The sequence below is a fragment of the Kogia breviceps genome, chromosome 12, assembly GCF_026419965.1.
Source record: "Kogia breviceps isolate mKogBre1 chromosome 12, mKogBre1 haplotype 1, whole genome shotgun sequence".
In the NCBI taxonomy this organism is placed as follows: Eukaryota; Metazoa; Chordata; class Mammalia; order Artiodactyla; family Physeteridae; genus Kogia; species Kogia breviceps.
In genome coordinates, this window is record NC_081321.1 from 92,711,155 (window position 1) to 92,954,947 (window position 243,793).

The 243,793-nt window shown below is 55.5% G+C and overlaps 4 protein-coding genes, 1 long non-coding RNA gene and 1 pseudogene across 24 annotated transcripts; 3 read left to right on the forward strand and 3 right to left on the reverse strand.

Moving 5' to 3' along the window:
- Positions 1–25,017: 25,017 nt before the first annotated feature.
- On the forward strand, positions 25,018–55,524 carry CYTH4 (cytohesin 4). 3 transcript variants are annotated; one of them, XM_059082303.2, is made up of 13 exons: positions 25,018–25,219; positions 33,921–34,003; positions 35,959–36,023; positions 37,228–37,294; positions 38,780–38,898; positions 40,602–40,682; positions 42,253–42,365; positions 44,157–44,305; positions 50,079–50,190; positions 51,604–51,680; positions 52,057–52,128; positions 52,623–52,777; positions 53,571–55,524. In XM_059082303.2, exons 1-13 carry the CDS (start codon positions 25,114–25,116, stop codon positions 53,641–53,643), a joined length of 1,272 nt encoding a protein of 423 aa, XP_058938286.2. In that variant the 5' UTR covers positions 25,018–25,113; the 3' UTR covers positions 53,644–55,524. The 3 variants fall into 3 exon arrangements, with proteins under 3 accessions (XP_058938286.2, XP_066866260.1, XP_066866261.1); XM_067010159.1 differs by having other exon boundaries at positions 25,094–25,219; positions 52,057–52,132; positions 53,571–55,523; XM_067010160.1 differs by lacking the exon at positions 33,921–34,003 and having other exon boundaries at positions 25,133–25,219.
- Positions 55,525–106,427: 50,903 nt separating this feature from the next.
- Positions 106,428–160,003, reverse strand: ELFN2 (extracellular leucine rich repeat and fibronectin type III domain containing 2). Of its 13 annotated transcripts, none has more exons than XM_067010137.1 (5): positions 159,893–160,003; positions 151,049–151,188; positions 118,082–122,845; positions 110,089–110,328; positions 106,428–109,583 (listed from the first exon to the last, which is right to left on the reverse strand). In XM_067010137.1, exon 5 carries the CDS (start codon positions 109,120–109,122, stop codon positions 106,666–106,668), a length of 2,457 nt encoding a protein of 818 aa, XP_066866238.1. In that variant the 5' UTR covers positions 109,123–109,583; positions 110,089–110,328; positions 118,082–122,845; positions 151,049–151,188; positions 159,893–160,003; the 3' UTR covers positions 106,428–106,665. The 13 variants fall into 13 exon arrangements, with proteins under 13 accessions (XP_066866238.1, XP_066866239.1, XP_066866233.1 ...); XM_067010138.1 differs by lacking the exon at positions 110,089–110,328 and adding an exon at positions 114,808–114,975; XM_067010132.1 differs by lacking the exon at positions 110,089–110,328.
- LOC136792299 (uncharacterized) lies at positions 114,652–116,183 on the forward strand. The gene is made up of 3 exons (XR_010835933.1): positions 114,652–115,020; positions 115,292–115,376; positions 116,065–116,183. It is a non-coding gene; the product is annotated as an uncharacterized lncRNA (long non-coding RNA).
- A 3,393-nt stretch (positions 160,004–163,396) lies between the features above and the next one.
- On the reverse strand, positions 163,397–211,871 carry MFNG (MFNG O-fucosylpeptide 3-beta-N-acetylglucosaminyltransferase). Of its 3 annotated transcripts, XR_010835934.1 has the most exons (9): positions 211,391–211,871; positions 207,228–207,276; positions 206,715–206,817; positions 206,138–206,291; positions 203,272–203,357; positions 201,235–201,400; positions 199,411–199,496; positions 172,084–172,230; positions 163,397–166,326 (listed from the first exon to the last, which is right to left on the reverse strand). XR_010835934.1 is itself a non-coding variant. In XM_059082304.2 (8 exons), the coding sequence occupies exons 1-8, from the start codon at positions 211,643–211,645 to the stop codon at positions 197,893–197,895; spliced, it is 966 nt and encodes a 321-aa protein (XP_058938287.1). In that variant the 5' UTR covers positions 211,646–211,871; the 3' UTR covers positions 197,003–197,892. The 3 variants fall into 3 exon arrangements, 2 of the variants coding, with proteins under 2 accessions (XP_058938287.1, XP_066866250.1); XM_059082304.2 differs by lacking the exons at positions 163,397–166,326; positions 172,084–172,230 and adding an exon at positions 197,003–197,959; XM_067010149.1 differs by lacking the exons at positions 163,397–166,326; positions 172,084–172,230 and adding an exon at positions 197,003–197,959 and having other exon boundaries at positions 207,218–207,276; positions 211,391–211,868.
- LOC131767536 (small nucleolar RNA SNORA11) lies at positions 193,069–193,161 on the forward strand (annotated as a pseudogene).
- A 2,576-nt stretch (positions 211,872–214,447) lies between the features above and the next one.
- Positions 214,448–240,400, reverse strand: CARD10 (caspase recruitment domain family member 10). 4 transcript variants are annotated; one of them, XM_059082278.2, is made up of 21 exons: positions 240,247–240,400; positions 239,355–239,606; positions 238,352–238,489; positions 236,575–236,900; positions 232,631–232,822; positions 231,526–231,681; positions 230,645–230,770; positions 229,331–229,522; positions 228,033–228,167; positions 227,572–227,687; positions 226,746–226,774; positions 226,171–226,294; positions 220,669–220,828; positions 220,122–220,230; positions 219,284–219,527; positions 219,052–219,121; positions 217,918–218,020; positions 216,557–216,715; positions 216,348–216,463; positions 215,756–215,868; positions 214,448–215,493 (listed from the first exon to the last, which is right to left on the reverse strand). In XM_059082278.2, the coding sequence occupies exons 2-21, from the start codon at positions 239,587–239,589 to the stop codon at positions 215,259–215,261; spliced, it is 3,078 nt and encodes a 1,025-aa protein (XP_058938261.1). In that variant the 5' UTR covers positions 239,590–239,606; positions 240,247–240,400; the 3' UTR covers positions 214,448–215,258. The 4 variants fall into 4 exon arrangements, with proteins under 4 accessions (XP_058938261.1, XP_066866248.1, XP_066866246.1 ...); XM_067010147.1 differs by having other exon boundaries at positions 215,756–215,871; positions 240,247–240,287; XM_067010145.1 differs by lacking the exon at positions 240,247–240,400 and adding an exon at positions 239,786–239,869 and having other exon boundaries at positions 215,756–215,871.
- Between the last annotated feature and the right edge of the window lie 3,393 nt (positions 240,401–243,793).

Below are 243,793 nucleotides of genomic sequence, written 5' to 3' on the forward strand. Positions count from 1 at the left end.
TCACAGCAGGGAGGTGTCAGAAGAGGGGTGGCCAGGGACTTCCCTGGCGGTCCAGTGGCTAGGACTGCGCTTCCACTGCAGGGGGCACAAGTTCAGTCCCTGGTCGGGGAACTAAGATCCTGCATGCCGCAGGGCGTGGCCAAAAACTAAATTTAAAAAATAAAAAGAAGTAGAAGAGGAGTGGCCAGCCCCGGGCAGTCCCCAGTGACTGGAGTCTGGTCCCCAGCCTGGCACGGTCCTCACAGAATTTCAGGGGTCAAATTCCTCAGGGGCTGCTTCAAACAGATGCTTTTCCCGCCCCTGGGCCCCAAACCAGCTCTCTCTGCCAACCGCCTCAAGCTACACTTCAGTTTATCAGCTCCCTCCTTCCTGCTGGATGAGTCAAGTTCAGGCCCAGAAGGCTCCATGAGGGCAAGGCCAAGGCACAGGGAGGGGATTTTCTCCCAGGAGATTCTCCACGAAGTCCTGGATCAGGAGTGCGGACCCCTTTCTCCATGAGGGGCTCTCCTTCTGCCCCTGGGTCAGGTTCTGTGTCCCAGACACACCCAGAGACCAAGCACAGCCAGGCTGCTATTGCTTCCCAGCCCTCAGACCCCGGGAGCCCTCCCTGCATTCCCCCCAGGCCACCCTCCGACTGATGGATTAGGGAGAACCGCTTCTCCTGGGGCCCATGGGGGGCAGCCTCCTCCCCCTCCTCACACACCTGCTCCTCAGGGTGCTGTCTTGGCCTTTCTCTGACACCCCCTGGGGCCCCACGCCATGGGCTCCATCGCCGGCCCCAAAGTATGGCTCCTTGGTCTTGCTCCACTGCCTGCCGGAGATACCCCACCCCCACCCCAGATGCCCCGCTGGTCCCTCCAACTCAACAGTCTCCCCCATCTCCCATCCCAGTGCAAGACAACCATCCCAGTCCCCTGAACGGGGGCCTAGACAACATTGTTTTTAAGCTCTTAAAGTTTTTCATTATTTTCATATTTTCATATTACCTTTGAATGAGTAATACATTCACATGTTCCAAAAGGCACACAAGAACTGACCATGACAAATCATGAATCAGCCTATCGTCCAGCCCGGCCACCCAGTCCCCTCCTAGGAGGCCACCTCTGTGGCCATTTTCTTATGTGTCCTTCCAGAGATATCCCAGCAGAAAAAAAAAGCATTCTTTATTTCCTTTATCTCACCCCAAAAGGAGGCACACGATGCCCGGTGTCCCGTACATTGCTGGTTTCCCTTTACTATTTGTTTTGTTTTGTTTTGTGGTATGCGGGCCTCTCACTGCTGTGGCCTCTCCCGTTGCGGAGCACAGGCTCCGGACGCGCAGGCCTAGCGGCCATGGCTCACGGGCTTAGTTGCTCCGCGGCATGTGGGATCTTCCCGGACCGGGGCACGAACCCGTGACCCCTGCATCGGCAGGCGGATTCTCAACCACTGCGCCACCAGGGAAGCCCTCCCTTTACTATTTACCTTCAAGTTTGTTCCGTGTTTGCTTATAAAGAGCTTCCTCATTCATTTTTGCAGCTGAACAGAATTCCATTGTTCCGGCATGCGGGAAGCGGTCTGATTAGTTCCTAGTGAAGGATGGCTGGGGTTTCCCCCGACCTGTTGCTCCGTGTATAACAGCGTGCGTACACCGTTTCGCCAGCTGCGAGTGTCTGGAGGCCGCTGGCGGATGGAGTGTGTCATTTGTGTCAAATCCCCTCCTCGGGGGCTGGGCCCATCCATCCTCCCACCAGCAATGAATGAAAGCTTGTTTCTCCACGTTCTCATCAACAGTCTTTTAGGTGACTTTCTTATGTTTGATATTCCAAGAAGCCAAAAAGGATATAGCAATGGCGTCTTAATTTGCGTTTCTTTTAATCCGAGTGAGCATTTTTGCAGAGCGTTGAAAGCCATTTGCATTTCCCTTTTCTGTGAACTGTGTTTTCATACCCTTTGCCCATTTTCTCATTCCGGGTGGGTCTTTTTCATTGATTTGCATTTTAGGGGAATTCGCTCTCTGTCACATGAGTTACAACCATGTTTCCCCAGATTGTCACTATGTTACTAATAGTGGCTTGAACCACGCAGACTTCTTCATATTCTTGTCATTCAGTCCATCCAGTCTTTCTTTTCTTGTCTGGCTTCTAGGTTCTTTGTAATTCTTAGAAAGGCCTTTGCTACCCTAAAATTGCATTCCTAGAACCTTCTTCTATGATTTCTTCTTACTGCCATTGTCTAGCTTTTTTTTTTTTTTTTTTTTTTGGCTGCATCGGGTCTTCGTTGCTGTGTGCAGTTTTTCTCTAGTTGCGGTGAGCAGGGGTTACTCTTCATTGTGGTGCACAGGCTTCTCATTGCAGTGGCTTCTCTTTGTTGCAGAGCACGGGCTCTAGGCGTGCAGGCTTCAGTAGTTGTGGCATGTGGGCTCAGTAGTTGTGGCGCAAGGGCTTAGTTGCTCCGCGGCACGTGGGATCTTCCCGGACCAGGGCTCAAACCCATGTCCCCTGCATTGGCAAGGCGGATTCTTAACCACTGTGCCACCCGGGAAGCCCTTGTCTAGCTTTTTATGCTTGATTGTCCTGCTGCACCATGTGAGGTACGGATCCTACCTTATGTTTTTCCAGACGGCTACCCCTTGACTGACATCATCTACCCCAAGAGTGTATTTTCTCCCCACTGACTGAAAGCGGCCTTCATCTCATGCTATGTTCGCCCGTGTGTTTAGTTAGCCTTGGACCGGGCAGCAGCCCTGGGCTTTCCCTCCTCTCAGTCCCAGCATCCAGGGCCTGGGGTCCTCCCTCCTGAACAGTTCCTGAATCCACCTCCCTCTCTCACTGTCCACCTCGCAGCTTGGCTCAGAACTCCGCATTTCTCCCCAGGAGTGTTCAGATATGTCAGGGTCAGTGCTGGGGGGAGTCTTCCGACATCTCAGTGGGACCCTGTTTTCCCCGGAAAAGGCCCACTCCCAATCTGTTTAGGGCGGGAGAGTCTCCAGGCTGGTCCTCACGCATCTTCCTCCTCCATCACTGCCAGGCCAGATCCCCTGAGGTCTTTCGCTACCCATTCAGTGTGGTCTTACACCCGCCATTCTTTCTGCCAAAACTCTGTGCTCCTCTTCCTGCCTGGCCGGATTCTACTTCTCCCCAAGACTCCACCATGAGTGTCCCCCCTGGACCCCAAGCTCCCACCACTCACCTCCCCCTCCTCAGCACAGCCCCTACACTTACATGGACAGACAGGAGCAGAGACAGCCAGCCAACCTGCTTGTCAGCCTTCAGGCACCCACACGAACTGCACAGCACAAGCCAAAGTACAGACAGGCCTTTGCCCCAGAGGACAGAGGCCAGGAGTCTTGGGGCAGCTTCTCCACTCCATCCAATGCGTGCCCCCGTCTCCTTTTGACTCTCAAAATCCCTTCCCTCCCCCATGGACCCCCGGGCCATTTAACCCCTCTGCCCTTGCCTATCTCCTTGTCCTCCAGCTCTGCCCCTTCCCATGGGTGTCCTGGGTGGGCCAGAGGCTCTGACACTAAACAGGAAAGGGGAGGGGAAGACACCTTCAACAGGGCCTGGCCTGGGGGGTGGGGAGGTTGCTCCCTGCCCACAGGTCTCCAGTGCCATGCCAGGCTGACATGCACTACTCAACACATATTTAATAACTCATCCTGGGTGCTGGGCCCCGGGGACATGCAGTGGACAAAGACAAGTCCCTGCCCGGGAGAGCTCACAGCCGGCAGGGACACAGACTAGAAACAAGATAATAAATATAAAGATAATACCAGTGATGAAAGTGCCATGAAAAAATAATAAAAGAGGCCGGGGAGAAGAGAAAGACACAGGAAGGAAGAGGCAGACTTGATTAGAAACCTGGCTGAGCTCTCAAAGATCCCGGGAAGAGCACATCAGGAGGGACCTGCCAAGGGCAAAGGTAAGGAAGAGCTCGGAGTGTTCTCAGGGACAGCAAGAAGGCCTGTGGGGCTTGAATGAAGCGCACCGGGCAGAGTGGCCCGCAGGCCTGGAGGCGCCAGGAACTGCTGTGCATTCAATCTGTGAGCAGGGAAACCGGGGGATCCGCATCTAGATGGCGCCCTCTGGTGGCCATGTGAGGAATAGACCGTAGTGGGACTAGGGCAGAAGCTGGAGACCCGGTCGTCACTGAGGTGTCCAAGCAAGAGGGGATGGAGGCTTGGACCACCGAGGTGGTGGTGGAGAATGTGCAAACTGGCTGCACCCAGGGTATATCCTGTGGAGTCTACAAGATTTTTTGATGGAGTCAAGGAGGGTGCCAGTTTCATTCTTGGCAACTCGGCAGGTGGAAGTGCCATTTAACCAGGAGGGGGTGACTGTGGGAGGAGAGGGTTTGCAGGAGCAGGAATTGAGGCTTCCATTCTGCAAATTCCGGTTGGGAAGCCTGTTGGACATTGGGATGCCAAGTGTGGGGCTGGATGATGTGTCTGGAGCAAGGAAAGAATCCAGACTAGAGACAGAAGCGTGGAGTTCTTCAGATGCAGATGGTATGTAAAAGCAGGAGGTCCGCCAGGGAAGGGGCACCGCTCAAACAGGCAGGACCGAGCCGGAGCCCTGCAGCCTCCACGGGCTGCCTCCTTCTCTGCCTTGAGCTGCATGACCCAAGGAACTGGGAGGGGGGCAGAAGGCAAGGAAACCCTTTCCTACCGCACACTTGCCACTGAGTATGAAACATCTAGGGGGGCATATCCGTCCCCCTTCTGGGCTTTCCCAGCCCTGCCCTCACCCAGCTTCGGGCCACTCACTTTGGCCTCCTGCCCACGCCCGCCTTCCCCTGCCTCCCTCCGCACCCCAGCCAGCAGCCCATTCTCAGATCACTCTTCCTGCCCAAGTTACCCAAAGCACCCTTAATTTCTTCCTTCTTTGCCTTTCCAACCACACACTGGCTGGGCCCCATCCGGGGACCTAGACCTCCAGACCCACCCAGCCCACGCATGGGCTGCACACTGCGGATGGAGACAGTCCATTGGGGCAGACTCCACCTTCAGCCTCAGCAAGTCCCTGAGCTCTCAGCCATCCCCTTGCTGAGCCCTAGAAGGTGCTCTTTCACACACGCCCCTGGCCCTCTGACCACCACTTATTCAGGAACCACAAACCCTCTCCTTCAGGTGACCTCAGCTTCCATCCCACTCAAACCCAGCCAGAGATGTGTCCTCCTCCAGCTTCCCCCTCACCCTCTCACAGGCCTGGAACCAGCCGTGTGATCACACCCACCTCCTCCACTTGCTGGAGAGCCGTCAGAGGGAGGCTGGTGCGGTGCAAGCCACAAACACTCATCAATATCAGGGACGCTGTGGCCACGGGGCCCACTTCCCCTTTTCATAGTCTATCCCTCTCATCTCCTCCAGGACGCTGCTCTGCTCTTTCTCCAGCTACTCCAACTGCTTTCCCACATTCACTCATTCCCACATCCTACATCTTACAAGGAAACAGCCCTGAGGCTTTGTTTCCATGCCCCCCACACACACACACACACAGCTGCCACCCACCCATCCAAGCCAACTCCTCGCCTTACCTCTTAGGAAACCCCTCACCCACTGCAATCTGGTTTCCCCTGTGGCATAGCTGGAGCAAGACCAGACCCAGACGTTAATACACAAGGATGAGGGGTCCAGGGACTGGGCCAAGGAGGCTGGGGGACCAGAGACCCCAGTGAGCTAAATCGACATACTCGGGTTCTTCCACAGTCCTGTCCTTCTGGAGATTGGCCTACTTCTATGGATTAGGCCATGCTCTCCAAAGGTACCAACAGGGCTCCAAAACTGATCGCCCCCCACCACCCCTCTGTTGAAACCACTCTCTCAAAGGTCACCTGGGACTTCCAGATTCCTAAACGCAAAGGCCACTTCTTGATCCTGGATCAGTCATGTTTTGGTGCAGGAACTAAAAAACACTCTAGGTATCTTCAACAGAAAGGGATTTAAGGTGGGGAATTGGGTGCTTAAAAATCACAGGAGGTACTCTCTGAGTGGGTGGGTCTCCAGGAACGACTCCCAGAACACTGCAGAACTGACCAAGGGGAACTGCTGCCAAGGCCACGAGCAGGAAACTTTCCAGGCTGCGTGTCACAGGGAAGCACAGTGCAGGGAGGGTCAAACAGAAGGCAAGCAAGCCCTCCAATGGCTCAATCACAGGCCCCATTCTCCCAGCCTCTCTGCATCGTGGGGCTGTGGGCCACTCCCTCCCCTTTTAAGTACTTTTTTTTTTTTTTTTTTTTGGCCTCGCGGCGCAGCTTGTGGGATCTTAGTTCCCCAACCAGGGATCAAACCGGGCCCTCGGCAGTGAAAGCACAGAGTCCTAACCAATGGAACGCCAGGGAATTCCCTTAAGTACTTTTTAAACACTTGCCTTGCATTGGCTTGCCCTCCTTTGCCCCGGCTCCATGTGTCAACAGACTCCACTCCAGCGCCGGTAACAGAAACCCAGCAACAGGGGTTAGAACAGGCAGGGCCTTATTGCCTCATTCAGCAAAACGTCAGGAGGAGGCAGCCCAGGCCTGGAGCAGCAGCCCCGCGATGCTGTCAGGAGCCTGGGCTCATCCTGTGTTTCGATCCCATCATCCTTAGCACTTGTCCTACATCTTGTGCTTGTTGCTGTGTAGCTGCAAGATGGTGGCCGCACCTCCCAGCCTCACAATCACATTCCGAGTGGCAAGACAAGGAAAGGGTGTGGGGGCCCAAACTCACTCTCCTAATGAGAATTTCCTTTTATTAAGGAAGGAGTACCCTCCCCAGAGGCTTCCTCATTGGTCAGAAAGGGTCACATGGCCACCCTTGGCAGTAAGGGAAGCTGGAAAATAATGATAGCTTTTCAGACTCTGTAGTAGAGGAAGGAGAAGAGGAGATGGATCGGGAATTTTTACTGTTTTTAATGATTTTAATGAATTTTTAATGGTTGCCAATTTTTAATGTTTGCCATAGCCATAAAGGGAATTAGTTGTCCGGGCTTCAAGCATTGATGGATCCAGAAGCTCAAATGATGTCATCCAGACTCACTCTCTCTTGCTCTCCATCTCTCCACTCACTGTCTTCCGCTTTGGCTTAATTCTCAGGCTCCTTCTGGTAGCACAGGCAGCTCCAGATTTACGTCATCTTCACAGCTAGAAATCACACCTGAAAGTTTTGTTTTCCTCATTGTTCCAGCAAAATTCCCAGGATTGAATCTCATTGGCCCTGCTTTGGTCACGGGACCACTGTTGAACCAATCACCACAGTCAGGGGATGGAATATTATTAGCTGGACCTAGGTCATGCCTTCTCCACCCCCTTCCTAGAGCTAGGGATGAGGTCAGCCTTATAAATCACCTGGACTGAAAGTGGAGGTGTGCTAGTCCCAAAAGAAAGCAAAGACCCTCTCTGGATAAGGTAGAGCAGATGCCAGGTAAGCACAAACTGCAGATGTCTCTAGATCCTGACCTCACCTTCCCTGACCTCTCTCCTCCAGTTCTTCTACCTGTCTAACCTCATCCTCATCTCTGGGCCCTTCTTCCAGCTTGGACCTCGTCACACTGTGCTCCGCAGGGATCTGAGCTCAACCCTTTTCTCAGTCCAAAGCCACCATGAACTCACGCAGTCCCGTAACCTTGTGGACATCTACATGGTGATGACACCAGATGCATGTCTCCAAAGCAGATCTTGCTATGGAGCTCCAAATGTATCAATCGACTACACTATGTCATGTATAAATACTTATAACATACACATACATTTGTAATATGTAAATACATACCACAAATACACATAACACAAAATTCACTCTTAGCCATTTTGAAGTGTACAGTTCCGTGGTATTAAGTACATTCATAATGTGTAGCCAGCACCACCACTCATAGCTCTTTTCATCTTGTAAAACGGAAACTCTGTCCCCATTAAACAATGACTCCCCATCCCCCTCCCCCCAACCCCTAGCAACCACAGTTCTACTTTTTGTCTCTGATTTTGACTACTCAAAGTACCTCATATAAGTAGAATCATATAGTATTTTTTTGGCGGGGGGGACTTTTTTCACTTAGCATCATGTCCTCAAGATTCATCCACGGTGTAGCATGTTGCAGAATTTCCTTCTTTTTTTTTAAGGCTGAATCATATTCCCCTGCATGTATAGACTACATTGTATTTATCCATTCAGCCATTGATGGATACTTGGGTTGCTTCCATATTTTAGCTATTGTGAATAATGCTGCTGTAAACATGGGTATACAAATGCCTCTTTGAGACTCTATTTTCAATTCTTTGGGGTCTATACCCAGAAGTGGAATCTCTGTGTCATACAGTAATTCTGTTTTTAATTTTCTGAGGAACTGCCATATGGTTTTCCACAGCAGTTGTACCATTTTACTTTCCCACCAACAGTGCACAAGGGTTCCCATTTCTTCACATCCTTGCCAACACTTGTAATTTTCTGTTTGTATGCTTTTTAAAATAATAGTCATTCTAATGGATGTGAAATGGTATCTCATTGTACATTTCTCTAATGATCAGTGATTTGAGTTGAGCATCTTTTCATGTGCTTATTGGCCATTTGTATGTCTTCTTTGGGAAAATGTTTATTCAAGTCATTTGCCCATTTTTGAGTCGGGTTGTATGTTTTTCTGTTGTTAAGTTTTAGGAGTTATCTGTATATTCTGGATATTAATCCCTTATCAGATATATGATTTGCAAGTATTTTCTCCCATTCTGTGGGTTGCCTTTTTACTCTGTTGATAGTGTTTTTTCTTTAATGCCCCAAACTTGTTAATTTTCATGAACTCCAATCTGTGTATTTTTTTCTTTCGTTACCTGTGCCTTTGGTGGCTTATCCAAGAAATCATTGTTAAATCCAGTGCCATGAAGATTTTGTCCTATGTTTTCATCAAAGAATTTTCTTGTTTTAGGCCTTACATTTAGGTCCTTGATCCATTCTGGGTTAATTTTCGTATGTGGTGTTAAGTAAGGGACCCACTTCATTCTTTTGCGTGTGGCTCTCCAGTTTTCCCAGCCCCTTTTGTTGAAAATATTCGTTTCCCCATTTTTTTTTTTTTTTTGCGGTATGCGGGCCTCTCACTGTTGTGGCCTCTCCCGTTGCGGAGCACAGGCTCCGGACGCACAGGCTCAGCGGCCATGGCTCACGGGCTTAGTTGCTCCGCGGCATGTGGGATCTTCCCGGACCAGGGCACGAACCCGTGTCTCCTGCATCAGCAGGCGGATTCTCAACCACTGCACCACCAGGGAAGCCCTCGTTTCCCCATTGAATGGTCTTAGCCCCTTTGCCTGCTTTTAATCTGTCTTATCGAGTCCTTTTTTCACATAATCATCAGAGCAGCCTTTCTAAACTGCAAATCAGTGGTAGGATTGGCTCCCAGCTCCCCACATCTGGCTGTGTGCCTCGGGGGTGGGGTTACAGAAACTCTCTGAGTCTCAGCCTCACTCATCTACAAAACAGGATCACAATGACCATCTCAAAGGGATGTGGTGAGGAGGGCTTGAGACAAAAGACTTGAACACCCTCTGTGGTGTCTGGCACGAGAGAGATTTCCTACCAAGGGTGGTTCCTTTCTTAACTTCCTTATTACCAGTCAGGTAAGATAAGAAATGTACACTGTGTTCTGGCATGCGAAGCCTCTCACAGTCTGGCCCCCATTTTTTTTTTTTGAGGCTCATCTCCCCGCTCCCCACTGAAGCCACATGCACAGATTCACTCACTTAACAGCATAAGCTCTGGCCCATGGAGGCACGGAGAGGTCACCCGCTCAGCCTCACCTCCTCAGCCCGCACACGCCTTTCCCACCACTTGATGCTCTTCCTTCTTTTGCCTTCTCTCCTCCAAGCCAGTTCACATAACCTCCTCCTCTGTGGTCCCCACCGGGCATCCATCATTACCTACATACCTGTTCTGAGAACTCATCACGTGCCTGTAGAATCATCCGAGGATGATCTGCCCCAATGGACTGGCTCCCCGGGGCTTGGTTGGATCTCACTGTGTCCTGAGGAGAGGCGGTGATGTGAAACGACGGACGTGGCCTTGTGACTCAGACTCGTGGGAGCTCACATCCCTACCATTCACAGACCTTGGGACCGTGGACAAGACACTTCATCCTCTGGGCCTCAGTTTTTCATCTGTAAAATGGGGATAATCATATCTATTTCACTGAATGTTTGTGAAGATCAGAGGCCAACGGATTTTTTAACAATGTATTCAAGTATTATATGAATAATTTTAAATGTAAAACTGTATCACATGGGAAGTGTGGGTGTTGACTGGACCTTATAGCTCTCCCAGGATAGGGAGCCAGGATGCAAACTCAGGTCATCTAAATGCAGAATGCAAGTTCTTAACCACTATGGAAGATGGATAGATGGACAGGTGGTAGCAGGATGGAGGGAAGAACAGATAGTGGATGATGGAAGGAGGCTGGGGGGGGCGGGGCAGGGTGGACCAGTCACTGGATAAAATCAGGAGGCTTCCATGTGAGGCTTTCCCAGCTGAAGCCCAGCCACTCCACACCTAGCCCTCAAAGACAGCTGGGATAGGGTGAGGCAAGTGAAGCACTCACTTCGGGTGCAGAATCTAAAGGGAAGCTAAAGTCACTAATCAAGATAAATAATCCTTTAGGTGATATCTTCAGAAATCAAAATCAATGCCAAAAAAACCCATAATGAACAAAATATCACAAATAATGTTAATATTTTTAAATTTAAATAAAGATCAAATCTGCCCCAGCGTATATACGACCTCCCCCTGGTCCAGGCCTTACCTACCATCCCAGCACCTCCTCCCCCCCCACCCCACCCATCACCCCCAGCCCATCACTTCATCACCACCCCCATCGCCACCCTGAGGCCGGCAATGGAGGGTCGGGGAAGGAAATGATGGAGAATGAAAGAGAAGGCAGAGAGAGGGGGCTGCCACGCTCTTCCCAGCGCCCAGCCCTGCCGCCCCCGCCACCCGCCCCCACCTACAGTCACCGCCCATAGACCCAAACACAGGCCGTGACGCCTCCTCTGAGTGGCGTTCCCCCGACCACCACAGGGTGGAGCCCGTGGGCTGATTTTGGTCTCCGAGGAACCAGCGGAAGGGGACAAGGGAAGGATGTCAGAGCCTCCTGGATCTCCCAAGGCCGCGCTGGGTGCTGGCTGTTTGATGTGGATTCTTTCATGAAATCCCTCACACCTTCCCTCGTGGGAGGTGCTGTCATTATCCCCGTTTTTACAGAGAAGGAAAGAGAGGCCCAGAAAGGGAAAGTGGGCGGCACTTGGTGGGGACCTGGCCGTGTCTGCAGATATCCTTCCTCGACCTGCGCCAACCACTCACCGGGAGCCCAGAGGCCCCATGCCTCACAGAGGGCACTCTGGGCGGTCTTGGGAATAAATGGGCAAACAGGCCCGTTTTGCAGAGTTGGAGACCGAGGCACGCGTGGCTGAGTGCGTCCCTTAGCTCCCGTCGCACAGCCGGAAGGGACGGAGGAAGCAGGGGAAGCCTGGGACTGCCCAGCACCACCCCACGCCCTGACCCCACCAGCGTGACCCCCCACTTGTGAGGCCCTGTGTCCTGGCCTGCAGACTCAGCCGGGCCCAGAGAGAAGGTTCTAGCAGGTGGGAGTTGGGAGCCTTTGTCCCTCCCTGCTCCGTGCTGACTTTGGCCGGGTCGTGCGCTCCATCAGTCCCAGGGTCATCTCGGGACCCTGTGGGCCTGGGGTCACAGAAACCAGATGGGGCCTCCTCCCAGCACATCGCCAGCCTGGTGTGGGCAGAAGGGAAGAGGATGAGAGGCAGCCGAGGGGGTAGGACGGACAGGAGGAAAAGAATTAAAACCAGGACTCAGGGCGCTTGGGAGCACCTCCCTACCTCCGCGGTTCTCTCTTCCATAACCACAAGGAGAGAGATCTCAGACACACTAAGGGGCCTTCCAGCAGAACACTCTGGGATTCCAGGACTGCAAGCTCATTGCCGTCACAAGCTGGTCTGTGTCAGCATTCCTGGACATGACTTGCACAGCCCAGCCTGGCCCAGGGACCTGGCTTCCTGATAACTGAAGGTTCTGGTTAACAGAGTTGCTATGCTCGTATGGCGATGACCAACCTCAGAGTGACATTAGAAGTGGCTCTCACTTCATCCCAGGGCCCTGTTGGGAGTGTTACCACCTCCAAAACCGTCGTTTGCAGGTGGAGAAGAGGCGCCGGCTGGCCACCTGCCTTCTGGTTAGGTGGAACTTTACAGTTGAAGGACATAGAAGGTCAGGGATCAAAAGGCCCTGAGAGCTGATTTGGTCAAACCTTGACACTCACCCCAGCCATTTATTCATACAACAGATACTTACTTAGCATCACCATGTGCCACGGGCTAACCAGATAGAACCAGCCCCATCCCCCCTGGAGTTTATAATCCAGCGATGAAAACAAATACTGAGCAAGTAATTATAGTGATGGGTCCTAGGATTCTGGTGGGGTGCGCTGAGAGCCGTGAGCATGTGGGTCAGGGAAAACTGCCCAGAGCAAACAGATTAAGCCAAAACCTGAAGCTTGAGTAGGAATTGACCAGAGAAGGCAAGGAGAAAGAGCACATCTGGTGGCAGGAGTGGCATGTGCAAAGGCCCTGGGGCATGAGAGTACACGGTCTGATCAAGGTAAAAAAAGATGGCCTACAGAGCTGTAGCATAGAGTGGAGGGGAGAAGAGAGCAGAGCAGCAGGCAGCAGCCAGACTCCAGAGGGTCTTGTGGGTCATGCTATGGAGTCTCAGTGCCATCCTGAAGGCAATAGGGAGCTGCTGAAGGTTTTTAGGCAGAAGAGCGACGAGACCAGACATGTCTTAGAAAAATCAGTCTGGGTACTATGAGGGCAAAGATTCGGGGTGCGGTTGGCCAAAAGACCTACTCAAGCTGTCGCAAGAGGAAAGATGACGTGATGGTGGCCTGAATAGGGAGGTGGCAGTGAGGGTGCCTGAGGAGTCCATGGCTCTGAGAGTCATTTGGGACACCAGACTCTAAGGAGCATTGATTATGCAGGCAGGGAGGAGGGAAGAGAGGGGTCTAAATCGATGCCTGGGGTCCCTCCTGGGTGACTGGAGCGGGGCGGGGCGGGGGAGCAGTGCTGCCGTTTGCCGAGCTGGAAAACATACAAGGGGCCAGTTTGGGACCCACTGAGCAGAGGAAACACCCAGATGGAGTTGTCATGTGGGAAACTGGAAATGTAGGGGACGAGTCAGTACAGAGCACTGGGCGGGAGTGTCAGTGCGTACTCTCGGACCTTGAATGATAAGGAAAGAGGTGCTGGGACAGGCCCCGAAGGAACCCCAGCATCCTACACACCACTGGGTCCATGTCCCCAGGGACCGGCGCATTGCTTGACGTGAGGAAGAGTGGCAAGTGGTATTTTCCAAAGATGGCGGCACCAACATCTCCCGTCCGCATAACCTTATAATGTGACCCCGTGACTGTGGTGGAAGTGACACTGAGAGACTACCAAGGCCAGGTCATAAAAGGCGACTCTTTCCACCTGGCTCTCTCACGGCTCCCAAGGCTACTGGCTACCTGGAACCGCCATGCTGGAGGGGCCACGTGGAGAGCCCACAGAGAGCAAGAGAGAGACGCCAAGCAGTTCTAGATGTTCAAGCCCACAGACCCACCGCCAACTATGCAAGACAGTGAGCCTTCAGGTATCCCGGGCCCATTCTTGGGCTGCCCCAGTTGACACGAAGTAGAGCCGAGACCAGCTGTCCGCACTGAGCCCTGCCTACATTGCAAGTTCAAGAGCAGAATAAATGTCATTTAGATCCACCAGGAAGTTTGGGAGTGGCTTGTTACGTAGCAGAACAATCGGCACTTCATAAATGTGTTGGACAGACATTTCAGGACACAGAGAGAAAGGGGAGCCGGCAGAGGGGTCTGGGAAGTGGTTAGGAGGTGAGAAGGAATCAGCGAGTGAGTGAGCGGCCCAAGGGCACACAGCAGACTGGTGGCCAAAACTTTAAGTCTGGTCTCCTCTGACCACCATACTTGGGTTTTGCCCGAGATTTTTATGCTATTTTCCTTCCTTCTTTCCTTTCTTCTATGATGAGAATTTGTATCTCCCAGACTATCACCCATATATACAAAAAACCAGGAATATGGAAGTATACAATCAGGTCCAGGAGAAAAGAAGGCAAACGAGCCAAATGATGCTGCAGTTGAGCTTCAGATCTGCTTGTGTTGGAAGCCAACCTGGAGCCTCTGTGCCACGACAGGGTCATGGCACAACATCCAAGACAGCGCGGCCGGGCAGTGCTGCGACCAGGAAGCTGATTACGTCTCTTCTGAGCTGTTTTGTAATTTTGTGCTTCTGCCTTGAAAAAGTACATGGGGGGTTTGCCCCCCCGTCCCAAGCTTAACCGTGTCAAACATCCCCTTCCCCCTCCCAAACCAAAACCAACGAATTGGGACTTTTTAACAACAGCCCCTGGCTGGTGGGAGAAAAAACAACCAACCTGGAAATGTAGGGTTGTTTCTAAGGAAAACACCAATAATAAAAAAACAATGGCCCTACATGGGAGTAATAAATGATTATGGGTATTGTTGGTTCTGGTATAAGGATAAATTAATCATACAGAGTCGACTACCAACACTGGAATTGTTGACTCGTCCATTCAGACAAGGCTTCTTGCCCAGAAAAACACAGTGATAGATTACATTGTGAAAAATATTGTAGATGATTTAGGGGATACATTGTTAAAACCTGTCCATGCGGACCTCTAGGACACATAGGAAAGGTCAGGAAACTTCCTCCTCCATAGTTTCTTTTAATGGCTTGTTACATATTAGCTTGGCTTTGTTATTAGTAGGGATTGAACCTACTCTAAGAAAAAACAATGATGTTTTGAGAACTTTTAGAATTATTTAAAAGTACATCTAGAAATGTTAGGTACAATCTATTGTGAATATCTTCTGAGGTTTTAGTTAAACAGCTGATGATGTAATCACTTAGGGTATATAAATCTGACTGTGAGAAAATAAAGAGAGAGGACCATGCTTGTACATACACAGTGTTATTGATTTATTTAACTTCCCCTCGCCGACACTGTCCACCCCTCGGGTATCCCTGGACCTGCAGGAGCTGGACTCTCGCGCTTGAGTTTCTGGGCAGCTGGAGTAAAAAGAGAACAGGGCAAGTTGCTCAGTTCTCCTTACTGGAAAAGGGGAAATAGGCCAGCGCCCCGGTGAGTTGCATTTTCGTAACACCCCGCTAGAAGAAAGCTCTGCGTGCTCTTGATGTAAGGGGCGCTGAGTGACATCATACCTTCAACAGCAAATACAGAAGTAGTCTCCTTATTTCCTGTAACAACTTCTTTGCTAAAGGCGGACCCCAGAGCTCTGAAGCCCGGAATGTATCCTGACATCATTACAGAGAGAAGGACAACATCTCCCTTGCCGGGGTTGCAAGCATCTGAACATATATTTAAAATAATGATTTCAGGCCCCTCCATCAGAGGATGGACCCAGGAGTCAGTGGCCTGGCAGTTTGTACATTAACAGGCTCCCAGGGGGACATATCCAGGGGTCCCCTGCCCAAGAGAACCTTTCCAAAATCTCAGGAAAACAGACAGTAAAACAGGGCCTACTGTCCACTGGGGCCCTGGAGCACTCTGGAAATTAGACGAGCCATGGGGAGACGGACAAGGGCCAGTGGCTGCCTCCACTGGGGCCCGTTCCACTGTACAACCACGCCCTCCAATCTTTACAAGCCAGCGTGACTCTCTGCAGTATCCCCATTTTACAGATGAGAATGCTGAGTCCCAGAGGCTACTGCCACAGCTTATAGGTGGAGGCACTGAGGTTCAAAGCCAGGACCCACTGAGCTACGGGCTGACGCCAGGAAGAGGCCAGTTTCCCAGCTGCAACACACATCAACCCTTCATAAACAGCCTGGGCCTCACCAGTGACAGTGTCACATTCATTCCTTCAAGAAGCATGCACCGCACACCTACTGTGTGCCCAGTCTGTTCTAAGTCCCTCGGAAGCAGCAGGGAACCAAACCAACCCAGTGTGTTAACTTATATACTAACCATATTTCCTTATTTTCTGCATTCTTGAGGCTCTGGCATCTGGGGCCTTACTGCTGGGAAGCGACCTCCACTGCACCAGGGTTAGCTAATTTCTTGAGCTAGTAAATGAAGGGGCCTGCCAGCATGAATTTCAGATGCAAACCAACCAATCTTGGGCTTCCCTGGTGGCGCAGTGGTTGAGAATCCGCCTGCCGATGCAGGGGTCACGGGTTCGTGCCCTGGTCCGGGAAGATCCCACATGCCGCGGAGCGACTAAGCCCGTGAGCCATGGCCGCTAGGCCTGCGCGTCCAGAGCCTGTGCTCAGCAACGGGAGAGGCCACAGCAGTGAGAGGCCCGCATACCACAAAAAAAAAAAAAAAAAAAAAAAAAAACCAACCAATCTTGGGTCCGTATCCCCATCTGCTTCCTCTGTCTGGCTTTACATTCCAGGACATAATAGTCTTTCCTAGACAACTAGGAACCACCCCGATTGCCCAGAGCCTGCCAAAATCATTCCAACTAGCCAATCCTAACCCTGCTCCGTGCTTAACCTTGCCTCACCCATTTCTTCCCTAGAAAACCACAATCAAGCCTTTTGTCCATGCTTTCCTCTCACTCTTCTGCCCCCTTGACTGGCCCTGCTACTTCTCTGTGTGGCCCTGCGTGGCCTGCCATGCCCCCTTCTCTTGGGATCCTGTGCGTATAACAAACCATCTTTTCAGACAGTCATCTCCTGTTCTGTTGGCCTCACCATACCTGAATAAAACCTAATCCCAGGTAACACTTTAAAACACCTAGCCAGGGACTTCCCTGGCGGTCCAGTGGTTAAGAATCTGCACTTCCCAACCTAAGTGTCCATTGACAGATGAATGGATAAAGATGTGGCACAGATATACAATGGAATATTACTCAGCCATGAAAAGAAACAAAATTGAGTTATTTGTAGTGAGGTGGATGGACCTAGAGTCCGTCATACAGAGTGAAATAAGTCAGAAAGAGAAAAGCAAATACCGTATGCTAACACATATATATGGAATCTTAAAAAAAAAATGGTTCTTAAGAACCTAGGGGCAGGACAGGCATAAAGACCTAGATGTAGAGAATGGACTTGAGGACACGGGGAGGGAGAAGGGTAAGCTGGGATGAAGTGAGAGAGTGGCATGGACATATGTACACTACCAAATGTAAAATAGACAGCTAGTGGGAAGCAGCCGCATAGCACAGGGAGATCAGCTCGGTGCTTTGTGACCCCCTAGAGGGGTGGGATAGGGAGGGTGGGAGGGAGTTGCAAGACAGAGGCGATATGGGGATATATGTATACGTATAGCTGATTCACTTTGTTATAAAGCAGAAACTAACACACCACTGTAAAGCAATTATACTCCAAGATGTTTAAAAAAAAAAAAAAAGAATCTGCGCTTCCACTGCAGGGGGTGCAGTTTCGATCCCTGGTCAGGAAACTAAGATCCTGCATGCTGCATGGTGCGGCCAATAAAATAAAATAAAACAAACAAACAAAAAACACCCAGCCCTGCACTCTGAGCTCACAGAAACGGTTCTGACCAGTTGGTTTTCAAAGCAGGAGGTCCCGGGAAACCCCAGCTCTACCCGGGGGGTGGGGGTGATTCTAGATGGTGTGGCAACCCCACAGGCCAGGACTCAAACCCAGAAGGTGCAGCTGGGTAGCCCTGGCCTCCCCCCATGCCACGCGGCCTACGAACATGGACACGACAGCCAAAGAGATGAGACCAAAATGGCAGAAAAGGGGACTGGGGGGGACCCATGAGGACATGTGTAAACAGAACGCTTTGTTAAAGCTCTGTAATTATACTTTTGAGCAAAAAATGAGACTCCACGATAGACGGAACCTGTCCCAAGTTTACATACGAAGTATCAGATTTCCATCTTTTGAAGGGCTGACAAAAACTAAAGAGGAGTGGCTCCAAAATAAGTAGAACTGATGTCCCAGGAAGATGACTGGATGTCAACCACAGTAACCCCAAAGTCAGAACCAAACTCCAAGCCAAATCCCAGCCTGCTGGCGGCGACAGGGACACCGGCAGCAGCACCCTCTGAGCCCATTTCCTGGTCTGTAGAGCGGAAAGCCGAGGTGCCCTCGGGCGGGGGGGACTCCTCTGGCCCTCCCCCCTCAGGCTGCCCCTCCACTCCTCCTGCCCAGGACCCTCTCCAGTCACAAAAGCCTGGCTATAACGCAGTGAACATTCAGGGACCTTCACCTCCCCCCGCCCCCTGACCCTGCCCGGGACACTGATGACCAACACTTAAAAGGCCATCATCTCTCGGGCTTCCCTGGTGGCGCAGTGGTTAAGGATCCGCCTGCCAATGCAGGGGACACGAGTTCGATTCCTGGTGCCGGAAGATCCCACATGCCGCGGAGCAACTAAGCCCGTGCGCCACAACTACTGAGCCCGCGCGCCAAGAGCCCGTGCTCCGCAACAAGAGAAGCCACCACGATGAGAAGACCGCGCACCGCAACGAAGAGTAGCCCCCGCTTGCTGCAACTAGAGAAAAGCCCACGCAGCAATGAAGACCCAACCCAACACAGCCAAAAATAAAATAAATAAAAATAAATAAATTTATTTTTTTTTAAAGCCCTCATCTTGGGGTCTCTGACCACTCCTGGGTTTCCTCCTGTCTCTCCGACTGCTCCCCCTCCTTCCCTGTGGTGGCATCTCTCTCCGGGGCCCCACGGGTTAACACCTTGGTTCTCACCAGCAGCCACCTCCCTGGCCGGGGGCGTCCACCACCCACCTAGATGCTGCAAATACCAGCTGCTCTGTTTCCTGGGATCCATTGCATCGAGGTGTGAGCATGGGTCCACCTTGGCCAAATGGGATGAGCCGAGCCCCGAGGGGCAGGGTCAAATAGATACAAGATGCCTGGAGCTGCTGCAGCCATCTGGTGACAACGAGGGAGGCAGGACACAGGAAGACGTGGCCTCTGGCCACTCGGGCCTACTGGAGACCTTCTGCTTCCTCCAGGCCCCCACTTCTGTGAGCTTGGGAGGAGGGTAGAGCCTGGGCCACCTCCTGTGTGTATGTGATATGCACACAAGCACTGATGTGCAAGTGTGTGCTCCTGTGCCCAGCAGAAACTACTGTACCCAAACTACTGCCACCCCAAATTCAGAAATCAGAGAAAATTATGAAGGGTTGGAAAGGGGAAGTGGGAGTCAGGGAGCCCCTGAGTGGAGGGCACAGGCCTAGGAGGAGGAGGAGGTGCAGGGAAGGGACAGACCCCAGGCAAAACCAGATCCAGGCCTGGATTCATCCCAAGTCCCACCCTCCATTCCAACTCAAGCCTCTGAGCCTTTGCTCATGCTGTTCCTCCAGCCTGGAACACCCTTCCCTCACCTTCTCTGAAGCACAGACTCCTGCTTGATCTTCCAGAGGATTCTTTCCTTCCTTGTACAAATAGCCAAGACTCCAGACAATCATCCCTGCTCTGTGAAGCCCTTGCTGAGTGATGTGGCAGTGACTGGTCCAGAGATGGGCCCATGATCGAGGCCTAGCCAGTCAATCTTTCAGGGTAGGCCCTCTTTCTGAAGTCAGAGGTACTTTGATGTGAGCCTGGAGCTTTCTGTGGCCAGGCTGACTGCCCCATGGAGAAAACCCATCTGTAACCAGAGACGGAAACAGCTAAGGCAGACAGAGAATGAGAGAGAGAGAGAGAGAGAGAAGAGAGAGAGGGGGAGAGAACAAGGACATTTTGAGTCTCTGGTATCCATATCACCAAGGCCAACCCCATCCCTGACTCTCCAGGAACTGAACCAGTAAATTCCAGTTTAAGCCAGACTGAGTTATGTTTCCTTAAAAACAAAAGATGCTTGAATTCTGGAATATCACCATTCTCTTTCATGACTTACACTGGCCCATCATCTGGACCCCTAATAATTTATTAACCATTTAGTCCCTTATGTACACTTTGACTCTCCCCAAATTCCCCAGTTATCAGTGATGCTGCGCGCTTGCTTACCCCTTCCCACATAGGTGCAATTATATCATTAGGGGCAATTTCTAGATGTGAACTTGTACGTGAAAGTGTACTTCACTGCCCTGAACCCCCACCCCTGTCTTTGGCCGAGTCGTGGGCCCTCCCACAGAGAGGATAGCTTCCCTCTATCCTTCTGTCCTACAGGTTCGCAGTAAGTCTTGTGGCCAAACCCTGATGAGGAGTGACAGGTATGATGGAAATCAGGAACCTGTAGGTTTGGAGAGCCCGTGGGCTTCTGGAGACCAGCTCGCCTCTTGGGCCTTATAGGTAAGACCCTCAGCAGCCCCAGATGTAGGGATGCCCCACCTACCAGACAGAGGCTATCTACAGTTCTGAGTCATGAGATAAAATGAGAAATCAGAGAAAATTATGAAGTGGGGGGACTTCAGAGATGATTCATCACAGGCACTCACCCTGCCCACCACCTACCATGTCCCACCCAGTCTAGCTGGCTTAACCATGTGTCCCATGAAGGCTGGGATTTTTGTCTGTCATGTGCCAGCGCCAAAAACAGCACATGGCACATAGTAGGTTTTCAGTAAACACCAACTGAGTGAATGGACAAATGGATGGATGGATGAGTGGATGGATGGATGGATGGGTGGGTGGATGGATGAAGTACTCTCTGCAGCCGAAAAGGGTTCAAGGGTTCAGCCCTTACCCACTCTAAGTCTCCTACTTCTCCAGGTCTAAGTTACCTTACGTGTAAAATGAGGTCATTGTATTAGACCACCTCTAAGCTCCTTCTAGATCTCTTTCCTTAGAGCCATCAGTGTCAAGGTGAAGAATTCTGAGCTTTGGGGCAAACAGAGAGTGTCAATCATGTAGTTTTGCTACGATTCAATTCAAGTGCTGGACCTTTTTATCTCTCCCCTGAGGGGGGGGGGGCAGGCCGCTGAGTTTCCTTCTAAATGTTTAAAATGATGCTTGAACAAATTCAGAGTGAGAGTGAAGTGAGCACAGGGCTTGAATCTGAGCTTTGCCTCTTCCTGGCTGTGTGACCTTGGGCAAGTGACTTAGTTTCCCATCTATAAAATAGGGATTGTAATACACTTCATTGGGTTGTGGAAAGGATTAAGTGAGATGTGCACTTAGCACAACACCTGGCAGGTAGTGCACACTCCATAAATGCTTGTGGTGATTGTTTGGGGACTTCCCAGACCCCACGGTTGGGGACTGTTGTGTCTTGTCCCATAACCAATTATGGACCTCCACCTCGTGTACATGAAGGAAGCAGAGACTCTGACCTCAGCCCAGAAAGAACTAGAGGAAGAGCCCTTTAAGGGGAGCCCTTCCCATCTTCATCCTTTTTCCTACCTCAAATTCAGGTATAACGGCTGGAGATCAGGCAGCCACTTTGGACCATGAGGAGACCTTAAGGACAGAAGTGGTAAGTTAGAAGGAGCCTGGATCCCTGATTACCTAGCTTCCATGAGGGCAGTCCTATATTACCTACCTCAGGCTTCTTTCTCGTAGGAGATAAATATACCTCTAATTTCTTTAAGCCATTGTTATTCGGGTTTTCTTTTCCATGTAAGCAAACTTAATCTTTTTTTTTCTTAGCAAGTTTTTTTTTTTCATTTTATTTATTTATTTATTTATTTTTGGCTGTGTTGGGTCTGTTGCAGCGCGCAGACTTTCTCTAGTTGCGTTGAGCGGGGGCTACTCTTCGTTGTGGTGCGTGGGTTTCTCGTTGTGGTGGCTTCTCTTGTTGAGGAGCACGGGCTCTAGGCGTGTGGGCTTCAGTAGTTGTGGCACGTGGGCTCAGTAGTTGTGGCTCACAGGCTTAGTCGCTCCACAGCGTGTGGGATCTTCCCGGACTAGGGCTCGACCCCGTGTCCCCTGCATTGGCAGGCGGATCCTTAACCACTGCGCCACCAAGGAAGCCCAAGCAAACTTAATCTTATCTGTCCCCATTTTGCAGATGACAAAAAACAAGGCTCAGCGGGTAGAAGTTCACACAACTGGCAGATAGATGCTGAGTCAGGATTTGAATCCAGGTCTCCGTAGCTCCCCTACCGCTGACTCTACCAAACCCTTTGCCACCCACAGTGAGAGTACCCTCCCTCCCAGGCTACCTGCATACAAGCTGTTAGACATGATCGGGGCTGTAGGGGAAGAGCGAAGGAAGGTATAATCACCGAAGGCTTCACAGAGGAGGTGGTATTTGAGTTGAGCCTTAGAGAAAGAGATAGTAATAATACTGAACCATTCAACCAGTCCTTCAGACAAAAAGGGAAGTCCCAGATGCCAAACTGTGGCCCTGGGCAAGGGATACCTACTGGGCCTGGCTGTAGCATTAGAACATGGGTCAGCGGTCCCCAAAGCCATGCCCAGTTTCAGTGATTCACCAGGAAGATTCACAGAACTCGGCATATAGTCTTACCTGCAGCTGTGCTCTATTACAGCAAAAGGATACAAAGCAAAATCAGTGAAAGCACATGGAGTGACGTCCAGAGGAAACCAGGCACGAGCTTTCAAGCATCCTCTCCCAGTGGAGTCACACAGGACGCGCTTCATTCCTCCAGCAAAAACCTGTGAAAACACATGAGAGGTGTTGTTAACCAGGGAAGCTCAGTAGAGATTCCGCTCCCCAGGTTTTTACTGGGAGCTGCTCGCGTAGGCACCCTCTGCCTAGCACATACCCAAATCCCAGAGCCCCGGGAGGAAACGGGTGTTCAGCACAAACCACACCGTTTGCACAAACAGTTTGGGTCACTCTTACCAGGGAACAGCAGGAACCCTCCTGAAATCCAAGTTCCCAGATGCCAGCTGGGGGCCAAAATGCAAGTTGGCCTTTTATATATATGTATACATGGGGGTTTTTTAAATCGAAGTATTGTTGTTTCACAGTGTGTGTTAGCTTCTGGTGTACAGCAAAGTGATTCGGATATAGATATAGATATATACTTTTTCAGATTTCAGATTCTTTTCCATTATAGGCTATTACAAGATATTGAACATAGTTCCTGGGCTGTACTGTAGGACCTTGTTGTTTGTCTCTTTTATATACAGTAGTGTGTATCTGCTAATCCCAAACTCCTAATTTATCCCTCTCCCTCCACCCTTTCCCCTTTGGTAAGCGTAAATTTGTTTTCTATGTTGGTGAGTCTGCTTCTGTTTTGTAAATGAGTTCATTTGCATCATTTTTTTTTTTGGTTCCACCTATAAGAGATATCATATGATTCTTTCTTTGTCTGACTCCACTTAGTATGATAATGTCTAGGTCTATCCGTGTTATTTCATTTCTTTTTTTATGGCTGAGTACTATTCTATTGTGTGTGCGTGTGCATGTGCGTGTGTATCACATCTTCTTTATCCATTCATCTGTCGATGGACACTTAGGTTGCTTCCCTGTCTTGACTATTGTATATAGTGCAAGCAGTCCTTTTAAAGAACAACGGTCTCAGACCCACTGTTAACACTTTTCTGCACAGGGAATGACAACTTTCTCTCCATTTCTCTTTTTGAAGTGACCCAGGAAATGGGTTTTTTTGTGCTTGAGGCCCTGATGTGTTGAGAAAATTCTAGTTCACCATGAAGAGAATTTCAACAAGTTTCCTAGGAAATAACCTTGAGCTAGGCAAGAACTGGCCGGCAGGGGGTGCTGGCGTGGGGGCAGGTTTGACGAGCCTGAGAGCTCTAGACCAGCAGTGAGTAGGCCCAGCTGCTGTCCTCAGCTGGCTACTCACTCAAGTTCCAACTTGGTCAAGCGTGTCCCCGACAGGAGCCTCAGTTTTCTCTTCTCCATGTGTCTCCATCCTCAGCAGGCCATCCGGGGCAGCCGGGCCACAAGGTTTCTTAAGGCCTCACCTCGAAAGTCATGTAACATTACTTCTGTCACATTCTAGTGGTCGAAGAAAGACACAGCCCAGTCCAGATTCAGGGGGAAGAGAAATAGACGCCACCCCTTGATGGAAGAGTGGCAGCGTCGCAGTGCAAAGGGGTGTGGAGACCGGAGGTGGTGGAGATCGTAGCCAACTTTTGCATCAACTGCACCGTCTCCCCTGTGTGCCCTTCATTCATTCATTCATTCATCCATTCATTCATTGCATGCCTGAACACCCCCTAGGTTCTCAGCATTTACCAGACATGGGACACAGAGGTGACCTTGTCCTCATGGGGCCACGAGACTGGTGGGGAAACAGATGAATAAACCGATATGTGCCACAAAGTTACAAGGAATGAGCATTTACTTTATAGATCTTCCTTTACACCACACCTTTCTCCATAAAGTATGGAATCAGCCTGCCAAAAAAAGGCACAAGCAATAAAACTATGAATTTTAACCCCCAAAGAAAATTTAAACCAAAAGGGTAAAGAAGATAGTGTTTATTGAATAGCCAAGCATCTTACACCCATTATCTCCCTCCATCTTTTCTATAACCCTGAGGTTGAGGATTATTATTCCCCTTTTGTAGTTAAGAAAACTGAGGCTCATGGCAGATAAGTGACTCACCCAAGTTCACACAGGTCCTGAGTGGCAGAGCTGAATCACACTGCTGAGTCTGGCCTTACAGTCTATATGCTACAGCAGAACAGCTGTAAAAGAGCTTCAGATTTGACTGAGCTTCCTAGCAGCCTGGGGGAAAAGGGAAACTGAACATAATGCCCAACTGATCACTAGACAGGAAAAAGCCAGGCATTTCATAGAGGGGAAGCAAAGCCCTTCCTAGCACTCAGTTAATTTTTCTTTGCTCAAGGGAGAGTTGATGAAAGAGAGCTTGTGGGGTGGAATTGATGGGGCTCAGCTTGGACAGTCCAAGTTGAATGATCCTTAAGCTTATATGCAGGGAGGTTCTGTCCTCCAGTAATCATCTTCCTCTGGGGTGTGTGTGTGTGTGTGTGTGTGTGTGTGTGTGTATCTGTGTGTGTGTGTTTTTCTCTGGGTCACCATCTTTCTCTTTTTATCCCTCTCTGGCTCTTTTGCCTCTGTCCCTCCCTTGCCCACACCCAAAATGCAAAGAGTCCCTGCTACTTAAAACTCTGCTGGTTTTTAGGAAGTGCTGCTACATCAAGAGACTATGCACCAGACCCCAGCAGGACAGGACTTCCTCCCCACGCTGTGCTGGGCGGGGCAAACGGGAAGGGGCCTGTTGTAGCTGAGATGACGCATCCCTGCCTGAGCAGCCCGAGCTGCAGCTGGGTCAGTGGGCCACAGGAGCACAGGCCACCTTTCCCCGGGGGCTTCAGAATGGACTTGTGCCACCCAGGTAAGCACCTGGGCCGACCTGTCAGTTTCCTGTTCTGTAGAATGGGGATAATAGTGCCTGCCTCACAGGAATTGGTGTGTAAATAGATGTAACACAGATGGGACACGCAGGAGCAGGCAACGGATATTTATGAGCTTAGGCTAGGTGCCAAGCTGTGTCGCATATGCTGGGAGTCCCGTGAACAAAGCAGCCATGGCCCCTGCCCTCATGAGCTTACGCTCTAGAGGGTGAGACAGACAGTAAATATATGAATGTACGATGTCAGGTGGTGACAAGCAGGACGAAGACCAGTAGAGTGAGATAAGGAAGACGGGTGGCTGGCAGTCCTCAGGAGGAGACACCGTGTGAGCAGAGACTTGTAGGAGGGAAGGGAGTGATCCATGTGGGTTTCTGGGGAAAGAATATTCCAGGCAAAGGAACAGCCAGTGCAAAGGCCCTGAGGTGGGACTGAGAAAGGTTGTTTGTGTTGAAGATGATGATGTCTGTCAGCATGATAACTGTCTGGGTGGCACAAGGGCCCTGCAGCCCGTTTGGCCTCTGGTGGGTGACAGTGGCCTTTGGGGAGACTGAGGGCACCACTTTTGCCAGTGGAGCACAGCAGGGGAGGAGCAGAAGAGGACCATGGCTGAGACCTTACCTGGTAAGCAGGAGAGGAGGCTGTCAGTTGGTACAAGAAGAGGACAGGACTGTGTTGTGTTGTGTTTCTGTGAGGCCGAGAGGAGAGCGGCCAAGTCTCTGCGCCCTGCATCTCAGAATGTTCCAGCATGGCCTGGAACTCCAGAAGACAAGGGTTGCCAGGAGCTGTCCAGTTCCCCAGGTCCAGATGACGTGAAGCCTGTTAGCAACAGACCCTTTTCTTCAAACAAAGCCTAAAACAAAGCAGCCTGAGCCCTCTCACTTGAGGCGAGGGCCTCCCCTCGCCCCAAGTGTTCTGGGGAGCACAGAGAACCACTGATCCATTTCAACAGCCCCCATTTACAGCTGGAACAAAGGAGGCCAGGAGAGGGACAGTCTTGCTGAGGCAGGACGACTCCCCACCTCCAAGCTCCCTGTCCAGTGCTCTCTCCCCGAACCCCATGCTTCTCCTGGGGGCTTTTGGGGGCAGGTGGCTCACGGACTGTACGGCTCAATGAACACATCTTAGGGGCAATTAGGGACGCAAGAGGAGACACAAGAGGAGACCCAGGAGGAGCAGTGCCTGGCTCAAGGTCACTCAGCAGATGCGAGGGTGACAAGAAACAGTGAAGTAATCCTCCCCCACGCTGCCTGTCTTTCCACCATTACTCTTGGGGTTTTCATGGACAGAAGTCCTTAGGATGGGTGTCCCCATAATGCAAAGAGGAAACTGAGGCTCACAGAGGTGAACTGGAGGAGAGGACGGAATTGCCCAAAGTCGGGCAGCCAATAAGTGGCAGAATAAGGACAAGATCTGAGAGGAGCGAGAGCCCCAGTTTAGCCTGGGCTGTCAGGGGGGGGAGGGGCGAGGCCTCCCAGGGAGGCAAAGAGGTGAGTCACTGCTTTGCTTCAGGCTGGTCCTGGGACGACAGGGATTGAATGGAGTCACTGCAGGCAGTCTCTCGGGAGATGTGAGGACTCCACTGATCAGCTCATCTACTCATTCATTCATTCATTCAATAAGCAGTCCTCTGGTGTGCAGGTCCTGGGCTGTGCACTGCTACAGACAGCAATGACCCAGCCACAAGCCCAGCGCTGAGGGAGCTGCTGGCTCGGGAATGGGGGAGGAGGAGAAAACCCTATAGGACAGTGACCCAGGGCAGATGTGCAAATGGGCACAGACCTGCAGCCTGGGAGGGAGCAACTCTCTCTATCCGGGGCAAGGGAGACCTGGGAAGACTTCCTGGAGGAAGTGGAGGGAGGGAAGGTCATTTCTCTGCTACCCAGACTGGGTCTTACTCGGAGCTCCTTCACAGCCTGGTGACTTTCCCTCTCCGAGCTCCGATTTGTCATCTCTAAGTGGGCACCATCATCCTGGCCTCACCCCGGGGAAGTGGGGAAAGAACAAGGATTTGGAGTCGGCCCAACCTGGCTCAGATCTCAGCTGTGCACCAACCTGCCAGTGGTCATGAAGGGCCTCTTCCTTCTGTGGGTTTCAGTTTCCCTGCTCATACAATGGGCAGGATGGTGGCAAAGGGGCTGCCTGCCCTCCTCCAGCTGTGGGTGTCTGACACCCAGAAGCAGGTCCCCTCCCCCTAGGTCTGCTGGAAAGCTGAGAGGTCCAGGCAACAGAGCCCCAATGTGACCAAAGACAGCCGTGGGGCTGGTGCAGCAAGACTGCAGATTAAAAATAGAGGCAGATGGGTTGGGGGAGGAAGCCACACGATTTGATGCACCTGCAGGCCTTCTGGGGCTGGGGCGGGGTGCAGCTCTGTTAGCCGCCGCCCATCTCAGACCCCCTCGCACCCAGACTCTGAGGGGCCTCCGCCTTCAGGACCCCAGGATCGCACCCTCCTCCTGCCCTGGAAAGGGGAAGCGGGGCCAGCTGTCCTGAAAGCCGGGCTGTGAGCAGATTTCTAAAAATATGATGGGAAAGAGGAAGGACAAAGGGGAAGTAGAGAGGAGCTGGGGAGATGGCCAGGGCGGCACCTGGGCACACTCAGCTGGCCTGGGCACGGGGTGAGGAGGGCAGCCCAGCCGCGGGGTGTATGGGTCGGTGTCCAAGGGCGGCCTTCACGAGGTGTGGGAAGCACAGCCCAGTGAGGAGTAAACAGAGCTCATGGTGGTGGTGGCTGTTACCATCATCTTAATACCTTTGTGGTTTTTATCATTACTGTCACTATTACTATCATTAACATGCATCTCCCGTGAGCTGCACCAGTGCCTGAAACTCCATCATCACTAGGCTTGGAATCAGTAGTGACCCCCCTCAGGCTGTGTCCTTGTCACCCTCCCTGAACCTCAGTGTCGTCAGCTCTGAAATGGAGAGAAATCCGCACTTTTAAACAAATAGGTGAAGGTTTGGAACGCCCCCACACACACACCACGGGACGAGTGCCACGGGCTCAGGGCTGTCAGCACTGTTTCAGGGTTCAGATGCACTAGGCCAGCTGCCACCTGTTGGGGTCAGGACCTGACAGAAGGGGACAGTGGACTCAGAGGGTTCAGGAATGTGCCTGTCAAACCACGAAAAGAGCTGCATGAAGAAAAGGCAAATAATCCCTCTCTACCCTCACGCCAACCTACTGTCCCAGGAAAAAGAAAAAAGCACTTTCCCCAGCTCTACCATGGTGGCCTTGTTGGTTTTTTGTTTCGTTTTGCTTTGTTTTGTTTTTTTGGCTGTGTTGGGTCTTCGTTTCTGTGCGAGAGCTTTTTCTAGTTGCGGCGAGCGGGGGCCACTCTTCATCGCGGTACGCGGGCCTCTCACTATCACGGCCTCTCTTGTTGCGGAGCACAGGCTCCAGACGCACAGGCTCAGTAGTTGCGGCTCACGGGCCCAGTTGCTCCGCGGCATGTGGGATCCTCCCGGACCAGGGCTCGAACTCGTGTCCCCTGTATTGGCAGGCAGATTCCCAACCACTGCGCCACCTGGGAAGCCCTTGGCCTTGTTTTATTTCTTACCCAAACAGAGAAAGGGGCTCAGACTGTAGACATCATCCAGCATCTCATCTTCATTCTCCTTGATGGTCAGCCATGGTCAACATTTCTGTGTCAGAATATCCAAGCTTAGCGTCTTGATGAGGTTTTGATGATTTGCGCAGAGATACCTGGCTTCTGAAGATCGATGTGAGGGTTGTGGCCTTGGAGCCCCCAGATGAGTGTAAATCACAACTCTGCCACCTTCCAGCTGTGTCCCCTTGGGCAGGTCACTTAACCTCTCTGAGCTTTGGGTGCCTCATCTATAGAATGAGATTTAGAAATACCTTCCTCCAGAGCTGTGGTCAGGATCAAACAAGATCATGGATGGCAAGAGCCTGGAGCCCCCAGGGCCTGAAACACAGTAGGTGCTCAACCAGCATGCCTTTCCTTAGCCAACAGCTTGGCTTGTTTAGGGAGCAAGATCCCAGAACTGCTGCGGGGATGGGAAGGAGGTGAGGGAGGGGGTGTTGCCCGGACAGAGCACAGGAGGGCCCCTGAGAGGAGATGGAGACAATGAGTAGGAGCCACTAGGCAGAGTGGAGAAGGAAGGGCATTCCAGACACGGGGGAACAGCATGTGCAAAGGCCCGTGGAGGGAGAGAGCGCACTGGAACACATGAAGGGCAGCCAAGAGGCCTCAAGCCTGGGGCAGGGGCGGGCCCAATGTGAGATGAGGGTGGGGCACCAGCAGGATTTGGGAGCTTTATCCCCAGGACAATGGGAGGCCATGGGAGGGGCGGAGTGGAGGCAGAGAGACTTCGGGAGGCCCTCAGTCATCCAGACAGCGGAGTCCAGGGCTGGGGGGAGGGGGGAGGCCATGGAAACAGAAAGAAGATGGACACAAGGATGAGAGAGGGGGTGCATGTCAGGTGCCTCCTGGGGTTCTGGCTGGGGTCTCTGGGGGACCATTCCCAGAGCTTGAGAACTCAGGAAGAAGGCCAGGTTGATGGGAAATTCTAGGAGTTCCGTTTCAGTCACAGTGACAAATGAGCTTGTTGGTCAGGACACAGGGGGATGGAAGGGTCTGAAGCTCGGGGAAGGGGTTGGAGCTGAGGGTATGTGTGTGATTCCTTGGCCCAGAAGGGGAGAGGGGGATTAATGAGACCCCACGGGGAGAGAGGAGAAGTCGGCCTGGGACCCAGCCATGGGATCCACATTGGGGATTATCAATAGAAACATGGAATTCCCACCCAGCTTCTCTCCAACAAGCAGCCTGTCTGGAATCCATGCGGCCTCCAGCAGCAGGTGTGCCCTGGGCCAGAAACAGGCCTTCAGGACACAAGCCCGTGCCAACAGGAAAACAACGAAAAGCAAACAAACAAAACACAGAAGTCTGATCTTTCACCCCAAAGTCAACTAGAGGTGATTGGGTTTTTCCACCGTGGAACTCAGCCTCCCCTCACTCCTGACAGAGGAGTTCCGGGTCTCGGCCTCTAACGCTGCCTCCCTTGCTACGGCCCTGCTCCTGCCTCCGTGAGGATGGCCCCTCACTCCTTCTGTCCCTGCATGTCCCCAAAGGCACGCAGAAGCCACCTCTCCTGGGATGGAGGCTTAGGTGTTGGCAAACTAATGTTTTGATCCCAGCACCACCACTTCTTGGCTATGTGACCCAGGGCAAGTCACCTCACCTCTCTGACCCTCAGTGTCTTAAACTGAGAAAGATCCACTTGAAAGAGTTGTGAGGATTAAGTGACATAATTTACATGGAGCTGCTGGCATGGAGTAGGCATGTTTGAATTTAGAGGTTGATGAGACTCTTGCTTTGTCCCCTGGTGTAAGTGCCACCTCCCCTCACCCCCCAGGAAACCAGGATCTCGAGGCCTCATAGTTGCAGGGACAGACAGGAAAACTCCCAAGTGGGTCACTAGAAGGATGGCACCACTCCTATGCCTTCCTTGTTCCTGAATCCCAGATTACCTCTTGGAGAAAGAGCACCATCTAATGGTCATTGATTTAGCGTGTACAGTACGTCCTGGAGGATGATTCTCCATCCAAGCAGTATATCGTCTCCAAGCTGACACCTCAGCAGCACCTTCCATAGGCTTCTCCATCGTTCCATCAGGCCAGCATCCTCTGGTGGTGAAATGTGTAAGAGCACCATTGGATCCCATGGCCACATGCTCCTCCCACACCCCCTTTACTGTAAAGAGGGTTGTCCTTTAGACTAATGTGATGTGTTGCAGTGTTCTGGGTCAGCAGATCAAGCCCTTGGAGAGTGGTGCTGGCCAAGACTCTGTGGGCAGGAAAGGCCACCATATCCAGAACAAGGGATCCATGTAATCGGTTTGCCACCAAGTTGCTGTTTGGTCTTCTCAAGAAACAATGGGTCTCTGTTGCTGGCAGGTCTGATGTTCAGCAGTGGTGGTAGCGCGGAGAGCCTGGGTGAGTGGGTCCACCCAGAGCCTCCACAGAGGCCACATTCGTTCGTGTACCGTTGTACCAGCACTGGGCTAGCCAGTCAGAGGCTGGCTGATGTCAGCTGGCGGAGTCATTCTATCTGCCTGGTGATGTAGCGCCTCTCCTGTGGTGGCTGCTTCCTGGGGAACATTAGTGTGCTTGACAAAAATCTTCATACTCTGTGCCCACTCCCATAGGGCCACCCACTTGACTCTTCCCCGGACCTCTCTGTTCCCAAACTTCCTTCTTTCCTTCCTTCTGACCGAGAAGTCAAGGCATCTTCTGCTGCCCATGAATGCACGTATATTCTCATTTCATGCCGCTTCTCTTTCCACATGAAATAGATGACCAGGTGCCCCACCCAAAGCTCTGCTCAGCTGGGAGGACTTCTCACCACTCTCTTTGTGGAGCACCTCGAGCAGGTCTGTAGTTCAATAGCTGTCCAGTTTTACTTGTACACAGACACTGAGCCACCCATCCTGGAGCCAAGTTCAGGCATTTTTCTCCTTTGTCATGAGGTCACAAGGGACCCGTCCATAAAGACATAGTATGAGCTGAGGGACTTGGTACAACAGAATGACAAGTGGATGACATGGGGGTCTGGGTCACCTGTCCCTGGGGCTTCCTGGAGCCTTCCGTCTCTGCTCACACCTGTTCCTGGGTGAACCACTTACAAAGGATTGCTGTTGGGCTCACTTGACTTTATGACTTGGTGGGTCAGACCCATCTTGGCTGCTTCACAGGGGAATCATTACCATTTACACTTGCCACAGTGTTGCAGGAGCCTTCCTTCCGGGGACCTGGCCTCTCCTTCAGTCAGTAGGGCCTGGAATCTAAAACCTGCTCAGGTCCACAAACCAGGCAAGGGCTCTTGGCTTTTCATGTAGTGACTGCCCTTTGGGAAGGGCATATCCTTGGGCAAGGCAGCTCCATTTGGGCTGAGGTAAGTTCCTGAGGAGGGACTCAGCTGTGAGTCATCAGGAGGCTACACACACACACACACACACACACACACACACACACACACACACACACACACACACACAGCAGCTGAGGGAGTGGGTGCCTTGGTCCTGAGGGGGAGACCTGGGTGACACAACATGGCTCCCATTATACATGTGTTGTACCCTTACCGTATGTCAGATCTTCACTGAGTGTTTGACAAAATTCAGATTTTTTTAATCCTGACCACCACCGTCTAGGTTATGGTTCACGCTTCAGAGACAAGGACACTGTATAAGTTGAGTTTCAGGTGTGGCGGATGTAACAAAAAGACTCAGAATAACAGTGACTGAGACAGTCTCAAAACTTATTTCTCTCTCATTGAAAAGTCCAAGTGGGTAGCTGGGGGAGGTGAACGTGATGACTCTTCTCCACATGGTTGCCCAGGGCCCAGCCTCTTTCTAGCTTGCTGCTCTGCCACCTCAATACCCAGCTAACATCTCAAAGTCCAAGATGACTGCTCAGTCAACAAGAGGGGAAGTAGGGAAAGGGACGTCTTGATAGTCTCTGCTTTTATTTGGAAGAGATCATATCTGTCCTTGCAAAACCTTTAAGAAATGTGGCCAGGTGCTCCCAAAGCTAGGACCTGAGAGTCGAGAGGATTTGGACGGGCAGACAGGAAAAGGCATCACAGGGTGGAGGAGTTGTGGAGGCAAAGGTGGAGAAGTAAGACTGAGAGTTAGACCATTTGGGGGCAGTGACGAGCAGGCAGGCTCTTGTTGAGAATGGTGGGGAATACGGCTGGCTGGATGAGGACTTTTCCCCCTATGGAATAAGGATTCCATGGAGATTTTGACCAGGAGAGTGTTATGGATGGGACAGGAAGGTGGGGGGGGCGGGTAGAGGTAGCTGACCCAGGTGGGGAAATGGTCATAGCATGTTGCCAGAACATTGGCACATCTGTGTCTCCTTTAATTCATTTCCAGGTGACGAGGAAAGAACTCAGACTTTGTTGTCATCCCAACCCAAGTCCTATCCTGGCTCAGCAACTTGTCCCTTTGGGACCCTGGCCAGGTCACCTCACTTCTCTGAGCCTGAGTGTCTGGGGCAGGCACTGTGAAATGTCCCCCCAAATTCAGTTTCCCCATCGTACATAGTAATGATATCAGGACCACCCTATTAAAGGCTCATTACCCAGCCTCCCTTGAAGGTAGCTGTAACCGTGTGACTACATCTGGCCAATGGGATGTGAGGCAAAATAATCACCACTTCCTGGTCATACAAACAAATGAATCAATGACAGATGCGTGATCCAGTGAAGAAGTAAAGTTGCATCAAAGGATGAATGCCTTTAGCAAGTGTTGCACTGAGCACTGGCTATGTGTCAGGCTCTTTCTAGGTGCTGAGGATACAGCAGTAAGCAAAATTGTTGAAGTGCCTATTCTCATGGGGCTCAGTAGAATGAGTAGAACACAAAAGATGCAAGTAAACAAGATGGCTTAGGGAGTCTGTACCCAGAGGGGCAGAAGAAACATAAAGCTGGTAGGAGGCGAGTGTGGGGAGGGACTGCTTTAGACAGGGCAGTCAGGGAAGGCCTCTTGGAGGAGGTGACATCTGAGCCAAGGTCTGGATGAAGAGGGCAAGCAAGTCATGGGTTTCTAGAAGGAAGAGGGCCATGGGGAAGCGAGAGCTAGCTGGGGTGGCTGGAGCCGAGTGACGGAGGGGAGGGCGGGGAACGAGCCAGGGACCACCAGTTCTTCTCTCTCCAGAGCCAGAGGAGCTGAGCAGCAGGGAGGCGGAGGAGCTGCAGCGGATCAAGTGGCACCGGAAGCAGCTTCTGGAGGACATCCAGGTGTGCTCACACTCACGCTCACAAATAAATACCCATGCTCTTGTCCAGCCACATGTTCGTGCTGACACGCCCTCAAACCACACATACCCACAAGCAAGCAGTCACACACGTTCGCACACCTCCTGACCCAGCCTGGGCCAAGAGCGGGGCCAGATTCCAGCCCACATGCAGCCTCATCCCCGGCCCCCAGGAGTGGGGAGAACAGAATTCCCAGGGGAGTCCCCACTCCTGGATTCAGCTGCCAGGGCTCAGAGAGAGCCAGGAGAGCAGGGGAGAGAAAGGGAACAATCAGTTCAGCACCTACTATGTGCAGAGCCCCACCTGCATGGCCTCAGTCTGGTCTCATCTCCAACCCCGACCTCAGATGCATCCCCCAAAAAATGTAGACCATTTGGTCAATATAACACCATTATCTTCCCAGCACTTGTCAGTTCACCAGTTTCTCAGACATTAGCTCATCTGATTCTCAGCAACCTTCTGAAACAGGCCCTGCTTCTGCTCCTGGAATGTGCCACCATGCTCGGTCCTGCCCCCGGGCCTTTGCACTCACAGTCCCCTCTGCCTGAGACTCTCCTAATCCCTCCTCATGGCTCCTTCTTCTCCTAGTTCATTCTCAGCCCAAATGCCTCTCCTTCTGGGAGAGCCCCCTCACCTCATCTCACCACCCTGTCCACTCTGGCTGTAGTTGGTGGGACCCCACTTTCCATCCCAACACGTGTACACACCTAAGATTCCAGAGAAAGACGAAGGCACAAGAGAACTCCCTCAGCAAGTATTTACCATGTGCCAGGCTCTTTCTAGACCATTACTCTGACCATTTTCTGCATGGTCATTTCATTTGCCCTATGATCCAAAGTCCAGTGGGGTGAGCTCCATGTAAGGAGAGCCTGGGTCTGCTTCCCACCACCATATCCTGAGTCCAATAGTCAGAGCATAGTAGGTACTCAGTTAATACTTACAAGTGAACCTTCATTTTATTTGTGGGGAAGCCACTCAGTGACTTGGCCAAGTTCACATGGACAGGAGCTGACTGGGCTCAGAAAGAGGCTCCAGGCCCCATGCTGCTCCTGGGTGCCAGGACAAACCCCTATTAGGACTACGCCCATCCCAAAGATCTTGAGGGAGGTGAGGGAAGGCTGGGTTGCCTTTGGGGGCCCTTGCTGCTGCCACTGAGTTCGGGGGTCTCCTCTGTCACTGGGCACCTCCCGCCGGGTCAAGATGGAAAACGCTTGGGGGGTGTCAGGGAAAGCACAGGCTTGGAGTCAGATGTTGGACATGTCCCTTCACCTCTCTGGGCCTCAGTGTCCTCTTCTGTAAATTTCACTGGAATTGCAAGGTCCCTGAGAAGAGGTCCTGTGCCATCTTGTACCCTGTTGACCCATAGTACCTGGCTCGTAGTGGCCACAGTCTAGGGAGCGGGACAGGGTAAATGGATGGATGGAGGGAAACCAGAGAGGAGCTGGGGCCTGATCATTGGGTGAGAGTTTGTACCTCCTGCCTGGGGAGGCAGTAGGGAGCCATGGCTGGAGTTTGAGCGGATGAAGGGCCGGCACCAAGCAGTGCTTCAGAAAGATGGCAGCTGGGTGGAGGAGGACTTGTCGGGAAGTTTTGGCTCAAGGGTAGGACACGTTTCAGCTGCAGAGCTGAGAGATGGGAAGACCAGAAATAGAGTGGGGGAAAGGCTAGGGACTGGGGACTCCCTCACCCCAAAAGAGGAGCCCCGGGAGAAGAACTAGGTATAAACAGAGGCAAGAAGTTTGGCTTGGCATTTTGAGGATACGAGGTATTTGGGAAAGGGATCCTCCAGGGGGAGGGTCCCTTAGTGGCAGCTCAATACAGAGGTGTGGGAATCAGGCCTGGAAGTGGGAATGGTTGTGGTTGGGGGGGGGGGGGTGGCTCGTGAAGCCCTTTCTGTCCCAGGCTCCGCCCCCTGACTCTACCTCCGCACCCCACAGAAGCTGAAGGACGAGATCGCAGATGTGTTTGCTCAAATCGACTGCTTCGAGACGGCAGAGGAGAGGTGAGGGGCCCGGCAGGGGACCCTGGGAAGCTGCCACAGTGGCTTCCTGAGGATGTCACGTGCCATGAGTGAGAGTGAATGAGCCCAGGCCCTGGTGAAAGCAGGGGTCGGACCCCCAGAGGGGAGGCATAGGGGGGTGAAATAGGAACAGGGCGGCCCTGACACTCCATCCCGTGGTCTGGTCTGGTCCTTGCCTCCAGCAACCCCTCTCTTCAGCAGCAGCCCCGTTCTCCCACCTCCTCCACCCAAAGTCTCTCCCAACTCACCCTGACCCAGCCCCTGACCAATCGCTGGCCAGGAGCATGCTGGGTTGGGCCAGGGAGAGGGGAATTTCAGCCCCAAGGATGAGGACAAGGCAGCCAGGGGCCTTGCGGGGACAGGAGCCTGGCCTGTGGCAAGGCCGAGGCTGGTCTACCTCACTCCACCCATAAGGTGTCATTACCCCATCCCTTCTATAGGAAGACTGCCCCTGGCTCTGTGACCTGTGGTTGGTCCTCCCCTCACTGGGCCTCAGTTTCCCCACTTGTACAGTGAGAAGGTTGGTACCTGCATAATCCCCTAGGGCCCCAGGGCACTGACCCCTCCATACGGTGTCCCAGGAGATCCCCAGCCCGCCCCTGCCAGCCTGCAGTTCTCTGATGCCTCTGATCTCCACCTGCCCGGCCCGGACACGTGCACGCACTCACGCCCGCATACACACGTGCACTGCCCCCGCGTCTCCAGCCCCAACAATGACAACAGCATAACATTTACACGGCACCTAACACTAGCTATTTTCAATGCTTTAACCTCTCAACAATGCTTGGGGGGCAGGTGGTAGAGTCACCGCATTCTACAGATGAGGAAACTGAGTCCCAGAGAGACGAGTGGGATTTGCACCAGAAGCCTGGCTCCAAAGCCTGTGCTCTCACCCCTAACCTCCCTGTTATCTCGCTCCCCCTCTAAGCACGCAGCCCCTCTAAATCCCCCCCAGGAGCATCTCTGGCTCCTGAGGCCACAGCTGCAGAGCTGGGCCCATTGGAAATATGGTCTTGCAGCTCAGGAAGGGGCCCAGACCCTGCATTTCTCACGTTCTCCCCGGGGATTCCAGCCCCACTTGGAGGCCCTTAGGGAATACTGGCTCTAGCTGAGGGAAGCGTCCTCGGGGATTGGAGGGGTGTCCTGGGGTCCGGGGGTGCCCAGGCTGATGTCTTCCTGTCTACAGCCGCATGGCCCAGAAGGAGAAGGAGCTGAGCATCGGACGCAAGAAATTCAACATGGATCCCGTGAAGGTAGGCAGTGCAGAGGCCGAGTCAGGGGGCCTGGAGAGCTGCATGCTGGGTCCCCCCACGATGTCCTCTTCTTCCCCTCAGCTGACACAATTACCCACTTTACAAATGAGGAAACTGAAGCCCTGCCCGGCTCAGCATCTCATCCTGTGCCCCACGCCTGTTACGGCTGGGGGCTCCGCCACCCAACAGCATAGTAGCCCCGGGGCACGGGGTCGGAGCCAGGAGGATGGGGTGGGGTCTGTGATGTCTCTCCCCACTCTCTGTGAGTTGGACTTTGGGCAGTGGGGCCCTTAAACTCTGGGGCTCAGTCTCCAGAAGTGTCTTCCAGCCCCTCAGCTGGGGGAGCCAGTCCTGGAACGCTGGCACGGAGCCCTGAGCGCTCAGGGCTCAGCTACACTCTAACCCCACCCCCACCAGCCTCAGAGCACCCCCAGTCCCCACCCCTCGCCCAGCCAGGTGGCCCTGGGCTCCTTTCCTGTAGGAGCCGGGACAGGAGGAAGCCACAAGTTGACACACAGAGGTGGGATCAGGGAAGCCAAGGGGTCCCTGGAAATTTCCTGCTCTCGCTTAGAAGGCTGCCGCTTCCCCATCACAGGCCTCCCGTGTCCCAGTGGCACAGCAATCAACCCCTGCCCCCATCCACACGGACCACACAGACCACACACGCACACACACGCGCACACGCGCGCTAACTCACTTCCTACCTGATCCTGCCTGAGCGCCCCGCAGGGAGGGGCCACTGAGGGGTCCCCTGGGCCATCTGCCTGTCACTCAGAGCCCTCCACAACCTGTCCCCCCTCTCCCAGTAGCCTCTTCTCCAAAAGGAATAGGGACTCGAAGGTATCATCACGGAAAACCAGACACAACCCCTCAAACTCCTAAAATTAGATGACAGACTTCGAGTGCCTGGGGTGTGGGGAGAGACGTCTGAGATATTGTCAAATCAGAAAATCGGGTGAGGCACACTCCCGTTTTCACACAGAAAAGGGAGGAGAGGACCACCAGGGATACTGTCTACCTCCGAGTGGTAGCACTGAGCAATTTCCTCTCCTTTTGACTGAGCAGTTTTTTTCTAATTTTTACACAATGGACAAAGATTACTTGTAAGAAAAAATGAAACACTATGTTTAAATAATATGAATTTTAAGGGGGACACAAGGAAGGCCTGAATCATTCAATCTTAAAATTATAAATTCATAGAATCATCGAAGCATATCATCAAAGAGTATCAGACTGAAGAGCACCCTGCGGCATGAACCTGGTTCATGGCAGGAACCCCATCTCTCTTTGCACATCTCTGCTGATGGGGAACTCACCACCTTACAAAGGCAACTTCTATCAAGGAGGGGACATAACTTCCCAGAACAAGCTGTGCCAATGCCAGATTGCCAGGCCCAGGGCTCTGGCCACGGGGGCTGCCTCCCTCCCTCCTCCCAGGCCAGCTGCTGGGTGGGGCTACTCACGGGCTCTGTGTACCACCTCCAGGGCGTCCAGTATCTCATTGAGCACAAGCTGCTGACCCCCGATGTCCAGGATATCGCCCAGTTCTTGTACAAGGGCGAGGGCCTCAACAAGACGGCCATCGGCACCTACCTGGGGGAGAGGTAAGGAGGGCGGGGCCTTAGGGAGGCAGAGAATGAGGCTGTGCAGGTGTGCACAGGTGTGGGTGAGGGGATTGTGTGTGCAGGTAAGTAAGGGAATGAGTCATGTTAGGAAAGTCATAACTCCTGGGGTTCAGCGGCCTAACTGATCACACCCCTCCAGACCCTGAACCAAGGCCTGCCTGCCTGCCTTCATTCCTTCCTTCACTCATTTAGAAAACAAGTAGACATTTTTAGTACCTACCGTGTACCAGGCAGCGTTCCAAGCCCTGGATTTACACCAGTGAACAAGACAGACAAAATTCCTGGTCGGGGGGGCAGGCAGGGGGGTTAAACTGGGAGTATGGGATTAACAGATGCACACAGCCATATATAATAGATAAACAACAAGGATTTACTGTGTAGCACAGGGAACTATGTTCAATATCCTGTGATAAACTATAATGGAAAAGAATTGAAAAAAAGAATACAGATATATACATATATATGTATAACCGAATCACTTTGCTGTGCACCTGAAACTAACACTGTTGTAAATCAACTATACTTCAGTTTAAAAAAAAAAAAAAAAACTACTGGGAATTCCCTGGATGTCCAGTGGTTAGGACTCGGCACTTTCACTTCCACGGGCCTGGGTTCAACCCTGATCGGGGAACTAAGAGCCCGCAAGTCACACAGCATGGCCAAAAACAAAACCAAAACAAAATCCAAAAACTCCTGCCCTCAAGGAGGTACGTTCGAACGGGGAAGACAGATCCCAAAATATGTAAAATAAGTTAGAAAATTATAAGTTCTTTGGAATACAAACAAAGCAGGGAAGGGAGATGAGAAAGTTCTGGGAACCATGCGTCAGAGGCTGTGACTTTAAATAGTGTGGACACAAAGCGTCTCACAGAGAAGGTGAAATTTGACTGAAATTTAAAGGAGGTGAGCAGTGTAGCTCTGGGGGAAGAGCATTTCAGGCAGAGGGAACAGTGCGTGCAAAGGCCCTGGGGCAGAAGCCTGCTTAAAGAACAGCAGGCCAGTGAGACTGGAAGAGAGAGGAAGGGAGAAAGTAGTAGGTGACAAGGCGGGGGTCCCTGAGAGGGTTCTGGGCAGAGGAGTGGTCTGAAGGGACCCTTCTGGCTGCTGGGTGGCAGATAGACTACAGGGGACAGGCGTGGAGCTGGGCCAGCAAGCCAGGAACCCTTCCCCCAGGCTCCCCAGAGGACACTCTCCTTCTCCTAAGCAAGCAGGGAACCCAGGTGGCAAGAAGGGCAGCGCTTTCTGATTTCAGATCTGGGAAGGGGAAGGAAATGGGGGTGGGCATTTTCTCTTGATTTTACAGATGTGGACACTGGGGCTCGGGGAGGTCAAGTGGCTTGTGTGGGGTCACCCAGGAAGGAAGTGGCAGAGGAAGGATTTGACTCAGGGCAGGTGGCTCTGAAACCAGAGCTCCCCTCCAGGGTGAGGACAGTGCTGGTGAGCCGTCAGGGGCGGGGGGGTGGGGGGGGCGTCTGCCGTGTGTGGGAGGACATGGACGTGCACACGGGGGCGGGGGGGACAGTGATGTGGGCTCAGACAGATGTGAACAGACCAGATGGTGGCTGGATTCAGAAGGAGGACATCTCTCCCCTCCTTGGCCTCCCGCACCTCAACAGCCCCCAGGAGGTGGGTGCCAGCAAATGCCCGAGTGTGTCCCGCCCTCCCTCCTGCCTCCTCTCCAGGGACCCCATCAACCTGCAGGTCCTCCAGGCCTTCGTAGATTGCCACGAGTTCGCCAACCTCAACCTTGTCCAGGCCCTCAGGTGAGTGGCCCAGGGGTCGGGGGCCTGACCCTCGAGGGTGGCACGGCAGGAAGGGTTGGGGCATCACCATCCACATGGATAACAGCACAAACAAAGCAGAAGGAGAAAGAATGAATAAATGAGGGAACTCCCTGGCGGTCCAGTGGTTAGGACTCAGCGCCTTCATTGCTGAGGGCCCGGAAACTAAAATCCTGCAAGCTGCGTGGTGCGGCCAAACAAAAATTTTTTAATTAATAAGTAAATAAACCTAATTAATGACATTATCCCCCACATAGAGCTGAGGTTAGATGAGATAATAGGTGTGGACTGCCTGGATCAGCACTTGGCTCGTTACTTACTACTACTACTATTATTATTTTGCATCATTATTATAATAATATTTAATCATAACCATTATTACTATTATGATGCCATTCCCATACCACTGCTTTTTGGATTAGGGCTTGTTTTACTTATTTCATTAATGCAGCTTAGTGTGTACTGCATTTATTATTACTTATTATTTTCTAATTAGGATATTATTATTGCTACTCATTTTTACAACAATGGGAGGCATTACAGTATATGCGTTAGGAGCACAAGCTCTGGAGCCAGACTGCTCAGTTCATATAATATCTCTGCTACTCACCCCTTGGGAAAGTCACACACACACACACCAAAAAAAAAAAAAAAAAAACTCTCCGTGCCTCAGTTTCTTCATCTGTAAAATGTGGATACTAACAGTACCAACCTCATAGGGTGGTGAGGAATAAATGAGAAAATGCTTAGAATTGGTCCACTGTAAGTGCTTAGTAAGTCTTGCTGCTGCAGATGATGCCTGGCAAATCAGCTCCTGAGTGGGGCCATTTGTTCTGGGCTTTGATGGATGATTAGGAGTTTGCTAGGCAGAGAAGGAAGAAGCCACCACCATCTAAGCAATGTGGCCTTCCCTCTAACTCCCATGCTTTTTAAAGGAGAGGGGTAGGTTGGGAGTCTCCAACATTCATTTGTTCATTTATTCACCTGTTCACTCTTTCACTCATTCAGCTAGCCTTTACTGAGCAGTTGCTGGCTGTCCCAGCTCACCAGGAGATGTGAGAGGAGTAGGCACTGCCCTTGCCCTTGGGGAACTTAGTTGGAAGCTGTGGAAATCATTCAGTTCTAAGAAAGGGATGCCCAGCCAAGGGAAGACACTCCCCCAGGGTCCCACAGTCAAATCCCAGGGCCCAGTGGCCAGGCGGGGAGGGGCCTCAGAACCCAGGAATCCACAGGGCTAAGGTGGACTGGGCCGCAAATGGTGCTGGGTCTCAGATGGGCAGGGGGGTGTGCCCGCTCAGCTCCTGTATTCTAGAAGAAAAAGCATTTCTGGGATCCCTCCTGCAGTCTGGGTGCTCAGAGGAACAAATTCCACTGAGGCCCCGCCCACCACCATGAGCCTAGATGACAGGTGCAGAGTCTCTCATTTACAGGATAAAGAGACTAAGCCTGGGAGACACAGAGCAGCTTATGGGGTGGGGGGATGGGGACCCCCCTGAGCCCCCTCTGAGAGCCTCCCCCACCTCCACGGCCCATGGTTTTGTTCTTCCCCCAGACAATTCCTGTGGAGCTTCCGACTGCCAGGCGAGGCCCAGAAGATCGACCGCATGATGGAGACCTTTGCCACCCGATACTGCCTCTGCAACCCAGGTGTCTTCCAATCCACAGGTGCCAGTGTGGGAGGGGACCCTGCCAGACACAAATCTGCCTTCCGAGTCACCTCGGCCTCTCTACCCCCTCAGGTCTCTCCCAAGCACCCAGACCCTGGGAGCCCAGATCCCCTCATGAACCCCTCACTGAGTGCCAACTCCGTGCCAGGCCCTCTGCTGGGTGCTTGTCAGGCAGAGCTGCCTCAGGGCATGATCCTTGGGAGAGAAGGCAGGAAATAATGACACAGGGTGCTAAGTGCCTCATCTGAGGGCAGGGATGGGAGACTCAGCGTGTCCAGGCTGGCTTCCCAGAGGTCCTGAGGCCTGAACGGGGTTTTGAAGGATGAATAGGAGTTCTCCAGGAGGTCAAGGGGAGAAATGGCCTTCTGGGCAGGAGTTCTAGCCTGAGCAAAGGCACAGAAGCATGAAACAGCCTGAGCAGGACGCAGGACGCAAAGAGGTATAGGAAGATATCAGCAAAGCTCAGTCCTCTACATCCCCCAACATGGTGGGCGAAAAGTCATCATGGCAGGCTTGTCCTGGCCTCTTCTCTGGGTCTGAAGATACCATAGCAATAACCAAGTCCACACATTGAGCACTCCCCACGTGCTAAGTGCTTTCCGCATGCAAAGTCATGTAATCCTTACATCCACTCTACAAGGTCATCCGTGTTCTCAGCACTGCAGAACGCAGACTCCGAGAAGCGAAGGGAGCTTTTCAGTAGTATATCCATGGGCAAGTCCTACAGAGCATTTGCCCGCCTTGTAGTTATAGAGAAATTAGGGATTTGCTTGTTTGTTATCTGTCAGCCCCACAAGTCTAAAGGTCTCACAAGGATGGAGACCACACAGATTTTTTCACTAGTGAATCCCCATTCTGTAGCACTTAGGAGGTACACAATAAATATTTGTAGGAAGGAAGGAATTTTAAAGCACCAGATTTGAATCACAGTCTCACTACTTAATTTTGTGACCTTGGACATGTAACTCACTCTCCCTGTGTCTCAGTTTCCTAATCTGTAAAATGGGGGTGGTAACAGTGCCTACCTCATAGTGTTGTGAAGGGCTGTAAAGAGCTTAGCACAGGGCAAGCACCAACATTAGTGCCACGGCGACCAGAGGTAGAATCACCGATGTTCTAGAACATGAAGCTACTTCAAAGTTAAACCTGCTAATATTGCAGGTGGGGAAGCTGAGGCTCCGGAAACTCGGGTACTTTCCAAGGTCAACCAGAGAGTTGGGGACACAGCTGGACTTCCCTGGCTCTGGACCCAGGGCATTAAAACATCATAGAGTAGTGATCGCCTCCTTTCCAAACGCTCAGCTCAGCCCAGCCTCACTCCAGAGCACATGAAAGTCTGAATAATGGAACGGGAGCGCGGCTCCGGGAGCCCCACAATGCTAATAAGATTACCAAGTGGCTCGTGACGAAGCCCTGAACAGTGCTGCCAACAATAAGCATCCTCTGAGTTCCAAGAAGGCAGAGAACAGAGTGGGCCGGGGAGCTGGAAGGGCTCGGTGGGGAGGAGGGCTGGAGCTGGAGCCGGAAGAGCGGGCGGGTTTAAGTGGGTAGAAAGGGAAGAGGAGGGGGTGCCTGGCAGGGGGCCCAGCAAGAGCAGAAGTACCAGGGTGGGAACTGACAACTGAAGCTTGTTTGGAGCCCCATGAGAGTGGGAGGCGTGGCCAGGTCTCAAATGCCAAGCCGGGAGGACATTGAAACGGCCCATTCTTGGCCCCTAGAAGGGATTGGGCCAGGGGAGGGGGCAGGGGCCAGGGCCAAGACTGTGACCGCTGTCCTGTCCGTCCCGCAGACACCTGCTACGTCCTGTCCTTCTCCATCATCATGCTCAACACCAGCCTCCACAACCCCAACGTCCGGGACAGGCCACCCTTCGAGCGCTTTGTGTCCATGAACCGTGGCATCAATGATGGCAGTGACCTGCCTGAGAGTCAGCTGCGGGTAAGAGGGGTGTGGCCCCACCCAGTCCCGTCCCCAGGCCTCCGGGAGGAGCCTCTCCTTAGGTCCACGGCCCAAGAGGGGCTCCTCTAAGATAGGCCGCTCCAGGAGAGGGCGCTGCTGAGATGGCCCTCCCAGGTTGGTAACTGTCTGGAGAGGGACCATCACAAAAGATGTTGATCCCGAGAAGGGCTTTCCCAAGTGGGCCCATCTTAAGAAGGAGGTCCAAGACTGAACACCCAGGAGGTCCTCCCAGACCTCAGCCTTTGGGGAACTCTGGGCACCCATCATTCACACCTTCCAGAAAGGGTGCCTCACGCAGCCTAGGTCTATTTTTTGGAATCCCAGATTCTTAGACTCGCAGTGGGTCAGGGCTGAAAATCCCCAGACCCTGCTCAAACCCCTCCCTCTTTCAGAGAGGAAGGAACAGGTAGGTCTTCCACAGGCTACACATCAGTTCGAGAGTCGAGCAGAACCCAGGCCTCCCATCCCCTCCTCAAACAGCCCCACCCCTGCTACACTGCACCGAGACCTGTGCCTGGCACGGGGCACCCAGCGATGAGTAAACCCACGTTCAGGGTCTGGTGGGAGGATGATACACATGTGAATTATAACCCTGCGTGATTCATGCTGCACTGACCGTAGGAGACACAGCTATGGAGACACAGAGGACACTATTATCACTCTCCCGGGAGCAGGGGAAGGGTGCCATCCTGGAAGACTCCACAGAGGAGGTGACTTTTGAACTGGGCCTTGAACGTTGAGTGGGAGTTTGCCCAGAGGAGAAGCAGGGAAAGGACATTCCAGGAAGAGGAACTGGCCAGCACCTGACCTGGTTGGGAAAGGGAGGGGCATCCAGAGTGGCCAGCTGGACACATACAGACAGCGATGGGCACCGAGGTTGGGCCAGAGAGACCATAGCTTCGCACGACAGCCTCAGGAGTTTGCCTGCTTCCTATGGGCAAAGCGGAGCCAGGAGCTGTTTTAGAAACATAGGAGTGAGATTCAAAGCCTGCCTCTGCAAAAATGAATTGACGATTCATTTCTAGGACCAGAGACGCCCCAGAGCTCAATAGAGCTTCAGTTCCCTCCAGGTCAGGGCACGGCAGGAGGGGAGGAGACGGTGTGAACCCCACCCTGGCAGCTGAGCACCCTGTGTACCTCGGACAGCAGAAGTCTGGTCAGTGGGGGGAGAGCCTGAGTCTGGAGCGATTCTGGTGCCCCTCGGTGTTTGAGAACAGCCTCGCCCTTAGCCCACCCCCCTCCTTGGTCCCCAGAGACAGTTTATCCTGGTGGTTGGGGGGCACGACATAAAATGAGGGCTTGAGAGTAGGTTAGAGCTCAGGTCAAGTCCCATCTCCCCGTTGGCCTGCTGGGTGACCTTAAATAATGACTCACCCTCTTGGAGTCACCATTTCCTCAACCAGGAGAACAGGGATAATGATACCTGCGTCACAGAGCTGCCCTGAGTAGTAATTTTTTAAAATGTAAAGGGCACAGCCCATGCCAGGTACATAGCACAAGCTCTAAGTGGTAGCTTAGGTCGCCATTAAGAGTAATTAATAATAATTTAAAATCCCCAGCCCTTAGTAAAATGCCTAAAACGTGAAACGCATTTGAAAACTGGTAACGCATCTCATTGGGGTACTTGGGGCAGGATGTTGGGCGCACCTTGTCCAGCAGGTAATGGGTTAATGACATGCCAGCACCAGTCCTGTTGGATCTCCCAGGTGCCACTTTATTGCTTCAGCCCCCAAAGAGCCTCCTTCAGCAGCTCCCTCCTTAGGTATTTTTCCCAATTCAAGCCTTTTGTTAATAACAATGCACTGCATTTGTATAGAGCTTGTAACTTTCTTCTCCTAGGGCTTTCCGGTCTATTATCTCAATTTAGCTTCAAGCTCTTCCTGGGAGGTCTAGGAAGGGTTTATTATCCTCCTTGGCAGCCGAGAGGGGCAGGCACTGAGCAGGGAAAAGAACAGAGCGTTGGAGTCACAGCCACATCCAAGTCCTGGCTCCCCCATTTTCAAGTTGTGTGACTTTAGGTAAGTGGCTTGACCTCTCTGAGCTCCCGGTTTATAGGATTAGTGTAGGTAAGCTTATAGGATTAGTAAGGTATTTAGCACAGCACCTATGTCGTTGGACTGGCTAGTTAATCCAGAAGCTTCCCAGGACACAAAGTGAACCACACTGGCCTGGTCCTTGCTCTTCAAGGCTTTCACAGGAAGCTGCTCAGGACCGGGGGTCCTCTTGCTTTCTCCTTGGGTCTCATCTTCCCCATGCGTAAAGCAAGGACTCGGCTTTAAGCACCTTCAGGTATTCAGTTTGCAGCTTTGCAGAAGGATCCTCCAGGACACGTAACATTTTTAAGTGACCCGATTTATGAAATTAAATTGACACAGATACACCACCTAAAGAGAGGTCACCCCGTGACCATGAGGGTGCGCAGCTGGGAAAGGCTTCAAAGAGGTGCATGATGGGAGCTGGGGCTCAGGCATGTTGAGCGGGTCTCGCCCTGGCCACCCTGATGGGGACGGGGTGAGTGCCCAAGAAACTCAGCCCAAAGGTACAGGGTGTAGACTCGGAAGATGGGAGATCAAATCCCAGCTCTGCCCTTATGGTTGTGTGCCCTTGAGTGTTGGCCTCAGTTTCTCCATCTGCAAAGTGGGCTGGTGACACTGACCTCACATTGTTCTCCTGAGAAGCAGACAAAGCACTTAAAGCACCTGGCACCACTCACCTTGACAGGGTTGCCCAGAGAGGGAGCCAGGGTGGAGGAGGGGAAGAAGCAGAGAGGATAGAAGGAGGGCTTGTCCACTCTCCAGTGTCACAGGTGGAGAAACCGAGGTCCGGGCAAGGGAACAGTCTCCCAGTTCAGGGCATCTTCTGCTGCAGGCAAGGCCAGACCTCCTGGGTTCCTGTCCAGGTGTCTCCATCAGAACTGACCATATACTGGGCCCGTTAAGTCATCTCGACAACCTTAGGCCCCACGTTCCATCCCCAGTTTACAGCGAAGGAAACTGAGCTCCAACAGAGGTAGCTGGCCAAGGGTCGCAGTCTGTGAGGAGTCCACATTCAAACCCATGTCTGTCTGACTCCAAAGCCCTTCCCTCTGCAGAGACCAGAAAGCAAGATTAGGGGATGGAGATCTTGGCCCGTGTTTCCCAGCTTCCAGTTCCTTCCTGGCTGGAGGAATCTCAGCTCATATCATGGAAAAGATGGGGGATTGATGGTTGGCTTCAGGCTCGGCTAGATCAAGTTGCTCAGTGAGGTCAGAAGAGCGCAGTCTGGTCTCTCCATCTCTGAGCAACCTCCTCTTCCAAGTCGGCTTCCCTCTTAATTAGGCTTTCCCCAAGTTGCAGCAAAGATGGCCTGGGCGGCTCCAGGCTTCCATCTTGCTTCATACTTTAAACTAGAGTCCCAGAATTAAGGCTTATTGAATTAAGGCTTATTGACTGACATGGGTCACAGGTCCCTCTCTGAACCCGTCGCTGTGACCAGTAAGGATGAAATGCTCTGATTAGCCAGATGGGAGTCATTCACAGTCTCCTGGAGCCTGGGGGCGTGGCAGGTGGGCAGTGAGTGTCAACCCCCCGGAGCAACCTGGACAGAAAGTCCAAGTGCAAGGATGTTTTATTACAGGGGGCGGGGACGGGGGAGCCTGGGCTTTACAAGGTACAGGAAATGTGGGTGAACTGAGCTGTTTCCCTTGTGGGGGCGGAATGTGTAGGCTGTATGGTGCCTGCCACAGCTGCCATGGGGCTCCCTGTGGGTGTCATGAAGGATGAGGCCCTCTCTGTCCCCCGCTCACCTCCTTGGGCCTTCAGAATATTTGTCTGTGCTGCCAGCTTCGCTGACAAGACCTTGCTACCACAGACCTTGTTCAGCCGGCCACCGCCACTTGGGGAATCCCAGGGCCAGGCTGGGCCAGGGCAGGAGGGGTAAAGCGGGGCTTCCCGGCTGCTTTAGGGATGCAGGGGCTCCAAACAGAGAAAGTGGTCCCCGCCCTTCCCCACCCACCCCCACCACAGCCAGCGGGGCCCACTCCATCAAACCCAGGAAAACCTGCTGCCAGCCGGCACTCTCCTCCCCGCATCTCTTACCCCTCCACCACCCCTAAGCTCCTGGATCAGAAAAGACCTTTAAAGACCAAAAAACACCATTTCTAAAACTTTGGGGAATCGAACAGTACTTGGGAAAATTTTCATTTAAAATTTCGAGGGAAAAAATAAATAAAATTTCGAGGAAACCATCTGAACAGCAGCACAGACAACTGCAACAGAAGGAAATGATTTCATTATCTCAACGATAGAGACCCAGCATCCTGTCTGGTTTTAGTCCGCAGAATTAGACAATTGAGATTGTTTTTTCCAAACACTCGGAAATCTGGGCAGGTTGTCTATGGAACGCAGCGCCCCACGGCAGGGGGTTCAAAACACACAGGGGTGATCTGTTGCCAACATCCGCATCTCCCGCAGGGAGGTCTTAGCCCTGGCTTGCATACTTCCAGTGACAAGGAACTCATTACCCTACAAGGTTGCTCCTTCCATATTTCAGCAGCTCCAACTTCTAGAAAGTCCTCCATAGAGAACTAAAATCTGCTTTCTGAGAAATTCCTACCTCCCAGAACAGGTCTCTGGCCTCTGCCTAGGAGAGGGGGCTTTAAGAGCCTAGGTCAGCATCCCACCTTGAGTCACAACATGGGCAGCCAATCTCCAACTCCCTAGCAGGTCCTCTGTGTCCCCCAACCCACGGTACACCTGGAAGTCTAGCTACTGCACCTAAAAGGAGACCCCTTCCCCCTTAGATGTTGTCCAAAGAGGCCCTGAATCTGGCTGCTGTGCCCCAGAATGTATGTGTGTGTGTGTGTGTGTGTGTGCGCGCGCGCGCGCGCACACTGGTGAACATGTGTGTGCATTTACACATCCCAGCCAAGCATCCTGTCTCCAGCACTCTCAGACGTGGGGGTGATGGACCCTGACTCACTCATCTGACCCTTAAGAGCAGTGCTGGGTGGTCAGGGTGCAGGTGGGGGCTTCTCCTCATCATCATCTTCCCCTCGACTTGGGGGCAGGGAGGGGCTCTGGCCCCAGTGTAGCCCATTTACTGTCCCTAGAACACTGGGGGTCAGCATTGTCCAGCTTTCAGCTGAAGACAGAGCAGCTCAGAGAGCTTGAGGGATGTGCCCAGGGCCACAGAGTCATCCAGTGACCGAGCTGGGATTTCAACCCAGGTGGCCTGACGCTGAGCAGGCGCTCTTGTTCCGCCCCCTGTTCTCCTGCCACTGGCTGGGATTCCGGCGGGAAGGTGGGGGATGGGAACCATCAGCCGCTGGGTCAGCAGACAGTTGCTAACCTGCTTTAGGCCAGGCCCTGGGGGAGGCTCTGGGGTTATGACACCCAGGCCTTTCCTGGAGGAGCTCCCCACCTACTTGGGGAAGTCAACCTCAGCAAGCAAACTGACAGCAAAATACTGGCAGCGAGGGGACCATGGGTGAGGCAGCCAGCACGGTCTCTCTGCCGGGCTCAGCCCACCCGCTCCATTCTACAATAGCACAGGGGGAGGCGTGACGTGGGGTTGGGGACAGGGGTGCACCACTGGGCCTGGGGGGACCGGGGAGGGTTTCCCCAAGAAAGCCAGGGACCAAGGAGGAGCTAACAGGAGGGGAAAGGGTTTGCCCAGAGGGCCAGTGAGCTGCCCGAGGCCACACAGGCTGGACCCAGGCCCTGGACTGGGCTGAATGTCACAGCGGGTCTTTCCCTCCCTTCTCTCGGGGCAGAACCTCTTCGACAGCATCAAGAGTGAGCCCTTCTCCATCCCCGAGGACGATGGCAATGACCTCACTCACACCTTCTTCAACCCCGACCGCGAGGGCTGGCTGCTCAAGCTGGGTGAGAACGCGCTCATGCGCGCTGCGGGACATGCACCCACGTGCCTCCACACTCACGCACTTGACATGCAGCCTCGGGGGGTGCAGTCAGGTCAGCCCCAGGTCTCCTGACTCCTGGAGCAGCAGCCTGCCCATCCCATCCGTCCATCTGTCCGTCCTGGGGATGAGGGGACAGTGTGGGAGGGGAACGATAAGCAAGAAGTGGGGACGGGAAGCTGACTGATTCATAGATAAACGTTTCAACCGCAGGTCACTCTTCCTGAAGCGATTCTGAGGAAGCCCAGACCCAGTGAGGTTAGGGCATCTGCCCAGGGCCACACAGCCAGCCAGTGGCGGGTTTTAGTGGGCAGAGGGCTGGGTGTCCTTGAAAGACAGAGGGAGGGAGTGTGACAGGATGTGGCTCGGGGAGCCTCCCCTCAATGGGACCAGGGGACACGGAGGGCCCCGGGCCTGCACAGGGGAGCTGTGGCGGCTGCCACAGCCGCAGCGGCTGGAGGATCTGGCAGGGGAGCTGCAGGGCCCGGCAGTATGCTCCCGCCACCCCCACACACTCACGGGCGCCGCCCCAGCAGGGGCAGCCCAGCCAGGCACAGTGGTCTTCCAGGGCAGGGGAGGACGGACGCCTCGTGTTGGAGCAGGGGCCCTGGCCTGGGGTGCCCATCCAAGCCCTCCATCTTTCCAGACCCACCTCCCAGTTGCCCCCCCCTGCAGACTGCAGCCTCCTTTCTTGCCCAACTGACTGTCCTCAGTCCCGGGGAAGCTCTAAGTCACAGATCGCAGCTCCTCCACCCATCCTCAGCCTGAGCTTCCACAGCGGCAAAATGGGGAGAATCATCCCTGGGACAGTTAAATGTGTGGGAAGCCGAGCATTTGGGCTCTGGGGCTGGGACACTGGGGTTCGAATCCCAGCTCTGCGGCCAGACCTCGAGCAGATGACTTAGCCTCTCTGCACCTCGGTCTCCTCGTCTGTATAATGGGGTTAATAATGGTCCCCTCCTCATAGGTGGTTATAGGGATTAGTAAGTGGAAGTTTTTTGAAATCTCTAGAACATTGCCTGGCAAATGAAAGATGAAAGGCTTAGCATAGTGCCAAGCAGGGAGCGGGCCAAGGCATGAACGGAGGGGTGAGGGCAGCAGGAAGGTGCAGGGAATGACCAGCCTGCCCCAGGGCCTGACCATGGACGAGCCTGGATCAGGAAGCTCAGGGGCAGCGCGGGGGTGATAGAGAGCCACGCGGGTTTTAAGTCAGGAAGGGCTAGATAAGGGGGAAGGTGCAGGCAGGCAAGGGGTTGGGGGCTTGCTGCTCAGGTGGAGGCCCAGAGGACAGCGTCTGAGGCCCTGCTCTTCCGTGGAGGGAAGTGCTGGTGGCCCAGGGCAGAGGAAGGCTGACTGACTCCGCCATTGGCTTTCGCAGGCGGCCGCGTGAAGACGTGGAAACGACGCTGGTTCATCCTGACAGACAGCTGCCTCTACTACTTTGAGTTCACCACTGTGAGCCTTACCCTGCCCTGCCCCTCCCCACAAACCCTTTCCAGACTCCCACTAAGCGGTCCATTGACAGAGCTTGGGGCCCCTTGAGATCTTTCAGACCTCCTCCATACCCATTTTACAGATGGGGAAAACTGAGCTACAAAGAAGGGAAGGGGCTGGGCCAAGGTGCAAGGCAGAGCCAGGGCTTTAAGTCAGGCCTCCTGACTCCCAGCTGGGGCTCTTCCCGTGCTGCTCCCCTGCCCTCCCCAGGGCTGCACAGAGTCGGGGGAGATGGGCACACTCCTCTCTGGGTCTAGGGAGCCCCCAAGGTCACTCCCTGCCCTTGGCTTTGAAGCTCCATTTGCAGGTCCTGACCTTGTCTCCCGTTCCCCTGCAGGACAAGGAGCCCCGGGGAATCATACCCCTTGAGAACCTCTCAGTGCAGAAGGTGGATGACCCCAAGAAGCCAGTAGGTATTGGTGTGGAGGCCCGAGGCCAGAGTGGCTGCGGGAACTTCCAAAACAGGGTGGGAGGAGAGGGCGCGCGGCTCAGCGTTGCCTCAGTCTCCCTCCTGGGGCCGTGGAGCCTGGGGGCAGGTCAATGGCATCAAGAGGGCCTGGCCTCGCTGACTCTCAGAGCCTGCTCCTGACACTGGCTCAGGGATGTTCAGTGAGTCTCTGCTCATTTCTGAGCCTCAGTTTCCCCATCTGTCATCTGGGGATTTTAAGAAGAATCATGGATTTAGGTCGAGCCAGGCACGTACTAAGTTCTCAACGTGAGGAGCTGCAGCTTCTGCCCCTTTGCCTCTCACAGGAAGGCCCGGAGGCCGGGTATGTCCTGTCGCTCATCCAAGCGCCGGCCTTGCCCAAGTGTCTAGGCTTCTCTGCGCCTCCCGGAGAGCCCAGTATAGCAGCCCTTTCCTCCCACCCCTGCCCTGTCTTCACCTGGCCACTTCCCCCACAGTTCTGCCTGGAGCTCTACAACCCCAGCTGCCGGGGCCAGAAGATAAAGGCCTGCAAGACAGACGGCGACGGCAAAGTGGTAGAGGGCAAGCACGAGTCCTACCGGATCTCAGCCTCCAGCGCTGAGGAGCGAGACCAGTGGATCGAGGCCATTCGGTACTGGGTGGCCAGACTGGTGGGGAGGTGTTTCCCATCACCTTCCAGAAGCGCCTGCTTCTCTTGCAGCCCTGTTTCCTGTCTGTAAAGAGGGCTAACTCTAGAATCTCCCTCCTATTTCTGGCATGCAAATCCCTTCCACACGTATTCTGTGAGCAGCCCCTCTGGGCCGGCACAGTGCCAGGTCCAGGACACAGGGGAGAGAGGCACCGCCTTCATAGTGATGGTGGAGGATCACGGGAGGTGTTGCATGTAAAGCTCTTTGCCCAGCGCCTGTTAGCATCAGGACCCAAAGTGGCCCTGGAAAGACCTGATGGAGGTGGAGAGGAGGCCTTTCTAGGTGGAACAAGCAGTGCAGGCAAAAACCAGAGGGCACGTCCGGCCAAAGCCACGCTCACCTCCATTTTACAGATGAGGACTGAGGCCCAGAGAGGGGAGGAACTTGCCCAGGGCCACACAGCCAGTGGGGCAGAGCCGGTCGGCAAGCAGTTCTGCTGGTTCCACCGGGGCTCTTGTCACCTCCTTCTGAGAGTCTGATGGGAGTCTGGGGAGGGGTCCAAAGACATTTGGGGGCAGAATTCCCAAGGCTCTCAGGCCTCAGCCTCACCCCCTCCGGCCCCGCCCGTGGGACTCTGGGTTAGGCCAGTCGAAGCTGGACACACCCTGGCTTGGTCCTTGCTGGGGTCATCTGGCTTTTCCCCTGAGGCAGGGCAGACCGACCCCTCCCTGGGATATGAGACTCTTTAAGTCAGCCTGCCCAGCCCTGAAATCTTTTCACCTACTCTCACTCCAGAGCCAGCATCACCCGTGTCCCCTTCTACGACCTGGTCTCTGCTCGGAAGAAGAAGATTGCCAGCAAGCAGTGAGCTTCCTGGGAGGTGGTGCCGGCTTCCTGGGAACCCCGTGACGTGTGGTACCTGGAGACCTACCTCCCACCCCAGAACACCCTTTCCTGGCCCGCAGACATCCTCCCTCAACCCCCTTCACTTCAAGCTGACAGCAGAGGGGAGGAAGGGCTCAAGAAAGAGGGTGGGTGGGAACCACCGAGGGCTCAAAGCCCGACCATGAGGCCTCTGGCCCTGGACACCCAGGAAAGGCCCCGCCCCAGCCCCAAGTCCACCGCAGTAAGGGGCGAGGAAAGGAGCCCAGAACCCGGCACCCCGCCCTCTCTCTGGGGCTCAGTCTCCTCTCCTGTCAGATGTCTCCTTGCCCTCTGAAATGCTGTCAGCCCTCGGAGCAGGAGGGGCCTGCATGTTGCCACCCTCCGCCATGGTGAGGCCTCCCCTTCTGCTCAGGGGGTTTCTCGGCCAGCCCCTCCCCCATCCTCAGCTGGGGCTTGGCCTTCCCTGCCCAAGGGACACGCGTACACATCTCACACCCACCGACAAGACCTCTGGGAGACCCGAGAGCACTGGACTAGAAGGCCTGATGCCACAGTCTCAGTCCCAGCTCTGTCTCCAACTTGTTGTGTGCCCTCGTCCAAGTCACCCTCCTTCTCTGGTTCCTGGAAAACTGCGGTGTTTGGAGAGAAATGTCTTGGCCCTTCTGGCTCTGTGCACCACCCCCACTGCAACCTCCAACCTGCCAGCAATGGCCCTAGGTAGGTCCCAGCAGGGTGTGAGCTGGCCACCTCCCTCCTCTGAGACTGCTTCCTCTCGGTGGAAGGACAGGATTGGACTGGGTCTCCCAAGGAGCTTCCGGCTGGAGATGTCTGCACCAGAGCTGGAGGGGGCTCTGGACTGAAGGCTGTGGGAGGCAGAGAGCAGAGTGGGCTCCATCTTCAAGGATGTGCATCTTAGAGAAGGGGCGGGTGGGACCCCTTAAAACAATGGCAGACAGCATCCCAGACAGAGGTACTCAGGGGGAACGGGCGGTACGATCAAGAAGTCAAGAAGAGAGCTTTGTGAGCTGTGGTTACCAAGAGGGCTGCCTGGAGGCAGCGGCCATGCCAGTGAGTGACACAGAAGCTTGTAGCAGAGTCTCAGCTACAGCTTCCCTGCTGGACCACCGCCCCGGCTCCCGTGGTGCTGAGCACGGTCCCAGCATCCTGAGATCCTCTGGAGTAGCACCATCACGAGTGGAACTGACTTCCCAGCCCACAGGCAGGCAGCTCTCCAGGGAGATTCCTGCCTCTTCTCAGTAGCACTTCTCACCCCATAGCACAGGCCCTGGGGGTGTCCCTGGAGGGAAGTTCCCCGGCAGGAAAGCAGGAGATGGGGTTACCTCTGCGCCACTCCCAGCCTGCGTGGGCAAGCCGGAGCAAGGTGGATTCCCCCGGGGAAGGGAGGCAACCTCTCCTCCCCTCCGCCTCCCACACACATGCACACTCTCCAGGACGTCAGGATAGAGTAGCTGCCTTGCAGTGGTGAAACCCCTGTCTCCGGAGGTGTGCAAGAACCTGGTAATGATACTGCACTGAGGAGGATCTGGTTGGGCATCTGCAAGATAGAAGCCTTACAGGACGTTTGAGGTCTTCCACAGACTCCATGTCAGCCTGGGAGCTGAGCACCACCTCTGCTGCCTCATTTGGCCCCTGAAGGGGCAGCCAGGAGTCATGGGCTCTGAGGTTCTCTCCTGCCACTGGTTATACACTGGCTGTGTGATCTTAGTCCACTTCCTTCCCCTCTCTGGTCCTCAGCTTCCCCCGCCCCCATCATTGAGAGGGTGGAATGGGGGATTTTCTGGGCATGAGTGACTGTTCTGGGAATCTCTCAGAATAGAGAATAAAGCTCATGATTCAACTCGTGAGTGGCGCTCTGTCCTGCCTGTGACTACATCTCCCATCCTTGAGCCCATCCTGCCCCTTCACCATCCCTTTCCCAGCCGGAGTGCAGGAGGACCAGACAGGGAAGAGTGGACACTCGAAGGACCCTGGACCCTCATCCTCTGGGCACTAGGGCTGCCACCTGGGCAGATCTCCAGGGGCTGGATTTGTGTCAGGGGTCCCTCAGAGCATGGGCAGGAGTGCACTGGTTCTGCCAAGGCGGGGGGAAAGCAAAAGAACTTTCCAATAGTCTGCGCTGTCTAAAGAGAGAAAGGGGGCTTCCCTGGTGGCACAGTGGTTGGGAGTCCGCCTGCTGATGCAGGGGACACGGGTTCGTGCCCCGGTCCGGGAAGATCCCACATGCTGCGGAGCGGCTACACCCGTGAGCCATGGCCGCTGAGCCTGCGCTCCGCAACGGGAGAGGCCACAACAGTGAGAGGCCCGCATACAGCAAATAAATAAAAAAATAAATAAAATTTAAAAAGAGAAAGAATGCTGCTCAGGAGATAGGTAATAGGCTCCCTGTCTGCAGAAGGATGCAAGTACAGATTGGCTCCAACGATCACTTTGGGGTGTCTTAGAGGGACTTGAATTTGGTCATCTTCATTTATTTGTACTTTCCACAATGTTTATTAAGGACCAACAGTGTTTCAGGCACTGGTGGAACAAGACAGAATCCCTGTCCGCACGGAGCTCACATTTTGGTGGTCCTGAATTCTAGGAGTCTAGGCAGCACCGCAGCACCCTGGGATGTGTAAGGTACTGAGGTGGCCCCTACACCGTAACCCAGCCCCCTGTTGAGTCCCTCCTTGAAGACCTTAAGGTGTCAGACTGATCAACATGCTTCCATTTGGCTCAGGCTTATGGAGCACCTACTATGTACCCGGTTCCACACACAGAACCAGAGATCCAAAGATGATCAAGGTAAAGCCCTTGCCCTCAAACGGGGAAGACACGTGCAAACGAGCAGCGACAGCCCAAGCCAACACTTGCCTGTTATGCAGAGTGGAGCACAGTAGCTGGTGGACGGCTGGGCTGGGCTGGCCGGAGAGGCAATCCAAGGGGCTTCACAAAGGAGCTTGTGCTTGAGGGTCGGCTATGAGGTGGAAGGAAAGACACACACTTGATACTGCAGTGAGCTCACCTCATGTCTGCTCCTCCCCACCACGCACACACTGACTGCAAATTCCTCACATGCCAGACTGTCCCTGCTCGGTGCCTGGCACACAGGAGGTTGCACGATAATTCCTGGTTAGACTGAAGTCAACTGAAAAGGCCCTCTGGGGCTCCACATCAGGAGATGCAAATATCTGGAGGCGCGGGGAACTGTGGGAACGGTGGTGCGGGGCGGGGGGCGGGGGGGAGGACGTGGGGGGCGTGGCTAGAGAGGCGGGCAGGGCCGCATCGCAATCTGGTCCGGCTCTGTCTTGCTGGCCCAGGACTGCCCTGCTCCCGTGGCCTCTGCCCACCTTCCCACCCTTCTGCCACTCTTCACTCTGGGCAGCAGGGGGCTCCCACCACCCGTGGATGAGAGGTTCCACGACTCAGCCAGACCGGAGATGGGATCGGCTGCCCCTTTCAGGGATGAGGCCTCAGCCCAGAGTAGAGCCTTGAACTGGGCCTTCTGGAGAGGGATGCACCTGGTCGACTAGGACCTGCGAGCTTGAGCAGGCCCAGATACCCATGGGCACAGATAAGCATGGGCCTCCCCTCTCCCCTCATGCCAGGCACAGTCAGCCCTGCTCAGCCTAGGAGTCGGGATACCCGGGGCTCTGGCCTTCTGGCTGTGGGACCCTGAACTAGTAGCTTACCCCCTCTAGATGTGATCTTCCTCCTTGAAGGGTTCTGACTAGTGAGTTCTAGGGCACAAACCTTTAGTGGGGACTTCTCTGTGCAAGGGAGTCTCAGACATGGGTACCAGGCAGCCCCTGCCCTGGGATGGATTGAGACCGTTGTGTGTGGCAGGGTGGGTGGCAAGTGAGAAGGTACCACAAAAGCCGCGTACTGTAATAGGCCACAGGGGGGCAGTAGTGAGGCCATACGGAGGCCCTGGGTTCAAGGCCCAACTCTACCCTGGGTCTTAAGCAAGTTTCCTAAGCATTCTGAGCCTCAGATTTCCCATCTATAAAATGATAATGATAGAATATGTGCAAAATACTTAGAACAGTGTTGAGTACCTACTCAGGGTTAAATGCTACTATTATTATCCATCACAAGGCAAACTAGGTACATGCTTTTATGGAGATACAAAAGAGGCTGGACCACTGAAAGAGGAAAGATTCGGCGGGGGTTGGGGGGGTCGTAGATCTGGGTAGGCTTCTTGGCAGAGGTGCCCATGAAAGGTAAGATAAATGGAGGCCTGGCTCTTCCAGCCAGGAGGAGCCAAAACAAGGATGCTTGATAAGGCAATGTATTTCTGGAACTCCCTTGAGCCCCCAAAACAAGCCCCCAAAGCAAGAGGAAGAAAGGTTGAGGGGGGCTGGGCCCTGCCAGGGGCTGAGCTATGTGCAGGATGCCGTAGTCCCTTGTGTCTCCAAGGCCATCGCGCCCCTTGTCATGAAGCTCTGGCTGGGGATCCAGTAACATGGCTGCTGAACTAGGCCATCACAGAAGCTTGGCACTGGATGGCCTGGGGTGGAGCAGGAGGGGGCAAGGGGGACCGCTGCCCAGGGCCTGGGAAGTCGGGGCGCTTCCGGCCTGGAAGCACAGAGCTGGCCCTGGGACCCTGTGCCCAGATGCCCAGGGCCAGGAAATGGGGGGCAGGCAGCCAGGAGTCGAGCGGCAGGTGTGAGACCTGGAGAAATTGATTTATTAGAGACGGTGAAAGGAGCTAAATATGTTTGCCAGCTCAGCGATGACTCAGGCGCTCCCCAGGGGTCCACAAAGTGTGAGCATCAAAGAATCAAAAACAGGCCTCCTCCCACCCGGGCTCTGCCAGCCTGGAGCCGTCCTCCGGCAATGGAAGGACCACTCCAACTGTCCTGAGAGCCTGGTCCTCAAGGGGCAGCAGAGACCTAGCCACTCCAGCCATCATCCCCTGCCTGCCCCCCACCCCACCAAACCTCCCCAGAATGGCTGAAGAGCGAAACTTCAGAGTGAGACAGATCTGGGTCGAAGTCCTGGCCTGGCCCCAAATTGCTGCGTGACCTTAGACAAGTGGCTGACCCTCTCTGGTCCCACATTCACCAGGGAGGACAGATGCCCACCAAGCCAGGGCCCTTCCTCCCTCTCCCTGTCTGGCAGTGTCATTCCTACCTCATTTGGCTTCTTCCAGACAGCTGTGAGCACAGGCTCCTCGGCCTGAAATCTACCAACTTCCCTCCAGGAGACAAGCCAGATTCCACAGGGCCTCATTTCCAGAGAACATGCTCTTCTGGTACCAGGTTCCAGGCTGGTACTGGGCTCCAGGAGAAACAAGAATGAATCAGAGTCAGAGGCCGGAGGCAAGACAGACAGAGGAGGGAGGAATGATCTCCTTGCGGGGCAAAGGGCTGGGGGTTGCAGTAGGGGTGTGGGAAGGGGGCCTGTGGCGCCTGGGAGGACCAGTGGAAGAGGGGCTGTCGGGGGTGAGGAGGGACGTCTGCCAGGCAGCTGGGGCGACATGGCAAGGACTGTGCAGGGAAATGCCTGGGGCCCTCACACAGCAGCGTGGCACGGCTGGGGAGCGGTGAACTGTTCACTGGGCACAGAGGGGACCTGTGCCTAGAACAGCAGCAGTTGGAGTTGAATAGAAGCTGGGACCAGGCTGGCCAGCGAGCAGTTAGACTCTATCTGGATTGGGAAGGGGAAGAGGTCACAGCAGGAGACGGGCGGGGCTGGAGGCTGTTTGCAGATAGTCCTTCTGGCTCCCTAGCCTGAGGCTGCCAGGCTCAAGGGAGTGTGAGATTTGATTCTGCTGCTGGACTCCAAGGCCCACAAGCCCGCTCCTTCTCCCCATCTCTCTGCTTTCTTCATGAGGAAACTGAGGCTCACAGAGGTCAAAGGACATGTGCTAAGGGGTCACCCACCACAGAGGCTCCACGAGGAAGACAGAGGCAGAAGGTACCAACATTTATTGAGCATCCTTCATCTCATCTATCCTCCCAGTAGCCCATGAGGGAGACAGGATTATTCCCATTTAACAGATGAGGATGTGGAGGCTCAGTGAGTTTGTGACTTGCCCAGAGTTACATGGCCAGGAAGCAGTATGTGATCAACTCGTTTTTGTTGAGCTGTTGAGGCCAGGAGGAGCCAAGAACCTGCAGGGAGTTTCCAGCAGAAGTGGAGGATTAATCCATGACCTTTACAATCCCCTTGATCTCTTGAAACTAAAGCTTAACTCTCTTCTCTTCCTGTTTCCTCCAAACGATTTTCATTTAATAAAATGAAAGAGCCCAGAAAGGACCCAGCTTTGACCCAAAGAAATTATTTTTTGAATAAAATATCCTCTATTAAAAAATAATAAAACAGGGCTTCCCTGGTGGCGCAGTGGTTGGGAGTCCGCCTGCCGATGCAGGGGACACGGGTTCGTGCCCCCATCCAGGAGGATCCTGCATGCCGCGGAGCGGCTGGACCCGTGAGCCGTGGCTGCTGAGCCTGCGCGTCCAGAGCCTGTGCTCCGCAGTGGGAGGGGCCACAACAGTGAGAGGCCCACGTACTGCAAAAAAAAAAAAAACTTAGATCAAGAGTTCTTCTACCTGAGGATATGGGGAGGGGGAAGGGTGGGCTGTGATGAAGTGGGAGAGTGGCAGGGACATATATACACTACCAAATGTAAATTAGATAGCTAGTGGGAAGCTACAGCATAGCACAGGGAGATCACCTCTGTGCTTTGTGACCACCTAGAGGGGTGGGATAGGGAGGGTGGGAGAGAGGGTGATGCAAGAGGGAAGAGATATGGGAACATATGTATATGTATAACTGATTCACTTTGTTGTAAAGGAAAAACTAACACACTATTGTAAAACAGTTATACTCCAATAAAGATGTTTAAAAAAAAAAAAAAAAAAGAGTTCTTCTACCTGATATCGTAAACATTTCAGATTATTTCCAGCACACCTATACACTCTATCTGTTACATCTCTGCAACGCTTCTACTGCACAGACAAGTTTGTAACAAGTCCTTAACACCATGGAATCGATATTTCCCCATGTGTACCAGTCTGCACAGGCTAGTTTATGCTGTGGTAACAAATAACCCCCAGATCTCAGCAGCTTCACACATAAGAGTTTACGCCTTGCTCACACTGTATGTTCAGTGGGGTGTTGGACAGGGGCCTCTGTTTATCACAGTCACTCAGGAACCCGGGCTGGGGAGGTGCCATCCTGACACAGGCCACTGGGTGTACTGTCCGGACACGTTATCACTTCTGCTCACATTTCATTGGCCAAAGCAAGTCACATGGCCACCTAACTTCAAGGAGCCAGAGAGTTACCCTTCTACCACCTGCTTATCAAGTAGGGAGAATAGAAATACTTGGACTGCAGCACTAATGCCCATTGTAATTAGGATGACCGATTGTCCTCACTTGTCAGGACCAAGGGCTTTCCTGGAATGCACTCTCAGAGACATAACTGAGAAAGTCCAGGGCAAACCAGAATGAGCTGTTCACCCTCCCTGTACCATGTTATATATTCTTCACAGACTCATTTCTCAATGACTGCACAACAGTCCATCTAGCAGATGAGTCATGGTTTTCCTCCCTAATCCCCTATTGTTGGAGACTTAGACTGTTTCCAGTTTTACACGTTTATAAATCCACTGTCTTAATAGCTTCATGAATAAAACCTTGTCCATATAGCTTCTCAGAAGTGCAGCTACTGGCCATTTTTCAGTCTCAGAATACCCGCCGTCCCTTCGTATTTCAAAAGAGTTTGGAACAACACAACTTGCCTTCTACAGCAGAAGCGAGATCCACTCCTGAACGCTCACCCCGAGCCCTGAGCAATCATTCTCCAATCTTAGCAGCAGAATCCCCTGGAGGGCTTGTTGAAACAGACTGCTGGGCCCCACCCCCAGAGTTTCTGATTCGGTAGTACTGAGGTGGGCCCAAGAATTTGTGTTTCTAACAAGTTCCCAGGTGTTGGATGATGCTGGTCTGGGACCACACTTTTGAGAACCACTGGCCTAGTGGTTTAATGCCCCTGCTTTATAATTTGACAGGTGATTCTGCTCAACTACTCACCAGCTGTGTAACCTTGGGCAAACTGCGTAACTGATCTCTCTCAGCCTCAGTGGCCTCATCTGTGAATTGGAGCCATTGTGAGGATGAGTGCAGCTAACATTTGGAGAGCTCTTAAACGCGTGTCACAAGAGCTCAGTTAAAGATAGTTACAGTTTTTCAGCGGGAGATTAAATAACTTCATGTTTTAAAATATTTGTTAATTTGAATAGAATTGCATTTATTAAAGTTTTCGTGCCTTTTATGTCTCTGGGTGGGAATGATTTTTTTTTTCTATGCGGTTATGAAGCATTTGTATTTCCTTTTCAATATGAATCATCGGCTCCTGTCCTTTGCCCACAGGTTTCCCTGTCTTTCCTCGTGGTCTGCCCAAGCTCGTTAGAGAGCAAAGATAACAGATAGACCCCATGGCTGGTCTTGTTTGCTACAAAAATTTTCCAGGGTTGCTGCCTGCCTTTCTACTGAGGTCATTTTTCTGGTCATTTTACAGAGTGGTCAAATCCATCTGACTTTTCCACTTTTATTCCCTCTATCACTTTTAAGCTGAGATTGTCTCCCTTCCCCAGAATGTGAAAAAATATATAAAGGAATTGGATTTCAAATGATGGGATTTGGTGTGCCCTGACAGGTGGGGGTGGGGGTGGGGAGTGGGGAGAGGGTGCCCTCCTGGCTCATCTCACACCCTCTCTCAGAGTACTGGGTACATGCAGAAACCCAGGGCCTCTCAGCACTGCCCACCACGCCGCACCCTCAGCTCTGCCCCAGACACAGCCACGCTGTCTGTCTCCCCATCTGCAGAGACCCCCTCCAGAGAGGCACTGGGCAGTTCAGGGTTGGATGGGGCCACTGGAAATGCAAGGGGACAGGATGACCAAGGGTGTAAGAACTGGCCATAGACCTTAGACAACCTCAGGCCTCTCAAGTGTTTGCCCTATGAATCCGCCTGAGACTCTATTTTCTCATCTACAAAATGGGAGTGGCTATGCCCGCATGAATGGAAAATGTTAAACAGATCACCAGCCACAGCGCGCTCAGCACACCGCTGGGTGCAGAGTGAGCACTCAATAAATGGGCCTTGTCGTTATGCCCAATTCTGTTCCCAGGGCGGGGGCATGAGCCCCACAGCCTTTTCCTCTTTTTGGACTGAAAATACCCAACACCGCGGGTCCCAATTCCCCAGACCTCCGCAGAAACGAATCTCGACATCTCAAAGAGCCCTTGCGCGTTCAGGCTTCCGAGCGCGACCCCAGACCCTCCAGGGACAGCTCAGCCCATCAGCCGCGCCCGGGAACTGCATCGCCCGGGCGCCGGGGCTCGGAGAGGCCAGAGTAGTGCCGGGAGGGCGGAGGGGGCTGCGCCCCTCCCCACCTCCCCCGGGCAGCTGAGTCCGCGCCGAGCGGCCTGCAGACGAGCCACGCGCGCCTCCCCGCTCCCGCGTCACCGCCGCCAGGCGCGCCGCTGGGGCCTGATTTCCATAATAATCAGCCGCAGATCTTCCGAAAAGACCGGGAGCGGCGGCCGCCGCCCGCCAAAGATGCTCCGGCGGGCGGGCGCCCTTCTCCCGACCAACCCCGCCACCCCGGAGGGAGCCTCATTCTTAACAGCTTTCGAGATACCGTGGGCTCGGGAGGCAGCTGCGAGACACCCGGGACGTCGCTCTCGCCATTAAGGGGGTTGGCGGGGGGAGCGGGGAGGCCGGGAGAGGCCGAGGCTCGATTATAGACCAGCCTCAGAGACAGGAGCAGAGGAGGGAAACTGAGGCAGATAAGGGCAGAGGCACGTCTCCAGGCAGTTTCTCACAGCGCCCCTGAGAGTGGGTTCTCTGCTAAGCCCCACTTAACAGAGGGGGAAACTGAGGCCCGGAGAGGTTTCGGGTCTTCCCAGCTGATGAAGGCTGAGCAGGGACCCCCTTCCCGGCTGGCAGATCCAGAGCCCGCGGCCTCCTCCCAAGAGCACGGCTGCGCGTGTGCATCCCAAGATGAGCTGACCTCGGAGACAGACTGAGCAGAGCCCGCAGGAGGGACGCCGAGGCTGTGCACGGCACCTGGAGCTGATCTGGTCTGGAAGTCCACCGGGCTTGCAGACCCGAGTTCGAGCCCCAGCTCTACCACCTGCCAAGCAGGGGTAAGCGAACTGCAGCCCACCGGCCAAATCCTGTCCACCAAGCTGCCAGGAGCTAAGCATGGTTTTTACATTTTTTAATATTTAAAAAAACCAAAAGAAGAATCAGATTTCCTGACATGTGAAAATTATACGAAATCCAAATTTCAATGTTCATACGTATAGTTTTATTAGAACACAGCTATACCCTTTTAATATTGGTTACTGAAATCGCTGCTTTCCACTACAACAGCTCAGTTGAAACATCTTGACGGAGAGACATGGACCTCAAAGCCAAAGACATTTCCAACCTAAATCCTTTCCAGAAAAAGTTTGCCCACCCTTGCACTAACGGGACAAGTGATGCAGTCTCTGAGCCTGTTTCCTCATCTGAACAAACGGGACTACCATTAAATGAGGATTAAATGAAAAGACCAGCAAAGCACCAGGAAGTTAGCTCCTTTCTCCCGCCCCCGCCTTGGAAATACCTTTCGTTTTCTCCTAGCTCCTGCTGCCTGTCCGGAAACACAGCCAGCTGGATGAATGCGCCTTGAACCCAAAGTGTCCACCGCCCACTGCCTAATCCTGCTTGTCCTCATTCCGTCCTTATCAACTGAGCCCCGAGCCTTCTACCCCATCAGTGACCAAGGCTGGCTGGCTCCCCATCAGCACCCAGCACAGTCCCTGGCACACAGTAGGTGCTCAGCAAACACGGTCTAGATAAATGGATGAGTGGATACTTGGCAGTCTTTCTCTTTTCTCCATTCTCTCTGCTCTGGCCTCCGTCATTTCCTGCCAAGTCTCCCTGGCCCCGTGGAGCTCTCTCCATTCCATCTCTGACCCTACAGACAGGGTGACCGGCCTGCGTCACACCTCCCCCCCCTCCACCGGCTCCTCACTGCTGTCTCTGTTCAGGCCATGCTCCCCGGTGCAGCACACAAAGAGCTGACCTACCGCCCTTATTCAGTCCTACCAAATATCCAACCCGCTAGCACATCCCAGAACACAGAAGGTTGGATCTGTAGCCTCCAGGTGGTTGCTTCTGCTTTTCCCTCCGGCCTGGAACCTTCTTCCTTACCTCCAATCCAATGTGCCCGGCATCTTCTACTCGACCCCTCCCCAAGACTCAGTTCAGGCCCCGACTCCTCCTGAAAACCTTCCAGATCTCTCACCCACCTCCACTGCCCCCAGTACACAAAGCTATCCTGGCACCAGTGGGATTTCAGTGCCGTTATGAATATGCATGATTATGAATGCATGAACATTGCATGCCCCTCGTGAGCCCTTGAGCCTCTTGAGGAGCAAGATTGTGACTGGTATTTCTGTATCATCAATCCCAGCAAAGGCATGGCCCAGAGAAGACTCTTAGTAAAAGTTTTAATAAATGCATCAGTGAAGGAAGGAAGGGATTAATACCTATGGGATCTCGTCCCTCCCTTGCTCAACAACTTTCAGTGGCTCCCCAGTTCTCCCGTATAAAGGCCAGGCACTCAGCCTGGTCTTCAAGCCTTATATGAAGTGGCTCTGCTCACATACACCCCCGGTGGGGGGTGGGCAGGAACAGAACTGGGTCCTCCAGGCCTCTCTCTCCTAAACAGCCCTAACCTCCAAGCATTTGCCCATGCATTTCCCCCTCCCTGTACGTCTTCTTCACTCACCCCCATTTGCGCCTATGGGAGCCCAGGCCAACCTTGGAGACCTCACAGGGCTTTAGGGACCCAGGGGCACCTGATGTAGGGAAGCCAACTACTGTCACACTCCCCAGATCCCACAGCAAAAGACAGTGAGCAGGGGCTCTGACCACAAGGACCTGGGTCCAGGGTGAATCCTGCCATCTACTATGGGGACATCACTTCACCTCTTGGAGTAAAACGGAGAATAACACTTGCCTCATAGGGCTGCTGGGAGGTTAGAGATGCTGTGGTCTAAAGATTCTGGCACACAGTAGGTGTTCAATAAACAGCAGCTCTTCCAGTCCTGGTCAGAGCCTTTTTGTCCAGAGAAAGGGCTCAGGGAGCAGACCTAGAGCTCCCCGCAGCCTGCAGCCCCAACCTCTCTCTTCCCCTCTCTCCCTCACCCCCGACAGCGCCTGCAGCCAGCAACGGATGCTGCTGTGGACAGAATGACAATGAGGCCAAGACCTAAGCAAGCCTATCTGGGAACCCAAGGCTGGACAAGGGGCTCAGAATGAAGGCGAGGCAGAGAGAGGCAGGACCGACGCAGGGGTAGGAGAGGGGCAGCGGGTGGGGTAGGAGTTCTGGATGAAGATGGGGCAGAGGCTGCATAGGAGAGGGCCGAGCAGGGCAGGCAGGGCAGGGGCTGGCAGAAGCACAGGATGGGGCTGGGATACGGCAGAGCTGGGGCAGGAGCCATAAGGGCTGGAGCAGGGTTTGGGTTCACTGGGGATTTGAGGCTGGTACAGGGATCAGGACAAAATCATGCCACCCCCAGGGGGGCAGAAACAGAGACTGTGAGAGAGTTAGGGGTTCTCCCAGGTCAGGGGAGAGAAGGAAGCAGTTTGAGAAAGAGGTGCAGAGGAAAGGAATCTAAGAGGGGAGTGAGAGCAGGGAAAGGAGAGGAGGAAGCCCCTGACACTTGAGTCCTGGGGACAGTCCCACCTGTGCCAATCTCCTCCCTTTGCAGGTGGGACCAGTGCAGCCAGAGAGGGCCAAGGACTCACCGGGGCCCTGGCAAAGGGGAAGCACAGTGGAGACCAGCTTATCTCCGGACCCAGAGAGGAGGCTGGAAGGAGGGGAGTGGGAGGGGCTAAGATAAGCAGCAGGGTGGGACCAGCACAGACTTCTGGGGCTAACAATCCAGAGAGACCACTGCCATCCCTCTCAGCTCAGCGTACGCAAGTCGGCATCACAGATGGCTGGACCGATTCCTGCCACGTGCCCTGCTCATCCCACCTCCCTGCCTTTGCTTAAGTCAGTGCCCCCACCCCCCACAAGGGACGCCTTTATTTCCCCGACTCCAAGCACTTCAACTCATCCCCAGTCCTTGTGCCCTGACTCTTCCGGCCCTCAGACACTCCAGCCCCAACCTCCCTCAGCAATGACTGTCTCCCCCTCACCCTTACAGCTTGATGCCACTGGGATTACATTCTGATGGACCAAAGGTGCATGCTGGGCCCTCATAAATGTGCTTAGTCCTCACAAACAGCCTGAGAGTCTGCTGGGCCAGGTTCAAGTCCCAACAACTTCATTTTCTATTTTGAATTTTTTATTTTATATTGGAGCATAGTTGATTTACAATGTTGTGTTAGTTTCAGGTGTAGAGCAAAGTGATTCAGTTATGCATATACATATATCCATTCTTTTTCAGACTCTTTTCCCATATAGGTTATTACAGAATACTGAGTAGAGTTCCCTGTGCTATATAGTAGGTCCTTGTTGATTATCTGTTTTATATACAGTAGTGTGTATATGTTAACTCCTAACTCCTGATTTATCCCTTCCCCCACCACGTTTCCCCTTTGGTACCCATAAGTTTGTTTTCGAAGTCTGTTTCTGTTTTGTAAATAAGTTCATTTGTATCATTTTTTTTTAGATTCCACATATAAGTGATATCATATGATATTTGTCCAGCAGCTTCATTTTTACATAGTAGGTGCTTCATAAATGCTGTCCCTACCCCCTCCTTCCATCACACTGGTAGCTCAGGATACACACACACACACACACACACACACACACACACACACACCACACACACACACCACACACACACACACACACACACAGCATGTGCCCAATAGTGGCTCCTGGGCTGAGCTGAGGTGCCCTTCTGTTCCCAGTGGATCCCTCGTTCCTGAGAGGAGTCGTGGGTGTCTCCCCTGCCTTGGCCTCTGGGCCCAAGCCTGAGCTATCCAGCTTGGGAGAAAGGCCCATTGCTCATTCCCCTTGAGTCTCTGCAGCTCGGGCAATCAATCGGTCGCCATAGCAACCAGCCCTCCAATCAGAAGCAGGCACTTCACGGCTGAGCCAGAGCCACCCACCCACCCACTCAGGCCAGGCTGTGCAGGTCCCTCACCTAGGACTACTCTGGGGGAGATAAGGGGGCCCTGGCATCATCTGCGGGCACCTGCCTGCATCCTCAAGACCCAGGGATCCCCAAAGAAAGAGCATTTTCTGGGGGCGGGGGGAAGTGGGAGGACAGAGCGACCACTCCATCTGACCTGATTTCCACAAGCTCCATTCCCATATGTTACTGCCCTCAGTGTTCAGAACAGGCCTGAGGGGTGGGGATCATTAGCCCCCCGGGCAGAAGGGGAAGCCGAGGCCCAGCTGGAGAGTCGGTGGCGAAACTGGGCATATATTCCCTCCCTGAGACCCTACCTTCAACCCTCCCCTTCCTGGCCAGAAGAGTGAGAGCAGGAAAGGGGGGAGCAGAGAAGCTCTTGACCCCACTACAGCCAGCACCTACGTCTCCACTAAATCTGTGCATGACACTTCCAGTACCCATTAGCACCAGGCCCATCAGGGACCATTAGCCAAGATCTACAGGCTGCCCGCCCACAGCCGGCTACAGCCTCCAGCCCCGATCTCCCATCTTCCACACAGTGCCAGCCAGGTTGGACAGAGCCCAAACTCTGAGTCAGAGTGAGCCCCACACTTGACAACTGGCTCCTTGCTGGTGAGCCTGAGCAAGCCAGGTAACCTCTCTGAGCCTCAGTTTCTCTGTTGGGAAAGTGGGAATAATTATCCCTGTCTAACAGGGGCGTGGTGGAGTCAAACAAAGGGTGTATAGAGCTTAGGACAGAGCCTGGTATGTGGCTTGTACTCAGGAAGTGCAGAGAGGGCCCCTTGGAGCTGAGCTAAGGCTCCTCTAGGGTGCCTCCTCTAGGAGGAGACAGGAGGCAAAGGCTACCGTTATTAATAACCAGCCCAGAAAAAAGTAAGTTACAGATGAGATTTAGAAAAGGGAAGCAACTTGCCCCACGCCCGACGCAACGAGGAGGAGGCAAGATTCGAACCCAGGTCTGTCCGATTGAGACCTGAGCCCTCTCTGCTGCAGCCCAGCCTCTCCTGGCCAGTCCAGCTGCAGCCAGAGCCCATCACCCTGTGCCACTGCTGCCCAGCTCTCCCCAGTGTTCAACACTGATTGAGGACCTGCTGTGTGCCTGTCTCACTAGGCGCCCACCACAACTCACAGGGCTACAGAAGGGAAGTCAAGGGGATGCTGAGATGCGCTGGGGGACCAAACCTGGCTTCGGGTGATGGGGAGACTTCTGGGAGGAAGGAAGAGGTTATTTTCACTCCTCAGGCTGGAAGTAGCATCACACAAGCTGCTCCTGCTACCCACTGTTTGGAGTTTTTGCCCTCTGACTAGAAGTCCCCCATTACGGTGCTCTGTCTGCTGGGACCCAAAATGTGCTGCAGAGAGAGTCATCTGGCCCGGCACTGCAGGCCCAGCACTGCAGGCCCAGTAGCAGGCAGGCACCAGTTGTCTCAGCCCCACCCAACCTGATTCCAGCTTCCTTCTCCTTCCTGCCAGCTGGACTCCAAACCCAGTGATCTCCCTCTTGTCACCTTTCCTGAGCACCTACTATGTTCCAGAGACTGCAAGAGGCACATTTACAAATGTTAGCCCAGCCACCCTGCTGAGCTGTCCATCTCTTGGAGATGAGGAAATGGAGGCACACAGAGGTGAAGTGGATTTCTCAAGGTCACACAGGTGACACAGGCCAGAACCAAGATTTGAAATCAGGTCTGTGAGACTTCAAAGGCCCACACATAAGTGCAAAAGCCTAGGAGGACCCCAGGGCCCCGACGACTTTTGGATTGTCCTCTTTTCCCTCCCCCCCATCCTAATGACTCCTGTAGGACAGGATGGAGCAACTTGATTGGAGTTATTATCATATTTCTGCTTCCCTCTTCCAGAAAACAAATTGATTCATCAAATTACACCTTTAATCTGTCCTGGGGAAGGGGAGGGATGAGCCTCAGCCCCCCCAGGAGGAAGCATGGCTGATAATCAGCCCCCCCATCCACGCGCTGGGAACGTTCCCCTATGCTGTACCGTCCCATGATTAAACGCTAATTGCCACCATGCTCTCAAATTGAGGACTTTAATTTCCCGAAACGAAAAGTACATTTCAATCAGTTCCTCTCCCAAACCATCCCTCCTAAGAGGAGCCAGGACCAGAACACAAGCTCCTCAAGGCCACAGACAGATGAACTTACTTCCTACGTGCCTGTCTTCCCCCTCCCCCATCAGCACCACATCTGTCCTTTCCAGGTACCACCCAGGAGATGCCTACAATTGGGGCTCCCGAAAAGTGAGGCAGGGCTCCCAGCACTGAGGAAATAACCAGATGACAGGGGCACAAGGAGGGTCAGCCACAGGCAGGGTCGCAGATGCTCCCTCCACTCCCACCAGGTCAGTCTGGTCCTGAGATGCTTCAGCTCAGCCCAAGAGAATGAACAAAAGGCTGGACAGGGGGCCCAGTGAGAGAAGAGACTGGGAGGAGGGCAGCCAACCTCCCCTCTCTGGGTCTCAGGGTCCTCATCTGTCCCAAGAAGAGAGACTGGGGAGGGGCAGAATCAAAAGCTAGAAGGCTCTTCAGTCTGTGCCTCCCAGGAACAGATCAGGGACCAGGACTCAGCTGGCTGCAAATTCACTAGCTCAAATCCTGGAGGTGCTGGCTCACCAGGTCTTAAAAGAGGTCCAGGAGCTGACTTTTTTTTTTTTTTTTTTTTTTTTTAAGTTCTCCAAAAGACTCTAATATGCTGCTGGGGCATTTGGAAACTGCCAGGATAGTCCAGCCCCCTCAGTTGACAGGTGTGAATGTGGGCCCAGAGAGGGTGAGTGTCTAGCTCAGGGTCACACAGCAAACCAGAGGGTTAGGCCAGATGACCTAACAGCCCTTCCAGTTTAAACACTTCAAAGAAGGTGGCAAGGACAGAGTGAAGGGGGCTCAGGTGTGGCACCCACTACCAGGGAGAGGAAGTGTTGCCAAGGGGTCCAGAGCTGAGAACACTCAGATTTCCACTTGGAACCACTTTCCCTCCCCAGTGTTGGTTGTGATCCTGAGCAAGTCACTCCTCCATCGCTGAATGTAGAGGGGGCTGGGGATTCGCATGATGTCTCTCCAAAGTCCATTCTGGCTCCAGGGTCCTGCAGTCAGGCCAGCTGGAATCCTCCTCCTCCTCCTCCTCCTCCTCCTCGCCCCCCCCCCCCCGCCCCGCAGACATTTATTGAGCATATACTAAGTCCAGGCACTGAACTAAGCGATCAGCGTGGATTTGTCTATCCTTTCAACCATCTAAGAGGTGTTCCCTTTCTCTCCACCCTCCCCCTGCCCCCGCCAGCCCTTAGAGAGAAGCAAAGTGAGGCTCAGGGAGGGATCTTTCACAGCAGATCAAGCAGGGAGAATCGGCTCTGGTCGAATTCGAACCCAGTGTCAGTCAGTGGCGGCAGCGCTCTAGGACCCGGCGGTGCACGGAAGACGGGGCGGGGCGGCGCGTACCCCGGGCCGCGCCCCGGGGGCCATCATTAAAGCTCAGAGACGCGGAAGCTGCCGACGGCGGCCCCGCCCAGGCGCTCCGGGCCCTGACCTGCTGCGTCGGCGGGAGAACAGCTGGGGAGGGGGCGCGGGCTGGGAGGCGGGGCGGCAGAGTCCCCTCCACTCGGGGACCGCCTCTCCTCCAAGCCAGGTGTTGGTGGCGGGGGGAAGGGCGCGAGTGCACTGGGGGGAGGAGGATGGGGGGGGACACCAAATTGGGGTGCGGTGCCAACACAGAGACTAGCCCCAGAACGTCCACTTTCCGTCATCCCATTACTGCGTCCCCCCCACTCACGCCACACACCCATTATACAGGTGGTTTGTCCTAGGTCGGGAGCAAGACTAGAACCAAGTTGCTCTCCACCCAGTTGCCAGACCTCATCGAGAGACTAGGGATGAGGGGAGGAAGCAAGGACCCGACCGGCACTTAGAAGAGGGTTTGGAAGCGGGTGTAGGAGGACATCTAGGAAGGCGCCCCCCGCACCCGCCAGAGCGGAGGCGGCGGGAGACTGAGCCTCGCCTGCCCCAGCGCCGCCGCTCCTTCCCCAGCTAGCGCCTCCGCGCTCGGCTGTCCACCCCTCCCCCTTCGCGCGCCTCTGCCAGCCTCCCCACTACCGGAGAGCTCCCCTCCTCCTCCCCAGTCTCTTGCCGGAAGCTGGTCCTCTCCCCCGCCCCCAACTCCACCCGGCCGGTTTACCGCACTCTCGACCCACTTCTGTGTCTCTGCTGTGTGACCTTAGATGAGTGTCTTAACGTCTCTGAGCTTTAGTAGTGGCCTCCGGTATAGATTTAAGTGGGAAAAAAATTAGAAGACTCCGGTGATGGAATGCCACCATTCAATGGGTTAAGAAAAGGGGAAATGTATGTGTATATATTTGCTTTCCTCTGCATGTTTGCTTGTCTCGGCGCAGACACCCTGGAAGGGAAGCAAAGTCTCAGGCATATCCGGCTGCTTCCAGGAAGAGAAGCCTGGTCCTCCGAGGGAAGGGACGGAAAGACAGAGACCCGGCGTAACACACACTTACCTTTTAAATACTGAGATATAAATGCATTAGCAATTCCAATGACTAGATTAAATAAAACGCAAACATTTACAGAATTGAACTTTAGAAATAATACTGGTACCTGGATGTGTTGTGAGATGTGTGTGTGTGTGAAGCAGACAGACAGGGAAGTTTCAGTGAACCGTCCCTATTTTGATTGTCACTGCCGGCTCGCTAGAGCTCTTGCCTGTTCTCAATTTCTTTTCTCCTTTTCTCCCCCACCTCCTCCCTGTCTCTTCTCTCTCTCTCGTCTCCCTCCCCTCCTCCTATTCTTCTCCGAAGAAGCACCTTGCCGCCCACCCCACCCACCCCCGTGGTAGCCTATCTCCTTGGAGGGTGGAGGGCAGCGGGGATGTGTGACAGTGGAGCCAGGGGAAGGGATGGGGACAGATGCGCGTCCCACCAGCCTCTCACAGCATCATGGGGACCACATCATGCTGCACACTGCAGAGCCCCTGGCCCACTCACTGTCCCTCTTCTCATGGACAGGCTCCTCCTTCCCTCCCCTCCCCAGCCTCCTCCACCTCTCCTCTTCCCATGTGGGCAAGATTGTACCCAGAAATGGCACCAAGTAATCAGTACCTGGGCCCAGTCTGAGGTGTGGCAGTGTGGCCTCAACCCACAGCAGGGTGGGGCTGGTCCAGGAACTGGGAACCTTTCCAGAATCCAGGCAGCCGCATCTGTCAGGGCTCCAGGGCAGGGGAGAAGGGATCACCTAGCAGCCCCAGGAAGGCAGTGTGGGGCGGGCTGGGGACCCCCTGGAAAGAACCCCCTCACTAGTCTCTCTGTCTCCAGCCTCACTCCCTCCAGGCCGACCCCACAATGCAGGTGTTAAGGGGCCCCTTCCACAGACAAAGAAACTGAGGCTCAGACAGATTAAGAGAGGGAGTTCCCTGGTGGCCTAGTGGTTAGGATTCCGGGTTTTTCACTGCCGTGGCCAGGGTTCAATCCCTGGTTGAGGAACGGAGACCCCACAAGCCATGCGGCAAGGCCAAAACAGAGATTGAATGACTCGCTCAAGGCCACACAGGCCGTGTTTCCTGGGCTCCCATATCAGTTGGCTTCCAGTTGGATTTGGTCAATGGCTGGGAGCCTGGAGGATGGGAAGAAGGGAGAAGTCTGGGTGTTTCTCCCTCTCTGTCTGCCTTGGGCATGACTGTGTCTCCTCCGAGGCTCCAGCTCCTGCTGGAAATGCTCGGCCTGGTTCCAAGGCCCTTCAACTCCAGTAATTCTACCCCTCCTTTGTCCCCCTAGCCTAGGGGAGTCTCTTCTCCTTGTCCCCTTCTAACTCTTGTAGTCACCCTGTGAAAGCAGCCCCCTGTGGTGCGTCCTGTGTGTCCGGACCGCAGCCCCGTTGCCGCCCCCTCACTCTCTATGGCTGCTGCTCCTTCACCTCGTGTAGGTTCTCCAATCTCTCACCAGGTGCCTCTGGGCCCTTCCAGATGCTGTTCCCTTTGCCTAGGACACTCTTCCTGAAGCTCTTTACCTGGCTGGTCTGTCCATCCGTCTGCTCAGCAACTGCTTTAAGAAGGCCCCCCTCCATCTCCCAATCTTAATCCAGCTTGCTTCTTAGTCCCTCACGAGGCCCTGCCTTCTGCCTCAAAGCCCTGGACGCTGCCTGTGGTTACACATCATCTGATTGTCTGCTAAATGTCGGGTTTTGCCACTGGACCACATGCTCAGGAACTCCAGGCGAGAAGGGCATGTTTGTCTTCTGCACAGCTGCGGCCGTGGCCCCAGTGTCTGATACTGCACCTGGACAGAGCCATCCTCAGTCAATGCTTGCTGAATGAATGAATGAATGAATGAATGAATCTATGAAAGGGTCAGTGCATAGCAGGATTTGCAGATGGACACGTGGGCTGGGCCAGATCACAAAAGGCCTTAAGTGTTAGACTAAGAAGGTGAGTGGGACATGGGGAACATCTTTCCATCTTCTCTTTCCTCATCAGATGCCTGACTTGCTTATGTCCCCAAGCTCACGCTGAGAGCACAGTAAATGTGTTTCCCAATTCTTAAAAGCTTCCCAGCCACCATGGCCCTTTCCGAGCACACACGTACTGAGCTTGGGTGGCTGGAGAAGGAGGCACAGGGGACTGTGTCAGGCAATGTTGGTCACCGGGAGGCCAAAGCCCTGGATCAGGCTCTTCTCTGTCTAGGGCGGCCCCTCAGGCCATGTTGCTCTGCTAGCCTGTCCCCTCCCTTACCCTGAGAGCCTCAGGGAGGGGTGATGTTAGCACAGCCCAAGGCAACCCGCAGGGTCTGGTTACGGGGTCAATCTGGGTGGGGGGGCGGGGGGGAAAGACGCTGGGACCTGCAAAGAGACATGGCAGTCACTGGCATGTTCCCCTTCAAACACTGGCACTGGACTTCCCTGGTGGCGCAGTGGTTAAGAATCCACCTGCTAATGCAGCGGACACTGGTTCAATTCCTGGTCCGGGAAGATCCCACAAGCTGCGGACCAACTAAGCCTGTAAGCCACAAGTACTGAGTCGGGGCTCTAGAGCCCGCGAGCCACAACTACTGAAGCCTGCGAGCCTAGAGCCTGTGCTCCACAACAAGAGAAGCCACCGCAATGAGAAACCCACGCACAGCAACAGAGTAGCACCTGTTCACCGCAACTAGAGAAAGCCTGAGCCCATCAACGAAGAACCAACACAGTGAAAAATAAACAAATAACATAAAATTATATATTAAAAAAAACAACACCGGGACTGAACCAGCCCCTGGCCCCTCCTGGGCAGAGCTGGGTGGCCCCCCTGACTGTCTGAGCACTGTACTTTGAATGCAGGAGTTCTTAGCCCCTTGGGGCCTCGGAGCTCATAGTTTCTCTTTCTCTGTGAAACGGGGGCACGCCAGGCGAACTGGGACAGTGAAAGGACTATGGGGGAACAGAGGAGAAACGGCGGAAAGGATATGGGACAGGGCACAGCTCGGGAAGCCCCATGGCCTCCCTGTGCCTCAGTTTACTCATCCGTTAAAAGAGACCATCCGATTTCGCTAAGTGAAATAAGCCAGACCCCAAAGGATAAATATTGTCTAATTCCAGTTATGCAGGGTGCCTCAAATAAGTGAATTCATACAGACAGAAAGGAGAGGGTGGTTACCAGGGGCTGGGGGAGGGAGGGACAAGGGGGAGGTATTGTCTAATGGGTAGAGTTTCTATTTGGAAAGTGAGAAAGTTCTGGGGATGGAAGACGGTGATTGCTGTGTAGCATCGTGATGCACTTAGTGCCACAGAACTTGCCACAGAACTGTACACTGTAACATGGTTGAGATGGTAAGTTTTTTGTTACACATATTTTACGACATTTTTTTAAAAATGCGAAACAAAGAAAGTGGTCAGCCCTTACCAGGCAGGGCTGGATGGGCCCCCGCCAGGGAAGGGTGTGGAAACACGAGCTCTGAGGGGCTGTGCTCAGCCGGGCGCAGCAGAAGGGCTGCCCGGGGCTCTGCCTTCCTCCTCGGGCCTGGGGCGGGCCCTGAGCTCGGGGGGCGGGTGGAGAGCAGGAGCCCAAGGACCCAGGGATAAGCCAGGGAGATCCTCGGTGCTCTGCCAGCCAACCCTGTCGCCGCAGCACGTCGTCTACACCTCTGTCTGCAACTCCCAAAACTCTGTCCTCTCCCTGGGGGCAGGGGTCATCAGGCCCATTTTCCAGGAGAGGAGACTGAGGCCCCAACAGACTCAGAGACCCCTCCACAGTCCAACAACCTGGGCTAAGGTCAATGGAACCTTCGACCCAACTCCAGAGCCTCTTCTGCTACATTTAAACCCAGCCCAGCATCTGGGAGTTATTCTGGAAATAGGCACTGCCTGGTCCACGTCCTGCCCAGACCAGACCCCCTCCCATCCCTAAGTGCCCCTCTTAGTCGGTAAATGCCTCGAGTCTCCCCTCCTTCCCTTCCACCGCAGGCACCCTGGGAATATCTTCACAGCAAAGAAAGAGGCAGAGGAGACTCCAAAAAAAGCCAAACATCCCAGTGAGAAGCTGCTTTTAACCTCCTGGGAGGCTCCAGAGGAGAAATAGCAGGAGTGGGGAGCTTGCCCACCCTCCCCCGCTGTGGTGGAGAGGTGGAAGGCGGGTGTCAGGTGGTGGGTAGGCGGTGAGGCGCTCGGAGTCCAGTGAATTTTATCACAAATCCCCATCACCATCTGGCGGCTACCTCGGAGCAAGCACCTGCTGAATGCTCAGGGGCCTCTGTAGACATGGTGAGCCTGGAGAGGCTGGTGCTATGGGTATTAACCCCATTGTACAGATGAGAAAAGTGAGGCCCGGGCAAGGCAGTGGACAGATGGGCATGGCTCCACGAAGGTCACACAGCTGAAAAATGCTCAGGCTGGGACTTGGAATCCACATCTGTCTGAAGCTGAAGTCTGAGAGACGAGGGCAGATGGAGAGGGAGAGGGAGAGAGATAAAGAGAAATGGAGAGAGGGAGGGAGGAAGGGACGGATAGAGAGAAATGGAGAGAGAAAGATCAAGCAAGAAGGATCTTGAGGAGAAAAATCCACTGTCCTCACCGACAGCCATGGGGGTGGCCATATAAATGGAAAATTAGGTGCTGAGTGGAGGTGGAGGACTTGAGTTGGCCACGCCTGCCTCTGAGGGCTCTAGCTTGGGGGGCCCAGGAGCTGAAGGGGGCTCAGCGCCTCCTCCCACACTGCTGTCCTGTTTGTAACCTGCTGTCCATCACTGTGGCTGGTTGCCATGGCACCTGCCCTTCCTCCCTGCCCATCCAGGGCCCTCCTGCCCAGCTTCAGAGCCAGGGAGCAGTCATCACAGCTGGGCAGCCTTTCCTGCCCAGCTCAAGGCTGAGTCAAGGGTGCTCACCACCTGGGCCCAGAGTCGGGGGGAAAGTCTGAAGACCTGGATCTTGGTCCCTGCTCTGCTACTGTACAGCCTCAGGCTGTCACTTTCCCTCTCTGGGCCATGTTTCCGAGATGGTTGAACATTTCTCAGATGGTTCTATTTGTGGGGCTTTCGTGCTGACAACAGCGCCAGCTCAGAGAAAGCTCATTGGTGCTATCAGGAGAGCAGTGATTCTGGAGTCCAGAGAGGGGGTTCAGATCCTGACTCTTGTCTTTTCATTAAGCACCTACTGTGTGCCAAGCACTGGTCCAGAAAGACTGGAAATACAGGTTTCTTTGGTGACCTCTAACACTTAACAATTCTGAACCCTGGTCTCCTCATCTGTAAAATAGGCCAGTGAGGGCAGAGCCTCTCTCTCAGAACGAGGAAGAGGCACAAATGAGACCATTTACGGGAATCTCCCCCCAAGACAGAGCACTATGGGGGCGGGCTCCTCTTCCTGCTGGGGCCCTATTTTCAGATAGACTTCGGCTTAGTCAGACTCAGCCACTTAGCACTTGCGTCACCCTGTGGGGATCCCTGAGATAACCCGGTCCCCTCCGTGTTAGGCGGGTGCCTGCCCCCAGCCTCCCTCCCCCTGACCCACTGCTCCCCGTACTCCCCCTCCTCCTCCCCAGGAAGCAGGCTTAGGTCCTTGGAGGCTGAGTCTTCCCAGGAAGGCCCCCTCCTGAAAGGGTGCAGAGGAGACAGGCGAAACAGAGATTCCTTTACACACCTGTTTCTCTCCTCCGAAGCTTTCTGTGTCTCCTCACTGTCCTCTAAAGGAGTCCATCTTCTGTGGGTTTTCAGGGCCTTCAGAACAGGACGCCACCTCCCTTCTGTCTTTCTCCCCCACCATCACTCCCCTGGCTCTATCCTCCCGTCCAGCCAGTCCTGCCCACCCCCATCCTCGGAGCGCGCCCACCATACCACCCTGGTCTATTCGGGCCATTCCCCATGGAAGGGACCAGCCTGTGCAAAGGCTCCCGGTGGTGATAAGAAGGGTTGGGGTGTGGGAGTGGGGACCTGGGCACACTGTTGAGTGTGGCTGCCCCTCCCTGCCCCCCCCACTCCCAAATCCCAGCGCCACCCCTGGGTTTCTTCCACCCTGCTCCTCTGGAAATCCATTCATATTTCTCCAGGGGTCTGGGAGCCGCTGGGCTTCACTGTTGATTTTTCACAAGTGATTATTGGCGGCCGAATTTGTCACCTGCTCAATGAAAGGAAAATGAACCTTTCATCCGAACCAGCCCCTGCAGAGGCTTTAGGAGAGGGAGAGGGGAGGCGAAGGGAGCCACATTCATCCCATTACTCTGTGCCTAGCTGGGCAGACAGATCCCTTTCAAGCCCCGCATTGAAGCAAGGGGAAATTGAGGCACAGAAAGCTTGAGAGAGCTGCCCAAGGTCCCACAGCAGCTAAGGGACAGTCCTGGCTAGGGAGCCTAGCTGGGCCCACTCAGCACCCCATTAATGCTGGCAAGGTGAGTCTCGTGGGGTTCAAGTCACAAAAGCTGAAAGGAACATGGCAGACGGTCTGATCCAAAGCCTCCTCCATTTCGCAGACAGGGAAACTGAGCTCCACTGCAGCCTCCTTCCTCCACCCAGGAATCCCCAGTGGGGAGGCCCTGGCATCTGGAGCCCAGAGGTCTAGACCACACACAGCCCCACCCTCTCCCTTCACTCTACCTCCTCCCATGAGGAAGGAGCCCTGTGGGCCCTGGGATCCCTGCTCTGACTGGAGGGTTGCCGGACTGGCTGCCTTCCCTGAGCCTCAGTTTCCCCAGGGAAACTGGGCACCACCCCAGCCGAATTCTTGGCCTGCGACGAGGACCTGGCACAGAGAGGTGCCCGCCTCTCCCCTCCCACCCCCAGGCCGCCTCCAGTCTGAGGTTTCTGTCTGTCTCTCCGTCAGCCCCCATGGCTCCACTGTGTGTGTTTCCTGCCTTCTCCACCTCCACCTTGGCAGGCTTCCCTCCGGCTGCTAACCCGCCTTGCCCCCTCTCAATGCTCCCTCCGTGCTCAGTGCTGTGAAGATGATCAAAAGCCCAGCTGCCAACGGGGGAGGAGGGGAAGGGGGGAGGGAGCGCGGCAGAAAGCAGTCTCGCTGGCACTTTTCACTGTGGCTCAGAAATCTCTGTGGTCCCCACCTACTCACACTCCCACCTCCACCTCCAGCGCCCCACCCTCTTCCGCCCCGCACCAGCCCCTTCCAAGCCCCCAGATCCCTGCAGGCCCCCAACTCCGTCCAGTCTCCAGTCTCCTCCAGCCCCTAGCCCCCTTCCAAACCCCCAGCCCGCCCCCCCCGGCTCCCCAGCCCCCCACCCTTTCTAGTCCCCCATCCCCAGACCCTTCCAACGCCTCAGCCCCGTCCAGACCCCTCCTGATGTCCCCAACCCTCCTGCCCCCTAACCATTCCCAGTCTCCTCTAGTCCCCCTGCCTCAGGCCTCTGGATCCCTTAGGCTCCCCAAACAGGGGGGGCAGGGCAGAGCAGTGGGGAGTGGGGAGAAAGGGTGGAGGGGTTGAGCACTGCTCGCCCACCTGCCCACCTGTCTACCAGACCAAGGGGACCAGCAGCTCGGAGAGCCAGCCCGCCCACTGCCTGGTCCCCAGGGCTCAGCACCCTCTGCAGACTCTGCGTGACAGATACCCTCCCGCCCTGGGCTGGCTGTGTCGCATCCACACCTACCACCAGCACACACACACATTCACTCACACACACAGGCACACAGGCATAAAAGTCCACAGACACACACATGCAGCCCTGTCCACACGCACGCGCGCGCACACACACACACACACACACACACACACACACACACACACACACACTACCCCACAGACACCTCAGACTCACACACACCTACACACACACAGAGGTGCTGTCACCTCTGCTGGTGACAGGGGAGGGAATAATGTGACGGTGGCCCTGCTCACATTCTCGCCCCCCACCCCCTCCCGGAAGGCCCCCACCCCCCCAGCCTCCAGGGGGAGCCTGAACTCCTTAGCATGGCCTTCGAGGCTCCTCACATGCCAGCCTCCTCCACCCTCTTTCTCCTCCCCTGCCCACAGCCCTCCCCTCCGCCAGCCGGCACCCTGCCCTCCCGCCTCCACAGCCCCGCTCTTACCCGGCAGCCGGCAGTGACGGGCGGGCCTGTGGGCCTGTGTGCCATGATTCCCAGCTTAGCCACTTCTCAGCTCTGGCTTAACTTCACTGAACCTCAGCTTCCTCCCCTGTAAAGTGGGACAGTCATGGTACCCGCCTCATCAGGTTATCAGATTAGTTAACACGAGACCCTTAGAATGGCACCTGGCACCTAGCACGCACTCAGTGAGCCATCCTCACCACATCCCCCCCCCTGTGAGCTCCGCCAGGCGCCCTCCCCTTCCTCTTCTCTGCCTGTTGAGTAGCACTCTCCCATCAGGAGCTGGCCCAGCGGCATCACCCCGGGGCTCTGGGCCTCCCTCTGCCTCAGCACTCCCTTCCCCTCCCATCACAGGGGTTGAATGGGTCTGTTCCCTGCCTGTGCCCCCTCCGGACTGTGAGCCTCCTCCTTGCCATCCCCACTTTTCCCACCCTCTGCTGCCTGTCTCTGTGAAGTTTCCTCTGCCAGGACACCCTCTCTGCTAGTCCCTCCCCACCATCCTCACAAGCAGGGGTCCCACCACCCGCCCCGCCCCGGCCGGGACTGGTACCCGTCCTTGGCCTGTTAGGAGCCTGGCCGCACAGCAGGAGGTGAGTGGTGGGCAAGTGAGTGAAGATTCATCTGCCATTGCTTGCGTTATCACCTGGACCATCCCCACCCCGACTCGTCCGTGGAAAAATTATCTTCCACGAAACCAGTGCCTGGTGCCAAAAAGGTTGGGATCGCTGCTCAGAAGCCACCTCCTCCAGGAAGCCCTCCCCATCTGTTCTCTGTGGTGATCCTGGGTGGTGTACAGGCTTTGGGCCAGGATGACCTGGGCTCTCTCCCTGTCTATGAGACTTCGGGCAAGTTGCTCCTCCTCTCCGAGGCTGAGTTCCTTACGTGTAAAATGGATTCATAAATGCCAATGGCACACAGTAGGTGCACAACAAATCCTGAGGCATACACCTCTTCCCACCACGAAGGGCCATCCCTGGACTTGGCTGTAACTCTCCATGGTGCAGGGGTCCCCCCAAGTCTGTGGACCCCCATACTGATCCTAGGTACAGTGCTAAGCACTTCTCATCTGTTCTCACCTGAATCCACTACCCCCTCAAAAAAAACTCCCCAGCCTATCTGGGCTACAGTTTCTTTGTCATTAAAATGGAATGATAATACAGAACGGGAACTGTTATAAGGATCAAATGAAAACATGGTGGCTACAGTCATTCCTGGGTTTCTTTTTGTCTTTTTTCTCTTTTTTGGCTGTGTGGCATGCAGAACTTCCCCAACCAGGGATTGAACTTGTGCCCCCTGCATGGGAAGCATGGAGTCTTAACCACTGGACCACCAGGGAAGTCCTCCTGGGTTTCTTGTTAAGACCCATTTCCACCCCAGAAGACCTCAGGCCTGTGCATGGGAGAGACACTTCCTGAAGCCTTCCACACCAGGCCACTTGTGAAGGGTCAGAACTGAGGGGCTGGGGGGGCTAAGATTGTCCCAGGAGAGGCTGGGGAGAAATGATCAATCCAGCAAGGGGTCCAGAAGTCCCAGCCCCTCCTCAACACTCCCCTGCACTTGGAGGCCCCGGCAGCTGCTCTGACCCCACCCTGTGCCCACCTCCACCTTCCTTCTCTTATGTCTATTTGGAATTGCTTCTCCAAAAGTTCATTTTGAAAGAAATCGATTTCCAAGCTGCTTGGAGATGCAATTGGGTTTTTCATTTTGAACAAATTATGGTTAAGGAGAAGTTCAAGACTTAATCACCGTGGAAGGCCATGGAAATAAAGAATTCCTCTGCTCTTGGCCGGAGACTGCAGGGTCTGTGTGCATCTCTCTCTTTGACAGCAGAAAACATGTGTGCACAGGAGGGCACGGAGACCTGACATGCACACACGCACATCAGCACACACTCACACACACAACACACGAGCACGCGTGCATATGCACACATAGACGCAGCCCACACTCGGGGAACAGCCTGTACCCACCCCTCAGGGAACCCAAGCCCCCTCCCTGCAACCCCCTCAGCAGGGCAGGGAGGGGACATGGTTGGACGACCTCCACCCCTCAATGCCCCAGTGCATCCTGCTCTGGGACGAACCTCACCTTCATGATTTCTTACCTGTTCCAGAGGTCCATTCCAAATCTGAAGCTGCAGGTATGCATAATCAGACATCACCACCTCACTCATTAACATTCATGGGCTCCCTATTAGCTGGCTGGACGAAGATCACAACCAAATCCATGGGTGTAATAACCCTTACCTCCTGCCACTGGAGCACATCTGCTCTCGATATCACATCTCTCCCAGCAGCCCCTGCCAGACAGGGCAGTTCCTGTGCTTGGGACTGTGGCCTCCATGCTGTAGACAAACACATTGAGCTCAGAGAGGTTGAATAATTCACCCAAGGTTGCACAGCTGATAGGTGACAATACACACACGCATGCGCGTGCTGCTCACTGGGCTTCCGACCTACCATTATCATCCGATTCTTTTGCACCTGGAAGATTTCGAGGGTTTCTCTCTAAAGATGCATTATGCCTGGGAAAGTCATAATGTCTGATACTCTAAGGCCAGGAACCCCCAAATTCCTTAAATCTGGGGCCAGAAGAAACTAAATGCCATCTAGTCCAGCCCCTCTGATATTCAGCTCCCTTTACAATATCCTTGCCTAGGGCAGTTGGTCCTGTACTTGTGCACCTCCAGGACTGGGGAGCTCACTTCTACCTGCTCTCTACCATCTCCTGTGAAGGTTGAGGCCCTCCCCCCTTATGCTGAGCTGAACTCTAGCCCTCAGGGCTTCTCACACCTTGGATCTCGGGTTTTTTCCCTGGGACTCCAAACTGTCTCCTCTTCTGGCTGCTGTCAGCCTCAGAGGACCTGCAGAAGTGGCCCTCCCCTGCCAGGCCTATGGACAGAAAAGTTCCCCAGGCCACACATGCATGCACGAGCGCACACACACACACGTAGGAAGCAGGGGCTATCCTCTTGGGGTGGGCAGCCCCTAGGGGCACTGTGCAGAGAGGGTGAGTGTGTGTGTGTGTGTGGGGGGGTGATGGACATGGGGCCCCGTTTTGAGCGGGAAAGGGATGAAGGGCTTCATGAAAAAAGAGGCAGCGCTGGGACGAGCACACGGCCCTGACTGAGGAGTGGGCAGCCTTCCTGGGGAGTCCACGGCCTGGGCCTCTCTCCTTAAGGACAGGCTGCCCCAAAGAGGACGCTCATGGGCCTCCCCCAGGCCCACCCATCTGCCTGCTGTCTGAGGAATGTACAGCCCTCCCCCACCAAGGGGCCCTGGGCGGGACAGTGGGAGAGGATGCAAAGTCAGACTCTGCAGGACTGGGGCTTGGGGAAGATCCCAGTTGCTTGGTGGGATATGAAGGGAGCCGAGATGGGCAGGGCTGATCTACCCAATAGGGGCCTCCTGGGAGCCATCGTGTCTACACCTCTTACAGACTTACCCACTAGCTTACTTCCCATTTGTTGAGCATTTACTACATGCTGAGTGCTTTACACCACCAGGCAGTCCCCAGATGTCTGTGGAGCACCTGCTAAGTGCCAGGCACTGGCCGGGGCCGGGCTGGTGACTCCGACAGGCAGTCTTGGGTCTCTGGCTCCCCGACAGCAACGTGGGGGCCTTGGAAAAGGCCAAGCCCTAACATCAAGGAGGCCTGCCTACAGACCCCCAGCCCCACCACTCAGCTCTTGTGGGGTCGGAGATGGGCTACTTTGCCTCTTTGGGCCTCAGGACTGAGCCAGGGGTCACAAAGAGCTGTGAGCTTGTGCAGGGCAGGGACTGACCAGTGGGTGGGCAGGCGTCCCTGCCGTGTACCCCCCGAGCCGGGGCGGGCAGTGGAGAGGCGCCAGCGCACAAGGTATAGCCAGCCCTAGGGACCAGCCAGGCCGCCGGCCCAGATTCCCTGCACCTGTCCCAGTTTGATGGACCAGCCTACATCTGCTCAAGGATGCTTGGAGGTTCCTGAGAAGCCCCCCAGGGGCCTCAGACATCCTCACCTCCAGCCGCAACTCCCTCCTAGACCCACACCCCTGACTCCCAGTTTGGCATAGCGTAAGCCCTGGCACGAAGAAACCCCTTCGTGGACCTTCCCCCCTCTGCGGGAAGAAGCCCCTGTGGGTTCTGGGATCCGAGGGGCTGGGAGGGAGCCCCCAGCTCTGCCCACAGGGGGCAGCGCCCTGCAGCCTCTGTGCTCCTAGTTCGGGCATTGCCCAGGCCATGGGGCAGGGAGGGCTGCCTCATCCGACAGGGCCTGGCAGTGCCAACCCCATCACACCCTGACCCTCCAGGGGGATACCTGTCAGCTCACTTGATGAAATCCCCATTTGGGCTGAGATTGTCTATAAGGGGCTAAGCAGCCGAAACATAAAAAGCAGGAGGTCGGGATGGGGGACAGAAAAAGATGAAGGTTAGTTCCAGTAAACTCCACCTGAATTTGTGGCCTGAGGAATGTCCCTCCCACCATGCAGCGTGCTGCTCAGTGAGCGGACAGGGGCGCCAGGCAGCTGCAGGGGACACAGTGGCCTCACCTGGGGGGGGAGGGGAGGGGGCGTGGGCACTCTGGGCCCAGCGGCTGAGGAAACACCGTGACCAACCCTACGGTGCTGGGGAGCGCTCTGAAGCAGGCCCAGGTCCCCCTGGGGGACTGTGACGCCCCTCCCCTCCCCGCTCCCCACCTCAGGCCTCTCCCAAGGCCCATCTGCCACCTACCTCTCACCTTTCCCTCAGATGGCGCCCCAGAGGGCCCGCGTGCGTGCGTGCGTGCGTGCGGGAACAGAGCGTGCGTGCGTGCGTGCGTGCGTGCGTACGTGTGGGGTGGGGCGGGGAACAGAACCCCAAGTCCTGTCATTAGCGCTAATTACTCCAATCAGCGCCGTGGGGGAGGGCGGCGGCTCTGGCGCCCACCCCAGCCATCTACCCAGGGTCAGAAACGCCAGTTATTCCTGGTCTGCACCACTCCTGCCATCAGCGCCCAGGGCCTGTGGGGACGCAGAGGGCAGGCGGCCGGTACTCAAGCACTTTCCCATGAGTCGGGGCCACGCGACCCCCCAGACAGTCTCCGTTCACCTCCAGTCGCCCCAGAAGCCCCCTCCCCTCCCCTCTCAGGATCCTCTCTCCTCCTGCGGCCAGGGAGGCAGGAAACCGGGGCGCTTCTTATCCTGCCTCGGCCTCCCATCGTTGGCTGTGTGACCCCAGGTAAATAGCTTCTCCTCTCTGGGCCTGTTTCCTCCTCTCTTCAACCAGCGGGTGGCATTTCTCGACTCCCTTCCAGCTGCATCATCATGCAAACCCTCCTCCCTGGCAGCCACCAGGGTCAGTGTCCACCTGCCTCCCGCCCCCCAGCTCCTGCCCTCATTGTCTCCATCCCCCCGCTTCTCTCCCGGCTCCCCTCCCTCTCCCCTCACTCTGTCCCTCTCCTCTCCCTGTCCTCTCCTCCTCCCCCACCCCCACCCCTCAGCAGCCTCCTGTCTCCCTGTCAATTAGCCTGGCTCTGGCAGGATGCTCTGAGAGCAGACCAGGGCACCCAGCTGGAAAATTGGGTGTCGGGAGCTGTCTGGAATCCTAATGACCCCAGCCCTGCCCTCCTCCTCCCCCCTTACCTCTCCCTGGCACGGCTTGGCCTGGGGATGAGCCCACTCCCCCAGCTGCTCCCCCTTGTCCCAGGCCTGCAGGCTCCTCTCATTTCCCCACATGGGAGCAAGCCACCCACTCCTCTTGCTCGACCTTTCCCTCCCCTGAGCGCTGGCTGTCAGCAGAATTCACAGCTGGGAGGAAAGAGCACTCGGTGGATAGTCCAGAGACCGCGTCCTGGCCAGCCTCCCTCTCTGGGCCTCGGTTTGCCCATCTGTAAAACGAGGTTCCACCTCGGAGCCCTTCTGGCTCAGGCTGTATGGCCTACAGAACTTTCAGTTTTTTCTCTGAGGCAACACGCTCCGTACCTGCTCTGACGGCTGGCCTCATCTTTTTGTTTTTATTATGAAACGTTTGGGGTCGGGCGCAGAGTTCCAGGTGCCCACAGACGCCCTCACTCTCTCTGTCGCTGGGGCTGCCTCACTCTTCTTTGCTCCTGCTCGGCCCCTGAACAGACGGTGTCCCTTCTCCTCCTGGGGCCCCTGGGCTTCCCCGACTCCAAGCTGGCGGTCACCCAGGGCCCGGTGGGCACTTAGGTAACCCAAGCCCCACCTCCGCCTCCTCCCAGGCAAACCCAAGAGGGTGCCTCTCCCTGGCCCCCCACCTGCTCCCATCCAAAACCAACCCCAGTCTCAAGGGTCCAGCTCAGTTTCAGTTCCTCAGACCTTGTAGGTGTCAGAAGTTGGCAAGGGTTGAGGACGCTGATGGTTCACCCTGATCAATAGTTTTCTTTTGTAATTCATATTACTTTTGTAACGAGTTTTTAATTACCCAGGTAATAAGAAACCCCAACAAGTAGCCTCTTTGCCTCCTCCCTCAGCTGGTAGAGGATACACAGGACCCCAGGGGCCCTCCCATCAGTCCAGACGCCGGCAACCTTCAGGGAAGAATCGTTATCAAGAACCTACTGTGTGCCAGGTACCTGCTGGGACCCTGGGGACACAGCAAGGAAGCTGACAGACAGACAAGTCCTCTTGTCTCACAGTCTACAGACAAGTAAATACAAAGGTAGATCATTTCAGAGTGACCTGCGTTAGGAAAAACACAGCACATCCGGAGGGAATAATGATTCAGGGCGGGGCCAGATTCTGAGGGCTCTGGGAAGACACCTCCGGGGAAGTGACACTGAGATGGGGCCGGAATGACAAGAAGCCAATAGGACAGGGGTGGGGGGCGTATCATTCTGGAAGGAGGGACCTCAAGTACAGATGCCCTGAGTCTGGAACGTGTGGTTATCTGAGGATGGCAGCCAGCATGGCTGGAGCAGAAGGGGTCGGAGACAGTGGCCCAGCTGGGTCGCATCTTGCCTGGCGGATCCTGGAAGTTGCTGGCGATGCACTCTGAAGCACAACAAACACCCAGCGGCGCTTTTAAGCGCAAGGAAAATGTGCTCTATTGTTCACTTTAAGCCATCTCCATGCTCTGGCTGCTGGCACGGAATGGGTTGTGGAGGGTGGGCTGGCATGAATAGAAGCCGGGAGGCCAGTTAAAGGGATGTTGCAGGGATGCAGGCGAGAGAAGCTGATGGCACAGGCATGGTGGCAGCGTGGAGAGAAGTGGTTCTGGCGAACAGAGGCTGGTCCACGGGGTGAGATCCATTGAACTTGTTCCGTCCTTGAGAGCAGGAAGTGCTTTCCTAGGACCCTCTCCCCCGCTTCACATTCCTTTGCCCTTCACTCCATACCTTGGTTCTTTCTAATTCTCCACCAAAGTCCCATCTCCAGCACGTGCTGTCCTGTCCTTCTCAGTTTTTTCCAGCTCCTGGGACTGCTCTGGTGGGGAACGGGGGCTGGGCACTAAAGGTCCTCAAGGGGAGGGGAGGAGCAGAGCCCTCACGGGGTCTAGTCCAAGAGAGACACTTACGAAAAACAACCAGACCTTTCACACTGCAGAGATTAACCTTCGGCTAAGGGTGTTCTTTATCCCGTACCTTATTATAGAATATAATGCTGAGAATGGTTGTTACCTTCTCAGCCTTGAGCCCCTTTTAAAAAGTCTCCCTTCTATGCCCTGAGCCTGGATGATATCCAGGAAAGGATGCAGCGCCGTGAATGAAGGAAAAGCCACACAGTGGGAAAATATATTTGCAAGTCAGACTTCGTTACAAATCAGTGAGAGAAAAGGAGATAACCCAATAGAAAAATGGACAAATGACTTGAATAGGCATTTCACAACAGAGGATATCCAAAGGGTCAATAAAGATATAAAAACGTGCTCAACTTTATTTACTCGGGGAAATGCAAATTAAACTCGCAGTGATTACCAACTCATACACCCACCAGAGGGGCTGAAATGAAATCACTAGACCGCATCAAGGCTTGGTAAGGACGTTCACATAGAGTTGGGGGACTTGTAAATTGGTGCAAGTACTTCGGCAGCTCTTTGGTCATATCTAGTAAAACTGAGCGTACACACACACACCCTACGGCAGAATGATGTGGCCCCAGGTACACACCCACCAGGAGGGAGTACAGATGCCACCGAAAGATACGTGAAAGAATGTTCATAAAAGCTTCATTCATCACAGTGCCAGACTGGAAACCACCCAAATGTCCGTCAACAGGAGAATGAGTAAAGAAATTACAGTATTTTGCACAGCAAGGAGAACAAACCATTGTGACACTCAACAACATGAATGAATCTCACAGACACACCGCTGAGGGAAAGAAGGCAGACGCGGGGTTTCCCTGGTGGCGCAGTGGTTGAGAGTCCACCTGCCGATGCAGGGGACACGAGTTCGTGCCCCGGTCTGGGAAGATCCCACATGCCGCGGAGCAGCTGGGCCCGTGAGCCATGGCTGCTGAGCCTGCGCGTCCGGAGCCTGTGCTCCGCAACGGGAGAGGCCATAACAGTGGGAGGCGCACATACCACAAAAAAAAAAAAAAAAAAAAAAGAAGGCAGACGAGAATGAATGAATGCATATATACATACATACATACATACATACTGTGTGATTCCGTTTATATGAAGTTCAAAACAGCTTAGCATCCAGGAGAGGCGTTATCCTTGCAGGGCAGCGAGAGACTGCAAGGGGACATGAGGGGCCTCGTGGAAGGCTGGTCATTTTCTTTGTCTTCATCTGGGGTGTCTGTGTCATGGGTGTGTTCACGTGGTGAAAAATCCATCGTTTTCGTCTACGTACTTTGCGTGTGTGTACATATGTATGTTAACTTTAATTATGGTTAACTTCGAATATATTAACTTGAAGTAACTCTGCAGAAGGATTTAGAGTGAGGAGTATATTCACTCCCTACCCCACATGACTTTGGAGTGTGACCTGCATACATTGTTTAGTTGGAATTTCAACGCATATGGGATTCCACTGTATCTTACTGGGTGGTTGTTTTTCATTTTATCACGGGGGTCCTCAGTCTTGGCACTATTGACACCTTAGGCTGGATCCTTCTTTGTTGGGAGGGCTGTCCTGTGCCCTGTGGGGCGTCTGGCAGCATCCTTGGCCTCTACCCACTAGTGCCCTCCGGCCAGTCGTGATAACCAGAAAAGTCTCCAGACACTGCCAAAGTCCCAAGGGTAGGGTTGCCAGATAAAATACAGTAAGTACATCCAGTTAATATGCACTATCTGGGACTTTTTTTTTAACTTAAAAAAATTATCCAGGGCTTCCCTGGTGGCGCAGTGGTTGGGAGTCCGCCTGCCGATGCAGGGGACGCGGGTTCGTGCCCCGGTCCGGGAGGATCCCACATGCGGCGGAGCGGCTGGGCCCGTGAGCCATGGCCGCCGGGCCTGCGTGTCCGGAGCCTGTGCTCCGCAGCGGGAGAGGCCGCAGCCGTGAGAGGCCCGCGTAACACACACACACACAAAAAAAAGTATCCACTGTTTACCTGAGATTCCTATTTAACTGGGCACCCTGCATTTTTACTTACTTAATCTGGCGACCTACCTGGGGACAAAATCACCCCTGGTTGAGAACCAGAAGTATCTCCTGTGGCTGGTTCCCTTTCTGGACGTGAGGATCCCCTTCTTGTTTACAATGGCTCTACTGTGTTCCATAGCACGGAAGTGCCCTGATTTGTTACGCCTTCCCTTCTGATATACATTTGGCTTGTCCATCTGAGGTTTCTTGCTGCAAGCAACAGAAACCCCTGCTCGATCTTGCTGTGACCACAAGTACATCCCTATTTCTGCGCAGCAGGAAGCCTGGAGTGAGCTTTGGGTTCCTGGATGCAGGAAGCAGCCTCTTCCCTCATTTGGCTCACCCCCATCTCATTGGCGTTGCAGAGGTCACCCCCAAGCTGGCTGTGTCCATGGACTCCGCAGCAGAGTCCAAGCCACTTTCCCTGATGTTTCATTGGGTAGGGTTGGTCACATGCCCACTCCTGACCTATCACCGGCAGAGGGGGTGGTCCCCCTTAGACCAATCAAGAGCGGTGGTGGTGGTGGTGGCGGTGGCGGTGTTTCCTGAACCACCTGTTGGAGGTGGGAGGAGCCAGAATGGGCACGGCTACCGTTAGGAAAAAGGGGCGTGGTTGCTGGTGGGCAGCAGACGCCACTCTGCTGATTCTGAGTTTGCCTTGCTGCCACTGATACTCCCATCTGCTCCCGGAGGGACATGCAGAGGGCTCTTTCAAAGCAGATCATGGCGCTCCCTGCTTGAAGTCCCTCAGTCCATCCGTCTGCTCTTAGAAGCTAGAAAACCTTCACCAGGGCCTGCTCCCGTCCCCCTGCCAGCCGGCTCTTGTGCCTTCTACCCCTGTGGCTCCTCCTCAAACAGGTCAAACGGCACGCGGCCTTTGAATCTGCTCTTCCCCCATATGCCTGGACCATGCGTCCCGGGTTCCTTCTCCTTGTCAGCTCTCTGCTCAGACGTCTGTAGAGATGGGCCTCCCCGGAGCACCCCATCGTATGTAACCACCCTGGGATCTCCTTCCCCAGTGCTCCCAGAGGTCAAATAACCTTGTTTACCGACCTGTAGTTATCAACTATTTCCTCCCGCTTGGATGTCAGCTCCTTGAAGGCAGGCCCTCAACGTGCTGCTCGCTGCTGTGTCCTTGGGGCCTTCTGAGAGCAGTGCATGGTCCCTGAACATTCTCCACTCACACTGACTGAACCGAGCGTGAGAGGGTGCACCTTTGTGTACCAGGCAAGCACAGGCCCGTCCCTTGTCCGCAGCCATAACATCCCAGGGCTCAGAAAACCTTCTATTTACCTATACGGCAGCAAACCTGAACCAAATTGATGTGAGGCTATTTAGAGTCTTTGTTTATCCCACTTACTATGAATATGTATGCAGCCTGCTGAAGAAATAATTGTGTTTCATTAGGGGGTTATCCTGGGCTGGGCTCCCCAAAAGCAGAGCCAGAGACAGGACTTGGGTGCTGGTGGTTTATTTGGAAGGTGATGCCAGGAAGCAGGTGGTGAGGACTGGGGAGAGTGAGCTAGGGACAGGGAGAAACCAAAACAAGGGTCATTGTCGAGGTCACTGCAGAGGGGAGGTCATGTCCTCTGGGACCTCATGAGCAGCCTGGACCTCATGCTCGCCTGAAGGATGGAGGCTGCTGGGCACTTACCCACCTGCCCCTGGGCCCTAGCGGAGGGTTGCCCCAAGGAGCATTCACTCCCCAGAACTTCCCAGCTGCACCTGAGGTGGGACCTTGTCTGCATGAGGCTGAAATCAAAAGTGGGCTGAAGACCCCAGCACGGGACACCCCCAGACCCTGTGGGAGAGTGACAAAGAATGTGGCATATGCACTAAATTACCTTCCTAAAATCTGGAACAAATCTGGCCCCAAGGATTTCAGGTTCCTAAAAGTAGAATTATACTCCATTAGAGGGGACGCTTAGAAGGAGTCTTGAATGTACTTTTAAAGTTTTAATAGATACAACCAAGAGCCCTTTGGAATGGCTGTCTACGTTTTACACTTCCTCCACCCAAGTCAACAGCAAATGTGATAGCTAAGTATCAATACTAAGGGCAGACACATTAGTGCGTGCTCTGTATCAGGCACTTTTCTAAGAATTTCTTTCTCACAATGACTCTACAGACTAGTACTGTTTTTTGACAATCATTTTTTTCAGGTAAGGAAACACCTGAAAAAGTCATGAGGCACAGAGGTTACATACTTCATCCAGGTTTCCATAGCTGGTAAGTCCAAGGCAGGAACCCAACCCAGGTGGGATATTAACCACAAGGCTACACTGTCTCCAGTGACATAATAATCGTCTAATTCTTACCCATCTCATAAGTGAAAAGTGACAGTTCATTGCTTATTTTGCATTTCTCTATTGTCATTTTATCAGTTAGGATTAGGCATGGGTGCAAATAACAGAGACCTAAGCCAGAAATGTATTGCTCAAGTAAAATTTTGAAGTTGGTATTCTAGAGCTGGCATGGCAGCTCTACTCCACGGTATCAATCACTCAGGCTCCTTCTCTTGTTACTTTGCTGTGTGTGATCTCTGTTCCCAAGATCTCTTCACAGTCCAATATGGCTGCTGGAGACCCAACCATCATGTCCTGTCTTCCAGCCACAGGAAGAAAGAAGGGATAAAGAAAAAAGAGACAAAAAGCACCTACCAGCTGTCTTTTCAGGAAGGTTCCCAGAATCTTCTACTTCTCATTGGCCAAAACTTGGGCACATGGCCTCACCTAGATGGGAGACAGGGGAATGTCTTTTTTTTTTTTTTTAATTTATTTATTTATTTTTGGCTGTGCAAGGGCTTTCTCTAGTTGCGGCAAGTGGGGGCCACTCTTCATCGCGGTGCGCGGGCCTCTCACTATCGCGGCCTCTCTTGTTGCGGAGCACAGGCTCCAGACGTGCAGGCTCAGTAGTTGTGGCTCACGGGCCTAGTTGCTCCGCGGCATGTGGGATCTTCCCACACCAGGGCTTGGATCCGTGTTGGCAGGCAGATTCTCAACCACTGGGCCACCAGGGAAGCCCAGGGGGGAATGTCTTTATTCTAGATGATCACATGCCCAGCCAAAAACCAAAAGTCCTGCTCCTATGGAAGAAGGGAAGGTAGACTGGAGAACAGCCTGTGATCTCTGCCACACTGGAGGCGTATTTTTTGCATGGGTTTCTTGGCCATTTTTATTTCTTCACCTGAGAATTATCTTTTCATACTCTTCTTTTTCTATTGCATTGGTTGTTATTTTTAGTGATGCTTCTTGTGGGGAACTCACTACTGTAACAACAATGCTTGGTTCTAAGGATTTGTGTCAAAATCAAATGGGAGACACAGTGATGGGCCTAGCTCAGCACCTGACTCATCGTAGGCACCCCACAAATGGCTTCCTTCCCCTAAGTCAGGGGTCGCCCATGTTGGCATGTATCACAAGCCCCTGGAGTGCTAAGAACGCAGAGGACGGGACTCATTGAAAGAAGACAGGGAACTGGGCCTTGTGGTTTTACCGAGTTCCCCAGATGAGAATGATACCCACCAAAGCTTGAGTTTGCCCTAAATTGTTAGCAAACCTCTTTCTGCTGTCATTCACTTCCTCTTCATTGTCTGGAGCAGAACAAACACGGCTGGTCTCTCCTCCATTCAGCAGCCCCGCACACATCTTGAACAGAGTAATGAGGCCTCCCCTGGGCCTTCTCTTTGCCAGGCTAAAACCCCAATTCTCTCACGTGTCCCTTGTCTGACAGGATTTCCAAACGCTTCCAAATTGTATTGTTCTCAGGAGATGGACCCCAGTGGGTCCTGGAATCGACCACAGCCTCTCCACATGGGTTCTGGGCAGTACAGAAGAGCAGAGAGCCCTCACTTCCCCCAGCCTGAACCCTATGTTTCTACTAATGTGGCCCATGGCTGCATCAGCCCTAGAAGCAGCTCTGTCACTCTGTGAACTGACACTGAGCCCAAATCTACCACAGCCTCCAGGAGTAGGAGCTACATGTTGACGGTGTATATCTGCATACGGCGGCAAGTAACACAAAATCCCTACTCAAGCAAGACCAAGCTAAAGAGACATCATCTCACGTGAGAAGGCAGAGGCGGGCAGGTCCAGGCCCAGTGCGATCCTCAAGCTCCACCGTTTCTTCAAATATGGGCTTTGTTCTCTTTCCATTTGGCCTTCCTAGTGTGTCAACTTCGCTCCCAGAGAAGGCCCTCGTGGCCACAAGGCTGCAGTGCTTCCCGTATCCGCATCCTGAGGAACGCAGGAGACCCTTCCCCTCAAAGCCCCCTTATACGTTTCCTTCCCACGGTAGGAAGTGGGTCACATGGCCATTCCTAAACCAATCACTGGCAAGGGGGGTAGGGCCGCCATGATGGGCTCAGCCCAATCCAGATTGGCCTGGAGCTGGGGGCAGGGCCATGTCCAGTGGTGTGTGTATGTGGGGAAAGCTCTCCTAAACCTAATGAGGGTTCTTTTAGGGAAGGTGAAGGGGAGACATGGGGGTTCGGAGGGAAACCCCCAGCAGAGAGAACAGCAGGTGCAAAGGCCCAGAGGTGTGACTGGGTGAAGGGCTTTCTCAGCCTGGCTGAAGGAGGCGATGAGATTATGTAAACAGATGCGTGGCACAGCCACACATGCATGCCCACCAAGGTCCCTTCGGCTGCTTCAGAGAGAGGGACAGGGGCTCACAAGAGCAGCAGGGAGGCCAGTTAGGAGGCTACCGCAGTCGCCCAGGTGAAGGGTGACGTGGCTTAGACCACAGCGGGTGTGGCATATGTGGTGTCAGGTTTGAGATGGGTTTTCAAGGCCAGTAGGACGCGCTGCAGCATCAGACCTGGGGGACGAGGGGGAGAGCTCAGTAAAGGTGACCTACTGCGTTGGCTTGAGCGGCTGAGTGGTGCCATTGACATAGGAAGCAGGAGGTTTGGAGGGGCTGATGGGGGTGTCTAGGCCGGATATGTAGCTGAGAGTCCTCAACATACGGGTGGTATTTGAAGCCCCGGGACTTCAGAGAGCGCACTCAGTAGGAATGAACGAGTAGATGTCTTTGTGAACCCATGCTTTCTCTAGCCAGCGTAGGAATCCGAGAGAGAGACAGAGGCCGAGATTAAGGCCACACTGGAGAGGGTCAACTTCAGAAGCCTTGAAGATACCATTTGTAGGACCACTCGACCTAAGCAGATGCAGGTGGGGAAGGAGAGGAAGAAATCGAGGTGATTCCCAGGTTTGGGCCTCGGAGAGGACTGCGGGGTGTGAGGTCCAACAGTAACCGTCAGCCCCGCAGGTTCTGCCTTGCCTGGGGCCTGGGCCTTCCTGGGAGCCTGGGGCCTTCCTGGGAGCCTCCCTGGCCAGGCAGCCTCAAGCTCCCCACTCCCCACGCCCTGCCCCTCCACCTTTCCTTTCATCCCATTATGAGAGTCTCTGCCTCTCCTTCTTCTGGTTTATAGCAGCCCCCAAGCACCCTCTCTGGGGTCTGTTTCTCTTGGACAAAGCACGTGCGTCCGCGGCTGTGTCGGCCGCTCTGTCACACCCTCCTTCATTCTGCTAACATTCTTGCCAGCCTCCCTGGGCCAGGCCTTGGTAGGAGTGCTTCTCGGCTCTCAGGTCTTCAACACCTCCCTACAGCTTGGTGAGGTCGGTATAGCTAGCTCCATTTCACAGAGGTGGAAACTGAGGCTCTGGATTTCGGGGAAGCACTCCAAGGCTCACCACCCGGCCACCATACTCCTTCTCCTATCAGGGTCACCCCTGGTGGTGGTCAGTCCAGCCCTCGGCTCTACCCTGGCCCGGGACATATCACTTATTGACGGGTGTTGGGGGGTATTGGGGCGGGGCCGTGATCTGTGGGAGTCTGACCTTGCCTGTGTTCATCAACATTTGCTGAGCCTCGGTCCCCTGGTCTGTACACTGGGGATAAGAAGAACCACGTTTATCTCACCGTCATACTGCAAAGATTTAATGACCTCATGCCTACCTCATGGTGCTGTTGTGAGGTTTCAATGGCTAGCACGGTGTGCAGGTACAATGCCGACACACAGTGGGGGCTTTGTCCCTAAGTGGGGTCCTCCAGGGCAGGAACCATGGGCCACTCTCCTCCCCACCCCCTAAAGCAGCCCACGGCAGTCCTAGCCCAGCGACAGCTCAGGGACTGAATATGAGAAGTCAATTGGCAACCGTCAGGGGGACATTGGTGGGGAGACTTTTACCCTCAGGGCTTAAAGCCAGAGCAGGCCTTCCTTAGGCCAGAGGGGCTGGGCAAGGGGGACCCATGGACCAAAAATGGGGGTGCTGGGAGCAGAGCTGACAGCAGCACCACCAGAGAAGTGGAGGGATGGGGGAGCTGGAACAGCTTCTGCGCATGAGACAAATGCGCGGAATAAAGAAGGATCGCTGTGAATCTGAAATGCAATCTAGATGCTCTTCAAGAGAGCAAAGAGTGGCATTCCTCCTTCATTGCTATTTGATGGTGGGGTTGTGCTGTTTGCAATGCTACTGACTTCAGAGACTGAGCCACATGAGGCCTCATTATCTACTAGGGTTACATTCCCAGCATTCCTTCCTCACCTGAAGAATGTGAAAGGAACTTTATAAATAGTTACGGGATAATCGGCAGCTCCCATGCCTGGCCCTGGCTAGTGTACTCCTCCCGGGAGCCAGAGGCCACGTCTCCTTTAGGTTTCTCCACTGCAGATGGCAGCCAGGGCCAGGGCCCCAGACGGCACATAGAGCAAGGCTTGTGGGTCGACCCTCAGAGTGAGAAACTAGGAAAGCCACCTGGGCTGGGGATCCTGCGCAGCAGCAGAAGAGGGAAGAAAAAACAGGTGTTTTGCTGATAAAGGCAAAGGGAGGACACACCCCAAATGCAAATGGCCTTTCTGACCTCCCCTTCTCCCTGCCATGGCTCCTCCCCCAGAAGCCAGTTCCTTCGCCCCCTCTCTCCTCCAGGAGGCCAAAGTCCAGCACCCCCCCAACTCTGCTCTCATCTCCTCCCCTCTTTGCAGTGTCATCTCCTCCTCTGTGCCTGGCCTTCAAGCCCACCCTGCTCTGGCCCAGACCCAAAAAAGCAAAACCATTTCCTCATCCAAAACCATTTATTTATTTTTTTTTTAAAAAATTTATTTATCTATTTATTTTTGGCTGTCTTGGGTCTTCAATGCTGCACGCGGGCTTTCTTTTTAGTGGTAGAGAGCGGAGGAGGCTACTCTTTGTTGCGGTGCACAGGCCTCTCCTTAAGGTGGCTTCTCTTCTTGCGGAGCATGGGCTGTAGGCGCGCAGGCTTCAGTAGTTGTGGCTCACGGGCTCAGTTGCTCCGCGGCATGTGGGATCTTCCCGGACCAGGGCTTGAACCCGTGTCCCCTGCATTGGCAGGTGGATTCTTAACCACTGCACCACCAGGGAAGCCCCCAAACCATTTATTGAGCCTTTTCCTCCAAACTGTGGGTCCCTCCCCCAACCCTTCCCTGAGGGCTCCCTTAATCCTGAAGCCCAGCCCCCCGCCCCCACCCAGTGCTTGCAAGACCTGGGCAAGAGTACAAAGGGAAGTTCAAATACCGTAGGTCTAAATATTTAAGGGATAAATCAAGCTACGAAATCATTAGCACATCCTCTTGCTTTGACAAATATGCCTTCATAATGACCTACGACAGATTTGAATTCAAATTCTTGGACTCCTGGAAGGCGGCAGCCCGGGGAAAGCAAGCCCCTGTTTTCTGGCCCACCGCACACCCCTTCTCTTCTCACTCCAGCGCTGTCCCACAACTTAAGGGGTCTCACGTGCATGCACGTAGCCCCCCAGCCCACACATCTAGGCTCTGCCTGCACTTCCCACCCACGGCTACCCCTTGGCCGTCTCTTGTGCCCACATGGGTGGCCCTGTCTGCCCTTGGAAAGACAGATCCTGGAAGCAGACCTAAGGCCCCTGGGCAGACAGTCCCAGGATCCCAGGTATTTTGAGCAGGGTCTAGAAGTGAGGAGGCCCTGGGCATGCACGTGTCGGCCTTGCAGACTCATTGCCCTGCAGGGAGAAACGGGGGGCGGGGGCAGAAGCAGGTCAAAGTAGCCCCTCTGATGTGCACGGCCCAGGGCAGGGCCCCTCTTGACCCAGGTCCAGACCTCTGCCTCCTTTCCTTCCCATGTCTGGGGCCTAATCGAAATATTGTAAGGCCCGACCTCCGTCCCCCCAGGTCATGCCACGCTCCCTGTGACCGGAAAGGCTCTCCCCATCCCCTGTTTTCTGGACTTCATTTGTCTCATCTCGAAATGAGGAATTTGTAACAGAGAGCTTAGAGGTAGCCAGGATTTTAACAGCAAGAATCGGAACGCAGGGTCTGACAGAGCTTGGGACATCTTTACATAAGTCTGAGGGCTCAGGACGGTCACAGGCCCTGGGCCTCTTTCAAAGCTGGCCTTCTCTCTGCTCCCTGCTGGACTACAGGTTGGGACATCCTGCCATGTCCTAACTGGGCCTCGGGCCTTTGGACGGGAGTCAAATGGGGTGGGATTCCCTCCCAGGCTGCCCCTGATGAGCAATGCCACTTGAGGGAAATTCCTGTTGCTGACCCTGTTCCTCAAATGTAAAGCAGAGCTAAATAAAGCACCTACTTCACAGGGTTGCTGTAGGAATTCGATGCAACTTGGTCTGTGCGATGGAGAGGTGGGATTGGCCCGTCACCCTGCAGAGGTCCTCCTGGCACTGTGGATGCCAGAAAGCTAAAAATAGACCACCAAGCAAGACCCTCCTGAAGCTGAGTGTCACAGGCGGTTTCGGGTCTGCAGATCGCTTACTCTTTGGAGAGATGTGGAAGGAGGCAATGAGGCCGAGGGTATGCTTCTGTGACCATCCCCTGCCTTAGCAGAGGGACCCTCAGCCCATCACCAGCTTCCACGGGCATCCACTGGGCTCCTGTGGTCCTGGCGCCAACAGCCCGGGTCCTGCTAACGGACCAAGGGGCGGCAGCCTGCTAGGTGGCCCAGGTCTGCGCTGGTACTTAGGAAGTTAGTCCACAAAGCACAAGCTCAAGTCTGGGTCTTCAGCCCTCCCAATAATTCTGTACGACTCTTGGTCCCCTCTCTTTAATCCTTCCCCCGCTCCGTTAGCTATAGAAAATTCTGTTGTCTGCAACAGAGCCCGGGGCAAAGTTGATCAGTTCACAGCTCTTGTGCCTCGCCAGTAGAGGGGGGCCAGAAATATTGTTTGCAAGAGCGACTGGAGGAAGGGGAGGGTGGGCGGGTTCCTTACACGTTCTGGTAGCTCTCCAAACGACAGGGAGGGGCGGTGGTCAGAGGAGGTCAGGAAAAGCGAAGGCAAGAATCTTGAGGACAAGGACTTTCAGAGGCTACAACTTCCCACGTCTCCACCCCTGTCGCTGTGACTCCCTCACACGTGATCTTGCTAAGTTTGGCAAGAACCATGAGGACCCAAGACAAGCCGTCGGGGACTTGGGGGAGGGCTGTTTCAGGCCGAGAAAGGAGATTTGGGGCGGGGCTTCCGGTTCCGAGGGGAGCTAGGCAGGAATGGGTGTGGCAGACTTGACACTGAGGAGAGAGGACAGACCAGCTGGGGTTCCAGGCCTAGCGGAAGAGAAAGGGGACCCAGGCCAGGCAGAGAGGCAGCCCTGGACCTCACGTGGAGGATGGACCGTGGAGATCCAGTCACAAACCCCTCCAGGCACCAGTGCGAGGGGACGCAGGTGAGCCCTGAGTTAACCAGGGACCCTGCCATCCAGGCTCACACATCAGGACGTCTTGGGACCAAAGACAAGGGTGAAAGGGAGGACACTCCGAGAGCCCAGGGCCCGAGGAAGGAGACAGTCGCTGAGTGGCCCTGAGAGCAGGGCTAGGAATGGGCACCGGGTGAGCCACAGGAGGGTGATGGGAGAACAATGAATGTGCCCAGAACCTTCGCCTCTGACTTGCATCAGGCACAAGGTCTCATTTCTCGCAGGTAAAGAGCCCTGAGAAGGTGGCTCCCGGGGGCTAAGTCCTTACCCCTGCAGGAGGCTGCACATGCAGAGGCTGAGGAGCTGCAAATTGGGACCTGTAACCCAGGGAAGTGGGGTGAGTTGGGGCCAAGAGAGAGTCCGGACTCAGAACTGGATTCTCCAACCCCACAGTGTGGAAAACATCGAGGACAAGACCTCAGCTGCTGTGAAATCACCTTAAGTACACTACTGTCAGGGAGCAGAATTTGAGGGCTCTCCTGGAAGAAGGGGTGGCACACCCCCATCCTCACAACAAGGGCATGGGGAGGCCTCATGGATGGCAAGGGGGAGGCAGCTGGGCTGGGGGACCCTGAGCCTGAGCCAGGCTGGGGGACCCTAGGCCAGTCCCAACTGCAGGCCTGAGATGACAGAACTTGTGAGATTCCAATACCTGCTCCTCTGAACCCTCCCCCGCAAACCTGCCCCCTCTCCTCCTTCTCCCACGGTGCAAGTTCACAGTGAACCTTCCCTCAGGAAGCAGGACACGAGCTGCTTGGGAAGAGCCATTGAGCTGAGGGGGACCGCGGCCCAGGCTGCAGCCACCTTGGGACAGCAGCACTGAGGGGGCTTGAGGGCAGCTTGGAGGGGACAGGAGGCCAGCTGAGGCTCCAGCCTGGGCCTTCCCAAGGGGCCCCTCCCCCCCACCGCCCACCCCCGTCCACACCAACCCCCAGGGAGGCAAAAGGTATCAGGAAAGGTCCACGGGCCAAGAGCCACCAGGGCCACAGGGACTGCTGACCCCAGGGCGGGGCTTGCTGGAATGCCTCCCTGTGGCATCACTCCCGGGGGAAGAGCTCGGTGCCTGGGAGGCCACTCCAAGTTCCCCTGCAGCAACCGGGGCTGAACCCAGGGGCTGTGCAGAGGAGGGTTTGCAGCAGCAGTTGGAGAGCAGGGGTCTGGGAAGAGAGGGGGAGGGGCTCTGCCTCCTGGGAAGACACGGAGGCTGGGGCTTGGAGGTGGGCTTCCAGGCTACCCCCGCCAGCCTGAGGTCACTAGATGAGGGCCCGAACTCCGTGCCTGCCCAGAGAGACAAGTTGCATCTCTTGATCCCCGAGAAGGAGCAGGGGTGGTCGATAGCTGCGGAGAAAAGGGCAGCAGACTGGTGGCGGGGGGAGGGCGGGCGACAAGGCAGGTAAGGGGGCCCACCCAGGTCAGGGGCCCAGTGAGAAAAGGACAGCAGACGGGTTGCAAGAGGCAGGCAGTCTGGAAGTTGTCCTCGGCAAGGCCAGGGGACCTGCTTAGGGTCCTCCGGCATCACCCCAGCCCTCTGAGGACGGAAAGCAGTTAGAGGCAGGCGTATGAGAAACTGGGGCCCTTGGACACTGACTAGGGGGCGTGATCCCGGGAATCAGCTGAGACTTAAGTGATGCCCCAATGCCCCTCCACCCATAAGGCCTGGATCCAGTGATGGAGGCCAGGACACCAGGAAGGGGAGCGGGGGCACGTGGCATAGGGGCTTCCAGGTTTCCAGGGGGAGAGGCCGCGAGGCCCCCCAGCCGGCTAGCTTGGTGGTGAGAGGCACACAGACCGTTCAGTTCCCTGCTGGCCCACCCTGTCTGGTGGACACACATCTTTGTTCCTTGACCAGGGGCGGGCATCGCCCATTTGATGGGCCCCATCCCTTAACCCTGAGTGTGAGGCTCTGGTGAGAAAGGGAGAGGGAAACCAGGCACCAGAAACTGGAGGCGCTGGGACTCCAACTTGCAGAGGGAGGGGTCGACATTCAACAAAGACCTTGGCCCTGTTGTTTTAAATAAGAAATTTATTGCAAATATAGAAATTGATTCTCTCCATACAGGAATCTCCGAGTTGAGGAAAACAATTTCGTGCCATTCAGTTTAAAACAGGAAATCGGGAGGAAGGGGAGGCAGATATAGGGAAGAGAAAATAAATGAGGTTCCCCCCGGACCCCGAAAAGAAGAAAAGGAGAGTTCAGGCCCCACCGAGGGAGGAAAGGTCCACACACAGCTAGGGTTCACAGGTTCGTAGCCCGGGGCCAGGAGCCCAACTCTGCAGACCCAAACCAGGTGCCAGGCGGCAGGGCAGGGCCAGGGGGCTGGCGGCTCCTTGGGGAGGCACGGAGCAAGAGTGGACCCCTCGGCCCTGCCCTGCCCTGTGCTTGTTCAGCGAGAGGCAGGGGAAGGAGAGGCCGCCCAGACCCTCTCCCCCCACCCCCATTCGACGCCCCTTCCCCTTCCTACTGCGGGGCAGCAGAGATGGACCTTTAACGGGGGGACTCTGGAGCAGACGTGAGAACAAGGAGTCTAAATACTGGTTCTGTCTTAAAGATGGGGGGATGGACGAGGAGCGGGGCAGCTCCTGGGGCTGAGGTGGCCGTGGAGTAGAAGTCTTGGCAGAGGGGAGATAAGCATTGCGGTCAGGCGAGCCCCAAACTTCACGCTAGCCTGGCGGGCAGGCTTCAGCTCTGCCCCTTAGGCCCCGTGGGGGCCAGACTCCCCAGGGGTTCCCCATGCCCTGACCACCCAACCACCCCAGAAAGAGAGCCCCGCTCCCTCAGGAACGGGGTGGGATGCTGCTAAACCGTGGGGTCCTCGCAGGGCAGGGCCAGGGTAGCGGGGGGCACCCGAGGAGGTACTTGGGGACATCCAGCTCCTCCTAACCCTACTCCCTCCCGCTCCCGTCTCATCCTCCGGTGGCCAGTGGCCAGCAGTCTGACTCCGTCTTTCAGAGCTTGGCTGCCGGTCACCCCTGCCCTGAGGGCTCCCCGAGGCCCTCGCCCTCCGTCACCCTGTTTTAATTCTCTGTGCAGTACCCATCACTGGGGAACAGTTTGAGGTTGACCCTTCACTGCATGTAAGCCCCTTAGAAGCCAGGACCTGTCACTCTTGTCTCCCAGGCCCGGGCCCCTTTCCTGGCCTTAGTGTGTCTTTAACTGGCTTCGAGACCTTAGCAGCTTCCTTTCCTTCCCCGTCCTGTGCCTCTGTTTCCCCCTCTGTTAAATGCCCAGGACGTGGAGGGGGGCAGGTGAGCGACTTCCTGCTGGGAAGCAGCAGAGCCCCTCGGCCAGGCCCAGCCTCTTCACCCTGCGTGTCTAGGGCTCTCCAGAGCGACTCTCCCCAAGCGGGTCTTTCCACCCCCACTGCCCACCCCCCACAGTCCTTTCCTGGCCTGGACACAGGCCACCACCGTCTTCCTGCTCTGTCCCCTAGGAGGGGTCAGAGGCGAGGGGCCTTCAGGCGGCCAATACAGGCCCCTCCTGCAGAGTAGAGAAACAAGCCTGGGACCCCCCAAGGAGGCGGCCGCCCCAGACTAAGCTTTCTTCCTGCCAGACCTCCGCTTTTTCACTTCTGGAAGGCCATTAGCTCCAACAGAGGGTTCGCGGCCCCTTCCTGTGCTCTCCAGGAGAGCGTGGACCCACGGGTGCCCCTTCCCAGGAACAGGCACCCAGGAGGCTCGAGAGATTCTGAGATAAGGGATGGCAAGCCTGGGCCCGACCCAAGGCAGGTCCCAGGGTGCGGCACCCACATCTCCTCCAGCTGGCTCGCCCCCTCCACTCCACCAGGTCCCTCGTCCCTCCTCCCCGGTACCTTCCCTTCTCTCCTGGTTGCCTGCCCTCCTGGCCCGCCCATGGCCATGGCGCAGGTCCACCGTGCTCACCTCCATTACAAACACAGGACCCAGGCCAGCCAGCCTCCTTGACATAAATGTTCATTTGACTTTCGTGACTATTTCGCCCTGCCCCCGCCCGAGGAAAAATTATCCCGAACAGGACACAGGACATAGATGCAGGAAGGCCTCCAGGGTGAGCTACAGCGCAGTGGTCCCCTCCCCAGAGCTACGGCCTGGCCTGGGCAGCTGGGGGACCCTCTTCTGCCTCAAAGGTCTGTACGACCTGGGCTGTGAATGTCGGTTCACCTCCTGGGAGTGGAAGACCCTTGCGGGTTAAGACGGACATCTATCCTTTAGAGCGCCCTGAAGCCGGCCTGTCTGAGGTTTTTATAGGTCATCTTCAACCAGGAATGATGGCGGAATGAAGGCGGCTCCGGTTCCTGCTGACAGTATTCCTCTCTGAGGGCAGCTCTGTCTCCAGTGAGGCCGGGCCAACGTCAAGGGGGGACCCCTCCGCCTATAGGTTCCTCCCTCAGGGCCCCAAACCTCCCCGTAGGGCCACCCATGAAGCCCCAAGCTCTTGGCTTCCTGTACTCAGCAGCGGTGCCTGACCCTCCCCACCCCGCAACCAAATCACCAGAACCCCTCCCTCTTCGGGGGCTCCGACTTCTTCATCTGCAAAATGGGAGCAAGTGGGACAGAGGAGAGGTCCCCACCCCCCATGCTCCCTTCCCCGGGGCTGTCCTTCCCGAGCAAGGAAGAGGGCAAGGGGTGAGGCCACATGGGAGGAGAGGAGGGGCACTTGTGGGCCCAACGTCCAGAAAGACAGGAGGCGGGTGTTGGGGCGGGGGTGGGGGGGTGGGGGGTGGGGCTGTGTTTTAGTGGCACCTGTTTTGGGTCTTGTGCAGAGCTGGCCCCTCCCCACGTTTCAAGAGCTGCTTCTCAGATCACAACAGAGGGACTGTGGGAAGGGCGGGGGGCGGCGGGGAGGGGGGCAAGGGAGTCTGGACAAACTGGCACATACACGACAGATGTTTGCTCAGAAAAATACAGTAAAATCGTCATGCAAATATAACAGGGAATCTGCTTCCTCACATCACCGGCTTCCCGGCCTGCTTGCTTTTCTGTTTTGCCCATCCGGTCTGAGGAGGGGCTGGCGGGCAGATTTGGGGGAGCCGGGGGAGGTCTGCTCTGCACATCCATGCTGGCCCCCTCCCCTCCACTCCCCAGAAAAACAGTCCTTTCCTTGCAAACGTCACCCCCAAAGTGAGCCCCGGGCTTGGTCCGTGCCCCAAGTAGGTGTGAGAGAGGGGCTGGGCTGAGCCCTAAGGTCCCCTCGCCCTCCGGTCCTCCCCCAGATCCTACGGGAACAGCACTGGCTCCCCTGTCAGAATCCCCCCCACCCGCAGTGCAGCTCTCGGTCCCCTCCCAGCGACCACCCTCACCCCGCGGTCACACGCCCCAAGTCGCAAGAAACCCAACTGGGTGACAGGCCAAAGGCAGGAGGGTGGGGAGAGCCAAGTGGGCTCCATCCCCGCCTGTGGTGGGTGAGGCACCAAGGGGCACACTGGCGGGTGGGCAAAGCTCCAGTCTCTCGGCCGCCCACTGGCAAACCCCCCAACCGCAGGCGAAGGGACGGCCGACCCCAGCCCCTCAGCATCCTGACAGTGTTCAAGAGCCCACGGTCTCAGGAACCCAGACCCACCCCTTTACAGCGCCCCAGGAAGCCCCTAGCTCTTGAGAAAGGCAGCCACCCCCTCTGGCCTTGCCCTCTCTCACCGCCCTCTACCACCCACACTGAGAGCGAGAACCCCCGAGAGCCCAACGGTCCCAACCGCCAGGCTCCGGGTTGCCATGGCGACAGCGGCTGGCCAGGGACGGGGAGGGGCCCGGGGAATCCAGCCTGCTCCTTCCCAGCAGGGGTGCGGTGGGGGTGCTCACCGTTTGTGCTTTGTTCGATGTTGGATGGGGGTCAGCAAGGGAGGAGTGGCCATTTCCACGGAAACATGGGAGCCCCTCAGGCCAGCGGGGTGGGGCAGGGGTGGGCAGCCAAGAGGGGGTGAGTGGAAAAGCTCCGGAAAGCCCTCCTTCCTCTGGGCAGGCTCGGATGCTGCCCCGAGGGCCCGTGGCGGCCAGGATGCGGGGTGGGGTGGGGGCAGAGGCAGGAAGGCCCCTGTTAGATCCCACCTCCCCACTGCTCCCAGGATCACAGTTTACTGCTGCCCTTCGGAGATGAGCAGGGCTCCTGGAGGCCCAGAGAGGCTGGGGGGGCCAGGGCGTGGGGCCTGCACCTGAGACGCGGTGGCCGCTGGCTCAGCCGCTCTCCTCAGACCCCGCTCTCCTCAGACCCCATCGGCAGCTCTCAGGCTACTTGGAAGACACTTGGAGGGGGCTGGTGGACCGCCCCGTATCTGCCCCTCCCCTGTCCACAGGACCTCCCACCTCTCCTGGGTGCTGGCGGCGGGGGTGGGGGGAGAGTGTGTATGGCGCAGAGGCCCCTGTACGAGATGAATCACAGCTCCACGCTCGGGGGGAGGGGCGGGGGGGGCGGGACACGGCCATGGGGCTTTCTAGAAAGGAAAAGTACCCGCCTGATTCTCACATCCCACAGCCCCAGGAGACCACAGCTCTAGAACAGGTAGTGGGTGAACAGAGGGTGGGGGCCCCGGGGGAGTTCCTGGGGCTGGGGGATTGCACTGGGCCGGCAAGTTGGGAGACTGACTCTCACCTGCCGTGTGACCCTGGGGTTAGCAATTCCTTTCTCTGAGCCTCGGTTTCCCCATCCATAAAGGAAGGAAACGATGCCCAATGTCCATCTTCTACTGAATCTCCAAGTGACCTGCCCCCCAGCTGGGGGGACCCGCTCCCTGCCCCAGGGGTGCTCTGGGCCATCCCCGCCCCGGGCTCCTTTGCCCCCAAACCTGTCCCTAGTCCCAGAGCCCCAGACCCCACACCCTCCTTTGGCTTCCTCGCCTGCCCGCCGGCCCCACCCAGCACGCACACCCCGGCAGAGTCCCTGGGCAGCACAGTAGAGACGACTGGTTTCAGTATCAGTGTGTAAACTTTAAGGAGAACATGTCTTTGTTTTCCTGTCCGGTATTGTCGGGTGGTGGTGGTTCACAGTCAGGTGGTGGTCAGGTGTGTGCGTGGGTGCGTGCGTGCGGGTGTGCGTGTACGTCCACTCCTTGGCCTCGGCCGCCAGCGCGCCCCGCCCGGCCGCCCGGGCCCTTCCCCGCGTGCCCCTGGCCCTCCCCCTCCAACCTCACCGGGGAGGAGAGGGTCACAGCTTCTGCTGGGCCGAGACCCCCTTCCAGTAATCGAGGATGTCGTGCAGGTCCTCGTCCTTGGCAAACTGGACCTTCTTGCGCAGGGCGTGGCCGGCGGCCATGTACACCTCCTCCCGGTGGTGCTTCTTGTAGGGCCGGAAGCGCTCCCAGATCTTGTGCGTGCTCTCGGATGAGTACTCAGGGCTGGAGGAGTAACCTGAGTAGTAGTGTCTGGGGGAGAGCTGCGAGTAGGTGGAGTCCCGCTTGGTGCGGGTCAGCGGCTTGAGGAAGGACACGCGCTGGCTCAGGCTGTCGGCGCCCTCCTCGTAGTACAGGGCCGGGAAGCTGTGCCGGTGCTCGCTGCAGTGGTAGGCGGGCTTCACCTCCAGGTGGTGGACGCCGCCACCGCCGCCGCCACCGCCGCTTGCCGGCACCAGCGGGAGCCGGTCCAGCGGGCTGTTTAGGGGGCTGCCCTTCTCCATGTACTTGGAGTCGCCCTTGGCCAGCCCCGTGGCGGCCGGATGATCCGGCACGTCCAGGCTGAAGACCTTGGCGCTCTTGATGGAGCCGCTGGAGGAGACGCTGCAGGTCTTGCGGGCCACGGCGGCATCAGCGCTCAGCTGGCGCTGCAGCGGGTGGTGGGAACTCTCCTTGTAGGGAGGTGAGAGGAAGCTGGGCCGCTCCAGCCCCCCGGCGGTGGCAGTCGAGGAGGTGGTGGAGGCCGCGGGGAGGGACTGGCATTCGAAGGCCATCTCGGGGTCCCCGCCACCGCCGCCACCCCCCAGGAAGGAGGCCGAGTCCAACTTGAGGGCATCGATGCAATTGTTAATGATCTGGTTGACCTTGTCCACCTCTTTGGCGATGGTGGAGATCTCAGCGGCCGAGCCCTGGCCGTTCTCCAGCTCCGGGAGGTCATCCTCGGGCCGGGCCAGGCCATCGCCGCCCGTGCCCGTGCGCACCTCGATGTAGTTGCCCTTGGTGGCCACCTTGGGCGTGTCCAGCCCACCTTCCAGCCCCTTGGAGGTGGTGGGCTTCTCCCCGATCATGGAGGGGATGGAGGACATTCGGGACACGGGCAGCACAGGGGGCTCGCCCAGCTTCTGGGTGGCGTGGACGACGGAGCCGGCATCCACGTCGGCCCCGTAGCGCATCTCCAGGATGGTTTTCTTGACCTTGACCGACTTCTGCTTCTCCTCCTGCATGCGCCGCTTGCGCAGGCAGTAGTAGACGGCTCCCAGCACGATGACCATGCCGAAGAGGCAGCCCAGGATGGTCATGATGTAATGGGTGGTGGTGGAGGTGCTGGGCGCCAGGTCGCCCGGGACCGGGTCCCTGGTGGTGAAGGTCAGGCAGGTGTGGTTGAAGCGGCGGCTGTTGCGCAGCGAGGTCACGCAGAAGGTGTACTCGGTGTGGGCCCGCAGCTTGTCCAGCGTCACGATCTCCTTCTTGTTCTTGAGCGTCATGACGTCGGAGAAGTAGCTGTTGTTGTACTGGACCAGGACGTACATCTTGCTGTAGGGGTGCGGGATGATGACCACCAGGGTGGCTGAGGTGAAGGTGACGTGGTGCAGCTTGATGGCCGGCCCCGCCGAGGCATCCGTGGTGGACGAGGCCGGGGGCTCCACCGAAAGGATCTCGTCGGGGTTGAAGCCCGAGTTCTCGTCGGGCTCCCTCTGGGCGTCGGTGGAGTAGGGCGTGGGGTGGCTGGCGGGCCGGGCGGGCAGCGAGCCGTTGCGGCACTTGGCCTGCAGCACGGTGATGGCGTTGAGGCTGTGGTAGGGCCGGGGCACCAGCAGCGGGTAGCCGGCGAACTCGCGCGGCGACTCGCACTGCAGGCGGTCGTAATTCTTGGTGACGTTGTTGAAGACCACGAGCCAGGCCAGGAAGCCGAAGAGGTCGCACTCGCAGTTGAAGGGGTTGCCAGCCAGCTCGCACACCATGAGGCTGGCCAGGCTGGCGAAGGTGGCGCCGTCGAGGCGGCTGAGGCGGTTGGAGGACAGGTCGATGCTGATGAGGCTCGGGCACTCGGAGAAGGCGGCAGGCGTCACCACCTCGATGAGGTTGTGCTGCACGAAGAGGAACTGCAGGCGGCCCATGCCACGCAGCATGCCCTCGGTCAGGTTGCTAAGCTTGTTGTAGCCCAGCTGCAGCACCTGCAGGCTCGACTGGCCCAGGAAGGCACCGTCCTCGATGTAGGAGATCTCGTTCTTGGTGAGGTTGAGGTCGGTGAGGTTCCCGAAGCGGTTGAGCGAGGAGTAGAGCACGGCCTTGAGCTTGTTCTCGTTGAGCCGCAGGTCGTGCACGGTGCTGTTGATGTGCTGCGGGATGGTCTCGTAGGGCGGCTGGTTCTGGCTGCAGATGGCCAGCCACACGTAGCCCTTGTCGCCCTCGATGAGCCAGCAGTCGGCGCGCACGGCGCCCGGCCGGCACACGCACAGCAGCGCGGCCGCGCACAGCCCCAGGCGCAGCATGGCTCCGGCCGCGGCCTCCTCACGGGCCGGGCTCGGGGTCGGGGGCCGGGGCGCAGGTGGCCTAGCGGCCAGAGGCTGGGGCCGCCAGCACAGTCCTCCCTGGGGCCGCCACCATCTTGGGGGCGACCCCCAGCTTGGGGGCCCCGAGCGAGGCAGGCAGAGCCAGTGCCAACTGTCGGGGGCCTGCCGGGATGCTACCTGCAGGAGCCGGGTGCCACGGCCAGGCCAGGGCCACGGGGGCTACAGGCCCCCCAGTCTGCTTCCCCCGAGGTGCTCGTCTCCTGCCGGGAGGGTGCCCGGGCTCTCAAGGCGTGACTTCCTCTCCCTCCTCCTCCTCTTCCCCCTGGGGTTCTGGGCTCAGAACTTCAGACGATTCCCACGGGAGGCTGGAGACTGGAGCTCTGAGGGGGGAGCGCAAGAGACGGGGACAGGAAGGAAGAGACCCATCTGTCACCTGGTTCCTGAAAGGCAGCACCGAGAGGGGGTGACAGATCAGTGTGAAGGCTCAGAGCAACCCCACTAAGCTCCGGTGCAGGCCCCCAGTCCCTTTCCCACCCCCTCCCCGGGGGGGTCCTGTGCCGGCAGCACTCTGGGTCCCTGTTAACATAAAAGAAGGGGGGTAGTGGGTGGCAAGAGGCGGAGGAGGGGGCAGCAGGACACGGAAGGAGGGAGACCAAAGAAACAAGGGAGGGGGAGGGAGGAGGGGATAGAGTCTGGAGCCAGTGGGCAAAGAAGGGAGACTGGAGACTTAACAGGCCAGGTGCATACACACACGCGCGCGCGCGCACACACACAAACACGCCCCGGCACACTAGTGTCCGCACTTGTCCACCTGCCTGCACAAAGACCCACAGGCCCCCACATGGGCCAGAACTCCATGGCATGCTCACATGGACAGGCGTATACACACACGCACACCTACAGTCTTGTGTACGACAACAGGCCCATACACACACGGCCACGTACCCAAGCAGCCACCTCCAATCCAGAAAAGAATTAAGAAGCCCAGCAAAATGCCTCCTCTCCTCCATGCCCAAAGATAAATAATTCATTTGTTGTGTAACTGCTCCTGTTCCAAAAATAAGTCCCTTGTCTCGGCTTCCAAGGGGGAGGGGAAGCAGAGCAGCACGAATGTGGGCCCCCCAGGCAGGGGGATGCAGAGAGGCTGGGGTCTCCCGCGGTGGGAGGGCACAAGATGAGCTCATCCTGCAGGCAAGAGCAGAGCCAAGGGAAAGAGAGGGTGAGAGTCTGGGAATCCAGACACACCCTCCATAGCACCTCCTCGAAGTGCTTTCCCGTACGGGGGCCCGGATCCTGCAGGGGATGCCTCAGGCAGAAGAAGCCAGAGGCCTCCGGAATTCTGTGACCGAAGCCGGGCATCCCCTCAGCGGCTGGGAGAGTCAGAGGCCCACAGAGGAGCAGTGACTTGCCCAGAGACACACACCACAGCCTGGGCCGGGATGAAGGCTCCCAAGCCAGCAGGAATCAGGAGGCCTGGAGCCCCACCCACCCTGCCTGATTAGCCAGATGGAGCGCACCACCTCTGAGTCTGTTTCCACAACTATAAAGCAGGGGACCAAGCCCCTGCCTGGCCGCCTGAAGGCGGGGGAGAAGTGAGGTGAGTCATGCTGCGTGCGTTCAAGATGGAGAGGGTCAGGGGAGGTAGTGCAGGGCCCCCAGCCCACAGACCCTCATTTTCCAAGTGGGGAAACTGAACCTCAGTCTGGGGTGGACTTGCCCCGGTCACCCAGCAAGCCAGACACAGCCCCTCATCCAGATCAGTTTCCAACTCACACCCAGTGCTCTCCTGACCGTGAGAACTCGGTCCTCCCTCCCTCCCTCCGCCCTGGGCACTGGCCAGGGATGTGAAGATTAGGCCAGAGCAATCCATGTTTGGCTAAAGAAAGCAGAAGACTGTTCACAAGGGCCACCTCTGCCTCCTGCTCCTCCTCCTGGGAAACTCCAGGAAAAAGCGCTTCAAGAAAAAATGTGAAACCTTTGCTGTTAAAGCAAAACCAATCTACAGCCCTGAGTCCCAGAGGGCTGGAACAGAGGAAAGGGACGTGGAGAGGGAGAAAAGTCCCCAAAGAAGCCCAGGCAGGCAGTTTTTGTTGAGGTGGCAAGTGAACAGGGCGTCTAGGTGACCCCTCGGGTGAAAGGCTGATGCAGCGTCAGAGGCTGTGATGATCAGGATCTCCAGGGGAGTCCGCCTCACACCTCCCCGTCCCCTGCAGGGCCAGCTTGGGCTGAGAGGCCGGATGGGGGCAGGGGAGGGGGTAACCAGAGGCTGTCGGCCAAGAAGGGGACAGGAACAGGCAGCAGAGAGCATTTCTGTCCTGGGCTGTGCCATGAAAATTCTCAGGGCTGGAGTCGGGAGACCAGGGCTGGGCTCCCATCCGACGTGGCCGCTGGCTCCTAGGGGGCCTCAGGCCAGACCTACCCCTCTGGTGGCTTCAGTTCCCCTCCCCCTCAGGCAGCGAGGCTGTAATGGAAGAGGCTGAGTTGCCAAGTTTGCCCTATCAGAGAAGCCTCTGTCTGCACCTCCTCTGGCTGGGGATGTCTGGGGACCGCATTGCATTCGTATGCAGGTGACGCGCAGGTGTGCGCTGGCTCAGAGCACTGGAGCAGGGGTGTGCTGCAAGTAGACGGGTGTGCAGGCCGGCGGGTGTGCACACATATGCCCGTGTGCACAGGATGTGTGCCTGTCTGGCCAGCTACAGGAATGATCATAGGAGGGAATGAGGCTGTGCCTGTGTGTGGAGGGGTGGGAAGGGATGCATGTGGAGCGTCTCCGGGGAACACAGGCCCGCACCTGCCTTTAGGTCAACATGTTAAGCACACGTGTGGCCCACATGAGCGCCTATGTATGTATACGCACATGAGGAACTTTAGCTGCATTGAGCCCCCCCACCCCTCAGATCTGAGTTGCTCAAACCATCACCCGCTCGGCCAGACCCAGCAGCTGTCAGGCAGAGCTGAGCTGGCCAGACTTGGAAATCCCAGGCCATGCAGAGGGTGTAAGAAGAGGCGAAGGGAAAGGGAGGGGAGTAGGAGAAGGCTCCCAGACTTGGAGAGGCTGCACTAGTCCGGTCCTGCCTCTTCCCTTCCCAAACAGTTCAGGGGGTACAGTGGCCCCCACGCCCCTAACCCAGCCCCTCTGAGCGCTGCCCAACTGGGCCCTCAAGGTGACCCCGCCCTCTCTCCGGCTCCCCCCACTCCCCGCCCCCCACCCTCCCCCATGACTCAGAGTGGGGAGGACGCTCCCCCTCACCCCGTCCCGTGTGCGTCAGCCGCCTGTCCCTGTCCCTGGGCTGCCTGCCCACCACCTGTCGAGGCCTGACGCATCCAGGGACGGGGGACAGCAAGGCCGCGAAGACGCTGACAGAAGCACTTGGCCCCCGGCCCAGCTGCACACCCACTCCAGGTGTGGGGAGGGGCGTGCCGGCCGCCGAGCTATCAGACCTGGGGCTGCGGGTCCTGGGGGTCAGGCCTTCCCCTGCTCCCACGGGAGTGATGCCCCAGCCCAGACACCCGTGGGAGGAACAGGGCCCTACCCACCCCAGCACACCTGGGGGCTGGTGAGAGAGAGAAAGGAAGTGAGGAAGCTGCAGACAGGAGGTGAGGGCTGAGGAGGAGGGAAAAGCCAAAATCTGGAGACAGCTGAGCAGGGAGAGGCAGAGGAATAGAGGTAAACGGAGAGGGTGCGTCGGAGACAAAGGAATCCATTGGCAGAAAAGCACAGCGAGATGACAAAAATGGGGGGGGTTGCGAGGGAGGGGACACAGTGCCTGCCGCCCACCCCACCCACCCATCCAGGGGCCAGATGTGCACTGGGCCTGGCTGAGCCACCGAAGTGCAGCCTGTGACCGGCCCAGGAAGGGGGCGGGGAGCAGCAGGAAGCAGGTGTTGGAAGCAGAGGCCTTTTCTGCCTAGGACCCCAACGGTGCTAAACCTGGGAGGGTGTGGCCACGCCGGAAGCAGGCTGTGGGCCAGTGGCCAGGGCACCAGGGGGTGAGGGGGCAAAGAGCAGCGCTCCCAGGGGACCTGGACTCAACGGACCCCTCCCCCAATGCCCCACCCCGCTCCCACTCCCCCAGGTGTCAGGTAATGAGTGAACTCTGGCCGGGGGGGGGGGGGGCAGGCCCAAAGTGCCCAACCAGCACCTTTCCAAGGGTCCCTCTCTCCTGCCACCACAGAGAGAAGGAATGTGGTGAAGTTGGGGGGCAGCGTGCCGTCGAGGGATCTTGGGGCGGAGGGATCCCCGTCTGGCAGGCTACCCGCTGCATGGTGCCCGCTCTCGTGGGGCCACCCTCGGACAGAAAGGAGGGAGAAGAGTGAGCAAGACCATACGGGTATGAGGGGCAGAGCTGGGGTGGGGGTCTCTGCTCAGAGCTGGGTACAGCCAGGGAAAGTCTGAGTCACTCTGGGCAAAGGCCGCCCCTCTCTGGGTTTCACAACCCGCCCCCTGACATCACCGGTTGATCCCGTTGGATTCTGCACCCTCCTCCAGGGGCCACGAGGTGCAGGGCCCCTCGGTGGACTCAGAATCCCAGGGCCTCAGAGCAGCAGGGACGAGGAGCCCTGGCTCTGCCCAATCGCAGCCACTGTCAGAGGGGCAACCGAGGCCAGCACTGGGCAAGGGACACGTCCGGTTGGTGGGAGGTCAGCTCAGGGGCCAGGGTGGCCGCGACAGAGCCTGATCTGCCAAACTTGAGTCCCCTCTGGGAGATGACTGCCCCTGGACACGGCCCACTCAGCTACCCCCGGACACTGGGCACGAGCCTGCTTCTTTACCCAGGAAGCGGGCCGAACGATCCCTACCCACAAGGCTGCACTGAGCTGACGCGGCGGGTGCGAGCGCGAGGCCTGGCACGTAGCAGGCGGCGGCAGAAAACGGCAGCTGCCGGTGTTCATGAGGTTCTTCTCATTATTTCCTCACAACCCTCATCACCTAAGAATAGGGTTCCCCGGGACTCAAGCTCCCTGACCCCCTGGGCCACAGACCCCTCCACTGCAGGCTGACCCCCAAGCTCCCCAGTCAGAGGGGAGCCGTGACCTTTCCGCCCCAGGCTGTGGGGCTGTGAGAGCCAGGGGGTCATGGGGCTGCTCCCCCTGCCTGGGCTGGGCGAGAGGATGGACAGGGTGAGGTCTGCCTGTGTGTCCCCCTGGCTGAGGGCAGATGGGGTGGGGAGTGGGGAGGCAGAGGCCAGCAGGGAAGATGCGGGGCCGGCCGGCTCTGAGACCTTGGGTGAGTTGCAGGCCCCCTCCAAACCTCAGTTTCTCCACCTGCGTGGCAAGGTGAGTGCCTCCCATCGCCCGGGGCTCCCACAAAATCCCAGAACATAGTGGAGACAAAGACACTCTGTATAGGGCAGGAGGCCCGGCAGATGCACGGCTCCCGCTCATAAGGTCATACTCCCGCAGGATGCTGGTGGGGTCCAGGGAGTGGATGGGGGAGGTGAGGCCCATGTTCCGACCTCCCAGGAGTGGGACATGAGGCTCAGCCGGGGAAATCTCATTTGCAGCGGCTGATCAGCCCTGGTATGGGCTCCTCCCTGGGCCAGACTGGCCAAGGCTCTCTAAGGTGCCATTGACACTCTCCGTGTCAATGCCATTACCCAGGATCACGAGGACCGAGGACTCCTGGGGCCCAGCCAGAACTCGACAGGCAGGCAGCCACCTCACCTCTGCTGGAAGCACAGCACCAGGCCAGGGGTTCCAGAGATGGGCTGTCACCACTCCACCCACGGAGACAAAGCCTGCCACCCCCTGGGAACTGGATGCCGGGTCTTATAGCTGCCTCCACCTCACCAGGGCTCCTCGGGCAGACTGCTCTGGGCCTCGGTTCCTCATCTGTAAAATGGGATAATTATACCTTCGCCACTGGACTACTGTATGGTAAGTGAACCATTTGGATTTCAGGTGCAAAGAGCCCCAGCTGCAGGACAGAGAGAAAAAAGCATGGATGGTGGAGGCAAAGGGTCCTGGTATTGAATGCTGAGCTGTGTGACACAGAGCACATTAATTAACCTCTCGGGACTTCAGTCTCCTTGTCCATAAGATAGTCGCAGCTACCCTTTACTCAATGGCTCATTTGCGTCGGACATTTTACATTCCTTGAATCTTATATCAGCCCTGCATGGTTAGTGCTGTTGGCTTCATTTTACAGATGAGAAAACTGAGGCCCCCTCCTTCCCCAGCTTCCTCCAAAGAGCTGCGTCCGTTGCAGGGACTGGACATGCACAGGCCATCTTGTGAGTTTCCTGCCCCTTGGGTAGGCACCTCCCTCCCTATCAGGAAAGTGTACAAGAGTGGACCATCCATAAACCGAGAGAGAATTCAATTCTTCCATCAGTCAGGAAGTACTTAGTCCAGGTCAGCTATGTTCCTCAAATATCCCCAGGCACACTCCTACCTCAGGGCCTTTGCACATGCTATTGTCTCCTCTTGGAATGCTCTTCCCCCAATATCTGCACAACCCACTACCTCACTTCATTCAGATCTCTGCTCAACTGCTCCCCACAACCCCACCTTCCCTGACACCAAATCTGAGATGACTCACTGGTCACTCAACCCTGGCTTTGGTCCCTTCTGAGCCCTCAACAATACTAGACAACATTTAGTTCCTTATAAGCCCCTCCCTGCCCCCATAATAAAGTCAAAGTAGGCTTTATCTTGTGCTAAACTGCAACCTCCATACCTGGAACAGGGTCAGACATTTAGCAGGCGCCCAGAACATGATGTGTGGAATGAGAGCTCAGGGTTAGGGATGGGGATGGGGGACAGAGGGAGATCCTGGGGTCTGTGACTCCACCGAATCAGGACTTTATATAACTATCAGAGGGAGGGCCCCCACTACTGATGAGGTGCTCACGGTGTGCAAGAAATGTGCTGAGCCTACTTTTTAGCCTCATGACCCCACTTACACTTCCCATTTTTCAGATGAGGAAACTGAGGTTCAGAGAGGGGCTGTGATCTGCCCAAGACCACACAGCCAGGAACTTGAACTGGCCCGAGCTCTTAGAACTACCAGACCTTCCAGGATCCCTGCAGATGTGACTTCCCCAAACTTGCATACCTCCAGTGACAAGGGATCTCAGCACCCATCTGAGGCTTATTCCCTTCTTGAACAGCTCTGATTATTAGAGATTTCTTTATATTACAAAGCCAAACCTAGCTCCTGTACCTATGTTCATTCACTGGTCCCAACCTGCCATTGGCCAGACACGGCCTGCCTGGAGCCACTGCAGCCAAGAGTTCTCCTCAAAGGTCCTTCTGATATTTGTTCATCAGTTATCTCATGGCCCTGCAATCCGCGTATCCAGGATGAACAGCCTCACATCCTCTATTGCTCTTCCAAAGGCACGGTGTCAAGTCCCACACCCTTAGGTCCAGCTGCCCCGGGTCATGCTTGCTGTCAAGGTCCCTCCTAAAACGTGTCACCTGGAGCTGAGCCTCAGCACCAACACGGTCCGAGCAGTGACCGGCACCAGGGGCCCTCTGCTTCCCTCGTTCGGGCGCCACACTTCCGTTACAGCAGCGTGGATACACAGAGCAGTGTGTCCTCACCTTGACCTAGATGTCAACCAAAGCCCCGGGCCCCTTCACATCCTGCCAGGCAGCCCCGATGCCCTCAGAACGTCCTCAGGCAGCTCTGGGAAGTATCTGTTTGGGTTTCACCCGAGGTGCTAGGTTTCCATCCACTCCCATTCCATCACGTCTTGTTAGTCTCAGCCCTCCGTGCCAGCTGCTCCACATCTCAGGGGAGCTGGCTCCTGCCCCTTGATACTATGGCACCCGCCCCCAGCTCTGTGCCATCCTGCGCTGAGTGAGCGGGCCACGGCTGCATCCGTGTCACGGGGAAAAGGGGAGCGGGCCTGCAGCTCACCGCTGGGGCAGGTCGGGCACGCTGTCCAACCGGCCACAAGCTTACCCGCGCTCCTTACACATCCGCAGGTATTTACTGCACACCTACCGTGTGCCTATGACATGCAGTACTGCAGACAGATGCACCCTGTCTTCACCGAGTTTCTGACTTACCCAAAAGAGCTTACTAAGAACATGGCCACGTCGACAGCAGCAACAGCTGACAGTTATTGGGGGTTAATGGGTTGGCATCCGTCTCCAAGCCAAGTAACCTTGGCCAGAGAAGGGGGCTGGGCTAATCTGCTGTGCCACGAGCTGTTATGACACACAGAGGACTGGCTCACTGTGTGACCTTGGGCAGGTCAGCACCTTGCCCCCTCTGGGCCTCAGTTTCCTCATCTACTTAGGGAGAGAACAGCGGAGCACCTGTGTCTCTCTGGTTTGCTGGGGCCAGCCCCCAAGCCCTCTGTAACTGCTCACTGGGTCATCTCCCAGGAACTCAACTGATTGATGCCTGGGCCTCCCCTGCTCCCAGGGGCGTCAGATCTGTCATTAGCACCTGCGCTGTGTCCAGGCCTCAGTGGAAGGAGGTAGGGAGGAGGACGGAAGGGTTTTTAACAGGTCTTGGCCTTGGGAAACCACCCAGCAGCCTGGCAGGAGAAGCCCCGACACTGGCTCTGTGGGCAGCCCTTCACAGACGGCCCCTCGCACAGTCCACACTCCCTGGTACCCACTCCCCAGCCCTAAGCAGCCCAGCACCCACCCCACCCACCACCGGCGCTGTGTAGAGCACGGGACCCTCCTGCTCATGGCCAAGAATGATCTGTATTAAAAGTCCATCTCCTAGTCCCACTCCAGGAGTTATCTCTGGCTTTCCCAGAATCCTCCAGGCTATTGAAGGGACTGCCTCCTCCATCTGACCCCTGACTTCTCCCACCTGACCCCTGCATCCCCACCTTGCCCCTCTCCCCCCACACGACCCCTGCCCTCCCCCACCTGGCTCTGCCTCCCCCACCTGACCCCTGCTGGTCCCTTGGCCCTGGCTCCGGCAAACCCCAGGCCCCACTCAGCTGCAGCCCCGGGCACTACTCACCAGTCTCCACTGGACCCGCTCTTTCACCAGTGCCTGCGCACACGCGGCTGCCTCTGCCTGCATGGCCTCCATTCATTCATTCAATAAACATTTATGGAGCACCTACTATGTACCAGGCGCCGGCTAGGCCCTCCCTCCCAGCTCTGCTCCCTCTCCAGGGCCCCAAGGGGTGAACATTTCCCTGCCTTCCAACACCCTCGGGGCTGTCCCAAGGCAGAGTGGTGTGTCTGGAGCCCACGGGGAGACGCGGGGGCTCCCGGTGGCAAAGCACGCAGCCCACTCGGAGGCAGCCTGGCAGGGGAGGGATGGGCGGCGTGGGGCATGAAAACAGAGTCACGGGCTGACACGGGCTGGGCCTGAGCACTTCTCACGTTAACTCACTGAATCCTCTGCACAACCCCATGAGTCGATGCTGCTGTTATTCCCACTTTACAGAGGAGGAAACTGAGGTTTCACAACTACTACATAGTGGTTTTAACCCTCCATGGCACCAAGCTCTGGGTCAAGAGATGCTGTGGGATCCTGTGTCATCTGGACAATGTTTTTTTTAAAAAAAATTTTAAATTAGTTGCCAATGTTGAAAACTCCAGATATTTTATTTTTAAAATCCACTGAAAAACCTGGAAGAACTGGCTGCCCAGGTTCTGCCTCCCTGCAGAGACAGAGCAGGTGGCACAGGCCTAGGTGGACCCATCCTCCTCCCCGCCTCTCTGGATGAGGTTCCCACTGACCCCTGGGCAACAGAGGGAACCCCGGAGTGGGGACAATTAGAATCCGGACCTGTGGGGGGAATCCATGAGCCTCCCGGGTGGGACCCGAGGGTGCTCCAGTACCTGCCTCCCTGGTTCTGTGGCTCTGGGACACTCTAATGGCATGGGTCATTTTCTTTTGGCGAGGGGAGGTCTCTAATTACGCATCTGGGATGCAAGGGCTCTACAGTATATCTACAATCCCTTGATCCTAAAAGCCTACTGAGTCTTGGCCTCTGTGTCACCAGTTCTACAGGACTTTTAGCTGCCCTGGCCCATCCACAACCCCTGCTTGCCTCCAGCAGGCCCACTGGAGTGGGGACCCCCAAACCAGGAGAGCACCTGTACAGCCCCCGAGACCTGCCTGTCAACCTGCGGGGTCCCTGGCTCTCCAACCATGCTGCTTGGGTTGCCGGGTCAAGTTTGGGGCTCCTGTTGGGGTTTGAGGGTTACTTGCTCCCAAACAGGATTCCCACTCCGTAAAATGCTGCCAGCCAGGCTGCGCTGAGGTTCCAGCCAAGGCCGCTGTGAACACCAGGAGGCCTAAGGCCTTGGCTGCTGAAGCCACACCCCGGAGGAGGGCCTGCTGCAAAGAGCTCCCTGGCCTTCTGGAATGGCCCCTTGCTCTTGCCCTGACCCACAGACCTCAGGATCCCCTCACTCTGCACACCTGGGACTCCTGCCCACCCTCCCCACTGCCTCCCCCAGGCCCCAGCACCCGGGGCCCCATAGCCAGCCAGGGCCAGGCTGAGACCCCTCCCAGGGCCACAGCCCATCACAGCCCCAAAACAGGGAGTCGTATGGGGTCCCTCTTCTGGCCCTGAGACTAGCTTCTCTGGTGTGGATGGCGGTGGCGGGGGGAGCTTGCAGGGGCCTGCAGCTGTGGCATCAGAGAACAAGGAAGCTCTGTTCGTGCAGAAGGAGCCCCGGAAATGCCCGGGGGTGGGGGGGCTACCCCATGGACTGCCGGCTGCGCTGAGACCACAGCCCAGGACATGTGGCCACCAAGCCCGCACGGCCAACCCACGGGGACCGGCCCTCCCTAGCATCCTCCTAGAAGGTATATAGGCCACATTCAACTCAAATCCTGGCTCTGCCACTGAACGAAGAGCATGGCCCTGGCAGGCCATTTCTTTCCTCTGAGTCTCAGTCTCTGCTTCTGTAAAATGGGACTAGAAGGGCACTACCTCCGGGGGTGGGCGAATGAAAGCCTCAGCGCAGGGTATGGCTCACAGCAAGTGCTCAATAGTTAGCTGCCTCTAGAATGATTACGGTGGCCCGGCTCACAGGCGTGGCACAGTGCCCAGCACACAGCGGGTCCCCGTCACCCACTGGTGCAACAGTGGTGGCAAGGAAGGGATGAGGCCTGGCCCCTGACAGTGTCTGCCTGTTCCTGCCCCCCCCAAAGGCCTGCTCCCACCCCTGCCTTCAGCCTGTTCCCCAGCCTCGGTTTCTCTCCCATTGCCAAAGCACAATGGCTGTTATAATTAACAGATTATCTCAGTGCGACAGCTGTGGTCCTTCGAAAATTGGGTTGAATGACAAGATCCCGGCATATGGTAATTTCTTTTCATCCCCTGCTCCCTCTTTTCTCTCGCCCTCGCTTCAGCCTTGTTACAGATGCAAATGTTTTCTCCCCTTTCCCTCCTTCCCAAACACCTTCTTCCTCAGAGCCTCCTCCTCCTCGGGATGGCAGGGGACAGACTACGGTTCTGCTTTCCAGTGAAAGCCAGGTGGGAACTGACCCTCCCGGGCCCCTCTGTGAGCCTGGCACTGGGCAAAGTGCCCAATCCAGGTGACTTCTGTCATCTCCCGGCAGACCTAAGTCCCTATACCTCGGGATTCCTCCTACCTGCCAGGCTGCTCCCCCCTTGGGCTACTTTGCAGTGACCTTCTCTGAGGTCCTGGTTCCGGTCCTCTGCTCTGCCCAAACCTGCTTCTCCGCTCCCACCACCCCCCCCAGCAGCTCCATCCCTCTCAGGGTTTCTGTTAGCAGCTTGGTACTGACGGCCAGCCGCCTTCTGGACCCCTCCCTGGCACCTGAACCCCACACCTGGCCTCGCCTGCCACTGCCCACATGCTCCCCAGCCCTGCTTCTCTGCCCGGTCCCTGAGCCAGCTAGAAGCAGCCCCAGCTGCCCACATCTGGAAGGTCTTTGCGCCCTCCCACTGCTCCTGCCCTGCTTCAGCCTCCTTCCTCACCCCAAATGAGTTTCTCGATCAGCCTTCTCACTGGTCTCCCGGCCTCCAGTATTCCTGTGCTCAAAAGCCTCCACTGGCTCCCTACTGATCTGGGAAATTTCCAACAGCAGACATCTGAAGCCCAGCCCCTGGGGTCCTTGGGAGCTGGTTCCTGCTTTCCTCTCCTGCCCTCCTGCCTGCCCCCACCAATTAAAATGGTCTGCTTGGGGTCCCTCCTGTGGGTTCCCACAGCCCCCTGGGCTTCTTCCATCACAACCGAACCAAAACTGCTTTTACTCCTGAACTGAGTTCTCCAAGGAAGGGTCTGAGTCTCCATTAAAGCCCAGCACCAGGCACCCAGCAGGGGCTGAATAAACATCTGTTAATGACTGAATGAAAGAGGCCTGCTCTCTCCCTTTATAGACAAGGAAACCGAGGCTCAGAGTAATTAATGACTTGCTCAAGATCACACTGTTTGTGCGAGACAAAAGCAGGATTTGAACCCAGGTCTGTGATTCCATGCCAGTCTTTCCAACTGCCTGGGGAGGGCTGTGTGCGTCAGCTTTGGCACAGATCTCCGAGGATTTGAACCTCCCTCCAGCCTCAGCTGGATGATAAGAAAATGGTGCTCCCTGCCCAGGCTGTCATTGCCTCGACCTTGGACCCCCAGGGCCTCAGTCTGCTCATCTGTAAAGTGGGAAGGAGCCCTGCCTCATCCCCATCTCAGAGGGTGGCCGCGGGGGCAGAAGCTCAGGCCTTGGAAAAAGCCGGTCCTGCTAACAACATCTGAGGGTTTGCCCACCCTCACCTCCAAACCCAACTGCGTTCCCCTTGGCAGGTACTCCTCAGAGCTTGGGGGTTCCTAGCATGGCAGGTGTAACACAGGACAGGGACCCCCCGCAACAGCGACAGCTAGTGGAAGAAGCATGGGGGAGCTGGGAGTCAGATCATAACAGGCAGAAGCTTCCCTCTCAGCCTCGGTGTCCTCATCTGTGGACTGGGCCCAGTAATGCCCACTTTACAGGGTTGCCATGGGGACTAATGTGTAACATGTCTAGGAAGGTACAGGCACCACCATGGCCACATGTTCTACGGGAACGTGATGGTCAAGTGTACCCAGGAGAGAGGGGAGGTGAAGGGGGTGGCACAAAGCAGGACCACTGTTCCTCACTCTCCATCCTCAACAGCTCACAGAATAGAGCTCACACCCCAACATGCAGCCCTTGGGCCCCTGCCTCCCTCTCTAAACTCATACCCCACGACACCCCTTCCCAACCTATGGAGTTGCAGAGACACCCATCTGCATGTCCCCTGGGCCTTCGCTCATGCTCTTCCTGAGCCTGGGGTACCATTTCCACCTTCCCCACCCCCTGCAGCCCAGACCTCATGCCTCCTCCTCCAAGAAGCCTTCAGAGATTTCCTTTCCACAGGGAGAGTGCGGGCCTCTCTACTCTGCCCCCATGCCCTGATTCCATCCCCATGGACTCCTGGAAGGATCCTAGAGATTGTCTCACCCCACCTCCCTTCCCCCCATTTTACAGATGGGGAAACTGAGGCACAGGCGAGGGACAGCAGCTCTCCAGGGATGTACTTGAACCTAGGTACCTCTGCTGCTTCCAGCCCTACAGGCAGCTTCTCCCCTGGAGCTGAGCTGTCGTTGTTCAGCCCTTGCCTGTCTTCTCCACGCCCCCCAGCCCGGAGCTACCTGAGGACGGGACTCCATCTTCCTCTCTGCGCCCCCACCCCAGTGCCTAGCCTAAGGCCTGGCACATAGTAGGCACTCAGTAAATGTCTGTTGAATTGAATTGCGCTCAGGGCGGCCAGTCGTCTCTGCTCTGTAAGAGAAGCATAGAGTTAGTGGAGCCGTTCCCGTGGCGACAGGGGTGGGAACCAAGCTGGTGGGGTGAGGAGGCGGCTTGCCCCAAGGACCCTGAGGGGCTCTGGAAAGGATAAGGGGTCTGGGAAGCTGGAACATTCGGACTTAGATGAGTCCGAAATCCTGCCCCAACAGGCGGTGTGGCCCTGGCAAGTCACACCACCCCTAGGGCCTCGGTGGCCTCATCTGTCCAATGGAGATGACACTCCAGTCCCTAGGAGCTCTGAGGACAGCTTGTGATGAGGACCAGAAGAGATGTGAGGAGGGTAAACAGTGACTCCAGCTCACAAGCATTGAGGGCTCAGTGCCTGAAACACCAAGTTGGGTGGGAATTATGGCCCATTCTACAGATGAGGAGACTGAGGCTCGGGGAGCAGGGCGGCTTCCCCGAGGTCACATAGCCCAAGTGCTTGAGCCCATGCTGTACTCACAGTCTCCCTGCAGAGGAGGGAAGCGAGGAGTAACAAACCCCGAAGACACTGAACCCACCAAAGGGTGGCCAGAGCCCAGGCCCAGGCTGGTGAAAAAACTCCAGGCCCAGCGTGAGGCCCGGGGCTCTGCTGGTTCAAAGCCATCCTCAGATCCAGAGGCTGCAAAGGCCTGGGCAGGCCCTGGTGTTAATATAGATCAGCAGAGACTATAAATACACAGCCAGGCTGGGCACTGCAGGGCCAAGCCCGAGGAGCAGCCCGGCAGGGGCTCTAACCCCAGCCCTGCCCCACAGGCCCCTCCCCCTTGGGCCTCGGTTTCCCCGTCTGTCAACAGCAGGCTACGCCACAACCATGATGGCTCAGGTTCTTTACCCAACAACCTTCAGTTCTGTGACCCAGCCAGGCCAGCATGGGGCCCTTGGAGCCCAGGCTAGAGACCCAGGAAGGAACAAAAAAAGGATGTAAGAGAGGCTGCCCTGATCCACCTGGGACAAGCAAGGGAGGGCTTGGCTGGGCCTCTGCTCCCTGGCCCGGAGCCCAGGAGAGGCAGGGAGAGGGGCCTAGATACCAGCCCTTCCCTCATTCACTCCCTCATTCATTCCAACAGCCATTCTCTGACCATCTCCTGCTGGGAGCAGAGGACTCACAGCCCAAAGACACAGCCTCAGGATGAAGCTCCAGCAGGGAAGACAGCAAGATAAACAAGCACCTCTCCCCGCAATCCATGTCTGGGTCCAGAGCTCGCACGTCCTCTGGCCCGCACGCCCCATCCGAGCTTGCCTCACAAGACACTCGCTTCACACTCGCCTTGTGCCTGGACCAGGACCTTGTCAAGGACAGGGATGGGGAAGGCGATCTCACTCACGCTGTAAACCCAGAGACCAACACAGCACCCAGGAAGCGCTACACAAATGTTCACAAAAGGATGAAAGAATGAATAAAATGCCTCGGAGATTCAAAGAAAGGACGCCCATACACAAGGCCACGAGAGAGACGTGGGCGCAGGGGGAGGTGGGGGAGCAGGAGGGAGCCCGCGCACTTAATATACAACGTGCCCACTTGAAGGACGGGGAGACTGAGGCTGAGAGAGGCTAGGGGATGTGCCCAAGGACCCAAAGCTACGAGAATGGCCGAGGACCCACGGCTCCCCGCACACAAGACAGGGCTGGTGCACACCAACTCCCGGTACAGCTGCTCCAAGCATCAGAGTGATAATATTCGCAGAGTCTGGGCCTCCCCAAAGGCTGAGCACAGGTGAGGGTGCAGTGTCCCATTTTATCCCCAAAGCCTTAAAACAGCTCTGAGCGGCAGACAGACCCTCACACTACAGAGAAACGGAGGCTCTGAGAGGGCATGTGGGATCTCCCAACCCCGGGCCCAACCAGTAGCCTGAAGGCACTTCCTGGTCACTGCATCGGCGGGACCCTCCTGCCAGCTGGCAGTTCCACCTCCATCCCCTCTGAAATTCACTGGCAAGGGGTGTAGACCTGGGCCCAGGCCTGACTCTGCCTCTGCCGAATGGGTGACTTGAGCAGGGACCAGCCCTCTCTGAGCCTCAGCTTCCCCAAGACCCACCTCCTCTGCCCCACGCAGCTGCTTCGAGGAGCAGATGAGAGACCAACCCCCCTAAAACTGTAAAGCGCTAGCCATATTCAAGGGAATTTAATTATTACTGTTATACTTTCCTTGTCCTTCCTCAACCACTCCTCTGCCATCCTTTCTAACAAGGCTATGACAGTTTTTATCAGATGCCCGCACTATGCCTGCCTCTGGTGCTAAGGAGCTGTCATGAATTTCATCCTCAGGATACTAGGAATCAGGTACTATTTTCATGCCCATTCTGCAGATGAGGACATGGAAGCTCAGAGAAGTTAAGTGACTCGCTCAAGACCACACAGCAAGAAATGAGAGCACTTAGCCATGACCCTGTATGTCTGCCCCCAAGTATCTGTATATTCGGCCCTTTGTAGCCACTAGAGTCCTCTGGTTCATTAATGCCCACCTGCTCCCTGGTTTAACCAACTTGCCAGATGTATGCAATATTCATATTTCCATCAGCAGCAGCTCACACACCCCTCTCCAAGGCCTTCAGGAGCCCCATTAATCATTCAGACACACCTGCATATTCATTAACTTCTGAATTAATACAGGCCCCCTTATTACCTCGGGCCTGCTGCCTGCATTAAAGATACTTCGACTTCATTCATTATTAAACTCCCCTGATAAATGATCACATCCTTCCTTCACAGAGTGGGGCAACGCCCAGGCCCCCAAGCTGGTAGGTCTGCACCAGCTGCTGTGTGACCTTGAGCCAGGCTCTCACCCTCTCTGGGCCTCCTGCATAAAATCAGGCAAAGGACAGTCTCTAAGCACCGCCTGGGCTCGTCAAAGTCGGCCCCCGTCCCATCCTCTGCAGACTCCTTCGACCCTTCCCTGCGCTTATGCGTCTTTCTTGGTCTCACGTGACCCTCTGTTCTCCACAAAACAGGAACCAGTACTCTCTGTAGTTTTCCTTATCCTCCCCCACCAGCAGCCTCTCTCACACCTGGTCCTGGGCCTGGGCTTTGTAGCCAGCATCATCTGTCCCTGAGCTAAGCTGGCTTGGCAGACCACATGTCCCAAATCAGAGAGGCTAACTGACCCTTGGGGCAAGCAAGGGTGGACTCCAGCTACCACACAACAATAATCATAATAGCACCCAGCATTTCCGGAGCTCATACCATGCCCCAGGTCTTGGGCGAAGTCCTGTACTGCCTCATCCTTCTTAGAACCCCCTCTGCTTTACAGATGGGAAAACCAAGGCCAGTGAGGTCAAGGCCATCTCCCCATCTCACCAGGGGTCCCCAGCTCCTCGTCATCACTCAGGTCAGCTGGAGGTGGGCCACTCGGCCACCACCTTGCCCTGGCTCCATCCTTCCCTGACTGGTTCCTCTGTACGCCAATCCCTGCCTAATGGGCTGCAGGTAACACAGAATGGACCCCCATTCCCTGGCAGATGCCCTGATCGATCTCCATCATGCCTGGCACAGAGCAGAGGCCGTGCGTGAAGCGTGAGGATGCCGCTCCACTGCCCTTCCCCTCCGCTCCACGGGCGTCTCTGTGGGGGGCTGCTTGCAGGGCTGCTCACGGGGCTGCTGCCTCGTACAAATGCAGGGCCTGAGGCTTCACTTCCTGGCTGTGAGACTGTGGGCCCATTACCAAAGCTCTCTGTGCCTCAGTCTCATTATCTGAATCACACCAGACTCCACCCTCTCCCTCATCCCTCATCTCCAATCCACCTTGACACCTGCCCGGGCCACACATCTGTGTGCCCAAGCCACTGACGGCCCTCGTCTGGATGGCGACACTGCCTTCCAGCATCTCCAAGTATCCTCTGGGTTCCTCTCCTACCCTCTGCTTAGCTGCCAGAGAGCCTCTCAAAATAGCCTGTTCATTGTGGACCCACTGAGGGCCCTCCCTTAGAGCCCTTCCAGAAACTTCTGTGGCTCCAGGCTGAAGCCAAAAGTCCTCCTAAAGGTCAAGGCCCTATGAGGCCTGGCCCAGCCTCCCACTCCAGACCCTCCCTCCTGCGTTCCTCCCAAGGCAGCTCTCCACTCTGCTGCAGTGACTCTCCCGTCTCTTGTCTGACGCCGTGATGGTGTCCGCCCCTCCCACATCGCCCGGCCGGTGAGCACAGGGTGTCCTCCCTCCGCTGCAGCTCCAGCCCCCAGCACAGAGAGCCCAGCAGTGCTGTGGGCTGAACGAACACCTCTGTCAAGTCAAGACGGCAAACCCACGGGGCTGCATCAGCGTCAACAGGGAACCCGGCAGACCCGGTGAAGGCCTCACCACTCTTTTTTTGTCTGCATGCAGACACAGCCCCCACTCAACAGGATGACGAGGCAAATGTCATCAGACCCATTTCTCAAGTGAGAAAACGAGGTTCAGAAAGACTACGTGGGCTCCTGGGTCACCGCTAGTTAAGTGGCGGGGCCAGGATCAAGCCCTGCTGCCTGGGCCTGAGCGCCAGACACTAACTACATGCCAGACCTTACTGAGGTTTTACATTAACTCGTTCAACCCTCTCCACAGCCCTGGGAGACGGGCATGATTACATATCCATTTGAGAGATGAAGAAACTGAGGCCCAGAGCAGTGAAGCCACTCACCCAGGGGCACACAGCTAGGAAGTGAAAGAGCCTGGGACACACCAAGTTGTGGCCGTGGAGCCAGTCTGTTCCTCCAGCTCTGCTCAAATCTCCGCAGGCCTCCGCTGCCAGAGCTGCCCTGGGTGAGAAGACCATTGTGGTTCCCTCACCAGCCCCGGCTCCATGGCAGCAAGGACTTGAGCTACGTACGCCCTTCCCTTTCGAGCCCCGGACCCCTCATCTGGAAGAGGGTGGCAGGACAACCCAGGTGTCCCTTCGCCAGCGGCACATGATCCACACGCCTAAGGGCCTACAACGCACCAGGCCCTGAGCTGGCAAAACCAGTCTCTGGCCTGCGGGGCATCACCGGGGCGTGGGGGACCCCGGGTGGGAAGGCGCAGGGGCCTCATTCAGGGTTCAGGGGCAACAGACAGGGTGCAAGTGCCTGCCTGCTGTCACCAAGAGCACCACAAAGCCAACAGGAGGCCAGAAGACAAGCTGATGGTTAACCGGGAGGGCCCAGGGGGGTCAGGGATCCCCAAAGCGGCTGCACCCTGCCAACCAGACATTCCACGTCTAGCGAGCACCTGCTGTGTGCCTGGACTAGGATGGCACACAGTGGAAGAAACAGAGATGGGCAAGGAAGTCACGGGCCAGTAGGGGACCCACTGGCAAAGGGAGACCCAGCACCCATGCCCTGGGGATTTCTGCTATTTAAGGAAACCCTCCTGCAAATTAGTTTGTAAAACAGAGAACCAGCCTCTAATTTCTCTCATGAAGAATCTGAGTTTTCACAGATGAGGGCTGCTCAAAGTGGGGTAACACGCGTGGATTTCCAGGTGCTTCCTCACTGCACTCTCAGTGTGAGCGCTGAGGGTTTGGGGACCACGGCCAGGGTCTGCTCTCCGCCCCAGGCCCCAACTTAGGGGCCTGCACGCAGAAGGTGCTCAGTAATTCTGGCCAAGCAAACTGTTAGTGCATAATTTCCGGATCCCGGTATCAAAGCTACTGCATGGGGGGACCCCCCCCCCAGGTCACCTCCCTCATCTACTTTCAGACCCGCTGGGGTGCTTGAGAGAAGGTCAGAGCTGGCAGCCCCCTCGGCATGTCTGGGCCTCTGACATGTAACAGGTGAGGAACCTGAGTCCAGAGAGGTAAGAGTCTTGCGCAAGACTCACAACCATATCCTTTCTCCTTCCACGCCACCGCTTCCTGCTCCGGCCCCCCAAAATGCCGCTGCCCCTCCGGGCTCTGTCCTCAACCCACCTGAGTGTGCCCCCTCTTCCAGGGTGGCCTCAGGCATGCCCTTGGTCTCCCAGATCCTGGGCCTTTGCTTGCCGGATGCCTCCACAGGGGCCCTCAGAGGCCCCAGGCTCAGCCGGCCCTCGCCATCTTCTCACCCAAGCCCACTCCTGCCCACAACTCCTCTTGGTCAAGGTCACCACCACCCTGTCTGCTTGCCCAGACCACAGATCCCACCTTCATCCGCTCCTGCAGGAAGAGGATGATGAGACCTGCCGCCAAGTCCGCCACTTCGTCCTCAAAACATCTCCCGTTTGTCCTCTGCTCCCCGCCTCGCCAGGATCGGCCACCGTCACCACTCGCCCGGTTGCCCGTCATGGCCTCCGTCTCCTCCAGCCCCTCCACAGAGCGGCCAGAGGGAGTCTTGCATAGGGCAGCCCTGATGCCTCCTCTCCTGCTCAAAATCTTTCTGGGGGCTCCCTGCAGCCCAAGGACAGAAGCTAAGCTCCTTCCTGGCATGCAAAGCTTCTGTGAAGTGGGTCCATACCTTCTCCACCTTCTACCCCAGCCACGTGGCCCTCCTCAGGTTCCCTGCCCACCCACCCCAACTGACATACGTCCTTCCTTCTCCCTGCCACTTGCCACCAGCACTGTGAACCCCTACCAGCTTCAGCTCAGGAATCACCTCCTCCAGGAAGCCTGCCCTGAACCCCAGGCCTGGCTTCATCATTCCACAGCACCCCCCCAGGCTCACCAGCTCCAAGTGGTGTCCCCCTGAACAGTCACCATTTTCCCTCCTGAGGGCCAAGATGGCACCACGTGTGCCTCTGTGGCCCCAGTACCAACAAGAGGCCTGGCACAGAGGAGGTGCCTGGGGCGTAGGGAATTGAAAAAGCACAAGAACCACACAGCCCCCAGGAATGTCATCCCCAGCTGGCCTCTGCCCCCACCCACCTGCCCACCTCCCCACTCGCTGAGTGGGCCCCGTTACTACTACTGATGACAACGGGGCCTCCCAGCTCCTTGTCATTAATAATACGACCACTAGGGCCTTGACCAGTGCTGAGGTTCCCATGTCCACCCTGACCTCAGCCCGCTCAGGGCAATGTGGTCAGGCAGGGGCGGAGGAACACGGGAAGGGAGGGAATGTGAATGGAGCCCCTACTGGGAGCCTCACCTGGGCCAGGGGGCTGACGTAGCTGAACTTGAAGGAGGCCCAGAAGCTCTTATCTGGGCACATGGGGCCTCTGTTTGCAGATGAGGAGACTGAGGCTCCGAGGGCAAGCAACTGATCTGGGGCCTCACAGCCAGTGGCGGCCGAGTTGGGGGTCAGAACCTGACTCCTGCCTACTCTCCTTTCACCTGATCCAGGAGCTTTCGAAGCCAAAGGAGGGGAGCGGTTTTTCACCCAGGGCTGTTACAGGCATTCCAGGAGGCCACAGGCACTGAGGACAGAGCATCAAGACCGGGGTCCCAAACAACCTGGATTCAGACCCTTGCTCTGTACCCCTCCCAGCTGTGTGGCCTCAGGTAGGCTGAAGAGCTTCTCTGAGCCCATTCCTCATCTGTCCCCAGGGATGGGAGGCTGCCCTGCGGGCCTGCTGTGAATGTTAAATGAGACTGAACTGACCACAGCCAATAACTACAGAGCATCTCCCAGGCTGGGCAGCAGGTGGATTAACTCCCCTAAGCCTCTCAATGACCCCACAAGAGTCGGGTTCTAACAATATCCCCATTTTACAGACAACGAAATGAAGGCACAAAGGACCTACCCGAAGCCTTGCAGCTGCACGTGTGGAGCTGGGCGTGCAGCCCTGGGCAGAGAATGATCGCCCCGGGGGCGGGGCGGGGGGTCCTCAATAATGATATTCCTTTCTTTCGGGCTCAGACCTTCCTGTTATTCCTTCAAAGGCATCCTGAATAGACTGGCCTCTCCCACCTCCACTGCAGCCACCTGCTGTGTCCTCCCTCCCACCCACACAGAGCCGAACCCTCTCACCATCTCCAGCCCGGATCAAATGCCACCTCTTCCACTGAGCCTTCCCTGAGCTCCGCCATGCTCCCTCCACTCCACGCCAGCCGGTAAGCGGTAAAGCTCCCCGGACCAGACAGGTGCAGCAGTCTCCAAAGGAGACAGCTGCCGGGGAGGAAACTTCCCGAAGCAGGCTCATGGGGCGTGGCTCTGCTTGGAAGCCTCCGGTGCCTACCTAGTCCTTATCTCGCATTCAGGATCGAGCTTGGCCCTGTCTCTGCAAATCTGCCCTCCAACACGCCTCCTGTAATGAGGGTACAGTCAGAACAAACGGCGCCCCACTCTGCACACACATGCCCCTCCCACCACGCTGCTCTGGGCCACCCTGTCCTGTGACTCCTCCCTTACTTGTGTCTCTCCCTCGACCCCTCCTCTACCACCACCAGCCTCCCACCCCTCAACCCGACCCCAGCACACAGAACCTCCGAGAATTCCCCTCCCCAGTTCCTCAGCTCTTCCCACTCCCTCGGTCCTGGATGGCATCATGAGCAACCCTATTTCTAAAGCCCCAGCGTGAGCCCTGCTGCTGGAAGACGCACAGCCTGGACTCCTTGCCCTGGCCTGCAGGGAGCTCACAGGCCTTGCCCTCGTCCCCAGACTCCTGCGTCCTCCTTCCCCAGGCTCAGGCCCTAGCAGGGGAGCATCTCACCCTTCTCTCCCAATACCTCTGGCCTTTCCCCTTGAAATTCCCACAACCTGGTATGCCCTACCCCCACCTCCTGAATGCTACTCCTCAGACTCAAAGCTGCCTCCTACAGGAAGCCCTCCAGCCCACCCAGGCATCAGTCAGCCTACTCTGCCTTCCCCTTGGCTGTGGGATCCCTGAAGGCAGGGACTGTTCTCATTCACCCCCAATCCCCCAGGACCCTGCACGATGCTTGGCCCACACCAGAGGCCCACACCAGATGCTTGAGAACTGTCTGCCGAAAAAAACACGCTGCTTCCCTCCTGAGCCTTCCCAGAGCTCCTGGCGGCAGAGGGAACAACTTCATTAGCCAAGCGCGACAAGTGTGAATCCACCCGCTTCTCCCCACCTCCACTGGCCTCCAGCTGCACATCTGAACTACTGCGGTGGCCATCACCTTCCTCCCTGCTGCTGACACGCTCACCTGCCTGCTGACTCCCGTCATATCTGAATAAAATCCACAGCCCTCCCTGACTTCAAGTCTTCACCTCTCTCCTCACTCATGTGCTCCAGCCCCACAAAAGGCCACCTTGCTCCTCTTGGGTGAATGAAAGAATGAGGATTTGCAGCTTCCCGATCCTTGACCCTCACCGTGTCTGCCTTTTGAATGCAGCCTCTAAGCCCCTGGAGGGCAGGACCCTGTCTTACTCCTTTTAAGAATCTCCACACCCAGCACAGAGAAGGAGTTCAAAAGTTTCCATGAAAAAAACAAACGAATGAGTGCTGGGTTCAAATCCTGAGCTCCTGCCTGGGCCTCTTTCCCCATCTGTAATCACAGACCAGGGTCCTTGCCTTACCTTCTTCACAGGGCGGGGGAGCGGGAGGGGGAACGTTGGGATCAAAAGGTAGAGATCAAATGACGGCAACAGCCTGAAAGTGTTTTAAAACCACAAATCACTACACACCTGAAAGGCACTTTGCATTCCAAAGCAGTGAAAACAAGGCTGAGGTTAAGTATTTCACCCACTCATTCATTTAGTACCATTTCTCAAGCCCTGGGGCAGGAGCAGGGCCTCGAAGTGACCAAGACACAGGTGGCTCAGCCCCGAGGAAGTTCACAGCTCAAAGGTAGTAGTGCAGGAGACCAGTTATTTGCGGGAGAAAGTGGGGGTGCCTTGGGGCTTCAAGAAAAGGTGGCCAGGGCCCGCTAGGGGTGTCCGGGAAGGCCTCCTAGAGAAAGGATCAGCCAGCTCTCAGTTCATCCAGCTCCACCGGAAACAAAGGGACCCAAAGAGCCATGTCAACTAGCAAAGGGGGCAGACCACCCCCACAAGCCAATGTCATCTCAGACGAGCATGTACTACTACTGTCCCCATTTCACAGATGAGGAAACCGAGGCCCAGAGAGCTAAAAGTTGAGTCCCCCAGCTCTTGGGCAGCAAAGCTGGCGGTGTCTGGGCCTCCTGAACCTTCTGCAGCCCCTGGAGAGGCTGGAAACCGTATCTAGAACATTCAGCCTCTGAATGAAGGGCCAAGCCGCTCTGATGGCATCCAGGTCAGCTGCTCCCAAACACAGCACGGACAGCCACAGCTGCAGAAGGCTAGTGCCAGGCACACAGTAGGCCATCAGGAAACAGTTGGATCTGAAGAAATCACAGAAAGTAGACAAAACAAATGCTCCTTATGCGGGAGCAGCTTTCTGTGGGCTGAGGGTCAGCTGCCCTGGGAGGCTGGTGAGGTTCCAGGTACAACACTGGGTCCAGGGAACCCTCCCTTTAATGCATGCAAATGAGCGGCATAAATTTCTGCTTACTTAACTTCACAAATGTTAACAAGCTCACGAAAAATAAGTTATTCTTCCTCAGCTCCACGACACCTTTCATTTGTTTAATTCGGTTTTCCTCCCTCTCCCAGCCTCCTGTGAGAGAAACAAAAAGCTACAGATTTGGGTGCTTCTGTGCCAAGTGGGTCTGCCCCGCCCCCACCACTCTGCCCCCATGAGGCCGGAGGGGAAACCCCCCAATAAGGAATCCAAAGTCCCAGGACAGGGCCCTGCTCCCTCCCCCACAGCTGTGTGACCTTGGGCTCTGACTTAACCTCTGGTTTAACTGGCTCATCCACAAAGTAGGAATTGCACTTGCGACCTGCTTGGTGTGAGGATCAAACGTGGTAATCCGAGTGAAGTGTTGAGTTTGCTCCGGGCACAGAGCAAGCCCTCAATAAATGTTAGCCCTTGTTCTTATGTAAAGAAGAGTTAAATATCCCCCTCCCAGTTAATCCATTTGTAGAGCTTGCCTTCTGGGGCAAGCTGGCAGCTCCAAATGCAGCCCACAGATCACTTCTGTTGGCAGTCTCAGTATTGACACGAATCCGAGTTTGATGCCATTAGGCAGAACCTGAGCGCTGGCGGTTACCACGGCCCCACCTCATCCTATTGCCTTCCTCTGCCCGGATGCACACTTTTCGTGACCCGGCCCCTGTGGGCATCTGAGTTTGCCATCCCTAGTTTTTGCCTCTCACAAGCTTTTAGGGACTTCCCTGGTGGTACAGTGGTTAAGAATCTACCTGCCAGAACACTCTATGACATAAACCACAGCAAGATCCTTTTTGACCCACCTCCTAGAGTAATGGAAATAAAAACAAAACTAAACAAATGGGACCTAATGAAACTTAAAGGCTTTTGCACAGCAAAGGAAACCATAAACAAGATGAAAAGACAGCCCTCAGAATGGGAGAAAATATTTGCAAACGAAGCAACTGACAAAGGATTAATCTCCAAAATATACAAGCAGCTCATGCAGCTCAGTATCAAAAAAACAAACAACCCAATCCAAAAATGGGCAGAAGACCTAAATAGACATTTCTCCAAAGAAGACTTATAGATGGGCAACAAAACATGAAAAGATGCTCAACATCACTAATCATTAGAGAAATGCAAATCAAAACCACAATGAGGTATCACCTCACAAAGGTCAGAACGGCCATCATCAAAAAATCTAGAAACAACAAATGCTGGAAAAGGTGTGGAGAAAAGCGAACCCTCTTGCACTGTTGGTGGGAATGTAAATTGATACAGCCACTATGGAGAACAGTATGGAGGTTCCTTAAAAAACTAAAAATAGAACTATCATATGACCCAGCAATCCCACTACTGGGCATATACCCTGAGAAAACCATGATTCAAAAAGATACATCCACCACATTGCATTGCAGCAATGTTCATTGCAGCACTATTTGCAATAGCCAGGACATGGAAGCAACCTAAATGTCCATCAACAGATGAAAGGATAAAGAAGATGTGGCACATATATACAATGGAACATTACTCAGCCATAAAAAGGAACGAAATTGAGTTATTTGTAGTGATGTGGATAGAACTAGAGTCTGTCATACAGAGTGAAGCAAGTCAGAAAGAGAAAAACAAATACCATATGCTAACGCATATATATGGAATCTAGAAAAACGGTATTGATGAACCTAGTGGTAGGGCAGGAATAAAGATGCAGACTTTGAAAAGAGACTTGAGGACACAGTGGGGAAGGGGAGGCTGAGACAAAACAAAAGAGTAGCCCTGACATACATACACTACCAAAGGTAAAATGGATAGCTGGTGGGAAGCTGCTGCACAGCACAGGGAGATCAGCTTGGTGCTTTGTGACCACCTAGAGGGGTGGGATAGGGAGGGTGGGAGGAGGCTCAAGAGAGAGGGGATATGGGGATATGTGTGTGCTTACAGCTGATTCACTTTGCTGTACCGCAGAAACTAACACAACATTGCGAAGCAGTTATACTCCAATAAAGATGTATGAAAAAAAATAAAATAAAGAAGCTGCCTGCCAATGCAGGGGACATGGGTTCGATCCCTGGTCCGGGAAGATCCCACATGCTGCGGAGCAACTAATCCCATGCCACAACTACTGAACCCCGCGCACCTAGAGCCCATGCTCCGCAACAAGAGAAGCCACTGCAGTGAGAAGCACGTGCACAGCAACGAAGAGTAGCCCCCGCTCGCCGCAACTAAAGCCTGCGCACAGCAGCGAAGACCCAACGCAGCCCAAATAAATAAATAAATAAATAGATAGATAGATAAATTTTTTTTTTAAAGAATTTTTTAAAAACAAGCTTTTACAACGGGTGTTATCATTGATTGCATCATTAGGCTCGGCTCACAGATGAGGAAACTGAGGCTCAGGAGGGGCAGCAACTTACCCACAGTGCCTGAGGAAGGGGCTGTGGAGCCAAGGAGAGTTCCATCACCAGTCCTGGCCACTTTCTCTCCAGAGCCCCTGCCCCACCATGCCAGCTTGAGAGATACCTCCCTGGCACACAGAGAAGCAAATGGCCTATTAGACAGATGATGGGAGACCCAGCACTCAGCCTCCACAGGCTTAGGACCAGGTGGGAGGCTGAGCGGGAGCCAGGGCCTGCCCTGGGCCTCATCCCAGCTCACTGCTGAGCTTGCCAAGCTCGGCAGAGTCCAGCACAGGGGACTCCAAAAGATGGGGGTTGGGGGTGAGAGCTGGCATTTTCCTCTCAGGTTCCCGCTATATCCTCCACCTTGACTGCACCGCCAGGAATGGCCCTGGCCAGACACTGCACCTTGTTTGCCCACAATGGCCCCCTTCTGCTAGCACAGAGCCTAAAAAGCCATGACCCCGCTTCAGTCAGAGTTACCACCAGCTACACCCCCATGATCTCCCATTTCACAGAAGAGAAAACTGAGGCCCAGGCAAGAGAAGCACATTCCCTACGGTTACAACAGAGGGAGACTCAAGCTCCGGCTTTCAAAGACCTGGCTTGTGCTACCCTCCAGCCAGCACCAGCCAGCAAGATCCAGAAAACAGGGCCACGCCAGAAAGGTCAGCCCCTGAAGCACCAGCTACAACTGCCGCCACCGCCCCACCCCACGCCGGCCTTGATTTCCCCATCTGCAATGCCATACGGCTGAGCCTGACACGGTGAGCTGGTCCTAGAGAGAAAAGCGGTAGGGCTGGGAGCCTCAACGACCCAACGATGTGGCCATGGTCACGAGCCTCGACTTCCCCGAGAGGAAGGTGGGACTACCGTCCCCTGTGCTCCCCACAGCCCCTCGCACAGGGCACCCCCTGGCCTGCGGCCAGCGGTGGCACAGAAGCAACTGGGTGGTTAGCACGGACTAAACACCATGCAGGGGGGGCTTTCCATGGCTCCCTGGGTGGGGGATCTTATGCCCATTTTTCAGACAAGGAATTGGAAGCACAGAGATGCTAAGTAACTTGCTCAGGGTCACCCAGGAAGAGACAGAGTGGGGTGGACTGGTGGACAGACCAACAGACAAGGATGGAGAACACGACCCTGGTTGCTGGTGTCCAGTCAGAGGGGTGCAGGCTCAGAGGATGAGAGGAAGGTCGAGATGGAGGAGGAGGAACTGAGTCAGAACCTGGGGCCAGGGGAGGCGGCCCCATAACTGCCGTCAACTGCAGCTGTACCGGTTCCCGTCACTGGACACCTGCTTCTGCAGCCCTGCACACCCACTGCTGGTCTCAATGGTATCGCCAGTTCAGGCCACTTTCATTCTTCCTCTCACACATCTCTCAAATCCCCCCGTGGTGCCCCTCCCCAGGTAAGTCGAGTCATAGCGTGGTTCCCAGTGGTTCAGGGCCTTGCCCGCGTTCCCACCGAGCCAAGAGTGGCTGAGTGGGTTACTGAACCCAGTACTTAGATATCCCTACCCTCTCCGTCTTCGACTTTGGAAGGGTCTCCAAGGACACCAGGGCACCTCCAGCTGCCGGTGGGAGAGAGGGTGGGGCCAAAGCCTTGAGGGGTGGGGCCAAGAGGGGCGGGGCCTGGCAGGCAGGGGCGGGGCCTGGCAGGCGTGGGGGCGGGCTGGACAGAGAAGACTGGATTCCAGTTGCCCGGGCAACAGGATTAATTAATTCCAACTCTGGCTCCATCTGTGCCTTGGCTGGATGGGTGCTTAGGGCTCGCGGGTATTTGTTTTGAAGGAAGGGGAGAGAAGCTGGAGCAGCCGGGGAGGCTGTGATCTCGAGGGCTAGCGAGAGACTGACACCCCCCAACGTTCACATGTAGCATCTCCACCCCCTACAGGAAGAGACAGGCTCCGGCCTCCAGAGACAATCTCGGACCTCCTCTCCCAAGGAGGCAGCAGCTCATAGCAGCCCAAACACCGCCTGGCTCAGACAGCAGACAACAGAGCCTGCAGTGTGCGCACACGTGCACACACACGCGCGTACAGACGGGGGAGAACACGGGCTCCACGGCGAGCGACTTGGGTTCAGATGGCAGCTTAGCTTTTTGAGTCTCAGCTCCCCCATCTGCAAAATGAGCAACACTGCTCCCCTCAAAGGGTTCTTAGGAGAATTAGAAGGCTGTCCCCAGTGCAGGGGCACCTGAGGGGTCTCATCTATCCTGGGGTCAAGGAAAGTTTTGCGGAGGGTGATCCTGGTGATCAAACTGCCTATGCAGTCAGTACCCAGAAGACAGCACTTCTGAGAACCTGGAACGAGGCCAGGAGACAGGATAATGGCATGTGAGAGGGACAGGGAGAGAGAGCCCAGAGGCAGGAGCCCCATGGCTGGGCCAAGTCCAGCAGGTCCCAGAAGCCAGGCTGCTTCTGATTGGTATCATAACTATACAATGCTGCAATTCTATGGCCTCCTCCCTTAAAAAGCCAGAATCACATGTATCATAAATAACCCAAGCTCCTGGATTTCAGCCCCAGGACAACGGGGAGCAGTGACACGCTAGGGAGCCCAGGACAACAGAAGGGTGCAGAATGAATTGGAGGGGGTGAGAGCTGGCCTCTGAGGAGGCTGCTGCAGCGGTCCAGGCTCTCGATGGTGCCTCAGTGCACGTGAGGGCAGCGGGGTGGACAGGTGATGGGACACGAACAGGACTTGGTGACCTACAGGATGAAGATGGGAGACCAGGGGTGGAGTTCAGGGATGACTTCCAGGTCCAGATGGGTGGCCGAATGACGGTAGTGCCCAGCCTGGAACGGGGAGCCTCAGAGAAGGAGCAAATGGGCTGATGTGCAGGAGGAGAGAGGAAGAGTCCTGCGTCGGACAAGTTGAGATCTCAGGGCCAGAGGGACATCCCAAAAGACATGTCCAGTCATCAGGTGGCCACACCCAATGCCCAACAGCCAGAGGCAGGCCACAGTGCAGGATGGAGACTTAGGCATCCCCTGCACACGGCTGATAAGAGGAGCCAGGGAAGTGGAGGATGAGGCCAGGAGGATCACCCCTGAGGGACGGACACAGCCGGGAGCAGATGCATATGCTCAGGAGCCTGCCGCACGGCTGCACCTGGACCCAGACCACCTGGGTTCAAATCCCGGCCCCTTCACCTCACCAGCTGTGAGATCCTGGGTAAGTCATTTCACCTCTCTGAGCCTCAACCTCCCCACCTGTAAAATGGAAATAAAAGTAATACCTACCCCACAGGATATTATGAGGAGGGCTGTCTCCCTGGACCCCTCGGCTAAGCCCCAGAGACACAGGATCTCCAGGAACCGGCCCTTGCAGGAAGGGCGCAGGCCGCTAACCTTTGTTGAGCACCTGCCATGTGCCAGGCACCTCACGAGGGTTATACACCACGTGGAGTGGTAGTCAAGGAGGAAGGGCCTGGGGTCAGATGGCTCCCGGCTAAATCCCGGGTCCCCGACTTACGAACCGCGACTGGGGCAGGCTCCTTACCTCCCACATCCTTGGCTTCTGTGAATGTGAAATGGGGTAATAAGGGTGTCTGCCCACAGCTCCCGGGATTGCTGTGAGCATGAAATATGAAAACAGGTAGAGCATTTGTCACCCGCCTGGCACACAGCAAGCACTAAACAAATCATCACTGTTGCCATTATTACAGCTGTTGCTATTCCTCCTCCCAACAACCTGAGAAGGTGGATGGACTGATCCCCATGTAACCGACGAGAAGGACAAGGCCTCAACAACCCTAGTGTCCAGGACCTGGCCTGGCCACCATCTGGTCACAGGTTCCCCTTTCTCCCAGCCCAAATGGCTCCCTCAGCCCAGGGCAGGGCCTCGGGAGACCGCCGGGGTCTAAACCCTGCCCTGGCCACTCCAGCCTCAGATTAGTCACCTAGCCTCTCTGAGCCTTAGATTCCTCCCCTAAGAAATGAGGGTCCCATACGTGCACCATCGTCTGAGGACTGAGCAAGGCAATATGCCAACGGCATCCAGCCCAGGGAATGCGCACAGCAGGTGCTCAATAAATGACAGCAGTTATTAGTGACTGGATGTGAAGACATGAAGGAATGAACGAATGCAGACGAGCACTCACAGTGACATCCCAGGTGGGATGCCCTCCCAGAGCCATGCAACCACATCCCCGGAGGGCTGCAGCCTGGGGACCTGCCCGCGGGCGCGCGCCGGCCCTGGCATTCCGCCACCAGGCCGCCCCCCACCTGCGTGCCCCCCACCCTGACATCCCCTGCAACGAGCACACAGCCACGCGTGCCCCCACCCAGCCCTGGGACCAACCCAGCAGCCCCTCCCCCTCCCCCACTCTACATCTGCTCAATTAGAGAAACTGGGGAGTGAGGAAAACAAAGACTTAACTTCTGAGCTAATCAGCCTGCCTCAATACTAATTACCATCCTCCCTGTGCATTAGAGCAGACTTCCTGGGGGAGGCGGAGGGGGAGCCTGGTCCCCAGGAATGATACCCCTTCCCCCAAAGCCTGAGACAGCCCAGTGATGGGGACAGGAGTCAGGCTTGGGCAGGTGGGCTGTCAAGGTGGGACTGGGTGGACGTGGCCAGAAGAAGGGGACACAGAGAATCCATTGGGCATAGAGCAGGTAATGCACCAGGGGCGGGGCGGAGGGGGGGGGATTCACTTGGGCAGGTTGCACCCTCCCAGGTCCCCCTTCCAGGACCCCTGCCCCTTCCTGGGGCAGCCTCAGGCTGTGGGGGAGGCCCCAGAGCAGGTACCTCAGTAGGTGTCCAGCCCACGGCCTTGGCAGAGAGATGGACAAATGGACACTTTTAAGCTAGAAAATTGAGCGATGATCAGCGTGAAGCTTCTGAATCATGGCGTAGAGTGTGTGCATTTGTGTGTGTGTGCACAGCTGTCTGTGTGTGTTGCATATGTTCACAAATGCACAGAGGGCTCAGGGCTGGGACCCAGGAGGCCTGGCTTCAGCGCCCAGCTCAGCCAGTTCAGGCTGAGGGCTCTCCACCCCTCTGAAATTCAGACTTCCCCATGACAGAGTCGGAGGGGATGTTTCCTAAGGTCGCTTATTCCTCAACCAATGCTTATTGAGCACCTACTGTGTACGCACCAGGCTCTGCGCTGGGGACACAGGTTCAGCTGTGAACGGACAGACAAGGTCCCAGTCCTCACGGCTTCCACTGTGGTGGACGAGCCAGGAAACGAGCCAGGAAGTCGCACGTAAGCTGGTCAACAGACCAGCAAAAATGCCCTGCAGGGCATGGACCCTGCAGGATGTGGGCCAGTGCGGCTGGGACAGGGCCACTGTAGGCAGGGTTGTTGCTGCATTTCTTGGAAAAGGTCCCCGCCCACTAATGAAATTTCAGATAATCTGAACTCACTGTGGGTCCCAGTACAAATCCCTTCCCCACTCCGGGCCTCAGTTTCCCACTTGTAACAACGAGGGAGCAGGGTGAGGCCGTATCCAGGGTTCATCCCAGCCCTCACACGCAAGGCTGCTCAGCTGCTTCTCCACTGTGCGTGTGTCTGTGTGTGTCCCAGCCCCGAGCCCGGCTGCACAGCGGACGCACCAGCTGGACAGGTGTCCCCAGTGATGAGGGGGCCTGGCAGTACATCCCTTCAGAGTCACCCTCTCCTAATCACAGGCTCCCAGGGGCACACACTGCCCTCTACTGGCATGGGGCACCCCTTAAGCTGCCTCCCTCTCAGCCTGCCATTGGGCCATCACAGCTGCCCACGACATGCTGAGGGCCCCGCACACCACATGGCACCGAATTCTCACAACAGTCCTGCCGGGCAGGTACTGTTACCCTGTTTTACACACGGGAAGACTGAGGCTCAGCTAGGTCAAGTGACTTAGTAAGTGACAAGCTAGGGACTCAAATCTGGCCTGATCCCAAGCTGCCACACCTACTGTGCGCCAAGACCACCTTCCAGGACCACCGTCAAGGCTCAGACCAAGGGACCAGGCTGGCCCCGGCCCGGCCCAAGCACCACCCGCCACAGACTACCACAGGCATGTAGCACAGCAAGGTGGCTGGGACAGCCCAGGGAGCCCGATGGCCCAGGTTCAAACCCTGATCACACCACTGACTCGCTGTGTGGCTGTGGGCAGGATCCTTAACCTCTCAGCGCCTCCGTTTCCCCATCTGTAAAATGGGGATAATGATATTTTGTTGGATTGTTGTGAGGATTTAATTTCTGTAAAGTTCTTAGAACAGTGCCTGGCACTTGGTAAGTGTTATACAGATGTTGTTCAATAGAAGGAATAAATGACTCCCTTCGATTCTACGGGCCACCTGAGAACTGGGTCCCACAGAGGGTTAAGGGTAGAGCTGACACTCAAACCCTGAGCCCAGGTCTCTCCCGACAGCACCGAGGTGCCTCCACCTAAAGCGAGAGAACGAAGAAGTCCCGGGGCTGACAAGACTCAGGCCCCAGGGGGTGAGAGTGCAGGCTGGGGGCCAGGCCTCCGGACCCCGCCCCGGCCTCCTGTACCTTCTCCTTCTGTGGTTGTCACTCACCCCCCCCTCCCCCACCCCCAGCTCCAGAAGGCATCGGGCACTCCTGTGCCACTCAGGGGCCCTGGGCAGCCAGGTTGGTGAAGCAGCTCCCCTTGGCACCAATGGCCCAAGGCCCACTGATCCTGGGACCCAGAAAGTGGGGATGGCACGGGGCAGCGGGGCCCCCCAGCGCTGCTACAGCCATCCCGGTCCCCGGCACCCTGCTCCAGGGACAGCCGGGGGCTTCCCCGCCCAGGCCCCCCACACCCCACCTCTCCCCAGGCCCCAGGGAGCCCCACAGGCAGGAATCCCATCCAGAATGGGGGTCCCACCTAAAACCCTCAGCCCAGAGCTGCAATGGGAGCCCAGACGTCCACACTCAGATCCGGCAGCAGACGCCCACAAACAAGCCCACCCCTGTCACAGGGCGGCCCATCTGGGTCAGAGGGGTGAGGACGTGAAGTCGTGCGCTACTGGTGAAAGTGGAAAAACTGCGACCAACCCAGCCATCCGCAACACAGACACAGCCACGCGAGGAGACCCCAGGCCGAGGTGGACGAGGCTGGGCCCCGTTGTGCCCTGAGGGGAGGTGCCTGGAGAGCGGAGGCAGGGCCTCCTGGGTGGAGGCCGTGAAGCAAATCCCACGGGGAAGAAAACAGGGCGTACAGGTGTCTGCCGGTGCCCAGAAACATGGGGAAGGGCCCTCAGCGACAGGGAAGGGGCAGCAGCCTATCCCTCTCTATTTTACACACAGAGAGCATGTGTCGGGCCCCTAGTTAGAAAGGGGGTGCACACCCTCCCACACACAACAAACACACAAAACCACCCGGGCACAGGTGCTCACACCCACGCACGCCCGGCTTTAGTCCATCCACCTCCCTCGGGTGGTTGGGGGAGGGACACGAAGGCTGCCACAAACAGACGGGGCCAGGCTGTCTGCGGGGGTGGCACAGGCCAGAGTGTGGGCAGAGGGGACAGAGAGGGAGACGGAGGCAGAGCTAAGAAAGCTCAGCCCAGGCCTGGGTGACCCTGTCCAGACAGAGCCGCTTCAGCCTGGCCCAGGGGCAGCGGAAAGTGAGAGTGCCTAAGCTAGAAGCTACCAGAACACATTCTACTTTCCGCCCAGCCAGTCAGGGCAGGGTAACCCTGGGCCAGGACCTCTCTGGGCATCAGCCTGCCAGTGAGCACAGACCCTGCTGGCTGGGACTCTCCAGTGCTCTGGGGTCCTGATTTCCCGTCAAAGCTCGGGTCCCGGACTTCCCTGGTGGTGGCACAGTGGTTAAGAATCTGCCTGCCAACACAGGGGACATGGGTTCGATCCCTGGTCTGGGACGATCCCACATGCCGCAGAGCAACTAAGCCCGTGCGCCACAACTACTGAGCCTGTGCTCTAGAGCCCACGACCACTGAGCCTGTGCTCTACAGCCCGCGAGCCACAACTACTGAGCCCACGTGCCACAACGACTGAGCCCACATGCCACAACTACTGAGCCCGCACGCCTAGAGCCCGTGCTCCGCAACAAGAGAAGCCACCGCAATGAGAAGCCCGTGCACCGCAACTAAGAGTGGCCCCTGCTCACTGCAACTAGAGAAAGCCCGCGTGCAGCAACAAAGACCCCACGCAGCCAAAAATAAAATTTTTTTTTAAAAAAAGCCCAGCTCCCAACCCTCCCCGTGTCCCTCAGCATCTGCAGCTGCCCTGGAGGCCCAGATGGTCCCCGAAGACAGTCCCCACCCCAAGCTCCCTCCTGAATCCAGGACAGAGCTTCTGGGTCAGTTGCCATCTCAACCAAGCTGGGAACTCCGTCTCCAAAGCCCCTTCCCTGCCAGCAACCTCAGCACCAAATCAGAGAGGGGAAGAGCAGGGCAGTTACAGGAGACAGTAGTTACCAACACGCATCTGTACAGAAGAAGCAGATGGACGCTGCCTTCCTGTAGCCTCTCACTTAATCCTCATGAAGGCCCTTGATCCCATTTTATAGATGAAGACGCTGAGGTTCAGAAAATGATTTGCTCAGAGCCAGGCAGCAAGGGGATGAATGAGCTGGGACAGGACCCACGCTGCCTACTCCGAAATTCATTGGCTCTTTCCACAGCATCTTGTTCAGCAGGCACTGGGGAGAGTAGGAAGAGCCACAGTGGCAGACACCCCCACATTTCCTGGCCCAGCACCCCAGGCTTTGGGATTCCGTAAGCCACAGCCTGTCTTCAACAGCCTAAAAGGTGGTGGCTGGAATGCCCGTGAAGCCCTGCCTGCCTGCTCCCACCACCAGAAGCAGAGTCAGCATTTATTGAGCACTCACTGTATGCCAGGTGCAATGCCAAGCACTTTACAGTTTCCACCTTATGAGGTGGGTATTATTTTTATTCCCATTCTACAGATGAGGACACTGAGGCACTTGCTATGGGCATAATCAGGAGTTGACCCCAGGCCTGGGCCCACATGCTTGACCACTGTTACAGCCCCAGGAGTTTCTCTGCTCTGACCTGCTGTCCCCAAGCCAGCACCCCAGAGTGTCTGGCAGAGGCAGGAAACGCCTTGCTCTCCCAGGCTCTGCCTAGCTCCAGGCCCCCTGAGCCACCATCGTCTGGGGTACCCCTGTTCTGCTTTGCTGACCCCTCTCTGTGGTCTGTCTCCTGCTAGGATGCTCGGGGTCCTTGGCTGGCCCCAACCCCACCCTTGAGGGCCAGAGAGAGTGAGGGACTTGGCAGGGTCACACAGCAAGTTGGAGGCAAGAAGGAGCCCTTGTCTCCACCTCACAGCTCAGCCCAGAGTCTGCCCTCCCTCCTATGCCGGTAAAGATTGAAGCTGGGTTAGTTGAGCTGTGACCCCAGATGGAGGCAGGGGGTGGGGGAGTGGGCTTTCGTCAGCTTCTGGAACTCCTCAGGGCTTACTAACCATGCAGCCCCCAACAGCCCTGTGGGCCTACTGTCTACAGGTACTCCTCCCTCCAAGCCTATCGCATCCCATCCCCTCCAGGTGTCCAGCAGTGACCCCATTTCACAGATGAGCAAACTGAGATTCAGGTGCACACGACCACTCAGAATCAGGATCTAACCCACCAGGCCTTGCTTCCAAACACAGAACAGGCCCTCCTGTAGGCGCTGCCTTGAATCTAACCCCTTCCCAGTCCTCAGGGACTGCCTCTTCCAGGAAGGCTTCCCAGAACTCAGGGAGACTCCGCTCAGTGGGACCATCCTCTCCTCCTGCACTCAGAAAGCAGATGGAGCCCAGAACACCCACAGTGCCTCCGCCCTCAGACTGGGGCTCCTGGGAGTCGAGGCTCTATCTCCCCTCAGACTGGGCACTCCCTGGAGTCAGGGCTGTGTCTCCCTCAAACAAGGATCCTGATGGCACGGTCTCTCCCCACCTCCCCTAACACCCGGGGATCCCTCAGGACAGAGCGACATGCTCTCCTTCCTTCGGACCAGGAGTCATGAGAGTGGGACTCCCACCCCCCCTCCTCCTGCACCTCCATCCACACAGCCCCCGGCCCAAGACTCTGCCCCAGGCAGGACCCCAGGCCACGCCCCAGCCCCCTCCTCTCACTCCCTCCTGGCCCTCCTCCAGGCCTGGCCCGTACCAGGCAGGCTACCCCTGCCCCAGCCCTGTCCATGAATCCCACCTCTGTTGGGCACCACAGACCCCCCTTTCTCCTCCCCAAACAAATGGGGTCTTGAGTGAGACACTGGGATAACCGCACACAAGGCCAGATCTATTCCCGGGGCTAGTGAGGCTGCCAGCAGTTGGGGTGGGGGGAGCCAGGCTGGTGGGAGCGGTCTGCCCATCCGCAACCCCTCAAGGTCCAGCCGCTGAAATCGGGGCCACTCTAAGCTCCATCCTGGCGGGGTTGAGACCAATAGCTCACTCCCTGGGTAACCCCAGAGCAGACCCATCCTGGGCACCTCCATCACTCTCTCCCCTCTTCTGAGACAGAGCGGACAGGAGCCTCCGAGCCTAGGTCCAAATCCCTGCTCTGTGCCCCATGGAGAATTTCCCCAAGCCTGAGTCTGGTCATTTGTAAAATGGGCATAACGACTACAGTCGGCAGGGGCTGCTGTGACTGTGAAATGCGATACAAATAGGAATGGCTCTGGTGCATAGTAGGTGCTCAATTAAAACCTTCTCTCTCCTCTCTGATCTTCTCTCTTTCTTTAAGGGAGGTGGGGGTGGGGTAGGACAAGAGAGCCCCGGCTGCTAGGGCAGAAAATAGCCTGTCCCAAGCACTTAAAATGTTCCCTGTTCAGAAGTCAAAATCTCAAATCCCTCAGGGCCGGCAGTGAGGCCCCCGGGACCAAGGTGATTCAGCAGACGCTGTTCTTTCCACCCTGGGCAGGGGGACTTGAAGCCAAGGCTGCAAATCAAAGGTCAAAGCCCACTGCCTCCCAGAAGCCAGCCCAGATCAGCCAAGATAGTATCCCCAATTTATAGACATGTAAACTGAGACACAGAGTGGTTAAGTAATTTGCCTAAGGCCACACAGGTAATGAGCAGCTGAAATGATTTCTTTTGACAATTCTGGCTGCTAACAAAAGGTTTTCCTTCAGGAAGGAGCCTTCCCTACTTAAAAGCCTTTCTGTGCTTCTGCCTCTGTGTTCAGAGCCTAAACTCTCTAACCTAAAATGCAAAGCTCCCCAGCAAGGCGGTGTAGCGCAGCAGGAAAAGCACTTGACCCGGAATCAGCCCAATCTGGGGTCAAATGCCAGGTCTGCCACCTACTTCCAGCTGCGTGTTCACAGGCAGTTTACCAGGCTTCCGTAGAGCCACTTTCCTCATGTGTAAAATGGGAATGATGAGATGACTTCCCAGGGTAGCTGGCAGGGTTAGCCCACGCCTTCACCACATATTTATTGAGCATTTACTATGTGCCAGACCCCATTCAAGGCCTTAGGATGGAGGAGGGAACAAGACGGAAAAAGCCCCTGCCTTCACAGAGCTGATACTCTAAGCTCTCATGGTAGGAGGGTGGATAATAAACAAGCAAATAAACAAAATAGCATAGGTTGTGGTAGGGGCTAGAAGGAAACAAAGAGAGAGGGAAGAACGAAAGCAATGAACAGTGTGGTCAGGGAGGGCCTCCCTGAGGAGGTGACAATGAGACAGAACAGGAGACAGCCACGCATGCCACAAGCCTGCGGAGCAGCAACAGGCACAGAAGGAACAGCCACTCCTGTAGAAGGAACAGCAAGTGCAAAGGCTGGGGAATTCAATGACACCTGGAGCATGTGGGAAAATGCCTGGCCCGTAGCAGAAAATCAGTAAACAGCAGGTATTGGTATTAACTGCTACAAGCCCCTTAAGCTCCTTGCATCTTGCTTTCTTTCCTCTTCTGGAAAATGAGATGCTGTGAGGATTCAAGGGAATCCTAGGTCTCTTCCACTTATCTGAATTCATTTAAAGTACCCCTTGTTCTTGGGACTTCCCTGGTGGCGCAGTGGTTAAGAATCCGCTTGCCAATGCAGGGGACACGAGTCTGAGCCCTGGTCCGGGAAGATCCCACATGCCACGGAGCAGCTAAGCCCATGAGCCACAACCACTGAGCCTGTGCTCTAGAGCCCGCGAGCCATTAACTGCTGAAGCCTGCACACCTAGAGCCCATGCTCCGCAACGAGAAGCCACCGCGATGAGAAGCCCACGCACCATAACAAAGAGTATGCCCGCTCGCCGCAACTAGAGAAAGCCTGCGCACAGCAACGAAGACCCAAGGCAGCCAAAAATAAATTAATTAGTCAATTTTTTAAAAAATTAAAATCTAACTTTAAAAATATATATATATATAAAATTTAAAAAACAAAGTAACCCTTGTTCCATCATTATTCTTCCCATTTTGCAGGTGGGGAAACTGAGGCTCCCAAGATCCCACAGCCCATAAAGGGCAACAACATTAGGACGTGAACCTGGGTCTTGTAATCCCAAACTCTGTGCTCCTGCCAGCCTTCTGTGGTCTCACTGTACTTAGAGTGCTCAGAACCTCCTTCTCTCTATCCCAAGACAGCTCTGTTAGAAAGTCTCTTGTAATGAACTGAGGTCTGTGCCTGGTTGGTCCCACTTCTGCCATTTGGGACCACGCAGGACCGCTCTCTCTCTCCTCTTACCCAAGTCAGCCAGAAAGGTGAGAAGGCTGACAGGTTAGAGAGAGCAGCTGCCGCTGCAGGAAACACCTCCCCAGGCACCAGGCCCAGAGCTTTAACTTCATTCCCCTGCCTCACATTGGCAAGGTGAGGTAGGGATGCTTATCATACCCATTATACAGATGAAGAAACTGAGGTCCAGGGACTTCCCTGGTGGTCCCGTGGTTAAGAATCTGTCTCGCAATGCAGGGGACGCCGGTTCGATCCCTGGTCAGGGAACTATGATCCCACATGCTGCGGGGCAACTAAGCCTGTGTGCCACAATTAGAGAGCCCTCGCACTGCAACTAATGACCCTGCACGCCACAACTAGAGAGAAGCCTGCGCGCTGCAATGAAGAGCTCCCGTGCTGCACCGAAAAATCTCGGGTGCCGCGGCTAAGACCCAATGCAGCCAAAAAATAAATAATTAAATATATATATATGTGTATATATATATATATATATATATATATATATATATATTTAATTATTTTTTAAAAAAGAAGAAAAAAGAAACTGAGGTCCAGAAAGGTAGAGAAACGTGCCTAGGGCCATCCACCTAGACAGTGGTAGAGGCAGGATCTGAACTCAGATCTCTGTCACTCAAAAGACATCCTGCTTGTCACTCCCCAAACCCCTAAAAAGCCCCTCTTTGGATATCCTTTTCAGTCCCTTGCCTGGCTTGTGCCCTGGTGGTGCCAAGGTTGACAGAACAGACTTCCCCTGATACTCCCAGGGTACCACCAGCCAGGGCTGGCTGAGCTGGCAGAAGACCGGGCCCTTGGGAGGAAGCCAGGAGGCTGGGGGCTCAGGCCCAGCTCGGGGGACAAGGCCCACATGATTAAAGTGCACACCCAGGCCTCTGGAGCAAGCAGACAGGGAGCACCGGACAGGGAGCCAGCCACAGCTGGTTCCGTCCTGGCTCCACGACCAAGGTGCTACATGACCCTCCTCCTCTCCAAGCCCCACCTCCTGCTTCCTTGAGGTCAGGTCAATACCTCTGCTGCTCAGTGAACACAGGAAAGGACAAAATGAGGCAGATTTCTGGTGAGAAGTCACCTTGTCCACCCCAGACATGTCAGAAAATCATTTTTTAAAGAAATTACGATGATGGTGGTGGTTACCACTTACTCAGAGTCTACTAGGTGCCAGGAACCAGAGCATCCAGATATTATCCCAAGTGCCAGCAACCTCGAGAGCCATGTGTACCACCTCCATTTTACAGAAGGGGTAACTGAGGCACAAAGTCATACAGCTGTAAGTGACAGAGCCAGGATTCAAACCCCTAACTCTGTGCTCTTCCACGCTGCCTCCTACTGTTACTAAAATGAAATGAATACCTGGGGACTGAAGGAAGAGAGACAACTCTGAATGGTGGGGGGTGGGGTGGGGGGGCCGGAATCCTGGGGGAGGAGTTAGACCTGGTGAGTTGAACATCTGGGGAGGCAGGCACCCAGGGTCAAATCCCAGGCCCACCCCATGCGTGCTGTGTGACCTTGGGCAAGTCACTTCCCCTAAACTGATACCTCAAAGGCAGGCGTCAGTGCCAGGCTTCCCAGAGCTCAGCAAACACCAAGGATGGGGATGAAGTCATCGGGGGACAAGGAGGGAACATGCGTCCTGATGGGGGACTAGTATGCTCCAAGGGCCCCGAGGAGGGAGAGGACTCAAGGAACAGAGGCAGGAGAGCTTGGCCACGAAGTGGGAGGGAAGGACGGGCAACAGAAGGCCATGGGAGGAGGGATGCCAGTGGTGCAGCAGGGGCCCCAGTCTGGCCTGGACAGGGCAGGATGCGCAACGTAAGTGGGGAACACAGCTCAGACCCACCCCGTGTGCCTCACTGCCCCCACCAAAGACCCCTGCTTCAGCCTGTGCCAGCAATACCAAGTCCACAGCAGCAGCCCCTCCCCCATCACCCCCCCACCCCATCCTCCATGGAGCACCCAACACAAGCCCCCTCCAGGGCACCCATCATCACCAGCCCTTCCCCAGGGAACCCCAACACCTTGGCAGCCACGGCCCCTCCACACGGGGACCACCACATCTTAGAAACGGCATCTCCCTCCCCTTAGCAACCACCAACGGCAAGCCCAGACAGCCAGCCTCCTCCCTCTGTTTCCTCCTCTCTCCATGGATACCACAATGCCACAGAGGCGGCTTCCTCGCCACGGCAACGGGCAACCACCGTCACTGAGCGCCCCGCCTGGACAACAGCTCCCTCCACGTGGCCACCACCAACACAGCCACGGTGACAGTGACAGCCTCGGCCTCTCCTCTCCAGGGCAGCCACCAGCCCCAGCGGGCACAGCTCCTGCCGGAGGCCAGCCTGCGGCCTCCTAGTGTCAGCCTGCTTCCCTGCCTCCTCCCAGATTCAGTGACGCTGGATCAGGCCTGGTAACGACTCTGCCCGCGCCTCCCCTGCTCCCAGCTCACTCCCGGGCCCTCCGGCTGCCCCTCTCTACGTGGAAAGGTTCCCCCCCCACCCCCCGAGACAGAAGAGGCCACGTTCTCCCAGGGCATCCCCTGGAGACTGGTCCCGCCACCCCCAGCTGGGGCACAGATGCCCCCTGCCCTGCTGGGGTGCAGGCAGGCCAGGCTCAGGCTCTCAGCCGGGCAAAGGGGCAGGAGTGGGGTCTCTGAGCCAACAGGGGCTGCCTCCCCGCCCTCCCCAGAGGACCTGTTCCAGCCCCCCAAAGGCCCACCACTCTGCCAGCTACCTCACAGGCCCTGTGGAAGGGAAGCTAGCGGGGAGCAGAGTTGGGGTGCTGGCAGCTGGGGGCAGGGGCGAGGCAGGGCAGGAAGGGACAAACAGGAGGCAGAGGCTGGGCTACATCATGGGTTTTCAAGGCCAGGTCACGTGAGCCACGCTCACGACGGCCACACACTCACACACCCTGTCCTTACCAGATCTCTGCGGGCAGAGGGGGCCCTCCGGCCAGCGAAGTTCTGTCCCTGGCCTGGTCTCGGCAGCGGCGGCAGCAATGGAGTCTCAGGTCCTGGCCCAGCTCCGGGCCGCAGCAGCTCCTCACCCAAGTCCTCTCCTTCTGCGAGGAGGAGGCGAGGGGGAGAAAGGGGAGGGAGGGAGTGAGGGAGGGAGAGGAGGAGAGGGAGGGGGACAGCAGGAGGGAGGGAGGAGGGAAAAATGCTGAAGTCTTGAAGGGTACACTCACTTCTTTCTTAGGTTTCCCATGGTAACCGAATATACCACAAATGAATATCAGTGTGAGAGAGAGGAGGGAGGCAGAGAGAGGGGAGGAACGGAGATAGATGCAGAGAGATGGAGACAGAAAGAGGATGGGGCAGGAGAGAGGGAAGGGAAGGGCCTCAGGACTCAGATGGAGGGTTGGGGACTCCCCACCCTACCGCACAAGGTTCTCGGGAGAGGAGAGGGGAGGAGCCAGGGGCCTCAGGGCTTCTTGCAATCCCTCCATGGCCCCTGGGCAGGAGGTGCAAGCAACAGATGGAGAGATTTTCTGGGAGCTAAAGGGCCCCCACTCCCACCCACCTCATCCCATCCCGCGTTCTTCACCCCCTGCTGGTCCTCTCAGCCTGGATGGTCCTCCCAAGTCACCGTCCCAGCCCCACACCCCACTCCCGGTCACAGACACACTCCCAGGTGGGGATGGCCACACACACCCTCACGCTGACCTGATGCCGGGCACCCACAGCCCCCTCCGACCCTGCCGCCCTCCTCTCGGTCACCCCAACACCCGCTCTCGGCCCACTCCCTCCTACAGCTGGTCCCCATCCCCTATGCTGCAGGGAACAAGCACCCCTCTCCCACCCCAGCACACCTCTTATTCAGAACTTTGCAAGGACTGGCACCGACCTCTGGGGCCCCCCGCCTGTGCGCCACCAGGGGTGCCACCTTGGCCCCATCGCCCACCACACGTGCTCACACACCCTTAGAGCAACGTACCTGCCTGACCTCCACGTGCGCAGACACACAGACTCCCAGGCTGACGTGCCTCGGCCGAATCTGCCCTCCATCTGTGCGCACACGTGTGCACACACACACACACTCACCCCCTTCCCGCGGAGGCCCCTCTCTCTGTCTGGCCCCGCACCCCATCAGCCCAGATGGTACTCTTGGCCCGCCCCCGCAGGCAGGGGCTCACACCTCGGCCCCCATTCACAAACATATGTATACCCACCGAGTGCTGGCAGCCAGCGGCGGCGACAAAACAGAAACACACTCTCCGCCACCCCCTCAACCCGCCCCCCATCACGCCATACCTCAAATCCACCACCCACACCCAGAGGCAGAGGAGGAGGAAGCAGCCAGCTTGCTCCAGGTCCAGGTCCGCAGGGACACCCTCCCCCTAGCTACCCGGCTCTCACTTGACCCTGAGCCCAGTGGCAGCAGGGACGGGACTTACCCCAGGCTGCACACTATACGCCCCACCCCCCCCACACACACACACCAGCAGCCACAGGGCACACCCAGACAGCAACCAACACACCAGAATTTCACACTCCCTCCGACACACGTGTGCACACAGACTCAGATGCACTGTACCCAGCTGCCCACAGAACCCAGACACAGGGGTGTCTGACCCAACTTGCAGACCAGCACATGGGCCAACACGCCTGGGGACACTGCACAGACACATGTCAACACACCCACAGAAACGCACCGGCACCCATTCACTGGAGACGGTCCCCCAACACACACACACACACACACACACACACACACACACACACACGGGCACAGGGGTCCCTGAAAAGACGCACAGGCCAACACATACATGCCCCAAGCTAGCTCCCAAAGGTGGGTACGGCTCCGGACACACATGGCCACGCCTGCACACCCGCCCCAGCTCTCCCAGGGCAGTTCACGGCGGCGCCCCGCCCCCCAGCCGTCCACACCCACCTGACCCACACACCCCCTTGCCGACGACTCGGCTGGTCCTCGTTTCCGTAGCCCTCTCCGTCCCCTTCCCCCGCGCTCGGGCCAGTTTACGATCCCGAGCACCGCGCCGAGCCCAGAGGCCGTGAAATTGGCTGCGAGCGCCAGGGGATGCGGCTGCAAATTCTAAGCACAGGGAAGTAAGGCGGAAACCCAGCCGGGCCTGCCGCGCGGGGCGGGGGCGCAGCAGAGCGGCGGCCGGCGGGTCTGGGACCCCGCGGGGCCTCGCTGCCGCGCGGGTGGGAGGCGAGGGGCCCGGGGCAGAGGCTGTGTGCGAGCTCCCGGCCGCCCCCGCCGCCGCGCACGTGCCCAGCGGGGGGCTGCGCCCGCGTGCACCAGCCCGGGACGCGCACCGGGGACGGGCGCACCCCGCCGCCCGCCAGACCCGGACCTGCCGCGACCCGAGCGCCCACCAGATGAATAGCCTCGGGCCACCGTTACGAGACTCTGCGTCGCCGCCTCCTCCGGGACGCCTTCCTGGCTCTCCCCGCCTTCCTCCAGGCTTCTCTGCTCCCCCCTCCACCCCCGCCTCTGGCCTCTGCTCACACGCACAGCCGCAGGCTCATTTCCACCCGCGCCCTCGCACCGAATGAAGGGAGACGGAGGGCATCAGGGCATCGCTCCGTCCAAGACGCTGAGGGAGGCCCTCTCCAGCCTCACTTCATCCCCACCGCACTTCAGGCCTTTCCCAGCAGTGAGGCCTTGAACTGTGAGCGCACCCTCTGCCTCCGTTTCTCCTCTGTGCAACAGGGATGATGCAGAGGGTCGTTCTGAGGATTTACTGAAGGACTCCTTGAGCTTCGAACATCAGTCACTGAACACGAAGATTATTAGTATTAGTCAGTGTCGGTCTCGGTCTTGCTGCTGTGTCACCCAAGGCAGGGCACCTCACTTCCTTGAGCTCAGGCTCCTCTGGAAACCGGGCTGCTGCCTCCCAGGCTGCGTGGGAGGAGTCCGGAAGATCCCCGGGAATATGCGGCAGCCCCCTCAGCTGCCATCCACCCAGCAAACATGGGCGAATTCATCTTCTGGAAATGCACTAAAAATGCAGGTTCCTGGGCTCCACATCCACCGTAATGAATCCAAATCTCAGCAGGCAGGGCCCGAGGATCTGCATTTTAACAAACACCCAGAGCCTCTGGCACTCTCTGGCAAAGAGGATAATGCTGGCTTTCTTAGTCCAGATTTCAGGGTTATTTAGGTTGTTGTGTGGTTGATCCCCAAACTCCATGTCCAGACTCATCTTCCCAAAATCCACTCCTGGCTTTCCTACCTCCAGACCTCGGCTCACATGCTCTCCACCTGGCATGTCCCTACCCAGAGGCTGGCTGGACCTCTTCCACAATACTCCAGCCAAAATCAAACAAGATAATAGAGAGTGTTTTGCCCTGTGCCTGGCACGTAGCAGGTGTGCAACCATGGGGGCTCTACAGCGCCCAGAGCAGAAGTCGTCCCAAACCCTCCAGCCCTGCTTACAAGGCTGGCTCAGCACCAGCACCCCCGTCCGTCAGGCCACGGACTAACAGGGACCGCCTGTCAAGCAAGCCCTACTGTGTGCAGGCCCCACGCGGGGCACCTGGCAGATGGTCCAGGTGTCTCGTGTCTCCCCGGGACAGGAGCTTATCTCTGGGGGTTTCCACCTGAGTCGTGGGCATAGCAGTTATCCTTGGGAGAGACATGCTTATAATTGTGCGTGTGTGTGTGTGTGTGTGTATGTGGACTGAATACAAAATACATCAGCCCATCCTCCATAGCACGTAAATGAAAGAAGTTGTTCAATAAGTATTCTTTGAGGGCCTACTAGTCTCTACCCATTTGGAGCTGACACTCTGCGGGAGAGACAGACAGGAGACCCCCCCCCCCAGGTAATGAGAAGGGCAAGGAAGGGAGGCTCCCCAAGATCCAAAGGGAAGAGAAAAGATAGAAAGAGGCCAAGGAGGGAAACTGAGTCAGGCTTGAGACACGAGGTTGGGCCCTTGGGAATGGCTCCCCGCTTGCCCCTGAGGGAGGTGGTGTCCAGTGTGCACACACACGCATAGACACACCCACAAAGACATGCCCTGCCACCCCCAGCCCCTCTACACGCTCCAGCTGTGGGGTATGCAGCTCCCAGGCCCTTCTCATGCTTCCTTGGGCCCCCCAGCCTGGCACCAAGAAAGAGTTTCTATGCATTTCAGGGGATGGAAGTGGAAGCTAAAAAGAGAGGGAAGGATGGACACACAGACATACACACACACACACTCGCAGCCCAAGCCCCATTCCAGGGAACCAGGAATGAATAAAGGAGACAGATGGGAAGGGGGAGGGAAATCATCTAATTGACACCTACTATGTGCCAGACACAATGCTACACGCTTGTCATTCTCTTATGTAACCAACCCGGGAGAGTTAGAAATTCGGTACCACTACCCTCGCTTTTCACTGAGGAAACAGAACCTTCTGGAAGTGAATTCTCTTGCTCAGGACATACATCAAGGATGAAAAGAGGCAGAATTTGGACCCTGAGCCCCTGCTCTTCCACAAGCGAGACAGCGAGAGTGTGGCCAGGTGGCCAGGGGACCCCGGCTGAGGCCACGACAGACTCAGGCCTGGGGAAGATACTGATCCTGGAGCAGTATCCCCTCCATCTCTGAGGGGAGCCCCTACCGAGCACCCACTGTACTCCCAGCACGGTGGGAGAACCGGGGAGCAAGGAGCTACCTTTGGGAACGTCACAGGTCACTATGGAGGGTGGGGACACAGGAGGGATGCAGAGAGGGGGCTGAGACCCAGGAGCCTTTCTGCTCCTCTCTCCCTGCAGCCACACCCACTGCCTCCCCGCACCGCCCCCATTGACAGATAAGCAGAGCAAGGCCCCGAGAGGTCCCTCAGAGAGAGGGGCACCCCAAGATGCCCAGGGTTCCCTAGCAAAGGGGTTCATCAATTAACAGTTAATGATACAAAGAGTCCACCCGTGGGGCTTCCAGTTCTCATTCCACTGCTGTGTGGCTCTGAGCTGGTCTGTAACCTCTGTTTCTTATCTGGAAAATGAGGAATAAGAATAGCTCTACTGCAGAAGGCTTTGTGGGATTAAATGAGTGCCCCTATAAAGAGCTTCCCACCAGGCCTGGCTCTCAGGACACACTCAATGAATATTAGCTAATATCATTATTATTATCTTTATAATTACTGCTGTCAGCAGCATCATGCAGCCAGCGCCCTTCCTTTGGCACCCTGAATGTAAGCTTGCCCAGGTGGCTTGCCAGCCCTCAGGGGGCTCTCTGGGGCCTCCCTGGGGACTGTCTGCAGAGCCGGGAGGAGGAAGAGGGGGGGGTTCTATCATTCCAACCCCCCAACTCCATCCCCAGTACTAATGGCAGCGCCTCTGCCCCAGGTGCTAACTGAGCCAGGAGAAGGTTAATTTGATAGGGGATTGGGCTGGGACAGCAGGCGACAGAGGATCGAGTTAACCTTCTGGACTATTAACGCTGTCCCCGAAGAGGCCTGACTTGTGAAGGAGGCCTGGGCTTCAAGGCAATCTGCTTCCTGGCTGTCGTGTCTGCACAGCGCACTGTCGTAGCAGATTTGGTGGGGGGCAGGTGGCAGGAGAGAGGACCTGGCCCAGGGGCACCGGAGCTGAAGCGGTGAGAGTAGCTGTGATGGGTGCACTCCCGACCCTGCACGGGGATGCCACCCTCTCACGCTCACGCAGCGAGCCCGCAAAGCAGGCAGCTACCGCCTCGGAGACAGACAGGAGAGCTGATCCCCGCGTCACACACGGCCAGGACACAGCAGAGGTGTCACTGGAACGAGGTCTGCTTCCACAGCAGCCACCCCACCAGATATCAGGGGACAAGGGAGCCTGACTGGGGAGCAGGCACAGCGCCTCCGATGAGCACCCCTGGCTGACCTCACTAGAGAGGGCTCAGCAGCTGGATGCAGCCATTTCTATCAGCCGGGCCATCTCGGAATCTCATGGGGTCGCAGAACAAGCAGACACTGGACCGAGTCAGGAGGCAGCCTGTACTGCAGCCACTGACCTCTCCACCTTGGGCCCCTCACCCTGGCACTTCCCACTCCTCGCCCCCACTGCACAGAGCTCCCTGTCCCTCCGTGAAATGAGAGTACCCTGCCAATCAAATGGGTCTCCCCGCACCCACCAAGCAGGGGAGTCCTCACTAAGGAATGAAACGACAACAGCTTGCTTGATTTACCCTCTGGACCTCAGTCTGCTCATCTGTCAAATGGCCACATAATAGCCAGCCTACCAGCCTCACAGGACAGCTGTGAGGCTCCAAGGAGAGAAAAGAAAGTTGTTTACAAAGCCAGACTTACAGCAAAACAGGGGAGCAGCCTCTCTGGGCTGGGGGACAGGAGGCTAGGGGATGGGGCTCACGTGGACGGACCTTCTATCCTGTGCTGGGCATCTGGCCCCCCGGAAGCCCACTATCTCCTGTAATCCCCCCCTCGCCTCCCTAACCACTTTCCAGGTGATAGACAAGAAACTGAGGCCCAGAGAGGTGACGGGAATGCCTAAAGCACAAAACACAGAGAGGCAACATGGGATCCGAACCTAAGGTCTCTGGCTCCCTCGCTGTGGCCGTTTTCTGTTGTCACCTGCACTTACACATACATTCACTCACCAGAACACAGTCGCCCAAGGGTCTGTGTGACCCCGCTGGGATGGGGTGGAGAACAGGAACTGGCGGGGTCCAGGCAGGGGAGAGGGAGGGGGGACACCATGGGTCGGGGGGTAGGCAGCAGAGAGGTGCTGTTAGGGGGGCAGGCCTTACGGAAAGGGGTCCCACATCCACTCAGGAAATGGGACCTCTTGGGAGGGACTGCTCACCCCAAGGCTCCATCCCTCTCCCCTCCTCACCCCTCACAACACAGGGGATGTGAACCTCACCGGGACACCTCCCTCCCCCTCCCACTGACATCACCCGGTCCTTGGGGGTGACCCCTCACACTGCTGTTCCAGTGACGTCACCGGCAACCTGGAGCTGATGTCACACCCAGAGGCTCTCACTGACGTCACACACATAAACACACACACACACACACACACACACACACACACTGCTCCCTGATACCCCCTTCAACTACTCCTATTTCTTCCTGCCCAGGGGCCGATGGCCAAGAGGTCCCCACCCATGTACACAGCTCATTCAGGACAGGCATTTATGGACGGTGCCTGTGTGTGTGTGCGTGTGCTCACGCAAGTGCGTAGACATTCCTCTCCTAGGACACACGTTTACACACATGTGCAGGCCCCCATGCCCTGCTGATGGCCTAGACATGACATGTCCCACAGGTGCCCACAGGCCCTGAGAGAACAGGTGTTCGAGCCAGGAGCCAGGCACACACACATACACATGCAAATTACTCCCCGGGTGAGGCAGCTCCCCAAGTGAAAATGTCCCTCAGTAACTAAATCTGGCAGCCTGGGGCCGGCAGCTTCCACCACATTCCTCCAGGTGCTGCCAGCACCCCCGTCCTCCCCCCCAGCTTCTCTCCTCCAACAGCCGCAGCCCAGACACACACACACACACACACACACACAAACACACACTCCGGTCCAATACCTGTGTCTCAGCAAGGGGATAGAAGCGCCCTCCAGAGGCAGCCCCTGGGGTGGGAGGGGTCCAGGTGGACAGGACACAGCAGGGAGCCCAGAGCTGCAGAAAGTGCCCTCAAGTACCACGTTTCTCCATTTCTCCCAAGCTGAGCCCAGAGAAGGTGAGTGCCACCATCCCCTGTCGTCTCCCTCCTTGGGCACGCCTGACACACCACAGCCTGGCCGCCTCTGTCCTGGACACGAGCTCCCCGAGCGCACACACAGACAAACACACCAGCACTCTCCCCTCCAAACACTCCGAGGAAACCCTGCTGAGCCACGAACAGAGTGTGTGTGTGTGTGCGTGTGTGTGTGTGTGTGTACAGACACAGAGCACGGGGTCCACTCCTGCACACAGCCCCGTGTGCACACACAGCACACACATCCTTCCCCACGTGCACACACTGCCTCAGCAGCCAACACACCCACCCACCTGCCCCTCTCTTCTGCCAGTTGTTGGAGCGCGCGCACACACACACACACACACACACACACACACACACACACACACACACACACACCGGCAGTGGCCCTGGCCCTGCCAGAGCTGCAGTCTGCCGATTTCTGCTGCTTCCCTGGGCTGCCTCCCTGCTTGCCCCACACCAGCGCCACCAGAGAAAGGGGCAAAGCCTTTCAAGGGTTCCCACCCCATGGGAGCCTCCACTCCCCAATTCCGGTCCTCTTACCAAACCCATCGCCCTCCTGCGGGGAAAGGGGGGAAGGGGGGAAGGGGGGAAGCCCCACCCTGGCCCCCTCCCGCTGGAGCTGTCATCCCGCACCAATCAAACCCCCCTTACCAGCTACGAAGATGAATCCCTTGACCCGGCAGCACTCCGTGAAAGAGGGGAGCGAGAGCCACCGATTCGCAAAGATGGGGGCAGAGAGGTGCGCTGTGGCACTGGCTGGCACGACCGTCCACCATCAAGCCTCTGCACCACCCCCCGAAACTGCTCACCTCACCGACCGTCCTCCTCGTCCTCCCACCCCGCCTCCGCCCACAACCACCACCACCAACGCCCCCCCCCCACGCCGCTCCGCATAGGGTGGTCCTCCGGGGGTCTCACGGGGATCCCCAGACCCAGGAGGCGCCGGGGGTGGCTTTCCCTGTCTCATCCTCCCCCGGCTGTGTCCCCCTCCCAAGCCCCACCCCCACTGGCGGAGGGGGTGTCCTCCGGTCCCAGCGCCCACTCCCACCGACTCCGCCGGCCGCGAGCGCTCGGATCCGGAGGAATTCACTCACCTCCAGCCCCAGCGGGTCTCCGGGCTGAGCGCCGCCTCCGGCCGCGGCGGCTGCGGGGCCTGCGCGCGAGGGCGAGTGCTAGTGCGAGTGCGAGCGCGGGGCGATGCGCGCGGCGCCTGGCGGGCTTGGCGCGCCGGCCGCGGCTCGGTGCGTGGCGTGTGCCTGTGGCGCGGCCGGTGTGTGTCTGTGAGCCGCCGTGTGCGCGCAGACCCCGCCGCCCGCCGCCGCGCCTCTGCCTCACCGGGGCCCGCGCCCGGGAGGGGGCCGGAACGCAGCGTGCGTCAGGGGCCGCGGCCGCGGTCTGTCCGCCGCCCTCGCCCTCCGCAGGCCTCTCCGCAGCGAGACCCCTCCCGCCCCCTCTCCCGGCTCGAGGGCGCCACGGACACACGCACGCTCGCAGACACAAGCTCGCCGGGCGGGGGCCGCGCCTGGCTCCTCAGCTGCCCCCGCGGCTCCGCGGACGGCTGAGCCCCCGGCGCGCCCCGGCCCCCAGCCCCGCTCACCCCGCGGGGACCGGGTCCCGCCGCCGCCGGCGCGTTCAACAGCTGGAGGCAAACTTGCGGCGGGGCGGGCCGCCGGAGGTGCGCAGCGCCCCCCAGCGCCCGCCCGAAGACGCCCGAGCCCCCTGGTCTTCCCACGACGGGTGGATCCCCCACCCCACCCCATCCCCGCCAGCCGTCCGGCTCGCCCATCCAGTGCTCAGCCGCTGACAACCGGAGAAGTGTCGCTGCTGCGTTCCCATTTTACAGGCGAGACAACTGAGGCTCGGTGAGCGCAGTGACTCCTCCAAGGTGACACAGCGTGTTTGATAGCAGAGACAGTAGTAGACTCTGGGTCTCTCTACCCTTGGGCTAGGGCTCTGGGCTGGCGCTCACTACCTTTCCCCACCCCTCACGGAATATGCCCAGGGGTACACTGGTCTCCGCTGCAGCCCAGAGACGCTTCCTAAGACCTTTGAGCCCTAGCCTCTCTCTGGCCACCGCCCCCCACGTAAACACACACAGAGGTGGGAGATGCGGAAAGAAGCTCTGACATCCGGGGCTTATACCTTCACCCCCACCCAACACACACACACTTGGGCACACAAGCACCTACCTGGTGAGGAGATTTGGCTCATGTCACATGCAGGAAGAAACAGGCGCCTTCTCGGCTCCTGGGACCCGCAAACCTACCCGTTGAAGCCCTGCCTGGGACAAGCCCTATGCATCTCAATCACTTTTATGGGGCCTTGTGCGCCAGTGCCTGTCCTCAAGTAGTGCACAGCAGAACGGGTTGCAGGAACTCCCAGAAGGAGCATCTCACCCAGGCCAGGAATGGGAGAGACTCCCTGGAAAAAGCCATTGCCTGAGCTGAATCTTGACGGATGAGTAGGAGTTGGTCAACTGAAGAAGGTGGAGAAGTATGTCCCAGGCTGCGGGAACAGCATGTGCGAAGGCACGGAGGCATGAAACCACCTGGTGTGTGCATGGAACTCCAGGGAGTTAGGTACTACTAGAGCAGAACCTCTGTTCAGAAATTCCTCCCTCCTGTCAATTGAGAACGGGAAAGCAGGTCCAGGATGAGGCTAGGAGGGTAGACAAGCGCTGAGACACAGGCCACCGAGGTCACGGTTTCTCCGAGTAGGAGACAGATTTGGGCGTTCCACCTCTCCCCTCCACAACTGGACTCCAGGCTACCTGGCACACTCCTATCCACCCTTCAAGGCCCCTTGCTGAAGACCCAAACAAGCCATTATGTTGTCTCTGCCCTCTAAACTGAGCTCTCTTAGAGGGTAGGGGCCACATGGAATACATTATTCGTCCGGTGCATAGGGCCAGGCGAGAAGCAGGGTCCCAGCCCAAAGTCCTTGCTGGAAGGAAGGACTCGCTCACCGCCCCGCCCACCTCAGGCGGAAGCACAACGGCCTCTGCGCCCTCTGGTGGATCTAGGGAACAACTGCAGAAAGCTCCCCAATCTACCCCTGTGGCTGAGGCTCTCCCGTGCAGAGGCTTGCAGAAATGGGCACTAGAGGAGGTCCACCAGTTGTGCTCTGGCCCAAGAAACTGAGCAATGATTCCAAGGAACACCAGGCAGCGCGCAACAAAACAGTCTGTTCTGGTTCAGTTTGCGTGACTTTCCCATCATCTGCCAAAGGACAAGTCACACCCCTCTCTGAGCCTCAGTTTCCTCCTTTGTGAAATGCGAGTAACAGAAGCACAATGCCGGGGGGGTCACCACAAGGGCACTCCCTTCCCCTTGGAACTTCCAGGCTTGGTGGATTAGCTCGGAGATGGCTTTAAGCTCTGAAACCTTCTAAGATTCTCCCTCCGGAGGCTTTGTCCTTAGTAGGCAGACATAAATTGGCAAGGCTTTCAAACTCTTAGTCACCACCACCAGATAGAAGATGGAGTTGACCTGGGCTAACGGAGGGTCATGATCTGGACACCCGACTCGGCTTTCTCTGGACCAGCGCCGTCCAATAGAACTTTCTGCAATGGTGGAAAGTTTATATATCTGCATCATCCAGTACAGTAACCACTAACCACATGCAGCTATTGAGTGCTTGAAACTGTGGCTAGTGGGACTGAGGAACTGGATTTTTAATTTTGATTTTATTAATTTAGATTTAAATGGCCATATGTGGCTAATGGCAACCACACGGGTTAGCACAGTTCCAGAAATACAACACCTTTCGGGGTGGAGATGAAGAGACTGCTTGGAATCTCTAGCTGAACAGGTAAGGTTGAGAAAAATGTGGGCAGCAGCGATCCATCCCCATTGTCATTGTCCTAGGTTAGGACTTGCTGTCTTTCACCTGAACACTTGCAACAATCCTCCCTCATCACCCACCTATTTAAACCCTCCAGGAGCTCCCCAGAGCCCATGCAGGGATGCAGTGTGTTTCATTTTGCATGATGATGCCAAGTGATTGGTAGCAGCTACCTGGGTGCTCCCCCTGCAGACAGTGTCATGATCGATTGGTGATGTCTGCCTTGGGTGCAGATGCAGAGATGAATGGTACACCCTCTCTGCTAGGGAATAAAACCCAAACTCCTCACCTTGCCCAAATAAGGCCCTCTGCAGTCAAGCCCTTACACTTCTAGCATCATTTTGTATCACCCCACACATGTTCTGGGTCCCAGACACCAATATCCGTCCTTTCCAGAACATACCATGAATCTCTCACCCCATAACCTACACACCTTTGTGCTTTTGAGCATGCTGTTCCCTCAACTTGGAAGACTTTCCTCCTTTCATATTCCTTCCCTACCTTTCTAATTCTAGTCTGTCATCAGGTACTGCTCAAAGGCTGCCTCCTCGGTGAAGCCTTCCCTGACCACCCCTAAGCTGAGCTGGCCAAGTTACTTATTCTTCCACTGGCCCCCAAAACAGTCTGTGCAGGCCTTAATGACAGCACACATCACATCGCATTGTTCATTCGAATTATTTCTCACTCCGTCACCTCTCTCATAGTAGCTAGCTTGTATGGGGCTCACTCAGAGCCAGGCAGCATGCAGGGCCCTTAACATATATTATTCTCATTCAAACGTCACAAAGCGAACATTAGGGGGGTTTTGTGGGAACCCAGCATCTCTCCTCCCTCCCACCAGCCTCCCAACTTCCTCTCTCCCCACCGCCATGTACAGTCTTGGTGGAATTTGAATGAAGGTGCCCCCAGCCCCCGGCTGGGCTAACTGAGTCGTGAGTGGAGTGGCACATGGACATGAAAAACAGCCGAAGCAGAACCATCCCCAAAGCCTCAGCGCCAGAAGATGGGCAGGCATTTCCAGCAGCCTGGACCCCTGTCCTGAATCCCAGACCCTGGGATCTTCCGGCAGTGCCTGGGAGCTGCTTCTCACAGCCCACCAACAAGCGCCCTTTGTCCTAAGTTGACCAGGTGTGGCTCACATCCAGATGAGCCCACTGCCCGCGCCGTATCGCCACAGGGACATGTTTCAGGGAGACCTTCCTTTCTGCAGCCTTGGAAAAACAGAGGAGTGAGGGTGTGAGGAACCCATAAATTGCTGAAAAGCTTCATGGGCTGTTTAAGGTGAATAACAAGACCTACCCTTTGTACTTAGGTGAATTTTTTTTCACTCGGTCTACATGGCATTTCGAGTTGATGCTAAGGAAATTAGGTTAAGTGGTTCTTTTAGAGAAACACACACACACATTGACCGTGTATGGGGTGTCACATTCCTGTTTTGGATCCAGACCAAAAATCAGATTTTCTACTGTGCTTCCAATGCTGGAACCAAGGGCTATGATCACAGAGGGCGGGAGCCAGTGATAAGACACGGAACCCAGAAGGACAAATAATGAAGATTCCCCGCTAAAACCTCTGCCCCTTGCCCACATGGAACCATTCCAAATTGAATATAAAGAGATAGATTTGAGCTGCCTTCTTGGGAACGTGGGGTCCCTTAGCTTAGGGCGTTTTGGTTTGCAGGGCACTGTGAAAGGTCAGAATGTGCCAGGTTAAAGGTAGGGGTTAGGGAGCAGGTAATCGCTGGGTGTATTAAGGATGAGAGGATTTGGAGCTGGGGATTGAGGAAAGGTGGGCCATATAAGCCCCTCCCCCAACTTCAGCCTCCCCTACCACCTCTCCCCACCACTTTCTTCAGAAAAGTCTACATGCTTGTCATATAAATCATCTATTGCTATGTAACAGATTACCTCAAAGCTCAGTGGCTTCAAACAGCAAAGGATAGTTATTATTTCACAGTTCCTGTGGTCAGAAATTTGGCAGCAGATGATTCTGGCTTGAGATCTCTCATAAGATTGCAGTCCAGGTGTTTGGCTGGGGTTTTACTTCATCCGAAGGCTTCACTGGAGGACCTGTTTCCCAGATGGTTCATTCATACTGGCTGGCAAGTTGGTGCCGGCTGTCGGCCAGAGGCCTCAGTTCCTTGTTGCATGGACCTCTCACCAGGACTGCTTGTGTGTCACAGCATGGCGGCTGCTTCTCCCAGAGTGAGAACAGGGAGGAAGCCACAATTCTCATATGACCTCTCCTCAGAAGGTACACACTATCATTTAGGCAATTTCCTATTGGTTACACAGATCTGCCCTGTTCACTATGGGAGGGGACGACACAGGTGTGAATTCCAGGAGGAAGGTATCATCAGGAGCCATCTTGGGGGCCAGTGGACTCGAGGCCAATGAATTATATTTGGAAAAACTGAGGAAGTTCCGTGTTCTGTATCCAGACTAGCAAAGGTAAAAACAGAACTAGAGCTGCAGATACAGGAACTGGAGGATCCATAGGATTCTCTGATTCTGAGAGTCTATCATCCTCCATGAATCAAGGGCACCTCAAGGCCAACGGAGCTTGAAGAATGAATATAAAATTCCTGATGAGGCCAGACAAGAGTAAAGGGTAGCTGCGTGTGTGATACCCATGAGAGGGTGTCTGTGAGGGCCAGAGGCCAAGACCACACCCTGGGGGATATTTTGAAATGTCCAGGTGGATACCCTTTGGTCCAGAGATCCAGTTATGGGAGGGGCCCCAGGGAACCTCATTAGGGGTGCCGACAGCATCATGCTTGCCTGGCTTGGAGCTGAGATTCCTGGGGGCTGAGGTTGGCCAGCCTGCCTCCTTGCCAGTCTTGGTAGAGCAGGCCCAGAGTGTACCCTGGGACAGGGAAGCACTGTGAGTCCCCCCGTTGATACACCTGGTGCGTCCACTAGAATGTGAGCAACTCCCAGACCCCACCGTGTCTGACCCGGTCTGTGTCCTGGGTGCCCAGCCCCTCGCCAGGCACAAAAGTGGCCCCACCCAGTGGTGCAAGGGTCAAACCAAGGAGAGCCGGCTCCAACACAGGTGGGGTCTTCAGGCACTACAGCCCTATGACAGACCACCTTTCCCCAGCTTTCTGAGCCAGGGGTCTCCTCTGAGACACTCGCCAGGGAGAGCTGGAGAGGATGGGGGATGCTTGGGGCTCTGTGCGTCTATCTGACTTCTGCTGCCCACTAGCCGGAGGCCACCGAGTCCTGCACTGTGGCGGTGTCTGCCGTTTGGGTCTAAGCACCCTTACATGGGGCTCCAGAATTCTGTCGGGCGGGGATCCTGCTGGAGTCTCAGGCCTGGGCCCTGTAGCCACAGCGTCGGGGGCGCGGGGGTGGCTTGAGTCTCAGCTGGCTCCGTGAGCCGGGCTCTGCCCGGAGGGATGCTGGGGGTGGGGGTAGACTGGCTTCCACTGCCTGGGTCCAGAGGTGGGGCAGCTGGAGGGCTCTGGGAGCTAGAAGTCACTGGCCCTGAGGCCGGGCTTGTCACCGCTGACCTGTAGCCGGCTCCAAGGCTCCAGATGCTGCAGGGACTGGAGAGGCGCTGACTGCCCGCTTTCCTTGTGTTCTTCCTCTGCTCAAAAATGTTCAGGCTCTGACTCCACAGGGTAAAACGCCAACTCCTTACACCAGCATCCGGAGTCTTCTGCAACCTGGCCACGGTCTACCTAGAATCATAATAATCACTTAAAATGGAAGCATTTACTGTCTCTTTCAGGCTGGATGCCAAGTGTTCCCCATGAATTAAAGTCTCTGAATAATGACAGCAATCTTACTAGGTACTTATTGTTAGTATTCTCATTTTACTGATGTGGCTCAGAGATGCTGAGTGATTTGACCAAGGTCACACAGCGAGAAAGAGGCAACACCAGAATTCACCCAGTTTTTCCTGCTGATGGAGCTGTGCTGTGGCCATGGGAATTCTTGGGGTATTTTAGGCAAGTAGCCCCATTGTTAGCCCCCATCTGTTAGCCCCGTCATTCCCAGCACCTTGCCTTTGTACCTAATGTTCTCTCAGTCTAGAATCCAAGTGTGGGGGTGGGTCAGTGTTAGCGTCAGGGTTAGGGTAACTGTGTGTTCCCCAGGCTCTGTGGGGAAAGGCAGGTGTATGCGGCTGCTTCTGAGTTACTCAGGCCCAAAACCCAGATGCCTCCTTGATGCCTCCTGGGCTCCCCGCGGATCTGACCCATCAACAACTCCTACCCGCTCTGCCTCCAAAGGGGTCCGTCCTATTCACCTCGGTTTGCTCGGGATCTGGCATGCAGCCAGCACTCCAAAAATATTTGTTGAATAAAACGATCAAGTTCATGCCTGAGTGGACAAACGAAGGAAGGAAGGAAGAGTAAAACAGATGAGGAAAGAAAACGTATAGGAACAGAAAGGCAAGTGAATCCAGTTCTGCCCTGCAGGCCGGGTCGGGGAGGGGGCGTGGTAGGCAAAAGGAACTCTTCGCACAAGAAGAGATGCTCCAATCTAAAAAATACAGCAAACTAGTGAATATAACAAAAAAATGAAGCGGACTCACAGATATAGAGGACAAACTAGTGGTTATGGGAGGTGGGGCGGTGGGTAATACAGAGGTGTGGGAGTGAGAGGTAAAAACTCCTGGGTGTAAGATAGGCTCCAGGATGTATTGTACAACACGGGGAATACAGCCAATATTTTGTAATAACTGTAAACTTTTTAAATTGTATAATATATTTTTAAAAATTAAATCACTGCAAAACAAAAGAAGAGAGAGAGAGAGAGAGAGATGCTCCAGCCACCTGTCAGCCTGACAGGTGAGGAGGGACATGCAGGCATACAGGTGAAAGGGACAAGGCACAGAGGCACGAAGTGGCCAGGACCGCACGGGGCAACTGAGGCTCAGGAAGGCAACCCCAGGACCGGCCTCGTCCCTCCTCGGGCTGAGCAAGGTCCTTCCCAGCCCAGCTCCAGGGCAAGGTGGCCGTGTGCCCTCAGTACGCTCCCTGGATTTCCCTGGTGGTGTCTCTGCCTTCCTGGCCCACAGCCCAGACCTGAGATAAAAGAGCAACTTCTGCCCTTTCTCACTCAATTCCTTCTGAGTGCTCTGCCTGTGGTTTCTCTAAAACCTCCCCTCACATCTCCTGCCCCGCCCAACCTCACACTTGGGGCCCATGGAACTCCAGTCTCCACAGCCCCATCATTTCATTTCCAGAACAAGCACTAGACACACCTTGGCATTCGAACACTCAGCTACACCTTGATTTCACTGGGTCTGGCCAGGCCAGTGTTGGGATTTTGCCCCCCACTTCTGAGCAGGAAATTTTCTGCCAGAGGATGAGTTCCATTTCTTCCTCCCCGATACCCTTCCCAGAGCAAAACCCAATCTCAGCTGCAAACTCAGCTCCCAACACCAAGAGGAGGAGGCCGGGAGCAGCGCCTGGCGGGGGGAGGGTGTGTGAAGCCAGATGGGCTCATTTGAAGCAGGATTGCCCAAGAGGGTATGTGGGAGCCAGGAGGGGAGCAAGGCAGGTGTCAGGGCCATAACCAAACAAGCTGAAGTTCATGGCAGGCCCCAGATGCCTTGGAGAAGAAAACATATCCCTCACCATTTGCAGGGTGACCGCCACGTGCCAGGTTATAAACAAACGCCATTGAATCTTCACATAACTTGAGAAGAAGTTATGCTAGGACTCATTGGTTGCAAGTGACAGAAAACCAACTCGAGCCCAGTTTTAACTGATTTAAACTCAAAAGAGGATATATTGGCTCTCATAACAGGGCAGGGCAGGAAGGGTCTACCTGAGGAAGACTGGGAAGGAGGACAAGGACACCTTGAAGGCCATCATCATTCTCTGTCTCTCTCTCTGTCTCTCTCTCTCGGCGGCTTAGTTCTTTTGGGTCACCGTCCCCACTCAGTGAAACCAGGAGACCCCAGGTTTACAGCCGTACAGATTCATGGCAAGAATGGGAAGAGATGTTCATCCAACTCCAAGCTGAACAGTTCTAGGGAAGGACTCTGATTGGCCCAGTGTAGGACACATGCTTACCCCTTGGACCAAGGGCCAGGGTGATGAGGGCAGATTAACGGCCCAGGCTGGGTCCGGTACCCACACCCTTGTAGCCAGAGAAGGGTGCGTCAGCAGAAGAATGGGGGAGGGACATGGCAGACAAAAGCAATAGCAGTGGTGCAGGTTTGTTGTTGTTTTTTTTTGTTTGTTTGTTTGTTTTTTTTGTGGTACGCGGGCCTCTCACTGTTGTGGCCTCTCCCGTTGCAGAGCGCAGGCTCCGGACGCGCAGGCTCAGCGGCCATGGCTCACGGGTCCAGCCGCTCCGCAGCATGTGGGATCTTCCCGGACCGGGGCACGAACCCGTGTCCCCTGCATTGGCAGGAGGACTCTCAACCACTGCGCCACCAGGGAAGCCCTGTTTTTTTAATAAACATCTTATTTTGGAATAATTTTCGATTTATTTTTTTAAAGATGCAAATAGGGCTTCCCTGGTGGCGCAGTGGTTGAGAGTCCGCCTGCCGATGCAGGGGACACGGGTTCATGCCCCCGTCTGGGAGGATCCCACATGCCGTGGAGCGGCTGGGCCCGTGGGCCATGGCCGCTGAGCCAGCGCGTCCAGAGCCTGTGCTCCGCAATGGGAGAGGCCACAACAGTGAGAGGCCCGCGTACTGAAAAAAAAAAAAAAAAAAAAAAAAAAAAAGATGCAAATAGAGCCCAGAGAGTAGCTGTGGACCCTTCACCTAGCTTCCCCTGATGTTAACATCTCACAACACCACATTTGTCAAAATTAAGCAATGAGCACGGGTACATTACAATTAAGTAAACTCCAGATTTCATTCAGTTTCACCCATTTGCCACTAATGTTCTTTTCCTGTTCCAGGATCCTATCCAGGATCCCACAGTGCATTTAGTCATGTTTCTCCTTAGCCTCCTCGGATCTGTGGCAGCATCTCATTCTTTCCGTGCTTTTCTTGACCTTGACAGTTTGAAAGGGTACTGATCAGGTATTTTGGAGCATGGCCCTCAATTCGGGTGTGTCTGAAGTTTTCTCATGATTGGTCTGGCACGTGGGTGGGGAGGAAGAGAGCAGAGCTGTGGTGTCCTTGACATGGCTGCGTATCAGGATGTACAGGACCGGTGATGAACGTGGGGTCTGGGCCCACTTAACAAATCGGGAAACTGAGGCTTGGAGAGGCTAAGCTGCCCGTGCTAGTCAGTAGTGGGAGGAAGGCGAACCGCGCCTGACTCCCATTGTCAATTCTTTGGCGTTGCAGCCCAGCTCTAGGCAGGGGAAGGTGAGAAAGGCTGCACCATGGGATCTACGTGAGGTTTGCAGCAAGAAGACTGAGCCCAAGGCTTCTTCTTGGGAGACAAGACCCTGGAAGGATTGGCCTGGGGGCTTGGAAGCCACAGTAGACTCTAGCCAGGAGGGGCAGGGAAAATAGACCGGCTGGCACAGGATCAGCCAGGTAAGAAGGATGAAGGAAGGAGGTAATGGCGACCAGGCTGGGCCAGAGCGAGCCAGGAAGGCTCCCTAGAAGAGAAGGCTGCAATTGCAGGAACAGTCAGGAGGCCGGCTCAACGTGTGAGGTCTGTCCCAGGAGACAGGAGAGCAAAGTGTTTACGACCGAGTCTTGGAGTCCGGCAAGACTGGGTTCAATTCCTCGTGCTACCTCTTCCTGCCTAGACGGTCTTGGGCAAGTAACCATTTCCCAAGCTGACTTGGGGCTTTCTAGCCCCCAGGCTTTGCCTGTTCTGCTCTCCCTGCTGAAATACTCATTCCTGAGGCAGCTCTCAGACCTCCCCAGCCTGGACCAGCTCCATAATTTGTGAGACCCAGGAAAAAACGAAAATGCAGGACCCCTTGTTCAAAACTTATTAAGACTTTCAAGACAGCGAGGCAGAGCATTAAGTGAAATGTGGGGTCCTTTAAGGCAGGAGGCCCTGGGTGACTGCACAGGTTACATGGCCATGAGGCCGAGCCAGTCCCCCGCCCCCAGTGACCATCCTGACCCTGTGCTCTGACCCTCGTTATTTCCTCTACAGCTCCTTGGACATTAACCACAAGCTGCCTACCGATGTCGCTCAGGCCACAGTATCAAGGGGTTGCTTTGTTCTCCCGTGGTTTTTCCTTCTCTTGCCCTGGGGGGAAGATTGGATGAGATGAACTCCAAGGTGTTTCCAACAGTTAAATTTGATGTCCTCTAATTTTATGGCTCTAACATTTTCCGCCAGGAAGCTTCAGAGCTCCCGTGCCTAAGATACTAGAGGTCGAGAGGTGTGGGCTTCCCTCATGTGGTGTCAAAACCCTGACGTCCCTGGGCAGTTGAAAGTTTCTAGATGAAAGAGGAAAGCTTGGAAGAATTTCATTCACTTCCATTTTGCAGATTTGAAATGGAATATTAATTGTGATTTTTTGCAAGTGCTGTAGCCTTGCTGGCACACTTTTTACATTTTGTGCATTTCTGCTTGTTGGTTAACTTTGCTTTCCCCCATTGTTAAGAGGCAGAATATTAGAACCAGACTGCCTGCACTCATCTCTTATCTCTGCCATGAAAATGTGTGCAAGTTGCTTAATCTCTCTGGGGCTCAATTGCTTTAGCCGAAAAATCGAGATGAAATGAGTTCTATATCTTCTGGTTACTATTGCTGCTAAAAATTCTAGTGGTGAAAAAAAAATCCCCCACACAACCATTTTATTCTGCTCACAGTTTTGTGGGTCAGGAATTCTGGAAGGGCTCAGCTGGGCAGTTCTCGCTGGGGGCTCTCGCACAGGCACAGTCAGATGCCTGCTGCGGATGCCATCAGCTGATGCATCATCTGGGCTGCACTGGACGTCCAAGATCGCTCACTCACACGGCTGGCATCTGGTGCCTGCTGTAGTTTGGCAGCTCTGCTGGAGCTGGTGCCTACATCCAGCATGGCAGAATCAGGGGAGTTGGTGGCTGGCTTCCTCCAGGACAAGAGTCCCAGGAGAACCTGGTAGTAACTACATGGCGTTTTTGCACCTGAACTTGGAAATCAGAAAGCATCACTTTCACTGCTTTCTATTGGTGATAAGCGAATCAATAAGTCCAGCCCAGATTAAAAGGGAAGGGATGGAGGTTCCAGCTCTTCACAGGAGGATTGTCCAAAAAATTGGGAGCATGCTTTAAAATTGACACAATATATATAAAGCACTTAGAATAGTGCCTGGCACATAGAAGCCCTCAGACATGTTTGTGTTGCATTACAGCCCCAAATAAAATGGATTTTGATGATGCAAAATGGTTAGTTGACACATGAAAGTAGTGATGAAAATATTAACAAAAATTCTATGATTCAGAATAAGGCATAACCATCCATAGTGACTAGGATTTTGATATGCCTGTGGAATGCGCTGGTTTGGAGAGGTATGATTTTGCACCAGCAAAGACAAACAGTAAAAATAGAAAGTACACCCCTACGTACCTGCCAGTGGATCTGTGTTATACCTGTGACCAGTGCGGGGTCTCTCATGTCAGGTTGTCCAGTGGTGGGTAGGAGCCTTTGAAGTTTTCACATCTGTTTCCTCAGAAAACAATCAAGGCAGCACTCTGGGAAACCATTGGAGTGTTTCTAGAACAAGCACAAAATAAAGCTTTCCAGTACAAAATTGATGACTTCCATCCCTAACGGCAGAGAAGAGACCAAAAACACAGAGGCATTAATCAAGGTGGCTGGCCTCATAGAAAAGCCAGGTACAAACCATTCTATTACCAGGACCATTATAAAGCCGGCCACATGGTGACTAAGTCAGAGCAAACAGGTTAAGCTATTGGCAAAATTATTTTATCTTTTATCAAATACACTATTGGAGTTGGGGGTGGTGGTCCATGAAATTAATGGCCAACGATGTAGAAGACTTGTAATGATCACACATGCATAGTGGCTGATACTTCCCTTTCTTTACAGATGCACAAAACCACTGGCAGGCAGAGCATAGCAGGCCTTGGCACATGTATGGGAGGGCGTGGCAGAAAATCCCCCTTCCTTCTCTTAGCTGAACCCTGGCTGCATTTGATGAGGCAGTGTGCCCTCCTCTCAGCCAATCTTGAGAATCCTGTTCCTGATTTCCCAGCCTCCCTTGCAGCTAGGGGTAGCCATGTGACTCAGTTCTGACCAATGAGATCTAAGCAGAAAGCAGCTGGTGGGTTTTCGAGAAAGCTTTTTCTTTTCTTTGAAGTGAGACATAACTGGTGGGGCCCCATCTTCCTTCCACCTTCCTCCCACCTGGAATGCTGGCATAATGCTGGAGCCAGTGATGGCAGCCATCTTGTGCCCCCTGGAGGCTTCTCATCACGCGAGGAAAGCAGCCCCTTGGCAGCAGATGCATAACTTCTCCTAGGTCCCCATCTCCTCCCCATCTTCACCCAAGCTACCAATGACCTTGTTTCCTATTTCACTGAGGAAGCAGAAGTAATCAGACAAGACTCCACCAATGCCCGCATCCCTCTTTCTAAGACCAAGCCTCCATGGTGCCCTAGACCCAACCCCTCTCATCTCCTCAAGGATGCTCTTCCAGCATTTCCCCTTCTTTCTCCTTCATCTTCATTTTCATTTTTCCCTCTCTAAGATCATTCCCATCACCACACACGTACTTATTGCTCCATCTTAAAAAAAAAAAAAAGAAAAAAAGAGGGCTTCCCTGGTGGCACAGTGGTTGAGAGTCCGCCTGCCGATGCAGGGGACATAGGTTCGTGCCCCGGTCCGGGAGGATCCCACATGCCACGGAGCGGCTGGGCCCGTGAGCCATGGCCGCTGAGCCTGTGCGTCCGGAGCGTGTGCTCCGCAGCGGGAGAGGCCACAACAGTGAAAGGCCCGCGTACCACAAAAAAAAAAAAAGAGAGAACAAACATATGGACATGAAGGTGGGAAAGCGGCAGGCGGGGGGTTGGTGATGGTGGGATGAATTGGGAGATTGGGATTGACATATATACACTAACACATATAAAATAGATAACTAATAAGAACATGCTGTGTAAAAATAAATAAAATTTTTTTAAAAACTGTCTTGACTTCACACCCCCATTTCTCTCCTTTTTTTTTTTTTTTTTTTTAACATAAATACCCAAAGACCCGTCTCTCTTCACTCAGCCACCCCAGTTCCTCTCCAGGAGGCCCCTGCAGTCAGTCTTTGTCCCTCCTCTCCACTCCTTGTCAAGGTCACCAGGCTCTCACCTCAACTCTGACTTGTCTGGTCAGCCACCTTAGACACGGCTGACGACTCCCCCTTGAAACTCTCCCCTCTTGCTCTTCTCCCACCTGACTGTGAGCTCTGGGAGAAACAGAACATTTGCTGTCTTGTTTACTGTTCCATCCTCACCCCCACAGGAGGTCAATGCTATTTAGTCACTAAGTTAATGAAGAGACTGCTAGTTATCCCCCAATATCCACACTCCCCTTCTTCCACAGTACTAGTAGAAGTTTTGCTTAATACGTACATAGCTGCCCAGATAAAGACTATATTTCCCAGCTTACCAGGCAGGTAAGTGTGATCCTATGACTGGATTCTGGCCAGTGAAATGAGAGTAGAGAGGAGTTGTGCAGTTTCCTACTCATGCCCTCAAAAGGAAAGAGGCATACCTCCATTTATTTTTCTGCACTTCCAATAGGCTGGAATGCAGATGCAGTGGCAGGAGCTGGAGCAGCCATCTTAAACCAGATGGTGGAGCCACCTACGGTTGAGGAAGGCAGGTAATAAAATAAAAAGCTGTAGCCTATCTGCACTGGTCACATTATGCTCAGACTGTTATTCAAGAGAGAAGGAAACTCAGACTTACTGAAATCACTGTTATTGGGCTTTTGTTACAGCAGACAGGCCAATATTCTCAGGAATGCACCTTTATTTATTAAAGTACTTAGAGCTGGATTTTTTCCATCACCTGCAGCCTGATTTGTACATACATGAGGGAAATGTGCTCCATGATTTATTTGGGTCCTGTTCATCATTCAACATTGATGCTGCAGGAGAGAACTTTTATAGTTAAGTTGACGGTAACACTGTGAGCCACGGTGTGGACTGGAAAGTGACACGGGGATCAGGCCTGACTCTCGGCCACCCTGTGGGCGGCAGGGAAGGGCACAGCTCCGTGGATGGAGGCACTAGCTCAGGCATGCCAGCACTCAGCGCTTGTTCACCGAGAAGCTGGCAGGCAACAATGTACCTCCCGATCTTCATTCAGCACCGAGAGAAATGGAGAAAATAGCAAGTACGATCAAACCAAGGCCACTGAGTGGATGTCTTTTCAGCATCTATCAGAAGAGATGGGCCGAGCAAAAATCTGTTTTTGCAACCTGAGCAACGGTCGCTGTTGAATAAAGGTGCACATCAAGTTTTTTTGAAATGAGAGACAAGATTAAAAGTCTTTCTCTACAAAACAATGATGCCAATGAAAACCGTTCCTTTGATTTTAAAAAACATGACCTGCCTATACAGTCAGCACCTTGAATAATCTGTCTCTGTCACCTGGGGGCTACATCACAATGTTCACATTTGATAAAAGATACCAGGGTTTTGTAAGACTGAATGTGGGGCACATTTCTTGATCCCCAAAAGCCTGACTCTGTCCCAGCGCTTGATGATTTTCTCCACTTGCTCAGGGGGAGAAATCGATTACACAGCAACAAACATATTAAAAGCCACATCGACGAGCTCCAGCTGAACAAAAAGGAATCCTCTCCAGTGTGAAATGCAACAAAAGCCTGGGCCTCGCTGTTTGTCCCCACGTTTTCCAGCTCTCGAGGGTGGCGCCTTCTCCTCTGCTGAGTGCTAGAGAGAGGCCTCCGTGAGAAATTGCTTCTTCGTCACCTGGGGGCCGTGTCTAATCCTCAAAGCCCAGAACCACCTAATCGCTACCAGGCACTTGTCCCCATCCCCGACCACCTGTGGCTGATTCGTGGGTTGTCGGCTTTGGTGAAATCGAGAGGGAAAGAGAAGCAGCTGCCTGTCCAGGACCCCTGAGCCGCTGGTCAGGCTGGCGCCGCGCGGGGCCAGATGTGAAGCCTGGCTCGTTCATCCGCTCAGCAAGGGCTGAGTGAGGGCCTGTTTTATGCCGGGGACATGGGGGCCTGGAGTGGTGGACGTTAAAAAATAAAAATAAAAAAGATAGAAGGATTACAAACAAAATCGTCTCTCTCAATGAAACCTTTTATTGTGCTAAAATATACATAACAAAATTGACCTTTTTTTTTTTTTTTTTTTTTGCGGTACGCGGGCCTCTCACTGTCGTGGCCTCTCCCGTTGCGGAGCACAGGCTCCGGACGCGCAGGCTCAGCAGCTCCGTGGCATGTGGGATCTTCCCGGACCGGGGCACGAACCCGTGGCCCCTGCATCGGCAGGCGGACTCTCAACCACTGCGCCACCAGGGAAGCCCACAAAATTGACCATTTTGAAGTGTCCAGTTCCGTGGCATTAAGGACATTCATACTGTGGTACAACCATCATCACCATCCATCTCCAGAACTTCTTCAGCCTCCCAAATTGAAACGCTATACCCGTTAAACACTAACTCCCCATTCCTCCCTCCGCCAGCCCCTGACAGCCTCTATTCTCCCTCTGCGTCTATGAATTTGACTATTCTGGGGACCTCATGTAAGTGGAATCATACACTTCCCTGAGTGTATAATATGGAAAATCGAATTTGACTGGAATCAAATTTGGAAATTTGATTGGAAAAAATAGGGAAATCAAATCTGTCATTTTGTGTCTGGTTTTCTTCACTTAGCATAATGTCTTCAAGGTTCATCCGTGTGGTGGCATGTAAATCAGACTTTTATTCCTTTGTTAAGGCTAATAGTCCATTGTATGTATTTGTGTTGTATTTTTATACTTTATATATGTTACGTATTTTGTTTATCCATCCATCTGCAGATGAGCATTTGGGTCGTTTCCACCTTTTGGCTGTTGGGAATAATGTCGCTATGAACACTGGGGTACAAGCTGTTTGAGCTTCTGCTTTATCAGAGGATGTGCTTTCAAACTCCTTTGGGTATATACGTAGGAGTGGAATCGCTGGATCATCTGGTAATTCTCTGTTTAACTTTTTGAAGAACTGCCAAACTGTTTTCCACAGCGGCTGCACCATCTTGCTTTCTATGATTAATTTTATTTTATTATTTTTTTTTTTAATTTTTTTTTTTTTTTTTTTGCGGTAAGCGGGCCTCTCACTGTTGCGGAGCACAGGCTCCGGACGCGCAGGCTCAGCGGCCACGGCTCACGGGCCCAGCCGCTCTGCGGCACGTGGGATCTTCCCGGACCGGGGCACGAACCCGTGTCCCCTGCATCGGCAGGCGGACTCTCAACCACTGCGCCACCAGGGAAGCCCTCTATGATTAATTTTAAACTTACTTTATTTCGACTTTTTAAATGTTGACCAATCTTTGAGGTGGTTGGGAGAGGGACAGAAATTCCTGCTGAGCATTGCAGCTGGGCTGTGCAAATGGAGAGGAAGAGGCAGAGACGGGACAGATGGAGGAGGAGAGAGAAAGTCCTGGGGATCCCCCTGAGAGAAGCCAGATACCGTGAGCTGGCTGGGGGCTGGCATCGTGTTTGGGAAGAGCTGAGAGAGGAGAGAGTCGCTCACTCACTCAACCGACATCCTCTGAGCACCAGCCCCACCGCGAGCTGACCTTTGGAGAAGGGAAGACCCAGCCCCCCGTTGTGTCTGTACTTTCACCATGTCTGACCAGCCTCCTACTCATCTCCCCAAAGGACCCACACAATAATAGCAACCGGTCACTAGGGGTTCACCAGGCACCAGCTGCATTCTAAGCGCTTTACAGGAGTTAACATTTAATCCTCACAACAATCCCCAGCTCACAAGCGAGGCGGTAACTGCAGCTCAGAGACGCTGAGTAGCTTCCTCAGGATCACACAGCTGGGAAGTAGAATAGCCCACGCTCCTCACCCCAAACTGCCTCTCTCTTCAGACTTCTCTGAAGATGCTGAAGGTGACACCAGCAAGGGGGTTAATATCACACACTCCACGGGATCCAATATTCTCCAAAGTCCCTCTTGGAGGCTGGAAGCCACCAAGGATTTCTCCCTCCAGCCCTCTCGGGTGTCCCTGGGTCCTCCTCCCTTCTGCCAGATTCCTGCAGTGCCCTGCCCCACCCTCCCCCCAGCCCTCTTCGGTGACACACTTCTCCTCCTTCTGGAAAGCAGGGATGACACACCCACTCCACCATGGCGGCCTCCACGGAAAGCCGGGCCCTCCAGATAGCAGCCCCACCTCCCCAAGCGCAGGCAGGACTGCTGAGAGCAAACATTTTTCCCCTTTGTCACATAGAGTAATAGACTCTTGAAAAATCACATACTCAGAGGATCACAAATGAATCTTATCATCTGAGGCGCTCCACCGAAGAACCTTAGAACCATCGACTAATAGAATCTTGCAGTCAGTGACTGGAGAATCCCAGACCACTACAGTCTCTCCATCACAGACTGGGTGGTGGCTGATGTCACGGAAGGGCCCAGGCCAGCAGGCTGACACAGAGCAGGCCAGGAGAGTGAGGGTGTCTGGGAGGAGAGGGAGCCTTGAGGGTGCAGAGGACACGGTGTGGGTGGAGAAGGGAGGCTCGGCCTGTCATGCTAGAGGAAGCAGTTGGCGGGTGAGGCCTAACTCTTGTTACTGATGGTTTTTAATTATGTAAATCAGCCCCGGGCCCGCGTCTGGCACAGGCTTGGCCTCTAGCAGCTGGCAGCAGAATTAATCAGTAAATAACCAGCTGGATGGGGCCTGTGAAGAAGCACCCAGCCACCCCCCACCCCCCTTCCAGAGGGGTCCTCTCAAGCTGGCAGGGGTGGAGGGAGTATGTGAGAGCTTCAGCTCACAGCTGTCAGTGGAGCTGCACGCACATACACACGCGTGTCCTCACACACACACATGCATACTCGCGCATGCTCCGTACATGCAGCTGCAGCTTTGGACACACAGTCTATACGCACAGGTGGATACCCCTGCACACACAGAGCCTCGGCGGCAGCAGCCCCGTGTGCCCGGCACGCATCTCCCCACGAAGAGCCCAGCACATGCCCAGGAACGTAGCAGTAGGAGGCAGGTTCTTCATTCCCACCTCACACTTATCATCTCTTGGGTGGGACAGAGCTTTGCAGCTCATGGCCACGGCCTTTCTCCTCCACAACCGCCCTGTGAGGCCGGCCAGCTGGGCTGAGGCCCTGGTTTTACAGATGGGGAAACTGAGGCTCAGAGAAGGTACTTCCCCAGGGTGGTATCCAGAGGTCTTTCCTCCCCATCCCACGCCCCAGTCAAAGGTTCAAAGAGGTTACAGACCCAAGAGAACTGAGGAAGAGAAGTGGGGGGTACTGGGAGCCCCAAAGATACGTCCTCTCTCACCGAAGCAGGGCAGGCTGGGCAGCCCAGTGAGGGCCTCGCCAGTGGGGGTCCAGGCGGTGGAGGCTCTCCACTCTTCTAGAGAGCTGTGATGAATTGCTCTCTCCTGCAGCTGGTGCCCTCACTCCCGCTCCCCAGCGCTACCCAGATAAATCTCAGCCTTGGCCAAATCTCAGCCTTGGCCATTCCTTGATCACTTTCCCTGATCGGGGGTTGGGCTTTTGCACCATCCCTAGTGGCAGGAGGGGACTCGCAGGGAGAATCATAAAATTAATGGAGAGGTTTCCTCTTCCCCTCTTCCTTCTCTCTGCCTCTGGCTTTCTGCTGGCCTCTACTTCACTCTGGTCGGGATCCCTTTATAAACACTGATTGAGGGAATGAACTGAGACACGAATTAATTTCTGAGCCGTGGAGCCGTGGGTCCCGGTCTGTGGGTCTGGCTTACTGTGCAGCTGAGGTCAGCTCTCAGCACCCGCTTCCCTCAGCCTCAGCCTCAGCCTCAGCCGAGGGGGCTCCCAGCAGGAAGAGGAAGCAGGAAGGTGCCTTTTGTGGTCAGCGGGCCCTGGGGGAAGCTGGGAAAGGAACTTGCAAGCCAGGGGCCCCCAGGGGGTCAGCCTTTTGGAGCCACCACTCCCTAGAGCAGCTGACAAAAGCCGGGGGGCTTCTGAAAAGGCCAGGATGCACAGCACTGGGAATTTGAAACAGTTTAAAGAAGTGGTTAGTGGCTTGGCCTCTGGAGGCAGCCTCCTTGAGTTCGAGTCCAGGCTCCGCCCTTTAGTAGCTGTGTGACCTTGGGCAAGCAGCTTCACCTCTCTGTGCTTCAGTTCCTTTTGTATAAAGTAGGGTGAGTAATAGCACCATAAGTGAGTGGGTACCTACTCTAGAAGAGTCACTGGTGAGCACAGTTAAATACTCTAAAAATTAGCAATTGTTACCATAAGTAAAGGCACTGGTGGTCAGACATTCATGTGCATCAGAATACCCTGGAGGGCTTTTAAAACACAGATTGCTGTCCCCCCTTATCCCGCAGAGTTTCTGCCTCAGTAGGTGTGGGAAGGGGCCTGAAGTTTGCATCTCTAACATGTTACCAGCTGATGCTGGGACCACTGGTCGGGTCACACTTTGAGAACTCACTAAAGTCCATGTTGGTGCTTAGTATCCAGCTGAGCCCCCCACTCCCTCTATAACTTGGGAACTGAGGCCCAGAGAGGTGAGCTAGTGCCCAAGGCCACACACGGTGAGTGTGGCCCAGGCTTCAGCCTTCCAGGGGTGCGGCTCTCAGCAGGAAGGGGAGGGCCCTGGAGGTGAAGGTGGCTCCATCACTACCACCCCCCACCCACCCAAACTCTCACCCCTCCCCCTCATGGCTCTAGGAGTAAAGAGGCAGAATTTGCCTTCCCTGCCAGAGGTAATCTTTTAATCTCTTTGGCTTTAATCTTGCAGCCCAGCATCAACCCAAATCCACACAGGGGAAGGAAGGGGTGGGGGACACAGATCTCATGTCCTGGGGAGGCTTTAACCCTGCTCTTCCCCACAGATCTCCCATCCCATCTCTGCCTTCCTCACCCCCTGCTCCCAGGAGGCACTTCTAATAGAGGATGAGAAGGCAGAGAGAGTAGCCAGATGGGGCAAGGCCAGGTGGAGTCATATGTTAAAAAGACTCCTTTGGGAGGCAAAGCTTTCTTAAACAGGACACAAAAAAACATTAATCATAAAAGAAAAAAATATAAACTAGGCTTCATTATGATTAAGAACTTATATTCAGCAAAAGACACCATTAAGAGAAGGAAAAGCCAGTCCAAAGATGCAGAAAAGATAATTCAATACATATATCTGACATAGGACTAGTATCCAGCATATATAAAGAACTCCTACAAATCAATAAGAAAAAAAAAACCACACAAAACAATTTTTTAAATAGGCAAAGGATATGAACTGGCAGTTCACAAAAGGGAATATCAAAATGGCCAATATGCACATGAAAAGATACTCCACATTAGCAACTATCAGAGATATGCAAATTGAAACCACAGTAAGCTACCATTCACACTCACACAAATAGTTAAAAGTAGAAAGACTGATAATAACCGAGACACAGATGTAGAGAACAAATGTATGGACACCAAGGGGGGAAAACGGGGGGGGGGGGGATGAATTAGGCGATTAGGATCGACATGTATACACTGATGTGTATAAAACTGATGACTAATAAGAACCTGCTGTATAAAAAAATAAATTAAAAAAATTCAAAAATAAAAAAACAAAAAAAATTAGTTAATTTTTTAAAAAAGACTGATAATATCAAATATGGGAAGGAAGTGAGAATCAACTCTCCTACATAGCCAGTGGGACTGTTAAATCATTCAACCTATTTGAAGAACTGTTTGGCAGTTTTTTAGAAAGTTACACCCATTCTATCACCCACTTGTAGGGATTTACCCAAGAGAAGTGAAAGCATGTGTCTACACAGAGACTTGAACATGAATTCTCACTGCAGCTTTACTTATTATACTCTGAACAGAAAACAGCCCAAATGGCCATCAACAAATGAATGAATAAGCAAATGGTGGTATATTCCCACAATAGAATATTACTCAGCAATAAAAAAGAATCAACTACTGATACACATGCCACACCTGGATGAATCTCCCAGGCATTACGCTAAGTCCAAGAAGCCAAAAGAAAGAAAACATGCTCTATGACTCTGTTTAAATGAAGAGTAAGAACAGGCAAAACCAACCTCTAGTGATAGAGGTCAGGGTAGTAGTTGCCTTGGGGGAGGAGGGGTTAGTGACTGGGAGGGAACATGAAGGAGCCTCCTGGGGTGCTGAGAATATTTGATAAACATATGTAAATCCATCAAACAATACATTTAGAATCGAGGCACTTTCTTTCCTTCTCTGTATGTAAATTATACCTCAATTTTCTCTTAAGTTAAAATAAAAAAGAAATGAGGGAATTCCCCTGGCAGTCCAGTGGTTAGGACTCAGTGCTTTCACTGCCGGGGGCCCGGGTTCAATCCCTGGTTGGGACAGCCAAAATAAATACATAAATAATAAAATAAAAAAGAAATGAAAAGACAGTACATTTGGAACATGTACTCAGACCATCCCTCACCCACTTCGGAATCAAAGAACCTGGGACCCAGCCCAGCTTGACCATGGTGTGACTTTGAACCCATGGTTTAGCCTCTCTCAGCCTCAATTTCCACATCTGTAAAATGGGGGTGAGACTCTCTGTCAACCTCACCAATATGTGGAGAGGATCAGTGAGGAAATGGAGGAATGTGCCTTGAGCAGTTAAATGCTCCCTCGGATGGTCGGGGCCCAGCAGAAATGGAGGAGCACAGACTTGACCCCTGGGTCTGGGTTGCGGGGGGCTGGCTGGGCCTGCTGGAGAGGGTCAGGGGGTCTTCCCAGACAGGCCACCCACATCCTCAAGACTCCAGGCTACCCCATCCTGCCCTCCCAGGTGAATCACCTAGACCTCCCAACTCAGGGCCAAGCTGTGCCATAACTGATGCTTCACAATTCCTTCTGGAACATAGATGCAAGGCACAGAGCCCCGAGCTTGGAAGCTTCCTCCCTCTCTCCCCCAAACCCCTCCATGGTTGTCCAGCAGAACCTGCCTCTCCAAGGCTGGCACCACTACCGGATACTATAAAGGGGAAGTAAAGCCCCGAACTAGCAGGCCCCTGGAGGGCCTGGGAACTGGCACTCACTGCTGGGGCTCCTTCCCCTCACCCTCTCTGGCTGTTCGGTTTGAAACAGTCACAGAACCTGGAAAAAGGGATGGACTTCCCCTTGGGGCACACAGGACTCTGCTGTACCCTGTGGCAAAGACGTATAATATCCTGTCTCCCATTTACCTCAGTGACAAACACTCACTTGGGCCCAGCCAGAAAATTCCATTTCCCAGGCTCCCTTGCAGCTAGGAGAGGCCAATGAGGGAGCGAGCATAGCTTGTTAGGTGGGACAGAGAGGCACATTCAGCCAGTCTGTGCCCACCACACCTCGATACTAGATGTGATACTGGAGATCCAGCAAACTTCTTAGAGCATGAGGTGACCTTAAAGATGAAACCCACATGCTAAAGTCGGCGGGACTAAAAGAGAGACGGAGCCTCGGTTCCTGATGACACTGTGGAGCCCCCCACCAGTCCTGGATGCTTTTCTCCTGACATCCTTTATGTAAGAGAGAGATAAGCCTAAATCTGGTTTAAGCCACTGTTGTTTCCAGTCTCTATTATCAGCAACGGGAAGCAATCCCAAACTGAAACACAAAAGCCTTGTGAGGTAGATATTACTGTGCACCCTCCACCTCTTGCACCCTCATTTTCCAAGTGCACCCCAGCCTCCCTCTCAGATTTCCATTATGCCCAAAAGACCAGCATTCAAATCCCAGCTCCCAGGCACTGTGAATAAGCCTTGGCCTGGGGGCTTCCCTGGTGGTGCAGTGGTTGAGAATCCACCTGCCAGTGCAGGGGACACGGGTTCGATCCCTGGTCCGGGAAGATCCCACATGCCACGGAGCAACTAAGCCCGCGCACCACAGCTACTGAGCCCGCGTGCCACATCTACTGAAGCCTGCGCGCCTAGAGCCCGTGCTCCGCAACAAAGGAAGCCACCGCAATGAGAAGCCCGCACACTGCAACGAAGAGTAGCCCCCGCTCGCCACAACTAGTGAAAGCCCGTGTGCAGCAACGAAGACCCAACACGGCCAAAAATAAATAAATTAAATAAATAAATTTTTTTTTTTTTTTAAAAAGCCTTGGCCTGACCTGGAGGGCGCCCCACAACTCAGGGTGAGCGGTGCTCCACACTGATCACTGCATCTGGAGCTGTCGAGACAAGCGTAGTTGAGAAAGCAAAGCACTGGGCTGAAACTCATGCCTGATGTAGAGATAAAGGAGAAGCTGGAGAGTATTTGCAAATCACAAAGAGCAAACAAACAAAACGAACACTAGCCAGGTGGGGTAAAAGTCTCTTTTAAACTTGTCCTCCCCTGTCTTTGCCATGTGAAACTAAGGTTTGTGGGTCTCCTGCAAGAGGGGAAACCATTAAACTCACACTGAGACCACCCTACAGGTCTGTCCTACAATTCATGGCCTAGCGGCTGGGTACTGAGCAAGGGTACCAGCCAGCCTGGGTTCAAATCCCTGCTCCATGAACTGTGTGATCTCAAGGCAAATTCCTTACCCTCTTCGTGCCTCATCTATAAAATGGGCACCATAGGTGGCTTTGAGGGTTTTAGGGGCTGACCTGGGAAGAGCTCAGTCCTGGTATGTAGGAGGAGATATTAAGTATCAGCCACTGTTGACATGTTCGTGCTAAGAACTTCCTTTATTGTGTGTCTGTCATAGGAAACTGAATTTACTCACCAGCTTTGGAACATTTCATTTGCAGACTTCACACTCACTGCTCTGATCATAATTAATCCTGTGTAGAGTCTCCGGGCACCAGGAAGAGCAACCCAAAGCTTTCCCTCTTGCTTAAGTTTATGCAAGTAAAACTAAGTGGTGATTATACACGGTTCATTTGTCAAACACAGGGTCAAGAATCTCAATTTGTCCATGTTACTAAGGCAACACCAGGAAGCACCCTATGTCCCAAACCATGCCCCCCTCTGACATTGATTGAAATGCCACCATTAGAGCCAGAGAACCCCTAGGAAGAGAAGCAATTGAGGAACAGAGCGTCTTGGAGTAAATGCACATATCCAGGTCAGCCAAGGGGAACGAATCATAGCAAGGAAAGGGAGGGAAGGAAACACCATGGGACAATTTTTAGAGCTTCTTTGGGGTAGGTGGGCTGTGAGCTCAGTCTCATCTACCTACCCAAGTGTGTGTGAACGCGCACACACACACACACATATGTACACATACATGGATAATCGCTTTACCCCAGCAGTAGGGGCTTAAGCTGCTATCTAGACTAGCACCACCCCCCTCCCCCAGGCTGCACCAGCCACCTCTGTCCCAAGGTGAGGTTCCCAGAGGTTCAGAAAGGAAACCCTGCAGGGCTGGAAGCTGAATCCCACAGAGCCAGCAGCTACCGGTGGTAACAGACAACCTCTCTCTCTGTCACACACACACACACACACACACACACACACACACACACACGCACAGACACACAGGCAGAGACAAAACACCAGACACAGATGCACACTGAACTGTCCTCCCAAAGGCAAGACAAATCCAGAAAGACCACAGGGAATCGTCCTGTCTCAGAGAAAGCCACGCACTCCCAGAAACAAGGTGGACACGCACCCTGAAAAACACTCACCAACAGACCTGCTACCCTGGGGTCTCTCTGCCCTGTGCCCCCACTCCTACCCCTAGCTAGCTCTGCCCCCATAGTCTTCTCCCCAGGAGTCAAACCCAATCAGGATTCCCTATCCTCATCCATCCCCTTTCCCAGATTTGCAGGCCCCCCAGGAATATCCACCCTCCCACATGTCCTCCTTTAACGCAGCCCTCCCAGGAACAGGGCTGCAGGCAGTAGGTGCTCAGCACACCTTCCCCTCCCCCTTGCCTGGGGCTCACTCCTCATCTCCCCTCCTCCGTGGAGCTGGTGGCTCTTCTCATTTTCCAGCGAGTGCGTGAAAACATAGATTAGAGCAATTAGAGAAAAATCATCAGAGGGCAAGGCAGGAGCCACCACCGCACCTAACTGCCAGCTCCAGCATAGTGAAGCACAGACTCACTCGCACAGGTTACAAATTGGCACAAATTCCAAAGCAGGAAGGAGTGGGGGGGTGGGCGCTCCAAGTTCCATTTTAGATTCTCTCGTTTCTGTTTAAACCTCTTCTTTGCTGTTTGCAGCAGTTTTCACAGCCATGCTCCCAACAGAGGCAGGCAGGGCAGAAATGATTTCAGTCCCATTTTACAGAAGGGAAAACTGAGGCTCGGGGGAAGAACAGTTGTAGAAGGTCCACCTGGACTGGTCTTCCTAGCTGGAGGTGGGGATCAGTGCGGCCCCAGACCCCAGGAAAGGCCCCCACTGACCCCCATCAGCCCTCTCCTCTCCCTGGAAAGAATCAGCAAAGGGTTGAGGAACAGGGCAGTTTCCGGATCGGCCACAGGCGCGCTGTCTGGTGCTCATGGTGGGAAGCGTCTGCACATGGGGTGGCCTTGCCCTTCACCAAATGGCAGGATTATTTAATTGATGGCTGCTGTTCCCAGGTGCTCCTGTGTAAAAAGATGTACTGTGTGCTCTTTTCCCCTGACAGGGAGGAGGGGAAATTTCCTAGAATCTGAGTGCAGGGGGCCCATTTCCATGCCTCCTTATCCCACAAGGCTCTTCCCAAGCTTGGCCTGGTCCCTGCCCCCAGCAGCATCCCAGGCATCCTAACCTTCCAGCCGGGGCCCACCTTGCCGGTCCCTGGCCTGGGGGAGAAGCCAGAAGTGAGGCAGGAGTGCCCCCTGGTGGTAACAGCCTACACTACCCACTGGGACTCCACCCCCAGGTCTAACATCAGGGCCTGAAGATACTGGGGATGGCTCCATTCCTGTTCCAGCCGCAGGGAGCTCGGGAGGCTCCTGGGTGGCAGATGGACGCTAGGTATGGTCAAGAAAGAAGGCAGGGGAGGATGCCCAGTATCAAGCATGACCCATCAGAGGAGCTCAGGAAATGTGGGATGGATGAATGAAAGAATGAGTGAACAAATGCGGAAATGAATTCATTGTTTCCTAAAAGGTGGTGTAAATATCGCTAGTAATATACAAGATACCTTTTAGATAGTAGTGTACTTTTTAGATAGTAATTCTTGTTTATTTTAAGAATTATGTACTTATTTTGATGTATGTTAGATATAATACATCTGGCCCATCATATCCATTATATAAACTTTCTGTTTAAAACAAATGTCTTTAGGTACAAAAAAAAAACTATTAAGTAAGTGACATATGGGTATTCTCAGGACCTAGCATAGAAAGTGTTCAATTAATGCTAATAAATGAATGAGGAGATGACCAGCAAATTATGATGCTCTTTGCAGAGCAGAAGGTAGACAGTCCCAAACTTTGCTGTAAACAAATCACCGGGGGAACTTTTTTAAAAAAATATCTCTGGGCAGGTATGTGTCTTTGAATCTCCGGTGGCTGAGGAAGAAGCCAGTGTGTCCTGGATAGCTCCCAGAGGAGGGGAAAGACACAAATCACCCAATTTAGGTGACTTATAAGGAGCAGCAAGGCTTCACTACCATTTGAGATAGTAAAACTCATCACTGGAGGAAGCAAGCTGTGTTTGGGCGACCTGGGACTCCTTTGCTGGGTAAGAGATTGGCCTGGATGAACTTGAAGTTATGATGCAAGGAAAGAGAAGTGAGTTATTCTTCATGTAAACTAGCTTCTACATTGACACACAGTACAAAGTTAATGTGTGTTTACTATGGTTTTAACATACTAATTAAGTATTTCTCATTTATTCACCCTGTACATCATGTTTTATTTGGCATATGTCTTTATTATCAGTTAATATAAATATTACATTAGTTGCCATACAGAGGATATAGAATTTGCTGTCCTGAGTTGATTTACAAAAAAATCCCCTTCTTCTTGAAAACTGTGTCTAGTTAATTATGAACATATATTAATATAATGTAGTTAATGTGGCTACAATCTGTTTATCTATTTTAATTGGATCCCGTTTGATCACAACAACTTTCAGTTACTTTCTTAATTAGAAGTTGGAGGAGTGAGGTGTTTGGCGTTGACTTTGGAAAGGGATGCTGTTTGCTTCTAAATCCACACGTCATCTAAAAAGCGCAGGTTGAGTTAATATTTGATGTGTGAGTTGTTCCATTATCTTGTTAGATACCACTGATAACAGAAAAGAATTTCCCATCATGAATTTTCATGGTTATACCTCTGGGAAAATATTGATAAAGATAAATTGTATCCTGTTTGGAAAGATTGCCATACCTATTGAGACTGAGTCTGATTTTTTATATCATTTTAATAGCATTAAGGAGCAGCTTTTAAAATTTTGAATAGATTTTTAAAACATAAAACATGAATAGATTTGTCATAGCACAGGGTCAAAAATCAGTTCTGTTGATGGCAAGTTATTCGATATTAATTCCATTTTATGAACAAATGCAATTGAGTTGCAAATCCCTTAACAGAGGGCAGTGTTAGGCCAATGTTTTAATCGGTATTAGGAAATGTCAGACTAGCATCCCCAAGGAAGAAGAAATCTTTGGCACAATGCTGAAAACATATGTGTTAGTTTTAAAGCTTCACCTTGCTCTCTTATATAGCTACAGGGAATATAAATTGGTACATCCTCTCTCAAGGGCAATTGGACAGTATCTACCTAAATGATAAATGCAGCTTCTCTTTAATTCACCGATCCTACTGCTAGGAATTTATCTTTCAATATACTCACACATGAGCATAACAACATGTGTACAAGAAAATTCATTGTTGCATTGCTTGAACAGCATATGATTGGAAACAAGCTGAACAGCCATCAGTAGAGGACTGGTTAGTAAACGGACTGTGTAACTCTTCTTTGAAATGCTACATGGCTGCAGAAAAGAATGAGGGCTCATCTACAACAAAAAACAACCCAATTTAAAACCGGGCAAAGGACTTGAAAAGACATTTCTCCAAAGAAGACATACAAATGGCTAATAAGCACATGAAAAGATGCTCAAAATCACTAACCATCAGGGAAATGTAAATCAAAACCACAATGAGATGGCTCCCACCCATTGATGAGACTTCACATGCATTAGGATGACTATTGTTTTTTTAAAAAACAGAAAACAAGTGCTGGTGAGGATGTGGAAAAATTCGAACCCTCGTGCATTGCTGGTGGGAATGTAAAATGGTGCAGCTGCTGTGGAAAACAGTATGTCAGTTCCTCAAAAAAAATGTACACAGAATTACTATGTGATCCAGCAACTGCACTCCTGGGTATATTCCCCAAAGAATTGAAAGCAGGAATGCAAACAGATATTTGTACACCGGTGATCATAGCAGCATTACTCACAATAGTCAAAAGATGGAAGCAACCCAAGTGTCCACGGACGGATGGATAAACAAAATGTGACATATACAGACAGTGGAATAGTATGCAGCCATGAAAAGGAACGGAGTTCTGATACATGTTACAACACGGATGAAACATTACGAAGAAGTTTTGGTGGTGACTGCACAACATTGTGAATACAATTAATGCCACTGAAGTACACTTAAAGTGGTTAAAATGGCAAATTTTATGTTTTATATATATTATATTTTAACACAATTTTTAAAATTAATAATGTAATTTCTTAAAGGCAAGGGTGGGGAGTCTAAATCCCCTCTCTTTGAATATGGGCTGGCCTTGGTTGATGCTGCTGGACTTCCTAAGCTGGGTCATAAGAGGCAACTCAGCTTATACCTGGAACCCTGAGCCAGCATGTAAGAAGTCCATCTACCCTGCAATGTCGTACCAGAAAGGCCTCATAGAACGAGGGCAGCAATCTGAGTCTTCCCCAGCCAGGTGTCAGACACGTGGAAGAGCCTTCAGATAATCGTAGCCCCCAGCCGGAGCCACCCCAGCTGACACCAAGTGCAGCAGAGACAAGCTTTCCCACAAAACCCTTCCCAAATCTCAGATTCGTGAGCAAAACAAGTGGTGTCACTGTTCTAAGTCACTAAGTTTTGGGGTAGTTTGTTGTGCAGTGATGGGAAACGGAATGGTAAACATATTACTTATGTATTAGAATTTATTTCAATTTAATTTAAAAAGAATCAGATACAAATAAAACAGATTTGGACTACATAAATATCTCTTGCAAACCAACTGGTAAATTGGATGTTTTCACTCTCATGGTCTGTATCCTGCCTCTGCAAAGTCATTAAAGGTGCAAATATACTTTCACCCAAATACTGAACAAAGCTGGGGTGGGGGGAGGCTCAATGGGCTGGAGAGATGAGAAGACAGGTCCATCTGGAGACTCTTTTCCCAGAAGGCCAGGTTACGGGAGAGAGAAAGGTCACTGGAGCTATGTAGCATGAAGGGACAGGTTTCTGACCCAGCAGGGCCAGATTAAAGACAAAACTTGGTCAGCAGGTCCTTGATATAAAATCCAGAAGGTGGAGTTAAGAGTGACATATATCACACAAGATGGGGTTTCAGGAGGCTTGAGAAGGAAGTTACATAGCCAAAGCTAGAGAATTTCAGACCTGGACCGTTGAGGGGCTAAAGGTTTATTTTTTAAGCTTAGAAGAACTTAAAAATAAATCCATAATGTATCCTCCAAACATTCCCCCACTGTCTCCTTCCTGTGTGTGGCTCTCCTCACTCCATCAGTTTCTAGAACTGCTGCTTATTTGTTTATCTGTTTGCTGTATCTCCCTGTATTATTAGTCAGGGTAGGCTAAGTGCTGTAACAAACATCCCAAAACCCAAGGGCTCAACTCAACACCAGTTTGTTTCTGGTTCTCCTAACACTTCAGTGCATCTGTCTGATGGACAGACTTCCACGGAGAGCTTCTAGGACCTGGGCTCCTCCCATCTCCAGGCTCCTATAACGCCAAGTCCTCCCCATCCAGCCAGTGATGAGGACAGAGAGAGATCATCTCGTGGGGGGCGGATTTTATGGGCCAGGCCTGCAAATGGGGCACATCCGTCAGCCAGAACTCAGTCACGTGGTCACCCTCTCACTGCAAGGGAGGCTGGAAATGTAGTCTCACTGGAGGCCAGAAGTATCGCCCTACCCCCCCCCCCCAGTTTACTCCCGCTGTGTGCCAATTCTCATGCCCCTTGTTCACAGTGACTGTCGCCCTGCCTGGCATAAATGTGAGATCTATGAGTGAATGAATGGTGCTGGGGCTGCACCGCTGGAACTGGGCTGAGTAGGCATGTTCCTTATAAATGCCCTGGGAGATGGAAGGACGTAGTCACTCCCATTTCTCAGATTAGGAAACTGAGGCTCTGAAAGCTAAACAGCAGGCACAAGGCCACACAGCTAGTCGGTGCCAGGGCCAGGTCTCAAATCCAGGAAGCCTCTTCTGCCACGTGGCTGTTCTCTCCACTCCCCTGACAGCCTCTCCAGTAAGCACACTCACTGACTCCGGGTCTGGTTATCTGCGAGGCCGCTCTGCTTTCTAACAATCAATGAACCACATTTGACAAGCTGCTGGTTCCTTGGGGTGGCAGCTGTATCTCACTCATCCCTCTGGCCCCTGGCTACCAGCACAGCCCTTGAACACAGTAGGTGCTCAAACCACGGTTGGGGGATTAATTTGTTCACACTGGCTCAGGCTTCATGCTTTGCTGCTGGCGCTGTATGAGGGTCGCTTACAACTCACAAAAGAAACAGAGGGACTATTTATTATCCGGCCTCTCCCTGTGCAGTCGGAGCTGTCTCCCACAGCAGGACCAGTGTCCACCCCGAAACGTGCTCCTGAAGCAAAGACAAGGGCTGTGTCGCTTGGGGGCCAAGGCCACAGATGTCTGCCGGCCCCCATCAGCGTTAGACCATTAACTCCCGCCACATACATACAGAGAACGCCCTCACCCCAGCTAGTCCCAGGAAGGAGAGTCGATAAAGGCAGCAGAGTGGGGTTCTGTCCATGGTGCTGAACGCACCTCAAATCCTTGTCCTCTAACCCAGCAGCCACTTACATCCTCTTGGGAAACCAGGTAAAAATGCAGATTCCCTGGCCCCTTCTTCGGAGACTTGCATTCTGAGGATCTAAGATGGGGCCTTGGAATCTGCTTTTACCTGTGATTCTAATACATCCAGGTTGGTACTAGCCTGAGGTTGACTCCCCCACCTAAACAGGCATTGGTCTTCGTGAAGTGCCTGCTACGTGCCCAGCACTGTGCCAGATCCCATAAGGCACAGAGCTGTACCGAGCAGGGTCTCTGCTCTGGGGGGAATTTACAAAGTCATTCAGGAGGAGATGTAGGGAGGGAAGGAGGGAGAGAACTTGTTCTGTTTATGTGGACACGGTGCCAGGTAGATACTTCATCTCTGTCCTGCAAGGTGAGATAAGTAGGCACGTGAAAACTGTCGTCAGAACCCTAACTAACATTTATCTTTCCTTGGGGTCTCCCTAGACCCATCTGCAAGACAATACGTGATGCATATTCTCTTCCTTCGCACCTCCTCATGGCTCAAGACCCAGATCTTCCTGATTCCTCCTGCCCCTTACACCCCCCTAGAATTTAGTCCTCCCTTCTTCTGTCCCATGGTCACATTTCATCATCGATTACATGATACACCATGTTTTCAATATTGTCCCAACTGGGATTCGAGCTCCCTACTGAGGGTGGGGCTTACACTTGACTCCCCCGTGTGGCCTCTAACACCGGGACCTCCCCATGCCCCCACCGGACGAGGTGAACAGTAAATGCTTATTGGATGGATGAGTAGGGGCAGTGATAAGTGGGCGGAGGAATCTGCCCAGTGACCGTGCCCAAGGGAAGTGCTGCTGGCTTACGAAGCAGTTGGGACAAGTGCTCAGAACCGAAAGAAGTCGACATGGGCCTCAAGGAAACCAGGAAACAGGCAAAATGCAAATCAGGCAGGGGCCAGCTTCCGGTCAAGGTCTGCCTCTCCTTTCTCTGGGTGTTTGGGGAGAACAGGCAGCAGACTCAGGACAGCAGTGTCTGATGAGAACAGATGTTCTCTGGGCCTGGATGTGGGGCATGGAGGAGGGGACAGGGGAGAGAGAAAGGGGAAAAGCAAAGGGGGAGGGCCATAGCTAGCAAAATGGAATATCCACAGGGCCTCTTATTTATTTAATTTTACTGTTTTTTATGGAAAATTTCAAACACACACCAAAATATAGGGCATAGGAATAATGAACCCCCATGTGCCCATCACCCCGCTTCAACAACCATCCCCATTTTAACATCCTTATTTAATTCCTTCCCCCAAGCATCTCTTTAAAGAAAAGTCCAGACAATATATCATTTCAGAACATATTCAGAATGCATCTCTCACATATTAGAACATTTCTGAAAAAGTAACCTCATTATCACACCTGATAAAATTAACAACTTCTTAATACCATCTAATGCAACGTCCACATTCAAATTTCCTCATTTTTATCAAAGATGTCTTGTTAACACCCGACAGGAATCTGGGTTCATTGTGACAAGGGGCACAAACCTTGTGGCCTTCCTATGAACAAATACCCAACACGTATCCCCCTGTACCTCCACGTGGCTGCTGGGTAGGACCAGTGGGGCAGGGCTCAGTACTGGAAGGAAAGCTACAATGTTTGGTGGGCGAGTTTGCCACCTGGAGCCTGTCCTGTCCACACGTGGGTGGGCCATGAGTGGTCTTATAGGCATATAGGCTTTGAACCCCTCTCTCCAAAGAAAAACAAAAAACAGATTCCAACTATATGCCATTCTGGAAAAGGCAAAACAATGGAGACAATAAAAAGATCAATGGTTGCCAGGAGTTTGAGGGGAGAGGAAGATGAATACATAGAATACAGAAGTTTTCATGACCGGTGAAAATACTTTGTATGACATTATGATGATTTTATGTCATCATACTTTTGTCCAAACCCATAGAACGTGCAACACTATTCACTTCATAAAGTGAACCCTAAGATGAACTAGGAACTTTGGTGATTATGATGTGTCCGTGCAGTTCAGCCTTGGTTTAAAAAAAAAAGTCTTGGGCTCCCCTGGTGGTGCAGTGGTTGAGAGTCCGCCTGCCGATGCAGAGGACGCGGGTTCGTGCCCCGGTCCGGGAAGATCCCACGTGCCACGGAGCGGCTGGGCCCGTGAGCCACGGCCGTTGAGCCTGCGCGTCCGGGGCCTGTGCTCCACAACGGGAGAGGCCACAGCAGAAAAAGTCTTAAAAAGAATTAAAACACTGAGGGTGGACGTTTTTGGCAAAATTTTGTTTCACTTGTATATATGTATACATATCATATATGTGTGTGTTTGTTGGATTGTGATGTAAAATGTACTTTTTAGATTAAAAAAGTTTTCAAGCTACTGTTGTTATACTGGCAAATAAAAGAACAAATTAATCTTTAAAAAAATGTCTTTTTAGGGTCCATTTTTATGAACCAGGGTCTAAACAAGGTCCATGCACTGGATGCGCAGGCTCAGCGGCCATGGCTCACGGGCCTATCCGCTCCGCGGCACGTGGGATCCTTCCGGACCGGGACACGAACCCGCGTCCCCTGCATCGGCAGGCGGACTCGCAACCACTGCGCCACCAGGGAAGCCCCCTCCTTCCCTTTTTTATGTCATTTTACTCGTTGAAGAAACCAGGCTCTTTGTCCTGTAGAATTGTCCTCATTGTTGATTGGGTGGATTGAGCCCTCCTGGTGTCATTTTACATGTTCCACTGCCCACCCCCTGCCCATTTCCTGGAAACTGATATTTAGACCCAGAGGGCTGATCTGTGTAGAGTCAATTATTTTGGCAAGCAGACTTCCCGGGTGAAGCTGTGTCCTTCCTAGTGCACCATATCGGGAGCAAGTAAGGTCAGATATTCCTTTTGTATGTGATACTAAAAATAATCAGTGTTACCAGCCTGATCCTTCCATTATAAAGCTTCCCCATCACCTGGTCCCCAAGGGGTTTTAGCACCTTTCGTAAAATCTTAAAACTGACAAAGCTGGAATAGCTCTGAGAAACTCATTCACTCATTTTTCAACTCATCCCACAAATATTTGTTGAGCATCTACTATGCACCAGGCAGTGAGCACGAGTGAGAAAAACCACCACAATCCCTGGGATCACAGAGCCAACAGTCAGATGCGGGCGAACAACAAATACATGAGCAAGCAGGTACGCCACAAGAGACGTTTAGAGCCACGTAAAGAGCTACCCCAGAGCAAGGTGACGGTGGTCAGGCAGCCACTTTGTGGTGGGTGGTCAAGGAGAGCCTCCCTAGGAAAGGACATCGGAGCTTGACAAGAGCGATCCAGTCATGCATTCCAGGGAGAGGGAGAGCTGGGGCAGGCAGAGAAGCTGTGCACCCATCAGCAGTAACGAGGAGGCGAGTGTGCTCAGCACCAGTGGGCAAGGGCGAGGGGGCCTGAGGGGAGGCCAGCGAGGAGGCTGCTATGGTAACACAGGGGAGATTGACCATGACCCAGACCAGATGGCGGAGTGGAGGTGATGGCCAGTCCAGAGCCCCTTCCACCCCCTTTTCCAGCCAAGGACACTGAGCTTGGGGAGGGCCGGGAGACAGTGGTTATTGAGTAACTACCCGCCACCGGAGTTTTCTGTCCAGCATCTCAAAACCGCCCCTGCACACTATGTAGAGGTCATTGTGCCTATTTCACAGGTGAGGCCAGTGAATAGTAGTGAAGTCACCTGTCCCAGGGCATAGAGGCAGAGGGGGAAAGGAGGATAGAGCCCCAGCCTGAGGAGCCCCTCTGACCCTTCAGGGCCACCCCACGCTGTGAGGACCACTGTGGCGTCTCAAACCTTGGCCCTGGCACCTGAAAGCCCTGTGACCTGGACCAAGGGGCTTCTCCCTGTGCCTCAGTTTCCTAACCGGTAAAATGGGAATGATACTTTGCCCAAGGTGCACAAGCAAAGCCGAGACAAGGTGGTCCAACCTTGCTCCCAGTCCCTGCCTGTGGGGCCCACACGGGTCACCTTAGCACAGCCTACAGGCAGCTTCCCACCCTCCCATGCGGACCCACAGAGGGTTAAACTCAGCCTCCCTCCTTCCTCCATCCCAATTCTGATCCTTGCTGACTCCGCTCCCCGCCCTACAGCAGCTATTCTGGGACAATGGAGGCAGCAGATGGCTCGAGTCCTATTCGCTCCGCCCGACCCTCAGGATCTGGGAGCAACCTGCAAATCTGCTTCTGCTTCTAAAAGCGGTCCAGCCAGCAGCCTTCCGCGTACAGGGTGGAGAGGACAGCGGCAGTACAACACGCTAGCCCATCCCCACCGGGCTGTGGGCCCAGGGGCCGCCGCACTCGGCTCGCATCCCACCAACCCAGCATTAGGTCAACCCAGAAAGACAGGAAGCCCTGCACCTAACAAGCGCAGAGCGGCCTCCCTCTGGGTCGGGCTCCTCCTCGGAAAAGAAGGTGCTAAGGCTCCAGTGCTCGGCGGTTCCATCAGCCCAGACAGAGTTGCGGCAGGGACAAGGTCCTTCGAGGGCTGGAGGACGTGCTCCAGAGGAGCCCCCAGTCCCGGCTGCCTGGGTCAGAGCCCCTTTTTCCTCCCTCCCTCCTCCCCTCAGCCCTGACCCCCACTGTGACGCCAATTCCCCAGCATCTCTGAGCATGATGCTGGCGGGGGTAGGGGGCGGGCAGACAACTTCCCTTTCTGGTCCTCCCCACAGGTACCATCAGGCCGGAAATTTCACCATGATCGCTTTCATTCAGTCATGCAACCTCTTTGGGACATGAAATTCTAAGAGCATTTACCTTTCCTCAGCTCCTACCTGGGCTGTCAAAGTGCCCTTTTATCTGATACCAGAGGCTGAATCCCTTAGCTCCATTGAGCCTTCCTTGATTCTCTGGCCACGCCAACCCAGGCCCTGAAGACAGATAAAAGGAAGAATCATCCCCAGCAAACCAGCACCTTACAGCACACAGATATTCACACGCGTGCTCATCACACACACACAGCTGTGACACAGGCACAAACACATCCATACACCCCACATATGGCCTTAGGCACAGACGAGCGTAGAAGGGTGTACGGCACACGCGCACTCTTACATGCCCTGGCATGCAATGACACAGCACACACTACTTACCGTCGCTGTTCACTGAGTCATTCCTTTCTCCACGCTGTGCCCTTTACAAACTCTGCATCATTTCACCTACAACCCGCGAGGTAGGTATCCCTTTTCTCATATATAAAATGAGCAAACAGGCCAGAGAGACCAAGTGGACTCCTCAAGGTCACACAGCCAGCAAGGGTAGGGCAGGGCTCTCTAGCCGAGGGACCCAAATCAACACCACTGTGACAGACAGATCAAAGACCCTGCCCCGGTCAGGAATGACTTTGGCTGCACGTAACGAAAAACTGAACCAAGAGAGGCTTAAACAAATAAGGGTTTAATATGCTTACACAACCAGATGTTGGAAGGGACAGCTGTGGATGATTGTCTTGGCCTTTCCTTCATGGTAGCAAGGTGGCTGCCCTAGACCCAGACATCACACCCACATTCACAGCAGGAAGATGGGGTCTGGGGCTGCAAAACCTTCCCCAGAAGCCTCTCTATTGGCTTTGCTTAATTTGCACTAACAGACAGAGCTCTGGCTCTGGCCAGAGCTGGGTCATGTCGTAGCTCCTAACAGAAAGGGAAGCTGGGAAAGTGAGCAAAAGGACCATCATGATTGGCTAGGACCCATTCTGATTCATCATCTGGGTCTGGACATGCTGACGCTCCAAACAAAATCGGGTGGGGAGCAGGGACTGGAGACTGGTCAGCAATAACAGTATCTGCCACAGACCCTGGATTCGTCCTTCTTGCACCTGCGTCCCCTCGGTGGGTGGGGATCCAGCTGAGGAAGCCAGGAGTGGGTGGCCCAGCACTTGACCCCGGGAGAGTGACTGAGGGACCAGAGGTGGGGGCTCTGACCACACCAAGGGACCCATGTAATTCTCTGGAGAGTTAGGACTCCTGAGCCCAAGCAGCTCAAGGACCCCTACCCTTGTTCAGTTCAGCCACCTAAGGCCCATGGAGGTCCAGCCCCTGAGGCCTCTCCGGCCCTCACGTGGTACACCTGGTCCTGGGCTGTCCAGCCCATCTCCCAGGGGCTTGGGACGCCTTTACCGCCAGTCAACATCCAATCCTGGGCCTGCCCACCACAGAGGTCCTGCCAGGGACTGCTGCCCACACAGGAACTGCCACGGGCCCTCAAGGCCGCCGGGGAGGCTAAGGACAACCAAAGGCTTCAGTTCAACCTTTGCCTGGGGGTTCAGGGTTCATCGGGCCACCAGCTGTGGGCACCAGGGAGTATCCGGGTAGAGGAGACAATGGAGGGAGCGAAACCTGTGGAGAGACCAGAAGTGGACAAGACGGGTCACTCCCACGGGTTCCTGGGCAGCGCGTCACAGAGATGCTCTGGAGCAGGGTTTTTCCGCCTCAGCACGGTGGACGTTGGGGGCCAGTTAATTGTGCTGTGGGGCTGTCCTGTGCATTGCAGGATACGTAGCAGCATCCCTGGACTCCACCCACTAGATGCCAGCAAGCATCCCCTGGGTCTTAACAGTCAAAAATGCCCCGACACGCTGCCAGCTGTCCCTTAGTGGGGGGCATGGGGGGGAGTTGCAGAATGGTCCCTGGTTGAGAACCACTGGTTTAGAAAGACTTCAGAAGCCAGAGAAACCATGAAGAGGCCTCAGCTGAGGCCACACCCTCTGACCGCACATATCTGAGTCCCCAGTTGGCTCCAGCCCCATTAGGTAGCAACCTTTAGATTCTAAGTCTTCAGGCACTGAGAGAATTTAACACCAATTCTTAAACGTCTTGGCGGTATAGCCATAGCTTGCACACCTCCACTGATGGGGAGCTCACTCTGTTAGAAAGCAGCTCCTTTCCTCTTAGAAACTGAGCCAAACTCTGTCTCCTTGTAATGTCCAACTCGTTCAACACAGCCCTGGTCCTGGCAGCCTTGGGATAGCTGTGAGTCCTCTGCCCCCAGCCAGACAGCTCTGCAGAATTTCAGCGGCAGGAGTGCTGGCTCCTCTAAGGATTACCCTACAGATAAATCCAAAGTCCAGACAGAGCCTACAAGGCCTTCGGGGGCATGGGGGAGGGTGTTCCCTGCCACCTCCCCAACTGAATCTGACACCACTCTCCTCTCTTCTGCCACATTCCAGCCACACTGGCTTCTTTTACTTCCTTAAGTAGGACTTGCTCCCCTGCCACAGTATGTCACAGGCTGTGCTCTGAGCTGCCCTACAGCAATCGGGGCTGGGGGTGGGGTGGAGGGGGCTGGGCTGAGCAGCCCTAATCTCCCCAGGGAGTCTTTGGGGACAGTACTGGAAGGTGCCTAAGTGGCATCCTAGCCCCCATTCCAACCCTCTATCCATCGAAAAGTATCATCACAGAAACAAAGAGCCTAAGAAAGATTTTCTTTTCATTTCCCCATGAGTGCCTGGAGTTCCTCCATTAGAGCATCTCCTTTGCTCAGTGAAGAGAGCTCAGTCTTTCACAGGCTCCCAGAGGATCACGCCTGGGAGAGCCCTTCAAATCCACATCACTCAGCCTCCTTGTGTTACAAATGGGGCGACTAAGGTCCAGAGAGGGCAAGGCACCTGCCCAAGGTCACACAGCAAGCCAGTGACAGAGCGGAGACTGAAATCCACCCGCTCCACTCCCAGCTCTGCGCTGTCAGCCACTGGCCTCTCTCACTTCCCTCCCTCCCGGCTCCCCCATCTTTGGATGCCTGGACGCAGGCCCCACTCCTCCCATCCTACAGTTTCAGCCTCCAGACCCACCTGGAGGAGTCCTCCTCAGGGGAGAAGGGGCCGTGGAGCTTAATGACGTTGAGTTTCCCCTCAAAGATGCCATAGCTGAGGGTGACCTGCACAGAGAGATGCAGAGAAGAGAGTGAAGAATGCAGGGTGTCCCACTGGCGACCCCACAAGGGGGCAGCATTTGGGCAGAAACAGAGAAGGCACAGAAGGCATTTTGAGGGGCACAAAAAGCCTGCCTCTGCATCTGAAATTCCACCGTCAGTAACGGGTGTTCCGCTGAGGGCCCCACCCCACTCCCCTTTGACCATAATCCCACTTGTGGCCCCAACGGTCCAGTTTACTAGGGAGGCTGGAACGAGTCCCTCATCTACAGATTGGGAAACTGAGGCTCAAGGCGGGAAAGCACCTTTCCAGGAAGTTGCATGCCTGAATGGAGGTTTCCTGAGACCCACTCTAGGGCCTGGGCAATCCATCTCCACCCAGAGCCTAAGGTCACTCCACGAGAAATGAGGGTGCAGGATGATGACAGGCATCAAGAGGTAGTCAAGCACAGTGGTTAAAGACTGTGGGCTTAGGGGCCACCCAAGCAGGGTTCAAATCCCTCTCTGTCCTCTACTAGCTGTGTGCCAGTTAGTTCCACTCTCTGGGCCTCAGTTTCTCCATCTGTAGAATGGGAACAATGTTAGGACTCACCCCCCCACATGAATGCTGTGAGGAAGCAGAGAGTTAAAGAAGTTAAGGCCCCCAGTGTGGTGCCTGGCACAGCGGGGGATCTGAAAACCTCGCCTTTAGGGTGCCCTGGTTTTGGCTGTCCAAAATCTGCCCCTCTTTCCTGGCTGTGATCCTAAGGGGACCAATCTGCATCCCCGTTCTAGGCCTGGCCAATCAACTCTAACTCTAGGCACTGGTAGGAGACAGGTCACGTGACCCAAGTGGGCCATGTGACCAATGAGCACCGGTTCTGAGATCTGGTGGAAGGAGGAGCTCTCTTCCCATGGGTGGGGTGGAAACCAGGGGCTGCCACCTTGCCAGCATGAGGGTTGAGGCTGCCTGAGAATGAGGCCAACGTGGGGGAGGGCACATGAGAGAGGGGACAGAGTCTGAGCGCCCAGACCCTGCCAGATCTAGCAAGTCAGGCCAAGCCCTCAGCTTCTCAGGTACGTGGGCCCATAAATGACCTTTTCTGTTTAATTAGTCTGTTGCCTCTCTGTCCCTTGCAGCCTAAAGGGCTCTGACTCACACCATGGGGCAGAAGATCCCAGGGGCCTCCCAACCAGGACCCTCTACGGGGCTGGAAACCCATGAGTTGGAGGGCGTGTCTGCAAGGCAGAGCCAGTTGGACCTCAGCAGAGTCATTACTTGCCAGGTGGTGGGAGGGGACCCTACCCCTCCCCCAGCCTGACATTACACTTGGATGTCCCTAGTGAAGACCTGGTCCTTCCCAGTGACACCTGGGTGAGAAGGAAAAGCAGCAAGGGTAAGCTTTGGTGAAGGAGAGGGCTGCCAATAGGCAGTTGAAAAGGACTGGCCCCTTCAGAGGGTGCGGGGAGGATGGGAGGTTGAAGAGAGGAGAGAGGGAGGGTGGTAGCATGTGGCGAGCTGGTGGTCTGAACCTCAAGATGAGCTTCATCTCATGTGTGCAGGTCCCTCCAGCTGGTATTTGGGAACCAGATCAAAGAATTTTAGCATCATAAATGCAGAGCCTTGAGGGTTAGAGGTGGAGAGCTGAGTCACTGCGTGCCCTCAAGGGGATCCTTTACCACCCTGGGCCTCAGTTTCTCCATCAATAGGGGAGAGCCCCCACAGACACCTTTCCCAGTGCCACCTGCCCCAAGGCTGGCTCACCTGCTTCGGGAGCTGGGCAGCCCCCAGCAGCTGCAGGGTCTCCAGGTGGGAGTGGAAGAGGGGGCTGGGCTGCAGGTGGCCGCCCAGCTTGCACTCGACGATGTAGCCCACAGTGCAGTCGTCAGGCAGCCGGATGAGGGCAGACGTGTCCACGAAGCGGGGGCCACTGAGGGACAGAGTCATGCTGTAGCCACTGGCCTAAGGCCCTCGACACCTAGAGCCCTCCCTGCCTCCCTGAAGACCCTGCCTCCGCCAGGGCCAGCTGGGAAAACAGAGCTTGGCTCTGGCATCTGCCTCTTGCATACTGTGTAGCCTTGTGCAAGTCACAAGCCTCGGGGAGCCTCAGTTTCCTCTTCTGTAAAATGGGCATGATAATGGCCCTGCCCTCACAAGGCTGTTGTGAGGAGTAAGTGGAGGAAAGGTGACATGAAGCCCTTTATAAATGTACCCTTTCCTTCTCTCTCTTTCTTTTCATTCATTCACTCATTCATTCATTCTTGAGTTGGAGCATCTACCTGCTGCCAGCCACCATGACACAGAGGCTGAGGACAGAGAGATGAGAAAGAAATGCGTCCTGCCCTCAACAGCAGCCCCGATTCTGGAGGGAGACAGATAGATGAGCAGGTCATTTCAGAGGAGGACTGGTACTAAGTCAGAGGGAAGCATGAGACGTGGGGACACGGGGAGGACAAGGTGGATTCCCAGAGGATGTGACCGTCTTTCGTTTCGCTCTTTACCTAATCATGGCAGTAGCAGTTTTTAAACAGTCTTACAGGATGAGCTGGAGTCAGCCAGGTGCCGCGTAGGGGAGGAGAAGTGTTCAGGCAAGTGCGTCACCTGACTGCATACCCCACAAACGCCGCGGGGGTGCCAGGCGGGGCAGCTTGCCCCGCTGCGCAGGATGCCTGACCGAGTGGGTGCAGAAACCCAGATGTTGCTCCCCTCCCCGGGCTGCACCTGCCCAGAGTGGGTACATTTTTCTAATTCACACAAACGTACCATGGAGGTAGACAGAAGCCTAGATGGGGGCACCCCAGGCCCAGGGATGACCCCTGGTTGTGTGTGCATGCCTGCCGTCGAGAGATACTAGGACAGCACTCCTACTCCCGGTCAGGGCACAAACTGCCCCCGGAGGGCCTCTCCCGTCCAGGGCAGGGCACGGCGGGCTGGTGTAGAGACAAAGCGCACAGGCCTCAGAGCCAAACCCAGCAGCTGAGTGGCCTCGAACCAATTACTTTGCTTAGCCTCTCAGCACCTCGGTTTCCTCAGCCAAGTAGAAATAAGGCCAACACCCCTGCCTCCCTGGGGGCTGTGATACTCTTAGCAAAGCACAGGCCCGGCTCAGAGTCAACCCCCAATTCAAGGTAGTGACACTGGTGTGGCTGTTAATAAAAATAACAGCCCGCTCGGCAGACCTCAAGAGGCTAGACCTTTGCCACGTCCTCTCTAGAATATCAGTACCCCCACCAGGTACTGAGGGCTTCCACTACTCCCACGGTCCCCCTCAGTCTGAGCCCTCTAGGACCATCCCAGCTCAAATTCCACCTCTTCCAGGAAGCCTTCCCTCCTTTCCCCAAGCAGAAGGCCCTACTCCTTCCTCTGAGTGCCCCTCCAGTGGGCCTTCACCTCCCCTGTGACGGTGACCAGTCAGAAGAGGGCTGAAAACGGGACCTAATGTTTGCTGGGCTCGTGCCAGGTGCCAGCCCAGACACTTTTTCATTTAACCCCTACAACAACCACTGGCCATTGTATTATCAGGTCCATTTTACAGATGGGGGCACTGAGTCTCCCGGAAATTACACGACTTGCCTGTGTGTGGCAGAGTGCACTGGGCGGTGTACCCCAAAGGGCATGGTGACAGGTGGCTTGCTCACCACTAATTGTGTAACTCTGTGATGCAGCGGGAATGAGAGGTAGTTTCTCCTGAGCTCGCTCTCAAGCCCTTCCTGCTGCAAAGGCCCCACCCACACACCAGCCAACACCCTCTCTCTGCACCACCCCCCCACCTCTTCCACCAGTCTCTAGGTCTCTGCTTACCTGGCCCATGGGGCCATCTTCAAAGCCAGTTTGCGGTTGATGCAGAAGCCGGCGCCCCCGGTGGCAAACCAGAACTGTACCAGCCTCTGTGGGGAGAGATGGGGAGGGCCAAAATGTAGGGTGAGCCTGGGGTGGGGGCAACAGCCAGGCCCCCCCTTACCCCCAACCAGCATGGCTCAAAACTTTTTATTTCACATCTCACTAGAGTCTTCCTACAGCCTGACATTATTGTGCCCATTTTACAGATAAGGAAACCGAGACCCAAAGTCACATACCTATTTAAGAATGATGGGGACACCAATTAGACCCCAATCTGGCTGGATTTCAGTTAAAGAGGACACATATTTGTCCACCCAGTGCACCTTATGCCTATCCTCAGAAACATCCCCATGTGGTTCAGGAGGGACTGCCCAACACAGCTCCTGCTCCCATAGGTCACAGATACAGGTAGGTGCCCCAGGAATGATGGATCACAAGACCACACCTTTGACCCAGTGACTGGCTCAGCAACAGACACATGACTCAGCCAGCCAATCAGAGTCCTCGCCTGAGTTCCATATGCTGTGAGGGAGAGATGCTTTTACAGGGTCACCAGTAAAGATAATCCTGATGCCGTTTACACCAGGCCATGTACACTGGCCTCGCCGCTCCCAACTCCTGGGACTAAGAAAGCTTTTTTGCAAAAGGAGAGAATGAGGTCTCATGGAGGAAAGAGAGAAGGGCAGGCAGGCCTGTGAGCCCCTAAAGCCAGCAAACCCCTTGGCATTTCAATCTTAGCAACCAATACCACCGCTTTGGGGTGTAAACCACTTTCTGCCCTCACCCAACATCACCATGGCCCAAGGCCTCTCCTACCTCCTCTGCGAGGACCTGTGAATTCACCCATGCATTTCTTTAAGGCTTTTGAGAAACACTGAACCTTTTCAGCTGTACCATCTCTTGGTCAAACAAGTGCCCTAAAGTTACCTTCTCCCAAGTACAGAGTTGGTGCTTCATTGATGCGTGTTGCATTGGGTTGGGTCACCTCCCATGATGCAGCAGTGAGAAGAGCCGTGGGCAGGGAGCTGGAAAGGGGAGGGGCCCCCGCCTCCTCCACTGCACAGCTATGTAACCTTGAGAAAGTTCCTGCCCCTCTCTGTACCTCAGATGTGTCACCTGTGAGTACAACATTGGTTCCAGTTCTGAAATCCGATGGTTCTCCTGGCCCAGAGGTGTCCTCCTCCTAAAGACCTCCATGAGCTTACTTCTGGAAACTCTGCCCTCTTAGAGAGAGGCCAGGCCTCAGCCAGGCAGAATGAATGTTTTCTTGAGGACCTGACACACAGGAGGCGCCCAATAAATGCTTGTTTAATGAATTAATGAGGGCAGGGCTTCCACTCCCAGAGAACTGTAGCAACATCAGCAGCGACCATGCAAGCACCTAACCCTGAGCACTGATTATGAGGAAGCCTGTGCTGCAGGTGAGGGGACCAAGGTGCACAGAACGGAGGTCACTTGACTGAGGTCCCAGAGCTGGGACTGACTCCAAGCCCGAGCCCTTGCCCCCTTTGCTGTCCCACCCTGGGGGATGCCAGGGTCTTAACAGGCCGGGACACTTTTGGAGCAGAGTCCTGGGATCCCGCTGGTGGGGTGTCTGACAAGGAGGGCATTCATGCATGTTGTGAGGTCGGGGACTGGGTGGGCCCAGGTCTGGGTGTGTCCTGAACCAGCACAGGAAGAACACGCCTCAGAGATGAGGCTGAGCTGAGTCGGGTGCTGATTGACAACGCTCACTAGGGTCCGCCACGTGGCAGATCCCGTTCCAAGTAGATGACTGCATTTAATTCTTTTTTTGCTCACAACGGCCCTATGAGGTAGTAACTGTTTTCACTGATTTTACAGATAAGGAAACCGAGGCACAGAGAGGTGAGGTGACTTCATTCAAGGTCACAGAGCCAGGAGGTAGCAGGGCTGGTGTGTGAACCCTGGGAGTCAGGTTCCAGAGCGGAGCTCTCAAACCCTTAGGTCAGGGGTGAGGTGGTGTGGGAGTCGGGAGGACCCCGCGGTTCACCTGGCATCAGCTCGCTCACACACGCTCCCCCAAGGCCCAGGAAGATTTAATTAGGGCTCAGAGGCTGATTAGCTGCAGATAATTAAGGTTCTGTGTTCCCTGCTCTTGGTTTCCCTAGTGAAGCAGATGGTAAGCCTGGGAGGGAGAAAACCCCACAACTGGCCCAGCTCCCGCTCCAGGCACCACGTCTAGAGACGGGGACCCACGGCCTGACTCTTCACAGGGGCCAAGGGAGCCCTAGGGGCAAAATCTGGCGACCTAAACCTGTCCATTCAGGTCTGGAGCTGAAGCTGGTGCTGAGGACCCTGTTGTGCCAGGTGTCAACACAGTTGCTGGTTAGTGAAATCTGGAAAGAGGAGGGGTGTCTAGAGGAGGGGAGGGGAGGGTTCAGGGGCTCCCGGCAGCCACAATTTACTACCCGGCCCAGCAGATTCAGCATTTTAACGAACTGTACAACTACATGGTGATACCAGGTGGCTAGCAGCCCCGCCGTGGAGTCAGGAAGCCTCAACTCACCGCCCCCCTCCCATGCTCACTGTGTGACCAGGAAGAGCCACTGCTCCTCCGTGGCCGAGGCCCTACTAAGCGCCAGTCTCTGTGCCTTACCTGCATTATCTCAATCTCCCCATTTCATAAAGGAGGAGACAGGATCACAGGCGAAGCCACCACCCCAGACACACCCGGATGCAGCCAAATCTGAAACCCGGAAAACCCACCGGACCCCTCCACAGCCCCGCCCCCGCACGGCCCCGCCCCGCATGGCCCCGCCCCCGGGGCCAGCGGCCAATGCACAAAGGAGGCAGCGAGGGAACCCACCGTGCGGTTGTTGGGCTGCGGCTCAGAAGCGTGGATAGGCCGGTTCAGGCTGGGCCGGCCGATGTAGACGTCGCGGGTCCACGGAAAGGTTTTTAGCAGCTTCAGCAGCGCCCTCGGGTTCAGATAGTTGTCGTCATCCACATGACAGAACCACCTGTGGGGATGGAATGCGGGACAGCGAACTTGGAGGGGGTTCCCAAGGGCTGCCAGCCAGCCAGATTCAGCCCTGAGCCCTCATAATCAGTCAACAGACTTACGGGGTGGGGGAGGCTAACACTGAAGGCACTGGTGTGTTCTGTGCCAGGCAGCGTCTGGTGTAAGCTCATGAGGAAGTTGTGCCCACTTCACAGGTGGGAACCAAGACTCAGGAAGGTTAAGACGCTTGCCCAAGGTCACACAGCCCGTGAATAGCAGAATTTGAATCCCATCTGTCTGTCCAGAGACAGACCCCAGCAGGCCCTACATGTGATTAAATTCACAGGGCCCGGACAACCTTGCTTTTTTGACAAGACATCTCATTTAGGAACTGGCCTGAGGCAAAGGTCACGCCTGCCCCCAAAGACCAAGGTGAACTCACCTCAGTCCGCTGGCCAAGAAGGCATCAAACTCAGCAGCCATCTTGCAGGACAGGGCAGGGTGGCTGTGCTCTGCAGAGCAGTTGGTGACCACGAGGTGGGACCCTGAAAAAGGGAGGACAGGTCAGGGGCCCCTGCCCAGCCCCTCCCAACAGCCCTACACAGTGTGAGAATGCAGAGGAAGGTGGGGCCTCAGAAAGCCTGGAGCAGTGCCTCCGCTCCCATTTTCCATATGGGGAAGCTGAGGTCGGGGAGGGCTGACCTGCCCAGGACCCTGGAGCTAATGGACAGTAGGCCGGGCTGGGACCCACGTGTCCAGGGTCTTGTCTAGCACAGTTCCTCCCCACACCCATACCCGTTTCCAGGGAAGAAGCCTGCTCCCCTCCTGGGCAAAAGGGGAATCCCCATGTGACAAGGGTGGGCAGCCCTGTTTCCTGGGGAACCCCAGGCCAGGGGACAGCCACCCCAGCTTTCCCTGGCAAGAGCCGAGGGGCCCCCAACCCACCCAGAGTTACCCAGTCTCTCCTGGAGGCCTTCATCCAGGCTGTCGGTGAAGATGAACGTCTAGGAAGGAGAAAGGAATCAGGACTGGGGTCGGCCAAGGAGAGTGCCGGGCAGCCCACAGCCCACCACAGCCAAGTCCAGGTGGATACACACATGGCAGACCTCTGTCCTCCTTCAGTGATGGACACACACCTCTCTCACAGCCACACGCTCCTTTAGGACAACATGACTTTCTCAGCTACCCCGCCCCCCATACAACACACACAACCCAGCTTTTGTACAACTTCGCGGTATACACCAGCCCATCAGTCTCACACTCAGCCCCCTTACGGACCAGCACCCACAGGGTCCCTACCAGAGTCACACACCCTTAGCAGAATCACACCTTCGTCATACACACACACACACACACACACACACACACACACACACTCACTCACATCACACATACACACACACATCACATAACACACACACATCACATCACACACACGCAAACACATCACACATCACATAACACACACACATCACATCACACACGCAAACACATCACATAACACACACATCATATCGCACATATATCACACACACACACCACACACACGTCACACACACACATCACATCACAAAAACACATCACATCACACATCACATCACACATCACATCACACACACATCACAGTCCCGCTTGGCCCTTCCACATATACAGAACCCTAAATACTTGTTCAGTAGACAGACCCACACACTAGGACACCAAACTACTTAGGGAGACGGTCACGACCTTCACAGCCACGCAAACTCCCTGCGCAAGTGTCGGGGCCCTTACACATCTCCCAGGTGGGAGACGTGACCCACCAACAGCACTCATACACCTGGTCCCCCATGACCTCACTAAACGTCCAGACAGGTGTTGTGTTCTGTCCCCTTCACAGATGGCAAAACGGAAGCTAAGTGACGGAGCAAGGCTGTGTGGTTGGCAGGAGGTGAGCTAGGATTTGAACCTAGCCTGGACCTCTCCCCGCCCTCAACTCCCACTACGACCAGACTATTCCCTGGGGGTCTAGCAGGCACCCCAGACTGAGGGCGAGAACACCGAGCCCCCAAGCACCCCCAGACCTGGGCTCCTCTCACTCTTCCCCATCTTGCTGGAACCCAACACCTTGGGGTCACCGTGCCTCCTCTCTTTCTCTCACACCCACATCCAGTCTGTCAACAAATTCTGTCCACCCAACTTTCAAACCGCCCGGGGCGCACTCTCTCCCTCCAGCCTCCACGGCCGGCCCTCGGCCCAGCCCACCCTCGTCACCTCCTGCCCGTTTTGCTGCAGTCACCTTTTCCCTGCTCTCCCTGCTCTGTCCTGCCCCACCCCAAGGCTATTTTCAACACAGCCCCCGGGGGAGCCTGTAAAATAAGTCAGACCTTTCTTGCCCTGCTCCCTGGCAAACTTTTGCCACCAAACAGTCACCCAGATAGCGGAACTCTCTCAAGTCTAGAGCGTGGGCCAAATGGGCCAGGGAATGCCTGTGAATGAATCGGTGGGGGGAGGCAGAAGGGAGGGGTCCCCGCAGCAGGGCCCGGGGGCTGAGCAGGGTGTATGAGGCTGGTGTTTCGGTCCCCGGGAATCCTGAAGTTGGCACAGAGCGGCGGGCAGAGTTTCCTCTGAGCTGAAGGTTGCATTTGATTTGTTCAAGGAGGGACTCTGACAATGGTTAAAACCTCGCGGGAAAACAAAGGGACAGACAGCCTGCTGGGGTCAGGGGAGGGGTGGCCGGGGGCCATCTGCTGCAGAGGAGGGGAGATGTGGGGCCATTGTTGCTCCCCCCATCCCCCACCCGCCCTCCTCGAGGACTGTGGGGAAGAGGAAGACCCCCCCCCCGAATCACAAAACGTGCCTCCCCCGAGCCCACCCCCTTTGCCTGGGACAAAGGCCCCACACGAGCCCCAGCTCGCTGCCACAAAGGCCCACCTGCCACCCGGCTGCCTTAACCAGCTGGGCCGGGTGCCCAGCCCTGGCTTTAACCAGCTCAGGACCGCTGCTGGTAGCAGAGCTGAAAGAAGCTCCGAGACCCTCCTGCCCTGTGTGGCTGGGGAAGCTGAGGCTGAACGGTGGAAGGCCCTGGCCAAGGTCACAGGAAGAGAAGAGCCAAAGGGTGGAAACGAAGGGGGCCCAGATGCAGCGGCAAGAGTGGGTCTCTCTGTCTCCTCTCCTCTTCCTCTGGGTATCTTTCCTGTTTTCAATTCTGCCTTAAAGGACAAGATTTCTAGACTCTGCCCCTTGTGCTAGGGGCAGGGGTGGGAGGAGTGGGAGTGTCCAACCGAGTGAATTCATCTCCTACCTCTGCTTAACCTTGCTCGGTTTCCTCACCTGTCAACTGAGAATATCAATACCTGCCACTCGGGTTATTGTGAGGGTTCAGTAGAGTGATGTACCTGATATGCTGTCACTCAGATGCTGAGCAGCTGGCAGGTACTCCCTCTGGCTGCCTGCTTAGCATCTGGCATTGAGCTCAGGGCACAGAGGGGGCCTGCTTGCTTCTCCTCTGCCGGCCTGGTCCTGCCAGGCCCAGACACCCAGGCTGGAGGCCCAAGTGACTAGGCAGCTCTGGGATCCCGGGTCTCAGCAGAGAAGGAGGGGCCCCAGCGGGAGATGGCAGCTGGGTCCTACAGGGCTCTGCCCCCTCAGGCCTTCGGTACAAGCACTTCCTCCTCTCTGGCCTCAGTTTCCTCATCCGGAGCAAGCGCACCACCATAGTGATCAAGACGAGACAGGAAAGGGCCTCTGACCACGTGAGGCCATGCTCCCGGGTACACACAGACACAGCACCATAAACAGGAAGGTCTGCGGGGAGGGCCGGGCTTGGCGGCTTCCGCAAGTGGAACCAGAATCTCCCCCAAGATGAGAAGCTGTGCAGAGCCCCAGGGAAGAGCCTGGGGTGCTGGGGGTACAGCAAGGAAAGGGTTAATCCCTGGTGCTAGGAAATCAGGGCGGGGTGCCCCCTCCCCAGGGGGCCCTGGCCTCTTCCAGGCACCATCTCCCCCCTCCTTGGTCTCCAGAAGCCCCCAACCCCCTCCGAAGCCTCGTCACTTCCACTGAGCCAAAGTGGCGACAGTGTGTGTGTGTGTGTGTGTGTGTGTGTGTGTGAGAGAGAGAGAGAGAGAGAGAGAGAGAATCTGCCTCTCCACCTCCCCCAGGGATGACTCCCAGCACCCCCAAATCACTGACTTTGTCTTGAGGAGGGCACTGGATGTGAGGAGGGGAAGAGCCAGAAGGGACTCAGTGTGTCAGAGCCACCTCCCCAGAAAGACAAAAGCCACGCACCCCTGTGACACACACGCCTCTTGTCACGGCACATCTAACACTGACACTGGCTCCATGCAGGTGAGCATGCACGCGGGTGTACACACACACACACACACACACACACAATCCCACATGCCAGGCAGACCTCTGCCCTGACCTCTTGCCCACCACTACCTCAGCCACCACCATCACAGCACACACCCCACCTCCCTCGCTCGGAAACTGCCCCACAGGAAATGGAGCACAGGAGGCGAGGTGCCACCGCCCCGGGCAGCAGAGGCGTGGGGGCAGGGGCTGGCAGGAATTCTGAAAGGATGCCCCCCTGCCGCTCTCCCCGAACAGGCCCCCCCCAGACTGTCCCCTCCTCAGCGGCTCGGTCCCCGTGCTCCCCCCTCACAGCCAGGGCAGCAGGACAGCACCAGGGCCTAGACAGGGGGCTGCCCAGCCCGGGCGCGTGTCAGAGCCAGGACCTCCCGGGGGCCTCTGTCCCGGCAGCCCAACACCCCCCATTGCCCCCGATGCCAGGCTGGGCCAGGGTGGACAGGAATGAAACCTGAGCCAGGACAACCAGGGGATAGAGGGACCACCCCCGAGAAGGGACCCGGGAGCCCGGGGTAGGGGCCCAGCCTGGCCCCAGAAGAAACGAAGCAGTGGGCCTGAGGAGCACCTGGCCCCGGGGCCACCAAGGGCCACAGTCAGGGCCGCAGGAGCCCCCGATCCTTCCCGGAAGGAGCGAGAAGACATCCCTGGTGGGGCAGGCGGGTCAGCAGCTTCCCCCTCGAGGCCGCCAGGGACCCCAGCTCGGTAGAAAGTCCTCTGTGAGTCCCTCGGACCAGAGGCCACTCCTGGGGCCCGCAGTCACCCGCTTGTCACCTGTTCCCTGGTCCTGGAGACCCACGTGTCGAGCAGCAGCTCCAGGCGGGAGCGGTGGAAGGCCCGGGTTGTCTTGACTGCGATGAAGACATCGTGCAGCTGCAGCTCGGGGGGCCGAGGGCTTGGCGGGCTCAGCCCGGGGGTCTCCGGCACGCCCTGCGGGGATGGGCTTGAGTAGTACCGTAGGGAGAGGAGCCCCATGCACAGAAGGGTGAGGAGGACTCCAGCCAGGCCCCGGAGGAGCCGGCACTGCATTGGCCCTGGGACCCCAGACGGCTCAGCCCCCAGATCCCAACCAGACGGGGAGGGGAGGCTGGTCAGGCGGGAGCCCCGGCAAAGGCAAAGGTCTGCCAGGCATGGGGGGCAGGCCAGGAGGGGAGAGGTGGGAGTCGGTGCTCTGGACCCGGAGGCCGAGCCATGGCAGCCCCGCTGCCGCCGCCGCCAGCCCTCCACCTGCTCCCGGGCCCTCCCTCCCACTGCTGGCTCTGGGGCGCCTGGCCCCGCCCCTGCCTCCAGGGCAGCCCAGGGGCGGGGCCGGCCCAGGGGAGCCCAGAGGTGGCTGAAAAAGTGTCACCGGCTGAAGGGACAGCCCGGCCCTGCCCGCTGCTGCAGGGGGGGTGGGGGCAACAACAACCCCTCCATGCCAGATGGAAGGGAGGGGCCCTCCAGCCTTCCCACTCCCCAGAGACCCCCGGCTAAGCTCATTCAATACCCAGCATCTTCTGGTGTCCATCCTCCCAGCTTTTGCTCACGCTGTTCCTCGCCCTGGATGCTCTTCCCCAGCCCCCACCATCCTCACCCACGTTCCTTCCACCAGGCTTAATTCTATTTGGACTTCAAGGCTCAGCTCAAGGGTTCCCTCCTCCAGGAAGCCTCCCAGCCTCTGGGGCTCCCGCAGTAGTTAGCTCAGTTCCTCTGGTCTTCACAACAGTGTTAGAATTATTTCCAGTTCATAGCTGGGCACATAAGGCTCAGAATGATCTAAGATGATCCAGCAGCTCAGCCACAGAGCCAGGTAGAACCCAGGTCACTGGCCCTCGTCTGGCCCACCAGAGCCCCCTGAGGGTGCCTGTCCTGCTGTGGCCCACTGCAGCCCATCTTGCTCAGCAGTCCCAGCCAGGCCAGTGGACAGAGGACCTTCTGCAGCTACCGCCTCCGTTTTGTTTTGTACAAGGTCACTCATATCTTGTCCTCCCTCCGCTAGAACCCTGATGGCTCCCATCTCCGTCAGAACAAAAGTCAAAGATCAGACACCAGCCTACAGGCCCTGTGTAAGGGGGGCCCTGTTAGCTCCAACCCCATCTCCTACCATCTTCCCCTTGCCTCCTCACTCCAGACCCAGTGGGCTTCTGGCCAGTTCAGGGACTCACTCACCTCAGGACCTTTGCACATGCTGTTCCTGCCTGGGTCTTTCTCTAGAGATCCATACACCTCACCCTCACCTCTTTCAAGTTTACACAAATGTCTTCTACGTGAAGCCTTCCCAGACCACTTTATTTAAATTGGAATCCCTTCTCTCCCGTCCTTCACAGCACCGCCACCCCCGGCCCCTTTTTCTGCTATGTTTTCTCCATAGCCCTTTTCATCTTCCAACATCCTGTATATTTTACTTATTATCTGTTTTCCTCATGAGAATATCAGGGCAGGGATTTCTGTTTATTCACTGAATCCCCAGTGCCTAGAACAGTGCCTGGCACACGGTAGGAGCTCAATCAATATTTGTTAATTAAACACAAGAAAGTACCAGATGGCTGGTGAATTGCATTAGCCCCATAAAGGGAGAGGAAAGGAAAAGCAACCCTGCTGAGTCACCGTTCTATGAGCCAGCCCCGTGCCAGGCCCCTTCACAGTCTGTCTTCTCAGAATGGCATCACCAAGGGATGATCCTGTACTTCGTGCCACACAAACCAGGGTTCAAATCCTGATTGGGGCACTCCCTAGCTGTGTGACTCTGGGCAAGTTACTTCACCTCTCTGAACTTTACTTTCATTTGTCAGATGGGGACAAAAATAAGACTTGGTGAAGATTAAAGGATTGGTGGGCTTCTCCACCCCCATGGAAAGGACACCTAAGATGGGACCAGCTACTGGGCTCCTGCATCTTCACCCAGACTCATACGTCCATAGACCAAGCACTAGGCCAGGCACACAGCAAGGAAGCGCGGAGGTTTGTTTGCCCAAATGAGCATGACCCAGTCTCCATGGCCAGGGAGCCCAGAGCCACCCACGGAGACCCACCATCCTGCCACAAAGCAGAGCATGGCATGGCCCAGGAGAGTTCCCAAGGGCTGGAAGAATCAGGCAGGCTTTGCAGAGATGGTCTCTGAGCCAGACCTCAAATTTAAGCAGCTCCCGACCCCTGGACTTGGACACTTCTCAGCCTCATTTCCTACCACTCCCCAGGTGGCCAATCTCAACCCATTTTCTGCCTCTGAGCCTTTGCTCTTGAGGTTCCCTCCACCTAGTATACCCACTCCCCCAAAACCTCCTAGGAGCCTGCCCAAATGCATCACTGTGACTGAGGACAGTCATAGGAGGACCAAGAACATATAGGTATGTAAGTCCAATAAGTGCTTCCTGAAGAAAGGAACCCCACAATGCAAGCTCAAGGAGCACCTCCTGCAGTAAGACCACCTAGATTTCTCCCATTGGAGGTGACCATCCTCTCCGGTGAAGCAGTTTCAGGGACCTGGTAATACACTGAGGGTTTGCTCTCAGTCTCCTGGATTCAGCAGCTGGGCCCCTTAGCCTAAGACCACACCCTGCTGGCTTGGCATCCCCACTCCAGGGGACACTCCTTTGATGATCAGACACGAGCAGAGCTGAGCGCAGGGGTGGCCCACCTGTGGGGCCCTCCTCCAGTCATTCCGGGGCAGGTAAGGTGATGCCAGCACAGATGGCAGGCAGCTCCAGGATGAGTCAGGAGCGAAATCTGACCCTCCCCACGGGACAGTGGGGACCTGAAAGGTGGTATCAACCTGAGCTCGTGGTGGCAACAAGGGGGGGGATGGAAAGGGGGCCCCGGGCCAGGGATGCAAGCAAGCCAAAGGCCACCAGCTTCTATGACAAACTGTTTAATGTTCCATAATGTGCAGCTTCTAGGTGAAAAAGGCCCGTTAAAAATCTACGAGCTGTACATTCTGGTAATGGGGCAGCCGGCCCCCTCCCCGGCCGTCCCTCCGAGAGGCAGGGCAGGGCAGGGTACAGGCGCCGTGAGAACATGGTCCTGGGTGTGCTCACCAGGAACACACGCGGGTCAGTGCCCAAGGGTCACGGGAGTGGGGGCATGATATTTACACAGGGGAGAACCACGGACACACGTGTGACCGGAAGACACGAGGGGCACAGGTGACAGTGGACCCGGGAAGCCACAATGCCCCCATGGAGGTATACACAAGAGATGTGAGCTGGACGGGTGGGCACCACACATGACGGGCTCAGGGCTCCTGTGAACAGAAGAGGCCGTGGAGCCGGGAGACCTCGTGTGCCAGGGGGAGGGGCAGACGCGAGCCAGCCCCATGGGAACTTGGGTGTGCAAACCAGTGCACGGGGTGAGAACGCAGATGCTCCAAGGTGAGCGACGAGGGAGAGGACACAGACGTGTGCATGAGACCCACAAGATGGGTCCGTGGGGACACGGGGCCACGGGAAGGCCCAGAGCAGCAAGTACTGGGACGGAAGGGAGCTCTGCCCCGGGGGCTCCTCCGGGTGACAGCCCGGAGCCCAGAGCCAAGGGCCCCACGTCGAGCGTCTCAGGGTCTAGGAAGGCTCAGGATGGGGAGGACCCAGCCCCACGGCGCACACCAGGGCCCCCGCTGGGGGCTTTTTCTGAAGTGCGTGAGGAAGGCACAGGTGTCAGAGGGGACTCCTCAGGCCTCGCTGCTGCTGCCGACGCCTCTGCCGCGGCCACGCTCCACCCACACGAGGCGGGCCTGCTCCTGCAGGATGCGGCCACGCACCACCTTGGCCAGCTCCTCTGAGTGGCCCCACTCGTGGGCCGCCACCTGCACCCAGGAGCAGGGCAGCCCCCAGAGCACCTGCTCCGAGCCTCGGCATTGCCGCAGCAGCTCTGAGTCCCGCCAGCCCGGCCGGCCCAGCAGACCCCTGCCGAGAGAGAGGACGGTGGGCGGCGGTCAGAGTGGCGCATAAAGATGAACGGTGAGACAGAGAGAGAGAGAGGGACAGACTAAGATAGGAGAGTCAGAGAGAGAGGACGGACAGCGGGAGACAGAAAGAGAGACAGAAGGCAAACAAAGAGATGGAGAAGAGGAAGAGACGGAGAGAGGGAAGGACAGAGACAGAGACACAGGCACCCAAAAAGGAGGAAGCGCTGGGGTCCTCCCCATCCTGCCGGCCCATCTCTCACCTGACTTCCCGGACATTCTTCTCAGTCACCTCCACGTGGATGACGATGGGGTAGATCTCGTTCTGGACCAGCTCCCGCACGCCCCGGGCACCCAGCTCCAACAGGCAGTGCTTCTTCTCAGGGGGTCAAGGCTACATTTTACTCTCAGGCCAGAGACCCTAAGCTCCCTGCCCCCTGACTGGGCCCCATAACACAGCCCCCTACAGGGTCCTGCTTCTGCATCCGGGGGCACCTTGGCAACAAGGAAAGAACTGGAGGGGAAGGGCCAAGACCCAGGGAAATAAGTCACTGCCCCACCCTGGACCTCAGCCTCCCTGTCTGTAGGATGGAGCGGACCCCGGCAGCCCCAGCTCCCAGGGAAGAGGCAAGTTTGAAGGCAAAGACAAACAGGTGAGATGTATCAGTCCAATTCTCCAGGGTGACCCACATGAGGTCGACTGCCCCAGGCCACCCATCTCACAGGTGAGGAAACGGGCCCACGGAAGGGAAGGGACTTGCCCAGGGTCACTCTGCAACTGAGCAGCACAGGCGGGCACTCAGACTCTGCTCTTGGGCCCAGAGGGCACCCCCCCGCCCCACCCCAAGCACCTACCTTCCCGACAGACTCCTGGATGGCACGGATCCTGCTGCCCAGCCCAGGGGTGGCAGGTCGGGCCTTGGGGGCTCCGGGCGCTGACGATGTGCACTGTTCCTCCCCAGAGAGGCTTTCTGCAGGCAGGGAAAGGCAGGAACGAAGGCCCAGTGGGCCTCGCTGCCCCAGGGTGCCACCCAGCCCTCCCCTCTCCAGGCGTGCAGGCTCACCTGCTGGGCACACTTGGAAGTCCAGCCGGGAACTGGGCAGGTCTAGGAGGTTGCGGATGAGCCGGGGCGCCAGGCACTCAGGCAAGAGCACCACGGGCCGCAGGGCAGACACCAGCAAGGGCCGTACCAGGCTATAGGGTTTGAGGCTCCGCTCTGGCTCTGGGCAGGGAAGGGGGTGTGAAGAGATGGGGGTGCAGGCAGGGCCCCAGCTCCTCTTTCCTGGGGCAACCAGTCCCCTTGACACTCTCAAGGCCCCTAATCTGTTTCCCCTCCTAAGTCCTGTTGCTCCTCCTACACACAGCAGAGCTGCCCACTCCCTCGCTGGGACCTGGGACCCCCGCAGGAGGCTCCACCCCATCCCCTGCCTCACCCTTGCCCCCTACAGGCCATTATCCTCTCAGCAGCTGCAGGGACGCTTTAAAACTGAGGTCAGATCCTGTAACTCCCCTGCTTTCAACGCACCGGTGACTCCCCACAGCTCTCAGGAAGAAAGCCACATCCTCCACGTGGGTGAGCCAGCCCTGCCGGAGCCTGGAGAAGCAGCGAGCCACGCCACGTGTCCCCTCACAACAGACTCCATTCCTGCCTCACAGCTCAGCAACTCTAGTCACAGGGCCTTTGCATGCCCTGGGGTGGCCCAGTTAACTCTCCTTTCAGAGCCCAGGTCATGCTTTCCCAGGTCCCCAGGTGGGCGGGGACCCCTGGGGACCCCTCCCCCTCCTCTCCTCCCCCTCCCCCCTCCCCTCTCTCCTCCTCGCTGTCACACACATGACAGAGTTATGCACTTGCTGTACTCAGTGTCCTCCAAACACAGTACATGCAGCCATGCCTCTGAGCCTTCTCACAAGCTGTGCCTTCTGCCTCGCACAAACTCCTCTTCATCCGTGAAGGCCCCAGTTCAAACAACCTCCCTTCCAGGAAGTCTTCCCTAACCACCCTCTCCTCCTTGCCCCTCATAATTGCTATTCCCTCATCTGGGCTCCTCCAGCCCCTCTTCCCTTCTCTGGCCCAAGGCCTCACCCTCCTGCCTCCAGAAACTCCCTCTGGGGTCGTCATGGCACCTGCCACCACACACAGGCAAGAAACACAAAGCTACGCATGCTTTGCCAGACAAGGAGAGGCCCGTGCTCGCGCGTGCCCTAAACTCACCCAGACCCACAGTCACACCTGGACATAGACAGCTCCCTCAACCCTGGTGGCCCATCTCCCACCAGGCCCCTAGCATGGGCCCTGCCCCCCACCGGAACCCTCCCACAGGCCCTTCCAGGACAAAGGGACCACCGAGGCCGAGGACACCCAGATGTGTGCACTCCTGGGCCCCGTGAGCAGCGCAGGCGGTACCTTCACACCTGTGCACACACCTGGGCAGGGCTCCAGCAGCAGCTGCTCCGGGGAGTCCCCAGCAGGACTCCCCACGTGCTTGGGCTTCACCAGCCGCAGCTGGTCCAGGGCTCGCTTCTTCAGCTGGGGAACGGGTAGGGAAAGAGGGGCACCTGAGAGCTCAGCTCCTTCCCACCCTCAGGGAGAGAGGGCCCCGCTGCCACTACCGTCCAGGCTCATGGGTCAGCACAAGAGCCCCCTCCCCACCAGGCTTTCCCCTGCCCCCACCCGGCCCAGCACAGCCCCTGAGGCAGGGAAGGGCAACCATCACTAGGGACCAAGGAGAGCAAGACCGTCAGACCCAGTTAGAGCTACAGGAGCCTTAGGTCTGCCCCCACTTTAGAGATTGAGAAACCGAGGTCCAGAATAAGACGTAAGAGACAAACTCTGGGGTCTCTTCCAATGAATTAGCAATGTGACCTTGGGTAGGAAGATTACAGAAACCAATATCGACAGCACTAATTATACCAATGGCTGACAGGTGTTGAAAGCCTACAGTGTGACAGACACTAACTAGATCCCACGTGCATGAACCCAAGAGGCAGGCAGCATAATCCCCCCATTTTACAGATGAGGAAACAGAGCCTCAAGGGAGGGTCCCGCGGTTGTCCAAGGTCACAGGCTGAGAAGGAGCAGAGCAGGCAGGGCTGCAAATCTGGGTGGCCTGGTTCCAGAGCCCAGGCTCTCCACCTTCTCTCGAGCACCGTGGGCTCGTGAGACCCCTTTAACCCGAGTCTCACTCTGCCCAGGCGCACGGTGGGGGCCGTCACCCAGCCCAGCCCTGGTCACGGGATAGAGAGGGGGTGTGACTGTCGTTCCGTTAAGTGCTCACCACGTGCCACGCCTGCTCCTGGGCAGCGGACACACGATCTCACCTCCCCCTCTCAACTACCCAGACGAGAGCCCTGTTGTTCTCTTTGCTGGACACATCGGAGAGGATCAACCAAGTCTGGGTGGAGAAGCAACCAAGGAGCTCACCAAGAAGATGAGCAACCAAGCGTGGGTGGGGGTCTCCTCCCCCAGCTCCTGGATAATGGAGCCTGTCCTCTCCCTTTTGGGGCCCCCCTCAGTTCCCCTTCCCCAGGCCCTCGCCCTGCCCCCCCAGCCCTGCTTACATTACTGCGGGGCCCCCGGTGTCGGCTGGAGGGCAGGCATTTCTCCTGAACTTCTAGGAGCTGCTGGGCTCTGTGCAGGGGGGGCGTGTCATGCGTTTGTAGGGAGAAGGGGAGCCCCTCACCTTCTCTCCTCCAGCCCCCCAATCCTGTCCCAGAGGATGGTGAGGGACTGAAGGAGGGAGAAAGAGTCCCCCATCCCAGTCCCAGCTCCCAGAGCTGCTGGCAGTGTCACCTCTGATAATTCGGCACAGTGCCCCGGTCCAGGTCCCGCAGCGTGAGGGGATCAACCCGCGTGCAGAACCACTCCTGCCGCCGCTTGTACGCCGGGTCCACCAGCCGCAGGATCTCCTGGGCTTTCACGCACAGGGCATGGGGGTTGGTCCGCTCAGGCAGGGTGAGGTTGGCTCGAATGTAGAAGGGCTCGGCCCCCGGCCTCTTCACCCAGGCGTCTAGAGCCTCATGGAAGGAGTGGCAGGCTGGGCATGGACAGGCAGGGGGCAGCAAGGAGGACAAGGAGAGGGGAAAGTCAGGCATCAGCCTCAGAGAGGCCACAGACGTGGCCCTCTAAAGGCCTGCGTGGCCAGGATCCCCACCCCCCCTTTTTTAAAAAAATATTTATTCGGCTGTGCCAGGTCTTAGTTGCGGCATGCGGGTTCTTTAGTTGTGGCACGTGGATCCAGCTCCCTAAGCAGCAATCGAACCCAGGCCCGCTGCACTGGGAGCGAGGAGTCCCAGCCACTGGACCACCAGGGAAGTCCCCACCTTCCCTTTCTTAAAGTGAGAGTCCAAGGCCCAGAGAGGGTGGGACTCCTATCCAGTGCTCCTTTCACTGTAAGTTGTTTACTGAGGACAAGATAGACAAAGGATCCTCTGGACCCACAAGGACAACTGGCAAGGAGACAGCGGCGCGGGAGGGAAGGGAACTGCCAGGAGTTGGGAGGTGGAGCATCCCCCTTTCAGGTCTTGGCTGTCCCACCCACACTATGGACCAGATGAGCCTTCTCTTGGGCCCTCAGTTCTGACCTTCTAGGACTCCCGAGTCCTCAGTCCCTGCCCCAGGCCAGATTTACCCTTGAAGTCCATCAGAGGGAGTGTGGATGTCTGGTTCCAGGGCAAGGTTCTCTGCTGGGCCTCACCTTCCAGGCCTGCCCTTTCCAAGCCAGCAGCCTCTGCCCTTGGCTAGGAGAAAACCCAGGCAGGGAGGGAACTGAGCTTCCCAGGGCTTCCGCAGACAGCCCTGGGACTGGAGAACATCGGGTGTGGGGGTGACCATGTCTCAAAATTCAGCTGCCCCCACCTCACAGGGTGGTGCCCAGTCAGACACTGCTCTTGGCAACTGGCCTCCCCACCCAGCCTGGCTCAGTCTGGTCTTTCCCAGTGTAAGCCTGGGGATCTGTCCAGGTTCAGTCAGTCTGCCCCACCTGCCAACCCCTGCCCAATCAGATTTCATTTGATGCTGGCTGAGGCGGGGCAACCAGCCGGCTAGTCACTGAGCCCGCCTCAGCTTCGGCCAATCCGCAGAAACTCCGCCCATTGACCTAGATCCACCAATCAGAGGGCATCCAGCCCCAACTAACGCACTGACTCCGCCCCCAGCTCAGAGGGGCGGGGCCTCACCTCTCTTGGCTCCACCCTGGCCGATCCTGGCCCAGAGAGCACCCTCCGAACGACAGCCCCAGACCAGCTGTCCCCGAGGAACGACAGGCCGTCTAGGCCCTTGTCCTGGGGCTCAGGCCCCCCCGGGGGGCTCCAGCCAGACACTCGGATGGCCAGAGACCTGAGAAGAGAGAAAGGAGATGGGAATTAGCGTTCAGTATTCTGATTCAGTTCAACATTCTTGGAGAACCACAGTGATTCCCCAAGCATGCCATGACTCCCACCCCGGGCCACTGCACCTGCAGGGAATGCCCTCCCCCTTCTTCTCTGCCTGGCAAATTCTGCTCATCCTTCAAAGCTCAGGGCAAAAGCGACCTCTCCCTCCCAAACCCCTGCACACGGTGAGGCGGAGCTTCCTGCTGAAGCCCCGCGTTTTTGTATTTTCCCATTGGCTTCCTCGCTCAGAAAGAATGCCCTGAGAATAAGCCTGCTGTCCTGTTCAGCTCCAGATCCCTACCACCAAACACAGTGTCTGGCACATAGCAGATGACTAATATAAGCTTGTTATGCTCACAGTCTGGGGCGGGAGGTCACCTTCAGATCACAGCAGGTCAGAGATGGTTACTGCAAGCAGTGGGAGCACAAAGGGGAGGGGCTTCCCAGAGGAAGCAGCAGCGGGGCTACAGACATCACGGTAAAAAACAGAAGCACTTCGGGACTCGACAGAGAGCACACGGTTCCGGGCTGAAGAGCTAGCATGGGCAGAGGTGTGGAGGACAGGATACAGGATACAGTGTGGAAGAACTTAATAACAACAATAATAATAGTAACAGGAAACCCTGGGTGCTTCCCATGTGCCAGACACCATGCTAAGCTCCTTGCCCTAATTAACTCCCAGAAAAGGCAAGCTGGAGCCAGCCTGTGGAGGGCTCGGAATGAAGGCGCCTGGCCTTCCTCTCATGGGCAGTGGGTACCACTGACAGGACAAAGAGTCACCAAACCCCCATCATGGCAGGGCTCTGCCTGCCCCTGGATGAGAAGTGGTGAGGCCCTGTGGCCAGACTAAGTGACAACTGACCACAAGTCTCCCCATGGGCCCTCACTGTTCTGGGGAAGAAGAGAGACCAGGGTCCATGGGTGTGCCCCAGCTGGAGAGGGGGCCCAGGAAGAGCCCGGGCATTCACTCGCCTCCCCACCCACCCTGGCAGCTTCAGCCACAGGGCCACACTGCCCCCTGCTGCCAGCCCGGGGTGGGCAAGGCTGCAAAGACCTTAACCCAATCAGAACCCATGCAGGGAGGGAACCCCGGCCCTGGGGAGTCCGACTTGGCTCCTGCCGCCTCAGTCAAAACAGAAAGCCAGGCCCCAGGGAACGGGGCTAGACACGGGTGCTAGAGGCATCAGGGCTGCCTTTACAGGCTCCTTCAGCCCCGGGACTGTCCTGGCCACATCAGTGTGGCACAGAAAGGCCTTGGCAGAGACAGGAGGCCTGAGGCCAGGCCTGGCTATGCTGCGCGATGGCCCGATGGCTGAAGCCACACAGTCCAGCTCCAACCCCATCATTAGCTGTGCCCTAGCCTTGGACAAGTGAGCTGGCCACTTGATTCTGTACCTGCATCCCTAAAGCAAGAACGATGATGGCACCTGTCTCCCACTGTGGGTGTGAGGGTCAAATATAGAGATAATGCAGGTAGAGGTGGAAACCAGAGGGCTGCAGGGCCTTCCAACTAAATGGGTTGTGAAATTCACTGGGTCATGACCAGCACTGTTTTTTAATGGAATGGAATAGAAAACATAAGCCTGCCTCCCTTCAAGTAAATCCAACTATCTTCCTGTAACCCTCTTGTTTCAGGCACATGTACTGGGTTTCTTGCGTGGAGGGCTGTGGTCAGAAGAGTTTGAGAAAAGTGGCATGGAGGGCGCCAGCAGGAACTCTGGGGCCAGGTGGCCAGGCTGCTTGCCTCGTTCTCAGCAGTCCCACCTGCATCTACCTACCTCATTGTAGAACTCAGTGAGTTAAAACATGGGACATGGGACTTCCGCAGTGGCGCAGTGGCTAAGAATCCGCCCGCCAGTGCAGGGGACACAGGTTCGATCCTTGGTCTGGGAAGATCCCACATGCCACGGAGCAACTAAGCCCGCGCACCACAACTACTGAGCCTGTGCTCTAGAGCCCGCGAGCCACAACTACTGAGACCATGTACCTAGAGCCCATGTTCCGCAACAAGAGAAGCCACCACAATGAGAAGACCGCACACCTCAACTAAGAGTAGCCCCCACTCGTCACAACTAGAGAAAGCCCGTGCGCAGCAATAAAGACTCAACGCAGCCAATCAATCAATCAATCAATCAATAAAATAAAATTACTGAAAAAAAAAGGGACATTGTTGGAACAGTGCCCAGTGAATCTAAGTGCTCAATAATAGACATTCACTGTCATCAGGTGCGATTCAGGACTAGTCACCTCTCTGTGGCCCCATTTCCCCACCCATTTCAAACCCACAGACAACTGACCATCACAGCTTCCCCAGTCGGGCAGCCTGCATCCAGGTCCTCCAGGACCGACCTGCTCACCACCCACCCCTGCCTGAGCATGCCCCCTCCCCTCCCTATAATCCCAGGATCGGGGCAATTTCTCAGCCACCCCAGGTTTTCAGGCTTTTCTTGCCAATTCCTGCTGCTCTGAGACCCAGCTCCAGCATCTCCTCCTTCAGGACGCCCTTGCCCACCTCCCCAGGGGACCAAGTGACTTCTCGGAGCCTCCACAGCCCCAGGCTACTACCTGGAGTTTCACTGGGGGCAGGGTCCAGCTCAGGTCCCTCAGCCCCAGGCCTCAGCAGACAAGCAGTTCGGAAGAGAAAGGAATGCATAGGGGGCAGGGGCTGCCTGCTCCAACCTCTCGGGACTCCTGGGTCTCGGGCAGCACAATCTGATTGACCCCAACCCTGCCTGTGGGGGGTGGAAAGGATGGGGTCCCAGGACACTTCCCCAGTGCCAGGTCAGGAGTTGGGTCACAGGGTATTGGGGCCAAGTCCTTCACTCTGCCAGCCCTGAGCAGTGATGGGCCAAGTGGCCTGGATGAGTGTTGCCCCACCCCAGGGCACTGTGGGAAGATCCCTAGGCAAGCCAGGGACCTTTGAAGTTGACACTCAAGCATGTCACGCAGATGGCCTCACTGAATCCTCCTGACAACGCTTCAGGAGCCGCCTGTCATTCCCCCCACATTAGAGAAGAAGGAAACTGAGGCCCTGGGGAAGTTATAACTTGACAAGGGTTACACACGTGGTGGGTGGTGGAGTCCGGTGATAACCTATCCAAACCCTCCCTGTGCAAGGTCGGCCAGTGCTGGAGACCCTATGTCTACGTGACAAGTGTGGACAGGGGTGGCCCGGCCCGGGAGACAGCACCCCAATACTCTCCCAGTGCCCTCCCTCCTCAGCACCACACTTTCACTCTTTTTCTGCCTGTCCATCCATGTCCCCCATCCTGCCCTGCCCCAAGGCCCTGGGAGCCAAGAGGGGCAGGTGAGAGCAGAGGGTTGAAATGCCCAGAGCGCGATGGGCACTCAACACGGGCGCGAGGTTAAAGTAGCTGCGACGGGAGGAAGGGACAACAGAATCCCCAGCTCCACCACCAAGTGGCCATGGGACACATTCCTGACTCTGAGCCTCATTTTCCTCATCTGTGTAATGGGGCTTGCAGGGCTACCCTGAGGATTAAGCCACAACAGCACCAAGGATAGCTAAGAGCTAGCTTCCCGCTCACCGCGAGCCAGGCACTGTGCTAAACACTCTAGCAGGAGTACCGAAACCCCCAACAATGACCCCAGGGAACAGGCACTATTGTGAACCCATTTTACAGAGCAGGAAACTGAGGCACTGAGAAATTAAATGACTTGCCCAAGGCCCCACAGTAGCGAGTGACGGAGCCTGGACTTCAGCTGGCTCCCGAGTCTGTTCGTCCCCCTGTGCTCTGAGCTGTAACCCTGCCTCCAGCCCAGGACACATGCAAACAGCACTCGCCAGCCCGTTAGGGCTGTCGAGTCCCTGACCTCCCATAGGTCCACCCCTTTCTCTCCCGGTCCACCTCAGCCTTCGTTCCTCCCCCATCTCCCTCCTCCCCAGGAACTTCGTGGGCGGCAGAGGTGGCCCCACGTGATCATGGGGCCCAGGTGGGGGCTGGGCCAGAACCTCCAGCTCCCTGTGCTGCATCCCAGCGCCCCCTGGACAGCAGCCAGGACCCCTGCTGCAGGCCTGAGCAGAGGAAGGGAGGAAGGGCCGAGGCAGGCAGGAAGGGAGGCGCCTCCGCCCCTTCCCCCAGAAGCACGTCCTGCACAGTGAGAAACAATGTCGCACTGGGCCCTGTGCCGGAGGGTGAGAGTGGGGGCAGGGGCCTGGCCAAGCTGCTTCCAGGAGGCAGGAGGCCCCTGGCTCTGCTGTGCCCTGATTTCTTGTGTGACCTGCACTCTGTGACCAGCATCCCCGCATTCCAGCTCTGACACCAGCGCTTCCTATGCTCCCGCCAAAACCCAAATCTGATCAGGTCACTCTGCACCTTGGCTCTGGCACGTCCCAGCTGTGTGACCTCAGGCAAGTCAGTTAACCTCTCTGAGCCTCGGTTTCCTCCTCTACAAAACAGGGGTAATCATAATAATGCCTGCCTCCCAGGACAGAGGGAATGCTGTAAGGCAGCCAGGAGCCGGCCCTGCATTTAGTAATAGCTAAGCTCCCCCAACCACCACCAGGTCTCCCAGGGTGCACAAGCCAAAATCCACACTTCCCCATCCTGACTCACAAAGCCTGCCCTAGCCTTTCGCCTTTCCCCTCCCCCACCCTCACACTCCAGTCACCACCAAACTCCAGGTCCATCCCTGGACGGATTCTGTTCTCTCTTCTTCCACGTCACCCAGAGGCCCCCCATGCCTGCTCCTGAGTTCAAAGGTCACATTCTCAGACCGGCCTCCTCCATCTCCTGCTCTCCTGAGATCCCGGACAGTCACGAGCAGGGAGACCACGCATCCACCAAGACGGACAGAGCACATGGCCTGCAGCTCTCTCTGAGCCGAGGTGGTTCAAGACTCCAGTTGTGGGCCTGGGGCCAGCCCAGCTGCAGGGGCCCCACCCCACCCTCAGCGTGAAGTTGTCTGGGAGGCTCAGTCCTGCTGGGAACCCCCGAGCCGGGAGGACAGGCAAGCAGCACAAGTAACAGGTACCATCTACCCACCACCTGCCTGGCAAAGTGGGGTGCTTTACTGCCACGAGTCCTCAATCTCCGAACACCACCTGTGGGAGACATCACTGTGGCCCTTTAGCCAGTGAGGTAACTGAGGCCCAGGGAGGTGAAGTGACCAGCCCAAGTCTCCCAGACGATAAGCGGTGGTGACAGCATATGAATCCAACGTGTGACTCTGTCTAAAGGCCTTAATGGTCTGACAGCCGTAAGGCAACCCACCTCGCCCCTGCTCACCCTTCTCCGGGAACCGAACCAGCCCCCCAGCTCCACCCACCCCAGGCAGCTGCAGTACCTGTTGAGGAGATCCAGGCCACAGCCTCTGGCCAGAAGGCCCTCCGGCTTTCCCAAAGGCCACACGCTGTCGGAGGACGAGGACGAGGAGAGACCAGGGGACCAGGGCTTAAGCGTCACACTCCCTGGGGAGGAGGAGTGAGGTTTAGGGGTGCCAGACTGAGCAATGGGGTAGGGCCCGGGGTTGAGCCCCTCAAGCCCTGGGATGGCCCATGGCCCAGAGGCCTGGGGACTTGGCAGGTTTGAGGCCCCTGGAACAGGCTGGACTCACGGGGCTCAGGGCTGGGCCTGGGCCAGCCAGGGTGACCCTTCAGTTTCCCAGAAGAGGGTGGAGATCGGGCTGGAATTGAGGAGCCCCACAGAGCACAGCCGGGACCAGGAGAGAGGACCAGGGTGGGCTCGGGGTGAGCGGTGAGAAGCATCTCCCCCAGGGCCTCCCAAGCAGAGCCTCCCTGCCCGGCCAGGGGACAGCAAAGCCTCAGGGAGGGGGACGCAGGCCAAGGGCAGAGCAGGCAGCATAGCCCTCAGGTGGGCCCCCAGATGAGCCCTCCCCACGGAGTCCCCAGGCCTTTTTACCTGTGATGTCCGACATGCTGCTGAAGGACCTGGGCAGAGAGAGGGCGAGAGGGGCCGGCACTGAGCCCGGGGCTCCTGTGCCTCCCAGGTGTCCCGCAAGCCCCGAGCACGTGCAGGCTAGACCCTGGGGGGCGGTCTCAGGCACAGTGCACTCGTGCCACCCAGTCCCCTAAACGCACAGGGCAAGAAGTTAACATCCCGACCTCTGCCCCGTTCTTCCACCTAGAATGCCCTAGCCTGTCCTTTAATGCCACCCCCTCCCAGAAGGCTGCCCTGACCTCTCACACCTCATCTCAGCCTCCCTTTCTGCCTTTGCCATTCGTGACTCTGGGGTCTGCCTTCCTCCCACAATAGACCATGACCTCCCCATCACACGCCTGTCATGGCAAGTTCATCCATCGGATCAAGCCCATGACAGGGAGACACATGCCAGGAGGAGTCTCCTGCCCTTGCTCTTGCCATCAGTGATATGGCTCAGTTTCTCTGGCCCCAGTTTTCTGCTGCTGCTTGAATCTGGGGCCTGACTTTCTTGCTTGAGGTCCCTGACCCCTGGGAACTTCCTCCATGTCTCCTAGCCCTGAACCACCCAGGCTTCCCCCTGGATTAAGGATCTTTGAAGCTTGACCTCCAGTGACTCTCATGTCAAGGTGCTCAGCAGGGACTGAGCCCACTCTGCCCTTTGACCTTGTCTTAACCCCTGACCTCATTCATGCCTGTGACTGCTGCAACCTGGGTTTCCAGAGCTCCAGCCATTTAAGGGCAGTAAAGGGAGGTGACAGCCTGGACCTGACTCTGGCATCAGGGATTCTGGGAGAAAGTTGTTTACCTCTTAGGGGGTGCGGGGTCCTCCTCCCGCTGCCGGCGGAGGATGGAGCCGGCGCTGGGGGGGAAGGGCAGGATGGAGAGCCGGTTGATTTCCTTCTCGCTGTCCGTGGCCTCCTCCTGCAAAGCCACAGCGGGGCCTGGTCACCCCCGCGGGACCTGCCCACAACTCATTGTACCTAGTTTGTGCCCATTTCACAGATGGGAACTAGGGCCCAGAGCTGAGGGGTAGGCTCTGCAGGGTTATGGGCACGTGACTGGCTCCCCAGGTCTCCCGGCGCCCAGGCCCAGGCCCAGCACTGAGCTGGCTCTGCGTGAGCTTAAACAAGGCATTTGGTCTCCACGGGCCTCGATTTCCTCTTGTGTGAAACAGAACTGACAGCAAACTGGAGAGTACTCTACGTGTCAGTAATTCTACGATGGCCATCCGTACCCCCCATGTCTGGGCTAGGGCAGGTGTCTTACCGAGGTGTGGGGCTCAGATCCCCCCGTGACAGTCGCCTCCCCAGATGTTTCAGGGCCTCCCAGCGGGGAGGGGAACTCGCTCAGGCTCCAGGTGCTGCTGAGGTTGGAGCACAGGGAATGGGAAGAGGCGCAGGCCTGGGAGAGGAAGGGGGTGGGGAGAGGTCAGCAGCCCTGGGCCAGGGCCAGCCCCCGCCATTTTCTCAACACCTGCTGGGAACAGGGACGCGCGGTGGGCAGGGAGGGCTGGATCTCTGCCCTTGTGGAGCTCACACCCTAGCGGAGGAGATAAGCTATAAACAAACAGATAGATGAAGGAAATAAGGCTCAGCGGCCAGGAGGGCCAGGCAGGAAGGTACCTAGGGTGGGGAAGGCACTCAAAGGCCCCACCCAGCCGGGGGCATCAGAGTGCTTTCCAAAGTGTGGTTGGAACTGAGAACTCAAGGATAAGTAGGTGTGAAAGTTGAGGCGGATGGTCTAGGCAGATGGAACAGTATGTGCAAAGGCCCTGAGGCAGCACTGTGACACATTCCAGGAATTAAAAGGCTGAGACCGAGAGAACCAGGCTGGGGGGTGGGGGGCACCCTGTAGGGTCTCTAGGGCATGGTAAGGGGTTTTGCCTTTACCTAAAAGCCACTGAGGAGTTTTAAAAGTCAGAAATCGCAGATTCACTCTTCCTTTGTTCTACTTCTTCAAGCATTAAACTCAACTGATCATCTTTAAGCAAACCCAAGATAGGAAAAGGCAGAGTTCCAGGCAGAGATCTGAGAGCCAGTGTCTGGTTTATAAGGGATCTGGGGGCTCAGCTCCACTGTTGGCTGGCTGTGTGATCTCGGGCAAGCCTCCGACCCTCTCTGGGCCCCGTGCAATGAGGGAACTGGACTAGCTGGTCTCTGAGGGACTTCTAGGGTCCACATTTTTCATTCTAAGATGCGCACAGGCCCTCGGGCAGCCGGGCTTCTCCAAGTATATGGTAAGCCAAGCTTCAAACTATTCTTTGTGCCCCAGGTGCAACCCCAGAAACTCAGAGACCCCCATGCTCCTGTCTTGTCCCCTGATACCACAACTACCCAAGCTACATTTTGTCCACCCTGGCCAACAGGGCCCTCCCAGACTGGCATGTTCTTGACCTTGGGTGAGGGCTCCAGCCAACACCCACGTATTTCCTCCCAGAGCCTGCATCTTCCCAGGCCCAGCTGAGGACTCCCAATGGGTCCCCCATGTCCCCACCCCCGGCTGAGTTCTCCCACCAGGTCCCACCCCGGCCAAGAGCTCCAGCTTGGATTCCTGGCCCTGCTCACCTTGAGGTAGGGGCCACCCTGGAGCCGCTGCAGCTGCGCCTCCAGCAGGGCCTTGGCACCCTCCAGGCTGGTGAGCGCACTCAGCAGCTCGTCCCGCTCGGCCTCCAGGCCCCGGACCTGCTTCCGGTACTGGTCCTTCTCGATGAGGCTCTGTGAGTACTGCAGCTGGATCCGGTCTCGGCTCTGGATGGCCTGGTGAGAGAGGGCAGGGTGTTGGGCCAGCAGCTGAAGGAGCCACATCGGCTCAGCTGTCCTGGCCTCTGACCTCTCAGATGCGGGGGTGGCAAAAGGAACAGCAGCTAACGTTTATTAAGGACTTCCTGTGTGCCAGGCCCTGTGTTAAATATCAGCTCATCTAATCTTCACACTAACTCTCCGACTTAGAGATTCTCACTATTCTCATTTTACAGACATGGACACCAAGCCAGCAGGGACAGAGTTGCAGAGTCCAGGCTTGTACCGTTTCCCCACAACAACTTAAAACTCTTCCGTGGGACCCACTGGGTGCAGGGGTCTTTATTCCCAGCCTTCAGGGTTCAAATCCATCCCAGTGCACCCAAAGTGCTTTTCCCCACAGTGAAGACCAGGGTCCCTGAGAGCTGGGCCCATGGCCAGGACCTGCCACCCACTGTCTCAGAGGGAGCTGGGGCCAGAGACCCACAGGCGGGGAGCAGGCAGGTGAAGCGCACGTTCCTGAGCCCACCCCAGACCACGTGAATCTGAATGTCTAGGGACGAAGCCTCAAATCTGCGTTTTCACCAGGCCCTCCAGGGGATCCTGAGGCCCATTCTCACGTGCACACTTCAACTCCTCTAGTGGGATTCAAACGTGGTCCAAGGACAAAAACCTCCTGCCCTTCCCGCTGCATGGGGAGCCTCACGCAAGGAGGGCTGCGGGGCCCGGAGGAACTGGCCCGAGGTCCTCAGCCTACCCTATGGCCTCAGGAGATGAGGGCTATGGTACCCAGGGCCTGGGAGCCAGAACTTTTGAGGACTTCTTCATCAGCAAATATCTGATAAGTAAGTACCTCCCACTGTGTAGGCCTTGCCCTCGAGGCAGGGAGAACAAGGGATTCAGATGCAAAGGCCGCCAGGACCAACTTTCTACCTGTCACAAGAGCCCAGTGAGGCAGGTGTGTTGAGGGGGGTGGGCTGGCACATCTCAGCCCCCCTGTCTGTCTCTCCTGGCCTACTTGCGCCCTCCTAAACTGATAAGTGTACCGTTCATCTCTGTCTACAGTTCCAGTCCCGTCTGCCTCTCGTCATCTTCCCCTGGACGAAAACCAGGGCCGGGCACACAGCAGGCCGGGCTCACCTGGTCCCGCTCCTTCTCGATCTCCTCCAGCTGGGCCAGGACGGTGGCCATGCGGTGCTTATACAGGTCACAGTCCTTCTGCAGCGTACGGTGCTTCAGCCGCAGGTCCTCCATCTCCTGCAGGTACTGTGGGCAGGCGGAGCGGGGTGGGACACGCCCAGGCCGGACCCCAGGGCTGGGGACAGGGGCAGCTAACCAGCTGGTGCCCAGCAGGTCCAGGGAGAGAGGCCTGAGCCCCAATAATGAGTGCCCACCTCCCCAGCTGGGTGGCCTGGGCCACTGACTGACATCACCTCACTGGGCCTCAGCTGCCTGATCTGTAAAATGGGGATAACGACCCCGTCCCAGCCAACATGGGCCTCCCCATTTCAAGGGCAATCTGCCCCCTTACCCCGCCCTACTTGTTCCTCAGCACTCATAGCCCTCCGCGACATGAAGTAACGGACTGCGGATTGCGTGTATGGCTTCCCGTTTGTCTCCCCTGCTAGCATCTGCCCTCCCCAGGAGCAGGGACCTTTGTTCTGTTCACCCATCGATCTCAATACATATTTGAGAGCAAACGAATGCACAGTTCTTGGCACAGGACTTGGCGTACAGCGGATGCTGGGGGAAGGCTGGCTGAAGTAAACTGGTGATGCCCTCCCCCCCCCCCAGGCTGTCAGCAAGAAGGCAGGTGGGAGGGTGGTAGGGAGGGAGACGCCAGAGGGAAGAGATATGGGGATATATGCATATGTATAACTGATTCACTTTGTTATAAAGCAGAAACTAACACACCATTGTAAAGTAATTATATGCCAATAAAGATGTTTAAAAAAAAAAAAAAAAAGAAGGCAGGTGGGGGCAAGGCAGGTGCGAGGGGAGGGGGGAGATGTGGACGCTACCTTGTCCCGCAGCTCCTCGGCCCACTGCAGCTCCCCCTGCACGGTGTGCAGCTTCTGGCACAGCTCCTGCCTGCTGTCCTGCGCCTCCCGCCAGTCATGCTCCAGGATGTCTAGGAGGATGCGCTCTGAGCCTGGGGCCCCTGGCCGGCTTGCCTCCTGTGGGGTCAGAGTTCACGGTTGCCTCAGCCCCTGGCTCAGGGCCCACCCTGAGTGTGGGGTAAGGGGGACAAACAGCCCTCAGCCCCACCCTACTAGCTCTGCCACCTTGGCCAAGGGCCCTGACCTCTCTGGACCTCGGCTTCCCCCTCTGTAGAGTTGTGTGGCGCCAACAGCCCTGCCCACCCTCCAGGGAGCATCTGGGGGTACAAATGAGGTAAGTGGACGAGGGCGTGCTCAGACAAGTTGGACCAGGACCTTATTCTTCTACAAGAACCAGGCCTGTTCTCTCTTGCTCTGCGCCCTACCTGCCACCCAGGACAGCAGACGGGTAATATTTCCAAGGCCTATTCCCCCCGGCCCGACAATGGGTCTTCACAGGGCCTGAGCCTGGCCCAGGGAGGTAGACCGAAGGCTTAAGATCCAGCCCACAGACCCACACCCCAGCCGGCAAGCCCAACCCTGTGAAACACACCAGAGCCCCAGCTCCCTCCCCCACTTCCTATGAGGAGCAACGGCCAGGTGGCAGGCCCACACTGCCACTGACCCGCCACAGGACACCGAGCAAGCTCCAGGGCCGCCCAGGGGTCTCAACCTTTCCAGGGTCAGACTCCTCTACAAATCCAAGGAAAGCTGAGGCCCTCTCCCCAGAAAAATGCTCACACACAAGATCGGGTACACAGTTTCAGGGAGTTTAGAGGCTTCCTGCCCCACCTGACGCCCCCCCCCACCCCCCGCAGACCCCAGACTCAACACCCAGCACAAGCTGAGCACTGAAGGCCCTCCACTCAGAGCTTAAGACAAGGAGTTAGCCAGGATTCCATCCAGATCTCAGATCCCCGGATCTAGAATCCTCATTCTCCAGGCCTCAGGGGGATGAGTGAGCAGCAGGAGGGTCTGGCCTCCCCCCGGCCCCCCGGCACTGCCCCCCCCCCACCAGGCCCCGTACCTGCTGCAGGCCTTCCTGCAGCTCCTGCAGCGATGCCACCAGCCGCTGGTTCTCGGCGCGCAGCTCGGAAACCAGGTCCGCGCTGTCAGGTTCTTTCTCCTTCTCCTCAGCCCCAGGGAGTGGCCCCCTGGCCCTTCGCAGCAGTGTGCACTCTTCCTCCAGCCGGCTCACCTTGAGCTTCAGCTGGTCCACCTGGGGCCCAGGACAGGGGTCAGCTCAGGAAGGGAGCACCAGCCAGGCCAGAGAGGAGAGGTCCTGCTCCCACACTCCTGGGTGCCTCCCCGATCCCCAGAGGGGCCCAAGCAGGTGTCCTCCCCAGACGTGTCTAGGAAGAAGGGACCGGCTGGACAAATACAATGAGAAAGGAAGGGAGGCTGCAAGGCCAAGCCACCCTCCCAGGGGACTCTGCCTCAAGGACTTGTGGGTGGAGGGGACGTATAATAACACGCTCTTCTGTCCCACACTTCTGACACTGAGCACAGGACCAGCATAGCGTAGGGGAAGGAGAGCTGCACCAAGAATAGGAGGACCCAGGGGCTGGGCCCAGCTCAGCCTCTAACTCAGTGTGGCCTTGGGCAAGTCACAGCCCCTCTCTGTGCCTCAATCTCCTCATCTCCCTGTAGGGGGAAGAAGGAGGAGGAGGATTCTGAGGGTTTCACCCAGCCCAAGAGCCAGGATGTCCCCCTCTCACCCAGCCTCCCCACTCAACATACACTCACGGAACACATGTGAGTCTCACCCTCCCTTAAAGATATTCCTACCAGATCCTCGACTTGGGAAGATTATGAGGTTGGTTCACCCCAACATGAATTCCAAGTCCGGGATCCATATTTCAATTGTACCATTTTACCCTCTGTCATCCTGAGCAAGTCACCTACCTCCTCTGAGCCTCAGTTTCCCCATCAGTAAAATGGGCCCATTCAATCCCCCTGCTCCACCACCTGCCTCCCAAAGTCACTGCAGGAATCAGACAAGACAGCAGGTGGACAGAGGCCTTTAAACTATGGAGCTACTGAGGGTGTGACAGTGGCTATCTTTACAGCTTTAAATAAAATCCTAGGACTCCAACTGTCACCAGTTCAGTGTGGGCAGCCAGAAACTGGCCAAGGGTGCTGGTTGGGCGGCTGGGTGGTGGCCGCCTGGCAGACAGCAGATATGCACGGCCAGTTTGCTGGGTTATGAATGCACTCAGCCAGAGTGATTTTCCAAATTCATGCGGGGTCTGGTGTCCAGCAGGTCCAGGTTGCTAGACCTGTGGTGGCTAGACAGTGACAAGAGGAGAAGCAGGTGGCAGGCCACAAAATGAAGTCACTGTTGGAAAAAGGGCACAATGACCTCTGGGGCTATACTCAGGCCGACATCTGGTGCCCCTGGCCTCACTTAGAAAGGACTTGCAGTCCCACACCCCCAGAGCCTGGCATGGCACCCCCCTCCTCCCCTCCCCTGACACACACACACACACACACACACACACACACACACACACACACACACACACGCAAGGGTCTGGAGGCTGGGTCAGGCACTTCCACGAATTAACAGCCCACTCCTCCTCCGCAGAGGACTCAGAAAGAAATTCATGACTCTCACATTCCTTTCCCCTCACAAAACACGCTTTGTGAACTGCCGGAGAAAGACAGCTAGTTACAAGGGCAAATGTGGTCACACCCTCTCCAGCAAACCGCAGCCACACACCATGGCCTCCCGCCTAACCCACGGCCAGCAGGCTCCCCGGATGAGCTCAGGGGACAGGGCACCTGGGAGTCTCCGCTGAATGCCAAGAAATACGGAGGATGCGTTTAATCCTGGTGCGCAAACTCACTTAGCACAAGATTATAGTGTTCGTTCCCTTAAGTTTATGTTGCTTCGAAATAACAGCTCATTACATTTGCACCTTATAAAACACAGTATTAAATCACAGCCACTACACACCTGTCCACAGGGGGAGGGAACCCAAGCTGCCGAGATGTTCATTTCCATTGGCAAAGCCTTTGTTAATTTGTTGCCAAAAAGCTCCAGTAAGTTAAGGCAAATGTAGGGTAGCTACATTTAAAGAAAAGCTTATCTAGTAACTGAATTTCATCCCTTACCCTCCATTAGCTAAACTGGGAAAAAGCAGCTATTATCTGCCTACTGGCAGATCACCATACCCCTTGGGCCATACTATGTGCACCTACAGCTGAACCGCAGACACACAGAGAACCTCTGACACCTCTTCTACATCCCCCTACCCAACCTCAGGAGACTCCAGACAGCTGCGCACACACACAGGGCATCCCCCGCCCCAGTCACATGCACATATCTGCCACCTAAGGGGACCAAACTCAATCACACGCAGCCCAAAGGTGAGACAAACCATGCAGGCCACAGCCCCTCCCAACACCCAGGGGGGCCGGTGGCCATCGTGCTGTCCTCTCTTGAGCACGCTCTCCCCACCGGCCCCCACCCCACTCCCAGCAGTGCCCAGAGCAAAGTCAGAAATGCTCAATCTTTGAACCCTGGGAAAGTACTCCAACCAACCTCTCTGTGCCTCAGTTTCCTCATCCATAAATGGGGATAATAACAGAGTTCCCCCATGGGGTTGCTGGGAAATTAAAGGAGTTGATGGACGGCAAGCCCAGAGGACCATGCCTGCTGCACAGGAGGTGCTGTCTTGCTGTGATGTCATCTGCATCCGTGACCTTGCGCTTCAAGGATGAGGAAGCTGAGGCTAAAGTAGGCCTGGCAGCCTGGGCCCGTCAACCTGTGGCCTCAACACCCCCAATCAGGACACATTTCCCCAGACATCAAACCCCCAGCACGCACAGCCGCAGGCTCCAGAGCACCAGTGCACCCGCACTGACAGCCTCACACATGCCACCCATCATCCATGGGCACCTGTCACCCCCTGGGGTGCTCCAGCCACAGCTGAGGCTCATGGGGTCAGGGGGCTTCAAATCCCACAGTCAGAATCCCCCCTGTGGAACCTCTCTGGGTATGACTGGGGAGAGCCTACTGTGTGCCGCGGGCATTGTCAAATCCTTGGGACCACTCTCTGCAGCAGTAAAATCCCAGCTTGCTCCCCATGCGAAGCCCCAGTAAGGAACCAAGAAAGAGAGGCTCAGTTTCTCAGCCTGTAAGAGGCATGGCCTCACTCGTTGATGGAAGAGAATTGGGTGAGATTTCGCCTGGACAGGAGCAAACAGAACAGGGGCGGAGGCCAGCGCTGGAGCCAGGTGGACCTGGTTCAAACGCAGGCTGTGCCATTTCCCAATTTGCAGCCTTGAGCAAATCCCTTTACAATCCTAAACCTGTATCTGTATTTCAAAATGAGAACCTGGTGCATGGTGCCTTAGTGAGATTACATGACAGGATGCATGTAACCTGAGTGGCACAGAGTAGCACTTAATAATAATATCAATAACAATGGCTAACGATAATCCAGGTTTTGAGCACTAACTCTGTACCAGGCACTGTACATGTCTTAAATCTTGTGACTTAAACTCAAGGAATCCTCGTAACCCAAGGTTGCTCTGGCTCAGCACTTGCTGACGGTTTGAGCTGGACAATTCTTGGCTGTGGAGGGCCGTCCTGTGCAATTGGGATGTTTAGCAGCATCCTGGGCCTCTACCTACTAGATGTCAACAGCACACTCCTGGTTGTGACAACAAAAAATGTTTCCAGACATGGCCAAATGTGGTTTGTTTTTTTTTTTGCGGGCGGGGGGGGCAAATCGCTCCCAGTTGAAACCACAGTCATAATTCAATGAAATAAATGCTCCCATAATAAATCAACACTCCCATGTTACAGATGAGAAAACTGAGGCACAGGGCAGGGGAGGGACTTGCCCACAGTCCAATATGCGACCGATGGTGACTTCGGGACACCGGCTGTCTACCATATGACCGTCATTTTTTGCAAAGCTGCCCCTTTCCCACGGCACCCCCCATCTTCCCAGGGCCTACCGCCAGCTGCAAGTCCCGGCTGCGCAGCACGGCCGAGTTCTTCTCCTCACTGAGCTGTGCCAGGCGCATGGCAATCATGTAGTTCTCGTCCTTAAGCCGCAGCAGCTCCAGGCTCCCCGCCTCCCAGTCCTCCCGCAGCCGCTGGCAGCGCTCCTGAGCCTGCTGTTGCTCCCGCAGCCGCTGCTCCAGCCCTGCCCTCTCTTCCTCCAGCACCCGGCCCCGGGCCTGCAGCTGCTGCTCCCGCTGCAGCTGGCTCTTGCGAGCATCCCTCAGCCGCCGCACCTCTGTCATCAGGAATTGGGTCAGGCCCTCGGGCCCCTCCTCATCTGCCAGGGGCAGGGGAGAGAAGAGTCATGTCGGGCAAATAAAATCCAAGGGGATGACAGACTGCACAGAAAAACCCAAACCAGGAGAACACAAGAAGGAAATATTGGAACCAATTTTTACAATTTGGGGACAGGGAAAGCCTTCCGAAACAAGGCACAAAATCAAAGAGCGATAAGAGATTTCTAAATGATGACAGATATAAGAAACAAAGTTAAAAGACAGGCAACAGAGTGGGAGAAAATATAACAAATATAACAAACGACTCAGAGCCACGACATATAAAAAGCTCCTACAAACCAATAAGCAAACAACCAAATAAAAACGTGGGCAAAAACTATCAATAGGCAAATCCCCAAACAAAAATGGCTGGTAAACATAGGAAAATACGTTCCAACTCACTAGCAATAATAATAACAATAATAGTAGTACTGCTAACAATTGACTTTATTCTTTGGCCTACACACATATATTAATTTATTTAATCTTCACAACAACACTTAAGATAGGTACTATTTATTGTACCCATTTTAAAGCCAGAAAAACCGAGGCACAGAAATGTCAAGCCATTTGCCCAAGGTTGACTAACGAGTAAGCTGTGAACATCTCTCAACAAAGTACAAACTTAAAAACAACATTATTTTTCACATATCTGACTGCATAAAATGTTTTTAAATGATCCCCAGGATGAATGAGGGTACAGCAAAATGGGCACTCATACACTGCTGGAGGTATGTGTGCTGATTTAACTTTTAAAATACGCATTCTCTAAGAAATTTGACTTCTCAGAACCTCTCCTCCTGAGACACACATTTGCACAAAGATGCGCCTAGAAGGATGTTCCCAAAATTGTTTGTAATGGTGCAAACTGGAAACAACCTAAATGTCCATCAACAGGGGATGGGTTAAATGACTGGCACGTCACTAATAAACACTACACAGTCATTTAACACAAGTGTAACAGATGTGGAAGAAACACAAAAATCAGTTGTTCTGAGAAAAAGTGAAACACAGAGCAAGACACGTAAGATGATTCCCTGTGTGTGTGTCTGTGTGTATAACCGCAAAGAGAAAGGAAACTCGCCAAACTGATACCAGCAGACCAGAGCTGAAGGAAGAAGTAAAGATCTTTCCTATTTACTTTCGAGTCTCCTGGAGTGTTTGAATTTTTTACATCAGAAACTGTAAACTGGTACATGCCTGACACATCTTTGGGGGAAAGAGCTGCATTAAGTGGGTGGGCTCTGAACTTAGACTATAACTGCATTAGAATCGCAGCCCCACCCTCAGCCTGCTGGGGGGGGGGGCTTGGGCAAACCGGTACAGTTCTCTCTGTGCCTCAGTTTCCCTATCTGTTCAACAGCGACAACGGGAGTGTCTCCCTGACAGGGACGGGGTAAGGAACCTCTGCACTGGTGTCCGAGGGGCCGGCACCCACTGCGGACCCACTCACCGAGGATCATGGAGCAGCGCTGGGCAGGTTCTTGGCCCGTGAGCAGCGTGAAGTGCTCGGGGTAGTAGAACTCCAGGGCTTCCAGGAAGGCCTCGTAGCCCCTCTTCCCGCGGCAGCGCAAGATGTCCATCAGGCGCCCTGGGAAGTGGCGGGGGGGGGGGGGGGCGGTGCCCAAGGGTCAAGGTGAGGGCTTCTCCCCGTGCCTAGTTGCTTCCCCCCCCCCCCGCCTTCCCCACGCCCCGCCACACTCCAGGGCCCACGTTCCCCAGATTTCTGAACCGGTGACACACACAGGGGCCTGACTCAACACATCAGCGGGGAGAACCCGTCTGCCACGGCCAGGAAAGCCAGGACCCACCCCCTTCCTTGGCACCCCAAGCCGCTGCCTGCGCCCCCCACAGATATAGGGCCAGAAACGCGGCCTACCTTTTCTATGGCACAGGGAAGCCCCCTCCATCCCCAAACGCAAAGAAAAATATTTCTCTCGTTGACCAACGCCTGAAATTCCACCATTAGACCCTCGTCCCTTTGCCAGCTCTGTTCAAAGGCACGACTTATGGGAGAAGGCACCCTCAGAACGCTGAGATGGGGCTTGAGCACTTGAGGAAAACGCTCCCAGGAGTGTGTAGCACACAGAAGTAGGGGGGCGGGGGGGAGCAGAGAGAACCAAAGAGATCAAAGGATACAGGAAAGCTGCCAAATCCACCAGCTGTGATCGGGAGGTCCCAAGCCCAGCCTGCACTGACAACTACAGCCAACCCCTTGCTCTAAGGGGGGCCCAGGAAATGGGAGAAAAGTCCACACGCCGTCTAGGCACCGCGGACACGCTGGGTCACGCTGTGGTTCAGGAGGAGGGAGGATGGTGGGCACACCGTCCCACTCTACCGATGTGGAGACCGAGGCCCCGGGGATCGGAGCCCCTTGGCCCGACGGTCCCGAAGAAGGCCCCAGGGAAGGCCGGCACCGCCCGCTCAGGCCCGACCCCGCGCCCCCCACGGCTCACCGGTGCGGTTGACGCGGCACGGGAAGCGGTAGGTGCTCAGCACCTCCTCCTCGTCCTGCTCGTCGATGACCCGGCATTGGCGCAGATACGGTGTGAGCTTGGCCGGGTTGAGGGCGCGCGTCAGCCGGTGCCGGACGCCCTCGATCCGCTCCCACAGCGCGTCCTCCTCCGCCTCGGACCCGGAGCCGGCCCCAGCCTCCTCCTCGGCCTCCCCTGCCTCGGCCCCGCCCGGCATGACCGCGTCTTCGGGGTCTGCGGGCCAGAGGCGCGCGGGGGTCAGCGCGGGCGCCGGGGGCGGGGTGCGCCGGCCGATCCCAGCACTGGGCGTCGCCCGCAGGACCAGCCGCCCGTCGCCGCCAGAACCCACCCTCCTGCGCCCGGGCCGCCCGGCGGGTGCCCGGCCCCCGCGCCCCCGCGCCCCCGGGACTCACCCCGCATGCCGGAGCCTTCTCGGACTCCCGGGTCAGCGCTCTGGCGGCGGCTCCGCCGGCGCAGGGGGGCGGGGTCCGCGGCGCCCCTGGCCCCGCCCCCAGCCCCGGCCCCGCCGCCGCCCGGGCTGCCGCGGCCTCCCCACATCGCCGCCCCGGCCCGGGCCGAGGAGCGTCCGGCCGGCCAACCACCCGCACGTCCGCCAGCACGCCCGGCTCCCCGCCGTCCGGCCGCCGCGCGCCTCCCCCCGCTTCCTGTTTCCCGCCGGCTCTCCCGGCCCTGGCTCGGCAGGGTCCCGACGGCCCGCCCACACCTGCCCGGCCTCGGGGCCCGGCGACGCGGGCGGGACATGCAAGCTCTCACACTCTCGCGTGCGCGCGGGGCACGCGGCGTCGGCTCCCACGGCGCACCGCGCGCCCCCCCGCGCCCGGCCCGCGGTTCCCACCTGGCACCTGGCGCCCACCTCGACACGCAGCCTGCACGGCGACCAAACGGCGCACACGTCACATCAGCAAGAGGCACACCGGTCACACCGGCGCATGACGTCACACCAGCGTAGTGTACTCAGGGCTCAAAGGTCCCAGACAACCCACGTGTCACACCAACCCCGTGCAGATGCCACACACCCGATCACAATCTTATCTCCTCCATCTCTCAGGAAATGACCGTGCAGTGTGGGGCAGGGCTCCCATGCTTCTGAGAACTCCCCCAGATCTCTCCCCCAGAGCTGTCCCAGAGTCAGAGCACTTCTATGGCCCAGCTCAGCTGTGGGCCTACTGGGGCCCGTCGTGTGAGGTGTGAGGGCACTGCCTGGGAACAGGAGAACCTGATCCCAGCCAGGCCTCTGACCTGCTCCTGACCCGGGAGAGTGCTTGCCTTCCCAGGCCTCAGTGTCCCCAAGTAGACTGCCAGCTCTGGCACCTGCCCTCAAACTAAAAGGCAGCCCCTGGGTGGGCTGCAAAAGACAGAAGTATGGCTGCGTTCTCAGAGATGGGAGTCTGAACTCTCAGGGCACCACTGCCAGATCCCCTTCTACCTAAAGTCTCATGGCAGAACACGAAGACCAGGGGTCCATTCCCCAAAAAGGGTGTTCCTCCAGATGCTAGACCCAGAAATGCTTGGGACTGGTTCTGTGGTCAAGTCAAGGAAGTTTGAGAAACGCTGCCTCCATATTCCCCCCTGCCACCTTGGGACACTCGTAGTCACTTATGGTAAAGTGTGCACCCATATCTGCTGGCACCGCGATAGCATCTCTCCGTGGGTTAGAAACTGCCAGTGGGACCTGCTGAAAGTGAAGAGCAGAAGGGGAGGAAAGAGTTCTAAGCCCCCCAAACTCCTTCCATACCATCTGAATTAAATGCCATGTGCATTTGTGTTATTTATCCAAAGAAATAAAAGTTTTCAACAAATGAAGGCCCTGAAAAGCCCTGCGATAAAGAAAGTTGGTTTAACTTTATAAATCCTAGTGTTCTTTCCCAAACTTAATTAACCATTTTTTGTTTTGTTTTGGAGATCACCAGTTTACATGGGGGAAATGCTTTGGAAGTACTGGATTCCAGTGCAAATTCCTCGGTTCACAGAGGAGGAAGCAGATGCCCAGTAGGGCAAGGAACTTGCCCAAATTCACACAGCGAGGAAGAAATGGGACCAGGCCAGAGCCCAGCCCCTGGGCGCTCTGTCTCCTCAGCCAGGCTCTGAGCCCAGGCGCACACCAGGCCTTCCTCCCAGTGGCCCCAGGTGCCCTCGGCTTCCTGTAATCCTCCTGCTAGCAGCCCTGTTCATTGTCAATATTTTTAACTTGGCCAGGATAATAGGATGAAAGTCTTTGAAAATCTTTCTGTGGTTAATTATTTCTTCATCAAGAAGCCTAAGCAGGGCCTGGAGATAAGGCACAGAAAGCAAGGGGCCTGCAGGCAAGTAGATAGAGAAGTGATGGGACACTAACCTGAGCAGGGGGTCGCTGGATGCCCAGCAGTCCCGGAGAACCTGCAATTCCCATGGGCACCGTGCTCACATATTCACATGCAATTATACACACCCACAGACACACTCACACACACTCACCCACAGAGGGCATCCAGCCAGGTGGGAGATGAGGGGGCACACACCTGCCCTCCCCACAAGGCAGAGCTTCCTTGAGCGTCCACAGCACCGAGGGTGGAAGAGTGCCATTAAACATCACCTCCTCAGGACTTCCCTGGTGGTGCAGTGGTTAAGACTCCACGCTCCCAATGGTGGTGGGGTGGGGTGGGGTGGGGGGGGCGGGTTTGATCCCTGGTCAGGGAACTAGATCCCACATGCATGCCGCAACGAAGAAACACACATAACACAACTAAGGAGCCAGCGAGCCACTACTAAGGAGCCCACCTGCTGCAACTAAGACCAGAAGCAACCAAATAAATAAATTAAATTAATATTTTTTAAAAAAATCACCTTATGTCCTCTTGTGTATTCTGCTACATTCATCTCTCTACAGCCACACCAGGAAGGCAGGAACTGAGGCAGGGAGACAGAGGGTCTAGACCTCGCATCAGGGGCCCTGGGTCTTAACCCCGGCTGACTGCCACGAGTGCTGTTCTTCTGAGCCTCAATTTCCTTGTCTGAAAAGGCAGGTGATGAGTAATTCCAGCCACACCTAGAGAGGAAGATTCTCTAGGAGCAGAGAAAGTGCCCTAGGGACTTTAGGGCACATTTGACCTTAGTTATGTCTCCTTGGACAAACTCCTTCCCTTCCCAATTTCTACATCTGTAAAATGGACATAATGGTCACCTGTTCAGGGACTGCCTCTGAGCTACAGCTCCTTTATTTGTGAAATGGGCACTGGGCAGTCAGTCCTCTTCCTGCTTCAGAGCAAAGCATGTCCCCATATCGCAAACCAATCCATGTCCCACCACCTCTGACCCTGCCAGTCCAAGCCACTAACCTGCCCACCCACAGGGCGCTGGACTACAGTGCACTCTGCAGCCAGAGGGACGGCTTTAAAAACAGTTAATACCCTCCAGAGGTTGCCCACCAAACGGGAATATAAAGCAAGTTGCCCCCCAGACCCTGCCAGCTGCCCCGCCCCATCTCCTCTCACTGCCCCCTCACTCACCAGCCTCATTCTGTTCCTGGAACCGGTCAGCTCTTCTCACCTCAGTGCTTTCATTCAGCCTGTTCCCTCTGCCTGAAACGCTTGTCCCTCAGCTCCTGGCATGGAGGGGGCTCCTTCTAGCTGTTCAAGTCTCGGATCAAAGGTCACCTCCCTTGGGACTTCCCCGGCAGTCTAGTGGTTAGGACTTTGCCTTCCAGCGCAGGGGCTGCGGGTTCAATCTCTGGTTGGGGAGCTGGGATCCCACATGCCTCGCGGCGAAAAAACTGAGACATGAAACAGAAGCAATACCGTAACAAATTCAACAAAAACTTTTAAATTGGTCCACATCAAAAAAAAAAAAAAAAATTGGGCTTCCCTGGTGGCACAGTGGTTAAGAATCCACCTGCCAATGCAAGGGACACAGGTTGGAGCTCTGGTCCAGGAAGATCCCACATGCCGCGGGGCAACTAAGCCCGTGCGCCACCACTACTGAGCCTGCGCTCCGGAGCCCGCGAGCCACAACTCCTGAAACCCTCGCGCTCTAGGGCCCGTGTGCCGCAACTGCTGAAGCCCATGTGCCTAGAGCCCGTGCTCGGCAACAAAGAGAAGCCACCGCAATGAGAAGCCCGCGCACCTCAATGAGGGGTAGCCTCCGCTCACCGCAACTAGAGAAAGCCTGTGAGCAGCAACGAAGACCCGACACAGCTAAAAATTAATTAATTAATTATTTAAATTTATTTTTTTAAAAAGTCACCTCCCTCGGGACAGGAGCATCCACACAGGCAGAGCTCCCCCTGCACGTCTCCCGTGCACCCCCTCAAGCCACTCTGTGCTGTTTTCTCCATTGCACGTTTTCTCCATCAGACATTTCCCCACTCTTCGATGACTTTACCTGTTTGCTGCCTGCTTATGCTCCAAGAAGAGAAATGTCTTGGT

Excerpts from the sequence above, each read along its gene's own strand:
- CARD10 (XM_067010145.1), bottom strand. Across the intron at positions 231,682-232,630 it reads TGCAGGAAGGCCTGCAGCAG|GAGGCAAGCCGGCCAGGGGC; the intron begins GTACGGGGCCTG and ends CTGACCCCACAG. Across the intron at positions 215,872-216,347 it reads TCCAGGAGTCTGTCGGGAAG|AAGAAGCACTGCCTGTTGGA; the intron begins GTAGGTGCTTGG and ends TGACCCCCTGAG.
- CYTH4 (XM_059082303.2), top strand. The coding sequence starts at position 25,114 with ATGACGCATCCCTGCCTGAGCAGCCCGAGCTGCAGCTGGGTCAGTGGG. Across the intron at positions 42,366-44,156 it reads AGGTGTCTTCCAATCCACAG|ACACCTGCTACGTCCTGTCC; the intron begins GTGCCAGTGTGG and ends TCCGTCCCGCAG. Across the intron at positions 50,191-51,603 it reads GGGCTGGCTGCTCAAGCTGG|GCGGCCGCGTGAAGACGTGG; the intron begins GTGAGAACGCGC and ends TGGCTTTCGCAG.
- MFNG (XM_059082304.2), bottom strand. The coding sequence starts at position 211,645 with ATGCAGTGCCGGCTCCTCCGGGGCCTGGCTGGAGTCCTCCTCACCCTT. Across the intron at positions 206,292-206,714 it reads TTCTTGGCCAGCGGACTGAG|GTGGTTCTGTCATGTGGATG; the intron begins GTGAGTTCACCT and ends CCATCCCCACAG. Across the intron at positions 201,401-203,271 it reads AAGATGGCCCCATGGGCCAG|TGGCCCCCGCTTCGTGGACA; the intron begins GTAAGCAGAGAC and ends TCTGTCCCTCAG.
- ELFN2 (XM_059082279.2), bottom strand. The coding sequence starts at position 109,122 with ATGCTGCGCCTGGGGCTGTGCGCGGCCGCGCTGCTGTGCGTGTGCCGG.